General features: G+C 44.7%; 2 protein-coding genes and 1 long non-coding RNA gene across 24 annotated transcripts; 1 reads left to right on the top strand and 2 right to left on the bottom strand.

The window, feature by feature from the left end:
- Window positions 1-34565: 34565 nt before the first annotated feature.
- Window positions 34566-169770, top strand: ARHGAP22 (Rho GTPase activating protein 22). 3 transcript variants are annotated; one of them, XM_025989692.2, is made up of 10 exons: window positions 34566-35051; window positions 64116-64315; window positions 80714-80801; window positions 139316-139444; window positions 158768-158975; window positions 161326-161458; window positions 162330-162403; window positions 162957-163078; window positions 164518-165421; window positions 169235-169770. In XM_025989692.2, exons 1-10 carry the CDS (start codon window positions 35018-35020, stop codon window positions 169461-169463), a joined length of 2121 nt encoding a protein of 706 aa, XP_025845477.2. In that variant the 5' UTR covers window positions 34566-35017; the 3' UTR covers window positions 169464-169770. The 3 variants fall into 3 exon arrangements, with proteins under 3 accessions (XP_025845477.2, XP_025845467.2, XP_072595373.1); XM_025989682.2 differs by having other exon boundaries at window positions 139316-139492; XM_072739272.1 differs by lacking the exons at window positions 34566-35051; window positions 64116-64315; window positions 80714-80801 and adding an exon at window positions 104462-104675 and having other exon boundaries at window positions 139316-139492.
- Window positions 99747-104113, bottom strand: LOC112913123 (uncharacterized). The gene is made up of 3 exons (XR_003233636.2): window positions 103666-104113; window positions 100603-100681; window positions 99747-99847 (listed from the first exon to the last, which is right to left on the bottom strand). It is a non-coding gene; the product is annotated as an uncharacterized lncRNA (long non-coding RNA).
- Window positions 169771-178467: 8697 nt separating the features above from the next.
- Window positions 178468-267261, bottom strand: MAPK8 (mitogen-activated protein kinase 8). Of its 20 annotated transcripts, XM_072739263.1 has the most exons (15): window positions 267069-267211; window positions 266151-266345; window positions 265795-265944; window positions 264516-264725; window positions 220780-220950; window positions 216703-216832; window positions 210719-210777; window positions 210491-210629; window positions 197277-197442; window positions 193159-193230; window positions 191618-191800; window positions 191207-191331; window positions 190622-190685; window positions 186975-187052; window positions 178468-182998 (listed from the first exon to the last, which is right to left on the bottom strand). In XM_072739263.1, exons 5-15 carry the CDS (start codon window positions 220899-220901, stop codon window positions 182982-182984), a joined length of 1155 nt encoding a protein of 384 aa, XP_072595364.1. In that variant the 5' UTR covers window positions 220902-220950; window positions 264516-264725; window positions 265795-265944; window positions 266151-266345; window positions 267069-267211; the 3' UTR covers window positions 178468-182981. The 20 variants fall into 20 exon arrangements, with proteins under 20 accessions (XP_072595364.1, XP_072595365.1, XP_072595361.1 ...); XM_072739264.1 differs by lacking the exons at window positions 264516-264725; window positions 265795-265944 and adding an exon at window positions 259310-259473 and having other exon boundaries at window positions 267069-267188; XM_072739260.1 differs by lacking the exons at window positions 193159-193230; window positions 264516-264725; window positions 265795-265944 and adding an exon at window positions 193586-193657 and having other exon boundaries at window positions 267069-267212.
- Window positions 267262-277744: the final 10483 nt, after the last annotated feature.

Here is a 277744-nt window from a genome sequence, read left to right as displayed (position 1 = left end):
AATAATAATTTATTTTTTATTGGTGTTCAATTTGCCAACATACAGAATAACACTCAGTGTTCATCCCATCAAGTGCCCCCCTCAGTGCCCATCACCCAGTCACCCCCACCCCCCAACTTCCTCCCCTTCCACCACCCCTACTTCGTTTCCCAGAGTTCGGAGTCTTCATGTTCTGTCTCCTTTTCTGATATTTCCTACCCATATCTTCTCCCTTCCCTTCTATTCCCTTTCACTATTATTATCAGTAAGGCTTTTGATCAACAATAGGCTGTTAGTAGTTAAATTGTGTGGGAGTTGACCCCCACCACAGTCAAAAGTGGATTTTTGAATGCGGTGGGGGTCAGCACCCTAAGCCCCCACATTGTAAAAGGTCAACCATATAATATTTTGTCTATGTTGTATTAAATAAAAAATATTAAACTATTTCCTCTGCCCTTTTTCAATGTGACTACTAGAACAATTTTAATTGCTTGTGTGGCTCACATTATATTTCTATAGGACATGTCCAACTAGAGTTCAGGCCCCAAGGAGGGACCCAGGAGTCTAGAAATTCAATTCTCCCACATTCTTCTCTTCTATGTTACTGTATTCAGTATTAGTCATTGTCATGTGCAATATCCGCTCCTCCTTGTTCTTCACACCCCTGCCTTAATTCATTGCTCTCATTTCTTTTATAGACAATGATTACTTGGATTGACCACAACATCTCCTGACTTCCTCGTCCACCTGCACACCCAGCACCCCAGACCTTCTTTGCAGGGCAGCTCTTCCATCGGCATCCAGAGGCCACGTTGCACACCGTATTGACTCTCTCAGTGTCACCAGTGATAGCAAGGACCCAGGCGTGGGCAGAGACCCACCTGCCGCAGGTGCCAGGACTTCCAGGACTCTGTTGGAGTACGGCTGCTCCGTGGTGACCTCTTCTACCTCAGGGGGAGCTGTCATGGGGAGGTGACACAGAAGGCAAGGGAAGTCTGTGCTGCAGACAGACAAACAGCACCAGGGTGATGTTTTCTTCAGCTTCCATATCCCGCTGGCTTCTCTGTGGCTGGCCACCATGCTCACACTCACCTCTGACTCAGAGCAGGGCTTCCTCTGAGCACTACCTTGCCCATGCCTCTTAATCCTCTCCAGAATGTACAGCTGATTATCTTGGCCACACTGTCTGGGCTGTACCTGACCAGGGTCATGCTCAAAGCATCTTCCTCTCTCCTGAGGCCTTAGGGGCCACTCTCCAGGGCCTGTGCCATTCATCTCAGCCCGGTAAGCCAGGTCACGGACTGCCCGCAGACAAGTGAGGCATTTGTTGCCTCCTTCAAATTTACACCCGGCTTGCCTCATTTGCCTCATCCTTGTCCCAGCCATGAATTCCCCAAAAGTATGTGTTTCCCATAGGTGCTGCACAAGTCACTCCTTTTAGCCCCCTTGGGCCTACAGAGCCCCTCCTCAGAAAAGCTTCCTCAGAAATGACAGTGTGCTGCTGGAAAACACACACACACCATAAATTGTGTGCTGAGAGCACCATCGTGTGGCCACAATTGCCAATCACAGTCAGGATTGCTCTACATTTTTTTTTTTTTTTTTTTTCCAGAGTGAGAAAGTGTGCACAGGCAGGCAGGGGTACGAGGATGGGGGGAGAGAGAGAGAGAGAATCTTAAGCAGGCTCCCTGTCCAGTGAGGTGGAGCTCGATTCCATGACCCTGAGATCATGACCTGAGCTGAAATGAAAAGCTGTATGCTTTACTGACTGAGCCACCCAGGTGCCCCTTGCTCTACCTAATGAGTTCAGTGCTTCCTCCATTTGAATAATAGGAAGCCTTCTTCAGAACAAGGGGGAGACAATCCCTTGATTTCAGCATCAAATTAAATATTTATATCCAAAAGATGATACATATTCTTCCAGTGTTTATAGGTCACAACAACTAGGAAAAGCAAAACTTTGCTATGTAAAAACAAACAAAAAGTCTCCTATGATTTCTTAATGCAATGTGATCTCTCATGTGATTCTGGCTGAATCTATGGCTGCTGGTGTTCAGTAGCTCACTGATAAGAGGCCTCCAGAGGATCATTATGACCACCATGATTTCTGGGGGCTTCCCTTACTCAGGACCCTAGCTTCACAGAAGCCAGTCAGCCCAGTTATGGTGACAGGTTCCTGGCTACAACTGATGGTTCCCACTCTGGCCCCTGAGAGGCCCAATAAAAATGCCCCCCAGAGACCCAGTGCACCAGGACTCAACATAAATATTAAAAACAGGCACATTCTTTGGGGCACCTAGGTGGTTGAGCATCTGCCTTTGGCCCAGGGTGTGATCCCAGGGTCCTAGGATCCAGTCCCACATCAGGCTCCCCACAGGAAGCCTACTTCTCCCTCTGCCTTTGCCTCTGCCTCTCTCGGTGGGTCTCATGAATAAATAAATAAAATCTTGAAAGAAAAAAAAAGACACATTCTCTGCCACTTGCTGTCAATTCCATTTCAAGCGCAAATGGAAACTCAGGTCCTGACATCACCTAGGAATGTTTCCTTATAAGGTAGTCATCCCACCTTATAAAAATGGCTTACTCTTAAATGTATAATGTAAGCCAAAATGCAGGACTTATAAAAACATTCAGGAGACCCAGTTTGAGAACCAAGCCCTGTCCTTGCTAATGCCACGGCTGAGAATGGAGGAAACAAGGTCTCTCTGGGCCTTGTTAAGTATGCCTGCATCGTGGCCACTAGGACAGGCCCAGAGCACTTAGCCACGTTCTTTGAGTGACTTACCTCACTGGATTCACACTGCTGTGATAGGGAATGGGAGAGGCAGTGTGACTTACCAGTTACCCACTAAAAGGTGTCCAGGCAGGAGTCCCTCCATTACAGCTCCCACGCACCCTCCTCCCAAGCACCCAAACTGGGATAGAGATAACAGCACTCCACAGTGCATGCACACAGGTGACCTAGCATGCTGCTTTCCATGCTTTTCCTAGCATGCCCACCCACGCATGGTAGCAGTGGGGACTGGGAGCGTCCAAGGACAATATGGACAGTTGCTTCTCACAATTCCTGAGCTCTGGCCCTGCAACAGGACGTGTACCTCCTTGCCTCTGCCAGCAACTACTCTCCACAGCCCCCACTCCTAGGGACCTCCAAGGGCAGTGCTTAGGGTAGGGGATAGGCCTACGTCTGCCACCATCATCTCCCTGACACTGGACTGACCAAGACTCCATCCCAGCCCCAGCTCTGCCCAGATGCGTGATCGGACTTTCTAAGGTTACCAGTCCATGGCCAACCACCCTGTTTTGGTCAGGGAGGCCAAGAGCAAAGGGCCAAACTGAGTCCAGGGGCGGGGGAGGCCAGAGCACCCTCAGAGAAGGGGGCTGTCCATCAGAGCCACTAGGAGGCCAAGTCAATAAAGGCTACCTTCCTGTTTCTCTCGTTGGCCTTGGCTTTCAAACGATTTTTAATCCGCTGGCCCTGGTTTCAAATCTCAGCGACAGGTACTTGTAATCCATCCCCTTGGGAAATTCACTGAAACTTTCTGACCTCAGTTTCCCAAGTGGGAAAATTAAAGCGACGCTGGTTCCTTGAGACGTGGGTCAGATCCCCGCTCCTCACCCCCAACCTGAGGGCTCCTGCCCCGCTAGTGGCCTCCCCGCCTTCCTGCCCAGACTGCAGGCTGTGCAGAGTTCAGGACGGCCCAGTGTGGAAATCCCCCGGGATCCTCCCCGCGCTCCCCGCCACGTGTGGCCCCAGGCTAAGTGAGGCTGGGGTGCGCGCGGGGAGCGCCAGACTGGTGCGTCCGGAGGCTGGCGCCGCGGCCGGCGAGGGAGGCGATGCGCCCAGGGCGCAGGGCGCGAGGCGGGGCGCACCGAGGGGCGCTGCAGGCGGGCCTCCTCCGCGGGGCAGCCGGGCTCCTCACGGGCACCACGGCCGTCCACGCGCCGTCCCAGAGGCGCCGAGGAGCCACCGAGGGCCCGGGGAGCCTACCTCCGCCTGCCGATGGCGAGCCAGGCAGCTTCTTCCTGGGGCCGCCCGCCCCCCACGCGCCCACTCGTCACATGGGGGGCAGGGGCAGGGGCAGGGCCACCTCCACGGGGTGGGCAGAGGCGCAGGGACCCGAGTGCTCCGTCCAGGCGGTGCCCGAGGAGGGTCCCGGGCGGGCCCTGGGCGGCCCCCGGCCCCAGGTGAGCTGACCCCAGCGGGGCCCAGGCGGCTCTCCTGGACTGCCGCCGGCTGGTGCCCGGATGCCCGCCCGTGGTGGGTGCTCCTGGCACCGGGGTGAGCTCGGGGCTACGGGTGCAGGGCAGCGGGGCATCCGGCCGCCCTAGAGGGGTGGGGTGCGCATGCACTGTGGAGGGCTTGCTCTCTCTATCCAGAAGGGTGGCCGCGGGCGCTGAGCACGGTGGGTGTGAATGTGCCACCTCCACCACGCTGAACTGCGACGGGGTGACTCGCAAGTCCATTGGAATATTCACCTCTGCGCTGCCAGGTTCAGAGCAGATGCTGTATCTGCCCCATGGTGGGGCCTACCGAGTGCTGGCTGTCCTTAGTACTGATGCCTATGGTGGGCGCATGCTGGGCGCAGGGCATACTGGCCCGAGTCCAGGACAACCTGGTGCTCCCGGCACCCTCTCCCACAATGAGCCCATGGGCTGGTTGTGTGGCCCTGGTCAAGCTGCTGCTGGCCCGGCGCCCCTTGCAGGCTGCTGCTAGGCAGGCAGGCAGATGTACCCCAACTGTGCTGAGCTTACCTGGGATGTGGCTTGCCCTTGAACTGCTGCCCAGAAAGATAGGTGAGGGTAAAGTGAGGGCTAGACGGGGTGCTTGGAGAGCACTCTTCTTGTCTCTTCTGCCCCTAGAGTTCTTCCCCTCTCCCTGAGGCTATCAAGCAAGGCCCCCATAACTGCCCTTTACCCATGTTTTCCCCAAAGCAAAATTCTATGCTCTAGAACCTTGTCATCCTCATTGCAGGCTGAGGTGTGCAAAAGTCACTCCTCTAACCAGAGCCCTCCTGGTACAATCATGTTCCTCACATACCTACACGCATGTGCACTCCCCCATTATGTAAATGGAGGCCAATGAGGGACAGAGACCTGCCCAGGGCACATAGTGCAGCCAGAACAGAGGCCCAGCACACTGGTTCCCAGGGGGAACCTTAGCTCTGTGATAGCAGAGCTGAGATTGGGTCACACCTCTAGCCAGGAGAAAGGTACAAGCTGAGAAAGAAAGTAGGGTGAGCTTGTCCAAGGGGAAGCACTAACATTTCACACACACACACACACACACACACACCTGGGGTCAGTCCCCTCTATCTTATCCTTACAGCAATCTGTAGGGGGCACAGTACTTGGAGCCGACTCCCCACATTGGTCACAGTGCTCTGGCATCTATTCTAGCATCTACCTTTCCTATACCAGCCCAGTCCACCCAGCTCCTCGGATGAGACCAGGTTGGTTTAGCCAATACGTACATCTCATTCCCCAGCCATCAGGACTGACTCAAGGATGGATTTGGTTACCCAGTCAAAGCCATAGGCAAGAAATGTTTGGGAAGGTAGGGAAGGGAAGCTTCCCAGCATTTCTGAGAGAAACACCAAAAGATATGTTCTCTTTTCCTGTTAGGCATGAAGGAGAAAATATTAGCTCCCAAAGGTGGCACCCAGCATTATTGAATGATTAGGAAATCTACGTGTAGATGAAACAGACACCCAGGAAGCAAATAGGGGAACTTGAGGGTGGGACGGAACCAGACTTGGTTCTGGATCCAGCCATGCCTGAAGTCCATATTATGAGGCCTTTCCCACTAAAGGAGCCAATAATCCCCCTTATGTTTTAAGCCAATTTTAATTGTCCCTTTGTTTCCAGCAATTGAATGATTCTTACCTGATTATCTTCTTTTTACCAAAGATAAAATGGATACTCAGAAGGTATAAACATAAGGTTGCCAGATAAAATACAGAATAGTCTGTTAACTCCGAACTTCAGACCGAAAATGGATACCTTTCTAGTAGATACTATGTGCCATGCAATATCACTACTAAACACATACTAAACATACTAAAAACATAACTGGGCACTCTGTATTTTTATTTGCTAAATCTGGTATCCCTATTTCAATAGCATGTCCAGACTCACACTACTACAAAAAGGAAAAAACTGGACACAGAGTTTTCACTTCTAAAGCCCCTATTATACCAGATCATAGGAAGGGCTACTTCCTATCACTCTTCATTCCCCTCAGGCACCCTACTAAGTCTTGTGTGCTTAGAGAATACAGACAACTGTCATTCTGGGTCCCTAAGGGTCTCCGAGTCTGCCCGGCTCCAGAGTTCTCTGCTTGCCACCCTGCTCTTCTAGCCCCTTGGCTGAGCTCCACCCCAGCCTCTGGTTTGGGGCTTTGCTGCTCTGTTCAAGCAGCGTGGCTTCTTTGGCTGGCAGCTGCCCCAGGTCACTCCCCAGAGGCACCACTTGGCAATTCCTCTGAATGGTTCCGATGGTCCCCTCAGAGATGCCAGCAGCTGCAACTGTCCACAGATGGTCAAGGCTGGAACATGCCCCACTGTAGCCTAGGGCCGTGCTGTCTGGCCCAGCAGCCCACAGCCCTACTTCCACCTCCCATAGGTGTGACAGCCTGAATCCCTGCTTTCCCGCAGCCTACGGGTGGAAGGGATCTGCCCACGAGTGCTGGCCATGCTTGTTCTATCTGTATGGCAGAGATTGGTTCTGTGATCACGAACACAGTACCAGTGCAATACAGCAGACACAGGGGAGCAGAGGAGACAAGGAGGGAAATCCGAAGAACATTCTGGTAGCTGTCCTCCCAGGGGTTGCTCCTCACCTCTGTAAACTCCGTATGTATTCAAATGGATAGCACCAGCCCCAGGGAATGGCCTTTCCCTGAGATTGCCAAGACCACTATGTCAATGGCACTGATGGCTGCCTCAGTGTCACTTGGCTGTTTCATAATTGGGATTTTCTTTTCCATATTCCACACTTGTAAATGATGCAGCGATGATGCTGTATTTCCAGAAATGGAACACAAAGCTGCACTAGTTGCAGCCAGAGTACAAGGCTGAGGATCTGCCACTGGGTGCTTTGGGGGCTCTGTCTCCAACTGCGTGTGGGGACCCTGTCCTCAGTCTCCCCACTGGCAGTACTGTGGCATGCGCTGGCAGAGAGCACCCCGGCAGTCACTGCGTGCTTACAGGTCACTGTTTGTAGCCACTTTCCAAGCAGTGTGGGAAACACAGCTCCTTTTCAATCCAGGTCAGCTGATGGAAAAGATAAAGCAGAGCGTCTGACTGTGTAGTGCTTTGCTCTTTTAGAGCCCACCTCTTGTTGATCCTCTGCTCACCCTGAGGGGCAATTGTCATTATTGTTCCCATTTTACAGACTTGAGGAACTAATACCAAGAGGTCCCGTGACTTGCCCAAGGCCATCCCAGGATCCCTGGGCACAATAGTATTTAAGGGACTAATCCGTCACAGCAAGGCTTTTGTTTGAAATCCAAGAAAACACCAGATAAAGGGCATTCTAAATATATTTCCTTTCTATAGATGCTGATCTCCTGTTACTGGAAAACAGGAATTAGCTTGTCTGCTTGAGGATGTGGTTGGTTCTTTATAAAAAGGATATACAAGAAATTTGCACATAGTCTGCCAGCTTCATTATGCTGCCGACAGCTTCCAGCAAAAGAAGAACACTTGCAGCCAGATATTTCGGTAAGAATTTTATTTTATTCTATGTGGAGTATGATTACCTTTGCTCTTGGCCTCTTGCTTGAGAGATGGCGGGGGGCGGGGGTCACTTGAGGAGATGTCTTGGTCCTGTGTGCTGGAAGCATCAAGGGGCCTCAGTGGTCAAGGCCTGGGCACCGGCCTCACCCCTGAACTTAGGAGCTGTTCTGTGTCTGCCTGAAACACAGAGCCTTCAACATGACCATGACCGTTGGAGGGATTTGACTCCAGTGACTCAGAGCTCTGATGACATTCGGAGCCTGGAAGGATCACCATGCCCAGAGACTGTGGGGGCATGAGGCTGGTCCTTCAGAGGGAAGGTGGTACGTCCAACAGTGGTCCTGGAACAGGCTTGGAAGCAATTCAGCCAGGCAGTTAACTCAGAAAAAATGAGAATGGTTCAGTAGCCCCCAACAAAGTGCCAGGAGGTAACTTAGGCACAGGGGAACACACAGGTGCTGTGGGGGTGATCGTGCAGCTGCTTGTTGGGGGGACCGCACAGATGCTGGCTGGGTGCTGTGCAGTATGGCGTTTCATGTGCTCTGGACCAGGACACTTTCAGAGGATGATGGAAATCCCAGATACCAGAGGAAAAAATGCAGACAGTGGTCTTTAACTTAGCTCTCCAATAGAATCAAGAAGGAGCTTGTAAAAATTCTCAAGTATTTTTAAATACTTGGAGATTGGTCAGGATCAGGTTCTAGACATCAGCATATTTTTCAGTTCCCAGGTGAACCTCACATGCAGCCAGGGCCAGGAACCACTAGACCGAGGCTCAGACGGCACATAGCAGCCCTCACTGTGGCCTGAGTGCATATTTGTAGGCATGAGGAGTCGAGCTCTGTGTTCACAAAGCCAAGTCACCTGGATCTGACACTGGGCTGGGCACATGCTACAGGACACTTCTCATGATGTATAATCTCCTGGGTCTTACTTTCTACAGTAGGGGTGGGGAGCAGCTGAAATTAGCCTTTAATTCTGTTCAGTTCTAATGCATTAGGGGTCTGTAAAATCTCTAGGTATTTACCCCTCAGCTGGGTTTATAGTATCGTCTGATTTGGAAGGAAAAGTCACTTGCTTTTGTGGAAGCTTCTGGCCACCAGATTTTCACAGTAGAGCAGATACTACCATCACCACCTCCCCAGCTTCAGTGTAAAGAGGCTAATTCTTGAAGGAAAAGACAAATGAGATATTGCACGAGATACCTGAATTTAAAGAAGTTGGTTGAATTAAAATTTTAAGGGCAGTGAAATTGACATAACACAATTAGCCATTTTAAGGTGAGCGATTAATTCAGTGGTGATTTGTACAGTCATGATGTCGCACAACTGCCATCTCCCTCCAGTCCCAAAGCATTTTCACCACCCTGAAAGAAAACCCATGCCCTTGAGCAGTGGCTCCCCACCTCCCCCAGCCCTGGCACCCCCTGATCTGCTTCCTGTCTCTAGAACTTACCTACTCTGGATATTTCATATAAATGCAATCACAGAGCATGTGTCCTTTTGTGTCTGGCGTCTTTGGTTTGGAGTGACGTTTTTGAGATTGATCACATGGTAGCATGCATCGGTACTTCATTCCTTTAGACTTAAGTAATTTTAAAATCATTGCCTGACCACAAACAGCTTGGCAGCATTATAAAAATGGACCAGCCATGCTGTTCTACGGAAGACTTCTGAGAATAGGAGACAGCCAGCACGGAGGAAGAAGTTTGTCCTCCTCATCCGTGGTCTCTCTGGGTTGGCCATTTTGTCTCTCTTCCTCTCCTGATTTCTTTCTTTCTGTCTCTCTGTTGCGCTGTCCATCTGTCTGTCTCCTTCTCTCTGTCTCTCTCCTCTCTGTCTCTCTACTCTCCCTCTTCTCTTCCTTCTCTCACCATAAATTCTGGAGAAGGTCATTAGGGAACTTGAGCTTGCTTTTAATTGATATTTCCAGGGAACTGGGGCAAATGGAAGATTCTTTGGGGTTGAATTGTGGTGCTGTACTTCAATGCTTCACTTTGCCCAGAGTTTTGTTGAGTCAAGGACCTGCATGTACGGCCACCTGGATGGCTCAGCGGTTGAGCATCTACCTTTGGCTCAGGGTGTGGTCCCGGTGTTGTGGATTCGAGTCCCACATCAGGCTCCCCAGAGGGAGCCTGCTTCTCCCTCTACCTATGTCTCTGCCTCTCTCTGTGTGTCTCTCATGAATGAATGAATAAAATCTTTAAAAAAAATTTTTTTTTAAAAAAAAGCACCTGCCACATAGCAGGAAGCCAAAGGCCAGCCATCACTTTGGTCTCTCACTTGGGGAGCCCTGGCTAAACCTCTCACCCAGCCATGGACACCACCATTTGTAAGCTATTCTGTGGCACACTCCTGTCCATTCAGACCAGTTGCAGCCCTTTTGCTCACCCGCTTCCGACGCTGCTGCCTACTGGCCTGCCTGGTTCTTTCCCAACGACTGGTGGCTTCTCCCAGTTAGCTACCCGTCCTGGGTACTCCCCACCATGAGTAGCTGCTGCAGGTCTGAATCATGGTGGGCAGAAGATGGTAACTTCACCCCATATGGCCAGAGAGTCCAGAAGGAGAAGGCAGTTCTGAGTCCAGTGATCACTTCAGGATCCCAGTACCTTGGCCACAAGCTAACCATCAGGACCAAGGCCAGGTGGCAACTTGGACTGGGCATCCTCCATCGCATCCCACCCCAGGGCCCTCCGAACTCTGGCTTTGCTCACTTGATCTTTCTCTGGAGCATCTCTCCTCCCCTCCCTGCTGTGGATGGCAAGGACATGAAGAAACCACACAGACCCAGGTGGGAAGGCGAGAGAGTGTACTGGGAGAAGAGGAGACTCAGAGACAGGGGAACTGAAATCATAGGAAGGGAAGTGGTGGATAGTGCAGGAGAGGTAGCTTGATGCCATATTGAGAAACTAGGACTCTTTCTCACAGGAAGTAGGGAGCTATTGAAAGTTGTAACTGTAGGACTTATTGGATCAGATTTATAGGACACCTAAAATTTACAACATTGTATGTCAACTACACTTCCAATTAAAAAGAAAAAAGAAAAAGAAATAAAACTAGATCAGATTTCTGGTTACCTGAGGTGGTGGCAGGGGAGAGGGGGAATTGGAGGGAAGTGGTCAAAACATACAAGTGTCCAGCTATAAGATAAATAATTATAGTCGAGGGGTGGAATGTACAACATGATGATTGTACTTAACATTTGTATGATATATTTAGCAGTGAAGAGAGTAGATCCTAAGAGTGAAGATCACACAAAGGAAAAGAACTTTTTTTCTTTCTCTCTCTCTCTCTTTCTTTTTTTTTTTTTTTTTTTTTTGGTACCTATAGGAGATGGGAGATATTAACTAAATTGATTGTGGTCATCATTTCACAATAGATGTAAATCAAATTATTTTGCTGTACACCTTAAATTTGTAGAGTGCTGCATGTCAATTATATCCTAATAAAGCTGAGGGGGAAAAAAGAATTGTTTATAAGAAGAATGATATGACAGTAGGATGTGTTGTCATCTCTCACCTAGATTCTTACAAAGACCGCCTTACTGGTCTTTCTGATTCTACCTATAGCCTACCCATTTCCTCTTAATATTGCAGCCGGAGGGATGCCTGCATGGCTCAGCAGTTGAGCATCTGCCTTCAGCTCAGGGCGTGATCCCGGGGTCCTGGGATTGATACCCATATCGGGCTCCCTGCATGGAGCCTGCTTCTTCCTCTGCCTATGTCTCTGCCTCTCTCTGTGTCTCTCATGAATAAATAAATAAAATCCTTTTTAAAAATTGCAGCTGGAATAGGCTCTGAAAGCCTAAATCTGGTGAGAAGTGGAACTCGCTCAACACATCCCCGTGGGTTCCTGTGTCAGTCCTCCGTCAGACGCACCATTATCCATCACATCATCCCCATGTCCCCCACTTGCTGAGCACCAGCAACACTGGCTTCCTTGTTCTTCCGCAGATGTGCCAGGTCTTTGCATGTGCTCTGTCCTCTCTCCAAGAGCACCCTTCCCTGCCCCAACATTCACATGGCTCGCAAATTGACCTCCTCAGGACTTTTACCCAAATGCCATCTTTTTTGAGGCTTTCACTGACTACCTGTCTGTGTCTCAATAGGACAGGTCAGGCATGGTAACTGAGTCCATCAGTGACTCAAACACCCAGGTTGATGAAACATCATGTCATGTGGTGCTGGTGGCCAGACCAGAGGGACAGGGAGGTAAAGGGAAAGACTGAGCTCTAGAAATGTCTCAGGTCAGCAATGAAATCCTCAGTCTGGAAGTCCCACATATAACACTCATTGTCAACTCATTGTCCAGCTACCCCTAAGTAGTCCAGGAAGTGTCGTCCTACCACGTGCCTAGAAGCGGGGATTGGAAGTATTTGGCAAATGCCACTAATGACTGCAGTATTTGCATTCCACTCTCACATTCCTATCTTTCTTCCCTGCTTTATTTTTCTTTACATTATTTGTTATTATCCCATATATGTATGGATTTATTTATTCTTAAAATATTTGTTTATTTTTTTGAGAGAGAAAGAGCTTGTGTGTACAGGGGGGAGGGGCAGAGGGAAAGGGAGAAGGAAACTTAAGCAGACTCTGGGCTGAGCATGGAGCCAGACATGGAAGTCGATCTCACAACCCTGAGATCACAACCTGAGCAGAAATCAAGAGATGGATACTTAGCTGACTGTGCCACCCAGGCGCCCCATCATGTGTGTATGCATCTAACAGCTTTATTGAGGTGTAGGTAATATATGATAAAATTCACCCGTTCTAAGTGTACAATTCCATGATTTTTAGTAGATTTGTACAACCATTTCCATAATCCAATTTTAGGATTTCTATCACCCAAAAAAGTTCCCTTGTGCACATTAGCAATTAATCCCTACTCCCACCCCTGCCCAAATAAACCATTGATCTGCCTTTTGTCTTTATAAATTTGCCTTTTCTAGACATTTTATGGAAGTGGAATCATATATTATGTAGTCTTTTGCATCAGAATCCCTTCAGTTAGCATAAAGTTTTTTAATTTCATTCATGTTCTTGTGTGTATCAGGAGTTTATTCCTTTTTAGCTGAATGATACTCCAACTGTATGGATGTGTATTTTGTTTATTCACTCACCAGTTGATTTATTGATTTATGGCCTAGCATAAGGCCTATCCTGAAGAACATTCTATATGTACATGAAAATAATGTATATTCTGCACCCATTATAAGGAATGTCCTATACATAGCAATTAGGTCAGATTGGCTGATCATGTTGCTCCAGCTTTCTTTGTCATGGCTGATATTCTGTCTAGTTGTTGTATCAGTAATTGAGATGGATATGAAATCTCCAACTCTTACTATTCAATTGTCTGGCATCAGATTTTGCCTCCTGTATTCTGAGGCTCTCTCAAGCATGTGTATATTTATAATTGTGACAGCTGCCTCATTTCCTTGATTGGGCAACCAATCCATCCCTGCACCTGTCTCTAGTGGCCCCTCACCCTCACTCACATTGAGGAGGAAAGCAGGTATGTTAGTTTGCTCTAGCTGCCTTAACAAAATACAGGCTGAGTGGCTTAAACAATGAAATTCATTTTCTCATAATCTTGTAGGCTAGAAGTCTGAGAACACGGTATCAGTAAGGTTAGTTTTTTCTGAGGCCTCTCTCCTTAGCTTGCAGATGGCCATCTTCTTCTATGTCTCCACATGTCTTCCCTTTGGGTGTGTCTGTATTCTAATTTCTTCTTCCAACCAGTTATTTTGGATTAGGACCAAACGGTTTCATTTTAACTTAATTACCTCTTTAAAGGTCCTACCTCCAAAAACAGTCACATTCTGAGTTTCTGGGGGTTAGGACTTCAATATATGAATTTTAGTGGGGGATACAGTTCAGCTCATTACAGGGGAACGAGCTTTCTTGTTTGCCTGGGCTCCAAGCTGGCAGCCCAAGGCATCTGTGCCCCAGGGACAAGGAGGCTGGGAGAGGCTGGGCAGAGCCCCTAGCGAATGTCTAGACAGACATTGTGCCAGACACACTGCCCACCGGGGAGCCAAACGGAAGCTCACATTTACCCACCTCCAGCTACTGCATGAAGTAGGGGCTGAGTCAGAGGCTTTCCTTAGGGAGCCATTTTCTTACGATGATTTCTGTTCCTACACATCTGGGAAAAGTGATTTGACCTTGAGGATGATTGCAAAATAGCAAACCGCAGAGAAGGCTCACAGCTCTTCTGCACTCCACAGCTCCCTGTCCCCTGTCCCCTGCAGTCTCACTTTATGCTGCCCCAGCTTCCTGGGGGGGTGGGGAGGAAGCAAAGCTCTCCCCCTGTTGGCCAGATAAGGAAGCTGAGATGCAGGAAGTACTTTGACTCCTGAGGGCACCCAGCCAGTGAGTGGCAGAGGCAGAGCCTAACCCATTTCTAGTCCTCATTCATAACTGCACCTCTGCCTTTAGGGACATAGACCACAGCCTTGACCACAACCATTAAATCCCCCTTCCAGATTCAGATTCATGTGCCCATCTGGATCTTGCAGTATGATGGGGTTAGTGGTACAAACTAGCTTCTCTCAATATGTTAGATGGCTGGCTGTGCCAGCCAGTGGCCCCAGAAACAAGAATAGAAGGAAGCAGCCTCCTAGTGACCTGGGAGGAAAGTGAAGATGAACATGGGACCATAGATGCCCATGGCCTTGACCTTCAGATAGCTGCCCTAAATGCCATCTAAGAGTCAGGGAGTCCTGAAGACCAGCTCTGCCCAGTGTTCAGTTAAGCAGTGGCCCTCCCTCCTCTACCCAGACCTCTGTTCCCTTCTCCTCTTAGTCCCATGTCGTTATCCAGTTGCTGTTAACTTACCAGTGCACAGGGAATGTCAACCCTCCCACCTTGCTGCTGACATCACCTTCCCAACTCTGAAAAGATAAGACTAGACTTTAGAGAAAGCCAGGCCTGGATATAGATCCTAGGTCCACCACATACTCTGTGAGCTTTTTCAAGTTTTATAATCCCTCCATGTAGGTTCCTCACTATAAAAGGGAGATCATGAGAGGATCATGTCACAGAACCTTTTAAGGATTACATAGCCAATTAAGAGAGAGTTCAAGGAAGGGCACAGGGTAATTCCCGAATGAATAAGAATTCCTGTCCAGATGAATGGATAAAGATGTAGCATACAGATCCACACACACACACACACACACAATGGAATATTATTCAGCCCATCAAAAAAATGAAATCTTGCCATTTGCAATGACATGGATGGAACTAGAGGATATTATGCTAAGTGAAATAAATCAGTCAGAGAAAGACAATTATCACATGATTTCACACATATGTGGAATTTAAGAAATGAAATAGAAGATCATAGAGGAAGGGAGAGAAAAATAAAATCAGATGAAATCAGAGAAAGAGACAAACTATAAGAGACAACTCTAGAAAACAAACAGAGTTGCTAGAGGGGAGGTGGATAAAATGATGGGGTAACTGGGTGATGGGCATTAAAGAGGGCATGTGATGTGATGAGCACTGGCAGTTGTATGCAACTGATGAATCACTAAACTCTACCTCTGAAGCTAATAATAGAGTGTATGTTAATTAATTGAATTTATTTATTTTTTAAGATTTTATTTTCTTTATCCATAAATACACAGAGACACAGAGAGAGAGGCACAGACAGAGGCAAAGGGAGAAGCAGGCTCCCTACAAGGAGCCCAAGGTGGGACTCAATCCCGGATCCCAGGATCACAGCCTGAGCTGAAGGCAGATGCTCAACCACTGAGCCACCCAGGCGTCCCTAATTAATTGAATTTAAATAAAATCTTTATAAAATGTTTAAAAAAGAATTCCTGTCCAGATAAACCTTGGATTCTACTGTTTATCTCTGGCCCCGAGCTGTTGCCTTTGGCAATTTTTTGAAGAGAAAGTAGAATAATCAGCTTGTGCCTGATGGAGACTCTGTGTAGGGGCCCAAGCGGCTCTATACTTGGATCCAGGCACACTGTCTTATCTCTCCAGTGTTCAGAGAATACAAACCCTATGCCAGTCAACGGAGGGTCTCAGAGAAAGTCAGAGTGTCATAGAGATGGAAGCTAGCTGGGACCGTCAAAGGTGGCCATGCCTGGGAAGTTCACTCGAATTCTCTAATGAAGGGCTGATAATTCATTCCACACGCAGCTGTTGTGCCGGGCACTGTTCTAGCCACATGAGGTGCAGCAGGGGACAAAAGTGATAAAAATGCCTGCTCCTAATGGCGGGATCTAAAGGAAGCCTTTCTTCAAATTCTTCCATATAAATCCTGGGCCTCTGGGAGGTGAATCAGGATCTTCTAGGGATAGAAAGGTAGGAGGTGCAGTAGGAGTTGTTGGAAAAAGAATAGTCATTCTGCAGCAGCTATAAAATTTGACATGGAAAGGCTTAGAAATTGTCACTGCCACCTATACAACAAAGAAACGTAAATGAACTTAAAATCCATGACTTTCCTTTAACTCATCAGAAAACTGAGGTCACAGAACAAACCAGCACCTCAAATCTGGAGACATAGGGAAATTCAGAAAATAACAGCCAACATCAGTTTACCTGAAGCAGAAGCCACCAGAATCATAATCTGGTAGGAACATTGACATGCTAAATTTGACTACCTGCTGGAAGTTGGGATGCAGATTAGTTTAAGAGTGAGAAACTCCTGTGGGCCCAGAATGAGCCAGTAGGAGAGGCACATTTTTGTGGGTTTTACCTCCAGGAACTCTACCAGATTCGCAAAATGAAGAATCAAAAATCCCTGTGTATTTTGGGCAGCGGAAAGGAAAAAGTAACTGCTGGAAAATATGATCAAAATGTTCTATATCACAAAGGCCTGCCCTCCAAGTAAAACAACTTACCATAGCTGTAGTGACCTGGTGGAAGGGTAGTTAGCCAACTCTGGCTTCATCTAGGCTTCCTCCTAATCTCAGGGGAGGGGGAAAAAAAAGGGCGGCCCATTTAATACTTCTGAAGGTCATAGGCCAGGGACTCAGGCCCACAGAAAGACTGAGAATTGGGGCACCTGGGTGGCTCAGGGGTTTAGCGTCTCCCTTCAGCTCAGGTGGTGATCCTGGAGTTTCAGGATCAAGTCCCACATAGGACTCCCCACAGGGAGCCTGCTTCTCCCTCGGCCTATGTTTCTGTTTCTCTCTGTGTGTCTCTCATGAACAAATAAATAAAATCTTAAAAAAAAAAAGACTGAGAATTAACCACAAGATAATAAAATGCTTCCCCTCCCCACACCTTACCAATGCATCAGCAGGGCTCAAGTGTAACAGTGAACGCAATGGAAAGAACTGCAAGCACAGGCTCTCTTTAGGGAGTTCTTAGGGAAACCCAAAGACAATAGAAAAGGCGGGGAGGGGGGGACAAGGAAGCCACAAAAACTGAAGTTTCTGACACTTTCAGATATGAGAAACATTAATCAGCACAGCTCCAAGCCAGATTAACATAAAACCTCAAACCAAGACCTATCACTTCAGTCTCTGTTACCCAATACATTATGTACAGCTTCTAACCAAATATTACAAAACATGCTAAACAGCAAGAAAAAAAAAGAACTGCAGACTATAAAGAGAAATTAAGCCCACGTAAGGAGCTTGGAAGTCACCACTCTGTCCTACGAACAGGTACAAGCTGAACAGATTGAAAAATCAACCACTTTTCTAGGATCCATAAGAGAAGGGAGGACACAAGACAAACCACTGCCTCCAATGTTGGAGACACAAGGAGTCATAACTTAACTACAGCAGAGACTCAAACCTGCAATGAGACTGATGAATTACTTGCTGGAGGCTCCATGTGGACAACTCCTAGCGTTAAGAACTCCAGGGGGACTCAGTCATAGGGGACCCCCACAGTATTGTGAGATTTGCCTCCAGGAGCCTAACCAGGTTCCTCCAGTAAAAAACAGCAGGAGGAGAGAAAAAGGAACCTTTTAAAAAAAAAAAAACTTTATTAATTTATTTTGAGAAAGAGAGAGAGAGAGAGCACGAGTGGAGGCCAAGGCAGAGAGAGAGAGAGAGACTCTCAAGCAGACTCCATGCTCAGTGCAGAGCCAGACATGGGGCTCAATCCCAGGACACTGAGATCATGACCTGAGCCGAAATTGAGAGTTGGACACTTAACCTATTGAGCCATCTGATGCCCCAGAGAGTGCTCTGTTCTTACCAAGGCCTGACGTCAGGGGAAACTAGCTCATTGGAGCCCAACCTGACAGATATAATCAGAGCCTAAATGACCTAAAGAAAGTAAATACCCAACTCCAGGCGGCTCTAGCCAAGCATCAGAACCAGACTCAGACATGGCAGAGAGTTTGGAATTGTAGGGTGGAGAATTTAAAATAAGTATGAGGGGTGTTCAGGACTTTGTGACTATACTGTGAGTTGTTTCACAATAGCTGGAGGTGAATCAAGAGCAGCACCTGTAGGGAGTTAGCAAGCAGGACTGAGCAGAGGGAGAAGCTATGATATGGGCACAACAGAGCTTCAGTCAACTGCACACTCAGCTGAGGCTAGCTAGGGCGAGCCCTCAGCGCTATGCATCATAGTTGGAGTGAGAAGACCAGGCCTTCATACCCCCACAATGACCAGCCATCGGTGGTGGCTGCCCCCCTGGAAGGGAGTGTACCTAGGGGTAGCAGAGGCAGAGGGGGGCATGTCAGTCCTCAGGGCATCTGGGTTACCCAGCAGAGCCCACTACGGGTCATCTCTAGATTTTCACTGTTACAAATAAGGCTGGGAATGCACTTTTGTCTGCAAGATAATGTATCTGCAGGAGACACCCCCCGGGGGCCAACCTGCTGGGTCAGGAATGTACACTGTGCTCCTCCCCAAGTCCTGTCACTGGGTTGTGGCTGCCTGTGAAGGGTGGCATTCCTCTCTCCACTCAGACTCCCTGGGTTGATGCCTGGCAAAGGCAAGCTCTGACCCTCCCCAGCAAGACATGTGACTATTTACCCCCACATCATACCTGTACCAAAGAAAGGAATTTCAGAGGGCTGCATGGGAAATGAAGAGGGGTTTAGGCCCATTTTATGATGAAATCCTGTTGGTTTGTTATGAATATGCTTTGACAAATATTACTGAGTCTGTCACTTGATGACTTTCAAAAGTCTTTATCCTTTAAATTTGCTAACAGGGATCACCAGGGAGAATCAAATGCCTTGAAAGCAGATTTCTGGGCCTATCCATGGTTTGGGGGCCTCAGAGGTTAGAGGGTGGAGCCAACAGAACAAGCAGTCAGCTCCCTCCCACATGTACCATCTGGCAGACATCCGTGCCCAGTCATCGCTATAGAAGTAGACAGAGCCACCTGGTGTTAGGCACCCCGGCAGGCTGGGGTTGAGATGCCAGCTTAGCCCCTACTAGCTGGTGACATGCATCACTTACCACCTTTGAGCCTTACTTTCTTCTTAGAATGGGAATTAACAAGACATCTTTGGAGGGTGGTGTGTGTGAATCATGATATCGGGGCTTGGCGCGTGGTATGTGCTCAGCAAATGGTAACTGCTAACATATGATTACAATAATCTGAGCTAAGGGGAGGCACTGCCACCGGGGCAAAATATGCTCCTTACTGTTGCCGCTGGCTCTGAGACTGCATGAGCGCACAACTGGGAAAGCAGCACTGTCCTGAACAGAGAGGTCAGGCTGGATTCAGCCCACCGTAAGCAGGAAAAATAGGCCTGATGTCAGTTCCCTGCTGTCCCTTCTGCCTATTGCCCCTTTCTTTGAATCCCAGAGTAATAATGTATTCAAGTTGCCTTGGGACTGATTGTCCAGGCAACTCACAGTATAGGGCCAGGGCCCTGATGCTAGGCAGTATCTTTCTGCAAATGATAGAGGTGCCCTTTTTTCAGGCTGAGCCAGCTTGAGGCCCAGATGGCAGAGCATGGCCTGAATGAAGCCCCCTGCACCTCTTCAGCTAGGCACACAGACAGCAGGGCATAAATACCCAGGGGTCCTACAGTGTGTGCCCAGAATCATAGGTTTGGGGACTTTGTGAATCCCTTGGGATATTGGCAGAAACTGATATTCAAAATTGCAAATTTGGAGAGCAGAGAAAAATGCCATGGACACAGGCCCAAGCTGCTCCTCATGGCCCTGCCCTGGGATAGAGCACAATCCCTGCTAGTCCCTCATTCTGTGCTGTCCCTCCAACCCTGCCCAGGTGGGAATGTGATAGGCCCTGGCCTTAGTTCACATCTCAAGGGAAGATGACAGCCCTGGGTATTTGTCTTGCCCTCTCTGATTCTCTGACACCAACTAGGTATCCAACAATTCAATTCAATTCAATTCTGGCACTAGCTGTACAGAATTAGCACAGACCCTGCAGGTTAAAGGGCCCAGTCCCACAAAACTGCCCCTACCTCAGACACTAGTTGCAAATGGATTGTCTAGGCACTTCTGTCCAACTTGACTACAAATTCAAGGATTCATGTGACTCCCTCCTCAGTTTTGATAACTGCTCGGGTGGCTCACAGAACTCATGGAAACACTTTCCTTACTGTTACTGGTTTATTTTAAAAGACAGCCAGTCCAATTCCTGTGTTTTCCAAGAGGGAAAAGATTTGACTGGATGAGGCTCAGAACATTGGAATAGGTTCTAAAGTCTGGAGACCAGGTGCTTAACATCCCTATTTTCCTGAGTTGTCCAAATAGATGTGCATAGGTCCTCATTTAATCCTCTCAGCAGTGTTGGCCAGATGGTATCCCTGTCCCTATTTTAAAGAAGAGGAAACAAAGGCACAGAAAGATTAACTGACCTGTCCAGGGTCCAACCTCTCATCAGTAGCCAACCTGGCATTGGGAGTCAAGTGTGACTACAGAGGCTAATTCAAGAACAGCAACTGAGAAATACACACGCCTACCCCTATATTAGGGAATCATATTTCACAGAGAGAAGAAAACACTCTAACCACTCATCATTTCAGGAAGTGGTATTTTGTGATAGATTTGACTTCCTCTTGAGAAATACAAGAGCAAATAAGTCACAGTGATCCTCCTTGCCAGGTTCCTCTTTTTGGGATGTGTGGAGGTTTCTTGCTATGGTAGTTTCTGTGTCAACCCGGAGGGGCTCCCTGGAGATTGGACCTGGTCTTCTCTGAACCAGGAACTTGGTGATGAATCCAAATTTCTTTAGCAACAAGGTCACTCCTTTGCTCCGAAGGGTTCTGAAAGGATAGAGGTGTGCCTGACCCGGACAATAAGGGGCCTGCTGGGCTCTCTGTCATTCAGGCCATTTTAGTGTGTTAGGGGCAGAAGTGATACACCTTCTCTCCACAACCAATCCCAAACACACAAGGCACTGTGGCAAATTTGCCCTAGATGGCTCAGTCATTCAGTGAATAGTTATTAAGGTCCCTGGAGACACAAAGCTGTACAAGGGATGATGTGATTTCTGGAAGAACCCCTAGGAAAATTAAGACATACAGAGCTAGATCAAAACTGCTATCACACAGCCTTCCTTCATGTTGCTACACAGACGTGTATACTAGGCTGCTTTGCCAGCACTGGGTGACCAGTTAGGGGCAATAGAGAGCAGCAGGCACTCCTAAGGCCATGGAGCACAGAGACTGCTGGAATGGTCCATGGAAGGCTGATTGAAAGCTGGTTGAGGGTAGCCCCGGTGGCTCAGCAGTTTAGCACAGGCTTCAGCCCAGGGCGTGATCCTGGGGACCTGGGATCGAGTCCCACATCAGGCTTCCTGCATGGAGCCTGCTTCTCCCTTTGCCTGTCTCTCTCTCTCTCTCTCTCTCTCTCTCTGTGTGTGTGTGTGTGTGTGTGTGTGTCTCATGAGTAAATAAATAAAAATCTTAAAATTAAAAATAAAAAAAGCTGGTTGAAGGCAAGAGGGAAAAGCAGAGCTCATAGTAGGAGGACCAGATAGAACCAGGAAGTCCCCAGAGGTGGCCAGGCTGGGTCAGCAGTCTAGTGGTCCCTGATGGAGCCCACAGAAGCACATTTTACAAGTAGCTACCTCCGGACCAGAGGCTTTTGCTCTTAGAAAGGGGGCTGATCGGTATTGACCACAGTCAGTATTTTCTGAGAATAAACATTGAGCATGGGGAAGGGCAGAGAGATGTGCCACATTCTAATGAGGAGGAGCCCACCCCCAAGTCAGCACAGATCCCCAAGCTGGGCAGCAGCAGATGGTGGCAGAGGAGTGGAGATCATGGACAGCAGGGCTAGAGTGTTTTCCAGAGCTGTCACAACATGTGACTTCATGATGGTGAGCACACATATATGAGGAGCAGCCTGTGGGTATATGTCAGTCTATACATATACATGCATGTGTGCGTGGTGCAAGGGGACGTGTGTGACTCTATCTGAACCTGAGCGTGGTCATGTGCCTGAGACAGAATGTGTATGTATGAGTGTGAGTGTAAGGGTGTGTATGTAAGACTGTGAGAGTGTGTGGGTGGGCGGGTGTACATGAGTGTGCATGCACATATATGAGTTATGCACATGTGTGCATGCAAGTGTGTGCACATGTGAGTCCATGTGTGAGGGTTAGTAGTTTCATATGTCTGCCTTCCCCTCTCACGAGATTATAGGCTCTTAAAAGCAGCAACCCTGCCTTTCTAGTTACCTGTTTCATAATTGACACAAAGGAAGTCACATACGTACATTTTGTGGAAGGTCAAATATATACCAAGCATATGCTCCCTGCTTTAAGTCCTGCTCTCATTTCATCTCCATCACCACCCTGGGAAGTGGCAATTGCTGCTCTCATATTGCAGGTGAGGTGACTAAGCTAGTGAGAGAAGAAGTGGCTTGTTCGATTCACTCAGCCAGTGTATAGTGGGGCCAGATTTTGATCCCAAAGCCCAGCCTCTGTCCGTGATATCACACTGCCTCCCATAACCCAGCAAATAGAAACCAAGAAAGAAGAAAGCTAATTATCTGAAAGAAGCTCATCAGAACATTGGGTCTGCAGAGTGTTGACAGGGGCTATGAGCCCTCAACATTGGTATTTGGTGTGTGCCAAACTGTAGTGGTTGCACACAGTAAGCAGCAGGCACAGCGATTGTACCCTCCAGCCCACTTCCTCTGAAGTCACCATCCCCGTCCACTCCCAGTTGTATTTACATCAAGAGACTGCCTGCTGAGTTACGCAGAGCTATAAACAGAGAAGCAACATTTGGAAAAGCTTGAAATTATTGACCAAAACATAAAACTCTCATGCCAAAGAGGTCAAAACAAACTGCAAGTTAGTGAGGAAACTCTTTTAATGTGCAGTGCAAAAAAGTGTGTTATCTTCATTAGTAAGAGCTAGATTTCATTGTGGCTATTCCTGAGGATATTGCAGGAATATTACCTACTGGTATGAGAATACAGCTCTCTGGGCCAAAATCTTGGGAAAGAATGAACAGTAGTGGTTCTTAGCAGAGTTTATTGGGTTGTCAGTGCACAGCTGGTTCTTGCTCATCATAAGCCACACAGTTGTATGCTTATACACACTCTTGTACATGTCCTTATATAGTGTTTAACAGTTTGCAAAGAGCTTCCACACACACAGCCTGCCTACCTTAATATTACCCATTTGAGATGGGCAGAAATTATTATCTCCATTTGATGGGTGAAGGAACAGGCACAGAAAAATTAAGGGACTTGCTCAAAGTAACTCAAATCAAGTCTGGTGGAGCCAAGAATCAGACTCTGGTCTCTTGCCCTTCATCCTCTTGGCTTCCCACTGTGACAGCTCTTTACAGCTGGACACAGCAATCATCTCCATTTTACTTTAGTTAAACCTTAGTCATCTCTTGCCTAGATCATTCCAATCTTTCTGCTCAATTCTCAGGCTCCAATACTCCCAAAGAGCCACCTTGCACCACTTGGGAGCCATCCTGTAGGATGAGGCCAGCCTCTTGGGTGAGAAGATGGATGAGCCCAGAGGCTGTGGGTGGAGAGGAGTGTCGCTTCCCTGACAGAGGTAAAGAACAAAGCGGGTATGGTACAGAGTAGAGAGCCACCCTTTATCCATAGACAAAGACATTTAGGACCATCTTTCACATTGAAGTCAGCAACCGTGACAAGGTTGCTGTGGCCAAAAATCAGCCCTGCACTAGAGCAGGATGTGCAAGCCATATGTTTAGGCTATTCTGCTTGCAATTCCATATAAATCTTAGAATCAGCTTGTCAATCTCTACAAAGAAGTCATCTGTAATTGTGTTAAATCTGTAGATCATTTTGGGGAACATTGACATCTTAATGTTAAATCTTCCCATCAGTGAACATAAGAATGTTTTTCCATTTATTTAGATCTTTGCAGCTAGGGGATCCCTGGGTGGCTCAGAGGTTTAGCGCCTGCCTTTGTTTGGTTTAGCGCCTCCCGGAGTCCCGGGATCGAGTCCCACATCAGGGTCCCGGCATGGAGCCTGCTTCTCCCTCCTCTTCTGTCTCTGCCTCTCTCTCTCTCTCTCTCTCTCTGTCTATCATAAATAAATAAATAAATAAATAAATAAATAAATAAATAAATAAATAATAAATCTTAAAAAAAAAAAAAGGATCTTTGCAGCTAAATGCCTTTCAATGGTGTTTTCTAGTTTTCTGAGAATAGGTTTTGTTCTTGTCTTACTAAATTTATCCCCGTATATTTTTTTCTATTTGATGCTGTGGTAAATGGAATCATTTTCGTTTCTGAGTTCATTTTCAGATTGTTCACAGCAAGTATGTAAAAATACAATTGATTTTTGCATATTGACCTTATTATCCTTCAATCTTGCTGATCTCATCTATTACTCTAATAGTTTTTTAGTAGATTCCTTAAAATTTTCTATGTTCAAGATCATATCTGTGAACAGAGATAGTTTTACTTCTTTCCTAATCTGGATACTTTTATTTCTTTTCTTCCCTAACTGTCTTGGCTAGAACCTCCAGTACAATGTGGACTAGAAGTGGTGAAAACAGGTATCCCTTTAAATCTGTTGAGACTTGTTATATGGTCTAGAATTTGGTCTGTTCTGGAATGTTTACCACGTGCACTCAAGAAAAACACGTATGCTGCTGTTCTTGGGCAAAGTATTCTATAAATGTCTGTTAGGGTGAGGTGGTTTGCAGTGTTGTTCAAGTCCTTCATTTTCCCATTGATGTTCTGTCCATTACTGCAAGTGGGATATTAAAGTTTCCAATTACTAACTGTTGCACTATTTCTCTCTTGAGTCTGTTTTTGTTTCATGTACTTTGGTGCTCTATTGTTAGGTGAATATATGTTTATAACTGTTACTTCTTCTTGATATATTGGCTATTCTATTAATATATATTGTCCTTGGGATGCCTGGTTGCCTCAGAGGTTGGGCATCTGCCTTCAGCTCAGTTGTGATCCTGGAGTTCCAGGATCGTGTCCTGCATCAGGCTCCCTGCAGGGAGCCTGCTTTTCCCTCTGCCTGGGTCCCTGCTTCTCTGTGTGTTTCTCTGTGTGTCTCTCTGGGTGTGAATAAATAAAATCTTTGAAAAAAGATTAATAAGTTAAACTTTATCATAGGCATACATGTATAGGAAAAAAACATCATATTTATAGGGTTTGGTACTATCTGTGGTTGCAGGCATCCACTGGGGGTCTTGGAGCATATCCCCCCATGGATTAAGGGGGCTACTATAAGTCTCTTTAGATGGCATATTGTTGGTATCTTTTTAATCCATTCTTCCACTTCAGCCTTTTAAAACCGACAGCCTTGTAGATCTTAACCCATTTCTGGCAATGTAAATACTGGCAAGGAAGAATTTGCTTTTGCTACTTTGCTACTTCTTTCTGTGCCATATATCTTTTTTGTTGCTTAAATCTTTAATTACTGACTTCTTTTGTATTAAATAGATATTATCTGACATGCTCCTTTAATTCTCTTATTTCTTTTACTATATATTTTTTGGGTTATTTTCTTAGCAGTTGCCTTGGTGATTACATCTTCATTTATGACAATCTATTTTGGATTGATTAGTGGCAATTATACAAAAACTTTTCTGAGATATCTCTTTCCCCACACACATACTCAAGTGTGTGTTACATCTTCATACACTGTGTGCATACTTTAGGTACTCATCAATGTAAATTTATCACTATTGTTTTGTGCAGTTATCTTTTAAATCAGATAAGAAAAAAAGAGAAGTTACAAAGAAAAATGCATTAATCCTGTCTTAAATATTTACCTATATAGTTTACTGCTGTTCTTTATTTCTTCATGTGGATTTGAGGTACTGTCTAGTGTCCTTTCATTTCAGCCTATAGGACTCCCTTTAGCATTTCTTGTAGGGCAGGTCTGCTAGCAATTAGCTGTCTCAGGTTTTGTTTATTTGGGAATGTATTAATCACTTTTTCGTTTTGGAAGAACAATTTCATCAGATATTGAACTCGTGGTTGACACTATTTTTTTTCAGTACCGAAGGCTAAATTCGTCACCCCACTGCCAGTGGGGTAGTGTGTGTGTGTGTGTGTGTGTACCAGATACTCAACAAAGGGCAGAGGTGCCCACCCAGACCATAGCTGGATTTTAAACAGATGAGGATGAAAAAAGTCTGGAAGGAAAGAGGTATCTGTCAGATTAGGAAGACCCCATCCAGCTGCACCCTCTGGGTGAGCTGAGGTTACTGCCAGTCATAACCCACAGGGGCCTCACCCGGGAAACATGACAATAGACTGAGGAAGACTGCAGCCATGGTTGGGAAGGAGAGTTTGAGGTTTCCAGTCTGAGATGCGCAATGATTAGCTCGGTGGCATAATTGGGGAAATAAAGAAGAAAATACCATCTGTGAGAGAACAGACACATGGGAGATGTACCATCTGTGCTGAGTCAGAAGGATCAGGAAGTGAGAAAGAAATGGAAGATGGAAGCATGGGCTGAGAGGGATGATACAGGCACCAGCTAGAAATCTGTGATCTGCAAGTCACTGGAAGGCAACCCAAACTAGCTCAAGCCAGAAAGGGGAATTTATCACAATTTATCTATATTGGAGATTCATAGAATCTTTTGGGAGCTGAAGAACGAGGCTTGTAAAATGGATAAGAATGATGGTGACTCCAGAGGGCCTAAAAGCAAGAAGCACAAGGATTATTTTCTCATGGGACAGCATGGTCCAGATACCCCTACCAGATACCTTCCCCATAGTGGAAGGCACCACTGTCACAGCAGGACACTGTCACTGCTGCCAGTGCTGGGAAGTCCATTCTAACCATCTCTCAGACCTTTTTTTGATACTCAAGATTAGATTCAAAGCCAGGCAGGAGCATCTGGTGTGCTGAGACTCTGACACTTGGCCACATCTGACTGCCTGCAGGGACATAGCAGATCTGTTCCTTATGGTAATAAGAAGGGGCTAGATGTTGTGCAGCCCCCAGATAAGTTCCATTCCGCCATAACAAATGAAGGAAAGGAAAGGTATAATTTTGAGAGCAAGGGACTCTTCTTTTTTTTTTAAAGATTTATTTATTTATTTATGATAGACATAGAGAGAGAGAATGGCAGAGACACAGGCAGAGGGAGAAGCAGGCTCCTTGCAGGGAGCCTGATGCGGGACTCGATCCCGGGACTCCAGGATTGCGCCCTGAGTCAAAGGCAGGCACCAAACTGCTGAGCCACCCAGGGATCCCGAGAGCAAGGGACTCTTGAGTGATTTTCTCAACTTGGAAAAAAACAGCTAGTGAGGGAGGGAGGGATTATAGATGCCAAAGGAGGGGAAATGTCTAGAAGAGCAGATGGAGGTTATGTGCCATGGGGAGGGATCAGTCTGCCCGAAAGAGCAGAGCAAGGGGCAGGGCTGGCTGTGCAGGTGAGGAATCCTGACCTTGGGGAGAGGTATGAATTGAGAGAGAAGGCATCTGGGAAATTTCCATTCTTTCCATCGGTCCCAAACCCTGCCTTTCCACAACAAGCAGGTGTTTTCACAAGGGAGAAGACTTGTTTTTCAATAATGCAAAACTGACCAAAGTGATGAGTCATCACTTTCTAATATCTGACTCTTTTGGGAAGTGGAAAACATTTCAGACCTGCTTCCTTGCTGGACTCAAATGAAAACAGATTTTGCCATTAGAGGTTGGGCAGGGCGTAGCCCCACCACTGGGTCCCCCACCCGTACTTCAGGGAAAGGGTGACAGCTCCTTGGAACCTCAATACATCATATTTCCAGGACTCAGAAACCCACAGGTGAGGTCACATTCCCCTCTTTCCTCTCAGCCTCTTCCAAAAGCAGGAGCTCAGCAGGAGATCCTGCCTGGCCAGCCTGCCAAACCTCTGGGCTGGGGTCCTTCCTGCCCCTCCCACAGTGCCCTGAGGGACCCCCACATACTCACAACAAGGCTGTCCTACTGTCAGTTCCACACACTCTCTAATTGAAGCTTTCCCTTCTAAGAAACCCACAGTGAGAATTTGCAGCTCAATAAAATCTTTATCTGAAAGCTGCTCAATTAAATGGCAAGCTCAGACAGTTGGCCAAGTAAAGATTTTTAGGTGAGTAGTATTTGTCTGAACCCAACATTTATAGAAACTTAAAAATGAGGCCTTGAGTGCCATAGAACCCCTGTATGGAAGACGTAGCCTAGCTGCTCAGACCACCCTTTGAGAAAGGACTCACTGCCCAATTGCAGGGGGTGGGATCAGCTGACAGCCACAGGCTGTTAACTCTTTTAGGGTCAGCCTCAGCTTCTTTCAAGCCAACTCCATGCTGTTCTTGGGAGGTCCCGAGCCAACGACTATGCAGGGCAACAATGGCCAAGTTCATGCTCTTCTTTGAGAAGCCTCCCAGCCAATGACTATGGAAGGCAGCTGTACTCAGGCCTAACCACCTCTACCCAAAGTCAGACCCCCTAGTGGGCCCCCTACTTTGGAGCTCCCCAGAGTGCTGGCAAAGACACTGTCTAATTTGCATAGTGCTCTGACTCTCCGCTCCTACCCCACTCCTGAACAAGTGTTAATTCCCAATAAAACTCTCATCTCAGCATCTGCCGTAGAGAACCCAACTGGTACACCACTCACTCATCCATCACACAGAGCAAGCCCCCTCCCTGGGGGGCTCCTCAGCTGCCTGGACATTAGCTGGTCCAAAGTTGAAGGCAATATGTGACAAGCTCAACAATGGTAGATGGAACAGACGGCTGTGGTGCCTGAACCCACTCAGTACCCTAGGCCACCTCTGCCCTGACATCAGGGCTGCAGGACTCTAGAAACCATGCCCAAGGCTGCAAGTCACAACTGAGAGGCTTTCCGTGTAAAGTCTCCATGTTCTGGTCTCAGCCCCCTTGCTCTGGCCCACTGTGTCTGGGTGGTTTTGCAATGCCCAATCCTGGATTCTGCATCTTTTTCCTTCTGACCCTCTGGCCAGGAGTATAGGACACCAAAGACCCAGAAAAGTAGGAGTCCAGGGCTCTAGGCCCATTCTGGGAACCTGGGAGATGTATGAAAGGGTGTATCGTACACCACAGTGTGTGGACAAAACTGAAATTAGACGCCAAGCTGGGCATCTGAAGGAGGGCCATCGGCAGAGATAGACATTATCATAAGGCAACAGGACTGTGGGACAATGGGCATGGAGAGAGGCCCTGCTCTCTGGGACAGAGCAGCTTGCAGCACCCAACTGCCCACAGGCAAAACCAAGGATATGCCTGGAGTACCAGCAGGGCAAGGCCACCAAAGTGGCAGAGAAGTTCACCTTTGATGAATCCCACACAATCGTGCAATTAAAAAATCTAGAAAGAATGTTTTAAATTCAGCATACTATTAAGTTTTGTTTATAGTTTATATTTAAATTATGGGTTATAATATTTAAATTATGGGTTAATTTTTAAATTATGGGTTGATTATGGGTAATAATTATATGTAATTTAAATGTTACATATTTAAATTATGAGTAAGGTCTTCATCAGCACTGGCAAAAGGGCTTTCAGAAGGTTCCTGTGGCCTCAGGCATGGATGATGAGGGAGATAGTAAAGGTGCTGGACTCTCGCTATGGGCACTGAGCAGAGAGGGGCACTGAAACAGGATCCAGAAGGAGGCATTAAAGTATGGTAGGCAAAGAAGGGCAAGTGAAGGTGTATCTGGCGGAAAGGTCAGCTGGAGTCACGAAGAGAACCAACTAGGTAATGGCTCTCCTCTCCCCGCTAGCCAAGATGCTTCCAGGTTGACAGTGGGGCTTGGCCTCACTCACTCATTCAGGGGCTCAGACTTCCCGCCTCTGCCTTCTCTTGCATGGGCCTTCCAGATGGCCCCAGGAAAGGGAGACCAGCATGGAGGAGTGTTGAAGGGAGGGCTCCTGTGGGCCAGGCCTAGAGGGCGCCACATCACACCTGCTCATAAGCAATGGCCAGGACACCATCACAGGGAACTGCAGAGAGGTTGGGAGATGTAGGGCAGGTGAGCATGCCGAGGAGCAGGGGAGAACAGATCTGGTGGAGAGCTAGCAGCCTCTGCCCACAGCAAAGAGTCAACAGTGGTGAGGCGCACCAGATTCGAAGGGGTAGGGAATGCCCAGGCGCATGCTGGCAAACACCTAACAGCTGGCTTTCTGGAAGGAAAAACATTTTAAGTCTGGATTGATAGCATTTGCTAATTTTCTTGATGTAAGTACTCCCACCACCATCAGTTTCAAACTACCAGCATGATCACCAAACAAGGAGCTGCCAAGAGGTGCTATAGCAGCTCAATATACAGACAAATTAGGGTTCTCCAGAGAACAGAACCAACAGGAGAGACCCAGGTATCTCTCAAGAGTATAATAAGAATATCTACATATGTATGCATACTTAGGTACTGTATATCCTTGAGGCTGGAAAGTCCCAAGATCAACAGTTGGCATCTGGGCACTACAGAGGGTCAGTGTAAGTTCTAGTTTGAAGACCAGCAGTCTCAAGACCCAGGAAGAACTTATTTTCAGCTTTAGACCAAAGACAGGGAAAAAACCCCTATGTCTCAGCTCAAGGCAGTCAGGCAGGAGGAATTCCCTTCCATGCGCATGAAAGTCAGCCTTTTTGTTCTATTCAGGCCCTCAACTGATTGGACGAGGCCCACTTGCACCAGGAAGGGCAACATGCTTTATTCAGTCTACTGACTCAAATGCCAACTTCATCCAGAAACACCTTCACACATACCCTGAGAATCATGCTTGACCAAATGTCCATCTGGGCACCCCATGGCCCAGTCTGGATAACATACAAAATCAACCCTCTCAATAGTATTTTCACCAGGCAGATAACAGGCACAAATAACCTTAAGAATGTAGATGATAGCAAAAATGTAGAGGCGGGGAGGGCAGAGACACAGGCAGAGGGAGAAGCAGGCTCCATGCAGGGAACCCAATGTGGGACTCGGTCCCTGGACTCCAGGATTATGCCCTCGGCCGAAGGCAGGCGCTAAACCGCTGAGCCACCAGGGATCCCCATTTCCTCTGTTTTTAATCTGATATATTTCACCATAAGTTTATAAAATCTCATCTCCAATGATGCCTGTGTTAAAATTGTAAAACTTCTGAAAACTTAGCAATCAGCTCTCATTGGCTTTTGTTCTGGCCAGCCGTTTCAGCACACCACTGGGATGGACAAAAGTGACCCGCTAGAGAGCAGGAGCCTCAGCCTCCTGGCAGCAGGGACAGACAGAGAGCAACCTGAAGCAGGAAGTCGGGTGACCACTGCGCAGGCATGTCAGATGCAGGGTAGCAGGGTTCTCTCCCCTCTGCCTCTGGGGCAGCACACTCTGTCCTCCCTGCAGCTTCTAGAACAGGAAAACGGGGTTCTGCTATCTAGATGACATCTTGGAAAAAAACAGAAAGGCTTGCCTTCCTGGCAGCAGATCCCTCTAGCAGTGCTGGAACACACAGCTTTGCCAGCAGCGCCCAAACCCAGCCCCACGCCCCCCTCTACTGGACACCTTTGTACAGTGAACGGGCTATACACCAGTACCTGTGGCTCTGTGTGGAACGGAGCAGTCCCCCATTGAGACTTGGGAGAGAGGCCCTTTCCTGCTTTCTGACTAGGAGATTGATTGGCAAAATGTGTCCCTCTCAGAGAAAAAGACTCCGGTGGGATGACAGCAGGCAGAGATGCCTCTGGTGTCCCCAGGCTCTAGGATATGTGATTATCTTCCAAAGTAGTGGTTCTCAACCCTGGCCACATGCTGGACTGCTGGAAGAGTTTTTATAACTCCCGATGACCACTGCACAGTACCAGACTAAACAGGACCCAGTGGTGGAGGGGACACAAGAAATTAGTTTTCAAAGCTCCCCAACATGCAGCCAAAGTTGAGAACCACTGACCTGAAGCCATCCTGGTGCTGGCCAGTGATGTGACCACCTGACCGAGAGAGGTGCTCATTCCAGTGGCTGCCTTTGGGGAGTTCTGCACCCCCAACCCTCTCTACTCACCCTTCAGTGCCTAGCCAAATCTGGCCCACAGCAGACTCGGAAAATGCTGAAAGGATGCCAGGCAGGGAACCAGGGGAGACCCAGGATCGCTGCTAGGAGGGGCAGTGCCATGAGGGCAAGTGCAGGGCTGTGGAGAGAGGGCTGCTTCTCTGTCTCTACTTCTACTCAAAGCCTGTATCTTCTCTTTGTAAACTTCAGGAAGGCAGGGGCACTAATGTCCCTTCCAGCTGGACCCTATGGATCCCCTCATCCAGAAATGTCCTGGGAACACAGTCTGAGCGCAGGAGAAGGGAAGGGCTATGTTGTCCCCCTACTCATCCTCATCCTCCATCATTCTCAGATGCAGAATCTAGACTAGCTCTTACCCTGTTCCCCAGCTTTACTTCTGGGTTTGAGGCCAGAGCCTCTGTGGTTTTGTCCAATTCTAACACTGATCCCAAGAAAAGCAGGAAGGTGAGCACAGCGACTTCATGTCATGGGAGGAAACAGCTACACAGGAAGAGGACCCGGGGGTGGTTTCTTAACCAAAACAAGTGTGAGTGGACCCAAACTAAGTCTTTAGGGCATTTCCCTGCCTCAGGCTTGGAGCACGCAGTCCAGGCTGCATTACTCACAGGGCTTCAGGATTGCTCAAGACATCATCAGTGGCCACGAGACCTCACCCTATGATCCTGATGTCAACATGAGATTTTCCAGATCTGTATCCTCCCCACTCCTCCCGAGTAGCCTCCATCCAAGCCTGACCCGGCCTCTCACCTGGCCTGAAAGGAAAAGGAGGGCAATTCGATCATTCAGGGGTGTTTTTGCATCTGTCCCTCAAGCCAATTGTCCTCACATGGCTGGTGGCCTGAGTCCAGCCTGAGGCTCAGGACTGGGAGTGAAGAGGGGTGCTGGGCCGCCTATAAGACATAGCCAAGAGCCCTGGGGAAGTGCTTGATGGCTCCTTCTGGTGTTAGAATCAGGAGAGTTTCACAGGGACTTGCTCAGAATGATCAGACTTGTGTAACTGAAACTGTGGGAAAGGATACCTCCAGAGAGGGAACCACTGGTGCAAAGGCACAGGGGCACACGGGGCCGCACGTGCACGTGGCTGTGTGCAGCATTAGCAGCAATAGGTCACCAATGAAGGCATGGATGGCACCATGAAACGCCTTAAATATTATATCAAAATACTTATTCATTTCTTCTGAGGGGTGGCTGAGGGCCAGAGCAAATGACTTGATGCTGAGTAAGACAGCTTTGTCTGCATGGACTCTGCTTTCTCCCTGCAACCAGGCCATTGGACTCCCACATCCTGGTGAGTCCTTGACCTCTCCAGTTCTCCTGTCCCCTCTGTAGGCCACACCCTGTCCTCTCTAGCATGGATTGCTGCAGGGGCTCCCAGTAGACCCTTTGCCTCCAGAACTTCTGGAGGATTCCACATTGACACTTCATTCGGGGCAATCAGTGGACATGGGGGCACTCTGAGGATCAGGGAGGGAGCATGGCCATTCAGAGAGGTCATCTTTCAAATCCCTCATCTTCAACTGCTAAGAGGACCACACAGCACTTAGACTAAAAACCACCCAGTCCCAGGCACAAATGCCTAACACAGCCCCTGGGGTCATTTCAGGGGCACAAAGGCTGGTCCTCACCATCTAACAAGTCACTGAGGACACTCGGGCAAAAAACTGCTCACATGAAGTGGTTGGAATCTGGAAGTTTAGAGAGACTGGCATCACAGAAAATCATCAGCTGTAGACATGCCACCTGGGGTTCAGAGTCCCCTCCTGACAGTACTATGTGTTTAGCATTTCTGTGCCTTGTCTTCTTTATCTGAAAAGCCGTGAGAATAGCACCTGAGAATTAGAGAATTAAATGAGACACGGAATATAGAGCGCCAGCCTCAATGCCAGACACACAAGTAGGCACCTAATAAATGACAGCTAAGTACTGTGGTTGCACTCTTGGGCAACTTTTTGGCTCTTGAGACTGAACTCCGCAAAAGCCCCACTACGCGTTCTTTAGAGTCATGTAAGTGTTGAACGGAAACATGACAATTAGCAGATTCACTACCCAGCGAACCGTTTCTGAGACCCTACTACGTGCGGACCCTAAACGAAGTGCTTCACGTGCGTGGATTCCTGTCACCTTGTCGAGGCAGCAGAAACATCCCTAACAGGCATCCCTCTGCTTGCTGGGCCCATCCCCGAGGGTCTCCACACCGCCGGCCCGTGAGCGCTGGGGCCGCCTTGGGCCCTCCCGGCTGGGGCCATCAGGTGGAGCGGGTCCCGCTGGACGGGCTGGGGGTCGCCTTGGCTGGGGCGGGTCTCCCTCGGTCTCCCTCGGTCTCCCTGGGTCCCTCCGGCCGGGCCTGGGCAGGCGGCGCGCGGGCGGCAGCGCCGTGGATTTCCTGCAGCTTCTCTGCGCGAGGCGCGCGGCCCCGGCCCTCCCCGCGCAGTGGGCGGGTCCGCCCGGCAGCCGGAGCGGAGCGGGAGCGGGAGCGGGAGCGGGAGCGGGAGCGGGGGCCCAGCCGGAGCAGGAGCCGGGGCTGGAGCCGGGGCTGGAGCCGGGGCTGGAGCCGGGGCTGGGAGCCGCCCGACCCCTCCCCGCCCGCGCGCGCGCCCGCCAGAGGCTCGGGGATGGGTAGTGCCGCGTGCGCCCCGGGCGGAGGGACAGTCCGGCCCGCCCGCCCTGGCCCGGTGACTGATCAGCAGCCCTTCCCAAGGCTTTTAATGGTTCGCTTGGACGGGAATTAATTCTGGGAAGGATCGATAATGCATTGAGGTTCGTGTAGTCCGAGGCTCGCCGTCGGTCGGAAGCAGGGAGACCGAGAGAGGGAGCATCGCCGGTAAAGCCAGCAGCCATGGGGGCCCTAGCGGGGCCGGAGGGGCAGTCGGGCCAGAGGAAGAGAAAAGGAAAGTGGATGACAGCATGATCGGCACAAGGACTCAGGCCTGGCAGCTTCTGGAATATGCTGAGCCCAAAGATCAGGCAAGCCAGGAGGGGTAAGTCCAACTTCCTGGGGTGGATCTGGGCAGTGTGTGTCTCTTGGCCAACACGTGCAGACACTTAGCCGGCTGCCACACTGGGGGTCAGATGAGGCAGGCATTCCAGAGGCATCCTGACGGACAGGCCTTCCTAGTGAGGCTCCTGGGGTCAGACCTGAGACACAAAGGGGCAATGGCCATTTTAGTCCTCCAGTGGGTGTGCAGCCCTCACCCCATATTCTATGTTTTGACGAGTTCTTGAGTTTCTCAAAATGAGCAGGTGACAACCTTGGGAAACCTTTGTTCCTTTACTAAAAAATACATGCTCAATGCTCAAGATTGGTCCAGCAGCCAAGACAAAAGTGGCCCTCACTAGGGAAGACCATGCCCTGGCTTCTGGAGCCCGCCAGGTCCAAGTGAGAGTCCTCGTTCTTGTGGCCTGAGACGGTGCTGTGTGAAGCCTGCAGTAGCTGGTAGGGCTGGGCTGCAAGAAGCAGTTTCTCAGACAGGACATAGGCAGGCAGGCACTCCCACAGGGAGAACTCCCAGGAAGCTGCATGGCCTGAGGTGAGGGTGCTAAGGGCTCAGATCTCGAGATAAGTAAGAGATGGGAGTCTGGAGAATCTTGCAGGGATGATCTTGAGGGATTGAGCTGGTGCCACAGCCAGCCTCTGTCCCCACTCAGTGGCCTGGAGACTCAGGACAAGTCCCTGGACTAGGGATAGTATCTTCCTATGGACAACAACTTCTTGACCAGTGTCCTTTTAGATAAGAACATCTGGCTTTTAAGAGAATAGGATGTGTCTTTATAAGTGGCCAGTGCTTACGGAGGGCTGTAAACTCCAAGCTTCCCTTTTGAGCCATGAGGACGAGGACAGGTGGTTTGGAGGTCGAACAACTGCCTGGGGAGCTTGGAAACAGTGTGTCTTGCCCAGCATGTGTGAAGCCTTCAGCCTCCTGTGAACTCACAGGCAACACACTCATCTCATTAGCTACTAAAGGATGATTGTGGGGTTGGCTCCAGAGCATAGTCACAGCTATCAGGACTCCTCTGTGGGGTGCTCCAAATGGATGATAACTTGTGCACCCCAGTGGGCAAATGAGGGCTGTGCAGGGCTCTGCTGAGGGGCAGGAGTGTGATCTAGTGACCCCCTGAAGGGCTGGGCCAGGCCATACATGCTGTCTACCCTCCCAGCCCTGTCTAATGCACTAGCCACTGACCAGATGTGGCTATTGAGCCCTTGACATATGACTAGTGCAAATTGAGAAAAATATGCCCTAGATTTTGATGGTTTGGCATAAAAAAGAATGTAAAATATCTTACTAATAATTATATTGAGTATAGGCTAAAATGACAATATTTTGGATATATTGAGTTAAAATACATCATTAAATTTAATTTCACCTTTTTTTTTTTTTTACTTTCTTTGAAAGCAGCTACTAGAACATCTATAATTGCAGTTACATATGTGGCTTACATTATATGTTTATTGCATAGTGTTCATCTAGAAAGAGACCAGGGCTTCAGCAAAAGGGCTCTCAGGAAACCAGCCTCTGAAATCCCAAACTTCTTACAAGCAGTTGTCCTAGGTTAGTCGTTCTTGGCCAGGAGTGATTTTGTGCCACCCCCACCCCCCACTACTCTCCACCCTCAGGACCTTCGGCATTGTCTGGAGACATTTTTGGTTGCTCCAACTGAAGGGTGCTACTGGTGTCTTGTGGGTAGAGAACAGGGACACTGCTAAACATCCTAAAAAGCAGGGGACAGCCCTTGCAACAAAGAATTATCTGGCCCCAAAGGTCTATAGTGCTAAGGCTGAGGAACACTCCACTTGATGATAGTATCTGATATGTTAAAAGATGATGTTTGTGTGCCATGCATCAACTGACCACTTAGCCACAAAAATGTATGATCATAAACTATGATAAGAAGCATTCTAGGAGCATATACTACAAATGTAGCATCAGAGGAAGCAAGAGGTATGTTAGCAAGGGCTAGGAAATGACAGGGAGCCAACTAGGCAAAGAACGGTGGAATGAAGAGGCCACGATCCTGGTGGGGAATAGCATGTGCAGGTGTTGTGGAAGGGGAGGGGCACACAGGAGCTAGGGGCAGGAAGGGGCAGCAGGCACAGCACAAGGCTGGAGACCAGGTCTGGAACTGGATCATGCAGGGTCAGGCTTGCAGCTTGTTAAGGAATAACTCTTCCTAGGGATATTTCTGGGGAAATACAAACCAAAATTCTGTGTGTGTGTGTGTGTGTGTGTGTGTGTGTGTGTGTGCGCGCGCGCGCGCGCGCACATGTGTTTACCATAATTAGGCTGTGGTAGAAAGAAGAGCTCCCATCAAAATTTATCTTTGAACCATTGAACCTTTTAGGAGCTGGGCAGGATACATGTTATAAACACAGTAAGTCATAAAATGCAAATCACAGCCATTGGTATCCAGACACTGCCTTGTCCAGACTGCTCCACGCTATCCATGTTCTAGATACACTATGTGAATGCACTGGGACGCATGAACAAGACTGAGGTTGCTTTCTGGATCGGTAATAAAATCAGCCTCCGCCAGCTCAGAAGCCTCTGGGCTGCTCTGCAGATAGGGGCTTCCCAGGGATCCTTCCACAGAGTCACGTTGGCTGTTAACTTCCTGTGAGGCCCCATCCAGGCCAACCCCGGGTGAGCATGCAAAGGCTGCCAACACACTGAAAGCAGTCCTGAGGTCTCCTTCCTAAGAAGGGAGAGATGCCAAGATTAAGATTTTCCTTCCTCCCAAGGAAAACCCTATTGTCACTTACCTGCATATAGAGCTAAGTTTGGTGAACTCAGACCCTGACTGAGCTCAATTTCCAAGAAGTTAGAGGCAAAAGAGTTAGGTGTCTACATATGGACACACACACACGCACACGCACACACACACACACACACACACACGAGAAGACAATAATTTTAAAAAATAGGCACCCAAACTAGCTGGAAGTGGCACAAAATAGGCCAGTCAATTCAAATTGCGTGCTTGGTTTTAAGTACATCACACAATTCGAATTGATTTCAGGAAAGTGGTGCAGATTGGCTCAAATCAGCACAAACTGGCCATTATTACAATAAGTGGTTTTAGCTCACCATTGCTTGCTTAGGACAAGTTCAGACTCATCGTTATTAGTCATAACCTGTTGAAGCCAGTCCAGGCTATCTGGAACCAGGTGTGGTTCCCTGTTCCCACCTGGCTTCAGAGGTCCCTTCCAGAGAACCTTTCCTATCGTTTTGACCCAGCAAGCTTTTTCTACACCAATTCCCCTTTCCATATTCCTAGAGTGTGGGAAGAAGCAACAGCCTTACCCTTACCCTTGCCAATTTTCTCAGAGAAAAATAAGATAAATTCACTAGAACTCCATGAATGTATCACATATACAGTGGAGCAAGTCACAAGTCTGTGCTCTGTAACACAGTGAAAGTTGCAATCTCTTTTTCAAGATAGAAAATGAAAACGTAAGGCAGGTGCCGCCTCTCCTGGGAATAGGAAAGGAGGAGCAGTGGAGCCTCATGCCATACCCTCAGGCCCACTACCGCATTCACCCTCTGCCCTCCACAGTCCCTCCTCTGCTCACACAGCCCCTGGGAGCACCTGGTTGGAACCAGACCTGGTTCCCCATATCTCCAGCTATAGTCAGAACAGAACCCCAAAACACTTGACCTCGATGCAGCCCCAGCTGGCTGGGGTTGTTCCCCTTCTGAAATCCCACTGTAAGAGGACTTACATCTTCAGAGACTGGAACGTTCTGTCATTCTTGATTGAGGCTTATTGCTCTGGCCTTGCCCTAGTCCACAAGGATGAGGGATGGGGGACAGACCTATCACTTTGTCTTCTGAGAGCTCCTGACTCTGCCTGTCTCACTTAAACTCCTGCCATCATCCACCGCCCACCGCCATCAACTCTCACTTGACTTTGGCAATAAGACTGTCTCACTCCCACCCACCTTCACCCATTCTCCACTCCAAAGCCAGAGCTATCTATTCAAATGTAAACTCAGCCATACATTCACTCCAGCCTCTTCACCCAGCCCAACTTGGAATCCTTCAGTGGCTTTCCCATTACTCTATGGGTTAAAATCCAAAGACTTACCATGGCCCACAAGACCCCTCAAACATGCAGTCTAGCTGGTGGCCACCCCTCCAGCCTCCTTTAACTCTCCAGGCTCCAGTCACACTGGCCTTCCTGTTCCTCAATTGTTCCATGGGTCTCCTACCACAGGACCTTAGCACACTTTTTTCCCTGCATAGAATGCCTCTCCCTTCTCTCATACACACGCTCTCTCACTCTCTTTCTGTTTCCCTCTCCTCCCTCCTCCTACACGCGTACATTCCTTGACTCTTACTCACCCTCCAGCTCTCCGTTCAAATGTCACCAGCCAGGGAAGTCCTCCCACACACCCCAATCTAAGCTGGGTCCTCTGCTGCATGCTCTCCTTTCTTTACAGCATTTACCTTGGATTACAGTTGTACACTCAAATGGAAATATCTGATGGACATCTGTCATTCCACTGGACTGAGGTCCATGAGGGCAGGAGCTGTTTTCAGTTTTAAATATCATTATACCTCAATGCCACGCACCTCAAAGTTCCTCAATACATACATTTTGAATGAATGAATGAATGAATGAATGAATGAATGAATGAATGAATTGTAGGGAAAGCATTAGCCTGGGAGGCTGAAGCACTGTCTCTGCCCTAAATGATTCAGGTCCTTAGGAAAGTCAGCCTCTCCCTTGACTGACTTATATATTGCAAATATATTCCCAATTTGTTGCTTGCCTTTTATTTTTATATTAGGGTTTTTTTTCCTCCAGATGTACATAAGATTTTAATTTTCATATCTCTGTTCTTTTTTTTAAGATTTTATTTATTTATTTGACAGAGAGCACAAGCAGGGGGAGTGGCAGGCAGAGGCATAGGAAGAGGCAGAGAGAGAGGAAGAAGCAGCTCTCCACTGAGCAGGGAACCCAAAGCAGGGCTCCATCCCAAGACCCATAATCCTTATGACCAGAAGACAGATGCTTAATTGACTGAGCCATCCAGGCACCCGTCCTTGCTTTTATTTTTTTATCTTTTTTTTGTTTTGTTTTGTATATATTTTTATTGGAGTTCGATTTACCAACATATAACACCCAGTGCTCATCCCGTCAAGTGCCCCCATCAGTGCCCATCACCCAGTCACCCCAATCCCCTGCCCACCTCCCTTTCCACCACCCCTGTTTGTTTCCCAGAATTAGGTGTCTCTCATGTTCTGTCACCCTCACTGATATTTTCACTCATTTTCTCTCCTTTCCCTTATATTCCCTTTCACTAATTTTTATATTCCCCAAATGAATGAGACCATATAATGTTTGCCCTTCTCCGACTGACTTACTTCACTCAGCATAATACCCTCCAGTTCCATCCACGTTGAAGCAAATGGTGGGTATTTGTCGTTTCTAATTGCTGAGTAATATTCCATTGTATACATAGACCCCATCTTCTTTATCCATTCATCTTTCGATGGACACCGAAGCTCCTTCCACAGTTTGGCTATTGTGGACATTGCTGCTAGAAACATCGGGGTGCAGGTGTCCCGGCGTTTCATTGCATCTGAATCTTTGGGGTAAATCCCCAACAGTGCAATTGCTGGGTCCTAGGGCAGGTCTCTTTTTAACTCTTTGAGGAACCTCCACACAGTTTTCCAGAGTGGCTGCACCAGGTCACATTCCCACCAACAGTGCAAGAGGGTTCCCTTTTCTCCACATCCTCTCCCACATTTATTGTTTCTGCCTTGTTAATTTTCCCCATTCTCACTGGTGTGAGGTGGTATCTCATTGTGGTTTGGATTTGTATTTCCCTGATGGCAAGTGATGCGGAGCATTTTCTCACGCGCTTGTTGGCCATGTCTATGTCTTCCTCTGTGAAATGTCTGTTCATGTCTTTTGCCCATTTCATGATTGAATTGTTTGTTTCTTTGGTGTTGAGTTTAATAAGTTCTTGGATACTAGCCCTTTATCTGACAGGCCATTTGCAAATGTCTTCTCTCATTCTGTAGGTTGTCTTTTGGTTTTGTTGACTATTTCTTTTGCTGTGCAGAAGCTTTTTATCTTGATGAAGTCCCAATAATTCATTTTTTGCTTTTGTTTCCCTTGCCTTCATAGATGTATCTTGCAGGAAGTTGCTGTGGCTGAGTTCAAAAAAGGGTGTTGCCTGTGTTCTCTAGGATTCTGATGGAATCTTGTCTCACATTTAGATCTTTCATCCATTTTGAGTTTATCTTTGTGTATGGTGTAAGAGAGTGGTCTAGTTTCATTCTTCTGCATGTGGATGTCCAATTTTCCCAGCACCATTTATTGAAGAGACTGTCTTTCTTCCAGTGGATAGTCTTTCCTGCTTTGTCAAATATTAGTTGAACATAGAGTTGAGGGCCCATTTATGGGTTCTCTATTCTGTTCCATTGATCTATGTGTCTGCTTTTGTGCCAGTACCACACTGTCTTGATGACCACAGCTTTGTAATACAGCTTGAATTCCGGCATTGTGATGTCCCCGGCTCTGGCTTTCTTTTTCAATATTCCCCTGGCTATTCGGGGTCTTTTTTGATTCCACACAAATCTTGAGATTATTTGTTCCAACTCTCTGAAGAAAGTCCATGGTATTTTGATAGAGATTGCATTGAATGTATAAATTGCCCTGGGTAGCATTGACATTTTCACAATATTAATTTTTCCAATTCACAAACATGGAATATTTTTCCATCTCTTTGTGTCTTCCTCAATTTCTTTCAGAAGTGTTCTGTAGTTTTTAGGATATAGACCCTTTATCTCTTTGGTTAGGTTTATTCCTAGGTATCTTATGCTTTTGGGTGCAATTGTAAATGGGATTGACTCCTTAATTTCTCTTTCTTCAGTCTCATTGTTAGTGTATAGAAATGCCACTGATTTCTGGGCATTGATTTTGTATCCTGCCACACTGCCAAATTGCTGTATGAGTTCTAGCAATCTTGGGGTGGAGGCTTTTGGGTTTTCAATGCACAGTATCATGTCATCTGTGAAGAGGGAGAATTTGATTTCTTCTTTGCCAATTGAATGCCTTTTATTTCTTTTTGTTGCCTGATTGCTGAGGCTAGGACTTCTAGTACCATGTTGAATAGCAGTGGTGAGAGTAGAAATACCTGTCTTGTTCCTGATCTTAGGGGAAAGGCTCCCAGTCTCTCCCCATTGAGAATGATATTTGCTGTGGGTTTTTCATACATGGCTTTTAAGATGCTGAGGAATGTTCCTTCTATTCCTACACTCTGAAGAGTTTTGATCAGGAATGGATGCTGTATTTTGTCAAATGCTTTCTCCGCATCTATTGAGAGGGTCATATGGTTCTTGTTTGTTCTCTTGTTGATATGACCTATCATGTTGATTGCTTTATGAGTTTGCATCCCGAGAAAAAATCCCAGTTAGTCATGGTGAATATTCTTCTTAATGTACTGTTGGATCCTATTGGTTAGCATCTTGTTGAGAATTTTTGCATCTGTGTTCATCAGAGATATTGGTCTATAATTCTCCTTTTTGATGGGATCTTTGGTTTGGGAATTAAGGTGATGCTGGCCTCATAGAACGAGTTCTGGAGGTATTCCATCCCTTTCTATTTTTCGGATCAGCTTTAGTAGAATAGATATTGTTTCTTCTTTAAACATTTGATAGAATTCCCCTGGGAAGCCATCTGGCCCTGGACTTTTGTGTCTTGGGAGGTTTTTGATGACTGCTTCAATTTCCTCCCTGGTTATTGACCTGTTCAGCTTTTCTATGTCTTCCTGTTCCAGTTTTGGTAGTTTGTGGTTTTCCAGAAATGCGTCCATTTCTTCTAGATTGCCTAATTTATTGGCATATAGCTGCTCATAATATATTTTTAAAATCATTTTTATCTCCTTGGTATTGGTTGTGATCTCTCCTTTTTGATTCGTTATTTTATTAATGTGAGTCTTTTTTCTTTTTAATAAGGCTGGCTAATGGTTTTTCTATCTTATTAATTCTTTCAAAGAACCAACTCCTGGTTTTGTTGATCTGTTCCACAGTTCTTCTGGTCTCTATTTCATTGAGTTCTGCTTCAGTCTTTATTAACTCTTTTCTTCTGTTTGTTGTAGGTTTTATTTGCTATTCTTTGTCTAGTTCCCTTAGGTGCAAGGTTAGCTTGTGTATTTGAGTTTTTTCCGATTTTTTGAGGGATGCTTGTATTGCGATGTATTTCCCTCTTAGGACTTAGATTTTGCTGTATCCCAAAGATTTTGAATGGTTGTATCTTCATTCTCATTAGCTTCCATGAATCTTTTTAATTCTTCTCTAATTTCCTGGTTGACCCTTTCATCTTTTAGCAGGATGGTCTTTAACCTCCACGTGCTTGAATATCTTCCAAATTTCTTCTTGTGATTGAGTTCAAGTTTCAAAGCATTATGGTCTGAAAAAAGGCAGGGGACAATCACAGTCTTTTGGTATCAGTTACAACTTGATTTGTAACCCAGTATGTGGTCTATTCTGGAAAAAGTTCCATGTGCACTTGAGAAGAATGTGTATTCAGTTGCGTCTGGATGTAAAGTTCTGTAATCATCTGTGAAATCCATATGGTCCAGTGTATCATTTAAAGCTCTTGTTTCTGGGCAGCCTGGGTGGCTCAGCGGTTTAGTGCCACCTTCAGCCCAAGGTGTGACCCTGGAGACCTGGGATCGAGTCCCACATCAGGCTCCCTGCATGGAGCCTGCTTCTCTCTCTGCCTGTGCCTCTCTCTCTCTCTCTCTCTCTCTCTCTCTCATAAATAAATAAATAAATAAATAAAGTCTTTAAAAAAATAAATTAACCTCTTGTTTCTTTGGAGATGTTGTGCTAGTATATCTGTCATTTGCAGAAAGTGCTGTGTTGAAGTCTCCTAGTATTAGTGTATTATTATCTAAGTATGTGTTTACTTTGGTTATTAATTTATTGATATACTAATACTTCCACATTAGTCATATAAATATTCATGATTGTTAGCTCCTCTTGTTGGATAGATCCTTTAAGTATGATATATTGTCCCTCTTCATCTCTTACTACAATCTTTGGGGCAAATTTTAATTTATCTGATATGAGGATTACTACTCTAGCTTTCTTTTGAGGACCATTTGAATGGTAAATGGTTCTCCAACCTTTCATTTTCAGGCTGTAGGTGTCCTTAGGTCTAAAATGAGTCTGTAGTAGACAGCAAATAGATGGGTCTTGTTTTTTTTTATCCAGTCAGAAACCCTGCATCTTTTGATGGGATCATTAAGCCCATTCACATTCAGAGTTACTATTGAAAGATATGAATTGAAATGTCATCATAATACCTATTCAGTCCTTGTTTTTGTGGATTATTTCTTTGGGCTTCCTCTTTCTTTTACAGAGTCTCCCTTAATATTTCTTGCAGAGCTGCTTTAGTAGTCACATTCTTTCAGTTTCTGCCTATCCTAGAAACTCTTTATCTCTCCTTCTATTCTGAATGAGAGCCTTGCTGGATAAAGTATTCATGGCTGCATGTTATTCTCATTTAGGACCCTGAATATATCCTGCCAGCCCTTTCTGGCCTGCCAGGTCTCTGTGGAGAGGTCTGCTGTTAATCTAATATTTCTCCCCATATAAGTTAGGGATCTCTTGTCTCTTGCTGCTTTAAGGATTTTCTCTTTATATTTGGAATTTGCAAGTTTCACTATTAAATGTTGAGGTGTTGAATGGTTTTTATGGATTTTAGGGGGGATCTCTCTATCTCTTGGATGTGAATGCCTGTTTCCCTTCCCAAATTAGGGAGGTTCTCAGCTATGATTTTGTTCAAATATGCTTTCTGGCCCTGTGTCCCTTTCGGCGCCCTCTGGAACCCCAGTTAAATGTATATTTTTCCTTCTGAAGCTGTCATTTATATCCCTTAACCTTTCTTTATGGTCTTTTGTTTTTCTCTTTTTTCCTCAGCTTCCTTCCTTGCCATCAACTTCTCTTCTATGTCACTCACTCTTTCTTCTACCTCATTAACCCTCATCATTAGGACCTCCAGTTTGGATGTCATCTCATTTAATTAATTTTTAATTTCAGCCTGATTAGATCTAAATTCTGCAGTCATGAAGTCGCTTGAATCCTTTATGCTTTTTTTTCCAGAGCTACCAGTAGCTTTATAATCGTGCTTCTGAATTGAATTTCTCACATCTAATTGTAATCCAAATTCTGTAACTCTGTGGCAGAGAGTACTGTTTCTGATTCTTTCTTTTGTGGTGAGTTCTTCTTTGTAGTCATTTTGCTCAGTGCAGAGTGGCTAAAAATGAGTTGTACTGGAAAAAGGAAGAAAAAAGAAAAAACAAACAAACAAGGAGGGGTATACTCTGGTTCTATATACTGTAAATCCTCCACTTCCCCTGGAGCTTTCCAGCGCTGCTCAGCCAAGAACTTGCTCTTCCCCTGTCCTTGCAGCTGGTCTTCTGGGGGAGGGGCCTGCTGTGCTGATTCTCAGGTGTGTGTACCTAGGGAAGCTGCCCCGCCCCCTGTCAGGTGCATGGCTCAGTGGGAGCTGTTTATCCTGTGAGACCCTTGTTCCCTGGCGGCCCCGCTCCATCCCAGGCACAGGGTGACACCAGGAGGAACAACCACACTGGCAGCGGCCAGCTCTCCAGCGTGGAGTCAGCTCCCGCAGTAACTACCACAGTCTCCCATCTGCATTGGCCTGGATGCTCCCGGCGGCAGGAGAGTCCTCGCTGTCCTGTGCCCTCCTCTGTTCCACCTGTCCCAGGGGGGAGGGCAGGATGGTGGGCTGTGTCCTGGAGCCCTGGGATCTGGGGCCTGCGCTGCTGGATCGCACTCCCGGGGCGCAGCTCCCCAAGGCAGCAGAGCTGCTCCCGGGGCCCCGCCGGGCGCTCCAGCCCTTTACCGAGCTGGGCCCCGCGGTGTGCGGCGTGCTCTCCCCGGGGGCCCCTCCTCTGTTAGTGACCCCAGGGGCCTGGAGGCCCCACTGCCCCTCCTGCGGTTCTGCCCGATTTCCCTGCTGAGCGCCTTTCCCTCCGGGAAGAATCCGGTGCGGATTTTTAAAGTTTCTGCTTCTCCGGGCCTGGGCTCTCCTGTCCTGGAGCCTTTCGCCTCCCGGGCCTTAGCCCGGCTCCTTGCGGGGGGGGGGGGGGGGCCCTCCCCCACTGGATTCTTTTTTTATTCCCTCCCATCCCCCACCCCCGCCTTCCTACCTTGTTAGAAGGGCAAACTCTTCTCTCCTTAGTGTTCCAGCTGTTCTCTCTTTAAATCTCAGGTCGAATTCATAGGTTTTCAGGATGATGTGAAAGCTATCTAGGTAAGTTGGTGGGGACAGGTGACTTGGGGACCCTAGTCCTCTGCCATCTTGCCCCGCCCCCCTCATATCTCTGTTCTATCAATATTTTCTTTCAGGGTTTCCACCTTTGTTTACATTACTTTAAAGTAAAATTGATGTTGCTATTAGGAAACTCCTTCTTTTAGAGGAAATCATGGAACTAATGAGCCATGCTACAGCAGCTTTAGCTATCTTTCTTAGCAAAAGTATTAATGTCTTGGAAGCCTTGATGAATGTGCAGATCCTGGTCAGTACTTTGGGGATGGAGAGAAAAAGCTTTACGAGATGAATTGGTTTCAGTGGCCTCATTGTTCTTGATTTTCCCCACTGGAAAGTAAACCAAAATTTATTATGTGTCCTCCATGCTTTAGGAATATCTACTGGACTTCATTAATTCTTATAAGTATACTATGATGAGGTATCAGTGCTCTCATGTCAACAGATGTGGAAGGGGAATCATGGGTGCCCTGCCACCAAGTGGTGGCATTCATATTCATGTTTGTCCAATGCTGAGGCTTCTGATCTCTCTCCCTGACCAAGTACAGGGATCCACACCATCCAAAGCCCACTGAAGGGTAGCCCTGCATGTCCCCAGAGGAACTATAGATACTTTGAGTAATAAAATGTAGTGATTTATTTTTATTTTTATTTGATTTTTAGTTTTTTAAACTAACATACAGTATTATATTAGTTTTGGGTGTACAAAATAGTAATTCAACAATTCTATACATTACTCAGTGCTCATCATGATAAGTATCCTCTTAATCCCCATCACCTATTTCACTCATCTTCCTTCCTACCTGGCAGGAAGGAACCACCAGTTTGTTCTCAAGAATCTGGTTTTTTGTTTGTCTCTTTTTTCTTTGTTTATTTGTTCTGTTTCTTAAGTTCCATATATGAGTGAGATCATATGATATTTGTCTTTCTCTGATTGACTTATTTCACTTAGCATTATACCTCCTAGATCCATCCATGTTGTTGCAAATGGCAAGATTTCATTCTTTTTATGGCTGAGTAATATTCCATTGTATATATAATCACATTTTCGTTCTCCATCCATTGATACACACTTGAGTTGCTTGCATATCTTGGCCATTGTGAATAATGCTGCAATAAACATAGGGGTGCATATATCTTTTCAAATTGGTATTTTTACTTTCTTTGGATAAATACCCAATAGTAGAATTACTGGATCATATGGTAACTCTATTTTTTAATATTTTGAGGAAACTCCATACTGTTTTCCACAGTGGCTACACCAGTTTGCATTCCTACCAGTAGTGCACAAGCATTCCTTTATCTCCACACCCTTGTCAACACTTGTTTCTTGTGTTTTTGATTTTATCCATTCTGACAGGTATGAAGTGATACAACATTGCAGTTTTGATTTACATTTCCCTGATTATCCGTGATGTTGAACATCTTTTCATGTGTCTGTTGGCCATCTGGATGTCTTCTTCAAAAAATATTCATGCTTTCTTCCCGTTTTTAATTAGATCATTTGCTTTTTTGGTGTTGTGATATTTTTAAGAAGATGCCCATTGCATATGAGCACATGGAGATTAAATTTAGACAACTGTTGGAATATTTAAGGTTGAATTATTAATATGTAGTAGAAAACTAAGCAAATGAAAAAAAAAGACAATTATGAGCTCCAGGGTAAGCAGAAGTTATGCATGAAAGGAAAAATTGTTATAGTGTACTATATAGCTCAGTTGGGACTAGCAATTACATAGTGCAAATTAATAATGCAAATTTGGCGTGTTAATCAAACCAAAATTATAATATAACAATATTAGGAGGATAGAGAGTGGATACTTACGTGTGGTGGGGCCAGGAGAGTGAGAGAAACAAAATCCTCCCTTTCCATAGTCACAAGTCAACAAATAATACTTAAAAAAGAAAAATCAAGAATTGATTTGGCATAAAATAAACACATAGGTCAATGGAACAGATAGAGAGCCCAGAAATAAACCCAAGAATATATGGACAATTGATTTATGAAAAAGGAGCCAAGAATATATGATAGGGAAGGGATAATTTCTTCAACAAATGATGTTGAGAAAAGTGGACAGTCACATGCAAAAGAACAAAACTGGACCATTATCTTATACCATACAGAAAAATCAACTTTAAGTGGATTAAAGACTAATTAAGACCTGAAACCATAAAGCTCCTAGAAGAAAACAGAGGTGGCAAGCTCCTTGACATTGGTTTTGGTGATGATTTATTTTTTTTAATTTGACACGAAAAGCAAAGGCAACAAAAAATAAAAACAAAAATAAGTGTGGGATCACATCAAACTTAAAGGCTTTTGCATAGCAAAAGAAACCATCAACAAAGTGAAAATAGGAGAAAATATTTGCAAATCATATATCTGATAAGAGCTCAATATCCAAAATATATAAAGAACTCACACAAGTGAATGGCAATAAATAAATAAATAAATAAATAAATAAAATCCAAACAATTCTATTTAAAAATGGGCAGAGGAACTGAAGAGACACTTTTAAGATCTATAGTAGCAGGGCATCCTGGGTGGCTCAGTGGTTTAGCACTGCCTTCAACCCAGGGCATGATCCTGGAGACCTGGGATCGAGTCCCACATTGGGCTCCCTAAGTAGAGCCTGCTTCTCCGTCTGCTTCTCCCTCTGCCTGTGCCTCTGCCTTTCTCTATCTCTGTCTCCATCTCTCTGTCTCTGTCTCTCTGTCTTTCATGAATAAATAAAGTCTTTAAAAAAAAAGATCTACAGTAGCAAACAAAACAAGGACATGAAGGGGTGTTCAACATAACTAATGTCAAGGAAATGCTGATCAAAACCACAAGAGATACCACCTCATACCTGTTAGCCCAAGGGATAACAAGGATGTGTTATCTCAAATGAGATTGTGAAGAAAAGGGAACCCTGGCACTCTGTTGATGGTACTATAAATTAATATAGCCACTATGGGAAACATTATGGAGGATCCTCCAAAAATTAAAAATAGAACTACCATATGATCCAGCAACCCTGCTTCTGGGCCAATCTCCAAAGGAATTGAAAACAGGGTATCAGAGGGATATCTGTGTCTGCCCTCCCGTGTTCATTGCAGCATTATTTATAATAGTCAAGACATAGAAACACCCTAAGTGTCCATCAAAGGATTAATGGACAAAGATGTGGTGTATAGATAGATACAGTGGAATATAATTCAGCCATGAGAAAGAAATCCTGCCATTTTTGACAACATGGATTGATCTTGAAAGCATTATGCTAAGTGAACCCAGATAGGGAAAGACAAATACTGCATGGTATCACTTATATGTGGAAACTAAAAAGGCAAACTCAGAAACGGAGAGTAGAAAAGTGATTGTCAGGGACTGGGGGCGGGGGGTGTGTGTGGAGGTGTGAATAGGGAGAGTTTAGTAAAAGAGCACAAACTTTCAGCTATAAGATGAACAAGGTCTGAGGATCTAATGGTTGAAAATGAATCAGGTTTTTGCCCAATTAGAAGTGTGTCCATATAATACCACCCTGGGGTGGAGGTCGGGGCACCCAAGGCAGGTTTAAGCCGCTTTGTGAAAACACCTGAAAGAAGGAAGGTGGATAAACAAGCTCCCAGGAAGAGCCCAGAGGCCCTGTCACCAAGTTTAGGGAGAAGGGCCAGCCTGGATCAGCCAACTTCCCGTGCTGTCTAGATATTTTAATTAGTGTTTTTGGGGATGCTTGTTACGACAGGTAGCTGATTTACACATAAAATTGGAGCCATTGAATCAAGCTTGGGATTGAAATGGTCACATGGTGTTGAGGTGGTGACATAGGTGGTAACACTGTATTGTGTAACTGAAATTTGCTAGCAGAGTGGAACTGATATTTGCCTTCTCCCCTCAAAAAAGATAAATATGTGATGTGTTGGATGTGTTCATTACCTAGATGGGGGGAATCAAAAATGGGGAAAAAAGTGGCAGTAAGTGAATACTGTTAGAAATGTAGAGGTAAATACCAAAAGGTACAAACTAAAAAGGATAAAGATGACTACCTCTGGAAGTTGGGGATGGAAGGTTGTGGAAGAACAGGAGACTGCCAGGTTTCACATCAAGGCTTGTAGGACTACTTGAGATGTGATTGAGGTTGAAGAGTGACAACCCAGAGATCATGTACCCTCATACCAGTTAAAACTGGAGGATCGTTCTAAAGGGATGACCATGGGGTTCACAGACCTTGTCTCATGGCTTGCTTCTGAATAGCCTTTCAGGATATGCCCGTGGTGACTCCATGCTGCCCCCTTGTCCGCTGCCACAGCTTGTCCACTGAGGGCTCCCTAAGACAGAATACATTCAGGGCCCTGAGAATGAAATGGCAAAGGGATGGTAACCTACTTGAGTGACACAGTATCTGGCTTTGCTTGAGACTTAGAGAGAGGATCTTGAGGCTAGGAGACGGATCAGGGAGGTGGTATAGGAAGACAGTTTCTGGAGAGTGGAAATAGGGTCTGGGCCACAGGTCAGGTAGGGACTGGAGGCCTCATAGACAGCAACTTTTGTTGCAGAAGGAAGGCCACAATAGACTTATCCAGTGACCTCCTCATTCCAGGCCAGGCCCTGGCACCACTGCTCAGGGCTGTCACCTTCCCAGATTTAATGTTCTCTACTGCTGGCCAGGCTTTCTATCCCCACACAGAAGACTGAGCCCTCTCTTCTCTCTCCTTCCAGAAGTTTGCTCCAAATGAAATCGAGTTGTAGAGGCCCTCAGATGAACCAAAAGTCTAGGATAATACCTGGTCAGAGTGAGTAAAATTCCCAATTTGGGGATCTTTGGTCAACAGTGGCCTCAAAGTACATTATAGCCTGATTTTTTTGAATTCTGTTTTTTCTAGGACTTTCATCATTTATTTCTAATATTTTCCTCATTTTTAAAAAAATCGAAACACAATTTACATAAAGTAAAATGTGCAGATCTTAAGTGTACAATTAAGTGCAGATCTTAAGTGTACAGCTCTGACCACCACCCAGACCAAAATATAGAGCCTTTTCCTTAACCCCAGAAAGCTCTCTCTTCTTCTCCCCACCCCTCCTCGCTCTGCTCAGAGCCAGCCAGCCAGCCACTCTTCTGATCTCCATCACTATGGATAGAAATCATGGTATAGTTATTTTGCCTATTCTAAATTTCATATAAATGGAATCACAGGATATGACTCTCTCATCACTAACACATCAAAGGCCACAGAGACCCCTTCCACATTCTTCTTAAGGAAGGAAAGAAAGTCAGGACATGTCTGCTGTGCCTTCAACATGTGCCTTATACCAACCCTAGGAATCATGGGGGAAAATGGAACCAAGATAATTTCAGCAAAATGTTCAAAATCACACCACTAATGAGATCAAGGCAGCTTAACCACAGGACTCCGAGGGTCGAGAAGCCTCCTTCCCCAGAGGCCTGTCCAGAGGTGGGGGCTGGATGGTGTCACTGAGCATCTTGGGCCCCAACGATGCCAGGATATCTGAGCCCTAGGAAGCACCTGTTTCCATGGTATTTGCTGTGCTTTCACTTGGTGCAAAGACAAAAACAGGAGATATGGTCATGCCAGTCACTTGGTCCTGGTGTGTCTCAGATTTGTCCAGCTGGAAGGCACTCTGGCTGAGCAACAGGCTAGTAGAAAAGGGGAAGGAATCCTGATTAGATGAGGTGGGGGTAGTGGGTAAAAGTGACCTCACTAGGGGGTGCCACAGTGCCGGCCATGGGTGCCAAGATGTGGGGAGGTCCAGGCAGGTGAGTCCTAGCAGGTGGATGCTAATCCACCTGCTAATGCTGAGGAATCCAAGCTGTGGCTGCTATTTTATTTCAACCTGCCATATTTCCCACAAAATTAGCCAGCTGGAATACCGCAGACTCAGATACCTTCACCTCCCTGTTTGCATTTGGAGTCAGATGTATATTTAACTTCTGGCACTGACCAAATGTATAATCATAGCAAGAACCATAAGTCATGTCTGTTGACCTTATGTAACCATGCTAACAGGCACAACTCATGAAACAACTTTCTTTGTGCCCGCCATGGTACAGGGGTGCCAGGCCTGCCCCTATCCCTGCCTGGGTCAGGCCCCCGACAACTGTAGCCACTCTTAGTTAATGACTTCCCCTAGAGTCACTTTCATTTGCAGAATCCAAGACCACTTCAATATTTCCATGTCCATCCCAGGGCTGCAGAACTTATTTTCTCCCACCTCTTTGTAAGTATGCTTCTTGGTCTGGCCCTCATTTAGAATGTCACATCTTCTGAATCTCCGTGCCCTGTTGGAGCTTCCATTTTAATGTCCTACTACAACTACCATGTGTGGAATCCCCTTCCATCTTCAAAAGAACCCTAGTGAGAGACCACCATTGCCCCATTTTTCAGATGAGAAAACTGAGTCCCCAAGAAAAAAGAAATAGAAGCCAGGGAGAATACCAGCCAGGAGCAGCAATATTGGGATTTAAAACCCAAAGGCTCTTGGATGCCATTGAGCACGTCCCTATTTATGCAGTAGGGTTCTATTGGGGTAGCGGGAATGGACAGCTTTCCCAGGCAGAGAAAGCCTCCTGTGTCAGAACCAGAGGTGCACATGTTAGGCAAGCTGTGAGCCCTTGGGTCTGGTGCAATGCAGAAAGGCAGGGGGGAAATGGTGGTGTGGCCTGGGGGAGAGACTCATCCCACATTCAGATAGGGCTTTAAACAAGGGAGTGGCATGGTTGGATGGGGCATTAGATGCTGATGCTTGCAGCAGTGTGTCTGCAGGGAGTGACTAAGAGCAGAGAGAGAGCCAATATTCAGTAAATGCTCTGGGAGCAATGGCGTTTCCCATCTGCCCGTTGCAGAGGGTGTGAAGGGACAATAAGGCTTTTGTGCAGAGCACATCTACTCAGAGCACTCAGCTGCTACCAGCTAGGTTCCCCTGCTTCTGGACACTGTTCCAGGCCCCAGAATGACAGTCTAGCCTTTGCTGCCCAAAGTCCATGTGCCAGGAGATGAAGTGAAGTTTGTGTCCTTGGAGAGATGTACTGTGAATCCAAGCCTCCTTTCTCCTCCTGCCTCTCCTCCCAGATCCCAGCTCATGTGAAAACTTCTATCACCCATAGAAGATGCCCAAAGTTCATAACACCAGCACTCTTAGAACACAGGACACCACCAGATGCTGGGCCAGAGGAGCTCCAGGCTGTACTTCTGGCCCCAGAGAAAAAGAGAGCTGGCCATGCATTGCCCTTACTATTTGAAGGTGGGAATAAATAATATATTTGCAAGTCAGGCCCGAACTGGGTTAGGTAGGCCTAGAGCAGAAGACTGCCTCAGGCTCCCCTACCAAGACAGCCAGGAACATGCTCTGACTCTGCTGAAATCATCAACAGCCTCAATGATTACTTAACCAAGGGTAGAGAATATATTGATCCAAGCTAATGGCTTGTAGGCAGACGAAAATGAAATTTATAATCAATACTGAATTACATTGACTCCACTAATCCCAGGCTCCTGGTGAATGGCCTCTGCTGATCTTAACAGAATTGGAGGTAGCCAGGCTGGGGCCAGCTGCTGTAGGACAAAGTGCAGAGAGAGGAGAGAGGCTTCCAAGGGGCTCAGCCAGCGCTAATAAAAAACAGTACTAACCAGCAATCACCCAGTGCCTCTCCCTTTCTAAAGCACTTTCAAAATACCCTTCATTTCATCCTCACCAAAATCTAAGAGGTGGATGGAATTTGTATTTTGCTCCCATTTTATATGGAAATCTGGGAATTCAAAACCAGCAGGCCTCAGGCCTCCAAATTCTGTGACCTCACACAGCGTCTTCGTACAAGCCACCGAACTAGGAAAAGTAGGAAAATGATAGTTAAGCCCTGAGCTTTGTCTCCTGGCTTGCCACTTCTCTGATTATGGGAATGGAATCAATGATCTCGTGCCCTTTAACTTGTTAAGTGTGTAAGAACAGGCCTTGGGTAGGAGAAATCTATTGGCAGATTTCATCCAAACCAAGAAAATCATTTGCAGAGGCACAAGGTCTCTTGGATTTGATCTTTCCCATCTTCTTTGACCTTGAGGATTCCCGTCTCATGTTCATTCATTCACTCAGCAAACATTTATTGAGAGGCTCTGTGCTGCAGTGTAGGGCTCTAGGCAGGGGGAGGGCACCTTCCCTGCCATAAGAAGCTCACGAATCAATACGGTAAAGAGATGTCTGGTCAGAGGTGTGTGCCAGTCATGGTGGCAACATCATGGGTAGACACTGAACCCTCTGCTTTGAGAGGCTATTAGAGAAGTCTTCATGTGGTAGGAAACAGCTACACTGATGCCTCAAGAGTGAGTCAGGACTCATCAGTCCAGCAAGCACAGAAATGCAGAGATGGGACCTAAAATGACCCATATGGGAACCAGTCATTGGCTTGGAAAAAAAATGAGCTATATGGATGAGTGGAGATCTGGAGATATGGTAGAGATATGGTGGAGCCCTGGCCCACAGATGCCTTCTCCCCATCTCAACTTCATACCCATGTTAGTGATGGCTAAGGAACAGCTCTTCAAAGGAGACCCCCAGCAAGAGTGACATCACTGTGCCATGGTGGTTGAAGGTCCAGCTTGTAGATTGAAATCGATGAAGGTCCATCAGGCTTGTCTTTCTCAGAGGAAGAGTCTTTTCATTAGCCTTGAGCAAGAAGGGTTAGGGTATAGTCTGTTCCAGGGCAGTGATATGAGTCCTGTGAGAGTCAGTGTTAGTCTGGGAGACAGAATTCCCAGGCTAGACCCCATGCTCTCTCATCCTGCATGGCCTCCTGTGCCCCCTGCTGGCCACATCCCTTCTTCCCCTGGCCTTCTGTAGCATTGGGGGATGAAAAACTTTTCCTCTACCCTCTTAAGTTCTGATTCTGGGACCTGCTAATTAAACTGATAGGAGACAGAATAACAGAAGGAAAGGCAGCTAAAGCTGGGCGGCATCATTGTGGGATGGTGATTGGGAAATGTATGGTAGATAAGGTTATTTAGTAAGGTTTGTTATTCAGACTACAGAGTCTCACTCTCCTCTTCCTTGTACAGGACCAGGAAAGACATCTACAAGGGAAATTCATAGCCTTCTTTTTTTTAAAAGATTTTATTTATTTATTTATTTGAGAGAGACAGCATAGAGAGTGCACCAGAACAAACAATGGTGAGAGGGAGAAGCAGGCTGCCCACTGAGCTGGGAGCCCGAACATGGGGCTCGATCCCAAGACCCTGGGATCATGACCTAAGCCAAAAGCAGACGCTTAACCAAATGAGTCACCGCACCCAGGCACCCCATACCTTCCTTTTAGGCAGAAAGAGGGAAGAAAGAAAGCTCCTTCAATATTTGTTATTTCTCAATTGCCTACAACTCAAAATAATCAATGCACCATATTGCCATGTTGCCATATTGCCATCAGCAAGTGGCATATTTCAGGGGACACAACCTGATCCCCTCCAGTGTCACTCTATTCTTTCATCCAGCTCCACCTTCTCCACTGGCCTCCCAACCTCTCAGCCTGACCTCCACCTGCTGCCTTCATGCTCCCATTTCCCCTTATGTGTATCATGATGACTATGAGACCTTGCCTTTGGGTGTATTTGCTACCCCTTTACTTCTGCTAGGGTAGGCACATGCCTTCCATCTCCATTACATAGTGGCTAGTCCAGGGTGCATACCCAGGAAGCCTGCTTGAATGGATGAATGAATGCCAGATCCAGCTGAATCTGAGGAGGTGTGCTGAAAGTGCAGATCAAGTTGTTTGGGTGTTTCTCTGCCTTCAGCCCCCTCTTGCCAAAGAGCAGCACCAGCTGAGCCAAGAGGCAGACCCAGGAAGAGCCAACAAAAATGACTTTAAAGAATGTTATCTTTTATATTGATTTTTAAAAATCATTAAAGAAATCATTATGAAAAAAAAATCCCAACTTTCTAGACAACCTCAGCACTATCTTAGAAGTAGCACTTCTTGGGGCACCTGGGTGGCTTAGTCAGTTAAGTATCTGCCTTGGGCTTGGGTCATGATCTCAGGGTCCTGGGACCGAACCCCACATTGGGCTTCCTGCTCAATGAGCAGCCTGCTTCTCCCTCTGCCTCTGCCACTTCCCCTGCTTGTGCTCTCTCACTCTCTCTCAAATAAATAAATAAAATCTTAAAATAAATAAATAAATAAGTAGTACTTCTCACTTGGGGATGAGGGGGAATACGTACTGCACTGCCCCTTATTGTCTTTCATCCTCCTGGCCCTGAAGTGCAACCTGTTAGGAGAGCCTGGCTCTTTGGTAGGCCCCCCTGATGGGCGGACCTAGCAGAGAACAGATAACCAAACGGAATCCAGAAAGAATGCTAGGTAACAAGTTGAAAAAAAAAAAAGTAGGGGATGCTCAGGAACCCTGGTATAATAAATCCCAGGAGGCTTGAGCCGTATTCCCAGGATAGTATGGGCACCTGATGAGGCCCCTTGCCCTCGGATGCAGATTGCATTAATGTGATGAACCGTCTTTTCCAGCTTTCCAGATTGCCCCTTCCATTACCTCACCTCTCTGCTCAATCAATCTTTCAGCCTCAATACTTAACCTTTAAATCAATTCCACTCTGAGAGCCATCTTGCTAGTACTCCAGTCTGGCTTTAAAATCCCATTGACTTGTATAAATCAATTATGTTTTAGTTCCTGGGCGGCCACTCCTCCATGCTCCCAGGGTTGCACTTACAGAGCTGCAGATGGAAAAACATCCCCTGGCTGGCTGTGGGGTGCCCAACCCCACTGAGCAACACCACTAGGGCCAGATGCTCCAGCAGCCACCCAAGGTCAATGTGATGCTGCCATAAGCCTATTCGGAAGACCTGGAAAGCAATCAGATATGTTAGATGGGGTTCTCCTAAGTAGACACTGAGATGGGGATTATCATGAAATCAGTTATCAAAGAGGTGCTCCAGGAGACACCAGTAAGGGGCTGAGGGAGCAGGACAGGAGAGAGCCAGGCTTGGTATGAAGCCCAATCCAGGGAGGTGTCAGCCTGAGCCTCCTGGAACTTTGAAGTATGACTTACACCTCCTTATCCCTCCGAGCGGTTTCCAACTAGAAACCAGGAGTTCTCAGGCCCCTACACCAGGAGTCTTGGGCCAAGGGCTGGTGGCTGGGGGCATAAGTTCCAAGGCTCTTCCAGTTCTCCTACTGCCTGGGCAAAACCAGCTCCATTAGCCAGCTGGCCAGCCAGTCTGACAGCAGAGGCCAGTGCTGCCGGGACTGGAAAAGTATAGGAAAGCCTGAGAGATCGCATGGCCAGGGCCAGAGGACCCCTGAAGGCTGTACTAATGGCTCTGACTTTTACTCTGAGCAAGATGGGGAGACAGGGCTTCCATAGGGAGCCCCATCTTTAAAAACTCTCACTGGCTGCCTGTTAGAGGCTACAGAGGGGGTGGCAAGATGAGAGCCCACAGAAGAGGTTCCAGCAGGAATTTGAGTGAGAAATGATGGCAGGCTGAGGATGGTGTTTCCACTGACTGACAGCAGAGACTATGGGAAGAGTAGGGTCAGGGTCCGGAAAGCTGGGGAGTTCAGCTTCGGGCATGTGACATTGGAGGTGTCATATAGTCAGTGTGATGGATGAGTGGGTCTCTGCACAGGCCCCTAATGCACACACTGATGGTGTTTAAGTCCATGAGGCAGGAGCAGATCCCTGAGACAGTGAGTGTGGAGAGAAATGGGGTCCAAGGATAAACCCTGGGCTCTGGACCAAGAAGCAGGATAATGAGATAGTGTGGCAGCCAGTGAAGGAGCGGAGGGGCAGAGAGAGTGGTCTTGGAGCCCCAGGGCATCTATGACCCTGGAGGAAGGAAGTTACCTACTGGATTCAGTACCATCAGGGGTCAAGGAATGGGGGGGCTGACTTAACCCTTAGATTAAGCCTTGTGAGAGTCACCGCAGCCTTGATAAGAGCAATCTGGGTGGGACAGAGGTAAGGAAAACCTGACTGAGTGGGGTCCGAAGAGAACAGGAAGCAGCTGGGGTGATGAAGAAGTTCTGGAGCTCGATGGTGGTGATGTGAATAGAATGAATGCCCTTGAACTGTATGCTTAAAAATGGCTAGTTTTACTAAAAAGAAAAGGGACTGAAGACATCTCTTCTGAGGTGCTTGATAAAAAGGGAGAGCTAAACATGTTAGCTCACATACATTCACCTAATTCGTTCAACTTCTACAAAGCATCTTACGACGTGAATACAGCATGATCTGTTTGGCCATTTTCCACTGTTGGCCATTTGGGTTTTCCCCATCTTTAGGGATCACACAGAGAGCTCCAAGGGCATCCCTGTGTGTGACTGCCTTTGCCCTTGTAATTCTTTCTTGGAGTACACAGGCGAAAGGCAGAATTGTTGGCTTGTGGACTGTGCATGTTTTTAACTTTAACAAAGACAGCCCGACTACCCTCTGTGTAGTGGCTTACGATTGATTACTCACAACCCATCCAACGCATGACATTACCGGACTTTAAAAATTTACCTGCCTAAAGGGTACATGGTGCTATATCATCTTATGGCTTTAATTTGCACTTCATTGATTACTACTGAAATCCAGCATCTCTGCACATCTCGATTGGCCATTCATATTTCCTCTTCTGTAGCATTACCTGTTCATGTCTTTCATTTCTTCAGCTCTGAGAAATGAAAGCTCCCCACTTCCTTGGTAAGCAAGGGCAGGAATCAGGGAATGGTCAGCTGGTCTCCCATCTCATGTTGCCCTAGCAACACCTTGATGCTGCTCCCACTTTGCCCTTCTCTAGTAATGAATGAACCTTGGGGCACTTGAATTCCATTTCCTCCACCAAGAGTTCTGATGTCTCCTGGGGAATAAGGACTATGAAGATGTCACCTTGCTCCCTCCTGGGGAGCTCTGTGAGCATGAATGTGTCTGTTTGCCAGTGTGTGTGTATGTGTAAGAGTGGGTACATGCATGAGTGTATGAGACTGTATGTGAGTGGGTGCATGCATGAGTGTGTTTGCAAGCATGTATAGGCACTCCCAGGAAACACCAAAAACTCAGGGTTCTGTGCTATTCTTTGAAGGAGTTCTGTAGATTTGGAAAGCATGAATGAATGAGTGAATGGTTGTGATATGAGCAGAAGAGCCCTGACTGGGAGAGGGTGGAGGGCCCCCTCCTCCCGCTGGTCAGGAGCTTGCCCTGCACCTGCTCCTGGACCCCCTTGGGAAACTCACATTAGTCCTAGAGCCTCAGAATGTCCGAGCTGTTTGACTTGAAAGCTTTGCCTAAGCATCTAAAGAACTGAATAAGTTGACTCAAGTAAACACTGAGGACAGGAACAGTGGTTATTAATAAATCATAACAATGATTATTTTCCTTTCAAGACACTCAATCGGCCTTATAAGAAGTTGTATCCGTGTGATTGATCAACTGGGGAAAAGCCTGGGCTGGTCTGGGAGCCTAAGTACCATCTGCCAGGAGTACCTCCCTGCTGAACTGAGGCAGCTGGGAGCTGGTTCTTCCTCTCTTCTGAGGGAGCCTGGGGCAGGGCAGGCAGGGATGCCAGCATCTGCTCAAACAGAAACCAGTGCAGCCTCCTGCCTCAGGCCAGACCCAGCCCCATTGCCCCAGGAAACAAGCCCCCCCACCCGGCAACCCCCACCCCATTGCCTGCCTCCTCCATACCTGCAGCCTTCAGGAGGGTAGTGCCCAGGGCCTGGGGATCAGGGCAGTAAACATTGCTACATTGTCTGGCCACATTGAGGGAACAGCAGATCACTCACACTGCAGTCATTTCTTTCTTGCTGGGCACCTCCTGTCCACCAGGCTCAGTATCCAGCATACTGCCCTCCAAGAGCTCAGCCTCCCTGGGTAGACATGCCTGGACAGGGAGTGTTTCTGCAGACATGGCCGAGTGCTCAGCTGAGGACTCTCCAGTATTCCTCAGTGTTGGGGTGCACTGATGAGTCACTGTATTTTTTTTTGAGCTCCTGCATGTGCTGGCCCTGTCCAGATGCTATAGGGGGTGTGGAAGGAAGGGCAGGTATATTCTGGATCCTACCAGTGCTATGATCCTGTCAAATGAGACCATTTCAGGTCTTGTTGTAATAGAAGACAACAAACAGAACCAAAGATGTAGCATTAGAACATTCTGTAAAGCCAGATTCCTCACTAAAGGCCCCAGAGAGTCTTTAGAAAGGTGGAGGATTCTACACAGCCCTTGCAGATTCCCCAAGAAGAGGAAGATGAGAATATACAAATAGACAGAGGAGACCTGAGCCAACCCACCTCTTCCAGAGATTCTTCACCCACAGGGGCCCTGCTTCTGTCCAGGCTCATGTTAGAAATCTCAATTAAAAAACAAAAGCCTAGGCACTGCTGACTTCATTTTACCATTGACTCTCAACCCATTAAAGAATTTTAGAGATGAAGAAATTGAGACCTAGAGAAGAGAACTCAATAACTAGGGGTCACACCTGTACTCTCCCTCACCTCAGTCCTCTGTCAGACTCCACAGGAATCCTCAGGTTGTGGAACCCTAGTGCCTGAGCCCCTAGTGCCACAGACAGCTCTGGACCCTGGAATGAAATCATTAAGTGTCTGCTGAATCCAGCCCTGCTCCAGCCCCTGCATAGCCTGATATGGAAGGAGTGATGGAGGGGCAGGTACAGCCCTAGGAGCAGAGGGATCCTTCCCGATGCTGTCGGGTTCTGTCGGACACAACCCCCGTCTACCTGCCAGCAGCTCCACCCAAGCGCTTCTTCCTACAGAACAGCTGAGGTGCAGAGCAGAGGTGGAGAGCAGGGTGGACCCCAGATGTGGTGCAATGGGCACCTGGAAACGGAAAGGCAGATTTTCTAGCATTGCAGAAACTTCTAGAGAATTTGTAAGACTCATTCAAGAGGAGAAAGGGGTCCAAATGACCAGAAGACCTATAAGGACCCTAGCTGCACCGCCCGCCCCCCGCCACTCCCAGTCAGCAGTTCCCACCAGGGGCAATCAGTTTAGTGGGCAAAGGGAGAGGGCAGAAACATTACACAAGGAGTGGGAGCCTATGCAAAAACATCCCCTTGGTAAGTAACCCAACAGGGTGAGCTAAAACAGTAACTAAGTGTCATTTTATACCTACTAAATTATGGAGTAGGAATATTCCAATTATGATATTCCATATGGATGACTATGAAGGAACTGGTACATCAGTATAATTTTGTGTTGTAATATATCCACATACCATTTTTAGAAGGAAGGGAAGGGTATAATGGCACCTAACCAGCTAAATGCCTTAGAAAAGTCCATGCCTTCTGCCCTGTGAGTCTGCTCTGGGAACCCATCTCCAGAGAACAGTTCCACATGGAGACATCCACTGCACCATTTCCATTAGTAGGATCCTCACTGCCACGGTAACCAGTTCCTGGACACCACGTCCATGCCAAGCACTCTGCCAGACGTGGCCATGTCTCCTCCTCCAGCTCGCTCTGCAGGGTCAGGTATCAGCATCCCACATGCACCCAGCTTGTTCATCAGCAGACTGAGGCACAGACTGCTTCACAGAGCTGGCCACAATCCTGTATTTCTTCAACGGAACCCCATTGTCTCTTTAATTAAATAACTAACATTGGAAGAATTCCAATACCCAGCAACAAGGGAATCTTTAGCTAACTCATAGGGATAGTAAACAGCCACAGAAATAGGGAGGGAAGCAGACTTTAATCTAGGACACATCGGTAAGTATGGGGACCAGGACCCACAGGAGGTAGGGAACAAAGGGAGAGGGCAGCCAGTAAGTGTAAGAGCAAGTGAAGCTCAACCCTTGGTGCATGCAGGGTTTCAGACATGGGCTCCTTTCCTGGAAGGGGGAGCCAAGCCATGCCTTTTGACTCCTCTGGTTTGCCTTCCCTTTAGTCTCTGAGAAGGACTGTCTGTCCTCAGGGATCAACAGTCCCCCTTCTGTGCATTGGGGGTGAGCCTAGAAACAGCCTCTGGGCCATAGCACAGCCAAGACAAGGCTAGAACATTCAGCAAGGACCTCACCACAGCCAAGAGATGGCAACGGGGCATCAAGGTGGAGACGGTGGGGACAGACACAGTCTGAGCTACCACAGCTGTGCGGGGTAACAGGATGATGTCTCTCCTTACTCTCCCTGCTGTCATTGAGCTGATCCTTCTAGAACAGGGCTCAAGGGATGGCCTCGTTATTTTTTGCTCATGTAAAAGTGGTCGATTGAGGATCGTATCCCAGGCCATATGTCACTCGAGGCAAAGCGGGGGCCACCAAACTATGCAGTCTCCTCAGAGAGCAGCTGAGTGTCATGGCACATTTAATACCATGATAAGACACAGACACATCTACTCATTAGGGTGAGCCTAAGTAGCCTGTAATGTTGGACAACCATGACTTACATCCATTCCCTGAGCAGCACATGGGGCGGGCCACACATGTAGACCTGGGTAAGGCACCATGTCCTCCCCTCCATGCGCCTCAGTCTGGTGGGGCAGAAAGGCAGCCACACAAATAATTTGCCGTCTATGGGCCATGTGTCCTGATTGGGGAGGGAATGACTCTCTGGAGGAGATTCAGAAGGAAGGTTCTGTAGAAGAAGTATCTGAGTTGTATCTCAAAGGATACATGGGAGCTCACCAAGAATCCCAAGCCAGGATGAGTGTGAAAGGGATTGAAGAAAGGTCCAGACTAGTGGGACAGCATGGGCAGAGAATAGGCCAGGCTTAGGAAACTGTGGTCAACAGTATAGTGGGAGGAGCCTACACACATGCACACACACACACACATAGAATCACAGGTACGATGCCAGAGCAATAGGGCACAGGGAACATGCATTCCAATCAGAAGTTAGGATCCGTGGTCTAAGAATTACAAGTGTAATGACATTTAGAAGAACTGTTCTTCATAAGTCCAGGATGACCACTCCTGGTGACCACTGCAAGATGCTTGATACTGACCAGAGAGGGAAACAGAGGAGTGAGGGGGAGGTGATGGGATAAAGGTCCCATAAGGGACAAGTCATCACTGTGAAGGGCAGTACCAGCCATGGTAGAGGGCCAGTCAGTGGTGTCAAGTGGGGAGCAGAGGAAGCCTGTGGGGCAAAAGGGCTTGTGGGCACTCTGAAACTCTGGGGTAGGAGAGATGGCCCCTTTGCCCACAAGGGAGCCACTAACAAGTTACAGCAAACAGCTGTCTAGACACAGTGTACCAAGATGATCCCAGCAGAGCAAAGGGTAGTTTTGGAGGTTCTGGGCAATGGTATTCAAGTCTAATGCCTCCAGAGAAGGGTGCCATGCAGAAACCAGGGAGGGGGTCTGAAGGGGCCAACTCCCTCAGGGCCTAAAGTGCTAAAGTGACAGAAACCCTGGTGGAATGTGAGCTCCAGGAGGACCCAGATTTTTTATCTGTTCCTTATTTATTTCATTGCTTTATCTCTAGTACCTAGAATAATGCTGATTGGGTGGGTGGTTGGTTGGGTGGATGGATAGATGGATTTGTGGATAGATGCATACATAGACACGGCAGAGACTAACTAGGCCTGCAGGCTGTGCGCCTATCCCAAGCGGATAACCCTGGGCTGCTGCTGCTGAGGTGTTCCATCCCATGCCCTGTTTAACTGAGGCGGAAGTATGCCAAGCACAGTCATGTCCTGCTGGTTTAGGCTCCCAAGCCCCGGTCACAGAGCAGCCAGGATGCCAGAATGGGGCAAGGACTGACAACGGGCATGCATCCTTCACACTCATTGTGTGTGTCTTTGGCTTCCAGCCCGCTCCAAAAGCCTGGTGATGGGAGAGCAGAGCCGAAGCCCTGGGCGGCTGCCCTGTCCCCACAGGCTGGGCCCTGTGCTGAAGGAGGGCTGGCTGAAGAAGCAGAGAAGCATCATGAAGAACTGGCAGCAGCGCTGGTTCGTGTTGCGTGGGGATCAGCTTTTCTACTACAAGGACAAAGATGAGACCAAGCCCCAGGTGAGAAGCACGTGCCTTGCATCCTGAGGCATCATGACAGGGTTGAAGGGAGGGTAAACTATGCCCAGGAGAGGGCCGAAGGCAGAGATAGCCTCCTGTCCTCAAGCCCCTGAGCCACTGACTTCAATCACTGTGGCACTTCACCAGGATTTCTGAAGTGGTTTTTGTTCTCAGCCCTCATGTCCCTGGTATCACAATTTGTTTTAGAGAAGCACATCCACAGCTTCAGTAATGAAAATGTCTCCATAGAAAGTTGATAGGGAGCATCTCTGCACAGCTTAAGAAAATAAATCTTTCCTGTGTTCTTTCCAGCCTCTTGGAAACATTCCAGTTACTTCCAATGTCCAAGGACATGGATAGCAAAGACAAATCTCACCTCAAACTGAAACATGGCTCACTGTGGAGCCCCTGTGTCCAATGCCTCTGCCTTTCAGTGGCTACCTCTGTTTTCTACCAGTCCTGGAAGATCCACCCGGTCTGGGGTCCCACTGTGTGGAGCTGGGGCCTGAGGGCAGAAAGGGTGCTCAGTGATGGACAGGTTGGAGGAAGGACCTGGGCATAGCACAGGATCATATGGACATCACAGAAGGAAGATAGATGACCTCCCCACCCCTCTTTCAGTCTTTCTGGGTATATCAAGGGGAAGCTTCAGTTGTGTGCTAGCATATGTTTAGCCATCTCCAACATTTGGGATCTTCCCTTAAAAAATGGAGATGGGGGTGGAAAGGAGCAGGCCTCATGTCAGAGCTTCCAGTGACAATAGTGGCGTAATGTTCTGTCTTCTGTGTATTATTCTAATGGTTAACTTCTGTTTGTGGAAAGTCTCCATTGAACAGTGATATCACCTTTTCCCTTTTAATATATCTAAGTTAAAATAAAAAAGCATTGGGGTGCCTAGGTAGCTCAGTTGATTAAGCGTCTGGCTCTTGATTTCAACTCAGGTCATGGTCTCAGGGTCAAGAGATCCAGCCTTATGTCAGGATCCATGCTCAGCGAGTAGACTATGTCAGGATTCTCTCACTCCTTCTGCCCCTCCCCATGCTTGCTCTTCTCTCTATCTATCTGTCTCTCTCTCTCTCGTAAATAAATCTTTAAAAAAAAAATCTAAAAGCATTGCACAGCAATGTGAAGGTACTTAGCGCCCCTGAACTATACATTTAAAATGGTTAAAACAGTAAGTCATATATATTTTACCACAATAAAAAATAAATAAATAGAAGTGTGGGACTGTTTAAGGAAAACTTTTCCATAAATTCTAGCACAGAGGAGAGGTGGGTAGGACACACATCATGAAGGTGGAGCTGAACTAAAGCGTAGGAAACCCTGATCTTGTCCAGCCTCCCTGCTTTCATAAGGAAGGAAAATGACTCCCAGGAAGGTCGAGTGGAACAAATAGAAGCCTTGGAGTCAGGCGGATGTGAAATTGATTTGAATTAGGCCTAGCACTCTAGCTTTATGACTTGGGACAGGTCACTTACTTTGTTTTCCCTTTGGTTTTCTCACTGCTAAATGGAGACATCATTCCCTATGTCACAGAAATGTGCTAAGGATCAGATTGTAGCACATATACATATCCGATTGCAGATCCTAGCACATGCATGGGTACCCTCCAGCTTCCTCAGCCCTGCCTTTGCCTTCCTCCCCACTTCCCCAGCCCTGCTGCCGCTCCCACTCCCCAGATTAGGTACCACACTTCTGGCTTGCCCACCACCATTTTCCTTCTGGCCTTTACTTCTGGTGTTGAAGACCAGCCTTGGCCTTTAAACAATGTCTTAACTTTCCTGGCTGACCTGTTAGTGTCACTCTGATGACTGGGAAAGTTGCCAGGGTCCCCACCCTTTTGGGGCCCTGTATGTGGCCCCTACTGCCATCCCCTCCTGGCCTAGCCCATGACACCGTCTCCTGAGAGGACTGTGTCAGTGCTGGGCAGGCCCAGTGGACAAAAGGAACACACTGAGGTGGCCCAGGCCATGTGTGGACCCCTGCCACAGGCTTCCCCACATGTTCCTCAAGGTGAGGCTCAGGTGGCCCTTGTCCATCAGCTGCAGCTCCAGGAGGAAGCTCTGTCTCCTGGATTTCCTAAACCAGACACTCCTTTTCCTCACCTCCATCTTTTCCAGACTTCAGTGGCTTCTGGTGGAAACAGCTAACAAAATGGTGGCATCCACATCCCCAGTCATCAACCTGGGCATGGGAGGAGCCTGGAGACCAGTCCTAACTAAACCAGGGCATTCATGCCAGGGAGCCATTGGATCTCTAAAAGGAGCCACTGTCTCCCAATAGATGCCAGCATCAGGCCCAGGGCCCCTGTTTTGGCCTCTCTGGGCCTGGCTAACACTCCCAAGTCCTCTTGGAACAGGATTCCTTCCCATAATTCCCCCCCCCCCCCCGCCCTCCACAAAGCCCAGTGGCAGCCCTGTTGCACAGGTTCCTAATCTCAAGGAAACTGTTGGTTAAATTGGATTCATTTAGCTTCTACAGTATGATCTCAAACCTGCATGCCTGCTGGCAGAATAGCCCATACATTTCCACTTAATTGCATGAACTACATGTAATGGACTAAGTCTCAATATCTGGTTCCTGGAAAAATGTGCCCTGCTCACTGTTTACAGTGACAGAAGTGCCCAGGCAGTAAACACCCACCTGACAGACAGCCTGTCATCTGTCTAGAAGATGTAATTGTCGCGAGGAAGGACATCCAGCTACCCTTGATGCTGCCCAGAGCACATCACACATGACGAGGATGACTCTCGGCCCATATTCTTATTCTCTCTCCAACCGCTATCACTTCCCCTATCCCCTTCTCACTAGCGGGAGGGCCAGCAGAGTACATAAGAGCATAGAGATGGGGAAAATTCGAGATAGAGGCAAAGTAGGCATACAAGGCTGGACAGGAAGACTAGGCAAAGAAAGGAGCTTTAGAGCAGAACCTGGAAGTGTGCCCTTGTCCTAACTCCTTTTGCCAGTGCCTGCTTCTGATGATTTCTTCAGCAGACAGACCCTATGGTTGCACTAATAGAAGATTCCAGGTTTTTGCATCTTAGTGGTTTTAGCTGCTGCTGGAAATGTTTCCTGGGCCATAAAACCTGTTGCTGAATTCTTTGTTGAGCAGGCTGATGCATTCCCGTGGTTCAAGGACTCACTTTTAGTCTAATGATTCGACATCCAGATCCTTCACTTGTGGGTCTCTTGACTTTGAATAGAAATGGAACAGCATAGAAGTGGAAAGTAGAACTTCCAAAACATAAGATGGAAAAAGTGTAACAAATGTGATCAGTTCAACAAATGCATGGAAAATGGGAGGGACAAAAACAAGAGGGAAAAGTGAATAGAAAAGATAAAATAAGTAAATAGGATGACAAGGAATATGTACAAACATTGCAGTCATCATAACAAATGTGATTAGGTCAGATTCACCTGAATCTTAAGAGACAGTGGAAGATTGGCTTTAAAAAGAACAAAAAACAGAAAGATTGAAAAACAAAACAATGGAGAAAAGATAAGTCAGCGAATGCAAGCAAAAGGCGAGCAGATTTAGCAACATCAAAATAAAAAATAATAGAATCCAAGGTAATAAAAAAGAACAAAGAGAAATATTTCATAATAATATAACTAACATACTGAGAAAATAGAGCAGCTGTGAACATCTATGCTCTTAGTGACATAGCTTTGAAGGATACATAAAGAAAAACAATACTCATTTTTCTCCATTTTTTTCAAAAAGTGAAATTATAGAGACGTAGTGCAAAAAAAGACTTATAAATTAGGAACAAAATGACAGTGAGTGAGGGTGTGTGTGCAAGACAGAGAAGTTCTATACACAAGGAAATAAAATATATACTTCATGGGATGCCTGGGCGGCTCAGTACCTTAAGCATCTAACTCTTGATTTTGGCTCAAGTCTTGATCTCAGGGTCATGAGATCGAGCCCTGAGGCAAGCTCTGTGCTCAGTGGGGATTTTGCTTGAGACTCTCTCTCCCTCTCTCTCTATCCCTGACCGCCCACCATTCACAAGTTCTCGTTTTCTCTCTCTCAAATAAATTTAAAATACACACTTCATAATACCGCCTAAATTAATAAAGAAATCAAAAACTAAAGGCAAACTTCTAGTTAATGATGACAGATTTAAAAACCCTACAACTCCAGTAAACAGAACTGCTTTTGAAGGTGTGAACACACCTAGATGGAAGGGACAGAAGACAGCTGCCACCACAGCATGCTGGATGCAAGAAAACAGATGGGCAAGAGGTAGCTGACTCAGCTGATCCCAGAGAGCTCAATTCCAAGTGAGCACTAGGAGAGCACAAAAATCTGGTTTGCAAAGCAGCACCCCCTCACCTCCCACCAAAGATTCGGGAATTGGCAAGACCAGTTATCTCTGGAAACAAGGGCAAAACAGGAGCGCAAAACAGAGCTGGTGGAAGGTCAGCTTAAAAAGCAACTGGGCCGCAGATATGAACAACCGCATGTGAAGCCTGACTGCTCTTCCTCCCTGTGGTGTAACACTGGGATTCCCCAGGAAGGCTGGGAGAGAGACACTCTAGGCTGAGAACACCTGGCCCCCTGCTGGAGGGAGCCCTGCCCAGAACAGGAGAGTGAGACAGAAGGGGATGGGCTCCAGGTACTCAGGCCTCCCCATCTCCATCCCACTTGTGGCTCCAGCAGTCAGGAAGAGCCCTCAGGAAGGAAATGAAGAACTTTCACTGAAGAATCTAACAGGCCAAGAAGAAAAAAAGCAAAATATACTGACAGCAGGGCTTCTCAAGGGAAGCAGCCCCAGCCCATCTCTGCTGGCCTGTCATGTGGGCGCTGCCCCTCAAACAGCTTCCAGTCTACTCTTTACAGAACCCTTCCTAAATAGGGATAAATAGCTTTGGGTCACTACACATTTAAGGAAAGAATCTCATGTGAAGGACACATGCAAACACAGGAAGAAAGAAAAAAGTTAGAGGCAACAGAAACCATGCAGGAGAAAAAAAAGTAAAAAAAAAAAAAAAGATTTTATTTATTCAAAAGTGAAAGAGCATTGAGGTGGGGAGGGGATGCGAACCCTGGAGAAGGCGAAGGTATTGCAGCCTTACACCTTGCCTCATGGCACTGTTTGATTCATTCAGTTGTGTTGAGATATGACCTTAACTGAAAAAGTGGGTGAAATAAAACCGAAGTAATTTATTTGGGGAATTTTCAGAATACGAGCTGCAGGGAGGGCATGGAGAGTGAGGTATTCTTTTAAATTCTTACAGTGATACTATATTCATTTAAATCCGTATCTTAAAGTATTTTTAATTTAAACAAGAAAAGGAAAACTCAACTTCATTTCTAGAAAGGATGCAGCCCTAGAGAGTTCAGAGGGCTCCCTCTTCTAGAGAGAGCCGCCGAGTCCAGCTGGCCTCTGCAGAGCCATTTGTAAAGAGCTCCACCTGTGGCACTGGCAAAGGTCTTCATGGAGAAAGAGTTGGCGGCAAGAAGGATGCCATGGGACCTTTGCAGCTGGTGTCTCCAACTAGTCACATTTGGCTTAGTGAACTTGCCCCTGACTTCCTGAGAACTTCTGGAGAGCCTGACTTCTCTTCCTCCTTCCTACTTTCCATCTGCAAATCTGTCCACAGAAAAGCAGGTGACTAATTGCCTCCCACTGCTACCATAGATCTTGCCAGAGAGAATTCCAGTAGATCTCTCTGCGCTCAGAAGGAACACGTGAGTGTGATGGAAAGGTACTGAGGTACCACAGAAGCCCTGCTCACTGCCTCAGGGTAACTCAAGAGCTACTGCACAGATGTCCTCCACAGGGTGTTAGGGGTCATCATGAGCTGTTTGGGGAGTGACGGTAACTTTACTGTTAGTGCTGCAGAAGAAAAACTAAACAATAAATGTTTTCTTGTTTAAAATGTCCTTGGGGGCAACTCCAAATGTTTCTTTTGCAAAGAATTACTCACTGGAGTCTTATACAAAGAAAAATCCTTCCTTTATTTTGGATCAAATATCGGAATCTGTGGGGGTATTTTAGAGGAAGCTTTATATTTGTGAAGCTATTTGAGAAATATAACTCCCCATTATTAAACAGATCAACATGAAAATTCTAGTCACTTATTCTAATCAAATAGAAACATATTTCTTAAATTCAAATCGGTAACAGCAGCCAGCTTATTTTTAGACAATATTTAGTGAAAACCATTTCTTTTTCTGCATCAGGCATGCGAAGGAAAAATATAAGATTGAAGGAATAATCCAAAAATACATGTTTTAAAGTTTATCTTGCACCGTACAGCAGTTGTTTTGAAAGTGGGCCAACGGAATAACGAGACCAGCAACACCTGTTGCCTATACCACCAATCATTATATGGCAATATTTGCTACCATTGTAGGGAAAGAAAACCAGGATACTAAGAGGCCTGATGACACCCTCCAGAATATATAAATCACAAGTAACAAGAGTCTGGCTGCCCCCGAATCCTTTTGCACCCAGAATGTCACACCTGCAAAATGGATCTTCACCTTCTACAAATGACTCCTGTGTTTCCCTGCATGTGGCCTGACTATTGATGTAAATACAATGAGCTTCTCGCAGGGTCTGCTAATTTCAGTCAGCATGGTTATTAGCTTACAGGACTTCAGTGTCTCCCACTTATAATCAATCCTTTGGCTTTCAATTGAAACCAGTTAATCTACAGTAACAGCTACAAGACTGATTGGTAAATTGCTAGTTTTGTCTATGACTAGCCAGAAAAATGAATCAGATGATATTGAGGCAGCTTGGCAATTATATTTTATTCAATGTTTAGACAGGAATAACTTACTTTTAATTATATTTGGAGCATTCTAGCTCCTTAATACATTAACAGACTGCTGGGCAAAATGGGGGAGATTGGGGGCATCTGTGTAGGACTGCTGCCTTGCCCGGGCCCCTGAGGTGGAAGAGAGCATTTCTAGAATGAACTGCACCTTTGGAGAGGAGAGGAATGAAGTGCGACTTTCTCCACAAAACACAGCCTGTACCCTGTGGTGGCAGTCCCCTCGGCAGGGCAGACTGGCACTGGTCAGTGTGCAAGAATCTGTGTTTCTCAGACTAAGCCATTCTCAAGTACCCAGCTCAGAGGCTGCTTTCAAAGGCACTGTCACCCCAGAGCACAGCTCCAGTTGCAGGGCTCGAGAGCAGTAGCAGAGAACCAGACCATTTCCAGCCCAGGAAGGGCCGTTCCTGCAAGGTGAGTCCCTGGACCCATCTGGGGGAGTGTGCTCCGAAGCATGGACCAGGCTGAGCCTGCAGGGTCAGTTTCTGGGACACCTGTTTGTCATGGGGACAGAAGGTTGGAAACAAGGCAAGGAAAAACCACATGGAAGAGTAGCTTATGGTCCAGGGCCCCAGACCTGAGCTGTAGAGAGGCCCTATATCCCCACCACCACCACCCTGCTCCCAGCTGAAGGAACAGCAGAGGCTTTTCCAAACCCTCCAGCCAGGCTCCAAAGAGCTAAAGGTAGGGTGAGCCCCAAGGTAAGTCAGAAATCTACACCAACATCCACCCAAGTCCTGGATCGGAGAAAATACTGGAAAGAGGTGGGTGGCCAGCGAAGACCCCCACCCCTTAGGAAGCTGAGAGCACGTGCCACTGGTGGCTGGTTCCTGTGTGAATGCATCAGTCCTCTTCTGCAGATACCAAGTGTCCTGGGCTCCCAATGAATTCAACTTATCTCTTGTTTCTCCCTTAACCCCTCCACCTGGAAAACTAGGTATTTTAAGGCGGCAAAGAGGCCTACTGCTGGGTCCAGTGAGCCAAGGAGGAAGACGGATCATTTTCATGCTCTGTCCAGGGGAGTTCCTACAATGCTGGGCATTTGCCAGGGACTGGTGTGGTAGCCATGACCCCTTACTCACAGTGACCTACAGCCTTGCTGGGTTCCTTCCAGCACTCCGGTCCCAAAAGTCAGACAGGAAGTCAGACATCAGACATGGCCATCACAGCTTGAGGTCAAAACCCAGAACTTTTCCAAGCCCCACTCAGTGCTTCTGACCACGAGAGTAAGGCAGCTCCCCCACACCTCCTAATACCGCATCACAAATAGACTGGCCTGACCCCTCATTGCCTTTCCCTCCCAACATCCAATCAGAGGAGCAAGAGCATAATCTTTATTAATGAAACAGCATTACTTGCATAAAAATACAATGTTTAAATAGTACCATGATTCTAAAACTTTTTGTGTGTGTGGCCAAGTGAGCAGTTTGGGATAAAATTATCTAAAATTTAACATCTCCAAATACCTTCTAATTAGTTACAATCAACAATGTTCAATGGTCCTGAAATCCAGCACCTAAGCACAATAAAAATTTAAATTTTGCTATGGACCAGTGGTAGCCTCATCTGTCTCTGAAGACCTCCAAGGTTACTAAGAGGGGCAGGAAAGAAAAGATTAAGGTCACTCCTGACCAGTCCCACTGGCCAGAGCTTTGTCACCACTAGAAGGTTCAGGAAAGCCCCGTATAAGCATTCTAGTCTGGTCACAAGCATTAATTCACCTGTAACCCTAAAAGTCTACTCAACACCCACAGGCACTGTGGGCCTGCCACACAGTGGCAGGACACTAACTCTCCTGAGCATTGGCTTTGTACACTTTCCAACATGGCATTGCATTTCATTCCCATAAACTTGGTCACAGACATTAGGATGCCCACAGTGAAGATGAGGGCCCAGGGTCAGAGGTTGAGTTCGATGCCGCCTTACCTGTGTAGAATGAGGTGTTAGCTGAAGATCCGGGCACCTCAACCCCACCAACTGCTGTGAGACAGGGATCCAGTGAGATGGAGCCAACTAAAGGGATGGCCCCAGAAATGACTCAGTGCAGGTCAGGGATATACATGATCTGGGCTGGAGTCTAGACCAGGAACCTGGAATGACACAGAGCTAACTAACTGTAGGAAAAACCAGGACCTCAGGAAGAGAACCTACCACCCTGCCAAGGACACCCCTTCAGGGATTAGGATTGGCTATGAGGCCAGAGGATTCCTAGGGTCTCTGCCCAGACCCCATGCTTAGAGCTGCAAGTCTGCCCCAGGCCCCAGGCCTACCCTTGGTTCCTAGCAGGATCTACCTGCAAGGGCTTAGGCCTTGGGCTGGGCAGCCCCACAGGTAAGGGATTTAGGGATGGTGGTCAGCTGGGAAGGTGCAGGGAGCTGGTGCTCAGCCCCCAAAGCCCCTGCTTTGGAGGAGGACACAGTGCTGTCCCTCAGGGACTACCTACTGAAAGGCTCTCTGGGGAGACTAGGGGTAGCTGGCAACCCAGAGGTAAAGCAGGATGTGGGGACACGTGGAGCACACCGCATGCATCTGCAGTGCACAGGAAGTAGCATCACTCTGGAATCTGCTGGGAGAAGCTTCAGGACCCAGTCCTTAGCAAAGACATCTGCTGAACAAGTGACTCATCTCAGCTCCTTAGGGAGGGAAAGTGCCCCAGCCAAGAAGCAATTTGTCTCCAACATTAGGTTGCCTCTCTTAATACCTGCATTTTAGACAGTAATAGCCATGGTTACAGGCTTGTGTGATAAGGAAAGGGAGGATGTTCCCTGCTTGGCACTGAACTTCATTGTGATCTGCGTTATTTAAAACTTGGAGTGGTTCGGTTCCTGGTTGGGTGTCAGAGGCCAAAGCTTTTTAAGATTGATCTGACGCCACAATCAGAATTACAGAAGATAAGGAACCTTGAGTGATTGCTTTCTGAAATGTGTCTGCAATTTTTCAAGATGCTGCTGGTGGAAAATCTTATCACGTCCTTGCTAAGGAGCGTTCAGAAGGTGGCCTTCAGACAGTCTCCCTTCAGACAGAGTGAAAAATGAAGACTTTCCAGAGAGCCAGCCTCAGGCTGGAGAGAGAGCTCAGTTAGAGTGTGAAGTTCTCAGGACTATCATGAACCCCAAAACTCAGGTCAGTGGGAGGAGTGCAGGCATCCCAGCCCCTTCAGGAGGCCTCCACAGGGCTGTCCTCACAAACTGTGAAGGATGAACACTATCTTCACCATCCTGGGGCTCCAGAATCTACACCAGACCTTCTTTGGGGGCATAAGCAATGGTATTATTGCGGGAAAGATTGTTCCCAGAACAAACAGGTATAGTGGCCAAAATAGGCTTTACAATAATAACTCTATCAATTACTCCTATTCATTCAGCCTTTATTGCTTACAAAGCACTAGCTCAGGGAGCAAAGGCCAGAGGTTAATATCCTCATTTTTCCAGGTAAGAAACCCAGGGCTTAACCCAGGAGCTGCTTGAGTCCCACCTAAGCGTCAATGTCACAATAATACAAACCCATAAAATTATTTTTTAATGTTTATATATATCCTAACTCCTGCAAAATGGTCATAAGTGGGGCTCTACTTCTTGGCTATGAAATAATTCACAAATCACAACAGAACTTACTCTGGACAGGCACTGGACTCAGTGCTGTCTAAATGTTAGCTCATGAAATCTTCACAACATAGCCCATGACAGAGGGGGGACACTGAGGCCCATCTATTGTTCCGTGCTCACTAAGATGCTACACCAGGCTGCCATCCTGGGTGCCTGCCACAGCCTGGCCCCACTCCAGGCCCTCTGCTCACTCTGTCCCATTTGGTTCCCAGAGAACCCCATTGAACAGAGAGGGAAACTGAGGCTGGGTGAGGCAAACTTGTTCACATGCTTCCTTCCTGTTGATTCGCAGAGATATCAGGGTTGAAACCGGATCTGCCTGAAAGCACACACCTGTGCAGTTTCCATGACTGTCCCACCCCACCCCAGACTTAAAATATAATCGCTACTTACCTTTTACCATTCCCTCATTGATGGGCAAGTTGTTTTCTGCTTTTTCTGTTAGGAAAATAATGCTACAATGGTCATCATTATACCTGGGTCCTGGTGTGTTTGTCGTCTTTGCTTGGAACAAATTCTCAAAATTCAACACTAGGTTAAACAGACATTTTTATTCCAACATTATTTTAGAAAATGCAAAATTGCTTTCAAAAAGGCTTTATCAAGTCATCATCCCATAAAAGGTGTATGAGAATGCCCAGTGATGGGGTTATCTTTTTGTGAACTTATTTTCCACTCACCCTTATATCTTCTACAGTAAAGTATCTGTTCAAATCTTTTGCCTATTTTTAAATTGGGTTGTTTTCTCATTATTAAATTTTGAGAGTACTTTATATATTTTGAGTACAAGCCCTTTATTAGATGCATGATTTTCAAAAACTTATTCTCATGGTTTCTCTTATTTTCATTTCTTTTATTTCATAATTCATATTTTCATTATCTTAGTAACTTCTAAGGAACAGGGTTTTTATTTAAATAAGTCACATTATCAATTAGTTGGTTTATGAAGTGTGCTTCCGATGTTGTATCTAAGAAATCTTTACTTAATCCAAAGTCATGAAGGTCTTCTACCAGAAGTTTCAGTCTTAGATTTTACGTTCAGATCTATGATTCATTTGAAGCTGTGTGACATGTGAGCCATGCTGAATGAATGAATAAAGTTCATTATTTTTGCACATGAATATGGACTTGTTCCATATCATTTCCTGGAGATACTATCCTTTCTCCACTGGATTGCATTTGTGCCTTTGTCAAAAATCAGTTATATATACACATATATAACTTTTATACATATATATGTATGTACCTATATGTATAAATTTATTGTTTCATTAATCTACATGTCTGTCTTGATGCCAATATCAAAATGTTTTGGTTGCTGTGACTTTATAATAAGTCTTGAAATCTGAAAGTGTTAGATCTCCAACATTGTTGTTTCAAAATTATCTGGCTATGGTAAGTCCTTTGTATTTCCACGTGAATTTTAGAATCAGCTGGTTACTTTCCACCGTATACCCACTGGGGTTTTGACTGGGATTGCATTAGATTCAGAGGCCAGTCTGGGGAGGATTGACATCTGAGCAATGACCCAGGAACACAGTGTAGCTCTCCGTTTATCTATACCCTCTTTCATTTCTCCCAGCAATGATTTACAGATTTCAGTGCACAGATCTTGAACATCTTTTGCTGTATTTATCCCTAAGTATTTCCTATTTCTGATGCAATTAAAAATAGTTTTGAGTTTCAGTTTCCAGTTGTTCATTGCTAGTATCTAGAGATATGATTCAGTTTTGTGCAGTATACCCTGAAACCTTGCCAAACTCATTTATCACTTCTAGTAGCTTTTTCTATAGGTTTCCACCAGATTTTCTACGTAGACAATTTTGTTGTCTGTAAAAGCACTTTTACTTCTTCCTTTCCAATTTGGACAACTTTTCTTTTTCTTTCATTATTATAGCAGCAAGGATTCCAGTACAGTATTTCATAGAAGTGGTAAGAATTTCATCATTGTCTTGATCCTGGTCTTAGGGGAAGAACTTTTTGTATGGCATTAGCTTTTAGTTTTTCATAGATACCTTTTATCAGGTTGTGGAGGTTGGTTTTTATCCCTGATTTGTTGAGATTTTTAAGCAGGAATGGATAACGAGTTTTTTCAAATGCTTTTTCTGTATCTATTGAGATGATCCTATCTTTATTAATATGGTGAATTGCACTGATGGGTTTTGGAATGTTAAACCAACCTTGCATACTTGAGACAAACCCCAGCTGCTCATTATATATTTTTAAGTGTTGTTAAATGTGATTTGACAAATCTTGCTGAGAATTTTTACATCTGTGTTCCCAAGGGATATTAATTTGTAGTGTCTTTTCCTTGTGATGCCCTTGGCTGGTTGTATATGAAGATAAAGCTGGCCTCATAAAATGCATTGGAAAGTAGGCCCTCTTTCTCAATTTTCAAGGAAAGTTTGAGGAGTATTGGTATTATTACTTCTTTAAATATTTGATAAAATTCACTAATGAAACCATCTGAGCCTGGAGTTGTCTCTGTTGGAAGATTTTTAGCTACAGATTCCATTTCTGTACAAGCTAGGGGCTATTGAGCTATTTCTTCCTGCATGAGCTTCAGTACTTTCTTTTTGATCCATTTCACCTAAGCTGTCAAATTACTAGCATAATGTCGTTCTTAACATTACCTTATCCTTTCAATATCTGTAGACTCTAGTGATATCACCTCTCTCATTCCTGATATTGGTAATCTCTTTTTTTCCCCTGATAAGTCTAAAGGCTTATCAATTGTATTGATCTCCTAAAAAAAAAAAAAAAAAAACAGCTTTTGGTTTCATTGATGTTCTCTATTGTTTTTCTATTTTCCATTTTATTTAGAGCCACTCTGATCTTTTAAGGTTTTTTTCTTTTACTTTGGGTTTAACTTGCTTTTCTTTATGTACTTTCTTAAGGTGGAGGCCTAAGAGGTCTTCTTTTTGAATATCAGTATTGAGTGCTACAATTTATCCCTTATATACTTCTTTTGCTCCATGCCCAGTGTGGAGCCCAACCCGGGGCTTGAACTCATGACCTTGAGATCAAGACCCTGAGATGAAGAGTCAGAGATTCAACCAACTGAGCCACCCAGGCACTCCCTTGAAGTACTTCTTTAAAGGCACTTCACAGATTTTTGTATGTCATGTTTTCATTTTTATCTAGTACAAAGTACTCTTTACTTCTTTTATTTCTTTTTTGACCTGTGGATTATTTAGAAGTATGTTAATGGGATTTCCAAATATTTGGGGGATTTTCCAGAAATCTTTCTGTTACTGATTTCTAACTTCATTCCATTGTAGTCGGAGAACATGTGTTGTATTTAAATTCTTTTCCCTTTATTGAGACCTGTTTATGGTTTCCTGTGCATTTGAAAAGAAGGTATATTCTGATTTTGAGGGGATAGCAATTTGGCCAAATGAGTTGATGGTGTTCTTTTGGGCCTTCTATACCCTTATGGATTTCTTCTCTTCATGTTCTATCAAAGTATAAAATCAGTCATGGTGGGCAGGTATTTCTACCACAGAGGTTGGCAAACACTACAAATTTGATAGCCTTATTTTTCTCAGCCTGTGGCTAAACATTTGCCAGCACACCACCAAACCCGGTACTCTGTGTTTTGACAAGCTCTGAAGTGATTCTGATGTGTTAAAGTTGAGACCTGCCCTAAACGTCCCCCCCTGGGTGCTTCCTATGGACTCCTTAGGCATCTTACTACTGCCACAAGAGGAAGAGGAAAGCACCCTACCCTCTCCCCGCTCCCACTCCTATCCAGTGCCTGAGCACAGTGTAGGATCAAAGCTGTGCTCTTGCTGTGTGGAGGCAGGATTTCAGAACTGACCCAAAGTCAGTTCTGAAATCCCCTTGCTATGGTGGGAGTCACACGGGGATTCACCGAGGGAGAGGAGAGCAGTGGGTCGCTAAGTCACAGGCTGGCTCTCCACGACAGCTTCTTGGTATCCGCCAGCAGCTGCCATCACAAATGACAGGCAAAGTGCTCTGGTATCAGACATGGCCCTGTGCCCCTCCCTGGCTTGCCCTTGCCGCAGTGGGACAAGATGCTGCCTGCTCTACTCTCCAACCTCCATCTGCTCGTCCAGGAAGATGAGAATAGTGGTACCTACTGCATGGGGCCTCCGCAAAGGTTAAATCCAATAAGTTAAACAAAGAGGAAGACAGGAAGACAGAACAAGCTCCATAAACAGCACCTATCACTGCTCTTCTATGTAGCTACAGTAAAAAGTGACGTCCCTGTCAACAATGTTACTCCCATTTTATGAATGACACATTTTGAGGCACAGAGGAATAGATCAAAGTGCCCAGAATGACACAGTTACTGAGACAGCAAACCCCAGAGACCATCCCATTAGCCAGTGATGGATTGTGTCCACAGCCTCTCTAATGAGCACATTTCCCCATTCTGGAGCTGCACTCCTAATTAATTTATCCCCAGTAGCTCCAGATTCCCTAGCAAGTAACTGAGTTATCAGTTACAACAATTACTAGCTGGTTCTCTGGTTTATTGCTGTAATTGCTCTAAAGCAAGTCTGTGTGGGCAAAGAAGTTGTCCTGTCTTTACATTGCTTATGTGAGAAAAGGTCTGTCCATGTGTCCCTGCAGCACAAGACCCCAGTGGCCTCGTAAAGGCTCTATTCACCCTGTTAAACGCAGGAATTGCCTGGAAAAGGTAGCATGGGAAGATGAGGGCTCGGTGAGCACACACAGGAGCTGGGAGCTGGAAGTGACATGATCATGCCCCTCACCTGGGCAAATGCAGATACCAGGATGCCTTCACTATAAGCCAGGAACTGCTGTAAGGACTTCCCAGACACTCATTCAATGCTCACAACAGCCCCATAATAATACCCTAATAATAGGTAGTATTATTATTCCTATTTCCTGAAAAAGCATAATTGTGAGGTTGCACAGAGAGGTTAAGCAATTTGTCTGAGGTCACACAGTAAGTGAGCCAGGATTTGAACTCTGACAGTTAGGCTGTAGGAATGGAGTCTAAAATAGGTTTCTTGGGGAGAGAGCCAAAAAATGCATAGTCAGAGCCACACGCGGTCTTAAATGAGCAAATCTGAATATGAACAAAATGAAGAAAAGCCACAGTAGAGATTAGTCCCTAACAGAGAAAGGGAGGCCCTGCCTAGCCCTGTGGATGGGAAAAGGACTGGGGACAAGGTCATGGTGACAGCATCCCATCTAGAGCAGGACCTCCTGCACAGGAATCTGGTGTCTCAGGGCCCCTGAGAAGTGAGAGTTACCGTCCAGATGTGGAAGCTGAGCACAGTGTAGGATCAAAGAAGAAGAGTTCAGAGAAGTTGAGTGGTCTGCCTGAGGTCACACAGCCCAGACGTGTAGGACTGAGACTCAAGCCGGGCATCCCTGTTCTTACTTACACCCCTGCATCATTTAGCCTGACTACCAGATTCCAGCACTGGAGGGTAGTGGAATGCGCACACGAAGGTGCCCCAGGCACGAGGCATGGTCTGTGCTGGTACCTCCTGTGTGGTGGTTGACTCTGGCTTACGGAATGAACGCCCCCGCCCCCCTCCAGGGGGCAGAACTGGACTCAAGCATCTGTTGATCCTTTCTCCCACTCCACTTCTGGGACAGTCGCATACCAGAAGCCAGCCTCAGGTACCAACTCTCTTCTCCCTGACCCTCTACAGCCCCCATCAGGCTGCAGATAGGTGCGCTTGCAAGGGGAGTGAGGGGGTGTTGATGACAGGGCCTCCCTCCCTGCTCCAGATTTGCATTTCCCTGCCTTAACCAGGGAGTAACACATCCAGGCAGTCCGGGTCCTGCCTTGGGCTGGGCTCCCGCAACTGTGGCTGTAAACCACAGGGCCCACTCCACTCCACTGGGGATCCCACGCGGGCCCCTCCCAGTACCCAACCTGCATAGGCAGGGCCTGGAGGGCTGCACCCCTGACCCACGGCCCCACTCTCTCTTTCCAGGAGCTGTTCCCAGTCATCTCATTCCTCCTGTGTTTGTGCCTGTCTCTTTGTTCTAGGGATTTATTTCTCTACAAGGGACCCGAGTGACTGAACTTCTTCCTGGCCCCGAGGATGCAGGGAAGCACCTCTTTGAGATCAGCCCAGGTAGGCCTGAGCATCTTTTGGTTCTATGCTGGCACTGGCCCTGGTGGTGCCAATGGGGGTGTCACACACCTCTGACCCGGAAGGGCAGACCTCCTGTTGGATGCTCCTCCCTACAGGAACACCAGTGTGTCTCCAAGTATTGCTCAGAAATTTGGGCCAAGTCTAGAGAATATTACAAATTTGAGGGAGTATTAGAAAATCCAATCAGCTGTCTGAGTAATTAGCTTTTGGGTGAGAGGAAAATGTAGATTTTAAAATTCATGATAAACACCAGGGAAACTAGCCAATGGGGACATCTTAGGGCAAAGGTCTAAACACAGCATCTGGATCATATGCAATAAGTCCACTAGTGCAGATACAGAGCATTAAAGTAACCTTTACGGTGAATCTCAAAACAGAGAATTGTGATGTAGCAGGAGGAAGGGAAATATTTTAACCCAACGAACTGCTGTCGTGTTAGCAGTTACAAAACCATCTTTTAAAATTCCCAGTTTTAAAATGTGGTTGTTACGGGACTAAATAGATGTGTCTTGCAGATAAGCCAGTGTGCTTATAGAAGGGAGGGTTCCTCCATCAGGTGATGTTTTTGTACCTTGGCCTTCCCCAAAAGCAGAGCCTGAGACAAGGCTTTGAGCAGTTTATTCAGAGGTGATTCCCAAAAAGTAGGGGGAAGGGAACAGGGAGGGAGGAAAGCCATGCAAGGCTAGTGAAAGAACTCCTGCAGGGTGAGCCAGGGGTTCAATTCCAGCTGGGCCTGTCAAGACTTTGGGGAGCAGGCTGCAGAAGTGTGTGGCCCATGGAGCAAGGAGGCTGGGGATCACCCACCTGCTTCCACCTACCCACTACTAATTCTACCAGCTGCTTCCTGGGGAGCTAACTCTGGCATCTCTGGCCTGCCCATGGCATGGGCAACCTCCCTACAGACACAGCAGGCTTCAGTCAGGATGACATGGATGGGAACAGCCAGTGCTGAGGCTCTGGACAGAGCAGGGCCCATGGGCAACTAGTCATCACGTGCCACCAATGTGCCATCCAAATTTAGATTTCCTTCTGGGAAGCGGTGGCTGTGAACAGAGTGTGCCAGCATCTCACTCAGCTCTGTGAGCCAATTGGTTTACAGTCTCCGAGCAGCACAGCCACCCCAACCAGTCTGACGAGGTGACCTGACTATCAGCTGCACACCAAGAGATGAATCAGCCCCAGCTCAGGCCAGCCAGCAGTGGCCCATTGGGAGCAGCAGTGAGTGCAGCCAAGCCTGGGGCAGGGTCTTGTTCACCTTTGCTTTGTCCATACTGGGAGTTCCAGAAGACACAGGCAGAGGGTGACAGGCAGGAAACTACCCCCTCCCTGCAATTTCATGTCCTGTATGCAAAATGCAAATACCCTAGTTTCATTTGGGTTTTCCTACGTGGGTATTTATTTATTTAATCTACTGCAAGAGCCTTGATACTAAAACTGGATGGTGGAAGGGGACAACAGAGGGGTCCTGGGGTGTGGAGTGGTAAAGAGAGGCTGGGTTGACTATGCAACAGGACAAAGGCTTCTGCACGGAAGATAAGGCAGAAATGAAGAAGGCAGCGAGGTGGCCAGGGCCCGGCCATCAGCAGGAGGGGGAGCAGCTGGGAAAGGGAGGCTGGGGGTGGGGCCAGGCGCCCTGAGCTTTTGGGAATCAGGGAGGAGTAAGGCCAGGCTGGAAATGAACGGAAGAGGTCAGCACACTGTAGCCATGAATCCCGCAAGGCTCCAAGTGAGTGCCCCAAGGACCAGATGGGAAAAATCACCAGTGTGCATGCTCTGGATCTGGGTCAGAACTATTTACAAGGATTTATTTGACTGGTGGGGGAGGGGAAGAAGACCCATTTGCCATGTAAGGCAACATTCACAGGTCCTGGGGATTAAGATGTGGAGGTCTCTGTGGGGCCGTTATTCTGCCTACCACAATGTGTGAAACATCCCTCTAAGGAGGAGTACTTTTATGACTCTTCTATTTAAAAGTCCCTGGGGGTTAAAAAGGATAAGCAGCTCACCCAGGGACACACAGCGAGAGGGTCGTAGAGAAGCACCTGGGCAAAGAGCTGCTCTGCAGGACCTAGCAGCTATCCCACCTGGGCACAGGATGGCTCAGAATGCAGTCATGGGCTGGAAAGCTCCCCGCAGCCTCTATCCTGGGCCAGCAGGGCTCTAAGCACCGGATTCATGCCCACCCCCAGAGACACCCGCCTGCCTTTGCACATGCAGCCCTCCTGAAGGCCTGGGATGGGGGGTGTTAGGTGGGGGCCGGGAATGAGGGCAGCCCTGAGGCGGCTCAGAGAAAGCAAGTCGGTGGTGGGCAGAGAGGGGATCAGTCAGACTTTGTGGAGCACTGAGCAGGAAAGGCTCAGTCGTCTCTCTGAGCAAATCATTGTGGCTGCAAAAGGCCAGATGGGTGGCGTGTGTGCCCTACCCCATACCCCAGAGGGGAATGCTTGATAACTCTTGGAAATGTAGCAGATTCCAAGTATGGTAATATGTAAGATCAACTACATGAATTTTAAGTTCTAGTTCTATTTTTGTTCTTCAACGGTATAAAAAAATCACAAGTTTGATCAGGATAGAATTAAAAGAGGAAATACAGAGCAGCCCCGGTGGCTCAGCGGTTTAGCACCGCCTTCAGCCCAGGGCGTGACCCTGGAGGTCTGGGATCGAGTCCCGCGTCAGGCTCCCTGCAGGGAGCCTGCTTCTCCCTCTGCTTATGCCTCTGCTTCTCTCTGTGTGTCTTTCATGAGTAAATAAATAAAATCTTAAAAAAAAAAAAAGGAAATACAAGAGGAAAAAATTCTACTGTGCGCGCCCTCTAGTGGATGGATCTGCCAACTGCATGACGGGCTCCTCCGCGCCCGGCTGCATTCAACCATTTCAATCAGGCCTACTACTGACTCTTGCTGGGCTCCCAAAGCCACTAAGTGGGGGCCTAAGCTTGAGCCACCTCTAAACCAGAATCCCACTCTCCACTAGCGCTTTTGGCTCTTGGGTCCAGGCCTCAGAAAGGGGCTGGGATTCAAGGACCCTGGGTCTCCTTCCCACCTGGCCTCTTCTGCTCAATTAGTTACCGGGTATGATCTGGTGATTTGGATTAAGATATATCTATAGATAGTTAGAGATCGATATTTGGTGTTCACCCTGGTTCTAGGCACAGAGCTCCTAAAACCCTCAGTATTTCCTAAGTGAAGAGAATGGTAAAGATGTCTTTTGTTCTGTTAACGAAATGACTTGAGGAAAGCCCCTAAGTTACCTAAGGATGGAGACTGGTTGTCAGAGAAAAAACCAGGTGTTTAGAAGATTGGAGCTTTCAGGTCCACCTCTGGGTGGGGCGAGGGGCTGAATATTGGGTTCAATCACCAATGGCCAGTGACTTTTTTTTTTAAGATTTTATTTATTTATTTATGAGAGACACAAAGAGAGAGGCAGAGACACAGGTAGAGGGAGGGGGCAGGCTTTCTGTAGAGGGACTCGATCCTGGGACCCCAGGATTATGACCTGAGCCAAAGGCAGATGCTCAACCGCTGAGCCACCCAGGTGCCCCCCAATGGCCCATGATTTAATACCTATGTAATGAAGCCTCCATAAAAAATAAAAAATAAAATAAAAAAGGAAGTTCACCAACTTCCAAGTTCACCAAAAAATAAAATAAAAAAGGAAGTTCACCAACTTCCAAATTGGTGAACACATGGAGATTTGGGGAGGACAGAGCACCCAAAGAGGGCAAGGAAGCCCTTCTCACATGTCTTACCCTATGCAGCTCTTCCATCTGGCTATTTCTGAGTTATATCTTTGTATAACCAACCAGTGATCTAGAAACTAAAATATTTCCTTGAGTTCTGTAAGCTGCTCTTGAAAATTAATCCAGCCCAAGGAGGGGGTTGTTGGAATCTCAGATCTACAGCCCACTGCTCAGAAGCACAGATGATAACATGGCCTTGCAATTGGTGTCTGAAGGGAAGTAGGCAATCTTGTAGGATTGAACCCTTAACCTGTGGGATCTGACATTTCCTCCAGGTAGATAGTGTGAAAATAGACTAAGTTATAGGATACCCCAGCTGGTGTCGGAGAATGGCTTGATGATGTGGGGAAAAACCTACACATACTATATATAACTGGTTTACCTGGCAAATCTCACTGCCTCCCAGCCCTTTGGAAACTGTTTGCCCCTTGCAGGCTTGATCCTACCAGGCTATCAGTCCTGGCAAAGCGGGCATCCACTCCCAGGTCATGCATAGGCCTGCCCCTAGGTACACAGGGCGAGCAAAGAAGGGAGAAGCCTCTTTTACACTGTGGACAGAGAGAGTCACTAAATCCACAAGATGCTTGTGTCTGATGGAAGAAATTAGGTAATCAATAAAGCAAGTGCAACTTGTCTCAAATATTCTTCTTCTGGTGTTAACACAGTGTTACCAAAGGGAGGCAGGTCGGCTGCCTACAGGGATTCAAGATGGGAGCTCTAAGTCTTTCCAGTGAGCAACCACCAGACTATCATGTCTCCTCCATCACTGGGTATGTCTTTTAAGAGTCCTGATTGCAGGTGAAGCCAGCTCAGGCTAATTCAGGCAAAGGGAGAATTGGCCAGAGGTTGTGAGACCACACAGAATCATCAGGAAGCTGGGGAGCTGCCCATAGAAGGGGCAGGCAGCAGGGATGCTCAGTGACAAGAATGAGAGCAGGTCAGTACTAGGTGCTAGAAGGTTGAACACCAGCAGACTCTTCAGTCCTGGTGTCCTTTGCTCAAGTCCAGAGTCCTGGTATTTGTGTTTTGGCCACAAGCCTGTGTCTGGTGACACTGGGGTGGTAAGGAAAGGCCTGCCCACTCCAGCAGCTGGACAGACTCTCCCACCAAGGCTTCCCACCATGGGAGCAAGGAGCCCCCAGAGGGACCCTCGTTACTTCAGGAAGAAAGGGGAGATGACGGTCTCCACAAACGTGCACTGCACCAGACACAATCTCTGATTCTGTTTTTTCAAGGGCCAAGTATCACATCATTGGCATTGGCCTCTCTGCAGAACCACACCAGGGCCCCAGGATGGGGACCCTTCCCAGGTACATTTCCTCCTGGGAGTGCGAGGACCTCAGCTGGTGGGGCTGAGAACAAGCCCTTGTAAGGACACAAATGGCAGCTGCCCTGAGTCTGAGGAGACGATGGAGGAAAGTGCTGTCTTCTTGAGCAGGAGGACGCAGAGGCTATAATGGCTGCTCTGAAGTCTGGGCCCATTTCCCATGGCGGAACACCTGTCTGCTCCGGGCCCACAGATGATCTTTCTTGAGACAAAGTGCTGGGGACTCTGGTGGCAGCCGCCCAGTTCAGAGGTCTGGCAGGCGCTCCGCTCTCCCCCGGGACTCCCGGACTGCCTCCTCCCGACTCCCCAGATACCCTCCCGGCAGTCAGCCTGGATGGGGATGCCTCTTCCATCGTGGTCGGTGCTCAGTTGTAAGCAGAGCTGGTGGCTGATGCAAAGCGAGCCATGGCATCACATGGAAATCAGGGTCAACTGGGCCTGAATGTGCCGCAGGTGCTCCCCGGGGGAGGCTGGTGTCTACATGCAGAAAGGAGGGTCCAGGGGAGAGTCAGGAGGCCAAGCCCAGGCATGACTTCCCTTCGAGCCTGTTTCCTGCACTCTCCCTACAAGGCATGCATGTCCTGTAACATCTGGCTCTAGCCCGGGTTGCAGACTGCCCATGTCTCCAGGAGTCGGGGAGAACTGGACAGAGGCCCAGCCCTGCCAGCCAGGACAAGTCACTGAATATGCCTGTGCCTGTGTTTCATCATTTGTAAATTGGGGGTAGTAAGAGAGCCGAGTGCCTTGGGCTTGAGGATGCAGTGAGATCCCAGTGCCGGGCTCATAGTAGGTGCCTACTATTTTTATATCCTTCCCTCCTCCCTGCAATCTCTCTCTTTATTGTTATTAATAATAGCAACACAGTCACCACTTGGCTATTACCTGTAAGTAAACAATCCCAATACAGTGTGAGAGGTGTCCCCAGGGCTGGGAGCCCAAAGCTAGGAGTGGGGTGTGACTTGCCTGGGTGGTTGGGGAAGGTTTCACTCTTCCAGATGGACAAACAGAAGAACATCCCCAGAATGGTCCAGAAGCGGGGATGGAGCAGCACCAAGGCACATAGGCCTGGAGAAGGTGTGTGGACAGCCTGAGTAGAGGACTGAGGGGAAGATGGGCAAGAGCCAGGTCACCGTGCAGAGCATTGCGTGCTGGACAAGGAGGCTTGGGCGGCAGCCACTGGAAGTCTTCAGCTATAGGAGAGATGGTGAAAACCACAACTGTGTGTTAGAGAGAGCACTAGGGGTCGTGATGGGGGCATTGCCAGGACCAGGCAGGAGATGAGGGGTAAACTACTGTTCATTTTGCCACCAGCTATGCGATGCCTACCACCCTCACCCTACCCGTGTCCACAGAGAAGACCACTGCATAGGAGGAGCAGGAAGAGAGACCCTCCCCTGTCATGGAGACCCGGGGGTTAGCGACTCAGTAGCCTGCCAAGTCAAAGCCGAGCTGTGATTCTTTCTGTGCAGATACAAGCTCATGTGCCAAGTTCTTAAACTAAGGGGCCCCCAAAACCCACAACTCCTCTGCCTCTGGGGCCTGTTTCAGTGGGTTTAGACCCCACTCAGCCCCTTCCTTCCTTTCTCTGGGTCTCAGTTTCCCCATCTATATGATAAGAGGGCTGGCCTTGGTGACCTCAGAGGTGCCACCCAGAAAGAATGGGTTCTAGCAGCTTCTGGTGGCTGCATGGGGTCTTTGAAGCCACTCTGGGCACTGAGCTTGTAGCTGCCTGTCCTTATCCAGCCTGCAGCTTGGAGCAGTTAGGAGAACTACCACCTGCTATCTCTGAGGCCTGACCTTGAAACGAAGCCAGCACACACAGATTACCCCATAGAAGTAGCCTGATAGCGTGAGTGCTCCTGACATCCACAGAGCATTGCTCATCTTGTGAGCTGCCTCCTGAGCAGGATGCCGATCTCGGCCTATCTCAGCACCTGGTACCAGCCATCCTGTGTATCAGCCTGACCTCATGCGGCCCCGTTGGGTTTGCCTGCAGAGCGCCAGATGATGGGTAATGACTAGAAATGAAATCAGATGAGAAGTTCACAAGCGCTCCTCATCCCTGGGAGTGAGAGAATCAGCAAGTCCCAGAGTGAGGTGACTTGGACCTCTTGGCTTTGCAGTCTGGCCCTCCTGTCTGAACCTCACTTTTCCCCACTAAACACCGAAACAGGTGTGGGAAACGCCTGCCCACCACCCGGATGTCCCTGGAAATAGATGCCCTTGAAGAGGAAAGAGCAGTTCATTCTTTTGGCCAAAAGCATGCTCCAGAGCAGTTCCATTCAGTAGGAACCTAATGCAAGCCGCATTTGTAATGAAATGAACCATCCCATTGTCAGTGATACCAGCCATATTTCCAGTGTTCAGCAGCCATACGTGTCTAGTGAACCAAGGTGCCCAGTGAGCTGCAAAGAGGAGTGACTCATTGCAATGCCTGGCATAGAACAGGTGCTCAACAAGCATCCTTAAAATGAAAGAGAAGTGGAGAGGGAGGAAAAACAACAGGGGGTAAAGACTGGGCTTTGGAGTCGGACAGACCCAGATTCACATTTTAGCTCTGCCACTCACTAATTTGGAGAACTTGGACCAACCATTTAAATTCTCTAAGTCTCCTTTTCATTATTGGATAATAGAAATAAACTTAGCAAGATAGCTGTGACCATCAAGTGAACCAAGATATATGGATGTGCAGAGAACACTTCCCCCACCCTCCACCACCTGTTCTCTTGCTTTTTCTTTCCTTCTCTCTTTCAACTCCTCTTTTATCTGCAATATACAAGTGAGTTTCAAATAAGATTTCATATTTCTTTAGTCTGTTGTTTAAAAAACAGGAATCCTAGTTCTATAGCAGTTATTCTCAGATTCCCTGTGTACCAGAATCCCCTGGAGGGCAGCTTGTTAAAACCCAGACTGCTGGGCTTACCCTCAAACTTACTGATTCCAAAATTCTGGGGGTGGGGAATGAGAATCTGCATTTACAACCATCTCCCCGGGGAATGCTGGTGCTGGTGGTCCCAGAACCACACTCTGACAGGTCAAAAGAGAGCTCATAGAAGATAGGAAATGTCCTATTGAACACCTTCAGTGGCACTGTTTTCCTGCTTTTTGAAGACGGAGCCCTGCATTTTTATTTTGTACTGGGCTGCACTAATTCTGCAGCCAGTCTGGAGGACAGTGGAAGAACAAGTGCAGGGGTAAGGAGCCCAGAGGCTGTGTTTACAGCGATGAGTAGAATGAAGAAGATGCCATGGGGATGGGGGGCAGGGGGCGGCATGGTCAATTCTGGCCCCGTGCTAGGACTGATGCATGCAAACAGGCTATCTCCAACCGGGAGGAGGCTGGAGGCCACCACACTTACCTGTAGCTCTGAGCTCCCCCTTCACCCCCTCTCCACAATAAGCTTCTTTAAGGATAGAGTTCAAAAGCCAGACCCAGTGCTTACTAGCTACATGACCTTGGGCAAGCTGGTGGCTTCTCTGTGGCTCCGTTTCTTCATGTACAAAACTCAGATATTAAAGTTTCTACAGCTTGGGTTAGGAACGGGGGTAAAGAAATTGGGTGAGTCTGTGAAGGGGTAGCAGAGGGAGCCCTATGATGATGGTGCATCCATGTATCTTGACTGTGGTGATGGTTTCATGAAATAAAATTGCATACTGCCCCCCTCAACACGCATGCACATGCACATGCACAGCGCGCACACAAGCCCAGGTGTAACTGATGGAATCTGAACCAGCTGTGTGGATTGTACCAAAGTCAGCTTCCGTTTCAATATTGTGCTGTAGTTATGTAGGATGTCTCCATGGAGGAGGCTGCGTGAGGGTGCACAGGACCTCGCTGTACATTTCTTTGCAACTTCCAGTGAATTATTTCAAAATAAAAAGGGTTTTAAAAATACCTGCCCCAAGGTGCTCTTGTAACTTTGTGCACCTATAACTTAGGTTAATATCTGTGTTAAGTATTCTGTGAAGTTCTACAAGTAGTATAACAGATCATCTGCAAAATCAAGAAACAGAAGATAAACTTATTTTTATTTTTATTATTTTTAAGGATTTTATTTTTTTATTCATGAGAGACACAGAGAGAGAGGCAGAGACACAGGCAGAGGGAGAAGCAGTCTCCCTGCCAGGAACCTGATACGGGACTCGATCCCAGGACCCCGGGATCACTACCTGAGCTAAAGGCAGATGCTCAACCACTGAGCCACCCAGGCATCCCAATAAACTTATTTTTTAAAAAGTAGGTGGGTAAACTTTCCAAATTGTATGTTCCTGTGTGCTTTTCTTCAACCACCAGACACCTTTTCAGATAAAATACAGTACTTTCTCTGGATTTTGTAACTTTTTAGACATAGTATGTTTGTTGATTGACATTGTTTCTAAAAATGTTTCTTTAAAAATGTTTCACCTAACAGTACATTAAGATTATTATTTGAAAATCTGCCAAACATGCTATTCAACAGTTTATTTTCACATTTCCTGACTTTGTAGACACCTGCCTGTGACACTCCCTTACTTCACAAGTCTGCCTACCTTCTGTATGGTTTGCCACCTCGCACATCTGGCCCCAGACTAGGAATTGGCTACATGTTTGCCCACTGACCAAACGGAAGGCCCCTCACCAGGGACAACTTGCTAATTCCTCCAAGTGTAATTGATCATGTTCCTGGGGTAGCAATAGAAATGAGTTCCTTGTGTTAATATTCTTCTGCAGGACACAAGCAACATGAGATTCTTCTTCTTCTTTTGTCTTTTTTAAGATTTTATATATTTATTTAAGAGAGAGAGAGAGCACACAAGCATGCAAGTGGAGTGGGGGGCAAGGAGCAGAGGGAGAGGAAGAAGTAGATTCCACACTCAGCACAGAGCCCTAAGTGGGGCTCCATCCCAGGACTCCAAGATCATGACCTGAGCTAAAATCAAGAGTCAGATGCTTAACCTATTGAGCCACCCGGGGTGCCCTGCAACATGAGAGTGCTAAGGTGATTTGTTGAGTTTCTATTTAGAAAGGGAAATGAGAAAGGTATCCTGCAATGCAGTGAGTGGACATTATGCCTCTGTTTTCTAGATGTGGAAACTGGCACAGAGGGACAGCTTGTCCAAAGTCACACAACTAGGACAAAGTGGGGTCCAGGGTCTTACCCTTAAGCAGGCTGCCAACAGGAGCCCAGGCAGGTGCTGGGTACCAAGGCTCTGAGACACAGAGGGGCACAGCAGAAATTCCTCAAATAGAAATACGTGTACCCGATAGGAAAAGGGCAACCTGCAGAAGGAGGCATGCTCAGTGCCAGCTCAGAACAAAGATGTAGATAAAATTCTTTACAAGTGATCTCAGCTAAACTAAACTCAAGATAAATGAAGATGAGGGGAGGAATGTGGCAGGGGATTAGTGGGTGGAGCAGTTGGAGGGTCCAGGTCACCTCTGAAAAGCCATGCCCAGTGGAAGTGATGATCGAGTGGTTAAGGTGTTGGATTTGAAAAACCAAGCCCAGGTACAGTTTCCTCCCATGGGGAGCCTTCAGCTTAAGAACTTTCTTAGACAAAAGGCCCATCTTTAGTCTAGGTCATTCCTACACAAGGTATGGTCCGTGCACTTTTTGCATCAGCATCACCTGGGAGCTTGTTGAGAATGCAGATTCTTGGGCCCCACCGGGAACTACTGAAACAGAATCTGTGTGGTGGCAACGTGTTCTGGGTGACTTGTGAGCATATTCAAACGTGGGAGGCACTGCTCTCCAGTGGACCAATGTCTGTGCTACCCAAGCACGGACTGCGAGCTCCTGCAGGCAAGGATTGCACTGGTGCACTCAGAGCCTGGTGCCTGGCTCTTGACGGTGCTTGATAAAGTCAATCAGTGAAGGAGCACTAATTCAAAATCAAGAAGAGAGCTGAGAGTGGTGGTAGAGAGAGGGAAATAATGACAAGAAATTGAGTCTAGCTCACTGGGTGCAAACGGAGGGGCAAACCAGGGCTAATTAACCATGAGCAGATTCTGGCCCACATTTTGTTTGGCTCGTAAAATATTTTTTAAAGCAAAAAGTTTACTTATGGAAAATATAGATTTCCTTTTTTTTTAAGATTTTATTTATTCATGAGAGACACGGAGAGAGAGAAGCAGAGACACAGGTAGAGGGAGAAGCAGGCTCCCTACGGGGAGCCTGATGCGGGACTGGATCCCAGGACCCCGGGATCATGACCTGAGCCAAAGGCAGATGCTCAACCACTGAGCCACCGAGGCGTCCCTGGAAAATTTAGATTTCTATAGAGTAAACATGAGTCTGCTTCTTCCATATAAACAATGACAGAGACTCAATAACAGGTCCCTCTGAGACACAGCTTGATGGCTCTCCGTTGGGCTAGAATCCCCACCTGCCTCCTCCATTCATCAAACATGCCCCATCTCTTTATAAAGGTTTGAGTCTGTGAACCCTGGTATCACTAATCATAAGCTCAAATCAAAGACGGCTAGAAAATGATAGTTGGGGGTGGGTTGAATTGTTTAACGCATCCAGGCATTCGTCACGTGGGCTTGTGGTTAAGGGTGAGGTGCTCAGTCACACAGTCTGAGATTCAGTTCTGTCTCAGCCTCTTCCCAAGTCTGGGGTCCTGAGTGAGTCACATAACCCCTCACACTTCTGGCTCTTCCTCCGTGGAATGGCTTCAATAGAAGCGGTTCCATGCAGAGCATGAAACCCCACACCTGGCACATAGTCAGCCATAGCTAATTCCTAAGAGTCATTGCCACTGCCAGAGCAAAATGGCACACAGGTATACAGGCATTTATTCCCTGCATTTCTGGCATTTCAACATGAATTATGTTGATTAATTAGTGCTTATGTTAATGATCAATGTTTTCCATAAAAGGTGTGCATAATCCATAAATGTTTAAAATTCGGTCAGGCTAAATATTTTATACACTGGAAAATGTGTACATACCAAAAGAATAAAATAAAAACATAAACCTATGAAACAGAAGCATTAAAGATATTATCCTTCTAATAAAAATTATTAGCAGATTAAACTAATAAAATAGTCAGAAGTAGCAAATCAAACCCCATAAAATAAAGAAAATTTCAATAATAACCAACACTTGAAATTAAATACTATTTGAGGTTACTCTTGACTTGTGAGCCTATTTTCGTGCACATTTTTTTTTTCTAACTGTCATAAAATTTTTCTCTCTGCACTGGTGAGGAGAGGGCTCTAAGTGAAATTTCAAGCTAACTCCAAATATTGTCCTTTGAGTTCTTCATCTTCAAATAATTCATTTCTCATTCAATACTTTAGAAATTTTTATTTTCATCCCCTTTTTTGTTGTTCTTAGCAGCGACTACATCTTTTAATTGATTAGTAGCTCTGGTTTTATTTCGAAGAATTGCCTTCATCTTCTCCAGTGTTCTAGGAAGGTGGAGATCCCAGTGGGTCAGGTCAATGGAGCGCCTGGAGCAGTTTCCGGGATGATGTGTTTGAATGCCACTGGTTGGAAGGTCTTCGGACCAGAACAAGGATTTATGTTAGGATAGAGTCACCTTGGTTTTCTTCCTCCTCTATGGATGATGGATAAAGAGAAAACTACTTTCTAAACAAGTTTACCTCAGCAGCCCCAATGGCTCAGTGGTTTAGTGCCACTTTAAGCCCAGGGTATGACCCTGGAGACCTGGGATCAAGTCCCACGTTGGGCTCCCTGCATGGAGCCTGCTTCTCCCTCTGCCTCTCTCTCATTCTGTGTTTCTCATGAATAAATAAATAATATCTTTATAAAAAAAAAAGTTTACCTTTACTGGATCCAAACCTCTACTGTAGTATATCCTGAGTGTAAATGATTTATATATATATATATATATATATATATATATATATATCACAAAAATGCCCATAGTTCAGCACTTTTTAAGAGCATATAATTCTGGGGGCGCCTGGGTGGCTCAGTCAGTTAAGCGTCTGACTCTTGATTTCAGCTCAGGTCATGATCTCAGGGTAGTGAGACCAAGCCCCACATGGGGTTCTGTGCTCAGTGTAGAGCCTGCTTGAGATTCTCTCTCTCCCTTTCTGTCTGGCCCTCCCCTGCTCCGTCATGTGTGTGCTCTGTCTCTCTCTCCCTCTCTCAAAAAGAAGGGAAGGAAGGAAGGAAGGCAGGAAGGCAGGCAGACAAGCATACCATTCTGGAATACCAGAATGTTAAAAGCTGGGGTTGCAATCAGTTAAAAGACTGCAGATTTGGAAGTTCTTCTGAAGGTCAGTGACACTTTTCTGGGTCGTCAGGGTGCAGCTTGCCCTGACACTTACTGAGTGTGAGGAAACAAAGCTGGAGAAGCCTAGGCTCAGAAAAGAGGGGGGAGGTCACTGTTGTCCCCAAGCCCTTTCACGTCCATCAGAGATCTCAGAATATGACTTAATTTGGAAGTAGGGTCTTTGCCTGTGCAATTAGTTAAGATGAGATCCTGAGTAGTGGAGGTGTAAGTACAGTGACTGGTACCCTTAAATGAAGAGGGAGACCTGGACCCTCATAGACATGAGGCAGCAGGTCCTTGGGGATGAAGGCAGAGACTGAGTTGATGCAGCCATAGGACAAGGAATGCCAAGGACATTTCTGTTTTAAGCCACCCAGTCTGCGGCAGTTTGTTACAGCAGCCCTAGGAAACCAATGTCGTGGAGTTGGAAGGGAAGCTGCCAGAGCATCAGGCCCTTCTCAGCAGGACCTGCTTTCGCTGACCTTGGGAATTCAAGCCACACTCTTAGGAGCCAAAACTCAGAAGATCTGGCTCATCATCCTCCCTTCCTGCTCCGGTGGGTGGCCCATCTTCCTGCACCCCTCTCCGCCCTGCTCTTGCGCACAGGCAGCATGCGACTCCCACTACAGCACATCAGCCCCCAGACCCACAGCCCCACCCAGGGACTGCCACATGATGTCTGTGATCAAGTGGAAAGAACAGAGAGCTATAGAAATCTGAGAGACCTAGGAAAGAACCAGCTTGGCCTAGCTGTGAGCACTGCCTTAGAAAGTCATCATGTCTGCCTGAGCCTCCTTGGATGGTGATAATAATGGCCTGGATGGGCCTTGACAGCGATGGTGGGATGCAGCAGTGCCTGGTACAAAGCAGGTTCTCAATATGTGTGAGAACCTCCATCCCTCCCAGTGTAAGAATAGTTGAGAATCCCAGTATCCTGGAGAGCCAGGCTTCTGGTGGGGGGGGGGGGGGGGGGTGCGCAGGCAGACCTGGAGCAGGTGGAGACTGGCCAGCACATAGCCTCCTGCTGAAGGTGGGCAGCTCCTTCCTCTGGGAGGAAGAGGCCTGACAAGGGAGATGGGAGACACCCGTCCTCACCTCGAATACACAGGCTGAGAAAGGGCACGCAGAGCGGGAGGCTCTGGTCTGATTGCCTGTGTCTGGCACAGAGTGGTACCGCACAAATATGTGTCAGAGGACTAATGCTGGGGAAGGAAAGAACAATCCAGCAGACGTGTCTGAGTGCCCTCAGGCCAGCCCACCACACAAGAGCCTGCACAAAAGGAATGTGCAGAGCAGAGATTTCTTTTCTTTGTTTTAAATTGAGAGAAGCTGATCTTTGCTCTGTGAAGGGTCACCTAAGTGGCCCTCTTGGATATGCAAATGCCTGACAAGTTAAGCAGCCAGCATCCTGGGATAGGTTTGTAACAGGAACTTTTGTGGCTGCTGCTGGTGGCTTCCATTTTTTATTTTTTGAGTGGTCTGGCAAAGATTGGGCCCTTCTCTGGCATGCAGCAGACATGGGGGATTTTGTCGAGAAAGTTGGGGGAGGAGAAATTTGTGCACTGATGTGCACAAAGAGCCCACGTTTTCTGGAAGGAATGAGATGGTTACACCAATAAAGTGTTTTCACACTTTTTTGATAACAAGAAATGCACATTACATCCCACTCTCCAGGGCCTAGGCACACATGGAAGGAAAGATCTCACAGAACAGTATTTTCCCCGCATGCAGAGTCCACTGACATTTTTAGTTCTATGTGATTCTATCTTATTTTAAAAAGTACTGATCGAATGCAATGAAATGCCGGGACACCTGCACCCCGATGTTTCTAGCAGCAATGTCCACAATAGCCAAACTGTGGAAGGAGCCTCGGTGTCCATCGAAAGATGAATGGATAAAGAAGATGTGGTCTATGTATACAATGGAATATTCCTCAGCCGTTAGAAACGACAAATACCCTCCATTTGCTTCAACATGGATGGAACTGGAGGGTATTATGCTGAGTGAAATAAGTCGATCAGAGAAGGACAAACATTGTATGTTCTCATTCATTTGGGGAATATAAATCATAGTGAAAGGGAATAGAAGGGAAGGGAGAAGAAATGGGTAGGAAATATCAGAAAGGGAGACAGAACATAAAGACTCCTAACTCTGGGAAACGAACTGGGGGTGGTGGAAGGGGAGGAGGGCGGGGGGTGGGGGTGAATGGGTGACGGGCACTGAGGGGGGCACTTGACGGGATGAGCACTGGGTGTTATTCTGTATGTTGGTAAATTGAACACCAATACAAAATAAATTTATTATAAAATAAAAAATAAAAAATACTGATCGAGACCATGACCCCCTAATAGGTTGAGTCCATAGTCTGAAAACTGCTTCTTGGTCTTGGAGTTCAGGAAATCTGTTGGGTGGCTGGACCAAGACCTAGCTGCAAGAAGGGCTCTGAGGCCATGGAAGGAGAGGACTTGAGGGTAGTGAGCCCCACCCAGGACTGAGCTAGGGAGGTGACCAACAGTGGTCCTGGGGGGTTAGCAGATACTAGAACTGCCTCTGACTCAGCCATCTGAGGCCTACTTGTCCCCTAGAAATTGTGTCTGTGTGTTTGTGTGCGTGTGCATGTGTGTGATCAGAGAGAGAAGGTCTGTATGTAGAAACTGGTGGACAGTCTCCCCAAGCAGAAGGGCATGTGACAGAGGTCCTGTGTGTCTCTGGAGAGACTTGGCAGCTCTCTCCCTCTCCACGGTTGGGGGGGGAGGGCATTTCCATGGTGCCCAGCAGCCCACACAGATGCAATCTTGTGGCTACCACCACAGCCAGCTCAGGAGGGGACTGCCCCACATCGACCATGCCACGGTAGCCCAGCACCCCGTGGGAGTGACCAGATGAACATATCCACAGTTGTACCCCAGCGGTCCTGCGTTATCTGGCAGGGGGCCCTCTAAAATGAGCCAGTTGCTGAGGCCTGGATGGAACACTGTGGAGGACTTGCTGAAAGTGGCCCTTCAGTGGCCCTCTTGGATATGCAAAACCCTGGGGAATAGGGACTCCACCCACCCCAGCATTTATCCTTTAGATGCCTGGCCAATGCCAGCTTCTACGCAGCAGCCTGATGAGCATCAGGGTAGGACAGAAGCAGCCTGGACACATGCACCAGGAGAAATGGGAGGCCAAGTTGTCCTGCGTTTCCTCCCCCCACAACTAGGTGGCAGCAGCAAGCACAGGGACTCCATCCCCTACCAAAGGACTCCGCATCCCCTCTCCTCCCTGGGGGTAGAATTCCCCTAGTCCAGCCCTTCCACCAGCTGGGCAACCAACCACTAAGAAAGGGAAGGCTGTTGGGCACAGAATATGTGTCAAGTTCTTTTCCTGGCACCCCAGTTAATCCTCACAGCCCTCTAGGACCTTAAGCCCCATTCATCGCCCCTACTGAAGGACCAAGGGTCTTCCAAGATGTTGGAGGTTGGAACTCACTTCAGACAGCTTTGGCAACTATTTCACTATGGTGGCAAAATACAAGCTTGGGCATCAGATCACCTGATGGCCTCTCATGGCACCTCACCCTTCCGAACCCCAGGGGTTCAACCAAACCTGTTTCCTTTTCCTATGGCCATGCAAATAAACTATTTCCCAGCCTCCCATCCAGTAAGACAGGTCACATGACTGAGCTCTGGACAATTGAATGTGGGTGGGAGTGCCTGTATAGGCTGCTCTCAGCCCCGAAAATTCTGAGGTCTCCCTGCCCCCTATTCCCGTCCTCTGGCAAACAGATGGAGAGGATCCAGAGGAGGACATCAAGGTCCTAGAAGGAGCCTGGGTCCCCAAGTGACCACATGGAGCAGAGACACCCCCCCTTCTCCCCTTCATGTGGCTCTACACAAGACGCTGACCGCAGCAAGAAAGAGCGTTTATAGGGTTAAGCCACTGATATTTTGCAGTTGTTTGTTACAGTAGAGAGCATTAATTACCTGATTAATGAACTCGCTTTCTTATCTGCAACTTGGGGTTATCAGCATTCATTCTCAGGGTTGTTGTGTCAGTAATGTACATTGCATGTAAATCACCAAACTTAGGGCCTGGCACAGTGCAAACTCTCAAAGGCTCACCCACTGAGGTCCCTCTGCTGCACTGTCAGCAGCCACAGCAGCAATGGTGACAGCAGCAAGAAGGGCGAGTTAACCCCTAGTTGACAGTGCCATGCCTCTAGCTAGGTGGACCAGATACCAGGTGGGCCAGCTCATGGTGACGGGTTTCATTTTCTGTGGCACATGTGGATGCTGGGAGTCTAGAAGGTATGAAGTTCCCATCTATGCAAATACTTTGCCTACTGGAGGTTTACTCTCCCTGTGGAGATGCACCATCAGGAAGGATCTGTAAATGAGATGCTGAGCTAAGGGAATCACTACACACTTGAAGTGACAGATGAGAGTCATGCGGCCTGTCTCTTCCATTTACTAGCTGTGAGACCCCCACGTAAATCATTAGCTTCTCAGTGCTTCAGTTTCCCCATCAGTAAAGTGTGTGTATAATAGGATTCTTCTGGAGATTGAGTTAATATATGTAGAATGCTCAGAACAGTGCTTGGTATACAGCAGGTGCTCAATATGCATCGCTCTTCTTATGGAAGCACAATCCCGCTTGCTAACTCCTGGTCAAGCAGCTGAGACCATCTTCAGCCCCGACTGTGTGGAGAGACCTGATGTCACAGTCTCACCTGAGGAGGTACTGCTGAAGGGGTCCAGCCCCCCAGGCAGGGGACAAAAGCCCCCAGGGCCATGGCTGTGGCCACGCCTTTCCCATGCTACATTTCTGCTGGGGGTGGCAGAGGAAAGAAAGAAAGGCAGAAAGAGCAGGTGGGGGCAGGGGTGGGGGGTGAGACTCCAGGAAAAGACAATGGGCTTTGTAAAATCCTTCTCTGGGCAGTCTGGCCAACTTCAATGGCTGCAGGCCACATGAACAGCAAGAAAAAATGTGGCCCAGGAATCTCTCCCCAACGATCCCCCTTGTCTTTGTGGGAATTTGGAGCCGCAGACACATTCCTTCCATGAACAACGTTCACAGCAGCTGAAGACCCACTGGCCAGAGCTGGGGAACCAGGCTGGCACCTCTGGGGCCCTGCCCCCCAGTGACCCTTTCCCTTGAGGAGTGAGCATGGCAAATGTGCAGGAGAATGGACTCCTGCTAGCAGACTTCAGAGCCCACTCTGGCAGAGACCGACTGCTCCCCAGCACTGCACACCCCTCTCAAAAGCCAACTGTCCAGTTTGTGCAGCTGTGTTGCCCTAATCTGTCACCCAGAAGTAGAAACTAGCCGTCTTGGACAGAATTCCCACCTCTTAGAGACGGGAATTCACTTTTTTCTAAGCCAAGTACTTCCCAACTTAATAGGAAACAATTTCTCAATGCTCTAAAATTCTTTTAAGGTGGAGGGCTGCAAACTACAAAAACACACAGGCCAACTCTGGCTTACCACCTGCTTTTGCAAATAAAGTTATATTGAAACCCAGCCACACCCATTCATTTCTGTGCGGTCTATGGCTGATTTCATGCTGTAAGGGCAGAGTTGGGTAGCTGCTATGGAGACCATATGGCATACAGGGTTTAAATATGTTTGTGAACTACCTCTTAAAAAAAGTTTACTGATCTTGGTTTAAAGTAGAATATATTATATTCACTTATTCACTTATACTCCCATGTTATTCCACAAAGGATTTGAGATGGCTTCTGATGAGACACCTAGAATAAAATGAAGATAACACAATAGTAATTATTTAAAAAATTAAGGATCAAAAAGAAAAAGAATTAAAAAATTAAGGATCCAAGAGAATGCAAATAAAAGTAGAAAAGCAGGGGTGCTTGGCTGGCTCAGTCAGTAGAGCATGCACCTCTTGATCTTGGGATCATGAGTTTGAACCCCATGTTGGGGATAGAGTTTGCTTTAAAAAAAAAAAAAACAAGTAGAAAAGCAAAACAAGGACACAAAGTCATGGTTATGAGGACCTACTTTAGGGCCTTCATACTTGCCAACACCAAACTTTGCACTTTCCCTGAGCTTCCTGGCAGCCAAAGGGAAAAAGAGAAATGGAAGTTAAATCTCATTAAAAGAAAGGAAAAACAGACCCATCCTTATGGAATCAATAGCCTTTTCTAGCACAAAGCAGTGTGGGCCTGCTTCAAACAGACTTCCATTTCCCCCAGAGTCACATACTTTATTTTAAAAAAAGAAACCAGAACAATGAGTCTGTAAAGTGAATAGCAAAGGCAATGTTGTTGACAATGGATAATATGGGAAGAGGGGTGCTAGTTACCATGTTTAATCAGATATTTAATTCCAAATCAGTTAGCTTCTGTGCACTGTGGAAAAGTGCACAAAACACATTTTGAGATATGGGTAAGCAGCTTCCCTTCTGCTTATCTTTTCTGCAGATCTGTTTGTTTCAGAGCAAAAACTGAAACTGACTGGAGATAGCCTTAACTTGTCACTAACTTACCTTTCAGTGCATGGCACAAAGCAGGCCCGCAAGAAATGCTTGATGTGGGGTGGTCTAGCCTCTCTGGACCTCAGATTTCCTATGAAAAGTGAAGAAGTTGTACTCAACTGTAAAGTCTTTCCAGTTCTAGAATGTCTTTGCATCTTGGTGGTATATACATGGTGTGTGCACCCTGGATTTTGGCCAAAATCCTAACACAGATCAGAACTATGATGGGAGGAGACAATGAGAGGGGGAGGCAGCCTAGATGGAGACCTATACCTCCTGGAGGCAGGAGGCAGGGGTCCGGTTTTTAGGAAGGTGACCTGTGGTTGTCAGACTGCCCCAGATTCCAGTGTGGGCTCTCCCACCCTCCCGCTGTGTGACCTTGAGAACTCCCATAGCCTGAGTGGGTGTCTATATCCTCTCCTGTGAAAGGAGCGTGCTCACCAACACTGAGCTGTTGTGTACGTGAAATGAGATGCTAGTGCCAGCGTGAGTGAGATTTGTGACACACTGTCTACAGAGTGCCTTTGTCTTCAAGAAGCCCCTTCTACAGGTGCCAGGGCCGCCAGGAAGTAGCCCTGACTCTGAAAAGCTAAGAGAGCAATGAGCCTCCCATGGTTTTCCTGCCAGATGTGGTCCAGCCCTTCACAGGAGCTGTCTTTTCTAACCCGTCTCACCTACAGATATACCTTAGACCCATGGGGCAGTGAATTCAACACCAACTCTTGTCCCTTTGCCCTCCAAAATATCTCCCAGAGAGCTCAGGCTCCAAAGCAAGACAGGCTGGTTAGATCTCAGACACTAATTAGCTGTGTGACCTAATGCAAATTACGTTAACTCTCTGTGCCTCAGGGTCCTCCACCTTAAAGTGGAAATAACGACCATACCTAACGCGGAGGTTGGCTCTGAATTCTAATGGAATGTCGAGCTCTTAGCCCGGCGCGCTGGCATAGCCAGACAGTGTTGGCTCTCAAGCATTATGTATGACTCCCCATGTTCAGTTGTGTTACTGCATAACAAACTACCGCGAAGGTTAGTGACTTAGAACATCTTATTTGATCACTATTCTACAGTGTGGGCAGGGCTCAGCAGGCTCAGCTCATCTGGGCTCTCCGTATATGGGCTGGAGGATCCACTTCCAGGGTGACCTCACTCACAGGGCTGAAAGAAGAGGCTGCTGGCCTTAGCCTTGGCCCTCCCTGTGGTCTCTCTGCACTTTAAGGCTGGGCTGCTTAGAGCGTGGCAGGTTCAGGGCAGTTCCCCTGCTCACAGCAGCAGAAGCTGCCAAGACTTCTTAGGATTTACACCCAGCGCTGGCCCAGAGTCATTGCTGTCACCTGTTGCTTAACGCAGGTCAAATTCAAGGGGAAAGAGCACACAGGTGGGAGACCTGGGAGGTGTGGTCACCAGGGTCACACATCCTACCTGGTCTCCCTCTCCTCTTCTTGCTGCATCCAGGCCTTGTAGCTCTCATGTGACTGCCTTTTGCTTCTTAGCTTCTTCCTGTCCCGGTCGCCCCTTTCCGGTCCCCACTTCAGGCCAGTGCCAGGCTGATGAGTCAGGACCACAGGCTGCCTCATTTTCCCCTACCCTAGATGGCCTGCTGCACTGTCCTACCCTAGAATCTAGCTCCTCAACATGATCACAGCACTGCCTTGTTGGAGGACCATTCTTATGCCATCCCTTGAGGAGTTGGTCTCCTCTTCATGTCTCAGTGCTCATCTCAAAAACCTCTGCTCTGTAGAGCCCTTCCTGACTTTCTTCAGCACTGAGTCACTGTCTCCTGCAGAGCTCTCAGGGTGTCGTCTTGGCCTCCACAGAGCTCAGACCTTGGACTTTCTCAGGTGTTCAGTTGTGCTCAATCATAGTTTGGTACATGGATGCATGAATGAATGATCATCATAGCCCCCAAAGCTATTCCTGTGACTAGGGTGCCATGACCCCATTTCTTCTGTTACCCTGGGCTGCCCAAGGCTGGGCTCACACCTTGAGATGGTACCATGAGAGTGTCTTGGGTATCTCAGGGAGGAGCAACCCGACCCTACAGAGAGGTATAAGGACCAGCGCCTGAGTTTCCTAAGCAAATCCCTTAATGGCCTAGGGCATTTCTAGAACTAGGAGCTCGGGCTGCATAAAGCCAGGATCCCAGCAGCAATAGCAGCATCCTTCCTAGACAACCCCATATCCTCACTTTGAAATAGAAATAAGCAGCAGAAGGCGGAGCTCTGGGTGGATGGGGGTAGTTCCAACTTCACAGGGACTTTGTCCTCCAAATTTGCACCAAATCTTCCTCCCAGAGCCCACTGCACTCACTGGAAACCCAGCCTCAGACCAGCCTGGGTGGTCAGAGGTTTAGTGCCGCCTTCAGCCCAGGGCATGACTCTGGAGACCTGGGATCGAGTCTGGCATTGGGCTCCCTGCCTGGAGCCTGCTTCTCCCTCTGCCTGTGTCTCTGCCTCTCTCTCTCTCTCTCTCTGTGTGTGTGTGTGTGTGTCTCATGAATAAATAAATAAATAATCTTAAAAAAGGAAAGAAAGAAAGAAAGAAAGAAAGAAAGAAAGAAAGAAAGAAAGAGAGAAAGAGAGAAAGAGAGAAAGAGAGAAAGAAAGAAAGAAACCCAGCCTCAGATTCTGGCTCTGCTTCCCTGTCATGTGCAGGATGTTGGCCTCTCAGCTCAGAAAGAGATCTCAGAGCCCCCTATTATCCCGACTACTCTTCCGAAGTGGGGTGGCTTAAGCTCATCTAGAGCCTTGTAGTACTGAGTGATCTTGATGTTTGGGCTCAATTCAGGATGATTTGGAGTCATGATCAATTCAGGGGACAGAGCTATATTCAAGGACTTTGTTTTTTTTTCAGGCAAATCCCATGCTCAGTATGTGCTTTTCCAGTTGTATCCCATAACTCTATGCCTAAATGAGGAAATGCCATCCATCTATCCATCCACCCACCCACTTGTCCATCCATTCATCCATCCACCCACCCATCTGCCCACTCACCTACCCATCCATCCATCCACCCACTCACTCACCCACCCACCTACCCATCTATTCATTCATCCATCTTGGTTCTATCACTTACTGCTTCCTTGGTCTTGGGCAAGTTTCTTCATTTCCCTGAACTCTTGTTTCTTCCTCTGTAAGTTGAATCTAATGTCATCTACCTCATAGGATTGTCCTATGGTACCTGCGATATTAGCACTTGTGAATTGCCTGACACCTGGTAGGAAGCATATAGTGAATGTCACTTCGTCTTCCCTTTTAAGGAATAGACACATAACTAGAAAACTATAAAAAGAGAACGAATGATCAGGAATTAAAATGTTTGAAAGCAAGGGCAATACTGGTAGAAGTTCTTGCCTTGCTTTCTATCTCCTAAACTGTCCTGGGAGTTGATATTTAAAGTCACTTTGAAAAGTCGAGTATCCAAAATATATTTGAACTGTTCAATGGGGATGCTGACCCTCTATAATAGGCTCATTTGAAATGATCCTGCTTTGCTACTTCCTCTTAGAAAGATAAACAAGCAGCCCACAATGGCCGCTCTGATGTTTTCTTTTAAATCTTGCTTTCCAAACGTAGGACTTGGCCGTTGGACAATCACCCGGGGGCTCGCTCCCCGCACATGCTCTCCCTGAATGCAGGGAGCTCCAGCTTGGAATTCCTGGGGCCTCATTAAGCCTGCTGTGACTAAGTGATCCTGCCTGGTGCTAAAGCTGTTTAAAATGACTTGGCAGCAACCAGAAGTCAGGTTTCTCCGTTTTTTTCTCACTCGCTCCTTCTTTGTAACCCCCACCTACGTGTCCTGAAATGAAAACATCTTTCTTTCCAGCTCTAGTGCAGGACAACCCTTCTCTCTCCCGGAAAGAGCCTCCTCCTCCTCGTCTTTCTGGAGATTAAGGAGAGGGAGGCAGAGGCCTGCCCCTCTGTGAATGTCTCCTTTGAGTGAGACTTGACTGCTGGGAAACCCTCCTCTGCTCTGGCCGGGTCTTTCCTGCCGTCTTCCCCTCGCCCTGCTGGACTCTTCCGCTCTGGCACAGGCAGCCTGGCCTGGCAGCTGCCTTCCTCCTGGATCACCTCCGTGTCCCCAAGGTGGGTGCAAGGGAGAAACCCGCAGGGAAGCCGAGGCCGTCAGAGGCTCACCGCGGCCCCTTCAGGGAAGGAACAGATCCCGGGAACTGAGGGGCCCAGAAAGAACCTGGCGTCTAACCGCCCCGTACGTAAATGCGCCTTCTTTGAAGAAGCTAGACCGCTGCCCACGCGCGGAAGTGACACCGTCCTTTAGTCGCCATCTGTGTTCCTTGTCCCCCCATAGGCCTTTCTAGGCCCGAGCCCCCGAGGGTGCCGCCCGCAGGGGGACAGGCCAGTAGCATCGCGCAGGTGCGTGTTTGCGGAGTGCTGCGTCCTACACTCAAACAGCCGCGGCCCCGGCTTGGATCCTCCTGCCACGGAGATGCCGGTGTCCGGTAGCCCCTTGCGACGGACACACACGCGGAGCCGGGACGGCCGTGCAGGTGCTCTCCGGCTCGCGGGCGAGCATCCCCGCGGGTGCCCCAGCGTCTCCCGTGAGCGAGCGGCCTCTGCTCCCTAGGACCGTCGCGCCGGAGCTACCCCTTTGCCCGCATCCTCGGCACCGCTGGGCCATGGCCAGACGCACGCGCGGCCCGCGGGCTGCGGTCCCTGTGGGTGCCCCGCGGGCCCAGGGCAGCGGCTCAGCGCGTCCCCGGGGGGCGGGCCGGGCGGGCGCGGACTCCGACTGACGGCCGCGGAGACGCCAGGGCCCAAACGGCTTGGTGCGGCCCGACCCTCGGTTCGCGCTGGCGCCCCAGACGGTGCCGCTGCCCTCGCTTTCCGGGTGGAGAGGGCGTCGGCGGCGGGGCGGCGGGGGAGCCGGCGAGGGGCGCCCGCCGCCCCGGGGGCCCGGGAGGTCAGCCGCAGGCCTCTGGGTCCCGCACGGCGCCCCCTGGCGGCCCCTGGCGGGAGCGCCGCGGGGGGCGGGGCGGGGCAGGGGCGGGCCGGGGCGGGCCGGGCCGGGCAGGGGCGGGCCGGGGCGGGCCGGGCCGGGCAGGGGCGGGGCGGGGCGGGGCGGGCCGGGCAGGGGCAGCGGCGGGCGGGCGGGCGGCTCGGCTGGCGCAGTCCGCGCTTCTGCTGCCCGACGGCGCGCTCTGCCCGGCGCGGACGGCGGCCATGGGGCTGTGCTGCTGCCGGGACTGGAGGCGACACCTGCCGGCGCCCAGAGGTACGCGGGCGCGCTCCCGCCGGGGCCAGAGCCGGCTCGGGGCCTCGGCCGCCACCTGCCCGCGGCCGCCCGCCGCCTGCCGCCGCCCCAGACGGTTCGGGTGCGGCCGCGAGTCCTCGGGACTGTCGGGACCTCGGGGCGCGCGTCCGGGGACCGGGGACCGGGGCGGGGCGGGCGGGGCCGGGGACCGGGGCGGGGGGGGCGGGGGTCCCGGGCGAGGGCGGCGGGGGGCGCGGGGGATGCGGCGCCCTCCGGGCCACCCGGGCCCCGTACCCGCCGAGGGGGCGTCCGTGCCGCCGGCGCCCCTCCCGCAGCCCTGGGCCCAGGGTCCCCGACTCAGGGTCCCACCTACCGCGGCGGAACGGCGGGGCGGGGGGCGTCCACCCGAGGCCCTGCCCCCGCCAGGCCGCCGCGCTCCCGGCCCGCGCTCCCGCCCCGCGCCCCCGCCCCGCGCCCCCCGCCCCGAGCGGCCGAGCGACCCCTGTTGGCCGCCAGGCGCGTCGCGGCGCTTCCCGACTCACCTGCCCCTCAACCCCTCCTACGCCGCCTCCCGCCCCCGCCCCCGCAGCGCGCAGACCCACAGGACCTCCCCGGGTGACCGCCAAGACCAGGCGCCTTGTATGGGAACCACAAGGTCAGTGCAGGCTTCAACAGAGGGGCCTCGAGGACTGGTTCCTTGAGAAATATATTCTGGATCCAGATCAGGGCACGACTGTCAAGCAGCTTGAAGGGTTCTTGTCAGTTGATAATGATGCCACGAATGTGCAGGTTTACTTCACAAAGGGTTTGAGATAGCATATAGCAAACAGACATAATTTAAAAACCGAACAGGATTCTACATTTGAACAGAACTCACCGAGCCAAGAGAGAAAGGAGCCCAGCTACTCTGGCCCTAAGATACTCTCTGCGCGGGGCACCTGGGTGGCTCAGCAGGTGAGCATCTGCCTTCGGCTCAGGGAGGCTCAGGCCGCGATCCCGGAGTGGCCTAGTGCCGGATCGGGTCCCGCGTTGGGCTCCCTGCACAGAACCTGTTTCTCATTCTGCCTGTCTCCCCCGCACCCCCCGTCTGTCATAAATAAAAATCTTTTCAAAAGAATAGTCTGTGCTTGAGACTCTCTGCAGCCAAAACCAAATAGGAAATGTGACTAGTTGCACAGCTCTCATTGCCTAAAGCAACAGTTTTCTTAGCGCTTGATTTTGAAAAGAAGAAAAAGAATTTTGTCTGTGTGGCTTTTTGTTTGGAGGGAGGGGACTGAGAGTGAGTCTTGACTATTCCAGGAGCCTGGGCAGTGGTAGGACCCAGAAGGCAGACTTTGCTACAAGCTGGCTGAGGGCAGGTCAGAGAGAGCACAGCTAGGATTTCCCTGGGGGCTGGCTGAACTAGGGCTGTTTAGGCCCCATCCTGCCTGACCCTTCTCAGGAAACAGGGCAAGGGGTGGAGGCCGGGTCGCTGAAGCCAGGGTGGATTTGCTCGGCATTGGTTAGGGAGGGTACATGCTCAGTGAGCAGCCCTAAAAGGGGGCCAGGGGCATCTCCTTCTAGCTTTGTCTTCTGGGGCTGTGGTTGCCCTTACTACACCCATCCAGGTGAGGAACCCATCTGATATAGGAGTGTTTCCCCGCTTGGCACCCCACCCCCCATCTGGAGTCACAGCTAGCCCCAGCAGCCTGCGGCCAGAGACCCAGTCCAGCCCACATGGTCCCCCCAATCCCTGTAAATTAACAAAACTGGCCAAGTCTAGAGGGAGAGGGGACAGGGAGCACTGTGACGCACAATTGCTTGCCCTGTCTAGAATGGGTGGCCAGCCCACCACTGCCAGGCAAGAGAGATTTCCTGTGGTTCAAGGAAGGCAGATATTTGGTTTTTTAAATGTAGTCTCCAAAATGTTTAAGTGTTATTGCCTCATTTAATAAATCTGGCCAAATCTGACTAGGCCAGAACAGTTTGGACCATTGTGCAAAAATGAATTCTGCCATAAACTGGGAGGGGGAGGAGTGGTTCCCCCTCATCAAATAATCTTGGAAATCATGAGTTATCAGTATTTGAAAGGTTTTTCACTATGAGACTTCTCAGTGCTTTTAACCCAATGGTGCCACTGTGTATCTCTAAGTCAGGTGGATTGTAGGTACTACAGTCTCCAAACCTTCACCCATGGAACCTACTTTCCACGGAGCACCTCAGCACCCACATCTTTGGACACATTTTGAGAAATGTTACCTTAAACATGAAACAGACTCAGTTGTCATAGCTGTGACGTGATGCCTCTTTTTCCAGGGCGTGTGTTGTGTGTTTAGCTGCTGCGACTACCTGGGCAGGGAGCTTTCTGACTTTCCAGACTAGAAATGTGTGTGGCTATTTCATTTAAGAAAAAATTGAAAGAAAAAAAAAGAAAAGAAAAGATTGAAAGAGAGTCTATTAGTCATTGATGTAATTTAAAATCTCCCAAGACAATAGCTGTTGTTAATGGATTTCATTGTTGGATATTTATGAAGCAAAACTTTTAGAACAGAATATTTGACTATGTTGTCCCTGTGTGAAACTGTACTGGGTAAAGCGGAAAAGCTCAAATAATCAAGCCCTTGAAGAGAGCCTCAGACATCTCCCAGGTGCCAGAGTCACCACGGTGGATCTAGTCATCGTGCCTCTATATCCAGAGCCTGGTATTCCCTGCAGGAAACACAGCTCACCCACTAGTTGCAGAGCCTCGGGTGGGCACTGTGGTTCCGAGGAGGGATTGCTACAGATGCGTTTCGGACATGATTTGTGGTGATCTTAATCACACTTAACTATCACACACAAGACGGATCGCTGCAAATGGGGGCAGTCCCGGGTCCCTGGTGCTCTTGGAGAAGCCCAAAAGTTCAGTGAGCAGGATCTGATGTGTGGAGAAGGATTACCCCTCCTCAAAGCAGAGGGCAGATGTGCTTGATCTGAACTCTGAGAATACTTTGATTTCATTGTTTCTAGGCAATGTTTCCAGATGCTTCCACCATGTAGAGCTCTAGGGTGGGTCTGTTTAATGGCAAGTTTCATTTTTTTCTACTTTGTCTTGTGGTCCAAGGCTGAGACTTAGAGGAAGAAGTGGTCCCGGAATACCACACTGAAGCAGCTTTTGTTCAAGGCTGGGGTGGGGTGGGGGGCAATCAGGGCAAATCAGTGTACTTTGAGGTACACTGGCCCCCTGCTGCATCTTCATCCCCAAATTCACCCTTCCTGCTGTTCTCAGCACTGGGAGCCCTCCTCTGTTTTCCAGGATCTTGTCCACTGTCATGTCCCCTCTCTCCCCATCAGCCCCATCTTCCCTTCTGCTGGCTCCTTGTCAGCCCACAAACCTGTCCAAGTCACTCATCAGAACATGTTCTAAAAACCAGCTTCTTGCCCCTGTGTACACCACAAGCCCCGCCCTTGTCTCCTCTCCAACACCAGTGAGCAGTCGGCCTCCCTGCCTCCCCCTTCTCCCCGTGGACATCTCCTTGCCCCCTGTGCTGGACCTGGTGAGCAGTCCTGGTGCTCTGAGCACTTGGGAGCCTGCTCAGTGACCCATCTCTGCCCTCCTCCTTCCCCACTGAGGCTGCCCCTGCCCTGCCCTTCTAGCTCCTCTTGGCCCTGCCCTCTTTAATGCACCAAGTTCAGCTGGGAATTCCAATTCATCTTCTGCACTCTGTTTATAAGTCTCTCCCAGAAATCTCACTAAGGACCCTGATAATTGTGCGCGCTTTTCTGTAAGCAGCCCCCTAAATCCTTTGTCCCCATCCCAACCCCTGCAGTGCCCATCTCTAGCCTATAAATCCAGAACTCTGCTGGAGTCCTATGCACTCACCTGCCCCTTCTTTCAGTTTCCTGGATCCCACCCCTGCCTGCTTCATTTCCCCTGATCAAAGGCTGGCAACTCCTGTGATCCTGCCCAAGGCACTGTCCCCACCACTGCCCCAAGGCTTCCCATGATGCCTGTGCAGACCCTCGGCATCTTGCCTGCACCTGGCTTCCTGGCTGGTCATCCCAAGTTCGTCTTTGCTCATTCTGGTCCACTGCCCAGGCCAGCATCCCATGCACAGCTCCTATCACACTGTCCCTCCTCCAACTGCCTCAGCCCAGAGAGCCCACAGAAGAAAGTCCATCTTCTTAGCCTTGCTGGCATCACATACACCCCACCCCCTGCCAACCACCCAGACACACAACTGGACTTCCCCCTGTCCCTGGTCCCTACATGCACCACACCCTCTCCTAGAGCCTTTAGTCAGGCCCAAGAGGTGGCAACCATGGGGAGGGTGGGCTGTACCTGGAGCTGCTTCTGAACCCCTGGCCCACAGCCCCAGTTCATTTCATTCCTTTCAGTGCCTGGTTGGTCTGGGTCTGTCAGCCTTAGCTGGCAATTGTGTCACCTCTGTGCCCTGCAGAGAATCTGTGCTCAGTGCATGGAATACAGCTGGAAGAGACAGTCATGCTCACCTTTGCCTGTTCGTGTTGCCAGACCCCCAGGGGACCCCAGTGGCCACCCTGTTGGGAGAGTCCAGTGCCACTACGCGTACCACTCTGCTGTGCATGGCCTCCATGCCCCTTTCCTAATGGACAGAGGGCTTGTTGGGGGACCTGGTGGCCTGGGCACAGAGGCCAGTGGGCCAGGCTGGGCACCCTGCGGGGTGGGGTGTGCTCTGTCCTGGAGAGAGGTGAGGCTGTCATTGGGTAGAAGTAGTAGAACTGGTTCTGGAGAAGGTCGCATTTTTCTTTTTTTTCCCATTTTTTATAAAATCTTCCAAGATTGCTAATAGACAGCTGCCATCTGGGCTTCTGTCTGGCCATTTAACAGTTATCTCTTGGATACCCATTCCATACCTGGCCTGTACTCAGCCTGAGAATAAAGAGTTGGGGAGGGTGCAGCTCTGCCCCACTCTGGGTGCTCATAGTCTGGCTGGGTGGAGACCCAGGAGACACACAGGGACACTGCAGGCTGAGAAGAAACACCAGGAGAACAGCCAGCCAAGGTGCTCTGGAAGGGCTGTCATCCCACCCGGCCTGGAGGTTCAGAGAATGCCCAGGGAAGCCGATGCCTGAGCTGAGTCTTATAAGAGGAGCAGCCACCCAGTAGAGAAAATAGGGAAGGGCTTTCGAGGCCTGCAGAGGTGTGCCAGGACCGAGGCGTTGGCAGAGTGCAGGTGTAGGTCTCTGGGCACCAGACCACTTGACCCCACCATTGGGTTCTCCTGGACTTGAGAGTGGCTGAAGCTAATCGGGCTAAATCTGAACTCTGGCTTTTTGTCCTTTTGCTATGATTTGCCCATCACCAACACCTGCCAGTTCTGTTTCCAGGATATATCTGAGTTCCTCTGCTTGTCTCCATCCCAGGCCAGCACCCTGGTCCAGCCACCTACCTGTTGCCCAGGCTGCTACAGGCGCCTCCTGATGGGTCTTCCCACTGTCTCCACTCCAGTATATTCTGCAGCAGCAGGCAGTGCCTGCTCAGGTTGCCTGCAGGATCTCCTTGTTCCCTCCTCACACTCAGAGATGACAGGTGCATTCATGGAGTGTTCTCAGCACCCATGCTCTTCCCTGCCTGAAGTCACCTTGCCCCTCCCTGCTCTTGACCTGGGGACCCCAACATTTGTCTAGGCCTAAGTGGCTGCCCCTAACCCCTATTATTTGCTCACTTGCTATTCTATATTTTAACTTTGAAACATATCACAAAGCATAAATATATGTGCATCCATTTATAAGATCTGTTCTCTCATCAAATGAGCCAGAAGCTTCCTGAAGGCAGGGCAGGCTCTGTCTTTTGTTTGATTCTCAGAAGGCAGGCAGAAGCCAGGCTGTTTGGGAGCTTTGTTGTCTGACCCGACCTTGAAGACAGTGGTGATTTGACAAGGACAGATATGAGGCCAGATAACATGTCAGAAGGTTAGAGCCTCCTGCTCCAGGGCTTGTGCTCATGCCTCAGAGCCCTAAAGCCTTTGGTCTGTAGCTTACAGTTTACGTGGGTCCCACTCTGTTTTGACAAGTGTCCTTCTTTGTTACCTCTTCCCCATTTAAGTGTCCTGAGCAGCAGTGCTGTGGGTTTTTCAAAAAGGGAACCAGCCTCAGGCAGAGGATTTGTATCCATTTCCTGGCCAAAGACCCCAGGCCAGCCCTCACCTCTCTGAGCCTCTACATCCCCACCTGTAAACGGGGATAGGCATGAGTGCTAACCTCAGAAAGGCCCGTTGGTAATTCTAGATCCACTCCTTTTAGCTGGGTTACCACCTGGGACCTCAGTTTCCTCTTCTGTAAAGAGAGAAATAGGCAAGACTAGATGATCACTAAGGTCGTGTCCGTTTAAACCTCAGACTGTTCTTGGAGGAAACCCAGAACTGTTCTGTGCTCCTAACAGCAAGGCGTTAAGAAGACCACATGCCTCTTCCTACCTGTGCAGACAGGGGCTTTCCAGTGGCCATCTCGCGGGGGGCAGAGGATGGGGGCTTGATGCTGCAAGTTTAGGTCAGCAGCCCCCCTTAGATGAAGTTCATGAGCAGGTCTATTTAACCAACACAAATCCATGGCTCCCAAAGGGGAGCCAATCCTGGGGTTGCTGGAAGTCTCTGACTCTGACCATCAGGGCAGCAAGCCTCCCTCACAGCTCAAGAATCCTCTAAGCCCTGAACGGAGAGGGGAAGAAAATGTCTGGTGCTGTGTTTTCTGGTGCTGTGTTTGTTAGCCTGTGGGGCCTTGCACCTGTAAGGTGGCTTTACTTCAGGAATGCTGGGACCAAACCCTGGGACATCCCAGTGCAGCGAATCCCTGAAACAGTTCTCCTTATCATACCTGCTTCAAGCTGGTGCATATCCTTGTCTGAATCACAACTTTTGCTGGGCTCTTCCCCCAAACATCCTAACACCACAGTCTTTTTAAAACAGCTTTAATGAGATATATTTCACATATAGAATTCATCCTTTTCAACTGTACAACTCATTAAGTTTTAGAATATTCACAGTTATGCAAACACCGCCATAATCCAATTTTAGAACATTTTCATTATCCCAAAAAGGAACCCTAAATCCATTAGTAGTCACTTCCCATTCCCAAGATAACCCCCCTTTTTTTCCTGCAGCCCCAGTCAACCAATAAATTCGTTTTATGCCACGTACAGCCATTTGTGAATGGCTTAACTTTGCATAGTGTTTTTAAGGTTCATCCCTGTTGAAGCATGGATCATTCCTTTTTATGGCTAAATATAGTGTCCATGCTATGAGTAGGACACATTTTTTTTTATCTATTCATCAGTTGGTGAGCATTTGGGTTGTATCCTGCTCGTATTTTGTTGAGGACTTTTGTATGTGTATTCATAAGGAATGTTGGTCTGTAGTTTTCACGCACTGCCCTTGTTTTTGTTACCAGAGGAATCGGGCCGCACAGGAGGTGGGAACTGTGCCGTTTGTCTTTTCTATTTCTTGGAAAATTTTGTGAACAATTAGTTTTAATATTTTAAATGTTTGGTGGAATTTGCCTGTGAAACTGGTAATAATTTTTCTTTACATGACTAGTAGAATTCGTCAGTGAAACATTTTGGGGAGTAGTTATTAATTCAATCTTTTGTTACATAAAGGTTTATTTAGATTTTCTATTTCTTCTTGTGTGGGTCCTGGTAGTTTACATCTTTCAAGGAATTTTTCTGTTTCATCTAAGTTACTTCATGTGTTGGCACACAGTTGTTTGTATTATTCCCTAATAATCCTTTTTATTTCTGTAAGGTTGACAGTGATGTCTCCTGTTTCATTCTTGATATTAGTAATTTGAGTCTTCTCTTGTTTTTTTTCTTGGTTAGTCTAGCCAAGTTTGTCAAATGTGGTTATCCTTTCAACAAATCAACTTTTGGTGTTTTTTCTTTCAATTTTCTCTATTATTTTCTAGTCTTTATTTAAACCATTTCCAGTCTAATCTTAATTATTTTCTTTCATCTGTTTGATTTGGGTTTGGTTTGGTTTTTCTCCAGTTTTCAAGCATGTAAGGCCAGGTTATTGATTTGAGATCTCTCTTCTTTTATAATGTGGGCATTTATAGCTGTAAGTTTCACTCTAAGCACTGTATCCCCTCAAGTTTCGATATGTTGTGTTTTCGTTTCAGTTCAACCCAAAGTGTTTTTAAAATTTCTTTTGTGATTTCTTCTTTGGTTATTTAAGAGTGAATTCTTCAGTTTCCACATTATTTGTGAATTCTCCAAATCTCCTTTTCTTATTGATTTAATTTTATCCTCTATCTATACCTATAAGCATACATTCATATTTTGTTTTCTTTAATGCATTTAAATGTTTCAGGCTTGCTTTAGGATCTAGCATATGGTCCATCCTGGAAAAACCTTCCACTTGCCCTTAAGATTGAGGGTGTGCTCTGTTCTTGTTGGATGGGTTGTTCTATAGGTATTAGTTAGGGCTGCTTGGTTCCTTGTGTTGTTCAAGTCTTTTGTTTCCTTTCTGGTTTTCTGCTTAGTTCTATCCATTATTGAAAGTAGAGTACTAAAATCCCCAAGTATTATTGTGGAATACCACTTCAATTCTGTCCATTTTTGCTTCATAATTATGGAGTTCTGCCGTTAAGGGACGTATGTTCATAACTGCTACACCTTCCTGCTGTATTGACTGTTTTATCATTGTAAACTGTTCATCTTTTTCTCCAGTAACATTTTTGTCATAAAGTTATTCTGTCCCTTATTTGTATAGCCACTCAGGCTCTCTTCTGGGAATTGTTTACATGGTATATCTTTTTCTATCATTTTACTTTCACCCTGTTTGTTTTTGAATCTAAATAGGTCTCCTGTAGACAGGATATAGTTTGTTTTTTGATCCATTTACATTTAATATAATTACTGAAAAGATGGATTTATGTTATCATTTTGCTATTTGTTCTCTATATGTGCCATATTTTTTTGTTCTATTAGTGCCTTCTTTTTATATCATATAGATATATTTCTGTTGTATCATTTTAATTTCCTTTTGTTTCTTTTTTAAGAAGGATTTTTTAGGACACCTGGGTGGCTCAGTCAGTGAAGTGTCTGCCTTCAGCTCAGGTCATGATCCCAGGGTCCTAGGATCGAGTCCCATATTGGGCTCTCTGCTCAGCAGAGAGTCTGCTTCTCCCTCTGCCTCTGCTACTCTCTCTCTGCTTATACGTGCTCTCTCTCTCCCTCAAATAAATAAATTCTTTAAAAATATATTTATTTGAGAGAGGGTGCATGTGAATGAGCATGATTGGGGAGAGGGGCAGGAGAGAGAGAAGCAGGCTCCTGGCTAAGCAAGGAGCCCTATGTGGGGCTCGATCCCAGGACCCTGAGATCATGACTGAGTGACCCAGGTGCCCCTCCTTTTTGCTCCTCTGCTATATTTTTAAAGTTATTTTCTTAATGATTGTTCTAGGGATTATAGTCTGCTCTCTCCCCTTCCTTGTGCCATTATTATACTGATTACACCTTTTATGCATTATAAGCCCATAACACAGTTTTATAAGTATTGCTTTTTGCAGTTGTCATTTAAATCAGATAGAAGAAAAAAAGCTACAAAAATACATATATACCATCTTTTATATTTACCTATTATAGTTACCTTTATTGGTGCTCTTTATTTCTTTGTGTAGATTCAAGTGACCACATAATGTTCTTTCATTTTGCCTGAAGGACTCCCTTTAGAATTTCTTGTAGTGTACCTTCAGTGCTCAGGTAGTTTATGACTGTCTTAGTCTTCACTCCCTGCTTGTGAGTAGTTGGCCAGAAGTGAGAGATCGGGTCTTTCCTGCTCATCCGCACAGCTCTGCACAGGTACCTGGGCTTCTAGATCTCCAGCAATAGGTCAGGGCTATTCGTTTCTTTTTTCTTTTCTTTTCTTCTTTTCTTTTCTAAGATTTTATTTATTTATTCATGAGAGACACAGAGAGAGAGAGGCAGAGACACAGACAGAGAGAAGCAGTCTCCATGCAGGAAGACCAATGTGGGACTCGATCCTGGGACCTCAGGATCATGCCCTGAGCCGAAGGCAGGCACTAAACCAATGAGCCACCCAGGGATCCCCTAGGTCAGGGCTTTTCAAAGCCCCTGGTGGATTTCTCCATCCCTAGATCTTCCGTTTGGTTTACCTTATTTGCCCAAATTAGTATCACAGCATTAGACAGCTATAATGATAAAGAATTACCACAAAATGCCCTGGAGATAGGGCTTTTCCACTGAGTGAGTCAGGTCAAATAATGACAGTGCTATGTAAATGGGGCATTTTCAGGGATCTACAAGACAGATCAAGTTGCTGCAGTGCTCTGGGGAGGGGACTTTCTGAGATGCCATGTCATACCAAGGTATGTGAGTGGTTCTTAGGTCTTCTCTGGTTTAGGCTTTGTTTTTCTTACCTGAACTACCTGGATGTGAAGTGGTGAGTTGGAGGTGAGTTAAAGTGCTTGAGGGCTTGGTTTCAAGGAGGCAGTCTGAAATTTTGGAAGCTCAGGGAGCTTTGAGTTGAGCGGACCTGGTTCTGAATTTTTAGCTGTGCTACCTGCGTCTGTGCAGCCTTAAGGTCAAGTCCCTTCTCCAAGCCGCAGAGGGATACCTTTGTCTGTAGATTGAAATATCAAATATGCCAGCCAGTTGTGCTACAGGTAGAATTAAATTAGCCTTTGTATGGAGGATGGCTGGCACACAAGAAAATGCCCAATAATGGGAAAGATGATTCTTTCACTTCAGGGTCACTGTAAGATTCTAAAAAATGATGAGGTCAGTGTTGCTTTGCTGATATGAAAACACTTATAACACACATAAAACTCACTGTGTGCCAAGCCCTGGCCTAAGCACTTTATATGCAGGATGCATTGAATCGGCACAGTAGCCTTTTTGTGGATTCTGTTATTTATGTCATTTTAGAGCTGAGGAGCCAGGCAGTGGTTCCATGCCCAAGACCTCCCCGAACTGGGAGTCCAACCCAGGCTGTCTGGCACCAGTCTACACTCCCAGCCTGCACTCTGCATTATTTTCCCTTACTACTATGGGATTTAGGTCCCTTCGACAGCCAGCAGTGGAGAGAGGATACACAAGAATAAAACAAAAAGCGGCACATACCCTGTAGCCACGAAACTTGGAACAGAAAGCTGGATACTCCCAGTCACATCGGTTTGGAAAGAGTCAGGGGTCAATCACAAACCAGCAGCTTCTCCTTTGTGGCTTCAGCTAGGCTAGGTTCCTCTCCGAGGATCAGTCACACACAGGACCTGCATCCCCTCCAGCTCCTGTTGGAGTTCCTGATTGGGTAGGGGCTGTGGTGACCCTGAGCCTGCTGGGACTCTCAAACTGCCTCCTCAGGCAGCTCCCCAGGTGGAGGCACCCAGGAGCCCATGCCAGCAGTGGGAGGGGGTGTTCAGTCACGTGGCCGACCAGGCACCCCCTCCCTGCTCACCATCCACAGCAGGGGCAGTTCGGTCTTTTCAGACTCAAGTGGGTACATCCCAGCCACTAATGTTACAGTGGTCACTGCCTGCCTGTTGCCTGTCTCTGCAAGGACAGAGCACAAGGTGTGGATCAGGAGCTCATGTGAGGCCCTTTGCACCTGTTCCCCAGCCTTCTCAGGGCCTTCTTAGGGCCCTCCCTAAGCTGCCCAGGAGGTCTGCAGCCTTGGCCCATATTCAGATGGCACTCACCAGAAAGGCTAGGAGGTTTGTAAACCGCAGAAGTACTTCCATGCCAGTTAGTAAATCATCACTACCCCCAGATTCCCCATCATCTAGTACCTGAAACTGTATGTTTAGTGCGTGAAACAGGCTGGCCCAGGCCCTATACCCAGGCCTGGGTATAGGCTTATGGGCCAGCCTGTTCTGATTAGCCCTGGTCCCTTCGTTCAGGATTTTGGACACCACTCAATCAGTGTCCATCAACAACTTTTGGGGAAGAGAGACCCTGAACTTGGGAGCAAGGAAAGATCTTTAAGATGAGGTCATTTTCCTTCATTTACTGGTTAGGACAGTCAAATGGAGAGAGGTCTCTGCCACCCTTCCAGGGCACATTGCTCACTGGGGCAGCGTGTGAGCCCCTGATAGGTTGGGGTACAAAGTATGGGTGCAGCAGGTGTGATCTTAGGGTCCAGGCACCCTGCTATCAGGTCCCGACTCTCCCATGTGGACCTGCACACCCCCAGGCATGCACCTGGGCCGTGGGCCTCGGTCCCCCAACTAGATGGGCAGCGCCTCATCCGCTATCCCTCCCTGATGCAGTGAGATTGTATAGGAAGAGGACCTGTATGGCATGAGTACCTACCAGCACCAAATAGTGCCTTCCCCTGTCACAGAAGGGACTGTGGAGATACCAGCACCTTCTAACTTGGCGAAGCCTCAGGGCCATGGCCATGGCCACCTGCCTATGGGCAAGCCACTACCTACCTTGTCCCAATTCAGCGTGGGGAATAAGCAAGCTCTCCCCAAGTGCAGGCCTCCCAGGGGAGGGTTAAGGAAAAAACCCACCATTCAGGACCAATGGTCACATCATCAGTACTTAGAGATACAACATAGGGACTCTGAGGGGTGAGCAGAGGGTCCTCAGAGATCACCAAAAAAACCTTCTCCTTTTCCAGATGAGTTTTTTAAAAAGCCTGAAAGAGAGGAAGTAACCTTCCTGGGGCCGCACAGCATGTCAGTGGGCCCTTGAGTCGGGGGTCCCCTGTGTTCTTGGCTTTGAACAAGACCTTCTAACTTCAATCTAGTTTAGTGCCTTTGGATCGAGGGCAGGTTCCGTGTGCAGAGCTGTGCTGGCCTGTGGCAGAGCACATATGGCACCTCCATACTTGGGTGTATAACGGAAGGAAGAGGCAGGACAGACAAGGTACTCCAGGTACCGTTGAGGGTTGGGCAGATGCAGTTGGTAGGTGTGGGGGGCCACCCTTTCGTGCTACCTCTTCCAGCTGGATGCCCGGTCAGCCTCTGGCCGTGGCCTGGCCGTGGCCGTGGCACCTGCTCAGAATGTGCTGCAGGGTTGGGGGCGTTGGGTCAGGGCACTTGCCAGTGATCCTTGCTGTGTTGCATCAACAGGTCTCAAGTACCAGGAGGGACCCACGGGCTTAGCTCTGAGCCTCTCTATGTTGCCGCAGGCCCTGGGGCTCTCTGCTGCTCTGCCTTGCTCATTTGTACTGACTCCACAGGCCTGATCTGATGTCTTTATAGGTTCACAGGGTCAAGGGGGTTCCCTTATGCCTGCCAGGTTTCTCAGCCATGGTGCAGAACCGTCTTATGTGTGGAATGCGCTGATCCATTAGATATTCGGCCTTTGATTTGGGGAGGAAGTGAGGCTCACACTTGTTGCATGCCTCTGTGCCAAGTGTAGCGCATGCAGTGCTTCGGATTTTCCTACCTTCCCGGCGAGGGGGATCCAGTACTGTCAGTCTTAGGAATCGAGACTCTGAGAGGTGAGTGACTCAATGTCACTGGTCACACTAAAGTTGGAACCTCACTTCGAATGGCCCCCAAATCCCTGTTCATTTTCTCTTTCTTTAGCTATCTTTTAAGCCTTGAGAATGGACTCTTCTGAAAAGATACCAGTTAACTGTCCTTGGCTGCTAGGATGATGAATCTTTGATGTTTCTCTGGCTACCTGATAAAGTGATTTGTGATGGAAACCTAAGGACATCCTTCCTTCCTGTGCCCTCCCTCCTCTGTGACCCCCAGAACATCATCTGAGCTTAGAGATCCCAGAGTAGCAGGTGCCAGAAGGATGTCGCATCCCCTCCTTTTATTCAGAAAGGGTGGGAAGCTGATCCTTCCCAATAAATTCCCAGGAAGCCACCCATCAGAATTGGGTGATGGGGGCAGGGCCAGGGTGCGTCTGGGGGAAATGAGGCCACGGAGCCCCGGGAAAGGCCAGGGTCACCCAACATCCTGTCCTACCTCCCCTGTGAGGCCTCATTGTCCTCCTTGAGTCCCGGGCCAGGCCGCCCTCACCACTCCCACATTCATGAGCTGGCTCTGAGGCCCATTCTGAGTTAGTGCTATTTGTAGAATCTTCTTAAAATACCACAACAGTGCCATTCACAGACCGTCTGCATGGCGATCGATGGCAGAGGTTGGAACAAAGCTCTGCTGTGCTCGCCTCCTGTCTGGGCCCTGCTGGGGGGCACCTCACTGCCCCACTCATGGGGGTTCTGGGACTGTCCCCGTCCTGGGTACTCCCAGGCAAGGCCCCTGGGGTCTTGCAGGGGTCCAGTAGGACTCTGGTCCAACACGCCAGCCTGGAACAGGCCCTGGGCCAGGCTGCCCCGGCCAGGGGAGTGCAGGCCAGTGTTTAGCTCCTGGTAAATGACAGCGGGCTCCTCACAGTGGGCATCCGCCACCAGCCCAGGTCTGGTCAACCCTGTCACCAGGCCACACGCAGGCTTTTTCAGGTAGAGTTGGGTGGTCAGATGAGAGTGAAGAGTCGGGTCATCATCAGGGACGGCCCCGGGAGGTAACGCTTTTGTCCAGAATCAGCGCCCTGGTGTTTTGGCATCTGAAGGTACTGACATGCTAATAGGGGGGCATGTGATCTAGTTGGGGGACCGAGGCCCAGGGCCCAGGTGCACGCCTGGGGGTGTGCAGGACTTGCTGTGGACGGTGTCCATAGCAGGTCCTCATCAGCTGCTTCTCTGCCCCCACCTCAGCAGCACCCACAGTGCATTCTCAGGAATACTACTCTGCCCTCAGCGTGTTAGCAGGGATCCTATTAGCAATGTGTTTTGTGGTACCTGGGGGGAGCTGAACGGGGTCAAGTGTTTTCTCGTGTTGAACCCCCATAGCCTTGCCAACAGGCCATGCACTGGGCAGCTGTTCCCAAACATTTAACCTCGAGGCCCTCCCTCACAGAGCTGCCAGCTGCATGGTGATATTCTAGCCCAATCTTCCTGTGTCCCCTTCAGGACATGGGTATGGCTGGGCTCCCCGTCTGGTCAAAAGGTTTGATGATTTCTTAGTGTTTGTCTTTCCCCACTGGCACCTAACCATGTGTTGCATAGAAAGTCAGACATTCCTCCAAAAGGAGGCAGCTTAGCTGTCCAAGCTGTGCCCGAGGCCAAGAGCCTGCAGCAGACCTGCTGTGTGTCTGGTGGTTGCTGGAGGGACCATTCACTGCCCAGAAGGCCTGGCAGGCCAGGACCCAGTACCTCCTTCATTGAGCTGCTGTGTCAGCCAAGACCGATGTCCAGGCTCCCATGGAAGGTTTTTAATGTCCTTGGCAGGTCCCTGACAAGTCCCTAGTAACAGTTGGCCATGAAGGACACTAGGCCACTCTGACCAGTGATCGGGTCATTACACACATCTGCAGTCCAACATGTGACTCTTGACAAGAGCCCTGGCAATGCAAACCTGGGGTGAGGACTAGGTGAGAGACTCACAGCCTTGGGGATGGTCTGGGGATTCTTGCAAAGCAACACCACATGAAGAACGATACCCACTTGGGTGTGAATGGTGTTGGAGCTCTGGTAGCTGAACTGGAATCTTACCATCCTATAGAAGGCAGGATGCCCTCCCTCTGAGACAGAAAGACCCCCATCATTCATGGGCTCCTGCATTTTAGGCAAGGAGCTTGGCATTTCCATAGCTCAGTTTCCCTATCAGTAAAACAGGATCCATAAGGCCTAATGTGGGGCATACTGTGGGAGACTGCATGGGGCAGGAAGCCCTGAGAGGCTGGAGGAGCTGAGGTTTTGGCCCCTTGAGCCTTCCAAGTCTGCTGAGAGGGAAAGGACTGGACACCAGGTAAACAAGGCATAAAATCTCAGCTCTGGCTCTCTGACTGGGGAACTTTGGGGCATTTTTTTTCTGTAGAAAGTGGAAAGAGAAGTAGTTCCCCAGGGTTGGCTTAAGGCTTAAACGTGAGAACATATAGGACACTGTGTCAAGCGACTCCAGGATTGGTGGCAGGGTGGGTGGGGATTCACATAAATGATAATGTGAATTGGTGCCACCAGAGGGCACCTTTCATTTAGACTACAATGAGAGTGGCTACCTGGAGGGGGAGAAGGATGCCACACACTTATTAGTGTGTGAATAATATAATAATAATGTGAATGTCATCCTCCAGGGGTGCCATTCATTAAAACTGTAAGGTGAGTGGCTGCCTTCGGAGGGTTCCATGCTCTTAGACTGCCATGTGAATGGCAGCTTCTAGGATCTGGACCAGGGAGTAGTGCTGGTTAACAGAGAACACATTTAGCTTCCGTCCTTGCAAGACGTCTTACTCATCTGGTTGTCTATACGTGGCCACCAGGAGGGAGGCAGCTTATAAAAACTGTACTTTTTTCCTAAGAGAAGAATTTGGGTGAAAAGAGTGTGGGGAAAACATCAGTGGAAGCGTTGAGGTCCCACACACCTGCTGGAGGTGGACCCACATCTGGCTGGGGCAAAGGAAAAGAATGCCAGTGAGAGATCCATGCTGTCCATACAAAACCAAGGTACTTCCTCATGTGCCCAACATAGATTTTGTGGCTCAACAAATGTCTGTGTGAGTGGCTAGAGCCCACAGAAAGGACCTAGGAGGTTGGGGTGAGTGTGAGGGCTTGGGTGGGTAGAACACAGTTGTGGAGCCCACAGGCCCCGCACCTCTGTGCCCCTGGCAGGTCCCTTTCCCTGAGCCTACCTCTGCACTCAGCCCTCCTCCCCAGCCAGCGGAACTGGTTACAGGCCTGTGGCTACATTTGCCCCCAGCCGCCTCCAGGCAGCCTTCCAGACCTGCCCCTCTGTGCCCGCTGGCCTTGGCCAGGAGGCGAGGAAATGGTTACCCCGGGAGTTCTGCTTGCTGCTCCAGGCTGCTGGAGGTGAGGAGCAGCCTGCAAGCTTCCTCCCTTCCCCCCACCGCCCCACCAGGGAGAGTGCCTGTGAGGTAGAGGTGTTATGATGCTGAACAAGGGAAGGGGCTGATGACCTCCATAATAAAGAGCAGGAGCTTCCACCCCTCAGGTGGGTCTCCTCCCAGATTCTGGAGTAGGGAACCAACGTCCTTGTTGCTAATTTGTCTTCCTGGATTGCTTCCCAGTCTGTGACTGACCTTAGCTCCCTGAGGACCAGGGCTTAATATCTGTGTTCCCAGTTCCTAGCAGGCTGCCTGGCAGGATTTTCAGGCTGTGCCATGATCAATCCGAAAATGTCTTTCAGGGTGGCAGTTCTCAAACACCAGCTCAGAAGGGCTGCCTCCAATCTAGGGACAAGTAAGAACTCCTGTTAAGAGGTGAGATGGAGACACAGCTGTGGGCTGACCGCCACCACCTGGTGTCAGCGGGAAGAATCTGGCCTGGGCCCTTGAGTGACACTCAGCCCTGCCCTGTACCCCAGTCCTTCCCCCTGATGCCAGCCTGGGAGCATGAGGTCCCAGAGCTAACTGCCGAGAAGCGGGCAGACTTCCCTCCACAGTCCATGCTCTTCAAGCAGCTGGGCTTGAGCCCAGGTGGAGTTCAGTTGGGAAGGGGATGAGAAGGGAGCCACTGGCATTTTTAAAATTGGTGCTTACAATTACAAAGTGATTTTATTTATTAAATTTTGTCTAAAGTGTGTAGTTTCTGGAGACAATGAGCAGGGTGTGGTAGGACATGGGACACCCACTCCTCTTACCAGCATTGGGCCCAGGGCCTGGAAATTGATCCCTGTTCTGATCTTCCTCTGAATCGCTACCAACACCAAGACAGATCCCGAACCCAGGCGCTGGTCACCCCCTGCCCCCTTCCCTGCCTGGCCCGCACCATTGCATCTCCACCCTGGATACCTGCCACCACCTCCTACCTACTTTCTGACTGACTCACCCCTTCCTGGGTGCACTGAGCCACACAGAAGACCTCAGGACTCTTCCTACCCCGGGGCTTTTGCAATTGCTGCCCACCCCCAACCCTCTGTGCCTGGACCAGATCAGGGCAGGAAAACCAACCCCTCTAGTCACTTAGTGCTTGACTCAAGGGTCCCCCCTCAGGCAGGCCTTTACTGATCCCCTGCTTAAGTAGCAACCGCACCCCATCTTGCCTCAGTCACCCCACTTGAGCTTGCCTTCTTCCTTTGTTTGCTTCCTTGTCCTGTGTCCCTTCCACCCTTGGAAGAAGGCCCAGGAGGATGGGGCCTCGCCTGTCTTGTTCAGCACTCTGCACTTCCCCTGTGCCGTGCCAAGCACAGAGCTGACACAGTAGGGTCTCCCCAAGCACCTGTGGCCCCTTTGAGAGGAGGAGCCTCCCTCCCAGTGCTCCCCAGGCCCTGGTCTTCAGAATGGGGTGGGGGAGGGACGTTAAAACACCAGCCCTCCACCCCCAGTGGGTAGGTAGAGCTGATGGCTAGTGCTCCCCTTCACCCTTGGGCTGGGCGTTCCCGAGGTGGCACTCCACCAGGACAGCAGGCTGGAGCCCCCAGGACTCCAGAGCAGCAGCTGCTCCCTCCCACTCCTCCTGGGCTCTGTCCACTTGCCGGCTCCTGCCCTGTCCCTCTCCCTGGGTTAGCTCCCAACCTCCCACCAAGCCCCCCACCCCATGCACGCAGGAGCCCTTGTTTGGGCTTGGGTTTAGAGGAGGCCTGGCTAAGACAGTGGGGTGAGTGGGGCGACACTCAGTAGCAATGTAGACCAGCAAAGACTCCCATTTCCTGCAGTTAATAACAATGCCTCAAAGCACACAGTGCTTTATTCACTTGTTTAACAGAGTGTTGATGCACCTACCCAGAGCAAAATGCTCCGTCAGGGGTAGGAGAAGTACGAGTGCAGTTCATACCCTGAAAAGCCTAGAAGGGAGCCCAGGAGGGTGTAGCTCATACCCCAAGAGGCCTAGAAAGGAGCCCAGGAGGATGGGACCGGGGCTGGGGGTGGCCTGAGGGGCTTCTGGATGCGCATCAAGCTTCCACCACATGTAGGTCACGGGGCTTGGGAGCCTTGACCCCTGGCTTCTCCTGCATCATCCTGTTGGGCAGCTACAAGCCCTTGGCAGCCTGGGCAGCATGGGCCCAGCTACCCCCAACATGGTGGTCCTGTCCGGCACACGCACACCTCAGATAACTTAACTCCCAGAGTTTGTGGGGACGTTGGACTGAGGAGGCGCTTCATAAATGTTAATGCCCGTGTCTATTCCTAGAATAATGAATTAAGCCATTATTCCCTCCATGTCACTCGGCATAAATCACATTGTTTCCATCCTGTGTCGGGCCTGCCCCTCTTCCCTCACAATTCTTCTCCCTTGAGCAGTGCAGAACCTGCTCTTCCTCTGCCAATTAGCATGCTCTATTTTAATACATTGCTATTTTTCACTTGTTTGTTTGTTTTTTTTCCTCCACAAAGGTTATTTTTAAGTGGGGGTAGGGGTCAGGGGGCCGTGGCCTCACCATCAGTGGTGTTTTCCAGGCCTGGCCATGCAGCCTGACTGCTCAGGCCTGGCTGCCCTACGGTGATCAGGAGACCAAAGCCAGGTAGGCCTGAGGTATTGGTGGCAGGCGCCCTGTGTACATGGTTCTCAAACTGTGGTCACAGTCCCCACCCCCCAGACCTCTGGAATCTTTCCTAAGCTTTTTTTTTTTTTTTTTTAAGATTTTATTTATTTATTCATGAGAGACAGAGAGAGAGAGAGAGAGAGGCAGAGATGCAGGCAGAGGGAGAAGCAGGCTCCACGCAGGAAGCCCGACATGGGACTCGATCCCGGGTCTCCAGAATCAGGTCCTGCGCCGAAGGCGGTGCTAAACCACTAAGCCACCTGGGCGCCCTCATGGTAGACCTTTAATACATACTTGTGGAAGGGAGAATGTGATATGGAAAACTGGGAATGGGCCAGGGGAGCAGTTAAGGAAGATGAAGAAATGGAAGTATTTGAGATGGTCTTGATGAATGAGTAGGAGTTTACCAAATGGGCACAGTGGAAAGGTGTCCCAAGAAGAGGGAGCAGCATGTACAAAAGATAGTGAGGCATGAAGCAACTCGTATATCCCAGAAACAAGAAGTCCGGCTGAGTGCCCTAGTGGCCGGCAAGATGGGGGGTGCCTACTGGCTGGCCTGAAAAGGCACACTCCGCTGACCACAGAGGAGCCGCAGTGGGAAGCAGTGAGCTGGGACACATCCTGAAGGCAGAGGAGAGAGGCCAAGGTGTGGAATCCTCACCAGGGAAGGGAGAGGCCTGATGGCCAGGCGCATTTCCAGCCCTGCATTCTTCCTTCACTTCTGCAATTGTCCCTGTGAGGAAAGTCACAGTCCGGATTCTCCCCTGGGTACTCCCTGGGGCAAGGTCAGTATGGATTCCCTAAAAGCCCCAACATCCCCAGAACCACAAAAGATTTCCCAGGGGGATGCTGGTTTTGGGAAATGAACCTCTGCTGTGGGGTAGGCTGACAAGAGGGGAAGTTGGAGCTCAAACCATTTGGAGGATATTTGGGGCATTTCCCTAAATTAAAAGTACTCAAGGGGCGCCTGGGTGGCTCAGTTGGTGGAGCCACATGGCTCTAGGTCTTGGAATTGTGGGTTGGAGCCCCACATTGAGTGTAAAGATTAAAGATAAAATCTTTAAAAAAAAAAAAAAGTACTCAAAGTGCAGACAGGTCTAACTTCTCCAGGACCAAACACAGGAAGGTGTCACTTCCTTAGCAATCTTTATTCAAGAACGTAATCTGTGCATGTAGCAATACCGGCACGCGTACACTTGAAAGGGTCCTTAGGGAGAAGTGAGCCTCTCTGTGCCTGAGCTCTTGCCTCCTCTCCTTACAAGCCCAGGTCCCCGTATCCTGCTTGTCCTTCCAGAAATGGGCTCGCACAACCATGCCCGTGTGCGTGTGTGACTCACCGATAGCAGTATACTTGGCATACTGCTTTGTGCTTTATCCGTAGTAATGTATTATCCCCTATCACGTGTCCTGCTACCTTCTTTTTTGGGATACATAATTTATTTAATTATAATATATTATTTATGTAACTTAATGGACTGTTAAGTTGTTCCCAGTTTATTCTTGCTGCCTCCTTATCCACATGAGTGAATTTACCTGCAGAGTAAATTCCCTGGAAGGAAGGGATTGCTAGCCCCTAGCAAAATTTAAAATTTTGTATAGATATTGTCAAACTGCTCCCCAAAGAGATACAAAAATTCACTTCTACCAACATGGTAAGGGGCGCCCTCAGCTTGGTACCTCCAGCTGCACCCCCTCCCATCCCTTGGTGAGCTGGTCCCCTCCCTCCTCTACCCCCAAACTCTCACTGTCCCCCCACCTTGTTCTGAGTGACTCCCAGGTGCCAGTAGGCCCACCTAGGCTGATTCCCTGCTGAAGAGACAGCCTGCAGCCCACACCTCATTGCCTCCATAGCCCACAGGTGATATGAGGCTTTTTTTACTTGTCACTTTATATTAAATTCTACTGTCATTTTTTAAAAGTCAAAAAATAAATTATCTTGCCACTTAGTTTTTAAAATAGGTAACATCATCCAAATTTCAGAGGGCAGAAAGCCAGTGTCTCTGTGTCACCTGCTTCCCTCTCCAGAAAAGCCGCTACTCCCAATGGAGTCATCTTCCCGTTCCTTCTAGAGATACTTTGCATATATTCAAACAAATAAATATCTCTTCCATACTCCTTCCCCCCCCACCTCTTTCCTGTCCAAAAATGGTCACATATTATTGCATTTTTCACCTAACAGTATCTAGCAGAGAACATTCCAAATCTGGGGATTAAGCACATCCTCATGGTTTTCAACACCCACAGAGCATCACATTTGATGACTGCCTATCCCTTTCACCTCCTTTTGTCATTTGTCTTTTCTTTGCCATGCAAATATTTTTAACTTCTGTGGAGTGAAAATTTTCTGTGGTCTCTCTCGTAAGGCCTTCCCCAATTCGGAGCTTATATGAAATTCCTCCCACGGTTGATCCTGGTACTTCTGTGGTTTCATGCTTCATCTTTAAACCTTTGATCCATGGGGAATTTTTATTTTGTTATAAGGTGTAATATAAGGATCCAACTCCATCATTTTTCTCCAGGTGGCTATCCCTTTGTCTCTCATCCATTTACTAAATAATGTCTTGTTGGGACGCCTGGGTGGCTCAGTGATTGAGTGTCTGCCTTCGGCTCAGGATGTGATCCCGGGGTTCTGGAATCCAGTTCTGAATTGGACTCCTGCATGGAACCTGCTTCTCCTCCCTCAGCCTATGTCTCTGCCTCTCTCTGTGTGTCTCTCATGAATGAATAAATAAATAAAAATCTTAAAAAAAAATAATGTCTTGTCCTCGCCCACTTGAAATAACTCTTGTTTCCAAACTCCAGTGCGTATTTGAGTCTTTCTCTGTTTATGTACTGAGGGACCTTGCTGGTTTTACTTTTGTAGCTGGATCCTCGACTCCATTTTAATAAATTGGTCTCACTTCATTTTTTTTTTCCAAAATGCATTTGCTGTTTTTGTTATAAACTTTAGAATCAACTTGTTTAACTTAAAAAGAAATGCTGTATTTTCTTTTTCTTTCTTTTCTAAATTTTTTTGCTGTGAGTATTTTCTTGTGTTAAACATGCAGACGAAATCAGGGTGAATTGGTATTCTATTATGTGGGTTTTCCTACTTACCTGATGGTATTTCTGTTTCTTCTAATTTATAAATAGCTTGTGGTCTCTGTATATTAATTCTGTGTCTGACCACCTTACTGAATTCTCTTATTGCTTGCAATCATTTTCAGTTCCTTGACTTTGGTTTTCCACATATTTAAATAACGATAGCAATAATAATAACACTGTACCCTTGCCTCCAGCTTTGATTGCTGTAGGTTCTTCCTCCAATCTAATTGCACTGCCTAAGACTTCCAGGAAAATGTTAAGTAATAGTGAAGATGGTGGGTATGCTTGTATTGTCTCTGGCCTTGATGGCAATGCTGCTCTTGTCTCCACTGAACACACAGTGTTGGCTTTGGTATATTCATGTTGAAGAAGGCTCCATCTATTTTTATTTAATATAAAATGCCCATCAAAATGGATGTTAAATGTTGTCAAGTGCCTTGTAAGGTTTTTCCTTGGAGAAACAGAGTCAAGAGAGCCCTCAAAGATCCATGGGGAACTGAGTCTTTCCTCTAGTCACTGGGACACCTGATGGTCTGCCCTCCACCCCTCCTAGCCCCCGGGCCAGCATCTCTTCAGTGATAGGTGGTGCCAGAACTGAGGCTCACTGGGCCTGTGGCAGGCCGGGCTGCCCTGGTGATGGAGCAGAGCGGGGAGGCTGAGTAGACACTACCTTCCCTTGTCTCCTTTTTCTCTCAAATTTATGACAATAAAAAGGCTTTCTAGAAATGGAGAAGTGGGTTGTCAGCCTCCTTTCATCCCCTGGCTGAGGGCTGCTGCCATCTAGGACACATAAGACACAAACCTCAGTCTCTTTGGAACCTAATCTCAGAGGTGGCATCTGTCACCTTTTGCCATTTCTATTCATTGGAAGCAAGTTACTAGGTTCAGCCCATGTTCCAGAGGGTGTGACACCAGGAAGCAGGGTTCACTGGGGGCTGTCTCAGATGCTGCCACCACAGGAATGGAGCCAGGACACAGTGCAGCCTGACTGCCTGGGTTCAGATCCTTCGCCCACGAGAGTGGGGTATGAGTGGCCAAAACTCTAGGGGACCAGTTAGCAGGCGATTTCTCCTTGTTGACCAGGGCCATTGGGAAGCGGTACCTGGTTAGCCATGTGACCTCAGACAAATTACTCATCCTCTGTTTTCTCATCTGCAAAGTGGCTCTCATAATTGTACCACCTAGGGTCATTGTAAAGCTAAAATAATGAGCTCCACTATGCAGTTTGCAGAAACCAGGCCCAGAATATTGTAAAGACCCAATAAAACTTGGATGTTGTACTAAGAGAGATTGCTTGTCACTTCCACGGAGCTTTCCATGTGTCCCCACAGTGACCACTGCTGTTCATTGAACTCCCACCCTTTTCCAGACACTGGACAAGTCTTTGGGGATACTGGCCAGACCAAGGGAGGAATGCTCTGCTTCTATGAAACTTGCATCCTTTAGCAGAGACACAATAAACAAGTATAATGTATAAATAAGTATAAATAAGCTAATTTCCCAGTGTGATAAACTCTATAGAAAAAAAGTAGGATTGTAATTGGGTGGAAGGGACAGTTACTTGGCAGAGGTTCCCATGTGGGGAAGAGGAGTGTTTCCGTAGTTGACATCGGTGCTGAGATGTGAAGGTGCAAGGGAGCTGGCCCCACAGGGAACTGGGAGAAAGACATCCTGAGTGCCCCTAAGTACACACTAGCAGAAGAGGGTGAGTCTGAAGAAGACAAAGGGAACCCAAATGGCTGATGGCTGGAAGGGTGGGCAAGTGGGAGGATACGTGGTCAGGGAACCTGGGACCCCAAGATCCCAGGAGAGTTAGATTTTATTCCAAGAACAGTAGGCCCTCTGAAGAGTTTTAAGCAGATGTGCTTTGTTCTTAATTGGCTGCTTTTTTTGTTGAAGAGATGGACCGATGGATGGATGGATGGATGGACGGACAAATGGGGAGGGAGAGATGGGCACATAAACAGATGGCACCACCAGCAGCACCAGCATAACAGCTCACCAGTGTATAGAGCCCATTGCCTGCCCCGGAGCTTTAGGAAATAACCTTCTGACACCTCTCCTGGAAGGAATGGGTGATGCAGGAGAGCTAGCCAGGTTGGTAAGGGGGCTGTATCCACCTCTCTTTCTCAAGGATAGTGGAGACACCATAGGAATGACAGCTAATCTCATGGAAAGAGTCCCACCAAACAGCTAAGTTCAAGTCCTGATTGTGCCAGTTGGGTGGCCCTGGGCAACTGGAAGACCTGGGGGCCCTGACTTCCCTAAGGCAGGGATTATGGTGCCTTCCACAGCCTGTGCAGGTGGCCTGCCCAGCTTCCGGCTTCCTCGTCTCCGTCAGTCCCCACCAGAACTTCACCAGGTAGATCCGGTTATTGGCCTCATTTTGGTGAGACTGAAAGATTCTATGGCCAGTAAGTGCTGATGTTCATAGAATTCCCACCAACCCCCCCCCCCCCCCCCCCCCGAGGTGGGTCCTCCAGGTCTCCACTTGGAGAGGACCCTGAGGCCCAGAGTTGGCGGGTGATCTGGGGCCCTAGGGAACTGGGGGACTGGATAGAGCCAACGGGAGGCTGCAGGCACTTGCTGAGCTGTGGGTGGGAGCACGCAAGGTGGCTGGTGCAGGGCACTTGCAGCGGGATTTCCCCCCTGGGAAACCCTGCAGCCCCTGGGCCCCTGCAGGGAGGTGGGAGGGCCCCACGGTTGGGGGGGAGGGAAGGCCTCCTCGCCCCGCCCCCAACAGTCCTGGCTTTGGGTCACTGACAAGTGCAGAAGTTCCCCAAAGGAGACGAAAGGGCCCTGCCCAGGGCCCAGGGAGCACACAGCAGCCACAGCCCCTGCATGCTGCTCCCCTGCCCCACACCCCTGCCCGCTGCACCAAGCCCTTCTGCCCCGCCAGGCGTCTAAAGAGGAACAGATGTCAGCCCAGGGCTAAGTGGGCAGTCTGTGGAGACACTAGGCCAGGGGTGACTAACCCTTGAGGGGCATGTGGCATTCGTTTGGTGACTCCAACCAGGTCAAGAGAAATGAGTGGAGACAGAGGATGGAGTGGAGGGGCGGCTTGGACAGGGGTTGGCTTCAGCCTGGTGTGGGCTGTCAGGGAGGCGCAGGGACGCAGCCCCTGAAGACCAGGCCAGCTGGCTCCGGGGCCTGGCTCGTTGCACTCCTGCCCCCCACAGTCTCCACAGGTCTGGGGGTGGAGGTTCTCCCTCTCCCCTCCTGCCCCAGCTTGGAGACTGGCCTGTAACCACTAGCACATATGGCTACTGAGCACTTGAAATGGGCTAGCCTGGATGTGGTGTTAGTACAAAATATACACTAGATTTTGAAGACCTGGTATAAAAAATATATTAAAATTATCAATTATAGGTTGAATGGTACTATTTTGGTTGTGTTGGGGTAAATTTGTTATACAAAATAATTTGTATAATACCTGTCTCTTTATACTTTTTCTTTTTTCTTTTTTCTTTATACTTTTTAAATGTAGCTACCAAGACACTTAAAATTATACGTGCAGCAAATAAAATAAAATATTAAAAAAAAAATAAAAATATACGTGTAGCTTGCATTATATTTCCATTGGACCACACTGCCTCAGACAGCCATACTCTCATACTGGGCCTTCACCCCTGGGAATCCATCACCTGGGGCTCCCCACTCCCCTGGGCTCCTAGTAGAAAGACGGAAGGCCCAGGGACAGGTCATACATTGCAGTTACTGTCACCTTTAAATAGTAACTTCTTTTATTTTTTAAACAATTTTCCATAATTGCTGGCCTGATACAGTGTTTGATTAATTACATCAGAATGACCATGTTTTTCACCTGAATGTCCTAGAATGAGTCCTATGTGCTACAGTGGTTTAAAAAATGCTTTCATAAATTATTTTTTTTCTTTTTATTATAAAATTTTTATACAGAAAAGTTGAGAGAGAGGGGTTCCTGTCCTGGAACCCCTGCCAGGATCCACTGCATTTTGGAGTCACCTCCTCTCCCCTGAAGCCCCTTGCGTGGGTGGAAAGAGAGACTCAAGCACAAAAAGAGTTTCTTAAATTGAGGAACTCAGAGGGGAAGAAAGCCCAGCTGGGAACAGGAAAAGCTGGGTTAGGGTCCTGGCTGGGTCACCTGGGGGCCAGTCCCTTGAACCTAGTGGGGACAGAGTTAGGAACCAGTTTGCCTAGGGACTGATTTTACAGCTTGGACATGTTTCTAAACATCTCTGGACCTCAGTTTCCTTTCCTGTAAGATGGAGATAATGTTACCACTTCGTTCATGAGTGTTCAGACATATGCTCATCTATTCGTTAACATCATGCCTACCTTAGTGCGAGCGCTATGTGTGCATCCATCATGTTGGTTCTGCTGCTGCTGCAGTTAGCCTTCATCACAGACTCTCTGCATGCCCTCCCTGGCCAGTCACTGCTTGGTGTGCTAGAGTTGCTGCTAAGATAGACAAAATGAGGGTGGACCAAAAATAAACATTATGAATAAACACATCACATATATACATAAATTATAATAAACACATAAATTATATGTGTACTGGATTGTGATAAGTGCTGTGGAAAAATTAAGGCTGGGAAGGGGCATGGGTTGCAGTGGGTGATGACGTTTAAATAGGTGATCAGGACAAATTCCCTAAGAAGGTGACATTTGAGGACAGACCTGAAGGAGGCAAGGTTGTGTCTGGGAGAACAGCTCCCCCAGGCAACAGCAAGAGCTGTTGGTGCAAAGACCTTCAGGCCAGGGTGTGCCTGGTGGTTTGAGTAATGGGAGTAATGGCTGAGAGCTAAGGAGAGAGCAGCCATGAAGTTAGAGGAGTAGCTGGAGGGCTGGGGAGGGTGGGCTGGGGCAGGGCAGGGAGTGGGGGGGAATGGCTTGGAAGATCTTCACGAGGACTCTGCTAACAGGGGCACTTTTTGCTTTGAGGGCAGGTGTGTGAGCTGGTTTGGGTCTTACTGGGCCATTGTGGCCGCCATATTGAGAACAGACCATAGGGGTCTGGAGACCATGCCAGTAATCCAGGAAGGATGGTGGCTGGGACCAGGTCCAACAGTGAACAGTGGTCAGATTCTGAGTATCTTTTGACAGAAGAGCCAGTGGAACTTACTGATAGGAATAGATGTGAAATGTGAAAGAGCAGAGCTGAGGATGCATCTGGTTTCTGCTTGAGTAGCTAGAAGAGGGAGTCACCCTGACCAGAGAAGGGCAGGGTGGGGCAGATCCAGAGATGGATTTTGTTCTTGCTAAGTGGAAGGTGGCTGGAGACATCCCAGTAGAGCTGTGGGGGTGGGCAGTGTTTAGTGAGTCTGGAGGGCAGAGGACAGTGAACTTGGAAGTCAACAGCATGGGGATGGCACAGAAAGTCCTGAGACTGCATGAGCCCCCCAGAGGACAGTGTGGGTCACTCTGGGGAGCAGGGGAGGGAAAAGGTGACCTCAGTTCTCTGCTGAGGTACCCGATTGCCCAGCACTGAGGTGGGAGCACAAGAGGAAGCTGGGATGGTGGACAAGGTCGTGATGATTTTCAGACCGGCCATTCTGTGCCTGTGGGACATCACACACGTGTAGAATCATAAAAGACATTTAGACTCAGAGGAGGTATACATTTGGTTGCTCCATGTCTGATTCTTAACTGGGGGCAGCTTTGGCCCCCAAGGGACATTTGGCAACCTATAGAGATTTTTTTCGGTGGTCAGCCTGGGAGGGACAGTCTGCTGTGAGCATCGGTGGCAAGCGGTGGGGGATGCTGCAAAACTCCTCCTCTGCACGAGACCACCCACCACCACCACAAGGAAGAAATGTCAGTAGTGCTGAGGTGGGAAAATTCTGCACTCTGTCGTATTTAGTTGAAGGTGATAATAAAAGTGAGCATTTAAAGAGCACTTGCTAGAGGCCTGGTGCTAAACTAAGCTCCAGAGAAGGTAGCAGCCAACCTAGATTTTCTTCACCCTCCAGGGGTGTGACTGACACTTGGGGAGGGTAAGGCATTGGGCTCCCCCTGGTGGAGCTGAGGGCACACCCCAGGTCAGGCTCAGCCCTGTTCAGGGAGTCCTCAGAGGCCTGTGACATGTATCAGGATGGAATGGAAGCACAGGGGCTGCACAGACTGTTTTTAAAAGGACACGGAAAAACCTAAAACAGGAGCACGAGACCCTCAGCTTTAATGATGCATGTCTTCCTGAAATAATTGGCTACTGCGATTTTTTTCTTTAAATCTCATACACCTCTTTCCTGAGCAGTAGAGAAAAAAGTTTGCATAAATAATTGAATGCTGTAGAAAATCCCAGAGTTTGCCTTAATGACCTATTTTATCTTCCTTGCATTCCCCTTTGCTTCCAGAAGAGGGTTTGTATTATAAATAGAGAATGAGTGCATACTTGAACAAACCTTGGTTTGAATCCTGGCCCTTCAACTTGCTCGTGAGCTAAATATTTAACTTTTCAGGGCTTCAGTTTATTCATCTGGGTCAGTAACACTCCTTCCTACGGTGTTCATGAGGACTAAGTGTGACTATGTGTGTTAAGCACCTTGCACAGTGTTTTACATGTAGTAGATCCTTAAAAGTGGTAGCAGGACTTTCACTTCTAGAGAACATGGAGCCTACCACCGTCACGGGTCCTGGGGCCTAGGAAGTGTCTTTGGGGACTATTGTTCTACCCACCGCACTATCCAAAAATAAAACATGGAGAAAGGAGAATTTAACAAGAACAAACAAGAGTATCAGTGAGCTGTCAGATAACTTCAGGTTTGCCTAATATACTTGAAAGCTCAAAATGGGGAGAGAGGACAGAAGAATATATTTGAAGCTGTAATGGCCCCAAATTTCCCGAATGTTATGAAAACTATAAACCCAGAAATCTAAGAAGCTCAATGAGTCCTAAATACTAGAAACATGAAGAAAACTATACTGAGGCACATCACAATCGGATGGCTCAGGAGCTGAAAAAGAAGAAAGACACATTACATGCAGAGGAACCAACATGAAGGGGTCTGCAAATTTCTCTTCAGAAACAATGCTCGAAGAACACTTACCAGACCATACTCTGGGGCAAAACCAAGTCCTCAAGAAATTCAAATCATACATGTGTTCTCTGACCACAGTGGAATTAAATTAGAAATCAGTAACAAAGATCTCTGGAAAATTCCCCCAACTTGGAGACTAACACATTTCCAGATAACTCATAGGTCAAAGAAGAAATCTAAAAGGAAGTTATTTTGAATTGAAAATGTTTTGAGCTGAACTAAAATGAATACTACACAACATACCAAAATTTGGGGGTTTCTGTAAGCATTACTTAGAACAAGTATAGCAGGGGATCCCTGGGTGGCGCAGCGGTTCGGCGCCTGCCTTTGGCCCAGGGCGCGATCCTGGAAACCCGGGATCGAATCCCACGTCGGGCTCCCGGAGCATGGAGCCTGCTTCTCCCTCTGCCTATGTCTCTGCCTCTCTCTCTCTCTCTGTGACTATCATAAATAAATAATAATAATAATAAAAAAGAACAAGTATAGCACTGATCACTGTAAGCACCTAGAGAAAGAAGACCTGATTCAACCCGAAGTAGACAGATGAGAAAAAGTCCTAAAGATTAGAGATGGAATCAGTGAACTAGAATAGACATTTGCAGACTACAACCTGTGGTTGGTTCCCTCTTTTTGGAAATGAAGCTTTACACAAACACAACTGTGCCCCTTGGTTTACATATTGTCTGTGGCTGCTTTTTAGCTATAACAGCAGAGTGAGTGGTTATGGAAGAGACCATATGGCCTTACAACCTAAAATATTTACTGTCTAGCCTTTAAAAGTTTGCTGGGGTTGCCTGGGTGGCTCAGTTGGTTAAGCATCTCTGCCTTGGGGTCAGGTCATGATTGAGCCTCAAGTGGGCCTCCCTTTTCAGGGGGAGTCTGCTTCTCCCTCTGCTCCCCTCCCCTCACTTGTATGCTCTGTCTCTCTCAAATAAATAAATAAAATCTTTTAAAAATTTTGCTGGGCAGCCCCAGTGGCACAGCGGTTTAGCACCGCCTGAAGCCAGGGGTGTGATCCTGGAGCCCGGGGATCAAGTCCCACGTCGGGCTCCCTGCATGGAGCCTGCTTCTCCCTCTGCCTATGTCTCTGCCTCTCTCTCTGTGTGTGTCTCTATGAATAAATAAATAAAATCTTTTAAAAAAATTTGCTAACCAGAAACATATTAAACAAAATCTATAAAATAAGAAGCTAGGTTTTTGAGATCAAAAAAATTGGTAAGTCTCTTGCAATACTGATCAGAGGGGAAAAAAGAAGAAGATACAATTACCATCAGAAATGAGAGGTGACATTACTACAGATTCTTCAGATATTTAAAGGATAATAAGGATGTTTTATAGATAACTTTCTTCCAATACATGTAACAACTAAGATGAAAGAAATTAATTGAAAAACACAAACTACCAAAGCTCACTCAAGAAGAAATACACACACACACACACACATATTTTTAAAAGATTTTATTTGTTTATTCATGAGAGACACAGAGAGAGAGAGAGAGAGGCAGAGACACAGGCAGAGGGAGAAGCAGGCTCCATGCAAGGAGCCCAATGTGGGACTCGATTCTGGGTCTCCAGGATCATGCCCTGGGCTGAAGGTGGCGCTAAACCGCTGAGCCACCCGGGGCTGCCCACGTGTATATATTAAAGAAATTGAATTTGTTATTAAAAACCTTCCCACAAAGAAAACTCCAGGTCTAGGTGGCGTTACCATTGCATTTTATCAAATTTTTAAAGTATGAAATAAATAGCAAATGTACTTGAACTCTTCCCAAAAAATAAAAAGAAGGAAATAGTTACCAGCTTATTCTGTGAGGCCAGAGTGACCCTGGTACCAGAACCAGATGAAGACATTCTGGCGAGAAGTGGAACTCCTGGAACTCCGGTGTGTGCTGGCAGGAATGTAACGGTGACGTCACTTGGGAAATCAGTTGTGGCTGTTTCTTAAAAAGCTGAAGGTAGGTATATGAAACGACGCAGAAATAAACACACGAGCCGGCTTGGAGCGTCATCGGGGCAGGACTCTAGGCCGGGGCACAGCTGTACATGAGTGCTCCTGCCTAGCTCTGGGCGTGATGGGTCCAAGTTTGGTGGGAAACTTGAATGAAGCATATGGGACATGAGTGGCTCTCTTAAGGGAAAACGAGAGGTCAAGATGAGGTACAAAAGTGAGGATTTATTTAGGATAAGCAAGTAACTACATCAAATTCTTGGAGTCCTGGATCTCTTTCTCCTGAGTCATCTTGAGACACCGGTTCAGAGAAGCTTCTGTAGAAAACCTCCCTGCTGGCATTCGGCTCCCCCTCCCCACTTTCCCCACCTCAGTGGCAGTGCCCCCACCCTGTGCTATGGGGTGACCACTGCAGGCCACTGAGTCACCGGCATGGCCTCTCTGTCTTTGGGCTCTGCCCCGGCTCCGCTCCCCTCCGCCTCTGCAGCCCTGCTGCCCAGTAGCTGTGCGGGCCTGAAGGAGCAGGGCTTGTGTGTGCAGAGAGGGCTCCAGAAGGCATCCTGGGCTCCTGACGAGCTTGTCTCCTTGTCTCCTTGCTCGCCACAAGCTTGCTCCTGAGCTTTGGGACACACGGGCCTCTCCAGCCTCCTGGTCTGCCCGGATGCCACATATCCCATCGGTGAGGACACAGCCCATCTGGGCTCTAGCTCTCAGAGCCCTGCCCTCCACTCTGAGGTCCTTGGGGGCTTTGCCATGACCGTTGTCAGACTGGCCCATGTGGGCTGCCTTGTCCATGAGTGGTGACAAGAGCATGGGCTGGGTCAGAGCCCAGAGCGGGGGGCCTTGGAATTCCAGGTGTTGAGTTCAAGCACGTTCCTAATCCCTCTGTGCCTCCCTTTGCTCGTCTGTAAAATGCAGGAAGTAATAGGACCACAGAGTCTTTGCAAAGATGAAAGAGTCCTAGGAGGGCTGGTGTGTCCTTCAGTCTTGTCCACCTAAGGGTCTGCAGCTTCTAGAAGAGTCCCAGGCCGGTATCAGGCACTCAGGAAGCACTTGCTCCTGTCTGGTCTCTGGCCTGGGGCTGCAGGCTCTTACAAGGGGTGTGCCGGGTCTCACAGTTCTCCCTAGCTGCTGCCCCATACCCTCAAGAACCCAGGGCCCTGGGACTCACACCCCACCTGCAGATGGTCCTGCTGAGGGTCTGAGGCTCTGGGGCCAGAGCCAAGTAGATGGGGGAGTTACATAGTGCAGGATGTTGGGGATGAACAAAGACAAGATCGTTCTTGAACACTGCTTCAGTCCTATAAAGTCCAGTACAGATGCATTTTGGGTACATCCCAAAGATCCATTCACTTACATAAGAAAATATAAGAAGCACTGAAGCTGCCTTAGAGGAAAGGTCACCTCATGAACATCAGTCTGAGTTTTCTTGTCCTTCCATCCTTAGGTAACAGTCCAATGTCTAGCTGTGAGTAGGGATAGGTGGAGAATTCCGGAGCGTTTGGCTCCATGCTGGTTTAATAGCAAGCCTCTGTGATGTTGCTACTTCTGGAGAACCAGGTCTCACCTTCAGGCTAGCTGAGGAAGGCAGGCTGTCACGTCAGAGCCTGAGGTAAAAGCACAGAGTGAAGCTGCCCTGCGTCCTGAGGAGGTAGAAGAAAGCTGGTTTAAAACAGAATACACCGTGAGGCTGCTCTGGGTTACGAACTTCTCCCAGCTAGCCTCAAATCTGCTTTTTCCCTAACTGTGTGTGGGGGGAGGTGGGGGGAGGGGGCAGAGGGGCTCTAATGATTTCTGGTTTGATGTGGCAAAGAGCAAGGCTGAACATGGAAACCTGGGAGGGCCCCCAAGGCAGACACGTGAAGTGTGAAGGGTGGGTGTTCCCAATCCAGAACCCGCAGCCTGGCCTTGGAGGGCAGGGCTGGGAGAGGGGCCTTGTCCCACAGCAGGGAAGAAGAGGCTACCAGGCATCATCGGGGTGGGAGGCGCACCCTGCTGTCCACACAGGGGCCTTGCAGTAAGCCTGTATCTCCCTGTCTTGCAGGTGGTGTCGGGGAGCGGGAGAAGGTGCCGGCCAGCCCCGAGGCGCTCCTACTCATGGCCAGTTCCCAGCGTGACATGGAGGACTGGGTGCAGGCCATCCGCCGGGTCATCTGGGCCCCACTTGGCGGAGGTACTGCCCGTAGATCTCATGCTCACCCTCTAGAACCCTTGCCTTCAGGTAATCATGCCCCTCCACCCTGCATGGAGCCCATATGACCCCTCTCACTCAGGGCTCACTGTCTGTGTCCCGAGCGCTGGCAGCGTGTAGACCACGCTCACTTCCCCGGCTGCCAGCCCTCAGGAATCACACCTCCCGGGTACCAGGTGGGCAGCAGCAGGGGAATCAAAACATGCCCTCTGCCTACTAGAGTCCTGGGGTGTGTGCGTGCTCGCCTCCCTGCATCCAGACCATGCTGGGTAGGTGTTCGTGATGTGGTGTGCACTAGGGCACTAGGTACAGTGCCCTTCCCTCTGCCATGCCTCACTGCAGCCACACAGGGCCGTGGCGCTGCCCACACAGCCTGCACCCACTTCCTGATCTGAGAGCTGCACTTGCCATTTACTCACTTACACCTTTATTAAAACCACGTATCAGATGCCTGAGATGTACCCCGTCGTATTCCAGGCACTAGGAATTCAGTGATAAGCGAGATAGAAGATTCCTCTACCCTCCCATCCCGTCCTTCGCCCAGCAAGAGATAGACAATAGGCAAGTAGAGGTGTCACATGATGTTGAGTAGAGAGAAACATAATGAAGTCAAGCTAAGTAGGATGATAGGGGATGCTGTGTTAGATGCTGTAGCCCAGCCAGCTCAGGGAAATGGCCAGGAGGGCCAGGGGAATGCCGGGTGAGGAACATTCAGTCAGAAGAGGCAGGAATGAGAGATGTGAACACAGAATCTCAGGAAGGCCAGCGGGTCTTAGGATATGAGGACAGGAGATGTTACTGGAGCCTTGGGCACGTGGTGGGGATCTTAGACTTTGTTCTAAAGTGATGGGGCATCAAGGAGGGCTCTGAGCAGGAGATAGACATGACCTGACTGGGATTTGTAAAGGGCCCTCTGGCTGCCATGTGAGAGGTGGAGCAGAGAGAGATGAGGAGATGCAGCAGGCTGAGACAGCCATCAGACTGGGGCAACGGGAAGCACAGGCTGGCCTGGGCATGGAGGAGATGGTGAAGAGCTACCAGCCACAGGTGTATTCTGAAGGCAGAGCTGCTGGGTTTGCTGAGGGACATGGGGTACAAGAGAAGGGAAGGTTGGCCCCCAGCTGTGCAGCTGCTGTCTCTGGAGGTTGGTGTCCCTCCATGGTCATCGTGAGAAGAGCTTTGAGAAGGGGTCACCTGCTGGCTGGGCTGAATGCGGAGACCAGGAGCTGCTGGCTTGTGACCGTGCAAGCCATGGATGTCTCCTGTCCCCCCAGATGTCTGGGAGTGTACAGTCCAGGCTGGGCACAGGCTCACCTCGGGGGGCTCAGAACCCATCTCCAGACCAGTGTGCCTGAAAGGCTGGGCCCCTTCTTCACCCCGTGCCTCGCCAGCTCTCCTCGGCCCCTCCTGGCTGCGGCCTGCCTGGCCACCTTTCCTAGAACCGTGAGTCTTCATGTAGCACAGTCGATAGAACTTTGAGAGTCCGTTTCTTCCCTGTGCAGCATACACAGCCTCACAGTGTTGGCCACAGCCTCCCTGCCTGCTCATGACTGTGGCACCTCCCACCCAAAGACCCTAAGCCCACCCGGGGATTTCTGCAGCCTTCACAGATGTCCTTCAATGCAGGGTAGTGGAAATTGAGCCCCTAGAACAGAGCAGAGCCCAGGAGCAAACCCTTGTGCCTCTGGATATTGATTTATGACAGGTCCCACCGGGGACACAGCGGGGGAAGGAGAACATCGTCACGATGTTAGGGGACAGAAAGATTTTTTGCAGGAGTTACAAAAGTCATTCATCTTTTAGGAAAAGGCTCATAAATTATACTTCACAGAAGGAAGAGTGTCTGTTTTTAAAAGGTAGACCAGGAAAGTGAAAAGACAAGCTTCTAGGGTGGGAGAAGGTGTTTGCCACACACCCCAAACAAACAACTTATTCCTCAAACTCCTGTACATCAGTAAGGCAGAGACAGACAAGCCTGTAGAGGCTTGGGCAAGAGACTTGAGCAGGCTTTTCACCCAGACACATCCTCATGCCCCGTGAGCACGGGCAGTGGTGCTCAACCTTGCTAGTGATCAGGGCAGTCACCACCTGAAAGATTAAAAGAAGAAGGCAGGTGGTTTGCAGTGGTGACGCGGACAGAGAGCTATAGGCACTGCACGTATGACTAGGGAAACCTGCATTACCTGTGAACGTTCATGCTACGCACACCTAGGCCCCCGCAGATCCACTGCTAGGCATGTCCCAGGTGGAAATATGTGCACAAAGGGGACATGGTGCAGTCAACTCAGCATCCAACTCTCGATTTTGGCTCAAGTCATGATCTCAGGGTCGTAAGATTGAGCCTATGTCCAGCTCTGCGCTTAGCATGGAGTCTGCTTGAGATTTTTCTCTCCCCTTCTGCTCCTCTCTCCATGCTCAATCTCTCTCTCTTTCTCTCTCTCTCAAAAAAAAAAAAAAACAAAAAAACAAAAAAAACATGACAGATGCTGGGGACTTATACATGTCACATGTTCACAGCAGCCTTACTCATGATGGCCTGATACCAACCCAGTGTTTAGGAACAATACAATGGATAAATGCAGATGACTTGCCCTTGCAGCAGAAATGCTACAGCAATGAGGGAGAATTAACTACAGGTCTACCTAGCAACATGCATGAATCGTAGACATACCATGGGACAAGGGAAGCCCAGGAACCTGCTATACGGATGATTCCATTTCTGTGAAGTTATAAAAATAGGGGAGAAGGAAACTGTATTACTTGGAGATAGGTAATTAGGCAGTAGAAATACAGAAAGGCAGGGAAATGAATGCTGTACAAGTCAGGGTAGTAGCCCTGGCTACACAGGCTTCATTTTATAATAATGTGTTAATCTATACATAGATGCCTTAGGTACGTTTCTGGATGTTACATATATTTCAGTATATAAAATATTTTAAAAAATAAGGAGAAACTGAAGGCCAAAGAGACTACAAAACTTGTCTAAGACATCCCAGCTAGTCAGGGATCAAGGCTGAGAAATGGGGGTGCATGTTCTGACCCTGGACACCGGGCTTTGACTCAGACCATGCAGGGCGCTGGCACAGCCCATCGACACAGGGTGCTGTCTTCCGGCCACATGTCTCTCTCTTTCTCTCTCTCTGTGTCTTTCTCTTGCCCCCTTCCTCCCTTCCTCCTCTGTGCTTGCCCACAACTGGGACCCTTTGCAGAATCCCACATTAGACCCCAGATCTGACCCTCCCTCAGGCCCCTGGCATTTATCAAATTTCCCAGCCTGTGTGCTGAAGAGCTTGTAAGAATTAAAACAGGAACCGTCATCAAAGGTGCTTACCTCCCTTCTACCTGAAGCATAGAGGAAATGCAGAAATCCCAGGGGGTAGCAATGGCTGACATGTCTGGACAAGCAGTGGGCACTGGCAGGTGGGCTCAGCAGCCTCTGCAGGCTTCCTGGCAAAGCTGTTATTAGCCTGGGTTCCCCTGGAAGGGAGGCTTGGGGGATAAGTCCTTCTTTCACTACAAATCAGGGAGTCTGTGAGCCCTTTCAAGCTGTTTGTTCTGGCAGAGAGCGGCCACCTCTGACAGACAGGAGTGGGCAGTGTACCTGCCACCGTCAGGGGAGAGCTTGGCCGTCCCCACCGAGAGACCTGGGGGCAGGTGCACGGGCTCAGCCGAGCCTGTTACTGTCAATGGTATGCCCAGAGGAGTCCCCAACTGTAGGGCCTCTTGTCTGGGCATGCATGCATTCATTCATTCATTCTGCTAGTCACTCATTCACTTAAGGATGTGTTCTAGGGGCCGGAGAATACAGCAGTGAGCAGGGCAAACAAGGTCCCTGCCCTCCTTTGTGAAGTGCACACTCTAGAAGAGAAAATAGGTAGCAGGTAGGATAAGGAAGCCCGTTGCAGGTTAGACAATGATGTGCTCAGTGGAGAAAGGTAAGGTGGGGAGAGCAGGTGAGAGTGATGGGGGTCGGAATTTCATGACCTCTGAGTAAAGGAGATGAAAGGGTGAATTGCATGTATATCTGGGCGGAGAGTTTTGGAGGCAGAGGCAGCAGTGTCTGTGTTGGAAGAGCAGCAAGGAAGCCAGTGTGCCTGGAACAGACACTGTGAAGATGGAGAGAGCAGGAAACAGGTCAAGGAGGCAATGAGGTGTAAATCAGTAGAGCCTATCGTCACGGTGACAACTCTGGCTTTTCCTGAGGTCTGTGGTGCCATGGGTGGGTTTTGAACAGAGTGGCAGGGCCTGGTTTGGGTTCTAACAGGATCCCTCCAGCCATGTGTTGAGAACAGATCAAAGAGTGAAACAGGGAGACCAGTTAGGAGCTCATTATACAATAATGCCAGTGAGAGATGACGGCAGCTTGGCTCTAGATGCTACTGGTGATGAGAAGAGACTGAATTCTTGATATATGTTAAGGTAAAGGCAGTCATGTTTCCCTGCTGGAATGGGAGAAACACATAGAGAATGAGAGAAGTCAGGGTAATTAGCCATTGACTGAGATGAGAAAAACCACAGGAAGTACAGTGTTTGGAATGAAGACTGAGAGATCGCATTGGGGCTCAGTCTGAGATACCCGTTAGAGACCTAAGTATACATGTCCAGCAGGCGGCTAAACATTCAAGGGTAGAGAATTGGAGAGAGGACTGGGTTGGAGAATCTTGGGGCTGTTGACCATGCATGGAGTTTGAGGCCATGAGGCTGGGCGACACACCGTGGGACGAGCGGAGGGACAGCAGAGGACCAGGGCTGAGCTCTGAGCTGCAATCCATTAGACATCAGGGGCAGAGGAGGAGCCAGCAGAAGCGGTTCAGAAGTGAGAAGTGGAGCTAGGAGTGAGCTGGGGACCCAGGGCTGAGTGAAGAGAATGTCTAGGGAGGAAGGAACAGTGATAGCAAGCACCATCGACAGATGAAGTGGAAGAGAGCGGACTTTGAGCACAGCTCCGCCGACCTGGGTGCGTGGCTCTGGTGGCGAGCCGGCGATGAGAATGCTGGGCATGAAAAGGGTAAGAGGAGGGTATTGGAGCGTGACAATAACTGTCACGAACTGTTACAGCGAAACTGTTTCAAGAAGTTCGCTGTAAAGGGAGAGATAAATGGGGTAGGAGCTGGAGGGAAAGTCACATAAAGAGAGGATTGGCTTTTGTTTTGCTTTTCTAAGTCAGGAGACAAAACAGCAATGCGAAAGATTGATGGTACAGCAGGAGAGAAGACTGGCTGGAGCACTGACAGCTCTTCTGAATCTAGATGCGAGAATCCTCGACAAAATGCTTACAAATTGAATCCAGCAATACACAAAAGGATTGTACACCATGACCAAATGAGATTTTTTTTTTGAAATTTATTTATTGTTGAGAGACACAGAGAGAGAGAGGCAGAGACACAGGCAGAGAGAGAAACAGGTTCCACACAGGGAGCCCGATGTAGGACTCGATCCCAGGACCCCAGCATCAAGCCCTGACCTGAAGGCAGACGCTCAGCCGCTGAGCCACCCAGGCATCCCAGCCAATAAGCTTTATTCCAGGAATGCAAGGGTGGTTTACCATCTGAAAATCAACACTTGTAATACACCAATGGAAGAAAAGACAAAAACCACATGATACCTCAGGAGACTTGGAGAAAGCCTGTAATAAAATTTGGCTCCCTCTCATGATAAAAACATTCAAAGACCTAGGGATAGGGATAGAAAGGAAATTTCTCAACCTGATAAAGGGCATCCACAGAAAACCCACATGCACCATTATACTTATGGAGGAAGACGGGATCCTTCTCTGAGATCTAGAAGAAGGCATGGGTTCTCAGTTTCACTTCTGTTCAGCACTCTGCTGGAGGCTGTAGCCAGAGCACTTAGGCAAGAAAATGACATAAGATACATCCAGATTAGAAAGAAAGAAGGAAATAAACGTGTTTCTTATTTGCAGATAACATGATCTCCTGTACAGAAAATCTTAAGAAATCCACTAGAAAACAATTAGAAGTCATAAAAAATTCAGCAAGACTGCAGGATGTAAGGTCAGTATGCACAAATCAATCGTATTTCTGTTCAGTAGCAATGAGCAGACTGAAAATAAAATTAAGAAGACTTCATTTGCAGTAGCATCTGAAAGAAAAAAATACTTAGGAATCAATGTTAACAAAAGAAGTATAAAACTTCCTACTCTGAAAGTCACAAAACATAGTTTGAAAGAAATGGAAACAGACCCACATGGATGCAAAGACATGTGTTCATGGATTGGAAGGCGTGATCTCGTGAAGAGGGTAGCGCTGTCCCGTGGATGTCTGGATTTCTGTGGCCAGCTCTGGGACCCAGCGTAGCCCCTCCGAACCAGCTCACTGTGAGAGGCAAGGCTGCCTGGAATCCAAAGACGACTACAAGCCCCTCGGAGGTGGATCTGATGTGGAGAGGAAGGTGCGTGGTGACACCAGTTGCACCGGTGGCTGAGAGGAGGCAGTATGCGCACAGACTTCAGCATTGGGCTGTGGGCTGATGTGATCTGGCTTGGTCCTTTGCTTGCTGTGTGACCCTGGGTATGCCAGTTACCCTCTCTGTGCCTTTTTCTGCAAAATGGGAATGAGAGTATCTTTAAGAGAGAAGATCGATGCAGAGTGCTCAGCAACCCCTCAGCACTAGGTGGCCCTCATTCATTCAGCAAACACAGCACATCTATCCTGCATAGGCAGGGGATGTGACAGGGCAAAAGAGATCAGAGGGACCTTCTGTCCCACTCAAGACGGCCACTCACCAGGAAAGTAAGTCACAGGTACAGAGCTGTGATTTGCCAGCGTTAGCGGGCATCTGAGTCACCCAGAGGAAGGCCTGTGAAAACACACTGCTGGCTCCTTCCTGCTCACTTGGGGGATGTCCTAGAGTTTGTATTTCGAACAAGTTCCCAGCTTCTCCTAGTGCTGCTGGCCTGGGGCCCACGTCCTGTGAACCTCTGTGTTTTAGAAGGCGGTGAGTGCTATCAAAGGAAATATAGACAGCTGTTTTAAATACAGTGGGGATGGTGGGACATTCAAACAGTGTTGGGAGGTGAGAACGCCAGCCAGGATGTCCGGGACCGAGGTGATAGCCTGGGCCACGGTGGAGCACGTCTGATGTGGTCTTGAACCAGCATGGAGGCAGATGGGCCTGAAGGGCAAGGGACAGGGCACATGGGGAGGAGTCTGCCGCCCAGGCCTCCTTCCCCCCCATAGGGATTTTGGCTCTCACTCCGAAGTAAAAGGGGCAGGAGGACATTGGAGGGCTTGGGCTGAGGAGTGACGGCATCTGATCTACAGCTGGAAAGGGCCATTCTGACTGCTAACTCATGAGGGACGATAAGGCAAAGCCAGGACACAAATATTCGAGTTGCTCCAGGCAAGAGACAAGGGCGCTTTCTCTCTGGTGGGTGACGGTGAAAGTCAGCACGTTCTGAGACTGTTCTGGAAATCAGACTGACAAGGACTGGATGGGGGTGTGAGAGTGGGGGCAGGCAGGTTGACTCCGAGGGCTCGATGGTTGGCTGTGGGGACAGAGCTGTCATTAGCCAAGACAGAAGGACTCAGTGTAGAGTGTGTTTGGGGGTTGCGGCAAGAACACAGTTCCATTGGGACACATCAGAGTTTGGGGTGTCTGTTTGGGATTTTTTTAAAGATTTATTTATTGATGAAGGACACAGAGAGGCAGGGAGCCTGATGTGGGACTTCATCCCAGGACCCTGGAATCATGCCCTGAGCTGAAGGCAGGCGCTCAACCACTGAGCCACCCAGGCATCCCTGGGGTGTTGTTTGTCCTTAAACCAGGGCAGGTGCTGTTTGGGCAGCTGGATGCAGGAGTCTGGGGGTTAGTGCTCAGTAACTAAGAGCACCGCAACTGTCCTGCTCACAGACCAGCAGGCACTGCCTAGTGCAGCCCAGAAGCTCTTTGTCCTGACCTGGCAAGTGGCAGCAGAGAGCCGTCATCCTGGGGCTGGGAACCCAGCTTTCTACTCGGGAACGCCGCCCCCAGTGACTGCCCTGTGCTGGGGAGGGTGCGAGGGGCCAGACAGCAGGCCTGCAGTGGCATCACAGCTTCGTTGCCCCAGCCCACATGTGTGGGTTTTGCAGGCCACTGGAGACTTCCCTCTGGCCTCCTGGAGCCACTTTTCTCCCTCTTCAGTTCCTCAGAAATCACATGGAAGACCGAAGAAGAGGGGGGAAATGCAGCTTCCAGAAGCCACAGGGTAAGACACTTGACATGGAGACAATCCCAGCCTTGAGACAACTTGGAGGGATACAATGCAACCTCTTGAGTCCAGCCAGCAGAGTTTGCTGTTTGCTAGAATGACCTCTCCAAAGGAAGGCCCTCAAAGCACAATCAGGTTCAGGATGAAAGGTCACGGACCTAGCCTGGGCCAGCAGTGGTGGAGTTTGAGATCTTAGAGGACCACTTCTCCCCAGTGCTGCTTGCTTCATATCCCAACTCGTCCAGGAGATTGAAGGAGAAAGTCTTATTTCTAGTTCCCCTGAATGTTGACCCACCAAGTCTGGGGGCCTGGCCGGGCCTTTCTGGGCAGCTCTTCCAAAAGGGGAGAGAATAGACTGTGGCTGATCTGGTCTGGGCTTCAGGTCACTAAGCCAACAGATGGGACACTGGAGCATGATCCTGGTACCTTCAGCCTATTCGCATGGACCCTGACGGTCTACTAGCCAGGTGGAGGAGGAGACACCTCCAAAGGCGTTGGATGCTGTCCATGCCCCAGGCTCATAAAGGGAAGATCTGGCCTTTTCTGGGCACAGGGGTGGGTTCATGGCACCCTGGGGCCTCCTTCCCTTGCTGTGCTCCTGGGGTCTGTGAGCTCACATCCCCAGGGCAGGGGAAATAGCTCCCAGCCACAGGCCGCTCCTACAGGAGACAGCCCACAGGAGACAGCCCGGGAGCCCAGGGCTGTTTACCAGGAGGAGAGGCGAAGGAGCAGCTGCCTTACCTTGGGTGAGCCTGGCAAGCCAGCAAGGTGGTTTAGTGGGGGCTGCTCACCATTGCCTCCTGAGAAACTCAGGACTCCAGCCCCTTGGCTGCCTCTTACCCACCTTGCTGGACTGGAAGTCCTCCTTCCCTCCTGCCTCTGTCCCTCCTGCCAGCTGTGCTGGGAAGTGCCCTATCAACTGGGCCTTCTTGGTTTCCCCTTGGGCTATGTAGAGCTCCAATCACAGGACAGGAAAGAGTTTACTGTGGCCACTTATAAGATGAAGCCAGTGGAGGTTTAGCGCCAGTGAGCCATGGCAGGGAGGGGGGGACACGGAGAAGTTCCAGAGGCATTGCCACTGCCAGAGCAGCTAACATTCATTCAGCATGTTCCTGTGTCGTCAGGCTCTGCAACAGCCCCAGGGAACTGTCCTAACTCCCCTAAGGACACTTAGCAGCAGGGAGGCTCAAATGCTCCATCAGGTCACAGAGAAGTCAGCAGGAAGCTGGGTTCTAACCCAGGTGTGCTGGCGCTCAGAGCCCCACTGCTAGATGCCTGCTCTGGAGAGAGGGAGGCCATGGGGCCTCCGGGTGTCCTCTGCCCAGGTTCCTCGGGCTTTCGGCCGCTTCCAGGGAGCCCTGTCCTCCATATCAGGCTGAGGAAAGAGGGAGGGGCCTCATGCTTGCTAAGTGCTACTCTTGCCAGGGGTTAGTTGTATCAAAATTACATTATAGAGGGAGGCAGAGAGACCCAGACAGGTTTAGCAGTTTGCCCTATGGCACACAGCCGAGGTGGGAGCGAGGTGGGAGCGGGGGCAGCCGCCCTCAGGGTGGGCCTATCTGCAGATTCTCTCTTGCTGGGTAAGCATCAAAGCAGCACAACCTCTGGATCTGACTAGTTGTCTTGATGAGAGGGGTGGAGGTCGGGGGAGGCAGGCCATCCAGACTGAGGAGAGAGGCTGTCCCCGTGGCCTGGGACCCCAGGCCATAGGACACACAGCACAGAAATGGGGGCCACCCCAGTCGGGGTCACCAGTCACCAGGAACTGATTTGAGAGGACAGACCACCCCCAGCTTCTCAGCTTCTTGGCCCTGGCCCAAGAGGACAATTTGATGACCGTCTCTGAATACCCACCCCTACCAGGTCCCACCACTCAAAGTAGCCCCCAATGTGGGATGGGCACCATCCCCTCCAGGGCATAATCTATACCTCATTATCAGTGCCCATTTGAGTCCAGAACCTTCTAAATGGAGGGCACCTGTGGACTTCCATCCATCTGGGGAATGGTGGTGGGGGGATTCCCTAGTGACTGGCAGGCCTAATGTGATGACCACACAGGTGGGAGAACAGAAGCTCAGGAGGAGAAAGCAGGTCAGCACCAGAGCCCACAGGTCCAGGGGGAGGGCCCACCTACCCCAGAGTAGCTGCTTCAACTTGAGGCCTTGGGCCCTTCTCTTTAAGGTGGGCAGTGCTACTCAGACACAGGGGTCCCGGGGCCACGGGAGCTCCAGGTTTTTCTGGCAGGTTTAGGCCGGGGCATTCCTTGGCTTGTGGCCCTCATCATGAAATGCCCTTCCTCCCTTCTCAGGTAGGTGAGCTGTGGGAAGGAAGTACACTGAGCACCCCCCCTCAACCCGGCCCTCCACCCCCACTCTGTATCAGGGCCAGGACCTAGGAGCCTCAGTGGCCTCCAGCACAGAATTTAAGGGTGCGCCAGCAAACTCAGCAGTCAAGATAAACATTTTATTGAAATTTTCTTTAAATGAAAATTAATGCAAAAAGTCCATTATGTTAGTTTCTTATCGTTGCTCAACAAATTGCCACAAACTGAGTGGCTCAAAAGAATACAAATATATCCTCTCCCAGTTCTGTAGGACAGAAGTCAGAACTGAGTCTTATAGAGCTAAAATAAAGGTGTTGGCAGGGCCTGTTCCTTCCGAGGGCTCTCGCCTCTCTGTACCTTCTAGATGCTGCCTTCCTTCCTTGGTTGTGGCCTCATCACTCCAGATCGCTGCTTCCCTCTTTACATCATTACTGCTTCTGTAGTCATACTTCTTTCTTCTTCCCTTTTATGCAACCAACCTGGATGATCCAGTATCATCTCTCCATCCGTAATTTAGTCATGTCTACCATGTCCCTTTGTTGGGTAAGGTAACACACTCACAGGTCCCAGAGATTAGGATGTGGACATTTGGAGAGGGGTCATTATGTAGCCTACGACACCCATGATAAATATCGAAATTTTAAATAAAGACAGGATCTGTGGGATTAGCGTTAGGTGCTCACAGAGTTTGCAAGAGCAGGGCTAGAGCCTGTCATTACTTAAAATTTTGATTAACTCATTCGTCATGGGGTATTTTTTGCATTTAATTTATACATGTTAAAATATTGCAATAAAATATCTTATTGAAACTTTTGACACCTCCTTAAATTCTGCACCTGTGGTGAGTGCCTCATATTGCGCATCCTAGCCCCAGCCCTGCTCAGTAGAGTAAAAAGAGTGGCCCTGCCCTGCACACTCAGCTTTTGGAGGAGCCCCCACCCCTTCCAGCCCCAGGGCTCTCCTAAGCCCCGCCCTTACAGGTTTTGGCCCACAGACCCTTGTGGACCTCTTTTCCTCCTGTCTGGTGTTGCAAAGCCCCCAGCTTGGCTTTGCTTTCCACCCACCTTCCTGGTATATCCCTGCCGCTGGCTATCCATTCTGCTCTTCAAACTTTGGAAGTATGGGATTGCGGGCTCATTTCCTGGGACAGCATCCTGCCCTTGCAGAAATGTATCCCCGCAGACAGGTAATTTAGGTTTAGATGGCAAGTCTGTTACTTACTGTGTGGCCTTAGGAAAATTACATAACCCCGCTGAGCTTTAGCAGCCCCGGCTGTAAAATGGGGACATGGATACTTAGCTCTCAGGGCTGCGCTAGACCGCACCTGACTTTAAGTCCCAAGCACCCGCTCTGGAGCCAGGAGACCCCGCTTTAGGTCCGTGACCGGCTGTCCCCCCGCTGACTTTCCTGGGGGGCACGGACCAGGCGCTCCTCGCTCCGGGCCGGGGTCGTGAGCTTTCGTGTCGGGCGGGAGAAGGGGCTGCGACGCCTGGACGGGGCCCTTCCCCGGGCCGGCTTCAGGTGGCGTCTTGTGGCGTGTCGGGAAGGGCCCTCCCTGCTTCCTGCCGCCTGGCCCCGGGCGGGGGCGGGCAGGACGCTCCCTGCTCCCTGCTGCCTGCTGCTCCCTGCTGCCTGCTCCCTGCTCCCTGCTGCCTGCTCCCTGCTCCCTGCTGCCTGCTCCCTGCTCCCTCCTGCCTGCTCCCTGCTGCCTGCTCCCTGCTCCCTCCTGCCTGCTCCCTGCTGCCTGCTCCCTGCTGCCTGCTCCCTGCTCCCTGCTGCCTGCTCCCTGCTGCCTGCTGCCTGCTCCCTGCTCCCTCCTGCCTGCTCCCTGCTGCCTGCTCCCTGCTGCCTGCTGCCTGCTCCCTCCTGCCTGCTCCCTGCTGCCTGCTCCCTGCTGCCTGCTCCCTCCTGCCTGCTCCCTGCTCCCTCCTGCCTGCTCCCTGCTGCCTGCTCCCTGCTGCCTGCTGCCTGCTCCCTGCTCCCTGCTGCCTGCTCCCTGCTCCCTGCTGCCTGCTGCCTGCTCCCTGCTGCCTGCTCCCTGCTGCCTGCTCCCTGCTCCCTGCTGCCTGCTGCCTGCTCCCTGCTGCCTGCTCCCTGCTGCCTGCTCCCTGCTCCCTGCTGCCTGCTGCCTGCTCCCTGCTCCCTGCTCCCTGCTGCCTGCTGCCTGCTGCCTGCTCCCTGCTCCCTGCTGCCTGCTCCCTGCTGCCTGCTCCCTGCTGCCTGCTGCCTGCTCCCTGCTGCCTGCTGCCTGCTGCCTGCTCCCTGCTGCCTGCTCCCTGCTGCCTGCTCCCTCCTGCCTGCTCCCTGCTGCCTGCTGCCTGCTGCCTGCTCCCTGCTCCCTGCTGCCTGCTCCCTGCTGCCTGCTCCCTCCTGCCTGCTCCCTGCTCCCTGCTGCCTGCTGCCTGCTGCCTGCTCCCTGCTCCCTGCTGCCTGCTCCCTGCTGCCTGCTCCCTGCTCCCTGCTGCCTGCTGCCTGCTCCCTGCTCCCTGCTGCCTGCTGCCTGCTCCCTGCTGCCTGCTGCCTGCTGCCTGCTCCCTGCTCACTGCTCCCTGCGCCGCCGCAGCCGCACCGCCCCATGCCGGCCGCGCGGGCCTTCCCCGGCTGCTGCGCCCGCCCGCCGCCGCCCGCCGCCCCAGGTAGGGCGGGCCGGTGCGCGGGCGCGGGGGCGGGGGCGGGGGACAGGAGACAGGAGGGGGCCGACCGACAGAGGAGGTGCCAGCCCGGAGCGGAGCGGGGACCCGCGGGGGGACCGAGTCGCGGGGGAGCCCCAGGTCCCGACCCCAAGCACAGGCACAGCGCTGTCCCAGTCTGCACACACCCCCGCCGCCGTGGGCCTCAGAAGGCCACGGTGCCCGGCGCCGGGCTGGCTACCACCAGGAGGCAGGGATCCCGCGGCTGGGGCCGGCTCGCCCTAGGCAAGACCCTGGTGGAGCCGCCGTCTCCTGTCTCCTGGCCGGTGTCAGCCGGGGCTGCTTTCTGTCCCCAGGGCAGCTGGGAGGCTGTAGAGTCTCTGGAGCAGGGCCAGGCAGGTGGGGGCACACGAGCGGGAAGGGTGGAAGGCCTGACCTCTGCAGGGAGACTAAGAATGTTGCTGGAAGCTGTGTCTTTCCCCCGAGTGTGGCCTAGCCCCTGCCTGTCCCGCCATCCCCCAACAAGACAGCCGGTAGAGCCGAGCAGGCCTGACCCCACTGAGGAATGAGCTCATCGAGGGAGTCCCACCTGCCTCCTTTCCTCCTGGGGCCTCAGGAGCTGGCAGTGCCATGGCCTTGGGCCGCCTTCCTGGGTCAGGAGAAGGCCACATGGACCCAGCACCTGCTTCACTGTGCCTGTCGGGGGTAGGCCCTCCTGGGGCTGCTCACAGCTCATGGAACTGCAGAGAAGAGCTCAGAGCCCGAGGTCATCAGGGACAGAGGCTGAGCCCGCTGAGCACCTGGCCTGCGGCCTGCGGCTTCCTGCTCCTGCTCCTGCTCCTGCCTGTGATTCAGGGAGAGGAGAGTGGGAGCCGATGTTTGCCAGGGAGAGCTGGCGGGGGAGGCCTGGCCCAGCTCTGAGTCCACGGGCAGGTTCATCCAGAGGAAGCGCAGCCTCTGCCAGTTTCCTCTCCGTGGCAGAGCCCTTGGTACCTGGGGAAGAGCGTGGGCGGGGGCCTTGAGGAACTTGCACACCAGCTGGGCTTCCAGGGATCTGACAAACCTACTGGAACTGGTTCTTGGCAAGGCTCCCCATCGAGGTGTGCCAGGAGGGCCGAGGGAGGTCAGCGCAGCTCTTCTCAGCCCTGGCTCTGCCAGAGAGATCCTGACTGAGGGAGGCCAGGCTCTGTAGCCTGAGTGCAGGTTGCCTCCAGCAGGAGGACCACCAGGGAGGACACCCAGGAGGCAGAGCTGCAGTGAGCTCTCCCAGGCCCTCCACAAAGCATCTGGCCCCAGAGTCTCCTGCAAGGCTTGGCACAGCCCTGCCCTACAGCCCTGCCAGGGATGTGGTGGTGCCTTGGGCAGGGCCTCAGGGCAGCCTCCTAAAAACAGCATGGTCACCCCGGTTTATAGGTGGAGAAACTGAGGCCCCCTCCTTTCCTCAGTAGCTTAGCTGGAACGTACACCCAGACCAGTGCACACTTAGACTCAAATCTTTGTCTTTGTGACCTTCAGTGGTGACCGTCACCTGCTGCCTGGGGCTCCACCCCCACCCCTAGGCCAGCCCTGTCACTGGGCTCAGCACTTGGAGTGCCCTGGGGCAGTGTTGCCATTTCCCAAGCCCCTGAGCAGCATAGAAGGTCAGTGCTCAGCTCAGCTGAGGATCCTTGCCTCTTCAGCAGGCTCCCTCACACCCACTCTCCAGCCCCTGCAGTCCCCATCAGACCCCACCCACACCTGCCCTGGGGCCTCTGCTCACCCACTCTACTCCCACCTGCCTGCTTGGCTGCCTCCCACTAATTCTTGCACCCCAGTCTCAACGTCACCTCCTCCCCCAAATCACCTGTATTTGGAAGCGCCTGGGGTTGGTGGACTTCCTGATTCCTGGCTCACAACCCTGTCTGGGAGGGAGGGTGAGCAGCGATGAGGGTTACCAGGGAGGCCCTGGTTGTGCCGGGGTTGGGAGGGGGCTCCTAGAGGTGGCGGTGCTGCCAGAGCAGCAGTGGGCCAGCCCTGCAGCAGCTGCCCTCTGTCTGGCCAGCCTGCTTGCCCCATTGCATTTTCCACTACCTAGAACAGGGTAAGGCCCGAGTGCGAGGGTGAGGAAGGGTAGATGGACAGGTAGACAGAGGATGGCAGGTGTCCTGGGGACAGGAGACGGGCAAGCAGAAAGGGCTGCACGGGGTTACCCCAGCTTTGTGGGTCTCTGGAGGAGTTGTAGAATTCTCCTCAGTGTCTCTCTTCCCTGACGGGCCTTCAGTCCCCTGTGAGCCCAGGGGTGGGGAGCACTATCTCTGGATCCTTCACCATCCTCCCCTCAGTGATCCCCATCCTGCACTAGCTAGGAAGGACAGGGAGGGGCTCCTGGTGAGGAGTACGCAGGAGGGCCATCAGAGCTGCTCCCAAGGGCTGGTAGGAAATTTGCCCAGACTGGAGAGGAAGGAGCCTCCAGGCCGAGGTCTATGCACGGGCCAGAGGCAGGAAGGCAGACGTGTGGTTTAGGGGGCTCAAGTAGTATGTAACGTTGACCAGAGAGGGAGGCGGGCCAGAGGGAGGTGGGCACCCAGGGTGCCGTGCCAGTCGAGCCCCCTCCCCTTTGGGGGACCCTCGGCCCACGTGCGCCTCCCCTCAACATGTCATCTTCCCGCTCACTGAAGGGCCTGGCACTGCCTCAGGTGGTGACGTGATGGTTTCCTGCTCCTACCTCCCGTGGATCACCGCCCTGCTCCCTACCTCCCATGCCCACAGGACCCTGGGGCCGTCTGTGCCGTTCAGGTCAAAGCAGAGGGGTGAGGGCCTCCCCCAAGGCAGGCTTGGGCTGGGCATGAGGTGGCAGGGCCTGGCGAGGACCGTGAGATGTGCTGTCCCGGCCATGGATGGCGGGACGCCACCCCTGTTGCTGTTCAGGAATACCTCCCGGCCCCCGGACCTGTGGAGTTTTGCAAGAGAAGCTGGAAATCAATTTTTATATGAAACCTCCTGATTTTAAATAACTCATATTACAGTGGTTAGCACACCAGCTAAACAAGAGCATCTGGGCCCATGGGGCCCATTGTTGAGCACTGGTGATGGAGCCCTGGGTGAGGGGAGGGGGAACAGTGGTGCTGTGTCCCCAGGGCCAGCACAGGCCACTCTCAGGCTCGGCAGAGAGGCCAGGACGCTGTTGACTGGCCCGCAGGCCACACCCCTGTGGGCAGGGGCCCCGGGCTCTCCCCCCAGGCCCGGGAGGCAGACAGCTTTTCCTTTCATGTCGTATTATAGTCTCTGCTTAGTGCTGACCATGTCTGTGGGAACTGCCAGTGAAGACTGGAGAAACTTGGGGAACAGGACTGGTGGGTGGATAGTATCCAGGTATCCGGGCATCAGTGTGGGTAAAGAGCAGCACTGTGGCCTAGAACATTCTCTAGGCCTGGAACCAGCCTGCTTGGGTTCGAACCTTGACCCTGCCATGTGCTGAGTGAATTGGGGCATGCTCTTCAACTTGTTTGCCTCTCAGTTTGTCCATCTGAAAAATGGGGATGATGCTGATAGTGATGTGAAAGTAATAGTCCCTAGGTTACAAGCTGCATGAGAATTATATGCACTGGTGTCTTTGAAGTGCTGAGAGCAGGACCTGGCACCTTGAGTGCCATGTGTTAGCTGTTTTAGCGCCCTCTCCTCATGCATATGCATGCATAGACGTGCACACACAAGTCCACTTGCATGCACACACTTCTCCCTAAAGTATTGATGGCACCACTGGGTGCATTCTACATGGGCATGTTTTCTAGAAGGGAGAAGTCTCACCACCCCCAGACTCTGTAGGCTTTGTACTTGGGTCGAGCAGGGGGAGAACGAACATTTACTGAGTCCTGCTCTATGCCAGGCACTGTATTAGGAACTGATGTATCTTATTTTAAACTAGCCAGTGTGGGGGGAGCTAAGTAGGTGCCCAGAGTCCTTCCACTGCTCAGGGGTAAGGGAGAGACTGAATGCTCACCTGACTGGCTCACCATCCACATCTCCGGCAGCCACATGCCTGGACAGAATGGAGCTCTGGCATCATGCCCCTGGCACACCCCAGAAGCCACCCTGTGGGGGAAGTCTCTGCGTCATGTGTGCAAGTGGAAGATGTTAGGTATTTGAAAATCCTCATAGAGCTTAGGGCTGGGAGAAGTGTGTTTCTCCTGTTACCATCACTGTGAGAGCGAGAGCTTTATGGTCCTCAGCTACTTCCGCTCTTGGCCTAGGCCGCGAGGAGCCTCTTAGCTGGTTGTATATTTAGTTGTCATAGATCTTCTCAGTCCAGAGTTCCTCTACTTCTTTCTTTCTCCTTTTATCCCTCATTTGCCTCTTGTCCTGTATTAAATGCTCTGGATCTCCTGCTTCCTGTTTTTTTTTGTTTTTGGTTTTGGTATTGGTTTTTTTTTTTTTTTTTACAAACATTATTGAAATGTAGCGTATAAGAAAGTATATAAATCACAAGGGTAGTTTAATGATTTTTTCCAAAGTGAATACAGCTGGGTAAGGAGTACCCAGGTCCAGAATCAGAGCACTACCAGCACTCCCGAAGCCCCCTCCGACCCCTTCCAGTCACTGACCCACCAGGGTAACCACATCCTGCTCTGGTGTTGCATGTTACATAGATGGAGTCATGCAGTGTGAACTCTAGGTCTGGCTTCTGCCTGCAGTTATTTTTTAATTCTTAAACATTCTTGGTGAAATAGAGCTAATATTTACCATCTTAACCATTTTTAAGTGTACATACAACTCAGTGGCATTAAGTACATTTACAATGTGCAGTCATCACCACCTTCCAGCTCCAGAACTCCTTCATCTTGTAAAACTGAAACTCTACCCCATTAGATAGTAGCTCTCCATTCCTGCCCCCATCCTCCAGTCCCTGGCAACCACCATTCTCCTTTCTGTCTTTATGAATTCTTATTGTAAGTACTTCACAGAAGCGAAATCATACGGTATTGGTCTTTTTGTGGCCGGCTTATTTCACTTTGACATAATGTTTTTGAGATTCATCCACATTGGAGCATGTGTCAGAGTTTCCTTTTTATTTTAATTCTGAATAGTATTCCATTGTATGTATGTACCACGTTTTGTTTATCCGTTTATCTTTTGACAGACACCTGGGTTGTTTCTACCTTTGGCTTTTGTTTTGTTTGGTTTTGTTTAAGCAAGTTCTGTACCCAACCTGGGGCTTGAACTCTTGGCTGTGAGATCAAGAGTCATAGGCTCTACTGACTGAGCCCGCCAAGTGCTCCTACCTTTTGAATATGGCGAATAATGTACTATGAACATGGATGTAGAAGTGTCTGTTCAAGTCTTTGCTTTTGGTTCCTTTGCTTATTTACCTACATGTGGAATTGCTGGATCATACAGAAATCCTGTTTTACATTTTTGAGGGCACTGCCCTGTTTTCCCTAGTGACTGCACCATTTTCATTCCTTTCAACAGTGCACAAGGGTTCCAATCTCTCCACATCCTCACCAATACTTGCTGCTTTCTGATTTGATAGTAGTCATCCTCCCGGGGTGCAAGGTGGTACCTCACTGTGGCTTGACTTGCATTTCCCTAACGATCGGTGATGCTGAGCCACGAGTAAGTTTTCACATCAGTGAGTCCTCTGTCTTGTGTGAGCTGTTTGCCATCTGTTCTTATGGTTGTCTGGTTCTGCACAGTATGAGTAGACCATGACATGCCCACTCATTTTACTGCTGATGGGCATTAGGTGGTTTCCCATTTGGACGGATTGCAAAGAATGCTGCTAAGAACATTCTAGGGCACATCTTTTGGGGGACATAGTTCTGGGATTTTCAATGTAAGTCACTCCTGTTTGGAGGTGAGTGTTGTACATATAAATGAATCAATAAAATGCATAATTCATGTTCCCTGAGGGCCCTCTGAAAGTTCTTCAGGCTTAGACAAATTCCACAGCACAGGATAGGCCCCCTGCCCACCGTCCCCTCCTGCTTGTGGCCCAGGGTCCAGCTGCCTGGTATAGACCCCTCCCTCCAGATCCTCATCTGCTCCCTCAGAAGAGAGACACTTTTGGCCCTGACAGCACCTCTGGCCCCCCATTGTCCAAAGCACCCTTCCCCCACCACTGAGCTGGACAGCTGAGAGTGTGACCAGTTCCTCTCTGTGCCCAGGGATCTTTGGGCAGCGCCTAGAGGACACAGTCCACCATGAGCGGAAGTATGGCCCCCGTCTGGCCCCCCTGCTGGTGGAACAGTGTGTGGACTTCATCCGGGAGCGCGGGCTCACTGAGGAGGGGCTCTTCCGCATGCCAGGCCAAGCCAACCTGGTGAGGGACCTGCAGGATTCCTTCGACTGTGGGGAAAAACCACTGTTTGACAGGTGAGCTCCTGAGGGAAAGCAGTAGAGATGGGATCACCTGTCCATTTCCTGCTGTAGGGGCTCCTCCCAGGACACAAGCTCCAGGGGCAGTAGGTTGGCCTCCAGGAAGCCTGGCAGCAAGGTGGTGGTGGCATGGCTCCCCACAGTAGCACGTGTGCTCAGTTAGCACCCCCAGCACCCAACTGTTCCCATGGGCAGAGCATTGGGCACAAAATCAGTGCAGCAGCCGTGGGCCTCCTCTCAGGGATGGATCCTGCCACGGATGAGGCACACTCATGACTATGCAGGCTGTTTCCACAGTGGATGCCTGTAAACCCAACCCAGACAGGGGAAAAGAAGGGCCTCTGCTGGTTCCATTTGGGACTCTAGGCCTTCTGCAGGGCCCCTCTCTCAGCTTCCCACCCTTCAGGCCCCTTCAGTGGCAAGATGGTGCAGCCCCATATTCTCTCAGATACCAGGGGTGGGGAGCCGGTACCTGTCCTATCCCATCACTGGGACTTCCCCATCGAGGGCTGTACTGTGTGGGTAGAGTCAACTTCACTTAGGAGCCCAGGGAGGGCTATGACCAGGGAGGTGGCTCCTTGGGGCCTCTTCTCCCAGACAGGACCCCACCCATCACAGAGTAGTTTTCATAGAAAGTTCTTCCTGCATCAAGCCAGCCTTGGCCTCTGTTGGAGCGTCTCAGCTCTGCCTTCACAGTCACAGATAAGCCCATGGGTTCCTGCTGGCAGCCCTGGCCTTCCCAGCCCTTCTCTTGGGGCAGAACACCCTCAGTCCCTCAAGCCTCTACCAGGACCCATCACTGCAGTGGGCAAGTCTGTCAGTAGATGTAGAGCTTGGGACTGCCCCCATTCTGAGGGGAGGTCTGCCCTTAGGAAAGAAGAGATACCAAGGAATGGAAGTGTTATCTAACAGGTGGGGAAACTAAGGCTCTCAGGTTAGCTCCCTCTGTCTGAGTCCTGCCCACAGAAAGGGCAGAAGCTGATTGGGACCCCTGAGCTGTCCTCCCTGCCTGTGCACCCAGCCCCCTTCCACCACATGCTGTGAGCCTGGTCCTGGGGGAGTGAGCGGGACAGGTGACAGTACCTGCCTTTGTGGGGCTCTCAGTCTGGTGGGCATCCACAGAGCTGTGGGCTGCAGAACATTCTCCTTGGGTGCTGGGATAGGGTGCCTGGATTCAGGGCAGGTGTGTGTAGTGGGAGAGGGTGGTGAGGAGGGCGTGGTTCAAGGAGTACCAAGAAAAAGCCTTAAGCCACTGTTTAAAAGGAAAGCTCTGCAGTGAGTAGGGAAAGAAGGAGAGGATGAGGAAGTGTGTTTCTAGGCAGGGAGGAAAGAAGGGGAGACAGAATGCTGGGCCAGACTCCCTAGACCAGGGTAGGGCAGAGGATCTGGCTACAGGAACCTGGGGGCAGAAGGCTGTGGACTGGGGCTGCGGACCCCGGCTGTGGGCCAGGCCTCCCAGGCCCAGGAGTACTGAAAGCTGAGGGCATAGAGGAGGAGCCAGGATGGGGCTCCAGCTTGAGAAGCCAGAAGGGACCCTAGGGCTTAACTCAGCAAGACCAGCTGTGGACAGCCAAGGCCAGGTGACACCTTAAGGGCACAGCCGCATTCTCCTGGCCCCAGCCTCATCTTTCCTGAGTTCCTGCCATGAGGAAGATGCAGGCTCAGGGTTTAAATCCAGGGCCCTAGAAAAACATGAAATACCTAGTGCCCAGGTCCATCCAGGAAGGCAAGCTTAGAGGAGGTGCCAAGACCCCAGTTTAGAACCTGAACCCAGAGGCCAATAGGCCCAGGGCTGCTGCTCTTCACTGGGGGAAAGCCAGCTTGGGCAAATCCAAGCTGGGGAGCAGAAAACTGAGGCCTCCGAGTGGACACACAGAGCACTGGGGCGCTGGAAATAGGGTGATGAACATAGACGCCCAGGCGTCTATAATGTGCCTAGGAGCCCAGAGGCTGAGAGGGAGGGCCCGACCTCTGAGCTGCCTGGGCCCTAGTGGCCAGGGCCCAGGGACGCCTGCTCTTTCCAGGAGTTCAGCAGGCTAGCATGCCAGGTGCCTTTGCCATGGCCCCTCCCCTTACACTGTGGGCCAGTCTGGGGGTGGGGGGAGAGCAGGCTCAGGCTTCCCATCACCCAGTGCCTGCTTAGAGCGGAGCAGCTCTCATGTTGCCCTGCAGAGGACCCCAGAGGGACCACCAGGCCAGCAGAAAGGGGCCCTTCACTCCTGCCGGTTTCCTGGCTAACTGTACACACACAAACACACACGGACAGGAGAGCAGAGGCTCCCTCGGTGCTGGCCACCGCTGGGGTTCCCTGGTGTCCCAGGCCTCATGCATGTCCCCCTGCCCACAGCACAACAGACGTGCACACGGTGGCCTCTCTGTTGAAGCTCTACCTGCGGGAGCTCCCTGAGCCCGTGGTCCCCTTCGCCAGGTATGAGGACTTCCTTAGCTGTGCCCAGCTGCTCACCAAGGACGAGGGGGAGGTCAGTAGCTCCTGGGGCCCATTCTGGAAAGCGGGTCTGCTGGGAGGCGGGTGTATGGAGCGGGGCACAAACTGACTTTCCTGGCCCATAGATCCTGGCCCACAGCCTGCTCTGTAAGATGGGAGGTCACGAACCTCCTGCTCTGTGAAGGGGGGCCTGGAACATCCTGCTGTCTGCATGTTGTGCGGGGGGGCGGCTCTGAATGCAGGGTGCTGAGAGCATCCCCTGTCTGCATACGGTCCTCTCTGTGTGCAGACCTCAGTCTCTGGGAGGGACAGGCCGAGTTCCCGTCATGGTTCTGGGTGCCTGGGGCCCAGGTCTGGACCCCCACACAGTAGGGATTCCTCCTACTACCCACCTCAACCTTAGGCTACCCAGGCCAGCCATTGGGTTCAGAAACCACCAGACCCTTCATCTATTTATATCCTGTCTTCTCCCAAAAGACTTTGTGACTACTTCCAGGACAGAGGGCTCCCAGCCTACCATCACCCTCTCCTGCAGGTGCCTTTGGCTGGGCAGGGACTATATGCTGACCTTCTGGCCCTGTGGGAGATGAGGGGTCTTTACCTGGCAAATATTTGTGTCTCCATAAATGTGCTGAGCCCTGGCCCTGACATTCCTCTTTAGCCCTGCAGAGGCATACCCTTCACATCAGTTCTCCAGAGTAAATCGGCTCCCACAAGATGTCACAAGCCTGGCCTCACTGCTCCTCTGAGGGAGATGGAGGTGGTGACACCTTCTGGTCCCCTGAGGCTTGGCTACAGGTCTGGACTCTGATTCCTGCCCCTGCTCCCAGCCCTCCCTCCAGCAAAAGGGCCTTGGAGTCTCCTTGCTGGCCTTTGAAATGCTCTTTTTCTCTTTCAATCCCAAGGGGACTCTGGAGTTGGCTAAACAAGTGAGCAGCCTTCCCCTGGCCAACTACAACCTGCTCAGATATATCTGCAAGTAAGTGAGTAGGGGCAGAGAGCTTCCCTTCCTGCACTTTGGCTCAGTTCCCTTTACAGAGGGGCCCCGGTCATTCTCACACCCCACACCCACCCTCCCCAGGTGTTGCTGGAGCCAGTGAGGGGCATAAAGAACACAGCCCCTATGCCCATGGAGCTGACACTCCCATGGGAGCAGGTGGTGTTCGATAGTCTCCGGTGCATCATTTCTGAAGAGGAGAGATGCACCCTCTGTCCCTGGAGTCCTCTCTGGGTGCGTGTCCCTCTCCCCTCCCTTCAGGGGTCAGTCTCCTGAGCACAACGGCCTAGGCCCAGGTGCTGGGAGCAGGCATGCAGTGTGGCCCTCATCTAGCGCCATGCCTGAGGGCTCTGGGCCTTCTGGGGCATCTGCCCCCACTGCAGGCAGGAGAGTCCTGTGTCCTCCCTTGCCCCATTGGCCTCTGCTCTGGATGGCTGCCTCCTGCCCCACAGAGGGGGAAGCTCTGCCCTCTTCTGAGTTTGGATCTGGCATCAGCATTTGCTTCTCTGCCAGCTGCTTCTTCCTTATTGTACAGGTTTCTGGATGAAGTTCAGTCCCACTCAAATGTCAACAAGATGAGCGTCCAGAACCTGGCAACTGTTTTTGGACCTAATATACTTCGGCCACAGATAGAAGACCCAGTAACCATCATGGAAGGTAACAGTGGAGGGGTGCACGGCGGTACCGGGTGCTGCCTGGGTCTGGCCTCCCCTCAGTCCCAGGCGCGTCCTCAGAAGCATCACCCTACATCAGTCCAGCCCAGGGCCCGGCCGGTAGGAAGGGGCTGTGTCCCGGGGACCTGGCAGGAGCCTCTAGACCACCTCACCACCCCTTCCCCAACCCCATGGGGTCCAGCTATAAAAGCAAAAGGAACTTTGGCCTGTGGGTGGGGTCCTTGGGAGCAATTAGAATGGCAGGAGAGGCTGGGGTGGGGGAAAGAGGTCAGCTCCCTTGTCCTTGAATACACAGTGATGTTTTTGTTTCCCTTAAGTAAATGTTATTTAGTTGTCGCTGGCTCCCAGATGTCAGAGCCATTCCCTGGGGGAGATAATAATAATAGTGATAAAAAATAGCAATAGCAGCTGCTTGGGATTCTTGGGGTGGCACGCTTGCTCAGATCTCCCTGGGACTGTTGAGCTCACTCTCTCACGTTGAGCTCCTAGGTTCTGGGCCTGCCAGGATGAACAAATGGCCAACAGCAAACACCGAGTTCCTGCTTCACCCACTTTTGTGGCCTAAGGATTCCTTATGTTTTCCAGGACCCTTATAAGGTTACCCCTAGTGGGAGGGCCCACCCGACCACCCCTCCTTCCTTATCACCTGAAAACCTTCCCAGTCTCTGGTCTTTAGTGGAGGGTAATAGGAGGGAACACGGCAAGCAGATAGGTACCATGGTTCCACTGTACTGCCCCCCCCTTTCATCGCGGACCCCCAAGCCCCTGTGTCAGGCACTACAGGCTGCATCTCAGGGGCTGTGGCCTGGAGAAGAGGTATTGTGTGTGTCACTGTGTGTGTGTGTGTCGCTGTGTGTGTGTGTGTGTGTGTGTGTGTGTGACAGAGAGAGGGGGAGAGAGAGAGGGAGAGCATGCAGGGGGAGGCAAGGGCAGGTTGTGCATGTTGGGGGCTGCATACATTCATTTGTGAGTTGTGACCATGTGGATGTGGGATTATGTGTGTGTGTAAGACATCTCTGTCCCTGTCCCAGAGCCTTGTGCCCCCCCCCAGAATGTGGCCAGCCAGGCACAGCCCTCATTGGCAGTACAGGGGACTGACATGGTACAGCTGAGAAGGCTGTGACGTCTAGGTCCTGCTGCTGGCTCACCCTGCAGCCTCACTGGGCATAGTGCCTGCCACTTCCCATAGTGCCCGCCCTGGCGGGGCGGCACAGTGCCTCCTCTGTGTCCAGGGAAGGGGATTCGTGGGCAGGATTCTTCAGGCTGTGCTGGGTCTGGAGGATGTGGTGGCCATCCTTTCCTCTGGAGAGACAGACGGCAAGCTCTGGCTCCTCTCTTGAGGGGCACCCCAGGTTGGGTGTGGTCTAGAGAGCCCGGACTTAAGACAGCCACAGCCAGGCTTTCTCACTCTCTTCCTGGCAGGCACTTCTCTGGTCCAGCACCTGATGACTGTCCTGATCCACAAACACAGCCAATTGTTCGCTGCGAGGGCCGAGGAAGGACTGGCCTCCCCGCGTGGGGGCCCACCGTGCACAGTGAGCTGGGGCTCGGAGGAGGTCCCGAGGGATGCCCAGCCGGAACCCAGCAGCCCCAGCACCCCTGGCCTGCCATCACACAGGACCTCATCTCTGGATGGGGCCACTGTGGCGGCACTATCCAGAACCTCTCCTACGGGCCTGGGTCGCCGAGGCAGCCCTGTCACCACCAGCCCTGGGAAGAAGGTGCAGACTCTGCCCAACTGGAAGTCCTCCTTCTGGCAGTCAGGGTCCCGTTCGGGGAGCCCGAAGGTGGGCAACTCATCCCTGGAGGTGCCCATCATCTCTGGAGGGAACTGGCTCATGAACGGGCTGTCCTCTCTGCGTGGCCACCGCTGGGCCTCTTCGGGAGAACGGCTCAAGGACTCCAGTTCTGCGCAGAGACTCTCCACTTATGACAACGTGCCTCCTCCCGGTGGCCTGTTTCCCAGCACTCCCAGTGTGGCCAGCACAGCATGGTCGGGGGCCTCCTCTTACGAGGCATCGGCCAGGGGCTCAGTCAGCAGCTGCACGGCCTGCCGGGCCAGCGACTCGTCCGCCTGCAGCTCCCTGCACACTGAGGGGGCCCTCGAACCTTCCCCTTTCCCCAGCAGCAGTGAGGACCACCGATCTCCGGAGCTGGGCCGTGGCCTAGATGACGTGGGCACCTGCATCAGCAGCAGCGAGCCCAGCGACCCAGGCAGCCCGACCCAGGACTATGCCCGCTGCTCCAAGGCTCTCCAGGGCCTGGTCACGGAGCTCAGGGCAGAGCTGTGCCGGCAGAGGACTGAGTACGAGACAAGTATAAAAAGGTAAAGGGCTGCAGCCCTGGGGTGAGTGCGAGGCTGGCACTCCCAGGGCCGGGCAGAGCCCTTGTGGTCAGTAGCTCGCGGGCGCCGGCCCTGGGTAGTTGGCCTCCGGTCATGGCCTCTGGTTCTGAAAGAAAGCCTCCCCGAGGTGAGGCTCAGAGCAGCCAGCCCCTGGAAGCCACTTTTCTGGGAGAAGGCCCCCAGGACAGGGTTGGGAATGGAGGGGGTAGGGTCCTCTGTCTGGAGAAGCTCAGGAGCTACAGGGTCGGGCATGCACTCAGAGCTCCACAAATGCCTGCTGAGTGAGCCAGTGAGTCAGAATCTCAGCCTGCGCTGCTCAGAGCACCTTTAACAGAGAGACTCAGCATGGGAGTCCCCGTGTGGCCTTCAGGGAGGAGGTGGGCTCCCTGAGGTGTGCATGGACCCCAGAAGTGCCCACATGCAATGCAGGCCCCAGGCCAGCCTCACTGGCTGACCGTGGTTGGGCCTGATATGCAATGAGGGCTCCTTCCAGGATTGTAAGTCCAATTTCCTATGAGAAGGGAGCTGGCTGTGCTGAGCCCTGCCCTCCTACCTTCCCTGGCCACAGGAGGATGCCTTGTGCCACATGCTGAGCCTTGCAAGTTTGTTCACAGATGGCCCTAGTTTGATCCTTCCAGCCTCCCTGGGAGGAAGGTGTTTTCCAGCTCTGAGGCACCAGGTTCTCCAAGGTTACCAGCAGGGCCTGCACTGGCCAGTGTGCAGTGCTTCCACCAACATCTCAGGCTTCCATCCCTGGCCCCAGCTATCTGACCTATAAATCAGGCCCCACCCACTGGCCGAAGGTGTTAGTGGGCTCTGAGGTCCTCTTTTCCCCATCAGACAGTGGAGGTAGATGGGGGTTCCTGCTTCTAACTCAGAGCCTGATATTTCTAAGGGAGTAGGAATGGCAGCGTTTGGTCCTTTTGTTCTGCAGGAGGTCAGGTCAGGGAGGGTCATGGCAGGTGATACCTGAGCCAGGAGTTGCAGGACCAGTAGGAATGGGCTGAGCAAGGAGGAGGAAAGACACCACATGAGTAAAACTGAGGTATAAGCTAGGTGGAAACCTCACAAATGTGAGCATTGGGTTGGAATTTACCAGGCAGAGGGAACAGTGGAACACCCTGCAGATACAGAGGAAGATGATGACAGACCTGAAGATGAGCTCACAGACAAAAACTACAGAATACATGGGAAATATTACTAGGTGAAGGCTGTCCTCACATAGCCTCAGAGGAAGTCAGAACCAACTTCTCACTTCCTTAGCTATTTGTGGACCAACTTGAGCTTCTAGTTCTTTGACCTGCTAAGAACTTGGCTTCTCAGGGGAAAATGCAGTGTTGTTTCATGGAGGGCTCTGGATAAGACTGCCTAGGGCTAGGTCCCTGTCCACTGTGTATTGGCCGAGCATCCCAGGCAGGCTCTCTGACCCCAGCGTGTACTGGCCAAATGTCTGCCTGGGCAGGCTCTCTGGGCTCCGGTGACCTCACCCATTTGTCATGAGGATTAAGTGCCACAATAGATGAGAGTGTTCAGCACAGGACCTGGTGCATCCAGAGTGCTCAGGAAGCTTTTGCTGCTCACATAACCTCCTGCTTCATGGGTTGGAGATAAGCTAAAGCTCTCAGAGGCAAAGGGGTGGAAGGAACGGCCCTTGTAGCATCCTCACTAGCAGAGTGGTCATGTTGTCATCCTGGTTGGAGGGGTGGTCTAGGGAGAGAAGAGTCTGTGTGAGCGTAAGAAAGACTGGAGCCTCACCCAGCGGGTCTTTGGGGAATACGTCTGCACATATGGAGTCAGTCAGCACTGGGTCTGTCTAGTGGTTTGGGAGAAACCAGCTTTCTGCCCTGCCTCCCAGGACTCAGAACCCTTCCCCTGTGCCAAATCCTGTATTCCCAAAGAGAATCCACTGAGTGTCTGTGATGTGCAGATACTGTACTAGACACAAGCCAAGATCAAAACTGATCAAAACCTTTGCCCTCATTCTTAATTTGGTGGTGCTTGGGAGTTGGGGGCGGAGAGAGACTGTAAGCAAGATAGATTTTAAAAATGTATGGTGTGTTAGAAGGTTAGATAAAGGAGGAGAACACAGCAGGGTGAAGGGAAGGGGGGCATGGGGAGTGAGGGTTGGAAGGCAATGCTGGGATAGAGGGAAGGCCAGGTGCAGAAGCCCGGGGGTTCTGGCCGGGAGAGGCAGGAAGAAGAAAGAGTGGGGAGGAGGGGAGTGTGAGAAAGGGGGTAGAGGGCACAGGGTGGGGCTCCAGGCTAGACAGGTGGGTATCATGGACCTAAGGGGCAGCAGTCGAGATGGGGAGAAGAGCCAGATTATCAATGTATTTGGAAGTTTTTCCTAATTGGTCCGATGTGGGAGTGAAAGAACTGACTTAAGGGACAATATTTTTGTCTTGGCGGAGTAACTGGAAGAAGATGTTCACTGAGTGGGACACCAGGGCTGCAGAAGTGGCTTGGAGAAGGATCAGGAGCTATCTGTGGACCTGTTAAGGTGCAGTGCTTATGAGGTTTCTGAGTGGAGTTGAGGGAGATGGAGGCTGTGAGGGGTTGCCAGCGTGTAAATGATGCTTTGAGTCTGGAGACTGGGTGAGGTCATATAAAGACCCACATAGAGAAGCAGACGGGTAGCCCAGGCCTGAGCTTGAGAGCACCAGGGCAGAGGAACGAGCAATGAGGGGTCTGTGGAGAGGTTCTTCTGATGGCATGTCTTGTGCTCCCCAGATGGAGGGCTGGGGTGCAGGGAGCTTTCCTGCCTTCTTCGTGCTTTGTGTTCAGTGCTTGAGGGTGGAGGCCTGGGCTTCCTCCTGGACAGGCTGGGGAATGGATATTTACTTCATGTACAAGTAACAGGTGTTGTGCTGTGTGCTCCTGGTTCTTCTTCGTCCCTAGTAGCGGTAGCTCTTGGGGGGAAGGTTGGCACCTGTATTTTTTCAGAAAAGACACCAGAACTCAGAGCAGCCCATGTTGCTTAATAAATAGCCAGCCTGGGGCTCACACTGCCGTATGTTGGCTCCCAGGGGCTGGGCTCAGCGTGCCCCAGAGGCCTCATAGGATGTAGTCATCTGGTCGAAAAGACGGATGGGCCAACCTTGGCACAGCATGGTGTCAACATCCATAGCAGCATGTCTGCGGTGGCATAAGAAACACTAATGTGGCCTCCTGGGGAGGATCCAGAGGAGTATCACCGAGGGTGAGACATCTGAGCTGGGGCATGAAGGACAAGGAGTAGTGGAGGTGACAACCCTAATGGGGTTTCCAGTGAGTCGCAGTGTCTGGCTGGGACCTGGGGGGCCATGGGAGGTGGGGCAACCAGAGGAAGGCCGGAGCACAAGGAGCCTCGCAGAAGAGCAAAGGCACGGGGACAGTTTCCTACTTCCCTCTCCATTTGGGGACCGGTCCTGTTTTCTGCCAGCCGGCAGTCCATTCCTCTGTGGACAGTTGGCTGGGCGGGAGGGTGGCAGACTTTATATTTTAGCAAGGACTCAAGAGAGGTCTCCAGCCTCAAGTGCCAAACGGCTAGATGCTCACGCTGGCATTTCTGGATCACAGGCTGAGGGGAGGTCCCCTGGGGGTGAGGCCTGTTGGCTCGAGGGTCAGTGCCAGGGTCCTGCGAGGAGCTGATGAGGCCTACAGGGCCCATCCCAGAGCCAGGTCTCAGCTTGTGCTCATCTTTCTCCACCATGGGCCGCCTGACCAGCTCCTTTGGAAGGAGTGCATGCAGGTACATGTTTTCTGAAACCCAGCCAGCCAAAGGCTAAATCAGTGTCTTTCTTCTTCATTTTAAAGACTTGAAGAAGGTAGTGCCAGCCTGAGGAAACAAATGTCACGGCTAGAAGAAGAACTGGACCAAGAAAAGAAAAAGCATACAATGCTGGAAATAAAGCTGAGGAACTCAGAGCGGGCACGGGAAGATGCAGAGAAGAGGAACCAGCTGCTGCAGAAGGAAATGGAGGAGTTTTTCTCAACCTTGGGAAGCCTGACTGTTGGGGCAAAAGGTGACAAAGCCCAAAAGTGAAGATGTGGAAAGAGCTCCCTCCCACAGCAGTGCTTGCCTGCCTCAGGAGGAGCCACAAACCCCTGCAGCTTGGACCTGGGCTTCAGTGGTGCCAGGAGCTCTGGAGCCAGCTGGAGGGAGGAGTCCTGACACCCCCAGGGGGACTGTTGGGAGCCCAAGCCCCATGTAGGATCTGGATGCTGCTCCGACCATGCAGGGCCTGGTAGGTGTCAGGGGGGACAATCCCGTGACCACCCAAGCACCTGGGATCAGAGTAGCCCACTGGGAACATTTTGCATTCTTTATTAAATTTGCTGTCATGGCACGATGTCTGGATGCCTGACTCCTTTATGGTCATGCAGAATGGGTGTTACCAAGTTGCTCACAGAGTTGGAAGTCCTCGGGGTGTCCCACAGTGGAATGGCCTTACGAAGCTCTGAGGAATACCCAGTGTGATCACAGTCACTGAAGCTGGATTGATGCAAATCTACGTTTTGCTCCATATTCCCTGTGCCCAGGGCAGGACAGTTTTCCTGTCAGTTCTTCCTTCCCCCGCTGAGCCACCTGGGCCTGTGCAGCTGGCAGCTGGTCTGGAATTCCTCACAAGCCTTCCACCATAACCTGCTTGCTTTTGCTTCACCCCGTATCTGCTCCAGGGTTAGAGCCTATGAGGCAGAGCTCAGCATGGGCACTGTACAGCTCACTTCTGCACCCGGGCCTGTGCGGGGGAGCAAGGCATGTGTACAAAGGAAAAGGGAGCCATGGTGATGGGACGTGCCAGTTCTCTGTCCTCCTGGGGCCCCACGAGCTGGGCCCTGTTTCTCTCCACACTTCCCTCGGGCTAGTACTAGTCCCTCTCCCTTCCATGCCCATTTTACCTTCCTTCTCCAGCTCATCCCCAGACTTCAGAGGTCCATTAGGGCAGACCCTATAAGAAAGTCTACCTGGCCACCACAGCACATGTACTGGCCTGGGCCAGAGCTCCTAGGGTTGGGATTTAGGGAGCAACAAAGGAGTGGCCTCAGAGCAGACTGGGCTGGTGTTCCTTCACTTGCTCCTGCTCATAGTGTCCTTACCTATCACCTCTTGCTACCCTGAACACTAAAGTGCCCCAATTTCTGATCACTATCTCGGGAAAAGTCCCTCAGGCCCAACCATCCATCTGCCTACAGTCAAGTATACACTGTTGCACTGATGCTTTAAATGCCAGGCTATTGGTGCTTCCAAGAAGAGCTGGCTTCATACCGTGAGGGATAAGCCCACATGCCCAAGTTGGCTAGTAACTTCCAGAGTGGTGAGGCAGGCTGACCACAGGCCACCTGTGGTCTTACCAACCAGGAAGCCAGATGCCTGCCAAGGGCACCCAGCAGCATCAGCCATCAAGAGTCCTCTTGGGGAACTGTGAGGAGGGAGGGGGTCATTGGAGACCAATACCCAGATCTACTGTCAGGCAATCTACTAGCAGATGATTTGGGTCACCGGCTTCCCCAGAAGGTAAAATATTGCTCTCCTCTCTATTCAAGGAGAAAGAGAAAGAAATTGAAGGGACTGATTCCTCAACAAGATAGGAGTTGGCCCCATCTCAGGGGAGAAACTGAGGCTAGGAGAAGATAAGTGGGAGCACCAGTGTATTCTCATGGTCCTGGGATCCCTTACCACAGTCCCGGGATTCTGCCCACATTGACTTGGAGAGGAACACTGCTAGGCTATCCAAGCGGAAAGACAAAAGGGGTTTCACGTAAAAAAAAAAAAAAAAAAAAAAAAAAAAAAAAAGGGGGTTTCACGTGATGAGAAGGAAGGTTGCCGGGCTGCTTTCAGCCTTTCAGAGGGGCAAAGGCTCCGCTTCCAGCCAAGCCAAAACCAGCTCGTGAACCCTGTCTGCCACCTGCTGGTGGAAGTAGGATCTGCAAATGCGATTCTTCTCTGAAAATCAGCCAACATTCAGTAGAAGTTCTGTCCTCCAGTTCTCACTTAACCAGCACTTTCCATTCGATTTGTAAAGCATATGGCCTTCTGCCTGTAAAGCACACTCAGCACCAGGGCCGATGGGCTTTGGCCCAGTATTCTGTATCTATCCACTCAGGTTCTCCCTGAGTTAATTTCAACAACCTATTTCCAAACTGTTTCAAGTTGTACCTATTTAGTGTAATGACAGCATTTCATATTAAGCAAACCAATGAGTTACGAATGTGAAAACATAAGAAATTAATGTTTTGAAGACTCCTGATTTTTTTTGGATGCTTTAGGAAGAGGAAAGGTAAGTTGCAAAAAAAATTGTTGAATTATGGATAAATCAACCATGCAATAGTTGAAAATTAGCAAAAATCTAGCATTCTGCTCTCAGATTACTTCAGAAGTGTCTTAAAATTTGTGTTTTGCTTTAAAACCAAAACTGGAAATTATAAGTGTCATACTCAAAAACAAAAAAGGAATTGGTTTTACAAGATTCACAAAAGTCCTTTTTTTTTTTTGTTAAGAGTAGTTTTTAGGGTGTGTGTGAGAGAGAGACAGACAGACAGACATTCCTTATTTTAGCTGGCTGTTGAATACTGGACTAGGCATAACCACTGCATACTCCACACTGTTAAAAGGGCTTTGGAATGGAGTCCATGTATCCATGTTCCCAGGCCTGTGGACAGTAAATGGAGTCACTAACAGTAACAATATGTTTCACTGACTCCCTTTCCTTTTGATGCAGGGCCCCAGCCCCCTGGAAAGGTCTCCCAATATCCTGTGTGGTGCTGTTATAAAGGAACAATTTCTAATTTATATGACCTCACAGCTAAGTAGATATGATAGTGTTACTGCCTCTTACACCCTTGTATCCACCAAGAGCCACCACCTTTGCCAGAAATCTCTGCCCTTCCTACTAAGCCCACTGCTACCACTTCCATACTCCAAGAAGCCCTGTGACAGCTGGACTTAGGAGGTCCAGGCCAAAATTGTATTGTGGTTGGTAAGAAAGGAGAGATAAAACCACAGAAAGCTTCTTGGCATAAAACAAAGAACTTGGGCCAGTTCTGTGCAGCTGGAAGACACTGGGGAAGTTCAGCTGTGTGGGTCTCTGTTCCCTCATGTCTAAAATGAGGATAACCTCAGAGAATGGTTGCTGTGCCAGCAAGTCTAAGCACCTTACATGTGATTAGGTGACATTATTTTCTGTACTGTTAGAACCTAGTACTTTGGAAGCACAGAGAAGTTAAGGACCTGGATCACAACCATACACAAGTCGGTGAAGGAGTCAGGCTCCCATCCCAGGGAGTCTTAATTAAGAGGCTGTATTCTTAGTTACTCATTCAAATTGAAAAGATGCTGGCTTGAAAGTTTTAAAACATTACACCAATCTTTAATTTAAATGAGGTTTGTGCACAGGATGCAAAATGACTGCTATGAGATCTCTAAATCAGAGGGCAGAGGTCAGGGAAGGCACCCTAATAGATTTGACACCTGAACTGTTTTGTATGCTGATGTGTGTAGCTAGAGCAAAAGAGGTGTGTGTATGTGTGACAGAGAGAGAAACAGAGAAAGAGAGGTGGGGGACGATGGAGCGCTAGAGAAGGTGGCAAGGATCTAGTCACAAGGGGTGGGATATGCTATTAGCCTTTATGCTTTAGGAGAGGATTTCCCTGCTGCATATTATGTCCCCTGTAGAAATCCACAGGCTTTTCATTCATATGGTGATACAGGGAACAAGACCTAGGTCATGGCTTTCATAGAATTTATGATGTAAGATAGACCATAAGTATAAAAAGAAGACAACAGGCCCCAAATGCAGTCATTCAAACTAAGCCACACATCACAGACCAAGACTTAACAGTTAGAGATTTCCCAGGAACGAACGGAATCTTAAACCAGTCCATCAGTAATCATCTGGTCAGTACTAGTTAGGTCATCTAGACCCCAACTGTCCCCTTTAAGAAAGTAACCTTACAATAACCAACTTGCTTTTTTTCTAATATAATTTCCTGCTCCCTTCTGCCTATAGAAATTTTTCATTTTGTACAGCTCCTCCGAGTTCCTTTCTATGTTAGACTCAATTCTGCCCAATATTTATGAATCATTGAATAAAGTCATTAAGATCTCAATTTACAAAAAAAAAAAAAGACCTAAATTTACTCAGTTGAATTGTGATTTTTTCCTTTTTTAACAGACATACACATAAACAAGATACATTCAGATTTTAAGACGTGCTCTGAAAAAAGGGATCCCAGGGCCGTATTTTAGACAGTTTGGTCCGGAAGTCCTGAGAAGGTGAATTTGAAGACGGAAGGACAGACAGGGCAGCCATGCAACCAGACGGCTGTAGGCAGAAGAAAAAGAGCTGTAGAAGTTTGCATGAGTGATGGCACCAGTGTCGCGGCATGGTGGGTCACAGGGCAGGAGGCAGGAAAGGCCAGACACTAGAGCCTTGTCACTCAAGGTAGAGTTATTTTAAGGGATGTAGAAAAGCATTTGAAGGCTTTAAATCCATGGACATGAAGTGGCTTGCATCCCAACAAGGCTCTTTGGGCCACTGGTGGAGAGTGGAGAACTTTGGTGGGGGTGACAGGAAGTGGCTGCAGAGAAGCTAGTCCAGGAACTGAGGTCCAGCCCGAGTATAATAGAGTGACAGGTCAGAAACTAGATAGGAATGGTCTGAAGACTGAATGAGGGATGAAGGGAAGGCACTGTGCCCAGATCAATCTCTACAGAAGTCCTGATGTGAAGAGGAGCAGAAAAATAGGGTAGCGAAGCGAAAGGGGGTGAGAGTGCCTTTTAAGGACGGGAATTACTAGAGCATGTTTGCTGCTAAGAGTAATTCAGTAGAGAGGGAAAGATAATGATGAAGAAATGAGGGTGATAATGAGAAGTCTGAAAAAAGATGCAAGAAGGTGGAAGGGTTGGCCTCCGAGACGAGAAGTGGGAGGCCAGAGGCCACAGACTAAACACATACTAAAGTCTTTCAAGAGTCCTGAAAAATGAACATGCTCGCCTTTAAGTAGCAGCCCCATAACTTACTTGAACACTAAAACCTTTATTGGCATAGAACTTCTCAGTCTTCCCTCTGTAACCACTGTAGAGCAGAGCGGTTACAAAGTAAACACTGGAGTCAGACTGCCCAGATTCAGACCCCGGCCCCACCACAGGTCAGTCAAGTAGCCCTGAGCACGTTACTTAGGATCGCTGTGCCTCAGTTTGAGGGGAGAACAGTTCTTACCAAAGTGGCAAAAACTCTGCAAGCTCATACAAAGCACTGAATGCCTGGCATAGGGTAAGCACTCAATGAATCTTGTTACTAATTCAACAGAGAGCCAGCTAGAATTGGTACTAGTTACTCAGTCACTGAAGGGTTGTGGGAAGGGCAGAGGCAGGATCATTACTTGGGCTGCACCATCTGCCCCTCTACTTCCTCATCTCGGTCTTCCCTTAGAGGTCTCCTGGGGTCATCCTGGTTCCCTTCTCTCATAGCTTGGCCGGCCTCATTCTTGATGTGCCCTGCATCCCATCTGTCACCGCTCTTGTGGAGAGTTGAGTATTTGTTTAGGTCTCTAAGGCAGCTGATAATGGATGGAGGGGGGACATATTAGAGTCATCTCAGAAAGCTTGTAAGAAAACCATCTCCCTCATGGTTCTAATTCTATTTGAGAATCACCTTTTCCCTCTCACCTCTTCTGGGAAAACAAGAGCCTCAGAGAGTTTAGGCAACTTGCTGTAGGTGAGGCAACTAGTGTGAAGCCAGGGTGCCACTTTAGGTATCGGAGCCCAAGCTCACACTACCACAGTAATTTCAGAGTGCTATATGTGGTTTCCTTAGGACACATTTGGAGGAGCATGAATATTGCATTCCAGAGGACAGAAACAGCATAGATGTAGGCCCTAGCCATTAATTTACCCAGCCCAACATTTATTGAATGCCTACCTCCCAGGCATTACCTAGGAGTTAGGACAGGTTCTTCCATCCAAGGGCTTCCAGAATGAAGCATCTAAAAGAGAACACAGGGTACCTCACAGAACAATATTAAAAGGCAGACAACATGCCTGTCTTATAAGACATTATATCCTGTGGAAAAAAGTGGGAAGTGAACAAATGAATGAGTTAGCAAGCAAGCACTGGGTATGTCAAAGAAAAAGTCATCGCAGGGAAAGCTCATCAGAGAATTATCTGAGCTAGGTCTTAGGCAATGAGGAGTTAAAATAGGCAAATGCAGGAGTAAGCAACCGAGGCATTGTACACAGAGATGCCATGGTGGAGGTTCAGCTGGAATGAGGTGAACAGTGGGAATGTTACATGAAATAGAACCAAAACAAAATGTTTATCTGTTCTAATTCTTAAAAAAAAAGAAAAAAAAAGGTGGGGGGATGCTAGGGTGGCTCAGGGGTTGAGCCTTTGGCTCAGGGCATGATCCTAGAATCCTGGGATCGAGTCCCACGTCGCGCTCCCTGCATGGAGCCTGCTTCTCCCTCTGCCTATATCTCTACCTCTCTTTGTGTGTCTCTCATGGATAAATAAAATATTTTAAAAATATCAGTATTGATTTTTGGGGCATTTCTCTCAAATGATGAATTATTACCAACCAAAGGGTGGGACTACTTGGGATATAAAAAATTACTTGAAGGTCAGAGCATACAGCAGTTCTCAGGTGGGAGTCAATACACAATTGCTCCTTTGCTCTTGGATACTTCTCTACATTAAACCATTTCTATTCCTTTCCAAAGTTAAAGTCAGCAATTCCATTTGCTTACACTGATTACTTTTGTAAAAGTATATGAAGTCATCATTATAGTAGCCCTGTGAGACCATCTCCCATCCTTATGTGACAAAGAAGCGCCAGGCTCACCAAAATTGAGACTTATCCAAGATTGCCCAAATTCTCCACCTTGAGCTCAGGCTAACCTGGATTCACAGGATTCAATAGGTCCCACTCTCTCTGGAACCTTGTCTTGTCAACACACGTGCTTTTTAAAAGTTCCTCTTTTTTCATTTGTCTGACCCTTCAGTCTTTTTCCTCAAGACATGTTGTGATTCTCTGTATTTCCTGCCAACTTCTAAAAAGTCCTTGTTACTGCTGTTTCATCACTCACTGGATCCTTAGCAAACAGAACTATGCCCCCACCTATCCAGGTAACTCTAAGTCTTACATATATTACCCAACAGGAACCCCTTTTCTTCTGTCCACAAAATGATACTAATGGAAATGGGTTTATGAGTCATACAGGCAGATGATGCAGACCTCACGATGGAAGAGACTGGAGAGGTGTACAGGCAGTAAAGGAGAAATTACTCCTTTCCCTCCCATCCTGAAACAAAGTGGCAAGCTGATGCCATACCTGATGTATGTCCCATCATGGTCTCTTCAAACTATGATGAACAAACTGGAAAATAGACTCGATATGCTTTCCCTGCACAACCACTTGTGTGCTGCCAAATCCTTAGGGCTCATCCCCAAATGCTACTCTTGGCCACTTTGCCCAGCTAATGGCAACCTGAGTCCTCTCCTTCCTTTATTCAAAAAGGATCTCAGCTCTCTCAGCTATCTTTGGCTGCCCAGTCACCAGTCTCCACCTCCAGTCTAACCAGCTTACTCCCACTATCCATGTACCTCCTAAAACAAAGGTCTGGTCACATTACTCTTTCCCACAAACTTCAAATTCCTACTGCCTTTAAAATGAAGACAATTCCTCCAAATGTTTCAAGTCTTTCAGACTTATCTGTCATTATATTCTCCTCATAGACCACATTCATGCCAGGCCATTCCACATTCCTTGCCCACGCACACACTTTTAAACCTCCTTGCTTTTCCCTTAACCTGGGATTACCCTTCCTTATACCAAGGCTCAAAAAATGCCTCCTCTGCAAAATTCTCATTTCATCTGATCAATCCCTGTGTTCCTTCAGCATGGTTCTTGTTCCTCTTCACAAGAGTATTTCAATTAGGCTGACCAGACTGTCATCCATTTTTGTATCTTTCCTTACCCCAGCTTCCAACTTAGGATCTTAGACATAAATGCATTCACCAGTTGACAAAATTAAATGTCAGAAGTCCAACATTAACAAGGCATATTTTAAGTATTTTAGTTTCAAATGAAGTCCACAGATATTGGTGCATTCGCTGTAAGGCTAAAAAAAGTTTAAACCACAAAATCAGTACAAATCAATTTTTACTTACATGAAGTCAATGCACCTTTTAAGGTACAATACTAAAATAAATGGAGTACTTAGATTAACAAGGACGAACTATTCCCCTTTTATTTAGTGTCACTGGGATATTACATCATGGGGTATCAGAACTGGATACTGGATACCAACTGGTGGTGGATATTGACTCAACGCTTTAATGTCTGCTTCTGCCACCCAGTCTCTTCCCGGAGGCCTCTCCAGTGACTGTGATAAAACAGATTGCATGCACCAGGTTGGCAACCCCATCAGCTGATGGAGCAGCAGTGATCAGGTTAAAGACCTCCTTCCAGTCCTGTCCTCAGAGCAGGAAGTTTGAGTGCAGGCCAGGATTGGGGACAGGATGGCTAAGATGGTTTTCTGGAGCAAGAGCTGAGTAAGATAGAGGAGTGTTGTCATACAGAGGCATCCTGGATGTATATAGAGAGTGACCCTGATACTCACAGAGCAGCCTGGCCAGCAGCACAGGCAAAGAGAAAATATGCATGACAAAGGTGAGAACATACTCAAGGCTGAAAGCCTCAATTTATTCTGAAATAGATCCTTTTAAATTACTTTTTGCCAAGTGGCCATGCTAGCTGCTCTCTCACATAGTTACCAAGAACTAGCTTAAGGGCACTAAAGAAAATTCCTTTTAGATAAACTTTCTCCAGAGACCTCAAGACCTCAAGAAAAGCAAGACTAGGTAAACCAGAAAACCAGCATGGTATTTTAAGCTCTTCACAATCTGTATAAATCCAAATCTAAGAAACCTGTGCTAACACCACTACCCTTTTAATCCCAATCCACAGGATATCTTAAAATTGCCGGAAAAACTTTTTGCCACAAATCTACATTTTATTTTCAATGAAAAAACTCTTAATTTCATAATTTTCATACCACTTTTTTCTTTTTTATTTAAAATATTATAACCAATTAACATACTAGGTAACAATGTGTACATTCCAGTGGTGCATGTTTAATGACCAGGGCATGAATGATTTAAAAACCACAATAATTATCTCAGCATTCCCTACAAAGTGCCCCATTTTGTTTTTTTCTAGAGAGGAGAGGGAATGGAACACAGGGAAGGAACAGGAATGAAGAAGGAATGGCATCATAGAGGGAGAAAAGCAAATGTCAATTATCGTATGCAGGTTTCCAGGTTTTAAAACCCGTTGAACAGGATTAACTGTAATGAGAAAATAGATGTCACAGTCCAGGTAGACAGCTAGTTCAACTTCATCATTCAGCTAAAAGATTAAGAGCTTCTCAAAAATATACCAAATATCGGGCCTACAAAAGTAATTTATTTCTTCGTAAAATTTACTAAGATTTATTCCTTTTGTAAAATGTAAAGAATGGACTGGTATCACGAGCAGGTTTCTACTTATAAAAACAGACAGTAATAATGTTCAACGAACACATCTAACACAATTTTCCAAGATATACAATGAAAGATTTTCCACATGAGTCTCTCTTACTGATGCAAGGTATATATTTTACACACTTATTGGTACTGTGTCAACATTGGCTATAAAGTATTTAACACACATTTATAATTCACACTCAGTAAAGAGCTTACAGTAAGGGCAATAGCTTACTTGGGAAAGCATAGAAAATTAGTGTGAGGTAGTTCAATAAAAATCTAGTTTAATTTGTAAATTATTGTGAGAATAGAACATTGTGCAAAATTAATCCACAGGTAACATTTCTCCGAAGTTTCAGGAACGAAGAGAATCTAAACTAGAAATGGCCATAAGTTGTTACTCTTACTAGACTCTCCTTAAGAGCACTTAACTAAGAGAGCAGTTAGTTTTAAATTAATTAGGACTTTTGTTTTCCTTGTGATTTCTCTAATCGTACCCCAAACTATACATTTCTGCTTCAATGCCCTTTACATCTTCATCATTCTTATTATTAAGGAAAAATCAGTTTCCTCTGATTCAGGAAAAACCTAAGAGAGATCATAGAAACACAGGTACACTAACATGTAAAGACACGGAGGCAACATTTAAGAGGGCTGCTAATCATGGAACAGTGGTGTTTGGTTTTTCTACTGATAAGAGAAGTTTACTGGGGTCATGGGGCTTCATGCATTCACTCTACAGCTAATGTGTGACTAATGAACAACACCCACAAACAAACTACAACAGTATTTTTGAAAACAGACTATGTCTTTATCTCAAAATGTTGTACAGGCTTGTGCCTAGGCAACACTGAGTAGTTACATCTTCATATGTGTAGCACATACTGGCCGATAGTGTAAACCAAGTCTTATCTATAACCCCAAAACAGTTTCACTTGCCCACCTCTGATCTCACTATCAGAACTGATGTCCTCTTCACCTTCATCTTTTTAGACAAAACAGGATTAACATGGAACAGAATAACGCAAGGGCTTACGGGAAAGTTTGCTGCTTTGCATATCATCAAGTTTCTCTATACTACAAAGGGGGCTGTATGGGAGCCTCCTCATTTAAGAGGCTGGCATTTCTCTTAGTAAGTCTGGTGTGAAGCACTGTGCCAACCTGGAAGAGTACACACCAGGAATAATCAGCAGCCAAGGGTGTGTGACAAAACGAGAACTGTTCAGTAAACAGTATGAAAGAGTTGAGATGCTCTATTTATACATATTATAATTAAGCAATCCCAACACCACAATCATTTTACAAATGATTAGAAAGTAACAGAGTGGTAACCAGGAAGAACTATGTAGAAAGAATTACTGCCTCTTTCCTATAAAGCTGAATAATAAAATAATACAGTTAATAATAAATCTTAATCAAAATGATTTTCTGACAGTAAGATGATGGGTATATTAAATATATAAAGTTGAAAAACCAAAGTTATGAGAAGCAAGGTGGCTTTACATAAGTACTGCTTAATAGAAATCTTATTTGCAATTTCTTAAAAAAACACACACACAAATGTTTAAGATGTTTTAAAGGTTCAAAAGGTTTATAAAATAAAAAGAACCAGTACATCTTTAGCTTAATAGATTTATGTGATGAGGGAAAGTTGTATTTAGATATTGTATTTTAAAAACCTAGGGCACCTAACATTTAACAGACTGTTTTCAGGATAGAATTTGTTAAGAATTTTAGTCTACATTGACTAATAAGAATTCATTTTCTCTGGATCAACTGAAACATGCTGGCTGGCAAGGGGGAGCTGGCATTTACAACAAATGATACAGTAAGAACACCTGGTTTTCCTTGCTTAATCTGTATCAATAGAGATGGCTTACTGGCAATCAAACATAAAATATGAGAAACTTCTGAAAGCATGTCAGTTGTTAAAGTGCAACAGTGAAATAATTTATCCTAGGGAAAATAAAGCTGATTAACTGCCGAACTAATATAAACACACTCATGCTCAAATTTCCACTAAAACTGCAAATCCAATTGTTTCTATAACTCGAGGTGTAACATTCTCAAAACTCTAATTTGCTTATTAATAAAATTAACACACCATGTTGTATGAGTAGAAGAGGGATTGATAAAAAGGTTGATAACTTCAAGAGGCTAGAACTCACAACTGGAAACCATCAAAAACAAACTTGCTGTTTCAAAGCATACAAAAAGGCTAATGTATTTTAATCCTAAATATTGCACATTAACAATAACCTAAAATACCTAACTCAAAAGGCATTTTGCACTAAATATATGAAGAACATGCCAAGCGAACTCTCAGACACTGCATATTGAGATGTACCAGTTCTTGCTCCTGTTGGTCATTAATTCCCATGGACTTTCTGCCTAGAATCTTGTCACTTACATATGCATTTCCCAGTTCATTACATGAAATCCTTCTTGTTCCAAAAATAACAAAAAGTGCCTGGGGGCAATACAAAGAATGTATTTCAGAGATAGACACCTCAATGGCATTTACTTAAGAAAAATTTGTTGTGGAGAAAGAATTCTGCAGGTATAAAATGTAAACAGTTAACATACACTTGATAGGAGCAGCACCATTCTTACACTACTCAACATCCACATTGCATGTTTTATTGAAAATTAGGTATAAAAAAACAAAGACTCAGACTAAACCACTACTTATGCCTGCTCTGCTCAATGTGAAGAAACAGTCCTTAGAAAATGATATCTTATATATGGCTGTGTGCTACTATTTTCAGATGAACGGTATATTGCTCATTTGATACATCACCTACAGAAATTGAAGTAGGCTTTGGAACCTCCCAACAGCTAGTATAAGTATGATTATGCTACAGTTAGAATCAAATGGCCAGAAACACCTTGAGAACTGGTGCTCCCCTGACTGACACTGTGATAGGAAACCAGAAAGGTCCAAGGTCCAAGGGCCTGAGGCTGCGGAAAGGGAAAGACCAGACTCTAGACCACTGCTGGGACCTACAGCCTGAGTAGATTAACTCTGTGTACAAAAACAGGCTCATAGCTAGTAGAAGTGAACCATCTGTTTATTTGCATTGAAATGTATTATTCATGAAGTATCCTCTTGACTTTATGTAATCATAAGCTTTGAGCATGCCACAAATTTGTAGAAAATACCATATTCTTTTTACTTTACTTTTGTTGTGCGGGGTTGGGGAATAGGAGGGTGGTGGTAGACGCCCAGCATCTTCAAAGACATGCTCTAAGTTATTCTGCCATTTAGATGATGGGACTTTTGCCAAAGAACAATTGTAGGATGCCTACCAACTGTTATAATTAAATTAGGATTGGCAAGTAGCAAATATTGGAGGTTTTTTAACACGTTCATCATTTACAGTAGTTATTCCTGAATACAACTGGCTACAGGTTATTTTCCCTCACTCCTCTGGGGTTATTTCATTGATAAGCACATAACCCTGAAGGATAGCATCATGAACAAAACATTTAAAATAAAATTCTAATTAAAAAAACTATAAAATCTTAAATAATTCATGATATAGGCAAGTCACCACATAATAGTTGCTTAAACAAAATCTTACAAATTCAGTAAAAAAAAAAAATCAGCAGCATAAGATAAAGCAAATATGCAAAAATTTTAAACCATGATAAAATAATTAGGTTTACATTATACAGTTAATTACAGCAAAAATACAATACAGTTTTGTTGCTGTTTTAAAACACAACTTAAGTTTTAAATTACATCACTTGAAATTAAAAAAAATAAACTACTTTACTACAAAATGAATTCTACATTTTTGAAAAATCACTCAAAAATAAGACCACTGAATTGTTTTCAAAGTAGTTCTATCAATGACTAAATGACTCCCCATCCCCCCACCCCCCAAAGGCCCAAGTAGTCATCTACAGCAGCCGAGAGGTCCAGCTGATGCTTCTAAACTGCTGTCTGTATCTGAGGCCAAAGTTGGATCTGTTGACATTGAAGACACATCATTGACAGATGATGACGACGATGGATGCTGAGAGCCATTGATCACTGCTGCACCTGTGCTATGAGAAACAAAACAGCAAATCAGTTGCAGACAGAGTTGCATGCCGAGCTGCCTATACTGTATTGGCTACCTCTAGTGATCAATAATTTTTTTCTCTTGGCTTTGAAAAGGCTCATTAGATTGTGTATGAATAATACTGATAAAACATGCAAAACTGTCTGTACTGCATTTTGTTGGAGAGAGGATCTCAAAGGGATATACGGCCCAAAAAGTTAAAAGACTACTGCCCTAATAAAAATTACTTATCTTTTCACTGTAAACTCCAAACAATATCCTGGCACATCTTTTTTAAAAAATATTTTAAAACATAAAACATAAAAGTACAAGAAGATTGTTTCCTTTACTGTAAGTAAGTTAGCTATAGCTAACAAGCATTTCCTGGATATTTATCGATATAATATATATACATACATACATATACTTACCTATTTATTTATGATTTATTTATTTATTCATGAGAGGGAGAGAGAGAGAGAAAGAGAGGCAGAGACATAGGTAGAGAAGCAGGCTCCTTGCAGGGAGCCCGAAGTGGGACTTGATCCCTGGACCTGGGATCACGCCCTGAGCCAAAGGCAGACGCTCAACTGCTGAGTCACCCAGGCATCCCACCTGGATTTTTTTTAGAAAGTAGCAGGAATAAATAACCAATAGAGAAATCCTTTGAAGGGAGTTGGGTTAGGACATAGGAGGGAATGTCACTGAGGGATGGGAAATATGTTAAAGATGATTCATGTTCTAGGTAAGTATGTATTTTTTTTTAAAATTCTTCTGAGCTATGTGATCAAATAAGAGTCATTCCAAATTTGAGCTTATTAAATAATACAAATTATACAGAAGTTCTTAAGAATACATTTATGGAATAAACGCAATGGTTTTCATATTGAGCAGTAAGCATTTCTAGGGCTGAGTTTCAAGCACTCAAGGATATAAACAAAGCTAAAAACAAAGCAGGCTGAAAAACACTGCTCTAGTACCTAGCATCTCAGTGTTTTAAATTATCCTATTATTCTGTCTAATGATGAACAATAAAACTCTTTAGAACAGAAAAGGTCCTTTGAGAGCAATAAGGAAATAACCAGGGACATAGAATAGGCAAATCTTTAGGTTACTGGGGAGGGAGCTGGGAGACAGAAAAGAATGGAACTACTAGAGACAGAACAGGTAACACAAGGTAAAAGACACTCTACTTCAAATTCAATCCACAAGACTCTACAAAATGTGTCTGTTGACTGAAGAGTACACAGTACCCGGCTAGCTTTGAAGACTTGTACTGAAATATTCAGATGATAAAAGGATTCTACCAAACATACATTTTCATGCCTCTTTTTTTTTATTTTTTATTTTTAGATTTTATTTATTTATTCATGAGAGAGAGAGAGAGAGAGAGGGAGAGAGAGAGAGGCAGAGGGAGAAGCAGGCTCCATGCAGGGAGCCTGACGTGGGACTCAATCCCAGGACTCCAGGATCATGCCCTGGGCTGAAGGTAGGTGCTAAACTGCTGAGCCACCCGGGGAATCCCCTCATGCCTCTATTTTTTAATTCAAATTTCCTTTAATCCAAACTTCTTAATCTGATAAAAATTAACTTTTATTTTTTTAATTTTAAAATTATTTTTAAAGTAATCTCTATACCCAAAGTAGGGCTTAAACTTACAACCTTGAGATCCAAAGTCACATGCTCTACCCAACTGAGCCAGCCCTGGTGCCCCAAAAACTAACTTTTAAATGCATTATATAGGTAACTTTTTCATTTGAAAATCAAATACCTATGAAAAAAAAGGTACCTGTTTCCCCTGAACTTTAAAGCAATCTAGTAAATTCTGAATTATCTGAATGGCAATAATAAGGAAAATCATTCATTTCTGGTAGCTGGGTCATTTCCCTCTCAGGTGAGTCTCTATACACTCAAAGGCATGCAAACTCACTGTATATTAGCCAAACTGAAATAAAGATAGGAAAGTGGGGAAAATAATATATTTCATTTTAAAAAATCAAGTTGAAATGGTATTGTGATTATCTCATATTCTAATTTGTCAAAGATTTTTCTTCTGTTTTTGTACATAATTAAGAACTGAATTTTTTTATAACAGGTTGATTTACTAAAATAACACTCTCCTCTGCAAGCTAATAACTGAGAATCCAGAAAATGTCTAGAAACCTGCAGTCCTGTCCTTGCCACTATTTTATAACTACAGTCAAGTGTTCTTTAAGATGCCATTTCTTTTTTTTTTGTTTTAAGATTTTATTTATTTATTCATGAGAGACACAGAAAGAGAGGCAGAGACATAGGCAGAGGGAGAAGCAGGCTCCATGCAGGAAGCCGGACATGGGACTCGATCCCGGGTCTCCAGGATCACGCCCTGGGCTGAAGGCGGCGCTAAACCGCTGAGCCACCCAGGCTGCCCAAGATGCCATTTCTTTAAATTAAGAAGAGATAAAACTGCTCCATCTCAGGAAATTAAGTTCACTCAAACATTCAACACTTAGAACGTGCCACTCACTAGGATAGTATTCTTTTTTATTTTTACCTAAAAAAAAATTTTTTTAGGGTAGTATTCTGAAGTATAAAAGTTTTCCAAATAATGGACTTTTCAAATCCCACTTGGATCTCCAACACGAACAATTTAGTTATGCTACTATACCGTACATTAATACAAAGCCAATCGACTCAGCTATTAAAGTATTTATAACAGAGCTTTTGTTACAACTAAATTTTAAGTATAAGGTCAAAATTAATTTATGTTTTCAATAGTATCGATACTATAATTTAGAAGACTGCACTCCTGATCAAGGATTTAAAAAATAAAAAATTTTAAAGATGCACAAATATAACCAAAAATGTTATAGAGAGCCACAGAAATTATTTAAACAAATATATGTTTATAGTACAACAAAATGGGCATTTGAAACTATAATTAAAAATCTTACCCACAGGATATTCTTTTTTTTTTTTTTTTCCTTAAAATGTAGAAGAGTTTTAAAGGGATGATTAAAATGGCATCGTTTTACTCAAATTCAAGACTTATCTGTTGAAATACTACTTGGCCTTCACGGTTCAATTCAAATTTCATCTCTTTCCTAAAGCTGCCCTAATCTCTGTAGCTAAAAGTCTCTGCTGCCAGCCAAAGGCCATATGGGATACTGGAAAAACCGGGTTATCTGAAGCTACTGGTAAACATGGCTTCAGGTTAGCGACTTTTTTACATAATATATTTGTAATTTTATATTCATTTAATAATTTTGAACTTCAGTTTCCTCACATGTAAAATGTGCATAATAATCCCTTTCATGAGGTCTTAGGTAAGGTTTGAAAGAAATAAAAGTACATAAACCACAAGGTGCCTGTCATGCAGTATGTATTTCATACAAGTTACCTGTCATTTAACTTTTCCCCCTCAATGCTTTATGCTTTTACAAGTACTAAAATTAAGTGTAAGATAGCTTATGATAAAAGAAAATGTCTAACTCCTGCAAACTGCTTTTCTTGTTAGAGATGGAACAATTTCTAATGGCAGTTTTAATGTTACTGCCTTAGTTCAACAAATCAAAAACACCAAAATGAGAAGATGGTAACTTAGTTGTCACATGTACCAAATTTTGCTATAAAGCCTTAGTTTATCCAAAGTAAAGTGTTAAAATCCTGATAAGTATACTTAATTGTGAAAAAATTCTTCTTTAAAGAGAACAATGTCAATAGAAAAAGGTTTTAAATTTCTCTTCTTCATTGGGATGTCAGTACGATAGAAAAAGATGTATATTTTATAAAGTCAGTTACGGATATATTAGTATGATGTATTGATACAGTAGTGTAGCAGTGCTTTCAAATTTAACTAACCAAATTATACTCCCTATACTTTTAAAACTTTCAATAATAACAGTGGTAAATATGGGGAAAACTACAGGATTCGTGCAACTGAAGATTACAACAGAAGAAGCAAACTGTATAACCTTAACCAAGCTTATATTGTAACCAACCTAAAGGAGAGGGCTGCCCCCGTATAACTCCATTCTTGGTTCTCTCCTCCAAGTCCATAACTTCTTTGTATATCAACTCTGAAAAAAAGGTGAACAAAAATAAACTTTTCAAAGTCTAAGAGCCAATCTCACAGTTATCTATGTTTTAAGTAAAACATTTTTACACACATTAACTATTTCTGATAGTGTCCTCTCAATGGCAAAAACTCCCTTAATCGTCAGTCGAAGATTCAAAAGTGTTAACCACAATTCCCTGATCCTGAACCATGAACTATACTGAAAGAAACAAAATCTCTGCTATAACTAATGTTCCTAAAGTTCGGTTAAGGATAGAGGTAGGGTTGGAAGCCTCATCTTTTTTCACTCCACCAGTTCTTTGTTCTATACCACGTCATTCTACACATAGTATGACAAATGCTCAATTCTGTCTCACATTTGTCCTATTCACCTCTAATTCCTGAGCTATGGCATAGTACTGGTACATTGTAGGTGCTTATCTAGATATCTGTTATATGATTTAAATGCAAGTGTGTATGGAAGCTTCTTTAATAAGAATGGAATATAAATATGTTTTTATTTTTTAAAAAAGCAGGTAGCTACCCTTCAACTCCTTATGATTTGAAGTATGACATGCTATCACAGATTTCTCCATGGGAATCTTTTTTTACTAGACTTCTGTATAGTGGATGAAATGCTAATAAGCAGTGCTCCAACTGAAGAGATACCAGATGCTGCCCTGAGGATGTTATTATATCCCTCCTGCCCTGTGTTCTTCTATGTCAAGTGTGATGCACCTTGTGAGTCTGAATGTCTACTTCAGAAGAACCTTCCAGTGGATGCTACATCACCATTATTCATCTTTGATCATGGAATCCTTTGAAAAATGCATAAGAACAACGAACCCTCTTCTAAAAAAAATGTACAAGCAGAAAATGTTCACAGGATTTCAAGGAATCTAATTACTTAAATTAAACTGATAAAGAATATCTAATTATAAGGTAAAATAAGTGGGAATGTCAGAAGGAACAAGAGCTAGAGACACCAAAGTTTGCTTGCTATGGTAATCTTTTTTGGTCTTGGAAAGAGAAAAATACGAAGTCTGAATAGAGGAAAGAATGGAAGATTCTTTTCTTGAAAGAAACAAAAAAGCAATGATAAGTATTCTAAATAGGAGGATTTTTTTTTTAAAAGAGAAAACACCCATTTGTGAAAAGATATTAGAGCAGAGGAACCAAGGCTAATTAGGAGTACTAACTAGTAGACAAAGTAACCTGTAAGTTAATGGCTCTGGAATGGATTTTTCTGCTATAATGCTGAAACTGTCAAGCAGATCTTTAAAAAAAGCAGTTTGTGGGTAACTGAGCTGCACTTGGACTAGGAGAAAAAGATAGAATAAAGGTAAACATGTTTAAAGTGATCAAAAATCACAGATACATCTTTACACACAAAAATACAGTTGACTCCTGAATGGAGAAAAATCAGAGAGGAAGACAAACTATGAGAAATTGTGGACTCTGGGAAACAAACAGAGGGTTGCTGAAGGACAGGTGGGTGGGGATGATAGGGTAACTGAGTGATGAGCATTAAGGAGGGCGCCTGATGAGCACTGGGTATTATACTATATGTTGGCAAATTAAATTTAAATAAAGAAAATATAGTTGATTCTTGAACAACATAGGTTTGAAATGCATGGGTCCACTTATACATGGCTTTTTTCCAACAAATATATGTATAGTACTATAAATTTATTTTCTCTTATGACTTTAATAACATTTTTCTCCAGCTTACTTTATTGTAAGAATACAGTATACACTATATGTATTATACAAAATATGTGTTAACTATGTTATTAGTAAAGCATCTAAAAAACAGCAGGTTATTAGCAGTTGCTTTTGGGGAGTCAAAAGTTATATGCGAATTTTCAACTGTGTGTGAGTCAGCACCTCAATCCCTGGGTTGTTGAGTCAACTATACTATGTTTCATTGATTTTAAGATGCACTTTCAGTTTAACATATATGAAATAGAGTTGCATCTTATAATCAATGGTGTAGTGCAACTGGCAGTGTTTTCTCTTAGTGGTATATAATTATATGTTTTACAATTGGTGGCCTATTAAAATTATAAGAAATACATAAATGTCTACTGTAAATGTAATGATATATAAAAATATCAGATAAGATATGTAAAATATCAGGACCACATACTTTGGTCCACAATTATATTCTTGTGCATTACTTATTACATATACAGATACACTAGGTTCCACTTAATTCTATCATTCTGGGGGGCTCTATAGAGTCAAACTATGTTTCCCAAAAGTTAACTCAGAGAAAACTAATCTTGGTTAGTCCTAGGAAGAATCAAATTCATTCTTCCTGAATAGATTTTTTTTTTTAAGATTTATTTGAGAGACAGAGTATAAGCAAGGGGAGGGTCAGAGGGAGAGGAAGAAGCAGACTCCTCTCCAGGCAAGGAGCCCGACTTGGGGCTTGATCTCAGGACCCTGAGGATCATGACCTGAGCCAACAGATGCTTCTGAATGAACCACCCAGGTGCACCCCAAATTTACAGATGGATCTGTTCAAGTTTATATCTCCCCACTCACTACCTTTAGCCTTTCCAACTATTTATATATGTAATCTCTTAATAATAGGTCTTCTGTCTCCATTTTAAGATCAGGTAAAGAAGGGGCCAAGTGAAAAAAAAAAAAAAAAAAAAAAAAGAAGGGGCCAAGTGAGTTGCCCAAAGTCACATAGCTACAAAAGTGGTCAAGTTACTAAATGACAACAACAGAAATGGAAGTAAACAGAATCTAAAAATTGTCCAGCCCTAATGATCCAGTGAATCTTTTTAAAAAAGAAATATTTTAACATTTCTAAGACAATCAGTGCATTATTAATGTTTACCCACATTCACAAAGTAAAACTACTATATTAGATTTGCAAAGATTAAAAATTAACTCACTCTGTTAGTGAAGGTGGGGGTAAAATAGACATTCCTAAACCGTGCTGACAGAAGTGTAAACTGCTATAATTTCTTTGGAGAGTAATTTTGGAAATACTTGAAAAATTTCCTTTGGCCCAGCAAATCTCCTTGTAGGATTTTTCTTACAGGGATGTTCTCACATGTATACAAGAAGACTGTGGAGTTGTCTGTAACAACAACAGACTGGACACAACTTAAAGCTCTTCAAGAAGGAGTTAGATACAGAAGTTGTGACGCAGCCATACAACAGAACACTAACCAGCTATTAAACCAAATGAGCTAGATACGTGGAGTAAGACATCTCAAAGATAAATGATTATATCAACAAAGCAAGTGTGCACAGTATACAACCATTTGTGACTAAAACAGGGTGGGAGAGGAAAAGAGAGAGACATCAAACACAAGTTTGTACATCTATATACTATGAAAGAGCATAAAAATTCCAGAAAGCATCAATATGTCGGGGTGGGAACCTGAGAGATTCAGATTAAGTCAGGGACAGAAAACTTACTTTCTATTTCTGTAAAAATACTAATAATCTTTTTACCAAATATCAGTTATGAATAATAGAAAGTATCTTTAATTTCCTTAACATGAATAAATCAACATAAAGATCCAGAAGCTCTTCCAGCTTCATCTCTAAGAATCTGGTGAATGTTACCTTTCCACTCTTCTATTGTATGTTCCCTTTCATCTAACTGCTTGTCAGGTATCTTTGGTGGTGGCTGAAAAACACAATGCAACAATAATTCAGTTTATTGAGAGTATATAAATTCCTTATAAATTATCTGAATTATTAGCCAGACAGAGATTTTCAAAAATACATCATTAGACAAACACTGATCAATCATAAACAACCTTCTTATGTAGAGAGACTAGTTTTGGATGACACTTTCAGACAGGAAAAAAGATGTTTAACCATCTTTTTCTTTTCTTCTAGTTTTTGAAACTGTCCTATTTTATTTACATCACACAACTGTGCTATGCTCTGGACAGAATAGTTTGTCTTGAACTAGTTAGAATGTTTTCCCAAAGTGTTCAACGTCCTAGCATCACGTACCAAGGCTAAAAGGAAAGAAATAGTGGGATGTAACTTTGTGTGTGGGGTGCTTGGATATGATCATTAATTTAAGATACTAGTCATGCAAAAAACAGAAAATATATGTTGTTTTTATTTAAAATTAAAGTCTCCTCCAAGCCTAACTTTAATTCAGTATAGTCTTCAAACATTAAGAAAAGAACTTACAGCTTCTGCTTCAGAAGGATCATACCAGACATTGATATATGGGTGCTGGAGAGCTTCATCTACAGAGATCCTTTTAGATGCATCAATTACCAGCATTTTGGATAATAAATCCCTTGCCTGACTGGCTGTAAAAATAATGATGTTAATGTATATGTATCTAACGAAAGTTTTTAAATTATTATAACTTTCATTATTGTAATTTTCATTTATTGAAAATGTATGTTTTAAAAAAAAGGTTTTACTATAAAATCAGGTTATATACAGGATTAAAAAAATAAAATAACAAAAAAAATTAACTCAAACCTTTCACTTTGTTCCACCACTCAGAGATAACGCTGCGTTTTATCCCTTAAGAACATACATACACACACATCCCAAAACTGAATAAATATATATATTTATAAAAAGTACCTTTAAGTTTGTTGTGTTCTGAGTCAGCTGGGAACAGTACATCGGGGAAGAGTTTCTCAAAGCTATATCCAGCATATTTAGGTCTGTTTTCAACATAAGTCCTTACTGTTGGCTGTAGTTTCTTCATGAATTCAGGGCATGGTGTTCCAAGCTGTTCAATAACTTTATTCCACTGATCAATATCTAATATCAAGTAGCTAAGAAAAATACTCTGTAACTAATGTTCAATACATTAGCCATATCTATATTAAAATAACAATAAATTGGCAATTTAAAAAATTCTAAGAAAGAATGTGGCAGTTATAAATTTTCTGTCTTATAGCCACCTTGTAAAAGGCAATGACTGTAGATAGAAAGGATCAATAGATAAGCTTTGTTAACCTTATTTTGTGTGTGTGTGTGTGTGTGTGTGTGTGTGTGTGTGTGTGTGTATGTCTACTAATACTGATTTTACCATAGAAAGAGAAGCTTAAACCCACAAATTCTAAATACAAAGGATAAGTGACTCAAGGAATAACGACAATTACTACCCACAGGAACTCTAAATTTAAACTGTACACATTTCTAGAATATAAAATCTGTCTTTTCTTTTAACTTAGAAAATGTGAATGCATTTCTGGGAGGTTAAGAAATACTTCTTATAATCTGTCCTTTTGTTTTCTGTACTAACAGAAAATAACCAGTAACAATAAAAATAATGGCTTTAACAAAAGTGCCATTTTCTTTTGTCATTCTTTGTTTAGCTTATGTTTAATTAAAATATTTTTAAAACTCTGAAACTTAAGAAATGAGTCTGTGTTTTGATAAGTTGTTAAGGTTATGATTCCCTGGTCTTTTTCGTCCTAGTCTTCATACTCCAAGTCCTCTCTGCAGACTAATTCAGTCTTTCTTAGCCCAGGGAGTATAGCTTTTCCCATTCTCCCTCCTACAATTCTCAGTTACTAGTTGATAAACAAGTAACAGATCACCCACCATTAATATAAAACTAAAATCAGTCAGATGAACAAAAAGAATGAACCCAAATCTACTCACCACCATATAAAACTATTATGCTAAAATTCTCAGATGAAAAAAATCAGTATGTTATGTTGAAAATGAGACAACAACCAAAAAGATGCAAAACATACAGAACAGTAACAAAAGAGGAGGTGGTTGGGGGAACAAAACAAAAGGATGAACAGAAGCAACAGACAATTCCAAAATTTGTATTAAGTCCTAAGTACTTCTAGGCTCACTCGAGTGTATAATTATTAGAAATTTTAATGCAAGCCATGATTTTTGATTTAGGTTAAATAAATCAACTCAAAGCCAGCAAGTAATTATGGGTAATTCACTTAGCAATTGTAAGAATTAACTTATATATAAACTAATAAATGAGGGAAAGGAAAGTCTATATCAAATAGCAGGTGGTATTTTGAAAGAGTAGTTTAACAATATTTTACTATTAGGGAGAGACAAAATACATTATACCTGACCAAGTTAAAGTGCTATCATACATTTTGACCTTTAGAAACTACATTTTAGGCCAAAGATAAGGATACGATCTGTACCTGGGAACAAAACACCACCTTTGATCATTTCTCCCATGATGCACCCAACTGACCAAATGTCAACTGAAAACAAAATGCAATGACATTAACATAAAGATTTTGGTTAAAAAAAAATTTAAACATTAAAAAAAATCACATACACCATGTATACTTTAAAATTATAGAAAGCAGTATAAAATAAAAATGAGTGACAGTGAATGTGCTCTAACTACCAGCAGAGACTGTATGTCCTACTGCCAAATGCAGCCTACAAATATTTCAGCTTCTTGTCTCAACAATTTTTGAACTATAACAGCCACAAACTTTACATCTGTTTAAAGAAACCCATATATATGAATATGCCATATTTATTTTCATTAGAGAACAGAAGGAAGTTCATCACCTAACTAATTTAACTGCTGCAGCAGCACAAGGATACAGTCCCTTCCTGGAAAGAGGATTTTGTGGCAAACCATTTCTCCCATAATGCACCCCACAGACCATAAATCCACTATATGTTTGCAGCACAAAAGAAGGAAAAGCAAAGCAAAAGGTCGTTAAAATCAAAGAAGCATAAATGACTGCATTATATAAAAACTGCAAAACATCACAAAAAGAAAAAAGTGATTTTAATTTTAGCTAATGGAATAATTTAAAACACAAAATATTTTTCAAAAGGCTTTGATTCACAAAAGCAAATGTGAAGTGTAGCCTTTTAACTACATATCTAATTTTAAAGCGAGAGCTATGCACAGAAATCACATAACTGAAAAACCTATACATTTGTCTCTATAAATTTGTTTATAAAATATGAAACAGAATCAAACACATCTTTGCAAATAAGGCTGAAAATGAACATGAGGCAGCAAAATTTAAATAAAATCTTGATACTATTTTGAGGTTCAACTGTGCATTATACTCTCTCTTTAAGTCAAATAAAAGAAAAAGCATGAGCGGAAATAATCTAGTATATTAAAATATTTAACAGAAAGAATGCGTTTCTATGAATAATTACAGTTAAAAAGTTAATCAAAGCTCTTCAGAAATTTTCAAACTGGATTTCAAACTGAGTAAATTTATTTGAGAAGTCCTATGTTTTATTCTGAAATGAAAGTCATTTGTTTTCTTGACGTCATACTACATTTACCCTACTATTCCAAACGGAACAAGTGCATAGAGAATGAACAAATAATCAATGAAAAAAACCTTAGTAAAAGAAGTATATTTTATGTTTTCCATCTAAAGTTTTTAAACCCATAAAACCAAACTGCTTTGGTTTAAGAAGTTCGTTTTAATTGGGTATAATATGAAAGTTCCCACAGATTTATTATTTACAAAGAGTCTCCCTATTGACTTCCTGACTCTCATCAACTTTTAATGGGAAATCCAATTGATGCTGAAAAGAATCAGCTAAACAAAGAAAAGGGCAATTTGGGGATCTCCACTTGTTTCACTAATACATCCTGATATTTTATGTCTTTGGTTTGAAAATTTGGTAAAAAAAAAAAAAAAAAGAGAGGAGGTAGATTCATTATGGTGATGACTGCTTCACTATATATAAATATATATATACATATATGTGTGTATGTGTATAAACACTGAATCACTACAATGTACACTTGAAACTAATATAATATTGCATGCCTACTATATACTTCAATTAAAATAAAGGATGACTGCTTCACTATATATAAATATATATATACATATATGTGTGTATGTGTATAAACACTGAATCACTACAATGTACAATTGAAACTAATATAATATTGCATGCCTACTATATATTTCAATTAAATAAAGGTGGTTGCAGTTTAATAGAAGAGGGGAAGAATGAGCAATTTAAAAAGAAAGCCTTAGAAACTTGCATTTGTTTTTGAAGTTTCAAGGTCCTTTTTCAGGCAAAAAAAGAAAGAGGAAAGAAATAAGTGTTAGAGATAGGTGGACTTGTGAAATGAGAAGTCTGTACTTTCCAATATACTCATAGAGAGACTACCAGCTCCTTATGGAATCTTAGGAACAAAGGTGGGAATAAATTTTGGAAATCCTGTTGAGTTAAAGTTTCTCTAAAATTTATTAGAATTCATATGAATCTTCATGATTCACCTTTCAAGAATACAATTTTAGAGGAAAGTTAATACTCATAAATCAGTTCAGAAAACCATTTTTTCTGGGGTTTTTATTTTTGGAAACAAACTACTACAATAAAATTTCCCTATAGGTTTTAAAGAATGGTAAACTTCAGTTAAATATCCAGGACACAATTTATGTAGGTAGCCTTAAGAAAAACATGTTTTTAAACAAATTTCAAAAGCTGCAAGCACAAGAGTAGATATTGCCTGGGTTAGATTAGGGAAGACTTCTCAAAATAGAGCATGCCTGATTCAAACAAAACTAGCTTTAAACGGTTTAACTGCTTAATCTATTAGGCAGTTTAAATATAGTTATCATGTCACAGTTTGTAAAAAGCCTTATGGTAGCTTGCAATAAAAGACAAAATAAAGTTGTCAAAGAACTAGTGGGGGTGGGGTGTCACTAAAAGAAGGAAGTTCTTGTTCTAACCTTATTACTAATGTTATCATGATCAAGCATTACATTTGATTTTGTTTCCTGAGGCCAAAAAAGGGCAATAAAGTGATCTGCAAAATTCCTAAGACAGGAAAGCATGTCAATTCTTTATATGATAGTTTCTACTGGTGCTAATTTCTGGTAGGAAACTATCTCCAAGATCACATTTATAGGACATTGAGTGACACAGTATCTGTGACAATTGACAGCTTTACAACAAATGCAAAAGCAATTTTCATGCTGGTTACTGGAAATCTCATTTCTCAAAAGAAAAGAGTCTAATACGAAATCTAAATCTGTGAAGTCTAACATATAAAACAATTTTAGACAGTATGGAAACAGAACAGCATGTTAAAGAAAAGAATAATCATAAATAGTCAAAGTATTTGTTTTTAATTAATTCAGAAAAGCAAAGGAAATTAAGCTAAAATCTTCAGTTTAGTGTCATCTTTTATAAAAATTAATCTTAAAGACTGAATTAATACAGTTTCTTGATTCAAAGTGAACTTCTGTTCCAGATTCCTTGCTTAAAAACAAAAACAAAAACAAAAACAAAAACAAAAAAACACACCTTAGGTACCCTAGGTCTTATTCTAGGGAGTATTTTGGATGAAATTGCCACATTTTAAAAGCTATAGTTTAAGCTCATAATCATCCGGTATAGGTTTATTTATAGCTTAAAAATCTGAGTTTCAACAAAATTTCTTAAATTACACGTATGTGTATATATACACATATATGTATGTAACATTTTAAAAGGTATATGAACTACATGCCTGTTAATTTTCTTTAACCTTGATTCTTTTTTGCTTTTTTAAAGATTTATTTATTTATTCATGAGAGACAGAGACAGAGAGGCAGAGATATAGGCAGAGGGAGAAGCAGGCTCCATGCAGGGAGCCCAATGTGGGACTCGATACTGGGACTCCAGGATCACGCCCTGGGCTGAAGGCAGACGCTTAACCGCTGAGCCACCCAAGCGTCCCTTCAAACTTGATTCTAATGCTGAAATCTATAATTGAATATATGCACATATAAATGATGACATTTCTTTAGGGTGGACACAAGGCTTTGATGAAGCACTGCTTCTAAAAGATCACTTTAATCATCCATCAGCTTTGCAAAATGGCCTCACTATAGCTCTTGAAGTCTACACTAGGTGCTATAACTTTAGTTTCAAAAGGTTGGAAGTATGTTCAAATATCACTTATGCAAAGTAGGATTATTACTAAAGAACTGTCAGCCCACCATATACTTCAGCCCCTGTTAGAAATACTCATTTTCAAGTTACAGGCAAGCAAATGGCATATATTCTGTTTCAGAAGCCAAAGCAACAAATCCTTTGTCTAGCTGTAGTATTGATGGTTATGTACTTATATTTAAATAAACAGAGGCCCCAAGTTTTTCTAAACATTTATGACAAAATTTATAGTTACTTTCAAATTTGTGATAAACATTTCAGTGATACATTTAACTCTATCCACTTAAGTTTAAATATTTACATAAGCAATCTGATAAACAAAAGCGAATAACAGTATTTCAAGTAAATAGTGTTTGCTGACCGTTTTCTTTGTAGCCCATCCCTAGGATGACCTCAGGTGCTCTGTAGTAGCGAGTCACTACATAAGGTGTCATCATAAAACTAGTTCCTGCAGTCCTGGCCAGTCCAAAGTCAAGAATCTTCAAAGTGCAGTCTGATTTTACCACTATATTACTGGGCTTTAAGTCCTTAAAAATATAAAAACAAAAAATGACTGCTATGGTATATACAAAAATTTTATAGTTCACAAGCTAATTAGAATAATTTTTTAAAAAAGATTTTATTTATTTGAGATAGAGGGAGTTATGAGTGAGCAGGGGGTAGGGCAGAAGGAGAGGGAGACAGAGTTAGAAACAGACTCCCTGCTCTGTGGAGAGCTCCACATGAGGCTCCATCCCACAACCCTGAGATCATGACCAGAGACAAAATCAAGAGTCAATGCTTAACCGACTGAGCCATCCACATGTCCATTAGATCACCTGAAAAACAATTCATGATAACTGTTATAATGTCTCTCATTATAATCAATATCACTGCCCAAATTCACCATAACAGGCAATTTTGAGAATTTAGCCTGATGGCATTTTTCACTTATGAATACATACGTATTAGAGAAATTTATCTTTCAGTTTCTAGAAATTACAATTAGCTAGAAATTTTCAATCAAGTGCAATAAAAACAATTGGAAAGGTATTTCAAAGTTATTATAGTAAAAGAAAGAGAATCATAAGTTAGCCTTTATAAATGACCAAATTTTAAGAAGTCTCATTCTATGGATACCCCAGTGGCTCAGTTGGTTGAGTGTCCAACTCTAGATTTCAACCCAGGTCATGATCTCAGTTTCTTGGGATCAAGCCCTGCATTGGGCTCCATACTCAGCCAGAAGTCTGCTTGAGATTCTCCCTCTCCCTGCTAGCACAGAAGCTTGCACTCTCTCTCTCTCTCTAAAATAAAATTTAAAAATCTCATTTTAAATTCACAACAAGCTTTATATAGATATTACGAGTCAATAATGGGCTATTCCATGTCAATCCAAGCAAATGTCCTTTATCTTTCAAACTGGCAGATTTTTAGTTCTAAAGGACTGAAATGATTATCAGTCTTTTCTATCACTAGATTCCCACTTTAAATCACACAAATTTGTTCATAAAATTTTTGTCTGCCCATGGAAGTAGGATACCATTGTCTTGGTGCCACTAATCCATAAAATTACTTGCTGTTGATGCTACTAAATGATGTCCTTGTGAGAATTTTCTACCTAATCCTACCCTTTAGGAATTATGTACTATGATAATTAAAAGGAAGGCAGCAGCATAAACACTCATGACTTCAAGTCCAACACACTTTGCCTGTTAGCCCTGATGAATCTTATTATGAACCAAGAAACCAGAGAAAGCAAGCACAGAAAGTCCACACCACAAAAATATTCCATTACTGGCACTGACAAACAGTATATAACATTAAAATACCAGTGATTAATACACAAGAAAAAAAGCAGCCTGAAAGACAGTGTTCACACTTTTGTAATGTCTATATCCAGAAAATCACAACATATGTTGTCTTTAGCCTATTTTGATAGGTGATCATGAATGGGTTTAGAAGATATATAATCTAAGGGTTTTATCAAATTAAAAATAGAGATCAACAGGCTTAGTGAAATAGAAGATGAAATTTTCATTATTGCTATTCTGTAAACATAATGGTATACTATTTACAAAATACATTATCCCAGCAAAGTAACAGAGCTAGTTCAAGAATTACATATTGTAAGCTTTGATACTACTTCAGTGTTTACTATGATGGTTAAAGATTAATGGCTCTTTATACTACTGCATTCTAGCTTAGCAATAAGATTCCAACCTTAAAACACTTTATTTTGGAAAGATTAAGAGCAAAATACAATTTAAGAAATATTTTTTATCAAGAAAAAAGTTTAAAAAATGCTTCAAAGAATATTACCTGAAATTCAACCTTGTATATGAATCTATACCTTTCTAGATGTAACACTGTTTCAAACTATGTATGAGAAGAGTAAGTGAATTTGTATAAATTTATGGCAGAAGTAGTAGAAGTAACCTATTATTTCAACTTTGCCCCCCAATTTTTTCAGCCTCCTTACAGGCAAGACCTAACCGTGATTAGTTCTAGTCAACAGGATGGGAGTGGGAGCAAAGAAGAGAAGGGCCACTGCACAACATCCTGTTGTCTCTTCCCCTGCTTTGTTGATTAGTTATCATTCCAGATAGTAGACCCTCTGTCAGACTACTGAGGTTGCTGAGCACCTAATGTAAGACAAAGTCCTTACCCCACCATGACCTGTCCTGGACATGTATTATGGAAAATAAACATTGGTTGTGTTAAGCTACTAAGAATTCAGGGTTTATCTGTTACCTTGGCAAAGCCTAGTTGTAACACTGTGATTTATAATAAGAAATACATATTTGGGGATCCCTGGGTGGCGCAGCGGTTTGGAGCCTGCCTTTGGCCCAGGGCGCGATCCTGGAGAACCGGGATCGAGTCCCACGTCAGGCTCCCGGTGCATGGGGCCTGCTTCTCCCTCTGCCTGTGTCTCTGCCTCTCTCTCTCTCTCTCTCTATCATAAATAAATAAAAAAATTTAAAAAAAAAGAAATACATATTTGGTCTTTGGCCTAATTACTGCCAGAGAGTTCTTAAAACTCTTAGAATTACCTAAGAGATAAGAGCAATAAGGAGAAAGGAGAGCCTTTTGTTTTTCATAAGAAGTGCATTTTGGGGGCATCTGTATGGCTCAGTTGAGCATGGACTCATGATTTTGGCTTAGGTCATGATCTCAGGGGTCATGAGACTAAGCTCCAGGTGTCTGGCTCCATGCCCAGCATGCTTAAGCATGCTTAAGATTCTCTCTCTCTCTTTCTCTCCCTCTGTTCCCCTCCCTTCCACTCGTGCTTTTTCTTAAAAAAATAAAAATTAAAAAAAAAAGTGCCTTTCAATCATACCTAAGTTTAAGTTAATGAGGTGACTTTGGAAAGTTCCAGAGGATGGGAGCTGGTTGTCAGGGGAAACAATAAAGTAATTAGAGGGTTGGAACTTTCAGCATTTCCCACCCCAAACCTCCAGGGAGGGAAGAGGACTAAAGATGGAGTTCAATCATCAAAGGCCAATGATTTAATTAAACTTGGCATGTAATGAAGTCTCCATAAAAAAACAAAAGGACTGGTAAGGAGAATTTGTGAACATGAGGAATTGCATCCAGAAAGGGCATGGAAACTGTTACTCTTCCCATATACCTTGCCCAATACATCTATCCATCTGGCTATTTCTGAGCTATGTCTTTTGTAATAAACTGGCAATCCAGTAAGTAAAACCTCTTGTTGAGTTCTGTGAGCCACTATAGCAAATTAATTGAGCCTGAGGAGGGAGGGACCTCTGAATTATAGTCAGGAAGTCAGAACCACAGGTAACCTGAATTTGTGACTGGCATTTAAACAGCCAAGCACTTGTAGGACTGATCCCTTTAACCTGTTGGATCTGATAATATCAAGATTTAGTTGAATTACAAGATACCCAGCTGGTGTCCAGATAATCTGAGACTTGTTTGGTGTGGGAAAAACTACCACATATTTGGTGTCAGATATAATAATTTAAGAGTAAAGGAGACATACAGAAATGTTTTTCCTTTATATTAGTCTATCCTAACACTGAAATTAGTGCCAGAAGTGAGGTGTTATAATTTTAAACACAGGATCACAGCTTATCAGTATGAGCAGCGGGTAGCAGAGAATATCAGAGGTTGGAAAGGTGATCCAGGTTATACAACAGCAATACATTTATCTCATGATACTGCCACTAGCAATAACTTGGAAGGCACTGCACTTGCACAATGAATCTGAAGCTCAAGGTTGACAAATTAAGACCTGTTTTTACAAAGAAAGTTTTATTAGTCCTGCCCATTCAATTACCTACTGTATGAAGCTGCTTCTGTGTTACAGTGGCAGTTAAATAGCTATAAGACAGACTCTGTCACCTCCAAAGCCTAAAATATTACTAAGCCTTTATAGAAAAAGTTTGCTAACCCCTGCTCTACAAGAGATTGGAAAGCAAAACTCAAGTAGTGTGTGTTGGTAGCTACTGGATGCATTTGAAAGAATTGGTCACTTTAAAAACAGAAATGAAAGAGAACCAGAATCTAGAATTTCAGGACCTGTCTCTCTAGAAAAGCTAAACTTTACTTTAAGCCCTTAAAAAAAAAAAAAGGCAAGATTGTCCAGTAAATCTCTCCCTCTTCCAACCCAGTGTATCCATCTTCCTTGACTTCATGATGGGGTTATGTCCCAATAAACCCTCATAAGTTGAAAATGCTTTCATACATCTAACCTACCAAACATCATTGCTTAGGCTAGCCTAAGCTCAGAACACCTACCTGAGCTTATGATTGGGCAAAAATCATCGGATTTTGCCTATTTTATAATAAAGTATTGTAATATCTCATGTAATTTACTGAGTAGCATACTCAAAGTGAAAATCAGAATGACTGTATGGCTATAGAATACTTGTAAGTGTAGCAGTTGTTTACCTCTGTGACTGCATGGCTAAGGGGGAGCTGCAGCTCAGTGCTGCTGCCCAGCCATCACAAGAGAGTTGTCTTACCACATACTGCTAACCCAGGAAAAGATCAAAATCAAAGTATGGTTTCTAATGAATGTATATCACTTCTCACACCATTGTAAAGTTGAAAAGTTCGGTTGAACTTTAAGTAGGGGACTATCTGTACTCCTGTATCTTATTAATGAGCCTTGACAGATGACTTGTTTAGGCAATGAAATGTGAGGGAATATGATGTTCTACAAATCTGAAAAGAAGTTTTAAATATGCTTGATTTAGTTTGGCTCTTGCTCCTCTCTTTCGCCAAAAGAAAAGGATGTGCCCCTGGGAGGCATTCCTTCAGCCTGGATGCTGAAACCTGAACCTGAATATATTCTGAATCTGACCCCATGATCTGGAGCAGTGCCACACAACCAACCTGTAGATGCCTGAGCAAGCAATAAATGCAGATTAAGCCACCAATACCTTGGATTATTTTTTTCATGCATCATTCCCACATAATACTTCTGAAAACCCTTGAAGGAAAGAGATGTAAATTCTTTTGGTTGATGAAAATGCCTTAGACTTGCCAACAGAAGCCTGAGAGTTTAAAAGTAGACATTAAGCCGAAGAATATAAAGCCAGTGACTAACAAATGTGCTCTGAAAAAGAACTGTAATTAAAAAGAAGTCTCCAAAGTTTCTGAGAGAGCTATACTATCAAGAAACTCCATTAGTTGTGACTTTTCTAGCCTAAAAACAGTGATTCCCAATTCAGGGCAATTTTGGCCCCAGGGGATAGTTGGCAGTGTTTGGAGATATTTTTGGTTGTCACAATTAGGGAATACTGGTGGCATCTAGTGGGTAGAGGCCAGGAATGTGCTCAACATTCTACAACGTACAGAACAGATCCGCAAAACAAAGAATTCTTCATCCAAAACATCAACAGTGTCCAGGTTGAGAAGGACTGCCTTAAAATTGACAGTTGGGCCCCCCATCTTTGATAGGAAGCTGAGAAAGCTGAGTAGCCCCCAAGAAGAACACATTTTCCAATAAGCACTTCAAATATATTCAAAAGGATAGTAGAATAAAAAATAGTAGAATTAAAGATTCTTCACAGAAAACCACTAAGAACAGTGAACAGACCATTCCTTGCAGAAATGAGATTCAGGGGCTAAACAAGGAATATTCCCCATCCCCAAGGGAGGCTACACTCACAGCATCTGCCAACAGAATTAATTTCTTTCTTTCTCAATAATTTTAAAGATTTATTTGAGAGAGAGAAAGGAAGAAAGAGCAAGCAAGCAAGCGTGGGGTGGGGTATAGTCTTAAGCAGACTCCATGCCCAGCATGAAGCACAACATAGGGACTAATCTCATGATGCTGAGATCATGACCTGAGCTGAAACCAGAGTCAGATATTTAACTGACTGCACCATCCAGCTACCCTGGCTCAAGAGAATTTCAAATTACAAATAACCAATAACTAAACTTTTCAATTTCCCAAATAGGACTGTTTACAGGATCTGACATAGAGATTACCATGTATCAGTTGGGAAATAAATGCCTTGATAGACTAGGACTTTAGGTTATCTACCCTAAGCAGGGGGTGAGTGTACTAGGTGTGAAACAAAGGGAGCAAAGAAGTGTTTGATAACCAGAAGGGTAGACTGTGGCAGAGACTAATGTTCACCACCATTTTGAAGTCTGCCTCTCTACATTTCCCTGTCCGTTATAATAGGACATGAAGAACATTAAGACCTGTTCTGCCAACAGGCTTCAGAGCATTAATGACGTGTGTCACTTCCAAGCCAAAGCATAGAAGAGCCAGGACACACCACCAGGTTTTCTCTTCTCTTGACCCGCAACTATGCAAATGGTGGAACCACATTCAGCTTGGGTCTCTGAGTGACTATCTGGAACCCCATTCCCTACCCTGACTTGTACTGAAACCCTAAGGGATGAAGTTCAGGTTATTTTACCAAGAAAACGATTTTACACCAGCAGAGGTATTAGGCTGGGGTGAAGGGTTTAGAAATTAACTAGTAGTAGAGCAGAGAGATGAGTATCATTTGTGGCCTCAAGACCAGTTACAGGAGTAGGTGCTGTAGTTTATCCCATTAAACTCCTTTTAAGTTCCTTGTTACTCAAGGAGTAAACATCAAATAAAATCCTGGAGGAAGAGTTTCCAGAACTTACTTGATGAAGGAAGTGAGAACAAGTGGCACCAGAGGTCCTATAGTGGGTCCCTGGTTCAGGATCCCTTCCAGCTGCTAGCAGTGTTGGTGCTGAGTTTTCAGCAAATCTCTCTCCAGGAATTGCCTTCAGCCACAGAAAGCCACCTTTTCCAACGTCATGCTGCTCCCCAAAGCACAAATCCAGTTGTCACCAGGTGAATCCCCTGGAGTGATTGCACCCATTTCAATTCCTCCCTCTGTCCAGTTTTACTTCCTTTACTCCCTTAAAGATGTTGATCCTGAGAAGACTCCCCAACAAACTTCTTACATGTATATCCCCACCCTAGGTACTGTTTCCCAGAGAGCCTGACCTAAGATAAAGGCATATTCTTCTCCACAGGAAACAGATCATTTGAGCTAATTATTAGCTCAAATTAATTATGTAAGTTTTCTATAACTGTACTGTATTTTTACAACTTTATCTAGCCAACTAAGGGAGTATGTTAAAATATCCCATTACTATTGTGTTTGTAGAATTCTTTTATTTTCCACAGTTTAAGTTTTGTGTATTGTAATTTATTCACTACATGTATAAAGTTCTTGACAGTTACTTATCCAAATAGGTGGATTATACCGTTTTTCCTCACAAAATTATTGAGATATTTTCTCCCTGGCCCCACCGTATTCAATTCATCTGATTAAACAGAGTTATCCTTGTTCTCATGTTTTGTTTTCCCACTACATCTTTGCCAATACTTTTGCTTTCATCCTTTGGAAGCTAGCTACAATTGTTTGTATTACTAAAAATACATAGTAGTTGTCAGTGGCTCTGTGTGTCAAAATCTGACCTTTGTTCATTAAGAGGTTAATCCCTTTACTCATTCTGTTACATATTGGTCTTCTATAATGTTCCTCTTTTATGTTTCTTGCTATTTCTTTTGTTTCTTATCTTCCATCATGTAGTTTATGATTTCTGTTTTACCCATTAATCTGAAGACTTTCTATATGGAAGAATTAACTTCCATGGTGGCAGATTACTGTCCTGGTCCACAGGGCAAAAGAAAAAAACAAAAATAAAACCTACAAGTTTAACTCATTTGCCTCACACAATATATGAATATGGGATGAGGAAGATAATATACTCTCCCGTGTTAAATGATTTCTCTTATGTTGCCTAAAGATGGCATTAGATATAACATTATAGCAGCTGCATATGCAATATACAAAGCAATTCAGTTAGAATGATAGAACTAAGAATAAGCCTAAATGTCTCACAGACATAATTGTCTTAAAATAGTTAATTTGAACACAAATCTATATATTCATTTTGAGTTAGGTTATTTGACACAAGGTAGTTCAAAGATATAATTTCACTGAATTGAAAACTTTTCAAGAAATTTCTCTCAAATTAGATGCTACACTTTTCAAAGAACAAGCTAGAATTACAACTAAAAGGCAAAAACACATGTTCACACAAAAACTTGCACACACATTTATGTTTATCATTGCTCATGATATCCAAAAAATGGTTAATGGTTAACCCAAATGTCCCTCAAGTGATGAATGGATAAACAAAATATAGCATACAACCATAGTGTGAACTATTATTTGGCAAAAAAAAAAAAAAAAAAAAAAAAAAAAAGAAGAGAAGAGAAAAAAGAAACAAAGTACTGATACATGGTAAATAGATGAACTTTGAGAACATTATGTTAGGGAAAAGAAATTATAGACACAAGAGATCACATTATATATATAGCTCCACTTATATGAAATATTCAGAACAGGCAAGTATATGGAGATAGAATGTAGGTTAGTAGTTGTGGAGGGCTGGGGGAATGACAGGAATTGAAGGCTAACAAGTAGAGGATTTCTTTAAGAAGGGTGAAAATGTTCTAAAAATATTTGGTGGTGACGACTGTACAACCTTTGAATATAATTATACACTTTATAAACTGTATGGTATGTGAATTATATGTCACTAAAACAGTTAAAACACAGAATACAGAAATATAAACTATTTCTGAATATGAGAAACATAACTCTGATGAGCACCCAATTTTATTTTTTAAAATATTTTATTTACTTATTTGACAGAACAAGAGAGAAAGAGTGAGCACAAGCAGAGGGAGTGGCATGCAGAGGCTGAGGGAGAAGCAGGCTCCCTGCTGAGCAGGGAGCCCATTGTGGTGCTCAATCCCAGGACCCTGGGATCATGACCCCAGAGGAGGACAGATGCCCAACCTACTGAGCCACCCAGGCACCCCTGAATATTCAATTTTATATAATTGGTAATGATAGGATATTTTATATACCACTTCATTTCAGAGCAAAACTAAGCTTATACTACTCCATATAAATCAGTGATTTATAAATATGATTAAAGGCAGTGATGTTAGCAAAATAGAAGAGTAGATAGCTTCACAGAAACACCAAAAAGCAGAACAAAATGGATCAGAATAAACTTTTTCAGAAATCTGGAAAATAATCAAATGTTCACAACAACCAAGTAAATACAGAATCAAGAAAAAAGCAACTTAAAACAACAGGAAAGTTATGTGGTGTTTTTACTAGCCCTTGTCTCACTCATCTTCCTGGCTGGGTAGGAGGGTCTTGCAGAAAGCAGCCTGCATTCTCACTGTGGGACTCTGGTCTTGGGCTAGACAGGGGGCATTTCTCAAACACACTGCAAAGCAAATGAATTCTGCCATTCTGCTTGTGACAAAATATTAATGTTGAAAACAAGACGCAGCACACCATCAAGTATACAACATATGCATAATGGAAGTCCCAAATAAGGGGAAAAAGAAAAGGGGCAGAAAAAATAATGACTGTAAACTTCCAAATTTAATGAAAGACACATTCAAGCTGCTCAATGAATTCCAAGGATAAAAGCAGAGATCTGCACTGAGACATATTATAATCAAACTGTTGAAAACCAAAGACAAAAAGAGAACCTTAAGAATCTAGAAAAGCAACCTGTCATTTATAAGAGATCCTTAATGACATTAACAATTGGTATCTCAAAAGAAATCATACAGGCCAAAAGGCAGTATAAAGATACATTTAAACTGCTGAAAGAAAAAAAAAATTCCAAACAAAAACTCTACATCTAGCAAATTACCCTTCAAAAGTGAAGGTGATATTTAAGACACTTTGAGACAAATAAAAGCTATGGGAATTTATTGGTGGTTATAACTGCCCTATAAAGTAGTCCTTCAGGTAGAAATAAAAAGACACTAAACAGTAAACTGAAGCTGTAGGAAGAAATAACACTAGTAAAGGTAATAATTGCGTGGGTAAACACAAGGGTCAGTATTACTGTGTTTTGGGCTCCTAATTTCTATTTTTTTTCTCAATACAATTTAAAAGACAAATGTATTAAATAATTACATTATCTATCTTATTGGGCACACAGTGCATAAATATGTAATTTGTGACAACTATAACATAATGGGGGAAGAATAGATTGTATAGAGTCATAGAGTTTTTGTGTACTATTGAAGATAAGGTGGTAATAATTCAAAATAGATTCTGTTGTAAACTGAAGAGATTAATTGCAATCCCAATGGTTACCTTCAAGAAAATGAGTGAAAAATATACAGAAAAAGAAATGTGGAAAGAATCAAATGGCACACTGCACAAGAAGCAATTAAACACATTCAAAAAAGCAATGGAGGGACTGAGGAACACAGATATGATATATCAGAAAACAAATAGCATGATGGCAGAAGTAAATTCTTCCTTATCAATAACTGCCTGAATGTAGATAGCTAGAGAATAGTAGAAGGGATAAAACAAACATGATCCTATTAGAAACTCTACAAAACTCACTTTAGATTCAAAGGGACAAATTGAAAGAACGGAAAAAGATATTTCAAGCCAATAGAAACCAAAAGAGAGGTGGGATAGAAAACCTAATATTAGACAAAATAAAGAGTATTGGTCAAAAACTGCTACAAGGGGAACCATCTGGCTGGCTCAGGGAGAAGAGCTTGTGACTCTTCATCCCTGGGTCGTGAGTTCAAGTCCCACACTGTGTGTAGAGATTACTTAAAACTTAAAAAAAATTGGGGCAAAGGAGAACAATAAATATTAATAAGAAGATCAATCCATCAAGAAGATCTAGCAACTGGGGCACCTGGGTGGTTCAGTCAGCTAAGTGTATGCCGGCAGCTCATGTCATGATCAAGTCCCACGTCAGGCTCCCTATTCAGCAGAGTCTACTTCTCCCTCTGATCCTCTTCCCTGCTCATTTTCTCCCTCCCTCTCTCAAATTAAAAAATAAATAAAATCTTAAAAAAAAAAAGAAGATATAGCAACTATAAACAACAAAGCCCCAAAATACAAGAAGACAAAACCAAAGGGAGAAACCATTATACAGTAATAGTTAAAGACATCTATACCTCACTTTCATTAAGGGACAAAGCAACTAAACAGAAGATCAGTAAGGAAATAAGGAATGTGGACAACACTATAAACCAACTAGATGTAACAGACAGATACAGAATACTCCCTCCAAAAACAGAATACATATTTTTCTCAAGTGCATATGGAATATTCTTCAAAATAGACCACATGTTAGGAGAAAGAACAATCTCAATAAATTTTAAAAGACAGAAATCATACAATATATCTTCTCTGATCACAATGGAAGGAAGCTACAAATCTACAAAGAAGCTACAAAGAAAAAAGGAAAACTGGAAAATCCACAAATTTGTGGAAATTAAACAGCATACTATCAAACAACCAATGGGGCAAAGAACAATTCACAAGGAAAATGAAAAGATACTTTGAGTGAAAATGAAATCACAACATACAAAAATTTAGGGAATACAGAAAAAGCAGAACTCAGAGGGCAATTTCACAGCTGTGGTTAAACTGCTGAGTGTGTTATTTTGTTATGCTGGCCCAAGGAGGCTAAGACAACCTAAGCAAATGGAAAGACATTCATCCGGTGTCTGTGAATTGGAATAATAAATATAGTTAAGAAGACAAAACCAAGCAATCTACAGATTCAATGAATGAGATCTTTATTAAAATTCCAATGGCCTTTCTGCAGAAATGGAAAAGCTGATACTCAAATCCACATGGAGTCTCAGGGACCTGAATAGTCAAAACAATATTTAAAAAGAAGAATAAAGTTAGAGGGCTCACATTCTCCCATTTTCCAAAACTTACTACAAAGCTACAGTATTATCTATTTTTCTTTGGTTGATTGTGCTTTTTGGTACCCCCTGTAAGAATTCCTTGTCAAATCATTAATACAAATCCTTGTATTTACCCTTATATTTTAAGAGTTTTATAGTTTTAACACTTATGTTTAGGTCATTGACCCATTTTGAGTTAATTTTCGTGTACGATGTGAAGGAAGAGTCCAAATTCAATCTTCTGATTGTGGAAACCAAGCCCCATGTTTTAAAACACTTATTTTTTCCCATTTGAATGATCTTTGGCACCCTTGCTGAAAATCAGTTGGCCACAGACAATGTGATTTTATTTCTGGACTCTTAGTTCTATTCCATTGGTCTATGCCTCTGTTCTTAGAGTAATTCCACATAATTCTGATACTTCGATTTCATGAAAATAAAAAACTTTTGTACATCAAAAGATATCAAGAAAGTGAAAATATATAAAGTGGGAGAAAATATTTACAAATCACTTATCTGAAAAGGGTCTAGTAACTGGTATCCAGAGAAAGAACTTATAACTCAACAATGAAAAGACAAACAACCCCATTAGGACAATGGGCAAAGGGCTTGAACGGACACTTCTCTCAAGAAGATATACAAATGATCAACAGGCATATGAAAACATTCAAGATCTTTAGTCATTAGGGATATGCAAACCACACGGAGATACCACTTTGTACTCATTAGGATCGTTAAAATAAAAGTATTAACAAAGATGTGGCAAAATCAGAACCTTCACACGTTGCTGCTAGGAATGTAAAATGATATAGGCCACTGTTAAGAGTTTGGTAGTTCTTCTAAAAGTTAAATATACAATTACCATAGGACCCAATCCTAGGAAGATACCCAAAAGAATTGAAAATAGAAACTCAGACAAATACTTGTACATGACTGTTCACAGCAGCACTATTTGCAAACACTAAAAATTAGGAATGAACTATTGATACATGCAACTTGAATGCGATTGACAACACAATGCTAAGTTAAAAAAACTAAACACACAAGGGTACATTTATATGATTCCATTTATATGAAATATCCATAAGAGATAAATCCATAGACACAGAAAGCAGAGTGGTATGGCCAGGGGCTGGGGACAAAGAGAGATGGCGACTGACTGCTTAATGTGTATAAAGTTTTTTGGGGGCAATGAAAATATTTTGAAATTTTATATCGGTGGTGGTTGTACAATGTTGTGAATGTACAAATGTCAATTGAATTGAACCCTTTAAAAGATGGTTATTTTTATGTTAGGTGAATTCACCTCAATCATTAAAAAAAATATATGATGATAGTTTTTTTCTACTAACCCGATGAATAATTCCAGCAGAGTGAAGGTGCTTGATTCCACACAGCATCTGATAGAGAAGGTAGGACATTCTTTCATGATCTAGTTCCATCTGAATCACTTGGCAAAGATTTGCGTCCATGAGCTCCATGACTATGTAACTTCATGGATGAAAAAAGATGACAGCTAAAGTGTACAGCAATAATATAAGAATAATGTATCAACATAAAATTTTAATTATCACACTTACACATCTTGAAATTCTTCTAGGGATTTCTGTGGTGTGAAAACATTCAAAAGGCCAATTATCTGTGGCAAAAGCAAAGAGACAGAAAAATTAGACACCGCTGCTGCTAATACTTTCATTTAAGAACTGCAAATACATGGGTTAAAAAATTCTTCCATCAGTATAAGAATTTTAAAATCTTATGTTCTTAAACCCAAGTAATCCCTTTTATTTTACATATTAAAACTCTATGGCCAGGGATTCGGCCAGAGATTAGGATTAGGGAGGGAACCAAAGTACACAGGATCTTGTGTGTGTGTGTGTGTGTGTGTGTGTGTGTGTGTGTGTGTGTGAGAAAATACTCTGAATGATACTATAATGGAAGGTATTATGTCATTACACATTTGTCCAAACCCAAAGAATGTACAACACCAAGAGTGAACCCTAATGTAAACTATGGCCTTTGAGCAATAAGGATGTGTCAACTGATTATAGTAAATGTATCAGTCAGTGGGGGATACTGATAATGAGGGAGGCTATGCATGTATGGGGGCAGAGGGTATATGGAAGATCTCTGTATCTTCCTCATTTTTGCTGTAAACCTAAAAATGCTCTTTAAAAAGCCTTAAAAAAACGATCGAGAAGAGTTCCACATATCCATTCCATTTATAAATACTCAACATCAAGGACCTATATTATACAATCCTCTACATAACTTGTAAGCAATTTTTAAATACCTTACACCAGCTCTTATCTAACTTAATACCTGTACATAATCCCAGCCCTCCCTGCCACATCCTGTTTTTCATAATACTGAACTTTCCCAATTTTCCACATTTCCAGTCTATTCATTGGTTCATCCAGAGGCATGCCCTCTTTGCCACCATTTTGTCTTTAATCCTTTTCTTTTCTTTGCCTGTACCCTTTCCCTAGACAATACATGTTTTTTTTTCTCTAAACATCTGCATGTGGATAATTTCCAAATATACATTAAAAGTCCTTGCTTAGTTTATAAGTCTCAAATATATATTGCCAGTTCACATTAAAGTCTCACAAATAATATAAAATTGAACTCATTATCATTCCTACCCAAACCCTTTACTTTTCCAGAGTGCCTTACCTTTTACAATAGAAAGCTCAGTGATTTTTGACTCCTTTTTCAGTATTAGCACCATAAATAAATGTTGAAAAGAAAAACTATCCTATTCTACTGCCAGTTGAACTTCAACTTCCTCTCATTCCCTGTGCTACTAGATAGAGGATTCTAACATCTCATCTATACTGTTCATGCTATAATTATTTCTAACATTAAAGTTCCCTAACAATGGTTTTCTGAAAATCTAGCTACCACTTTACTGTCTAAAATATGGTAAAGACTTGATCATATTATCAACCTCTTCAAAAACTTAATGCCAGCAAAAAAATTCCAAAACTCCCTTGCAATACATTCAAAGCCTTCAAAGGACAGAACATCAACCCACTTCATCTCCTGCTAAGCTCTCTATTAAACTCGATATTTTAGCCATACTAAATAAGTTTGAACAATGTTATTTTTAAAAATTCTCAATATTTTAAAATATATTCTCCCTTATATTTACCTACTAAATTCAGTTAACTTTCAAAATTGATGTCTTTTGTAGAGTCTGATAACCTCTAGGCCTTGACAGGTTGCTGAATATTAACTTTACTTCATCCCCATGATATTTTATTTGTTACTATGCATTTAACATACTGTTGCATAGTCTCATTTTCACAAAAGCCTCACACCAGTAACACCAGGAATCCTGTCAGAAAGAATTATTCCCTTTTTCAGCCCTGGCACCATAGGGAGATACTTCACACACATTTTTAAAACATTTGTTGACAATTATATTTAGGAATGGGAAAGTTTTTCTAGACAAACTTCATGAGAGCAGAATCTAGGTCATTCATAATAAAGCATAAAGCTTTAAAAAAAAAGCATAAAGCTTTGCTTATAGAAGGTATTCAAATATGTGTTCAGTGAATAAACTGAGAAAAATAATATCCAGATCAGAAAAGGTCAAACAAATTTAAGATAAAGAAAGTGATCATTAGAATGCATCTAGTTGCTCTAAATGACTAATTTCTGGTTCCCAACTAGATGAACATCACATCTAGAGACTTGGAGAAATACTTAAAACTCTTCTTATCTGAGAAACCCTATAGAAGGTAAGTGCTAAAGATGAAAAGCATATAAAGACAAGAGATTAGTGGTTGCTTAGAGCCAAGGGGGAGGAGGGGTGGGAAATAGGAAAATGAGAACTAAACAATACAGAGATTCTGAGGTGATGAAAATGTTCTAGAAAATGTTCTAGTCACATACACCAGTGAGTACATTAAAAGCCACTGAATTGTCACACACTGAATGAATAAACTGTAAAATATCTGAATCATATCTCAATAAAGCAGTTATAAAATAAAAGATTAAGACAGCTGTCTTATCTTTCAAAAAGGAAAATAAAGGAAATTATATCAATCATAGACTGGACAGCAAAACAAAAGTCAAGAACTGATTAAGTGGGTGGTATGTAGTAAGTACTCTGAAAGAAGTAACACTTACTAGGAGCAGGTAAAAATTCACTGAGAAACTGTACTTCCTTCTGTGAATAAAACAACAACAAAGAATAGCAGCAGTAGATCAGAAATGTGACCAAATAAGTATATGAAGATTTCAAAAAGGCATTTTTGAAAATGTCTCAAGTCATAATATCCATGTGAATAAGATGAATTCAGGAGAGATGGGCAGAGATCATTTTTACAGTATACTCAAGGGTCACTAATGAACTAATCCAGCTATTATGAAGGTATCCTGAGCAAAACTGGGAAATGAAGCCAGCAAGTGAAAAGTCAGAACAAAGGAAAAAGCAATCCCCAATAGTCTGGGAAAAGGAACCAGATTTCACATCTGAAATTCTGGGGAGCGATAGAAAGTACTACACTTTATCTCCAAAATCAAAAGATTAAAAAGAAAGTAAAAGATGGAATGCACCTAGCTGGCTCAGTCAGTGCAGACTGTGACTCTTGATTTGGTGGTTGTAAATTTGAGCCCCAGGCTGGGTGTAGAGATTACTTAAAAACAAAATCTTTTTAAAAAGTGAAAGACGGGAAAGATGTGACCTATTAGCAGGCCTGTGACAAAGAATAACTTGGTATAAGACAATGTGAATCAAATGGTTATCTGATTTCTAAACAGGATTATAATAAGCCCATAGTTAAGAGGAGATGACATGCTTCAGTTCCTCTTGGAGGAGTCAAATATGAAGTACTGTGTCCTAGGTGACACATCAAAGTACATTCAGAGATACGTGACCAAGTTAAAAAACAAACTCAAAAGCATTTATGAAAATAGTAGGAAGTGCACAACAATATGAATTTATCTAGTATCACTGAAGTGTATGGCTAAGAGAGTGAGTTTTATGTGTATTTTACTACAATAAAAAAAGAAAAAAGTAGGAAAAAACAGAGATGTTTAGACCAATGAAGAGATGATCTGTGAAGAACATGAAACTGCTGAAAAGGCAAGACATAACAAAAACATCCATCCATTGGAGTGTAAAATTTCCTTTATCATTCCTGGTTTCCCTATACTGTTGACCCTTGAACACCATAGGTTCAAATTGTGTGGGTTTATTTATATATGGATTTTTTTTATATAAATACAGTACATTGTAAGAATTTTCCTTATGGGGATCCCTGGGTGGCGCAGCGGTTTGGCGCCTGCCTTTGGCCCAGGGCGCGATCCTGGAGACCCGGGATCGAATCCCACGTCGGGCTCCCGGTGCATGGAGCCTGCTTCTCCCTCTGCCTGTGTCTCTGCCTCTCTCTCTCTCTCTCTCTCTATCATAAATAAATAAAAATTTTAAAAAAAATTATATAAAAAAAAAAGAATTTTCCTTATGATTTTAGTAACATTTTGTTTTCTCTAACTTACTGTACTGTAAGAATATAATACATGTAACTTACAGAATATGTATTAATCGACTATGTTATCAGTAAGGCTTCTGGTCAACAGGAGGCTATCAGTCATTAAATTTGAGGTTGTCAAAAGTTATATGCATATTTCAGCTACACAGGCAGTCAACATCCCTAACTCTCACATTGTTCAAAGGTCAACTGTGTTTAGTTTTACATTCATTGTCTGAACAAATATGTTTTCAGCATCTACTCTAATATCAATACTCTTATAGGTGCCAAGGGTACTGTCTGCATGGATCTTGCCATCCCTACCAGAGGGTTAACTATGTTAAACAAGCTTCCCATGCCTTCCATTTAGTCAATGGAACCATCTTTTTTTTTTTTTTTTTTTTTTTTTTTTTACAGTCACACAGGTTCAGGAAGTAGGAGTCACTAGCTATGCCCCCACCACAAAACTAAGGCAGTATCACCACTATCATCACCATGAAATGGGCTACAAGGAGGGATGAGCAGCTCCATCTGAGGGCAGAAGGCCACCAGCAAAACCCTGACAAGCAACATGGCTGGTTCCCATCTAGAACAAGAATGGCTGACACAACTTCCCTGTCACAGACTTTAATCTGTATCTCTTCTTAAATGCTGTTCTTTCTCTCTGGGAGGCCCTTTTCCTTCAACAATTCAATTTTTACCCCATTTTTAAGAATTATAGTCTATAGCCACCTTTTCCTAAAAGCCTTCCCATTTTATGAAAGCTCATGCAATCCTCTCTCTCCTGAAATCTGAGGACTTACTTTTTATACACCACAAGTTGACAATCAAACTTCTACTGCTTTGTCATATTTGATATTTCACTATGTATTTGTCTTAAAAATAACATGTATGTTCCCCCAAATAAGGAGCCTCACAATTAACTTCCATGAATTTTTCCCCTCAGTGACTAATCTAGTAACTCTAGCACACACAGGCTTGCATAGTTAGCTCTCAAAATGTGGTAAACTGTGTTATCTGCAATTAGAAGCACTGAGCTTGTATTTTATAGGTTCCTTTGGACAAACACAAGACATCTCCAGTCAGATGCTTTCAGTTTAGTACTTCATAAAACCGTCCCCTTTTCAATTCACTTCTAGTTTTTTCCTCTCAGCTGAGAGAAATCATTCCATGAAAATAATCACAAAAATATGCTTAAAATAAGTTTTAAAAAGTTTATTTCTCCTCAAAATGAGTGAAAGTTATATGTTTAAGTTGTTATAACCATCAGGAAAAAGAATTAGGAATGTTTTCTAATTTCATTTAAATATTTTTTGAAGTTTTTGCTAAACTGCTTTATAAAATCACTATCTTCGGGATCCCTGGGGGGCACAGTGGTTTAGCGCCTGCCTTTGGCCCAGGGCGCGATCCTGGAGACCCGGGATCGAATCCCACGTGGGGCTCCCGGTGCATGGAGCCTGCTTCTCCCTCTGCCTATGTCTCTGCCTCTCTCTCTCTCTCTCTCTCTCTGTGACTATCATAAATAAATGAAAATTTAAAAAATAAATAAATAAATAAATAAATAAATAAATAAATAAATAAATAAATAAAATTACTATCTTCAACCTAAATTGACCAGTTGAGTATAAGCATCACTTAAAAATGTGGGAGTGGAGTAGGGAGAAATGATTTGAATTTTATATCAAATATTATTAAATAAAATTCCAGTGTCAAAGTAAATGAAAACAATTTCATCTCTGTGCTAAGGCTACAGTTTTCTAAAATGTCAGCCTGACAGAAAACAAAAAGCAGAAGACGAGATCAAGCCTAAATAAAGTTCTTCGAAAACACCTACCTCTTTTAAAACTCCTTTTGCAAATTAAATATCAGAAAATTTGTATACAATCTAAATTTCAGAAGCTGTTTTTCTTTTGATGTAACTCAATAAAGTTGAGAAAAAATTTACCCTATAGCTATATATCCCAATAATGTTCCAATCTAGAATAATTTATAGCATCTCAATATTTTTGAAGTATTTGCTATGTATTCCTGAACAAATCCTGATATAATCTATACCTAAAACATTTTCTAAAACATCCACTTACATTTTTGTGATTAACACATTTCATAAGAACTAGCTCTCTGTAAGCCCGTTTAGCATGAGTCTGATTCTGAAATGGCCGGCTTAGCTTCTTGATTGCAACATTTCTTTCAAGAATGGCATCATAAGCTGCACTGTAACAAGAAATTCAAAAACAAACAAAAATTTTAAATCTGCAAAACTGAATTTATGAAACATTCATGCAGATTCCTTAACTTTCTCCAAAGATAGAATGCAACTGTGTCAATTTCCAGTCTTTGATATTCAACATGTTTCTTGAACACCTATTATAGCATATTCTAACACTGTATAGAATATTCTAACATGTATAGCATTAACTGTTTCTTAAAATGCTATTATATGCAAAGAAACAATGGATTGTGAAGACAGAGACTGCTTGTTTGTTGGGTGTCCTCCAAATTCCACCTAGCATACAATTAGCACTCAATGCACAAATGTTTAATGAGTATTCAGGTCTAATAGATAGCTTTAAGCCTATCCTAAAGAATCCTAAAGAATACATGTGGTCATAAATTCTACCCAAGATACTTTCTGAAGAATTCTACATAAGCAGATCATTTCCATCTTCCTTGGGCACAACAAAATGAATACAGAGAGAGGAAAGAATACATATATAAGAATACATATATGCATATATAAAGGTATGCAAAAGATTATTTTACAATATAAAAGTATTTAAACTTTGTTTTGGGAGGAATTAAAAAATCAAGTTTACAAATATAAATGCTAGACTTCAGGACATTACAAGCTGCTTCATTGCTGTTAATGAAACATCTATAATTCTTTGACATATAACATCATCCTCATCCTCCTCTTCATCCAACATCATTACTCTTCATATCTTCTACCATATCCCACTAACAAAACACCATGTTTTGTAAATGAAAGATCAGAGAAAGTAAAGCACAAATAAATAAAGTATCTTAAAATTGTAGAATATTATGACTGAAAGACACTACAAATCATTGAAGTCACTAATTAACTGCCTAAATTAATTACCTGATTGATTTGCCTAAAGTGAGTCAGAAAGTTAAAAACAAAGCTGTGACCAAAAGACTGACGTGAGGTTATCGCTTTTCATACTGAACTACCTAACATACTATAAGACTTCTGTTTATATATTTGGAAAGTTTGATACATTGCTGATTAAAACTATTCTCTAACTGAAAACTTGAGTTTGTTCTCTAGCTATCTCACTATTTCAAATGTAGTGAAGAAATATGTATTAAGAAATTGGTACTCTGCCATAAAGGAACACATCTATGCATAATATATATGCCATAACTATTTCCTATATATGTATGTGTGTGTGTGTGTGTGTATACACACACACACACACAGATAGTAAAAAAGACATAAATATAACTCTGAGTTAGAAAATGTCGTATTTACAGATATGTTCTCCTCAATTAAAAAAAAAACTTTAGGAGTCATAAAAAATAGAAGTTTTGACTGTTTCAGATCAAGTATGTTTTATTTTTAAGCATTAAATTCATTTTATCTGTTAAACCAAAGTAGTATTGCAAACTCTAAAGGTTCAACAGTATCTGAGAAGGCTGCACTTTGTATCCAAGGAAGTTAGATTTCTAACTGTTGATACTTAAATGTGCACAAATTAGAGACCCCAAACCAGACCTCTATGAATCTTACTATCACTGGGGTCCAAATTAATGCATTTAAAAAACAATTAAGTTATTTAGTTGATTCTGATGGTAAGTAACACAGAGTAGGTTTTTTTATTTATTTTTTTAATTATTTATTTTAGAGAAAGACAAAGAGAGTGTGCAAACATGCACAGGAAAGGGACAAAGGGAGAGAGAAACTTAAAAGCCGACTCCATGCTGAGGGCGGAGCCTGATACAGGGGTCAATCTCACGACCTGGAGATCATGACCTGAGCTGAAACCAAGAGTCAGAGGTTTAACCAACTGTGCCACCCCAGGCACTCCCAGAAAAAAAAACAAACAAACATTTTTTTAAATTTAAATTTATTTTTTTAAATTATTTGAGAGAGAACATAAAAGAGTGTATGCGTGTACACACACACAGACGGGGGTCGGGGGGCAGAGGGAGAGAGAGAAGCAGACTCCTCACTGAGCAGGGCTCAATCCCAGGACTCTGAGAGCATGATCTGAGCTGAAGCAGACACTTAACCAACGGAGACACTCAGGCGCCCCACAAAAAACATTTTTAAACACTATTAAGAAGTTTATAAATACTATATTCCTTACAACAACCATGTAAATTAGGTGAGAAAACTGGCTTAGAAGTATTAACTTGCCATGAGTCACAAAGTTAATACATTATGAAACTAGAATCTGAACCAAGAGCTGACTTTCAGAATCCTTCCTGTATTGACTGTACCACATTATTTTCTTTAAATTTAATTTGTGGTTGGTTAAATGTGCTTAGTTAAAATGACAACCAGCCAGCTAATACTTTATAAAATTACCCAAATTCTTTAATTTCTGGTATTATAAATTACTTCAAGAGAACAGAAAGAGACTAAATGCTACTGTTTCCATTACAGAAATCTGTTAGATTTTAGTATTTTACCATAATTGGTAATTTTTTTTAAAGTAGGCTACATACCCAGTGTGGAGTCCAACACAGGACTCAAAACTCAGGATCCTGAGCTCAAGACCTGAACTGAGATCAAGAGTTGGACGCTTAACTGTCTGAGTCACTCAGGTACCCCAAATGCTGAATTTTTAAAAAATTAATATATTATCACAGGTAAAGTCTCCTCCCTATCTCTATTTTCAGAGGTAAGCATTATTCTGAGTTTGCTGTTTATTAATGGTTTTTATACTTTCCTACATATGTATGCATCAATAAGCATATGGTCTTATTTTGCATATTTTAATCTCTATATAAATGGTACAATAATGTATATATATTTTGCATCTTCCTTTTAAACTCAATACTGTATTTCTAAGATTGTTCTTGTTGAAACATCGCTCCAGTTCATTCTAAACGTTGTATAGTACTTCACTACATGAATATATCACATTGTTTTATTCTCATGGACAGACTTGCTGGTATTACCAATTTTTACTACTATAAATGGTATTGCAAAGAATACTCCTATGTTTGTTTCTATGTACATGTGCAAGAGTTATTCTAAACCTGAGAGACCTGCAGGGTCATAAATACTTATGATTTTTAAAAAATAATTCTGAAATAAATTTGGTTCAAGAAGAGGTAATAAAGATATAATTATGTTTGAGTGAGGCTTAGAATTCCTCAAAACACTAGCTTATTATGCTTATTGAGTGATCTAAAAATCATTAGCAGAACTGTCCAAAAAGTGTTCTACCCTTATATTTTATAAAGAATTATGTTGGGGCACTTGGGTGGCTCAGTCAGTCGAGCATCCAACTCTTGGCTTCAGCTCGGGTCATGATCTCAGGGTGCATTAAGCTCCACACTCAGCAGGGAGTTTGCTTGAGATTCTCTCCCTCTGCCTCTTCCCCTGCACGTGTGCTTTCTCTCTCTCAAATAAATAAATCTAAAAAAAATTATGTTGCTCTATATATAAAGCCTGGGCGTTTTGTAGAAATTAGCCAGTAAATAAATTTCAAAGACACATATGAATTCTGAAACACATACATGAGGTATCAGCTCACTTCATCCCCCAGTACAAAATAAGATTTCTGAAATTCCAGAGTTTCATTATAATGTGAAAGTAATGATTAAGAGAAGCTTCTTATTAAACAACTAGCTATGGGAATAGATGTATACATGGAATTAACAAGCATGCCACTTATCCTTTCCTGATATAGATATCTGTCTTTACATGGCTTATGACCAAGTATTTAATCATAATTTATACTTAAAGATGGCAGTGCTGATTTATAAAGTTGTGTTTAATGAATAATAAAGACCATCAACCCCAGAACAAAACAATTTACTATGTTATAGCTTTAATTTAAACTTTATTAAGTTTTATCTTAATTTTTTTGATGCAAGTTAAATATTTACTCAGATAAATATATTTTAAGAGGAGAAAAGATGGCAGTTAATGATTCTTTGCCTAATTTTTGGAAGTAAAAACTTACCATACTATTCCTTGAGCTCCTGAGCCTATAGGTTTTAAATTCTGATATCGTTTCAAGACTGTAAATGTGGAATCTCCAATCTCTACACTATAAAAATTGCTGTCACGCTTGCTTCTGCTCATGATGGCAAACAATTAATTTAATGGCTTCATCCAAATATTCACCAAGAAGCTGCAAAATGGAACAAAATGTGATGTTAACAAAATGAATTTGTTTAATCTTAAAATTCAAGTCCTTACTCTGTTCACTAATAGTAACACAGATTTCTATACCATGTTAAAGGAGCTGCTTCATTAAAACACAATTAGAAAGAAAAAAATACCGGAGGTTGGTTAGCATCTGCTATACTTAAGGAGATGATTGAGAGTTAAAAACAGAACAAAATTTTTACAAAGGCTAAGTTTCTCCGTTACAAGTCACTAGTGTCTTAACTTACTGGAAAATTATAAAACAAACAAAAAAAAAGCAAATAATTATAACTAAACATGCCTTTAAGGTCACTTCCATAGTTTAAAATTTAAAACCAGTCCTTTTTATGTATTTATTATAAAATACTAAAACCTTAATTTTTGTGAGAAATCAATAAACTTTTATTCAAAACTCATTCACAATCTCATTTAGCATGGCATGGAAGAAATCAACTGGCAGGCTAGTAAGCCTAGTTAGCATGTGTCACCCCTACCTAACAAACACAGAGCAGATCTCTGTTATGCTATCACCATAACAGAGCTCCTGACCCCCACCAGCAACATCCAGGTATAATGCAGATGTTGAGGTTATGATGGTTGAAAGGATGAAAAGCAGGGTAGAAAATATAAGATAAAGAAATATATAAAATAAAGTTAAAAATAAGAAAATATATAGAAAAAAGCATTTAGCATATTAGGATGTGAAATAAAACAATACTGTTCTGAATTGTGTGGGGCCTCAAAAGCATAATCTAAGTTCTGGCCACAGCTCTTTACCACATGCTGATTATAAGCCAAGGAAGTCTTTTTCCACCTATTGGAGTTGTATTTATCGACAAACCTATTACCCATTCTTACTAGACGAAAGTGGTCTATTCCAAAATGCAAACAAGACAGCTCCAAACCACTCCCCACATCCCACAATGAACCAAGAAACCAGTGAGGTCTAAGAATTACTGTCCATGTGCATGTATGTATAAGACATGCATTTTAAGACAATGCTAACAAAAACAAAAACAAAATTCTGGTAACACTTAGAATGCAAAGAAATCAATTTAACAAATACTAAGTGCCTAACCTGTTTCAGGCACTATGTTGGGCCCTAGGGCCAGATTATGTAGAAGCTCATGAACTGGATTCTAACAGTTGAATTCTTAGAGTAGGATGGAAGGCACTGGAAAGTGGAAAGCAAGAAGTCCCTGACCAGTTCCCTGGATGCTACTTGGAGAGACTACATTACAAGAGGAGGGGGAACAAGAATTAGAAAACTAGTAAGCTATTGTACTAATCCAGATAAGAGACAAAATAAAAAATAATGAATTCTTAGATACGATGGTATTAAATAGAAACTAAACAAAAAAGTCCAAATACTGTAATCTTTAAAAATCTAGATAAGTAAATTGAAAGCAACTGAGAAGTCAGATAATTTGGATACAGTAGAGCAGGACCAGAGAAACATTTCCAAAATCAGTAACTAAACCAGTTATGTATTACTCCAAAAAGAAGTGTCTGAAATGACAAATGTCATTAATTCCACCTAAGCAGACAGACCAGAGGCTTAAAGAAAAAAGTCTGAAAAAAAAAAAAAAAAGTCTGGTAACGATTTAAACACTTAAGATATGCTAGTAGACAAATACAAGTACTGGTTACCCAGACCAATTTCCTAAAGTAACCTGAATTCCCTCTTGTCTACCAGAGGAGGAAAAGAAGGAGAAAGAGAAGTGAAAGGAGGAAGAGAAGTGGTGTTGGGTGCCAGGTCCCTCATCAAATATTCTACAGACTTATCCTGGAAACAGGGTCTGTCTAGGGCCCAGAGACTGTAATAATGGTCTCTGGTAATATGCACATATGGTCAGAGGGGTAGCACAGAGCCTCCAAATAGTAAGGAAAGGCTTCTCTCTGTTCCCAGAACAGAATGGCCCGGGATCAGGAGTGCCCAAGGTACACACACAGAAGTCTACATTAAGCTGTGGCAGCAGCTGAGTGATGATAGCTAATACAGCTCCCCAGGCAAAAAGCAGGTATGGCAGGTAAAGTACCAGAGCTAAGTAGGTAGGCCCAGACAGTGATACCCTCCACAAAAGCCACAGCTGCCACTCCCACAAACAGGAAATAGAAAACTCTACTCACTCTCAGTTGACAATATTGGCATACCTGAATCAAACTCTATGCTGGGTACAATAAACACAACAGTTATCAGCATCTATCTGCCCCTTAAGAGAGCTTGTAGTTAAGACAGATAAAGAGACCTTATGTTGCTTAGTATCTGCCTGTGTATCAATATGGCTGTCATAAGAGCAGTGAAGAGATAGGGCAGGATGCTAAAAGAGACAAGACTATGCTAGTCTGGGCTCAGGAAAAAATTCCCTTGATGCTGTGATGTTTGAGCAAGATCTAAACACTGCATATGAGTTAATCAGGCATGAAGAGAAGGAAGCTTTCTAGGCAGAACAAATATTACATGCAAAGTAAATTCACCAACTTTAACTGTCCAATTTGATCAGTTTGATGAAAGTACACAATCCTATAACCAGGACCAAAACCATGGTGTAGATTATTCCATTACCACAAAATGTGTATGGGTCAAACCCTGCCCTCTACTTCCCACCCACCCCTAGCAACCAATGAACTGCTTAGCTGTATCTTTCCTAGAAATTCATATAAATGAAATCACAGCATTATGTAATTTGTATGTCTGGCTTATTTCATTTGCCCTAATGCTGCCTTTTTTTTTTTTTTTAAGATTTTAAGTTTTAAAATAATATTCTACAATGTGGGGCTCAGACTCACAACCCCAAGATCAGGAGTTATCTGTTCCACAGAATGAGCCAGCCAGGTGCCACTGCCCTAATGCATTTAAGATTGATCTGTGCTGCATCCCTTTGTACTACCAAATGGTATTCTATCGTGTGGATGTACCATTTGGACATTTGGACTGTTGTCAGTCTGGAAGTGTATTATAAATGACACTAGTATAAACATTCACACTTTCTGCCCCCAATACATCTTTGGTAAATACTTAGGAGGGGGATGCTGAGTCCTATGCTTACTTTTGTAAGAAACAGCCAAACTGTTTTCCAAAGTGGCCATACCTTTTTAATTCCTGGCAGCGAAGTAAGAGAGTACTACTTGCTCCACATTCTTGTGACTGCCATTTAATTTTATGTATACTAGTGGTTTACATCTGCATCTCCTAATAATTATTAATGATGCTGAGCATTTTTTCATGGACTTATATGCTACATTTTTTGATGAAGTAGCTAATTAACACTTGTGCCCATTTAAAAATATGATTTTTAAGTACTTATTTACATATTCTGGATATATATTCTTTATCAGATGTTAAGCAAGTATTTTTTCAAGTCTGTGGCTTGCTTTTTCATTTCCATTTTCTTAAGTGTCTTTTTTTTAAAAAAATGTTTTACTTTGAAATAATTTTAGAATCACAGAGAAGTTACAAAAATAATACGGAGATCCTGGCTATCCTTTACCCAGCTTCACTCAAATGAGAGCATCTGACATAACCACAGCACAATTATCAAAATGAGAAAGTTGACATTGGTACATACACTACTGTTAACAAGGAAACTGACATTGGTACAATACGATTAAACAAACTATAGACATTATTCAGATTTTACCAGTTTTAAATGTACTTTGTGTATAGTTCTCTGTAAATTTATCACATACATCTATTAGTGTAAACTCTATCACAATCAGAAGTGTTTCATCTCACCAAAGAAAATCCTTCATGCTATCTGTTTATATAATCACACTCTCTTGCCAACCTTACCCCTGACAGCTATGATTCCACTACTATAAATTTTTTTCATTTAAGTAAAATATTATGTAAGTGATATCACATAATGCGTAATCTTTTATAGTTTCCAATATACAAGCCTTGCAAAATTTTGTTCAACTTTTTCTTAGGTATTAATATTCTGGGTGCTGTTGTAAATGTTTTAACGTTAATTTATTTTTAAATTTTCAGTTGTTCATTGCTAAAATATAGAAATACAATTAAATTTTTTATATAATAGTTTTGTACTAAGCTCATTTATTAGTCTTAGGAGCCTTTTTTGTGGATTCTTCGAGATTTTCCACGTATACAGTTTCATTTCTTCGTCTCCAATTTGAATGCCTCTGAATTCCTTTTCTTGCCCCTATTCACTACAAGTTCCATACAATCCTGAATAGAAGTGGTAAGAGTAAACATCATTCCCTTGGTCCGTGATCTAAGGGGAAGCCATTCAGAGAAGAAATAGCCAGACACAGATAGAAAATGAAGAGAACACATTGAAGAAGCCAAAGGGTTTTAAAAAACTGGTGAGTGAATGCTTCAGAAATATCAAAGAAACCACTCAAGTAGTAATGGGGGGGTAGAAGCTAGATTGGAATGAGCTGAGGTGTAAGTAGGATATGATTTTAGAAATAGGTTAAGTAGATGTCAGTACTTCTTAAGAGAAATTTAGCAAAGAAGGGAGGAAATTGATGGAGAAAAATGGTAAAGGCAGGATAGATTATATATAACATATAACATGGTACAGTATATATAACACAAAAACAACATGAACATTTTTTAAAGATTTTATTTATTTATTCATGAGAGACACACACACACACAGAGGCAGAGACACAGGCAGAGGGTGAAACAGGCTCCCTGCAGGGAAGCCCAATGCGGAACTTGATCCCAGGACACCAGGATCATGCAGCCCTGGGCTGAAAGCAGACGCTCAACTGCTGAGCCACCCAGGCATCCCATGAACCTATTGACCTACTAACAGAAAGGATACAATATAAAGAAGAAGGGTGAGAACAGGGGAATGAAAAAGAAAAATGAAGTTTCAGATGGCACCGTATTTTTTTTTGATTGGTGTTCAATTTGCCAACATACAGAATAACACCCAGTGCTCATCCCATCAAGTGCCCCCCTCAGGGTCCGTCACCCAGTCATCCCCCCATCCCCCGCCCACCTCCCTTTCCACCACCCCTAGCTCGTTTCCCAGAGTTAGGAGTCTCTCATATTCTGTCTCCTTTTCTGGTATTTCCCACTCATTTTTTTCTCCTTTCCCCTTTACTCCCTTTCACTATTTTTTATATTCCCCAAATGAATGAGACCATATAATGTTTGTCCTTCTCCAATTGACTTATTTCACTCAGCATAATACCCTCCAGCTCTATCCACTTCGAAGCAAATGGTGGCTATTTGTCGTTTCTAATGGCTGAGTAATATTCCATTGTATACATAGACCACATCTTCTTTATCCATTCAGCTTTCGATGGACACCGAGGCTCCTTCCACAGTTTGGTTACTGAGGACATTGCTGCTAGAAACATCGGGGTGCAGGTGTCCCGACGTTTCATTGCATCTGTATCTTTGGGGTAAATCCCCAGCAGTACAATTGCTGGGTCGTAGGGCAGGTCTATTTTTAACTCTTTGAGGAACCTCCACACAGTTTTCCAGAGTGGCTGCACCAGTTCACATTCCCACCAACAGTGCAGGAGGGTTCCCCTTTCTCCACATCCTCTCCAACATTTGTTGTTTCCTGCCTTGTTAATTTTCCCCATTCTCACTGGTGTGAGGTGGTATCTCATTGTGGTTTTGATTTGTATTTCACTGATGGCAAGTGATGAGGAGCATTTTCTCACGTGCTTGTTGGCCATGTCTATGTCTTCCTCTGTGAGATTTTTGTTCATGGCTTTTGCCCATTTCATGATGAGATTGTTTCTTTGCTGTTGAGTTTCATACGTTCTTTATAGATCTTGGATACTGGCCCTTTATTTGATATGTCATTTGCTAATATCTTCTCTCATTCTGTAGGTTGTCTTTTAGTTTTGTTGACTGTTTCTTTTGCTGTGCAAAAGCTTCTTATCTTGATGAAGTCCCAAAAGTTCATTTTTGCTTTTGTTTCTCTTGTCTTCATGGATGTATCTTGCAAGAAGTTGCTGTGGCCAAGTTAAAAAAGGGTGTTGCCTGTGTTCTCCTCTAGGATTTTGATGGAATCTTGTCTCACATTTAGATCTTTCATCCACTTTGAGTTTATATTTGTGTGGTGTAAGAGAGTGGTCTAGTTTCATTCTTCTGCATGTGGATGTCCAATTTTCCCAGCACCATTTATTGAAGAGACTGTTTTTTCTTCCAGTGGATAGTCTTTCCTGCTTTGTCGAATATTAGTTGATCATAAAGTTGAGGGTCCACTTCTGGATTCTCTATTCTGCTCCATTGATCTATGTGTCTGTTTTTGTGCCAGTACCACACTGTCTTGATGACCACAGCTTTGTAGTACAACCTGAAATCTGGCATTGTGATGCCCCCAGCCATGGTTTTCTTTTTTAATATTCCCCTGGCTATTCGGGGTTTTTTGATTCCACACAAATCTTAAAATAATTTGTTCTAACTCTCTGAAGAAAGTCCACGGTATTTTGATAGGGATTGCATTAAATGTGTAAATTGCCCTAGGTAACATTGACATTTTCACAATATTAATTCTGCCAATCCATGAGCATGGAATATTTTTCCATCTCTTTGTGTCTTCCTCAATTTCTTTCAGAAGCGTTCTGTAGTTTTTAGGGTATAGATCCTTTACCTCTTTGGTTAGGTTTATTCCTAGGTATCCCATGCTTTTGGGTGCAATTGTAAATGGTATTGACTCCTTAATTTCTCTTTCTTCAGTCTCACTGTTATTGTATAGAAATGCCACTGACTTCTGGGCATTGATTTTGTATACTGCCACACTGCCAAATTGCTGTATGAGTTCTAGCAATCTTGGGGTGGAGTCTTTTGGGTTTTCTATGTAGAGTATCATATCATCGGCGAAGAGGGAGAGTTTTGACTTCTTCTTTGCCAACGTGAATGCCTTTTATTTCTTTTTTTTGGCTGATTGCTGAGGCTAGGACTTCTAGTACTATGTTGAATAGCAGTAGATGGCACCGTATTTCTGAAAAGATTGAAAGGAATGGGATCCAAACATATGTGTGGCCATGCAGATGGAGACACTGGTGTAGCTCTGCCAATCAGAAAATATCATCACTGAGATGGAAGGGTCAATTTCCAAGACAAGGGCATGAAGGATATTGGTGACATTATGGAGGATGCATTTGTTCTCCTGTTCTCTCCATGATGATGCTGGAACAGCGAGAGTGTAAGGAGAATATGGTACTGGTTCTCTAATGACTCATGCCCCTACTCAGGAAGGCCTCTGCTTGGATTAAAAACAAAGGAACTATAGTTGTAGAATTTAGATATGACTGGCTATGGGGTTCAGAGGAGTTAAGAGAAAAGATAGGCATTATTATTATGCCATTCAATAGATGAGTAAACTCAGGCTCAAAAAAGCTAACATGCAATGAAATGTTGTAGAAATGTTGAGGTTCAGCTCTAGCCTTCAAATTTCACCTCTTATTATTCTTCTAGCAAGAACACTAAACTCAATGTCAACATGGCTAAATTATCATCCCCCAAAACTCTCATGCACCTGAAATTTACTCATTTTCCTTTCCTTCTTGTGAAATATTTTCACCAATTTTTTCCTAGCTCAACTGTATCTATTAAAGTATGATGTTCATGAAGACTTTTCTACTCAAACCATCTTGAACCTAATTTCTCATCTAAATTGCTTTGTATAAATAGGCAGATTTTACTACCAGACTGTAATTTTTTTTTTTTTTTTTAGGATTTTGATTTTACTTATTTGAGAGAGAGAGAGAGAACATGCAAGGAGAGGGAGAGGGAGAGAATCTCAAGCAGCCTCAGCGCTGAGTGCAGAGTCTGTTACAGGGGTTTGACTCAGAGCTCAATCTTATAACCCAGAGATTGTGACCTGAGCTGAAACCAAGAGTCAGACACTTAACTGACTGAGCCACCCAGGTGCCTCCAGACTGCAATCTTTTTGAAGGTAAGGACTGTGTTTCCTATATCTTCAGGTTCCTAGCACATCCACTCTCTGTATGTTATATTTAATACTAACTGCTTAAAGAAGTTAACCAAAAAAAAAAAAAAAAAAAAAAAGAAGTTAACCAAGAATATGAATCTTTTTAAAGTTACAAATTACTTAATAAATTGTTCTATTTATCAGTGTTTTCCTTTGTTAGCAGGGAAAGATAAGATTGAATTAGGTTTTTATGACTCAAGGTTTACTTCTATGATGTCTACACAAGGAACAAGACTACTGCCATCAAGTTGGCCCACCTATACAATGGCTGGTCTGGCAAACTTGAATGTGGAGACAAATAAGTTAAACTAAATAGTTATATTAAAAGTATTTATGAAAAAAAGAAGGATTTCAATGCAGCCACACAAAAAGGCCTCACAGACAATAGAAAATAACTCAGCAGGTTGCATCACAAATCGTTTTAATGGCTAAGCTTAGAATTTAACCAACTAACTTCAGAACTTATCCTAAAGAAAAACTAAACTCAGTAAGTTCCTATAATCCTCACAATAAACTAAAATTAGTATTAAGACTTAAGTAGCTTATATTAAAACAGAATGAAGTAAAACTTACAGAGAAGAAACAGAACTCTCCACCTATCCACCATTTTTAAAGCTGAATGAGGTGAACATACACCTGTATACTTTTTTCTTAGAGAAGACTTGACTTTAGCTTAGTGACTCTCCAATTTAAATGTGTATATGAATTAATGTTCAGGAGTGAGCGTGTGTGTGTGTGTGTGTGTGTACATAAAAGATTTTATATTGTCTTTTATGAGCTAGAGAACTTTTAAGAGTGATTCTTTGCCTTTATACACTGACTTCAGATTCTAACTGCAGTAAACACCAAGAGTCCATTCTAAATAATCCATAAAACTTGCACAATCAAAATCACCCCTAAAAATTAGTTAAATAATCATATACAACATTAAGTATAATAACTTTTAGGGCTACAAAATGTGAGATGTTCACCCTATGGGAATCATAGGAACTTACTAAAATAGAACAGCCCAGATTCCTGTCTCCAAGAGACAAACCAATTCCTGTCACTTCTTTCATTTTATCCATCTGTAAGACATGCATAGCTGAGAAAATAAAAGTTAAACTCCTCTCAGACGAAATGTCACTACCATGGGCATTAAAATAATGAAGCTTCTAGGAAGAGGTTAGAATCTTATAAGAATTAATTCACCTGATCCAGACTTTATGAAAGTAAGAGAAGCTAAATAAACCTAGATGAGGGCTGAAATAATGCCCCTCTAAATCTGAGACTCTTCCTTATTCTTCCTTTCCTTCACAACTCACTTATAAAGAGAAGGTTAGGATCTACTCCCACAGATCCTCTGTAAAAAAAGTAGAGGGCAAATCCTTTAAGTATTAGTATAATTAGTATGTTTCTTTAGCTATCCATTGAGTTCAGAAAGTAAGTATTCCAGCCAAAAAATAACCTTGATGCCTGGGCCACTACCGAGTCTTTCTACTATGTACCAATCATACCTAGTATGCCCTCTTTTCTAGGAGAATCTAGCCCTCCACAACAAAGAGAGTGGAGAAAGTAGGCCCAGTTTGTACTTCAGCAATTGGTTTTTGTAACACCTATTTATAAAATAGATTTATCACTTAATTGAGCTTACTAGAATAGGTTAATTACATTACAATCACAAAATAATGCTAACATCCCAGTGTACCTTCACAATTTCTGTATTTGAGGGGGATGCCTTTGACTAAAATAGCAGCAGCCACATGAAATCACTAAGCTTCAGAATTAGTTTCTAAGACCTCAGATATTCAGGTTATTTATTAAAGACCTCATGACTTTATAGCAGTGTCCTCAGCAATAAAGTAGTATGCCTTTGATTGCTTTCTAAACAGTAACAACTCAATATGTGTATCCTTTTACCATTCATATTTTTGTTAGTTGGTATCCAAGAATCATACTCAAAATGGCAAAAATCTAAAAATATTAGAAAGCCGTCTCTGGGCTGCTCAACTATATTTAGATTGTTAATGTTAGTGGCTAAAATGCAACAAGAATTTTCTCAGTGACATTCAACTCAATAAAAACAAGTAACCTAATTTGTAAGAATAAACTATTTCTCAAGGTACTCATTAAGATATTTTCATTTTAAAGCTAAGAAAAATGTACACTTGTAAGTTCCTATAACATTTTTTTTTAGTTCTTAGGCAAGAAAGAATACCTACAGCTTGAAGAGCATCTTTGTACACTGTGGTATCTTGGGTTAACTCTTCTATGAAAAAGCTGATCATATGAAAGAACTCATTCCTTGAGAAAGACTCAAATGCCTGACATTTTCTAATCATAACTTTTGCCAACTCTTCTAGTAACAAGGTTCTCAGGCTCATAAGAAAGAAAACGCTGGGATCCCTGGGTGGCTCAGTGGTTTAGTGCCTGCCTTTGGCCCAGGGCGTGATCCTGGAGTCCCGGGATCGAATCCCGCATCGGGCTCCCTGCATGGAGCCTGCTTCTCTCTCAGCCTGTGTCTCTGCCTCTCTCTATCATGAATAAATAAATAAAATCTTTTTTTTAAAAAAAAGAAAATGTTGGTCACATTCAACCACCAACAGAGACACTTCCTAAAACTACAAATTAGGAATAGCAAATGAAAAGTGTCCAAGGTGCATTTTGCAGGGAATTTTATTCATATTAGTTAATTCCACATATAATTACCACCAGTTTATCTTGCCAGCAGTGTAATTATGATCAGAATTTTGAAAAAGTCCTAGGTAGGTATTAGCAGAAAGTGATTCCATTACAAATAGCTTTCTGTAATTAAATATGCCTGCTCCCAGGAGAAAAAAATAACCACTGAATTTCAGAGTAAATTACACCATGCTTCAAAATCTGAAAGCTCAGCAAGATGAGGGAGAAAAACAGCATTTCCATCTGATTGTGATAACCAGATATAACAAATCTAAGCTGAAGATTTGCAAGATTAATAAAGTGGTTTAAATGTCCAGTTACAAACCTATAATTAATCACTCAAAAAAAGCCTTCAATTTTAAGTTCTAACTTACCAAAAATCTCTTTTTTCATTACCAACACATTAACAGCAACAAAGGCTAGAGACTAAAAACAGATTTTTTTCCTATATAAATTTATAGCAGATACTAAGTATTTCTCCTCTAATCCTCTTCCCCTCACACTTCCCCCAAAGATTTATGACTTGCTGGAGTTAATTCAATAGCCTACATATGGAAAAAGCTCATGAAATCACTTAGGAGGCAATTTAAACATAATATAGGTGTCCCACACACTAAATGGGAGAAGTAATAAAATGGCTTTTCCCTGGTTTGGATTTTTTGATTCACAAAAGGCCTAACTCACTTATACATATTTATTTGTTCCTAAAGGGGCCTCCAACAATTTAAAACTATACAATGATGAAGTACTTTGAAGGAAAAAAGATCCTTAAATAATAGTATCAAATGATTTGATAAAACAAACGGCACAGAGGAAGAAGGCCTAGAAAAACAAAGTATGCTAAACCCATTCAATACCAGAACAAATGATGCTAAGAGGACTCAAAGGCCCCAGCAATACTGCAATCCTGAGTAATAATAATTAATGATATCCCTGAGGCATTAAGAAATTAAATGACCAGTGTACTCCATTTCAGAAAGCCAGAACCTGCCTAACAAATTTTTATAAAGAAGCTGCTAATCAAAGTTACTTTTTTATTTTATTTATTTTTTTTAAAGATTTTATTTATTTATTCATGAGAGACAGAGAGAGAGAGAGGTAGAGACACAAGCAGAGGGAGAAGCAGGCTCCATGCAGGGAGCCCAGTGTGGGACTTGATCCCGGGACTCCAAGACCACGCCCAGGACCAAAGGCGGGCGCTAAACTGCTGAGTCACCCAGGGATCCCCCAAAGTTACTTTTTTAAATGTTAGTGTATCAGGGTGACAAAAATCACATATGATACACATCGTAAACTGGTAATAAGCATATTGCAAAAAGTCACCCTTACTCCTCAAATCCTTACAATCACCCTTAACGCTCCACTATCTCTCCAACCCTTTGAAGAGCCACTTACCCGAGTTCCCAAATCCAGGGCCTGCTCAGTCAGCTCCTCTTGAACCATTTTGCAAATTGCTTAAACCCTGCAAGCAACTTTCCTCTACTTCTACTTCCCACTCCTTAAATACATACTATACCTAAAAAGATCTTACTTCTCTCTATATATATTTCCCTTCCTTGGTAAATTCATGGCTTCAATTATGATCTCCCAGTTTTGTTTCCAGCCCAGACCTCTTTTCTATATATTCTACTATCTCTTGGTCATGTGAATATGTTCCACAGGTATTTAACAGTTAGTTAAAAATCAAAACAGTTAGTTAAAAAACAGTTAGTTAAAAATCAAACTTTTCTTTCTTCTAAAACTTATTCTTTTTCTGTATCTATTCCCTTTGTCAGCAGTACCATTCTTTTAGCTGGAAATCTCCAAAGAAACTACTGGTTCATTTTCCTTTAGTGTCACCTTCACCTTAGGATCAGTCTCTTAGAGTTAACTCTCATTTATTCTTTGCACAAAAGGACTCCCAAACTTTTAACAACTCTACTTTCCCATTAGTCCTCTCATGCTTTTACTTTTTTGCCTTCCTCATCTTACATTCAACAGTATATTAGACACTAAGCCAACATCTCTGCTCTTTCCTTGATACCAACCAACCTGAAATACCACCGTGTGAACCAAACTGGCTGTCTCCTCCTAAGCCTGTACAGAAGCTACTGACCAAAAACACAATGGTGCATACTGCTTTTCAATTCAATGGTACTGCTTTTCAATTCAAGGCGCACAGTCTAAGCCAGACAGAAAATCCTAGTCAGCTATCTTCTCTAATTTCTACAATACAGTTGGCCAAGGAACAACACAGGTTTGAACTGTGCAGGTCCATTCGTACATGAATTTTTTTTCAATAAATACAGTAACTGGACTTATAAAAACTTTGTTAAGGGCAAACAGCATTGTTTTTGTTCACAGTTGTATTCATAGAATTGCACAGCAAATACCCAAATATTTATGTATGAATTAACCTAATCAGTTGCCAAATCATGTTGATTTTATTATATCCTGATAAAATGTTTTATTTCATAGATACTATTCTACTCAATCTCATTTCTTCTCTAAGCTACTTCAATGAAGTTTTAACTAACCTCTTTGCCTAAGTTCACCCTATTCAAATCCATCTTATATCCTGTAACAAATAGGTATTAAAAAGAGATGTTAATTCTCTCCTCTACTTAAAAACTACTTCTAGAACAAAGTCCATCCAAGGAAGTACTTTTATTTCTTGAACATGTCAAACTTTTCTGACTTTATGTCTCTGTTCTCTTCTGTGAAATGTCCTTTCTCTATCATTTCCAAGTGTTCAACTATAAGGGATCATATAAGGCCAGAAAATGGTACTTTTTATCTGAATTTTATTGTTGTTCTTGACAACTAAGAACAACTAAGTTGTTCTTGACAACTTAGTACTTTTTATACTGTACTAAAAGTTACCTATATATCTAACTGTAAAATTTTATGTCAACCAAAAAATGTCAGGTTTGTTATGCAAAGATAAAACACGTAATGCAGTTTAACATAAATAATGTGACTAAGTTATTAATGTTCCCAAACATGGTGATAATCATGGTTACTTATAAATAATAAAATTGCATTTGCCTACAACAGACTTTTCACAGTTAGAATGTTTTTATTATTACCAAGGGTTGCTGCTTTGTCCTAGCTAATGACATTCCTTTAAACAGTTGAAACTTAACTTTGTATTTGTAAAATGTCTTAACTGTAAAGGTGCACAAATAACCAAGGTATCTCAATCAATATTAAATTTTCCTTTGTGGGCTTTGTATCTCAGATGGTTCTTGGTTTAACACCTTCTAATCATTCAGTTAAATATTCAAGTCTGGAAAACAAAGTGAAATAAAATTTGTGATGACACAGCAGAGAGGACTCAAGAAAGCAGGATGTTTTTTTTGAAGCCAATAATAAAGCTTTCCAAATATCCTAATTGCTTCAGAATAGTTTGTTGCCAATACTTAGGGCAAAACAATTTACTTTTGAATCCTATATGGCAGTGTTTTTAAACCAACCCATGGCTGGATCATGAAATCAATTTAGTGGGTTAGAACCTTTTTTTAATGAAACAGAAGAGAATAAAGAATATCAGAGAGAGCAGTTCACATGTTAATAGGTATTTGTGAAACTTTTACTACCCCTCCTACCCCCACACACACAGTGTATACTTCAGAAGAGTATTTTTGTGATGTTTTTATGGACCAGATATTTGTTGTGGACCATAATCAAAAAAAGTCAAAATGGGGTGCCTGGGTAGTTCAGTCAGCTTAAACATCTGACTCTTCGTTTTGGCTCAGGTCATGATTTCAGGTTGTAAGATAAAGCCCCACCTCTGGCTCTGTACTCAGAGCAGAGTCTGCTTGAGATTCTTTCCCTCTGCCACTCTCCCAACCCCTGCTGCCATGCACGGTCTCTAATAAATAAATATTAGGAACATAAAATATATATTAAAAATATTCATTTCTTTAAAAAACTTCATTTCCAACTAATAGTAAGTTATAGTGGGTTAACTATATAGTTAGGGTTTTCTTACTATATAGAAGATTCATTCATAGCCACTTCAAATTACAGAAAACATATTAGATAAATTGCATTCTCTAAGAATTCTCATTTCTTGTGGACTTTACTTGCCAAAAACAGTCTACAAGAGTTATGAAGCAGAACATGCTAACTATTAAATTACTACCTATTGTGACTTCTCCTTGAATCAGGAAGTGACTAAACAATGAAATATGTAATTAAGCTTTAGATTAAGTTGATTGGGCAAGATACAATTGGTATCCAATTGCCATACCCACCATTATAACTCACTGAACATGGTCATTTCTTGACAACTTAGACTTCTTTCCCCGTGTCTAAAAAATCATTCAGACACAAAGCTATCAATAACAAAATGGCTAGGAATTCCACATACCCCACCCCCCTTTTTAAAGTAGGCTCCATGTCCAGTGTGGATCCCAGGGTGGGGCCTGAACTCAACCCTGAGATTAAGACCAGAGCTGAGAGACCAAGAGTCAAACACTCAACCTACTGAGCCAACCAAGAACCCCTCACATATTTTTTAAAACCTATTTGCCAAAGTTTCTTTATAGACAGATAATTTTACATTTCCCTCAAAAATGCAATAAGATGCAATAAGATGCAATAAGATGCAATAAGAATCTCCCTACTTTGTCATTATCGTGTTATCTACAGTTAGCAAAGCTTTGGAATTTCCATACAATGCAACAATTTATGAATACGGTAGTAATACTGTCAACGTCTGATAACACATAAAAAGGAGTAAAAATCTCAGTATATCTAGGCAGTATGTAGGATAATTTACAAGGTGACAGGAGAGGTATAAATTACTCATGGTCATGGGACGATGATATTGTTTAACTGAAATTTGGTGACATAAAATGACATCAATGTGTTCAAGCCAGCAGTACTGATTATTTTTGTTTTCATAGTTGTGAAGGTACAATATCAACTTTGCCAGCATTGAAGGCTACGTACCTAGCGACTGTTTACTAATAAAATGGAAAAGGACAAGGACTACAGAGCCAAGAAAAATTATACCACTGCCACTAAGAAATTAAATATTTGTTTTATATAATGTTTTTTTTTTTACTGCTTGTTTTACTTTACTCAGTTAACAACTATATATCCTGTTTTACAGTTTAGCTACATGACCCTTCAACAATAGATAATACAAGGGAGTTTTATGAAGAGAAAGAAACTGTTGTTATCTATTTACAATACTGTTAATATTTTGTGTATGTTTATATCAATAACTTGCCATTTTACTTTAAATCACATAATATGTTGTCAAACTGATGGAAGTAATTCATAGTTATCACTATGGATGCTAAATATGTACATATATAATACCTGAAAAATAAGATTAGGTCTAATTTTTACACAAAGTTTACTATCATTCTAAGGTTATGTCAAAGATAGTATAACTGACTGCTCTAGTTTCCTGATAACACTCCTTTATAATATCAAAGGTGTTTAAAAGATCAATTGTCAGAGGCAATCAATTCACTGTTTGGAGTATCTGCCTTTTCTGCCAAAATACAGAAGCATTCAACCAGTTAAAATAAACATTTAAAATGGTTGACACTTCAGGAAATAATCCTTTTCTCTTGGTCAAAACAATAAAAGCAACCCTTGATAATGAAGATGAACAGGTTCCCTTTTTGGAGGCATAAGGATGATTCTCCCAGAGAATGATCTGATGCCTAGAAAGAGTAAGAACCATGAAGGAGGTCTGATATGGATCCAAATTTTGCCTCTCCACTTACTAGTTGTTTGATTCTGGGCAATTTACTTCACCCAACTGATTCCTTGGTTTCTACATTTGTAAAATGGAGATATTTGTATTTATCTTCTAGGCTACTGGGAGAATCAATTAAATACTGTACATTACTTAAGAACCTGGCACATGATTAAGCATTCAAACAATTTTAGTTCCCTTTCCTTTCCACTTAAAAACTCAAAACAACTAACCATAAACATAAAATTATGAAGACAATCTGAGATGTGTGCCAGGAAATGTAGGGGTATTTATTATTAAATGTAGAGGTATTTATTATTAACTCCAAGTATGGGTTAATAATAAAACACAATTATGTCGTAAATTATCGATTTACATATGAAACGATAAGCTGAAAGATAAAAGCTAAGGAGTACACACCTTAAGAAAGATCTGCATTTAAGTTCTCAGGGTTTTTTTGGGGTTTTTTTGAAGAGAAAGTTAAGGAACAAACTAAAAGAGAATGGGAAAGAGGGAAGGAGTAAGAAAGAAATGACAACAGCAATCAGAGTAAGAAGGAAAGTGTATTATGAGAGTGCAATGTCAGTAGTGTGGAGTGGCTTGAAAACTATAAAGGAGATAAAAGAGAAAATGTTGGTTGATACCTACAGTACATTTCCTTTTTTTTTTTTTTAAGATTTTATTTATTTATTCATGAGAGACACACACACACACAGACAGGCAGAGACACAGGCAGAGGGAGAAGCAGGTTCCATGCAGAGAGCCTGATGTGGGACTCGATCCCGGGACTCCAGGATCATGCCCTGGGCCTAAGGGAGGCACCAAACCACTGAGCCACCCAGGGATCCCCAGTACATTTCCTTTTTGAAAAGGGCAAGCATTATTCTATATGCAATAAGGAAACATGTCAGCCTAGGAAAGGTAAACTTCTGTTTTGGCAGTGAAAACAACCCAAGGTCCTAGGGAGCAATAAGAGATTGGGAGTAGAAGGGGAGAGTTTGGGAACATGAAGAAAATGAAACCATTATAAAGTTAAGTGCAGTGGTGATAAGAAGTCAAACAGGGGAGTCAATCAGAATAAATAGAGAGACTGGAAACACTAGAAAAGCAGAAAGATGAGAAACTGGTTTTAGAAATGACAATTTTGATCTCAGTAATGTGATCAGGTGGTGGTGTCTAAGACTGTTATGGAAATACAAAAGCAGAGCTCTAAAAGTGGGTCATGTTCCCACTTCACACATAAGAGCAGCTAGCCCAAAATCATTTTCATAATATTGATGAATTCAAGGCTTTTACTTCTTGTGATCTCATTTTGGTTATTTTTATGTTCTTTTAAAAAAAAATCAACCACTTCATCAATATTATAGATTTACTGGTACATAAATATAGAAAAAATTCATCTTGTAAAACATTTCTTATATATCAAAAGTGTATTAAGTGTGTGTGTATACACACACATAAAGAATGAACTCAGTGTCAGTGTAATCCTCACCTATTGCTAGCCCCTTGAAATTCTACCAGCCACAAGAAGTAACCATTTATTCTTAAGTTTGTGGAATCATTCCCTTGCTTTTCTTTATAGCTTCACAATCTAGGTATTTTTATCCCAGTCATATTTTTCAGCTTTGCTTCTTACTGAACTTCATATAAAAGAAATTGCAGTTGCATTTATTTTGTGTTTTTTCCCCTTCATTTGCTTTTATAACTGTGATATGTATAAAATAGAGAGGGAGTGTGTAGGTCATAGTTCATTAATTGTCCCTGTGAAATGGTATTCCACTACATGAATACACCATGATTTATCCAATTTACTATTGATGGAGATTTAGGTTGTTTCCAGTTTTGAATTGTGATGAAAAGCACTGCTATGCAGGTATCACCTATATGTATTTGCTTATGCTTTTCTAGGGTATTTACCTAGGAACTGAACTGCTGGCTCACAGGATAAACACATGTTCAGCTTTATTAGTGATACCAAATTATCTTCAAAAGTGGTAACATCAATCCTTGGAATGACATAATTTGTAATGCAAACTAACAGTATCTCATGTAGTTTTAATTTACACTTCTTTAGATACTAATGAGAGTAGGAATCTTCATGTTTACTTAACTTTCAATTTTCCACTTTTTGATGTCTTTTTCTAGTTGATTTATTAAAACCTGTGTATTGGGTTTTTGTTTTTTGGTTTTTTTTTTTTTAATTATAAAACTAAAAATATCTCCAGAAGACAGTAAAGTTTAAACAGAAAACTACTGAGAGTGATAGCCGGAATTGAATTAAAGGAAAAAAAAAAAAACATTAAAACTTGAGAAATAAAGTTATGGAGTATATGATGGAAATTCATACTTAAAGTAAGAATTAATAAGCCAAATGTCAACCCAAGAAAGAAAAAGAATATCAAAGTAAATCCAAGAAATACAGTAAAAGGAAGGAAACAATGAAGATGAGGTGAGAGCTCAAATTAATGAAAACATAACAAACAATACAGGGGTCAGCAAAGCCAAAAGTTGAATTTTTTATAACAATGAAGTAGGAAGATTCATACTTTCTGATTCTAAAATTTACTACAAAATTGCAGTAATCAAAACAGTAGGTACTAGAGTAAGGACAGACAAATAGATCATAAAGTCCAGAAATAAAATGATACACCAATGGTCAACTGATTTTCAACAAAATGCCAAGATATTTCAATGGATATCTTTCAATGGAAGAACAGTCTCTGTTCAACAAATAGTGCTAGACAGCTAGATAACATGAAAAAGAATTAAGCTCTTACCTGTATCATATTTAAAAATTAGCTCAAAATGAATGTATCAAAGACGTAAATATAAAATCCAAAACTCTTAAGAGACAGGAATAAATCTTTTTTTAAGATTTTATTTACTTATTCATGAGAGACACAGAGAGAGAGGCAGAGACACAAGCAGAGGGAGAAGCAGGCTGCACGCAGGAGCCCACTGTGGGACTCGATCCCAGGACCCCAGGATCACGGCCTGAGCCGAAGGCAGACGTTCAACTGCTGAACCACCCAGGTGTCCCGACAGGAATAAATCTTAACCTTGGATTTAACAATGATTTTTTAGATATGATACCAAAACCACACTAAACAATAGGAAAAAAAAAAAAAAAAACAGATGAGTCAGACTTCACCAAATTAGAAACTTCATATGTCAAAGGACACTTTCAAGAAAGTGACAGACAATCCACAGAATAGGAGAAAATATTTGCAACTCATATATCTGACAAAGGTCCAAATTTCAGAAAATATAAAGAAGTCCTACAATTCAATAAAAGGACAACCTAATTAAAAAATGGACAAAAACATTTCTCCATAGATGATCTATAAATAGTACACGAAAAGATACTTAACATGATTAGCCATCAGGCAAATCCAAATCAAAACTATGAGATACCACCTTGTATCCACTAGGATGTTTATATCAAAAAGACAGACAATAACAAGCACTGGCAAGATGTGAGGAAATTAACCCTTGTATATGGCTAGCAGGAATATAAAATATACAAATGCTGTGGAAAACAGTTTGGTGGGTGCCTCAATAAATTAAATATAGAATTATTAACATGTGACCCAGCAATTCCAGTCCTGGGCATAAATGCAAAAAATATATATATATGTGTGTGTGTGTGTATATATATACACACACACACACATATATATGAAAAATATATTTGATATATATGAAAAAATATATATATGAAAAATAGGTACCTGTAATCCAAATGTTCAAGACAACACTAGACACAAGAGCCAAAGGTAGAAATAACCCAAATGCCTATCAACTGATAAACAAACCACATGTGGTATATATATATATATATATATATATATAATGGAAAATTATTCTGATATAAGAAGGAAGGAATAATGATATATGCTACAACATGAACAACCTTGACCTGAAAATACACTGGTAAGTGAAGAAAGTCATACACAAAAGGTCACATGTGATATGATTCTGTTTAAGAAAAATACTGAGAATAGGCACATCCATAGAGACAAAAGTAGATTAAGTAGTTGCCAGGGGCTGGAGTGGGGGAAGAAGAGACAACTTAATGTGCACTTGGTCTCCTTTAAGAGTGAGGAAGTGTTTGGGAACTATATTGTGGTGATGGTTGTGCAACATGTAAATACAATAAACATGACTACTGGTAAATTTTATATTTAATTCCGTATTTTAAAAACGGAAAAATTAAAATGAAAAAAAAAAGACAAATAAAATTGATGAGCTTCTGACAAGACTAAGCAGAAGCAAAAGAAAGGCACAAACCCCCCAGTAGGAGTACTGAAAAAAGGGATATGACTACAAATGCTACACACATGAAACAGATAAAAGGATACTACAAATAAGTTTTATGTCTTTTGTCTGCTTGTTTTATCAGTCAAGGAGAGAAGCTGAAAACTCTCAAACTATGCTTGATGAATGCCTTTTTTCCTCTTTTTTTTTCTTTTTTTGCTTTATGTCTTTTTGGGTCACACTATTTAGTATGTAACATTTAGAATTAATTTCCCTATTTTTAAAAGATTTTATTTATGTATTCATAAGAGACACACAGAAAGAGAGGCATATACACAGGCAGAGGAAGAAATGGGCTCTCTGCGAGGAGCCCGACATGGACTCAATCCCTGGACTCTGGGATCACGCCCTGAGCCAAAGACAGACACTCAACCCAAACCAAAGGCAGACGCTCAACTACTGAGCCAACTAGGCGTCACAGAATTAATTTTCCTATTAAATTGTATCTTTTATGAGTGTATAACCCAATTTCCTTCTAGCAAAGCTCTTTGACTTAAAAATATATGCTAGTATTTGCATGATGTATCTTTCTTATTCTTTTACTTGCAACTTTATTTTGTAAACTGAATAGTAAAATTTTAAAAATCCAGTCTTAATTGGGACTTTGTCCATTTTATATTTAATGTGGTTTACTAATATAGTCGGATTTACGTCCATCATTTTATGTTTTGTTATTCTATGAATTATGTTTTGCCTGCTTCTGTCTTTGGATTTCATACTTTTCCTTATTACATTCCCTACGTTATGTTTTGGAACAGTAATACATTATAGCCTGCACTGGCAGCTTCAGTTTGCCTGTTACCTGGTACTTTTTTTTTTTTTTTTTTAAGATTTCTTTATTTGAGAGAGAGAGAGAGCAAAAGAGGGAGAGAGAGAACGTGTGTATGAACTGGGGTAGGGGTGCGGGGGAGGGGCCAAGGGAGGGGGGAGAGAGAGAGAGAGAGAGAGAGAGAGAGAGAGAAGCAGACTCCCGGCAGAGTGAGGAGCCCCATGCAGGGCTTGATCTCAGGATCCTGAGATCATGACCTGAGCCTAAATCAAGAGAGGGACATTTTTTTTTTATAAATTTGTTTTTTATTGGTGTTCAATTTGCCAACATATAGAATAACACCCAGTGCTCATCCCATCAAGTGCCCCCCTCAGTGCCCGTCACCCAGTCACCCCCTCCCCCTGCCCACCACCCTACCACCCCTTGTTCGTTTCCCAGAGTTAAGAGTCTCTCATGTTCTGTCTCCCTTTCTGATATTTCCCACTCATTTTTTCTCCTTTCCCCTTTATTCAAGAGAGGGACATTTAACCAATTGATCCACTCAGGTGCCCCCTCTAACACTCTATTTCAGTTATTCCTTCTATTTATTTTAGTTGCTATTTTTTATAACATACATGCTAATTAATTTATACTCTGAACAAAGTTACGTATCTTTACTCTCCTCACCAACAAATACCCTGTTACTAACCCCATTCACCCCTCTTTGACTTATATGCTATTACTGAGTTATACATCTATTTTTAAAAGCCGATGAGACATGATTACTGTTTAATGCAAACCACTGTTTAGAATTACTAAGCTCTTCCCTACTTTCTTTGCTTTTAATTCTTTCTTATATTTCAGGCCTTTAATCTAAGAATCACTTTCCTCCCATCTAGAATACCTCCTTCACAATTTCCTTTAGTGAAGACTTCCTAAACGCAAACGCTCAGGTTTCTGTCTATATGAAGTGTCTGAATTTCCTCTTACTTGTTCTTTTTTCCGTGATGCTGAATTTTGTACTGTTTTTTCTTTTTACTTAAAATTATGTTCCAGTGTCTTCCGGGCATGACACAATTAAAAGCAAACCTCTCTTCCCTCTTGAGGTAATTTTAAGACTTTTGCTTTGTCTATGCTGTTCTCCTATTTCAATGTAAAAAGCTAAGTGAGGCTTTCTGAGCAATTGGTTCAGTTCATCAAAGCAGCTGAGACTTACTTACTCTTTGTTGAGAATTTCTATTTTTTCATTTAAGTGTGTTTGCAATTGCTTGTTGAAACATTTTCTTGATACTGGTTTAAAATCCTGTCAGTTAACTGTGACATCTATGTTCTCTTGATGTTGGCATGTTAATTTTCCTTTCTAATTTGAGTTGAGACACTTCTGATTCTTGTTATATTTTCATTTGAAACCTGGATATTTGAAATAATATGTTATGAGATTTGGGATCTTATTTAAATATTCTGTTATAGCAGGCTTCCTCTTAACACTGCTCTGGTGAGGAAAGGACACAGCCTCATTACTGTCTGACATGGGTGGTAGTATAGATTTTTTACCAGGTTTTTTTGACCACAAGTGGGCAGGGAGGGACTTGGAACTCTGACTTGGAATCCTTGGTAAGAAGGTGGATTTCAGGATCCTCATTAATACTGCCCTGGCTGGGAAAAGTGCATAGTTAGTGCTCCCAACATCACCTCCACTGACACCAGATTGGGAGGAGTTGTCTTGTTATGTCTTAGGAGAGTGGAAGTCTAGGTACCTTCTTGGCTTTTGCTAATCAAGGTGATTTTTCCTTTCTATGTGGCTGGAGAAGAGTAGTTACTGTCTAAAACTTTTCTCTCCCACTAGGCTATTCCTTTCCTGGTTCTTGGCTAAAAAGAAGACAGACTTTTCTCAGAATTTTGTCTGCATCCAACATTTCAGGGTTGCCAACTTTTCCACACTCATTCTAGAATATATGAGGCAACAAGAAAACCTAGGATTTTTACCATCATGTTATTTGGGTCCTGAGGTCCCAAGCCAACCTACTTTTTCTCCACTTTTCAGACTCTTATTTATTTTACCCATAATGTCTAGGATTTTTAGCTGTACTTAAGGGCAGAAACAGGGGAAAGTATATCTATTCCATCTTTCTGGAAGCAAAAGTCTATACTGCATCACTTTAAGTTTACTTTTGTATTTTTTTTATTTTTAATGATCATGAGAGAGAGAGAGAGAGAGAGAGAGAGAGGCAGAGGCACAGGCAGAGGGAGAAGCAGGCTCTATGTAGGGAGCCTGATGTGGGACTCAATCCTGGGACCCCAGGATCAGGCCCTGGGGTGAAGCCACCACTAAACCGCTGAGCCACCCGGGCTGCCCTTAAGTTTACTTTTATATTTTCTTCAAGGTTAAGCTTGGTAAAGAGGGGTAGGTTGTGTGTGTGTATGTGTGTGTGTGTGTGTGTGTGTGTGTGTGTGTATGCTGGAGTGTGGGGTGTATGTGTGTGTTAAAAAAAATAAGATCTTAGATTCAAAGAGATGGTCCTATTCATTCATATGCCTCCCCATGACACTGCAAGTATCTGTTAATTTTACTTATTTCACAAAATATTTAGGATTGGCTTTCTAGCGGAAACTAACAAAGAACCGAAGGCTTGTGTACTTGGTGACTCACAAACCAAATTGAGAAGGCATCTAGTAGTTATGGGATTAAGCTAACCATAAGGAAATAAAGTGGGAAATTCACAGAAATACTGGATCAAACCAGGAAACTGGGAATTCCTGACAAGTTTATCTAAATCTCTAATATTTCCTATGGTCTTATTTATTTTCTGCATACTTTACTCTAAGAGATGAGTATGCTAAAATCTCCCACTATGGAAAAAAAAATCTCCCACTATGATTTATCAATAAAAAAAGACCCTTTCTGTTCTGTTAATGTTTGATCCCTGAATTCCAACACATCTGATATTAATATTATTCTTAGTTTCTCTTACAATTTCATAATCTTTTTTTAAGTTCATGAATCTATTTTTAGCCTTTAATCTTCCTGCATCACTTTGTTTTAAAGGATTGTTTTTTTGAAAGCATCTATCTTTGTTTTCTGACTTTATCTGGATTTCAGTGGGCAAAGAGGAAAAAAGAATGAGATGCACAATTATATCATAATCATCTAGAATTCCTGAACTCCTACAGCATTTTAACTTTGTCTCATAGCAATTGCAACTACATGATTTGGACATACATACATACATGCTATCTCTCCATGCACCTTAGGCATTTGGAGATAGAAAATGTTTTATACTTTTTAAAAAAAATTTTTTTTAAATTTTTATTTATGATAGTCACACAGAGAGAGAGAGAGAGAGAGAGGCAGAGACATAGGCAGAGGGAGAAGCAGGCTCCATGCACCGGGAGCCCGACGTGGTATTCAATCCCAGGTCTCCAGGATCGCGCCCTGGGCCCAAAGGCAGGCGCCAAACCACTGCGCCACCCAGGGATCCCCCTGTTTTATACTTTTAAAAAAGTTTCCCAAACTACTTAATACATTGCCTTGTTTATAGAAGATATATTTTTGAAGATTTTATTTATTCATTTGAGAGAGACAAAGAGAACAACCGAGATAGCATAAGCAGGGAGGAGAGGGAGAAGCAGGCTCCCTATTAAGTAGGGTGCCTGACACTGGGCTCACTTCCAGGACCCTGGGATCATGATCCGAGCCAAAGGCAGACACTTAACTGACTGAGCCACCCAGCTGCCCCTAGAGAAGATTTTTAACATGTATATTTTGAATTTATATTAACCAGGAAGATTACTCTTACAGTATTATGAGGCTAAAAGATATATCAACCATGTGATTTTTTTTTAAGATTTTTAAATTTATTTATTCATGAGAGACAGACAGACAGAGATAGAGAGAGAGAGGCAGAGACACAAGAGGGAGAGGGAGAAGCAGGCTCCATGCAGGGAGCTGGACATGGGACTCAGTCCGAGTCTCCAGGATCACACCCTGGGCTGAAGGTGGCGCTAAACCACTGAGCCACCCGGGCTGCCCTCAACCATGTGATCTAATAAGCAAACAGTCTGCCAATATAGAAATATATGCTGAAAATGGCCACCAACAAAATACTCAGTCACCTTCTATACAGGGGCTGATGTGAAACTCCCCAAAGCAGGAATGAACAGAAGAAATCCTTTGGTTAAGTACATGATGAAAAACTAATGACTAGTGGGAAACAACAGCAGATGGCCAATCTGGCAACAATCTTAAATGAGGGTAGCTCTTTAGAAATGAAGATGAAGACAAGAGGACGTTATAAATAGCACCAGAAATCTGTAAAATCAAAAGTAGCTCACGAAATCTGTGTAGTTTAAAAAATGAATATAGAGAAGCAAATCTGTTACCCTAAACTTGCTAAAATTCATCTGGACCATATTTCCTCATAATAATCTTCAAAGGTGATGAATTATAGTTGCCTTTAAATATCTGTGGTCACTGGGGAAACTCATAATTAAGTCAAAATATCATCCGATCTTTGTTTACTCTGATATTGTTCTATTTTACCAACTACTTAACTTGCAGTGCTTAAAGTATCCTGGCTAAATGACAGAGACTGGAGGTATACCAGAATATACATATGTGCTATGTTCAATGGGTAATCTGTCCAGAATTATACAAACCCACATATCAAAGAGTCCAGGTTTGCAACTGATAAATTTATTGCACATATTTCCATATACTTTTTTATGTATGTCACCACCTTCTTTTCTTTGTCTCCTTCACTTCTGGCTCCCTGACCTCTTCTTCCTTCTCTTAAAAACAGTAAAAGTCAAAATCTACAAATGCTGTGGCACTTGCCTTGTGAAGCAAGTTAAGACTGCAATCAACTGACACACTCACTTAACATCAACTGAGTCAATTATTTTGAGAAGTGGGCCTACTGTCCACCATCTCAAAGAGAGGGGAGATAAAATTCATAATGGCGCTCGTTTCACCAAAACTAATTATTTTTAATCCTCAACCAAATGCCCATCATCATCCCCCTGGAATTCTATATACCTCTTTGACCTGTGACCAAGGTCTCCACTGTTCCTCAACCTTCCTAAATCTTTCCATAGAGCCACTAAATCTGCAGCTCCCAATTTCCCCTATATTCTAAATCCTTTTTCCAAAATTTGCTTTGCTTCTGTGCTTTGAATGAAACCTTGTTTTGTCTCAAAACACCACTTATGCTGCTTTCTCAAATGGTAGTATATGTATTTTGCTTATTTTCCACTACTACTATTATTCCCAAACTCTCTAATGAGACACATACACAAAAACTGCTCCCTTAAAGCTCATGTGACTCAGCTATAACACTCATCCCTTTGCTGCTATCATCTACCAACCTCCCTGTTACCTCCCTCAATCACTAAGGGCTTTCCTGCCTAAAGTCTTCCCTTTTACTCTAAACACTGCTATCATCCTCAGAGATTACCGACATCCCTGAGATCAAACTGTCCAAAACTATAGTCTTTCAGTTCTTTAACATCCTCATCTACAATAATCTACCTCTGCACCTTACCCTACCTTCCCCTCCCCCCTTCCTGTGGTCACTATCTGGGATTGAGTCATGGTCTGAAATTGACCCACTTAAAGAAAACATAGCTCAGGTATGCCATTCTAACCAATCTCTTCTCTTCTCTTGGTAGCCTTCTTATAAAATACCCTCATAATACCCTCTTTGAACCTAGATGGTCTTAACTTAGTACCTTAACTTTCTACTTTCTCCCCACCTGCCTTCCTCTTACTACATCTTTTTTGTTTTGTTTTGCCAACTTATTCCACGTTCCATCTTGTTAAAAATAACTCTTAGGAAATATCTTAAACTTCTTAAATTCCTGTTTTGCAAAATCTCAAGTCCAAATGAAACCAAATATCTGCTTTTTCCATACTCATACCCAAGCTCAAGGAGAAAAAGTAACATAAAAGGACAGATACAAGTATCAACCTCAATGAGGGCACAATGTCTTTTCTGTTAAAATTACTTTCCATTCTCCACAAAATTTATTTCAGATTTTCTCCCATCTCTTCAAACTCCTAATTCCCATCATTTTCTTCTCTTCACAGAAGAGAAGATATCAAATAAGAAGTCTTGCAACTTCTCCCTACTCAATAACCTATATACACTCTTAACACCCTCTAATCTGCTTCCATCAAAGAGGTCTCCAATACTACCAATGTAAGGCTTTGTCAATCCACATTTAACTTCATGTTTCAGAAGTACCTGATATAGCTGATCAACTGAATCTCTGAAGCATTCTCTTCCCTGTGTGGTAGATTGAAAAATGCTTTTCCAAAGATACCAGGTCCTAAGAAATGTTTATTTGATAAAATCCTTGCAATCTCTGCAGTGGTGGTCAGTGTCTTTTGTATGCTAATCAGATGGCGGTGGTTAGAGGCCATAGGTAGCTTCAGGATATGTACCAGTTTCAAGAAATACCAAAGCATGATTAGAAGGTTGGAACTGACCTGCAGAGAGGGGAGAGTGGCTGGAGATTGAGTAAATCACCAATGTCCAGTGATTCATTCAATTGTGCCTACACAGTAAAACTCCATAAAAACTTCTACTAAATGGTGGGGTTTGGAGAGCTTCCAGGATGGTACACATCAAGGTGCTAGGAGGATAGCATGCTTAGAAAGGGCATGGAAACTCTTCAAACCCACCCCCCCCCATGCTTTGTCCTATGGATTTCTTCCATCTGGCAAATCCTGAGCTGCACCTTTTACAATAAACCAGCAATAAAGTACTGCTCTGACCTCTGTGAACCATTTCTTGCAAATTATCAAATCTGAGGTGAGGGGTTGTGGGAACCTCCCCACCTTGACTTTACAGCTATTTAAGTCAGAAGTATGGGTGACACAGACTTACAACTAACATCTAAAGTGGGGGTAATCTTACAGTACTGGGCCTTTAACCTGTGGGGTGTCAGTTAGTGTCAGTCTTGAATTACAGAACACCCATTTAGTGTCCAGGGAATTGGAGAGTGGATTGCTCTGAGGAAAAAATCCACACATTTGGTGTCAGAAGTATTGTGTAGGTAAAAATAGCTCAGGGTAAAGCTTTGGCAGGTGTGATTACATTAAGGAGCTTAAGATAAGACTACTCAGATGGTACCTAAATGCCATCATAAATATCCTCACAAGACAGAGGGTGATTAAATAGAAAAGGGGAAATCCATGTGACCACAGAGGCAGTGAGTGACTAGAATGGTGCAGCCACAACTCAAGGAATATTGGCTGCCACCAGAGGCTGAGAGTCTCAAGTGGGAGCTGGCCCTGCCAACACCTTGATTTTGACCAATACTGACTTCAGATTTGTTACCTCCAGAACTATGAAAAGATAAATTTCTGTTGGTTCAAGTCACTAAATTTGTGGTAATTTGTCAAAGCAGCCAGAGAAAACTAAAACACTGGAGCTTCTTTAATAATTCACTGTCCTGGTATGCTGATATCAGTTCTTCTTGGACTTTTAATAATTAATCATTCTTTACCTAGACAATAAAAAAAAAAGGAATTCTTCAAAGGCTACTTCTGTTCCTTTGCTCTGATTAATTTCATCCACATCCATAGCAATTACCACCTTGATACAACAAATCCAAATGTCTATTTTTAACTCTGATCTCTCCTCTGATTTGAAACCCAATTGCCTACATATTTCCATTTAGATGTTTCCAAAGCACCTCTAATTCAACAACTTTAGAAACCAGACCCAGTTCTTCTTCCAGTGTTCCTTGTCTTATCAAATGGTATTCTGCCCTCCAATAATCACATTTAACCTTCCCTCTTTCTTTCCTGATAGCTTCTGCATATGTATTCTCTCAGCCTAGATAACTCTTCCCAAGTTCTACTCAAATCTACTTCCTCTCCTTAGTGTTGAGGAGCTCTGGCTCACCCTCCAAATCTCCATTTCGGCTCAACTGCCAACTTCTCAGGAGAGTTTTCCCTCACTCTCCAAACTCAACTGTGTGTCTTTATACACTTTCATGATACCAAGTTCTTCGTATCATTTATCAGAGTTCTTTTTATTTTTTATTATTTGTGTGTGTATATATATATATATATATATATATATATATATATATTTTGGAGTTCAATTAGCCAACATACAGCATAACACCCAGTGCTCATCCCGTCAAGTGCCCACCTCAGTGCCCATCATCAGTCACCCCAACCCCCCGCCCACCTCCCTTTCCACCACCCCTTGTTCATTTCCCAGAGTTAGGTGTCTCTCATGTTGTTACCTCCATTGATATTTCCCACTCATTTTCTCTCCTTTCCCCTTTATTCCCTTTCACTATTTTTATATTCCCCAAATGAATGAGACCATATAATGTTTGTCCTTCTCCAATTGACTTATTTCACTCAGCATAATACCCTCCAGCTCTATCCACGTTGAAGCAAATGGTGGCTATTTGTCATTTCTAATGGCTGAGTAATATTCCATTGTATACATAGACCACATCTTCTTTATTTATTCAGCTTTCGATGGACACCAAGGCTCCTTCCACAGTTTGGCTATTGTGGACATTGCTGCTAGAAACATAGAGGTGCAGGTGTCCCGGCATTTCACTGCATCTGTACCTTTGAGGTAAATCCCCAGCAGTGCCATTGCTGGGTCATAGGACAGTTCTATTTTTAACTCTTTGAGGAACCTCCACACTTTTCCAGAGTGGCTGCACCAGTTCACATTCCCACCAACAGTGCAGGAGGGTTCCCCTTTCTCTACATCCTCTCCAGCACTTGTTTCCTGTCTTGTTAATTTTCCCCATTCTCACTGGTGTGAGGTGGTTTCTCATTGCAGTTTTGATCTGTATTTCCCTGATGGCAAGGGATATGAAGCATTTTCTCACGTACTTGTTGGCCATGTGTATGTCTTCCTCTGTGAGATTTCTGTTCATGTCTTCTGCTCATTTCATGATTGGATTGTTTCTTTGCTATTGAGTTTCATAAGTTCGTTATAGATCTTGGATACTGGCCTCGTGTTCACCCGCGTGTCCTGTGCCGGGGTGTGGCCCTCGGCCCTTCTCCCCGTTCCTGTCCCTGTGGGCGATGGGGTCTTGGCTGGGTCCCTCATGACCTCCTCCTCCTGTCTCTGCCCACCTGGGGCTAGAGGGCCCTTGTGAATAGCCTACGGGGTCAGCCAGAGGCATTTAGCCGCCGGGGCACCATGATCTGAGCCCCTGTCCATCTGTCTGTCCGCCCCACGTGCTCTGCTGGGTTCCGTGGCCACTGTGCTGGGCCGTTGGCCAGCCTGCCTCCAGCCTGCCCACCCGCAGCGGCTCTTCTCCTGGGAACTTCGAGTGGACCTCTGTGGAGATCCCAGCACTGGGGTGGATCCCGTGGGGAGGATGGGGCCGCTGGCCCCTCCCTGCTGTGCAGACTGCGGGGTGCAGACCGCAGGACACCAGCGGCACCTGCAGAGTGGGGGTGACTGCGCCTCCACCGGCCCAGCCGCGCCTCAGAGCCTCTGACCCCACTGTTGCTCGAGCTGCACGAAGCAGGAGCCTGAGTTTCTCCAGAGAATGGCCTTGTAGAAGGAACAAAGATGTGACAGATCTGTGCCTTAACGAGGAACCTAAGCAAGACGCCAGAAGGACCGGAGTGTCCCCCGGCACCTCGGCAGCACCCTGTGAGTGGACGATACGAGCGGGGGACACCTGGTGGCCCCTGAGCCCTTGCTGGCCCGGCTTCCCAGGGCCCCGAACGCTGCCCCCCAGCTCCTGGCTGGCCGTCCCCGTCACACTGCCACGCCTTCCGCCGGCCTCGCCAGAAGCCCGGGCACGACTGTGGCCACGCGTACTTGCTTTGGCTACTTGCGCTGAACACCGCGTGGCGTCCAAGGGTGGCCACGGCCCCCACAGGTTGCAGCCTCCTGGATGGGGGCCCCGAGCCCTGGGTCTCCCGGGTGTACCTTCACATCCCGAGGCGCCTGGTGTGCGGCCCCAGCACTGACGCCACCCGGCTGCAGGGCCATGGAGCAGGTGTGGGAGGCTCCCCGCCAGCACGTTCACCCACACTCACCCTGAGCCCCCGCGGCCCCGGGCACCTTGGTTACTCCGTGGCGGGGCGGACCCCATCCTGGAAGTAAAAACTCCAGTCCTTTCTGCAAAAAAAAAAAAAAAAAAAAAAAAAAAAAAGGTGACCTATCTGATAGGTCATTTGCTAATATCTTCTCCCATTCTGTAGGTTGCCTTTTAGTTTTGTTGACTGTATCTTTTGCTGTGCAGAAGCTTTTGATCTTGATGAAGTCCCAATAATTCATTTTTGCTTTTGTTTCCCTTGCCTTCATAGATGTATCTTGCAAGAAGTTACTGTGGCCGAGTTCAAAAAGGGTGTTGCCTGTGTTCTCCTCTAGGATTTTGATGGATTCTTGTCTCACATTTAGATCTTTCATCCATTTTGAGTGTATCTTTGTGTATTGTGAAAGAGAATGGCCTAGTTTCATTCTTCTGCACATGGCTGTCCAATTTTTCCAGCACCATTTATTGATCAGAGTTCTAACTGCTCACTTATTTTTGTGATGATTTCTCTTCTCCACTAGAGTATAAGTGCCAAGATGGCAGTGAATGCTTGCTTTCTTCACTCTATATCCTTGAAGCCTAAGCGTAGTACCTGGTATACAGGAAATGCCAAATAATATTTGATAAACAAACAAATGAAAATTGAAATCTATTACTTCAAATATAAGTATCCTGGAAGTCACTGACACTCTTTGTATTTAATTACCGGGACTCAGGCAGCCCAGATGGCTCAGCGGTTTAGCACTACCTTCAGCCCAGAGAGTGATCCTGGAGACCCGGATGGACCCCTGCATCGGGCCCCTGCATGGAGTCTGCTTCTCCCTCTGACTCTCTCTGTGTGTCTCTCTCACGAATAAATAAAATCTTAAATAATAATAATAATTATTACTGGGACTCTTACAGGTATACGCTTTTTAAAAGTTTACATTATGCCAAATCACTTTAAGGAAAGGCCTATATTATTACCTGTTTTTGCAAACCAAAAGAAATCCAAAAAGAATTTCCATTTTTACAAAAAAGGGCAAAAAACAAAAATAGCAATCAGCATTTGTTTTGCAGTGAGCCATTATAAAGGCAGCACACACCCCAAGCAACAAGAATGTACCACCAAGCTCCTTCCCCAGAACTACACTCAGCATCTCAGCATCAAATCACCATAGCTTTGAACTCTGTGAACATCGGTGCATTATCTCAATTTATTTTGTGCATTTGTTAGCAAGCTGTGTCCTGAGGTACCAGAAAAGCCTGAGAAGGCTATTTTGGGGTCTGGGAATACTCAAAAAATTGTTCAAATACATTAATGCTGATTGCTTCTTTGCTTTATGGCATTTTTAAAACACAAAAGGTAACATAAAGGAATGCTCTACTTTCAGGTGGGGATGTAGAACCTATGATGTGTTTTAATCCCTATCCAGATATTTAGATTTTCCTAAGAAAAAATTTCATTGTATTATGCATTATATATTAAATATGGTTCAGTTCCTTTAAAAGAATAGTGCTTGAAACATCTCTAAAAATACAAATTAATAAAGCAGATTTGTGTCTTGCATGTTGGAAGACAAGGATCAGATTTACCCTCTTTCAGTAACCAGAAAGTAGAAAAAAATACAGCACCATGATCAGACACTGGACAACAGAGAGATTAGGTCTGCTACCTCTTGAAAAGAGAAAAACAAAGTAGGTAAACCCTATAACTGCTCTGCCAATCTGCCTGGGGGCCCCTTCCAGACCACTGTGCAGAATGGACTACACTTAACAGCATGGCAGCTTCAATGAGTTGAGAAGACACATCAGGAAGGCAAGGGTGTCTGGAATCTTGAGGCCAGGGTACAAACAAGAGAGCTACTCAGAGGAGAAAGAATTCCAGAAATCAACATGGGGTCCTCTTGTATCTCTGGCTGAATACTAATCTACACTTAAGTAAGGGAAAACTCCCCTAGACTGAGGAACAGGACCACTGCCAGGGAGTTATTAAGATGAACAATTTCCAGAATTCATTCAAAAACAAAGATAAAAATTACCAGACTTCTCTGAAACCATACAAGTCAGATACAAGGAAACTACAACTTTAAACTGCTGGAAAATAAAAATATCAATCCAGAAATACATATCATTTCTCCTTTTCCTTCTCATTCACAAGTGTACAAGAATTCTCCAGAGGCTAGAGGCTAAGAGACCTGAGATTTCACAACAGGTATTTTTTCTTTTGGAAAATAGCCATTTTTCACCAAAAAAAAAAAAAAAAAAAAAAAAAAGTTGTTTATGTAAAAAAAAAAAATTTGCCATCTTAATTTGTAATTCGTTCATTATTTTGTGAATAAACTGATAACTATTTCCTAAAATTCTTAATTTTAGTTTCTAATAAGGTAAAACTTTGATAGCTACAGCCCATATAAAGAAAATCTCTTTGAAATCCGCAATTATTTTTAAGAACATAAAGGCATTTCAAGACTTAAAAAATGGGGAATTATAGCTTTGGGAATTAGTGGCCCCATCAAATTAGTGTTCATTCCCTTGTGATGGTAAAGAGCCTATGCAAAACCTTTTCATTATAAAATCAATTTTTCTAATAAATACACAGCTTTCTTGCAGTGTCAATCTGGCTAATGTCTATCTTTAAAAAGAATTTTTCTGTCCCATCTAAGTTGTTTAATAATTAGTACACACTTGTTTATAATACTCCCTTAGTCTGCAGGATATACTGTCATGTCCCTCTTTTATTCTAGATATTGGTAATTTGGGGCTTCTCTCTTTTTTACACTAACCAGTCTGGCTGGTTAGTATATTGCCAATTTTGGCAATTTTTTTCCCCCAAATTATTAACTATATAAATCTTGCCCTAAAAGTACTTGACACAAATGGGAGTTTTTGGTGATAGCCTATGAGACCTCATAAAACACTATAACAATAATGTATAATGAAATATTTTGACATTTAGAATATCTGCAGACCTCACTCAACCAGTATTTTCCAAATCATCAATGCACCGGCAAAAGATTCATTAAAATGCAAGACAGACCAATGGATTTTATTTATTTACTTATTTTTAAAGATTTTATTCATTTACTCTACACAGAGAGAGATCATGTGCACAAGCAGGGGAAGATGCAGGCAGAGGGAGAAGCAGGCTCCCTCTTTAGCATAGCAGGGAGCCCGACAGAGAACTCGATCCCAGGACCCTGGGATTATGACCTGAGCCAAAGGCAGATATTTAACTGACTGAGCCACCCAGGCACCCTTGACCAATGATTTTAGTATAATAGAATATGAAAAAATTATTTATATGGTTTCAGATTTCACAGGTGTTAAACTGTCAAATTTTGATGCTGTATAAAAGAGAAATATTCAAATAATCTGTGTAATGAAATGGGAAGCTCTCACATTAGTGCTTTTGCTGTATAATGGAAAACTAATGGTTGTCTCAAAGTAAGGCACCTGAACCAACTATTTGAGTTCTCAACTACTTTTCCATGGAATACCATTTTTAGTTGAAAAAAATGACAGATAAACTATTAATTTGGAGTAGGGTATCTGAGAAGACTTTTTCTTGAAAATGAACAAAGCAAACCTATTACTTCAAGGAAAACAAATGGCAGTATTTACTGTCAATGATAAAAATCAAACTTTCAAGTGAAAATTAAAATTTTAGAAAATTTAAACTTGCCACTGTGAATCTGGCAGCTTCCCAAGTTATTTCTGATAAGTAGTGATAAGAACAAATGACTTCTTGATACCTTATACCCTATAATGCAGCTGCTCTTAAATTTTTTGGATCGGCATCCCCTATACTCTTTAAAATTACTGAGGATCCCAAAGAACTTTTCTTTATAATTTATACTGAATTATATCTATCAATAAGCATTTAAAACTTAACATTTAAAAACTTTAAAACTTAGTTAAATATAATAATAACAAACCTACTACATGTTACTATAACTAGCATTTTTGGGGAAAATACTTTTCTTTAGACACTATTGAGAAAAGTACCACTGTTTTACATTTTTACAAATTCCTTTTCCTGTTGGCTTAATTTCAGACAGCTGGATTCTCTTATGTGCTTCTGCACTCTGTTGCCACATCACAGGTCAGGTCACATGGCCTCAGGTCAGGTCACATGGCCTTGCTTCGTCTGTAAGCAAGAAAAACGCTAACAAATTAGTACTGTTATACAAAAAGTCTGACTTCATGGAACCCTTGAAACCCCTTCCTATATTTTCTATTGTTAAAGTTCAGAGATGTTAACAAACCTTAGCAGACTAAGATATGAAGACCAACATTGTAAATCGTCTCTTATTTTACAAAAATTCTTACTCTGTTAAGGACATATTTCTCTTAAAGTAAAATCTATTTTTCCAGGCTTTTTCCCTAACCAGACCAAAGCACTTATCACCACTCTAGTCCTCAACTGATGCATGCTAACACTACTTGGATCCATTATACACATATACATGTTACGTGTGAGTCTGTGTATATAAATATATATGATCTCTCTCACATATGCACAAACTATATCAAAAGAAAACACCAAAATATTATTAGTAAGATTATGAGCAGTTTTGATCTTTTAATTTTTATGTTTCTTCAATACTCCATATCTATTTGTATTGAATTTTTAAAAAATAAACAGAAAGATGCTTCTCCCTACTCTCCCCCTCTCATTAGCACTGGATAACACTCTTTTCAAAAAAAAGTGTGCCCTAACCTTAGGGAACCCATAGGCCTTAGTAGCTACAGAGAAGGAAGAGAAAATTACACCAGGAAACTGGATGCAGTGGACCTCATGTTACCATATCAAAGAACTAAAACTTAGAATTCTAAGAATTCTAAGAATCTTGGTTGGATTTCCAATAAAATGTTCTCTTAAAATAATGATCCTTCTTATACAGTGCCAGAACTATGTACAACAATAAATATGTTACAAATATTCAGCTCTTTGTACCTTATATGAAGTCTTTTCACTTACTCTCCTTTGATCTTGTATCATCGCAGAGTAGAGTACTTCAAAATTCATACTCTAAATGGATTTATTGAATTTTTTTAAAGGAGAATGTATTCATCTTGGAGATTTTCACTATTCAAGAAATCATTGGTCTCTTGACCAAAGAACTGCAGCAAAGAGCCAATAGAACAAAGCAATGAAATACAAGGCTCTGAATTCCTCCAATTAGGGATCTCAAAATTCTACTGCTTAAATAACTAATGCCCAAAATGCTATACCAAGGCATTACAGTAATATGAGTATCAACCACTGCACCATAATTAACATGAAGAGAAGGCAACAACTTGATGCAAAATCACAAACATCTCTTCCACTTAGCCATCACAGGACAGGCCACACACAGCAGTGATTAAGACTCAGACTCTGGAGCAGATTATCTGGGCACTTAACTTCACGTGCCTCAGTTTTCCCATGTATAAAATGGATTAGAGGATAGAATAATAAAGGTTGTTAGAAAGATAACATGTGCTAATTGTTAAGTGCTAGCAGATAGTATTTGTTGAAAAAAAAAAAGAAAAAGAAACAAAACCCCTGAAGTTACAGTTCAAATACCTTAATAATAAACAATGAAATAATTCTAGAGACACAGAAAAGCCAAATGAAATAATTCAGAACACTGAATACTTAATTTTCTAACTTTTTAAAAAGGTACGCAGTGTGGTGTGCTATTACCTCTTAACATAGCAAGAGCCCAAACTGCTAAAGTTCAAGTCACTTTCAGGGACTTCATAGAAGAGTCTGGCTATATATGAAGTATCTTTATGCCCACACATAGTGAATAAGAAAACGTTCTGGTCTGAAGGACAGAAGGATCCAAAAAATACAAGCATGGAGAGGATACCTCAGTTGCTCTGTAGACTGCCAAAGAAAAGCAAAAAGGCTGATTGATCCTTTGTGGCAAATCTGTTCAAAGTTTAATGAAAGAAATGAATAATCAAGTAAAATTCAGACCAAAACTAATTTCCTAAAGTAATGGGAGTATTCCAGGCTGAGGCAGGGTAAGTAAGAAGTTGAAACATAGACATCTTGTTCTGGCAGGAAGCACCCAATGACCAACCAAGGTCAGATCAAAATGACAGTGATGTCACTTCAAATCTGGAACAAGGTAAGCAACAAAAAGAATAATGAGACCTAAAGCAAGCGAAAGAAAAAAAATTAAAGCAGAAATCAATAAAACTGAAAACAGAATAAAGAAAACAAATCAACAAAAACAGCTTTCTCATATACAACCAAGTAGAAAATGAGACAGAAGATGCCGTTTCTCACGGCAAAAGAATAAAAACGTTAATAGCAAAAAAATAAAAATAAAAATGCTATTCGGAACCTAAAAGGGGACTTAAAGAAATGAAAAGATGAAGTTTTTCCATATTCTTGGATAAAAAGAACACCATAAAGCTGCCAAAAAACACAAAGAAAATCCTAAACACTAACTGAATCTATGTCAGAGAAATTAATCAAGGTGAGAAGGGTGGTGGAAAGGAATTTTTTTTTTAATTGGGAGTTCAAATTTGCCAACATATATCATCCAGTGCTCATCCCGTCAAGTGCCCCCCTCAGTGCCCGTCATCCAGTCATCTCAACCCCCTGCCCACCTCCCTTTCCACTACTCCTTGTTTGTTTCCCAGAGTTAGATGAGTCTCTCATGTTCTGTCATCCTCACTGATATTTTCACTCATTTTCTCTCCTTGGAAAGGAGTATTAACTTGAAAAGGACATAAGAAAACTGTCTGCATTGATGGTAATGTTCTATAACTTGATCTAGGTACTGCATAAGTAATATATAGACAAAATTCACTGGGCTGTAAATTTAAGGATTGTGCATCTTTACTATATGCAAATTTTACCTCCATAGAATAAAAAAATTTAAGTCATCCCAAAAGTAATGGCAAATAGACTAAACTTTAGTAATTGTAAAATTTCATATAAAATAAACAAGATGCAAGGCACCTGGGTGGCTCAGTTGGTTAAGTATCTGCCTCTGGCTCAGGTCATGATCTCAGGGTCCTGGGATCAAGTCCAATATAGGGCTCCCTGCTCAGCAGGGAGTCTGCTTCTTCCTCTGCCCCTCCTCCCTGCTCATGTGCATGCTTGATCTCTCTCTCAAATAAAATCTTCACAAAAAAAAAAATAAATAAATAAAAAGTAAGATAAACAAGATGGAAGCTAGAAAAGATTTTGAAAAAGAAATGAATTAGCCCTAACAGAAAACAATATAAAATACAATAATTAAAACAAGATGGTTTGGTTCCCAAATAGGCAGATAGATCAGCAGACCAGAAGTGGTCCCAAATACACAAGGAAATCCAGTAAATTATAAAGGTAGAATTTCAAATCTGTAAGACAAAAATAGATTATTTAATAAATGATACTGGGACAACTGAATGGTCATGTGATGACAAAAATAAGGCTGAACACATCATACCTTACACCAGAATGAATTCCAAATAAGAAAAATTAAAAGTATAAAAAGAGAGAAATGAACAAAAACAAAACAAAACAAAAACATGAAAGTACTAAAAATGTAACATTTGAGAATTCTTGTAAAATCCTGAGTTAGAGAAAGACTTTGTAACCATGACATACAATTTAGAAGTCAGTAAAGACTGGTAAGAATTTTAACTACTGGGGGGAAATTCAGCATGATAAAATCACCATAAACAAACTAAAACGTAAAGAACAAACTTAGAAAAATATTTCCAAAAAATAGCATAGAGCTATTTTCCCCTAATATAAAAATAAATCCTACAAATCTAAGAAGATGAGTAACAAAGTGACATAAAAACAGGCAAGAATATGGACAGTTCACAATAAAGAAAATATAAATAAATAGCCCTTAAAAGATAAAAGATGTCACTTATATATAAATAGCTGAACTGGTAGAATGAACTAAGTGAACATTTCTACAAATGTTATTTTGGCAGTATCTATCAAATTTAGAAAGCACATACATTCTGATCTAGCAATTCTACTTCTGGATATGTGTCCTATGCATTTCTGTACAAGTGTTAAAAGGAATCCATCGTACCATGGCTTTTAATAGCGGAAGGTTGAAAACCACTTAAATGTATATAAAAAAGGGGTTACTTATATCAATGCTATACCTGTATAATGTGCTGAAATTTTGTGTCCCCTTTGGGGCTTCGGGAGGTAATTAGGACTACAAGAACTCATGAAGATTGGGACCCCATGATGGAATTAGTTCATAAAAAGAGGGAGGGAGAGCAGACACTCCCTCTCTTCATGTGAGGACAGTGAGGTGACATCTGCAAGCCAGGAAGAGTCCTCACAAAAACCAAATCTCTGAGCACCTTGACCTTGCACTTCTCAGACTCTAGAAATGAAGTGTCTAATGGTTTAAGCCACCAAGTCTACAGAATTTTGCTATAGCAACCCTAGCTAAGACAAATGATACACTGTGAAGGTGCTGAAAAAAAAAAAAAAAAGGAATAAGCATGACATTTATGTACTGATATGACTAATAGGAAATCATCCCAAGCTGTATTAAGTTAAAATAAAAGGTAAAGGATACTGTGCATAGTATGCAACAACTTAAATGAAAATGGAGGTGAAGGCAAAGAACATACACTATATATGTAAGACATACAATCCATCTGTGGCAATTCTAAATCTGTAAAGCTCAGAAAAAAACTTTTTTTTTTAACTTTAGTACAAACCTATTTGGTGTCAAAATCCGACAAAAATTTCTTTCGTCAGATTTCATAATCTTTACCTTTATTATATACTATTTGTGTTTTTGATATAGAGATGTTAATGTATTTACAGGATACTACACACTCCCTTCCAACTACAGATTTTGAATAATAGACTAGAGACACTATATTACTTTTCCACAGCAACCCACCTCAAAAACAAAACACCTTAATTCTGAAATACATCTGGATCAAGGGTTTTGGACAAGGAATTATACACCTCTATTTACTTGCACATACATAAACTGTCTTTGGAGAGATTCACAGGAAACTTAACACTGTTTCCATGTGGAGGAAATGGGTGGCTGCACAAAATGGGAAGACTTTTTACTGGACATCTTTTAAAATCTTTGGAATTCTGAATCAAAGTGAATACATTACTCAGTTAAAATGTAAGTAAGATAAAATTACTAAACCTTTTTAATTTTCAGCCAGATGCTTTGGTTTTTGCTTGTTCTGACTAAAAATTAACCCTTGCTTAAGTCACAGAGAAATCTATATATAGTGATGGCTTTCCTTTATTGGTCAACTTTTGGTTGACCCATATGACAGCTGAGTCAGACAGTCACCGGCTAAGGAGCAAGTTAGGGAAGGGTGAGTATCCATCCCTATATCAGCTTTTAGCTGATATTTTGATGCCTAGTGCCAAGTAAAGCTTTTTCTTTCCTAATGACTCCAAAAGTAAGTCAGGGCTTTGGCCCCTCAGCAACAGCAAGCAGTGAAGCCCATACTTCTCAATATTAGAAAAATTTAAGAAATGCTCCTAGCATAAAATCTAAGTGTAAGTCTTCAGAGCTTCAATACAGAAGTTTAAGGACTCTGATTAGTATCTGAGCAGCATCTTTTGTTTGCTTTTCATTCACTTCTTTTATTGCCCTATTGTGTTCCAAAATGGATTTAAGGTGACTATAAGGTTTATCTTTTCTTATTATTAAGATTTTGAGTTCTCTGTACCACACTCTCAACTTTAACCAGAAATTAGGAAAGACGACATTTTACTTTTTGTGGTTTTATCTAGTGAATATATTTTAAGAAGCGACCTGAGAGATGTATGGTTTGGAAATCCCCAAATGCCCCAACATCCAGCACGCAGGTTTCAAGATTAAAGAAATTCCCAATGAAATGCCTAACAGTATCTGTTTCGTTGCGTTAGGACATAAATGCATGGTGTGCCCTTGCTTCCCATCAGGTTATACTCACGGAAAGAAGAGCCTAATTTCTACTTCCTTCAGCCCCCACATCACTTAATACCTGAACTTAATGGCTTCTCAATGAATACTGCCTATATAAAACCAGTGTCATTTCATAGTTACTGTCCTCAAGGAGGAGCAAGAAATTTGGTGTACCAATATAACCACAGAAACACTACACAGAAAACTTAGAAAAATACAGGAAAAATATTTCCAGATGCTACTTCTAACCTCTCTTGTTTTTCTAGAGACCTCTAGAAAATGCTCAATGAACTAATTGGTGGTTATCCAGTCTCTCATAAATATGCACTCTTCGGAGTCAAAAATTCCAGTAAGATTAAAAACACAACAGTATTCCATTTTCTTCGAACACGGGTAACATGATATAGCTATTCCCAGCTCCTGGATTACCATTCTTTTAGAAATCTCTCAAAAATCAACCTAGAAAAGCTTAGGCAATTCTCTGCAGTAGGAAAAGAAAACATGGCAAAATAACTTTGTATCAGAGAATGTGGCAAATAATTTTCTTTTAATACTTGCTTTTGGAACATTTCCATATTTTAAATCAGAGAGGATTACTGGTCCAAATGTTAAATCATTTCAGTCAATTGAGATTAGGTGAGAAAATCTAATTTTAAATAAACCCGAGATGCAGGGGGAAACAACTGGCATTTCCTGGCAAATTCAAATGTATACATGAAATTAGTTTTCAATTCACTTGGCATTTTGCATTTGTTCCAAGTTAAAAATAATAAGCTATAATAATAGCTAAAATTTCCTGAATACTTATATCTAGTATTCCAGGTACTGTATTAGTGCCAAGCACTTTACGTGCAATGCCTCACTTAAACCTTATAGGCCTATGAGATTATGTGCTATTATTATTCTCACTTGACAATAAAACAGGCCCAAAGATGTTATATAACCTGAACTAACCATATAATTAGTTAGATTTGGAGCATGAATTTGAACTCAGAGCTGACCTTAAGGTCCATATTAACAACCACTATTAAATTTGGGCTCCTTAGCTTTCTAAAGAACAGACACATTTTAACCAAACCTAATGTACTACCAAATTTAAAAGGAGACATACATTTGTACTTTATTAGCTGTGTTTGTGACATAACCCACCACCCTGAAAAAGAATGGCAGCTAATAAATTTTCTAAAAGTCTTATACACATACATATTCACATATAATTTTAAAAAATGGATTTCAATGAAATCCAGGTATCTGGGGCAGGGTTTTGTTTGTTTGGGGAAAGCACTCTTATAAATCTTTTAAGAGAACATAAATTCACTGTTAGATATGCTTTTATTCCCATCCCTGATCTCTGTGTCTCTCATGAATAAATAAATCTTTAAAAAAAAAAAAAAGTTCAACAGCCTCAGTTTACAGTCCTAAAAAAAAAAAAAAAAAAAAGTTAAGCAACTTTTCTATAGCTCTAGAACTTGTTGATGACAAAGTCTAGAAGACAGAACTGAGAAGTTAACCTAGGTCTGACTCCTGGATAAATCTAGTTTCACCTATCGCCCTGAATGATAGAACAGCTCTTATTTCAATACTCCTGTCTCCTTTTAGGTAGTAAAGTCTGTTGACTCAGAACTCATTTCTGAAATCAAAGTTCAAGTTAATCTGTATTAGAGTAAGAAGACCAATGTTTTTAAATGTTCGTGTAAAGAGCTCATGACTAAGACAATAAGCATCACAGCTCCCTGAACTAAGCAAGTGATTCATATCTAGAGCTATGTGGCTATAATTACTTCCTTGCACTACATAAATCAGAAAGGCTACTACCCCTACCACTGACTTGACCACAGACCTCTAGAGAACTGGCATCTTAATGTCAGACATTACTTTATACTTCTACATGTGCAACGCAGCATCTGAACTATCTAGATGATCTGAATGTGTCCAAATCAATTCATAGGCAAAATACACTAGCATGAATCAGACTTCTAATATACAACTTCCTTGACTGCCTCTAGAATAGCTAAGGACTGGTCACTTAAATTACTTCAAGTTGTTTCACTGAGCACCAAGTACCTTCACTTTGGTGAAGGTCATTTCCATAGTATTAGGCATTGAGTTAAGATTCTAACCTCATTAATTTGGATAGAATTTATTCTTAAATTTCCTTTCCAAGTGGCCATTCTCTCAGGATCTAAAGGAGTATAATAAAAAAATAGTTTCCTACTCTGTCAGGACACTTAAAGACAGCCCATTTCAAATTCATTAATGGAATATACTCACCAAAAGAATCGGTGATATCTCTTTTTAAACATAACTGAGGGGACGCCTGTGTGGCTCAGCAGTTGAGCGCCTGCCTTCAGCTCAGGGCCTGATCCCAGGAGTCCAGGGATCAAGTCCCACATCGGGCTCTCTGCATGGAGCCTGCTTCTCCTCCTTCTGCCTGTGTCTCTGCCTCTCTCTCTAGGTCTCTCATGAATAAATAAATAAAATCTTTAAAAAATAAAATAAACATAATTTAGAGTGGAAAGGGGAGTAACTGCTAATGGGTATGTAGTTTTTCTTGGGGTGATGAAAATGTACTGGAATTACATAGTAGCAATCAATGCAGAACTCTGAATATATTTAAAACCCATACTGATGCACACTCTAAACGGGTGAATTTTATGGTATGTCATTTGTATCTCAATAAAATTGTTATTTTTAAAAACCAAAAGAATTTCAAAAACACAAAAAAACTGGATTGACATGTAGCCTTACAGTGAGCTACTACCAAAGGATTGTATCAGTAACACTTTATGAAATCTGACATACTGTAACTAGACAAATCAATAAAAGTTTGGTATCTCATGATTTTCATTCCTTATCTTAACGAAGTATTTCCTTTTAATTTGTTCTCTGCATCAGGCAATAATATAAGCTCATTTCAAATTCTCTCATATCCAAAACATGCTAAAATTTATTAAACTGTGAATGGAAAAACGACGTAACTTGAATAAATCAGTATTATTTGGAGTTTCAGGCCCATATGCTTCTCTAATAGTAAAATTTTAAATTCAGTTAGGCCCAAATGCTTCACCAAGGTAGAATTTTAAATTAAACATTTCTACAAATGCAATTAGAAATTAAACATTTCAAATAAAACTTTCATGTGGCTTATTTCCCATACTCTAGCTTTTCCCCTTACAGGGGCGTCATGAGAAACTTTTCAAGCAATGTTCAAAAAAGGACAAATTCAATCATTTTAGACCCCTGCTGTAATATCACTATGTCTGTGTGTGATACACATACTAAGAAAAAAAAAAAAAAGACAAAAACAACAAAAGCATGTTAGACAGGATTTTATTTTAGGATAATGAATTAGAAGTGCTAGGAAAAAAAAAAACTGAAATATTGAAAAGCCCCTGGTGCGGTGACAGATAATACAAATGAACGAATCATTTAGCCATCTGAAAGCGAGTTTGCAAAAGGCTTCCAAAACTTTACAGAGAACTGTAAAGACTGGATTTTAACTATTATTAATCGTGAAGAGTTTTTCATCAAGCTCTTATCGAACACTTACTATATTCCAGGCTAGCGCTGGAGACACAGATGAAAGTCGGGCCTGTCCTCAAGGAAATCCCATTCTGATTGCTTGCTTTTGACAGGCACAGCACTGAACACGTTCCCTAACAGCATGTGATCTCCTAGGCTTAACCCACAGCAGGGAAATCTGAGATAAGCATTACAAATACTTTTAAGACTGTAAGGCTGTTAAAACTGAAAAGTTAAATTCGTAAATAAAGAAAGCCATTGTACATTTAGATCAACCTCCTAACTGTGCTAAAAAAAAAAAAAAAAAAAAAAAAAAAAACTAAAACCAAAAAAATAAATAAAAAGACCCAGAGTATAGCCCCACCTTTAACGCACACTACTTACATAACTCAGTTAAAAGACATCTACTCTATGTCAAAGCGTCCTCCTCCATCAAAACAATATTCCTCTTCGCCTTCCAACTGCGAGCACGGCACTCAACAGCTGCTCGACGAATGAATGAAACAAACAGATGTTCTGACTGCCCAGATACTCGCCGGATGCCGGTCTCAAGGCACCACGGGCCCACACACCGGAATCCTGCAGAAAAGGCCGCGGACCCTCAGGTGGGAACAGTCACCACTGCGCACCGCCGCTGGTCGACGCGTCGCTCGGCTCGCGGGAGCATCCGACGGGAGGGCTCAGTCAAGCGGGGAGCGCCCGTCCCCTCGAGGCCCGGGAGCACGGTGCCAGACAAAGGAGGCGCGGGTCGGGCCGAGGCTCCCCGCGGGACCCCGCAGCCCGAACCGCCGGCGCCTCCGCCCGCCACCTCGGCACAGAGGGCACCGTGGGCGCCGTGGGCGCCGGGCAGGCGGCGGGGCTGCGGCCGTGGCGCGGCGGCCGCCCAGGCGCCTCCGCCCGGACCTTTCCCGAACCGTTTCAGAACTCGGCAGCCACCGCCGGCTGCACGTTCCCTCCCGACGCGGGCGCGGGACCCGCGAAAGCAGGGCGCGGGGGGACGCGGGGGGGCGCGGGGGGGCGCGGCGGGGCGCGGGGGCCGGGGCCGGGGGCGCGGCGGGGGCCGGGGTCTGACAGCCGCACGCCCCGGGCCGCCCGGCCGCCCGGCCGCCCCGCCTCCCCGCCCGCCATTGTTCCCGCGACGCCCCCGCCCCCGCCCCCGCCCCGAGCCGCCGCGCGCTCCCGCCCCCACTCCCGGGAGGGGGTCACGGCCGCGGGGAAGGCGGCGGCGGCGGCGGCGGCACAATAACATAAACACGGCGGGGCCGCCGGCCGCCCGCGCCCCGCGGCAGCCGCCGCACTCACCCCGCAACGCAGCGCACGGCGACTGGGAAGCCCGCCCGCGGGGCCGGCGCCGTCCGGGCGGTCGCCACGGCCGTTACCCAGGGCGGCTCCGCGCACCCGGCCCGGTCGTCGGCCTCGGCCGCTCCGCTGAGTAACAGGAACGCGGCCGTCACCGCGCACGCCCGCCCACGTCATCGCGCCGGCCCCGCCTCCGCCCCCGCCCCCGCGCCTCGCAGGCGGCCCGCGGGGGGGCGGGGCGGGGCGCGGCAGCCCGGGGCCCGGATGCGGGGGCGGGACGCGCAGCCCGGGGGCGGGGCCACTCCGGGAGCCGCAGGCCGTGCGGAGGTCGCCTGGAGGCGGAGCTGCGGGGAGGCGCCGAGACCCGGCGCGAGGGGCGAGTGCGGGAGCCGGCGGCGCGGGGCGGGGCGGGGCGCGGCCCTGCTCGGGGCACGTGCGGCGTGTGGCCCGAGCTCCCAGCTGCCGCCCGGGGCGCTCCACTGGTGGGAGCCGAAGCCTCCTGGGCACCCGGCCTGAGCACACACCCGAGGCGCAAGGCGGGGTGACCTTGACCGACTTGACATTCCCTTCAGGGGACACCTGCCCAGGGCCTCGTCACCTGCAGCAAGCAATTGTTCTTTTCAGCCACCTGGAAAAAGCTGCCTCCTGTTTTCCCCCAATCCACCTCGTGCTAGATTTACTCCATCACCTTATCTATCTCTGAGCTCCCGCAGAGCGTGTCTCCCTTAGCTACAGGAGTGACAAATCGGCAAGCCTTTAAATATCCAGCACTGGGTGAAAGGGCGTCTAAATCACATCCATCCATCCAATAGAGTATATCTCAGCAATTTAAATGCCAGGTGTTCAAGGAATTCTGAACAATACAGGAAAATGTTCACAATGTATCATGAAGAGAAAGAAGCAGGTCTCTATATAATGATCCTACCTATGTATTATGCATACATGGAAAAAACCCGAAAAGAAATTTGCCGAATTATTTTAACAGTAGTTCATCACTGGACTCTGGAATGAGAGGGGAATTGGATCTCTTTTATACTTGGGAATTTTCTTCCCCATGGTTTCCAAATGGAACAATGATGTTCATAATCAGAAAATTACATTACTTTAATAATGAACACATGAATATTGTTGAGTAAATGACTGAATCCAGGTATACTATCTTCCCTTGTCCTGTTGAGTTGGCCTGTTTCCAGTGATTCTGAAATGAAATATAAATGTGAACAATCATTTGTACATTCTCTCTCCATTTCCTTGCTCTCTCTCTCTCTCTCAGCCTTTTTTCCTTTCTTCCTTTATTTCTACAATAAACAATTATTCATGCCCATTCTGTACCTGGCACTGTGCTAGCACTGGCAATACAATGGAACTTACGTATGTAATCAACATAATATGGAATTAATAATGGTAAACAAATGCAAAATGATCACTGCAAATTGATATGGCTACAAAGTATTATGAAACTGATTGGGACACCTGGGTGGCTCAGCAGAGGCGCCTTCAGCTCAGGTCCTGATCCTGGGATCCGGGATCAAGTCCCACATCGGGCTCCCTGCGAGGAGCCTGCTTCTCCCTCTGCCTGTGTCTCTGCCTCTCTCTCTTTCTCTCTCTCTCTCTCTCTGTCATGAATAAATAAATAAATCTTTAAAAAAACCGATGGGTAGAATTAATAAGGCTAGGAAAGTCTTCCTTGAGGAACTGCCTCTTCTAAAGTTAGAATAGATTTAACTAGGCAGAAAGTATTTCAGATGAAGATAACTTGGTGTATAAGGGTCCTGTGATGAGAGGGAGCAGGGTGAGTTGGAGAAACTGAAGAAAGCCAAGTGCTGCTGGAAGGACAAGAAGGAGCTATGAAATGAAGTTGGGAAGAGAGGAAAGAGGCAGGACCTAGTGCAGTCATACTACGGATGTCTTTATCCTAAGTGCAATTGGAAGTCCTGACATGCTTCAGCAAAGAAGTGGAGTGGTCCAGATGGTAGAAGGGTCTAGGGTGATGCTCTAGAGTGATGGTTATGGAAACAGTAAGAAGAAGAATCTGAAGACCATTTAGGAGATCCAATGCACAGAACTTGGTGACAGATTAAGCAGGTAGTGAAGGGAAGGGGAGTCATCAAGAAAAGCTCATAAGTTTCTGGTTTGTAGCCAGTGGTGGCTATTGGTACTAGTTCACTGAGGTGGCCATCTTGGCAGAGGATGAAGCTTAAGTGGAAAGACTGTGAGGAGCAGGTAGTTTGAAGGCTTTTGATCTGCCCAAACGAGATGCCACATTGACAGGTGGATATACAGAGCTGGGCTCGGGCAGATAAGAGATAAATAATGAACATTCAACATACATTCATGATAAAAACTCTTTAAAAATTAAGCATAGAGGGGATCCCTGGGTGGCGCAGCAGTTTGGCGCCTGCCTTTGGCCCAGGGCGCGATCCTGGAGACCCGGGATCGAATCCCACGTCAGGCTCCCTGTGCATGGAGCCTGCTTCTCCCTCTGCCTGTGTCTCTGCCTCTCTCTCTCTCTCTCTCTATCATAAATAAATAAATAAAAAATTAAAAAGAAAAAAAAACTACCTTTAAAAAAAATGTTTAAAAAAATTAAGCATAGAAAGAACGTATCTCAACACAATACAGTGCATACAGGACAAGCTCACAGGTAACATCATACTCAATGGTGAAATACTGAAAGCTTTTGCTTTAGGATCAGGAACAAGACAAGGATGTCCACTCTCACTACTCCTATTTAGCACAGTACTAGAAGTCCTACTAGAGCCATCAGGCAAGGAAAGAAATTAAAGGTATCCAAAGTAGAAAGGGAAAAGAAAAAGTAGAAAGGAAAAAACAAAATTGTCTCCATTTACAAATGACATGATTTTATACACGGAAAATCCCGAAGATTCAGAAGAAAAAAAAAACAAACTCTTTAGTTTTAATCAATGAATTCAGTAAAGTCGTAGCATACAAAATTAACAGTAGTATTTCCAGACACTAACAATGAATTTTCTGAAAAAGAAAAAAAATTCATCTCATTGATAATAGCATCAAAAATAATAAGATATTTACAAATAAATTTAAGGAAGCAAAAGACCTCTACTCTTCCAATTGCACTTAGGATAAAGACATCGGTAGTATGACTGCACTAGGTCCTCTTTCCTCTCTTCCCAACTTCATTTCATAGCTCCTTCTTGTCCTTCCAGCAGCACTTGACTTTCTTCAGTTTTTCCAACTCACCCTGCTCACTCTCATCACAGGACCCTTATACAAAGTACAAGACATTGATGAAAGAAATTGAATAAGACACAAATAAATGGAAAGGTATCCTATGTTCACAAATTGGGAGAATTAATATTGTTAAAAAGTCAATACTACCAAAAGCCACTTATAGAGTCAATGTAATCCTTATCAAGATTGCAGTGGCATTTTTTTCAGAAGCTATACCATAAAGCTATTGTCAGTATAGTACTGTCATAAAAATGGATAAATCGACCAGTAGAACAGAATTGAGAGCCCAGGAATAAACCCAGGCATATATAGTCGACTAGTATTTGACAAGGGAGCCAAGAATATTCAATGGAGAAAAGGCTTATTGACAGGCTTTTCAATAAAAGATGCTGGGATAATTGGATATTTACATGTAAAATAATAAAACTGGGCCCATACCACTCACAAAAATTAACTCAAACTGGATTGAAGACTTAAATGAAAGACATAAAAACCGTGAAATGCTTAGAAGAAAACATAGGAATAAAGCTCCTTGGCATGGGTCTTAGTCATGATTTTTTGGGTGTGACACTTAAAAGTACAAGCAACAAAATAAAAAATAAGTGGGACTACATCAAACTAAAAAGCCTCTGCATAGGGGATCCCAGGGTGGCTCTGTGGTTTAGCGCCTGCCTTTGGCCCAGGGCATGATCCTGGAGTCCCGGGATCCAGTCCCACATTGGGCTCCCTGCATGGAGCCTGCTTCTTCCTTCTGCCTGTGTTTCTGCCTCTCTCTCTCGCTCTCTGTGTCTCTCATGAATAAATAAATAAAATCTTTAAAAAAATAAAAAATAAAAAGCTTCTGCATAGCAAAAGAAACAACAAAGTGAAAACAATGGGAAAAAATATTTCCAAACCTTGTAAGGGGTTAATATTTAAAATATATGAAGAAGTCATATAACTCAATAGCAAACAAAACAAAACAAAACAAAAAACAAAACAAAACAAAAAAGGGATCCCTGGGTGGCGCAGCGGTTTGGCGCCTGCCTTTGGCCCAGGGCGCGATCCTGGAGACCCGGGATCGAATCCCACGTCGGGCTCCCGGTGCATGGAGCCTGCTTCTCCCTCTGCCTGTGACTCTGCCTCTCTCTCTCTCTCTCTGTATGACTATCAAAAATAAATAATTAAAAAAACAAAACAAAAAACAAACAAACAAAAAAAAACAAATAACCCAATTAAAAAATGGGAAAGGGACCTCAATAGACATTTCTCCAAAGAAGATACCTGAAAGGCCAATAGGTACATGAAAAATGCTCAACATCACTAGTCATTTGGGAAATGCAAATTTAAACCACAAAATTCTCTCACATCTGTTAGAATGGCTATCATCACAAAGACAAGAGAGAACAAATGCCTGCATAGATGTGGAGAAAAGGGAATCATTGTGCATGGTTAGTGGGATTGTGAATTGGCACAGCCACTATGAAAAACAGTATGGAGAATCACCCCCAAATTAAAAATAGGCCCACTATATGATCCAGCAATTCCACTTCTGGAGAGACATTCAAAGAGAATGAAAACACTAACTTGAAAAGATATCTGCACTCCTGTGTGCATTATTTATAATAGTCAAGACATGGAAACAACCTAAGTGTCCATCAATGGATGAATGGTTAAAGAAATTATGATATATGCATGTACAATAGAATATTATTCAGCCATAAAAAGGAGTAATCCTATTATTTGCAACAACATGGATGGACCTTGAAGGCAAATTCTAAGTGAAATCAGTGAAACGGAGAAAGACAAATATGTGGGATATATTCATATATATATATATACATATATATATGCATACCCATTATGTATCATCTTCCACCTAGACCATACCTATATTATATATAACTATATATAGATATAGTTTTATATAGTTCCAGTTGTTTATTTTTATTTTGTTGCTTGTACTTTTAAGTGTCACATTGAAAAAATTATATACATACATATATATATATTCACTTATATATGGAATCTAAAAACTACAATGAAAACAAAACCAAACTCATAGAAAAAGAGATTAGATTTGTGGTTGCCAGAGGCAGAATTGGAGAAGGGGGAATTGGTGAAGGTCAAAAGGTATAAATTTCCAGTTGTAAGATAAATAAGTATTAAGCGTACCATGTACAACATGATGTCTAGAGCTAACATTGATGTAGGATATATGGGAAAGCTCTTGAGAGTAAATCTCAAGAATTCTCATCACAAGGAAAAAAATTTTTTTCTTCTTTTCTTTTAATTGTATCTATATGACAAAATGGATATTAGCTGAACCTGTTGTGGTAATCATTTTACAATATGTGTAAATCAAACCATTGTACTGTATGCCTGAAACTTATATGGTAATGTATATCAATTATTTCTCAATAAACCCAGGGGGAAGAAGAGAATAATCATTGACAGAGTGATAACTTGAAAGCTCAGGTATGGAGGAGTTAGCCCAGGCCCATGGGACAGTGGGTAGGAAGCAAAAAGAGAAGAAGACTGGGAGCCAGACCTTAAGAACTTCAGCATTCAGTGACCATGAAGATGACAAATCTGCAAAGGAGCTGCCAGGGAGGTAGAAGGAAAGAAGAATTCAAGAAGAAAAGAGTGTTTAATAATATCAATATAAGACGAAACTTGAAATCCCAGAGTACTTAGAACCAGGAGTGGATTAGGAAGTGCTGAGGAATGAATGGGAGATAGAAAAGTAAGGCAGTGATTATAGAAGTGAGTCAGGCAGTGAAGAAAGACAAATGTATTTTACATCTGATGGGAAGACTTTGTTGAGAGAGAGAATTGAAGAAATAAGCATGAGTGTAAGTTTTCTGGGAGAGCAGGGGTGTGACCAGACACACAGATGGAAGTATTGGCAGGTACCTCCTACTCTGCAGTAGACCTCCAAGTAACAAAAGACAATATAATCAGAGAGGTTATGAAGTGAGAGGTGTTGCCAGGACAGAGTTCCTGTGAGTTTAATGTCCATTTCTGTAATGCTATTAACAGCCCCTCTTTCATTCAACAGGGACTGCTCCTAAGTTAGCATCAACCTACCATGTCAGCATCTAATTATCTACAACTGGAAAGGACATCCCACATGTTTATATAAGTATATGTGCATCTGTGTGATTTCAGAAAGCATTTCACTGCTTGTGATTGACTGCAATAATCTCTGATATTCTGCATATTCAAAATGCTTTCTCTACCCATATGTGGCTCTGGGCCTCTTTCCTTCTCGTGGCATTGTTCTTTGTTAACCTATCATGCTCTCTGGTTAACCTATAGGGGCCTAACTCAAAAAAGGAGGAAGAGCTAAGGAATTCAGGTTTTTTGACTTTTGTCCCAGGAGACTTGCTTGGGGACACCCAGTTCTTGGCTCTCTCTGAGGCTGCGATGGGAGAAAAAAAGGAGGGGAGGCTATAGGCCCCTTAAACCCAGTCTCTGCTGGAGCCCTGAGGGATAGTCAGAAAGAGGTTGCACCCTGTCCAGAGTACCTCTTTCCTTGTCATTCTCCTGAGACCACACACATATACTAGACTGTGTTGGATTTGGGCCTTTGACTAATGTGTCAGGTGGATCTCACTAAGCTGTTCAAAGGTACAGTAACCAAAGTTGAAATTTTACCTCACTTCCTAGTTCCCTGGTTTCGATTCAAGAGTGGAGAGCCAGAGAGAGGGGATTTACTGACTAAGGTCAGAGGAGGGACACCTCCAAGGATGCACCTTCTCTCCTGACTTCACCTCCACTCCTGTCCTTCCTTTGCCTCATTTTTAAGCTTCCCAGTCTGGCTTGGCTTCCTTCCCCTCCCCTCCTCTTTCTCCTCCCCTTCCCTTCCCTTCCCTTCCCTTCCCTTCCCTTCCCTTCCCTTCTCTTCTCTTTATAAAATAGGGTCTAATGCTTTACAAAAATATTTATTTATTTATTTATTTATTTATTTATTTATTTATTTGAGAAAGAGAGTGAGCTGAGGGAGGTGCAGAGGGACAGGGAGAGAATCCTTAAGTAAGTTCCATGCTGCTGAGCGTGGTGCCCAACGCAGGGTTCCATCTCAGAATCTGAAGGCCGTGACCTGGGCCGAAATCAAGAGTTGGACGCTCAACCATTGAGCCACCCAGGTGCCCCACCCAGTGTGGTTTTCTAACCATGCCCCTGGTCACATCTAGTCCCTCTGCAAGAGGAAGGGGTTTAGCCCCCTGGCCAGTCACCCCCTGGCTCTGGGATGCTTTTTCAGACTCTTTCAAGGTAGCTGCTACTGGCTCCAGAGGGAGCAGTGCAGGCCCTGGTTGTGTGAGGAAAGGAAAGATGAGTGTTCACCTTGCAAAGTGATCTCTCCAACTTCACAAACTGTGGCTTGTTTCCTTAGGGGTAAGACAGGACCAAAAATGAATGGAGTTCCTCAGTTACAACTTGAACAAAACAAAGTGGGGGTAGAAATGATCAGTTCTCTGATTTGAACTTACAAAAGTATCCCCCTCCTCACTCGGGCTTCTTCTTTAAAAAAAAAAAAAAAGATATATATATATATATATATATATATATATATATATATAGTCCTTTTTTAAACATTTGTTTTATTGGAGTTAAATTTGCCAACATACAGCATATCCCCCAGTGCTCATCCCGTCAAGTGCCCTCCTCAGTGCCCATCATCCAGTCACCCCAACCCCCTGCCCACCTCCCTTTCCACTACCCCTTGTTCGTTTCCCAGAGTTAGGAGTCTCTCATGTTCTGTCACCCTCACTGATATTTTCACTCATTTTCTCTCCTTTCCCCTTTATTCCCTTTCACTATTTTTTATATTCCTCACTGGGGCTTCTTTTATCCCTTCACTCCCATATGTGCACATGGTTTCCAAGAGCACACATGAGACAAACCAGCTCTTCAAACCTATAGATTGAGTATACGCAATTTCTCATAGAAAAAATGGGGAGCATTTACTCCTCTAGGACGCTGCTTCTAAAATTGTTGTCCCCAGCCAGCATCATCAGCATCACCCAGAGGCTTATAGGAAATGTAGATTCTCAGACTCACTCAAGACAAGCTGAATGAGAAGCCTTAAGGGAGGCCCCCAGCCATCTGCGTTTTAATGAGCATTCCAAGTATTTCTGGTGCCCATTCAAGTTTGAGAACCACAGCTCTAGGACACTAGCTCTCAAGTTAGCCAGCTCAGTCAAATCACCTTGGGAACTTTTAAAACTAATCAAACCTAGATTCTACTTCTCCAGATCATTTTTCAAAGCTCTACCAGGGTTTTGCAGTTTTCTGAAACCCCTCAGGTAATTTTGATGTACAGCCAAGATTGAGAGCCAATGCCTTAATTCAACATATTTTCTGTATTTTAAAATCTCAGAGCAAATCTGACAGGACAACCCACCCTCCAATAGCTTTTACATTTCAATTTCTCTCTGTATCCTTACTTTTATTGTTGGCTCTTTTTTCTAATGTTCTGCCTCCACCTTCCACAACTTAGATGTACCTCAGCTAAACTTTCCTCTTTCCATCCACATCCAGATATTGAAGATATTCAATATTTATTCCCTGGAGAAAAAGAGAAAGGGAAATGAATGGGAGGGAAAGAGTATAGTGTTGAAGTCATGTACCTAACAAAATACTTTTTGTTATTTTAAATAAATATATACTTAGAAAGCTTTCCACCAGACCTCTCAACAAAGAGTCTCTGCTTCATTTATACTTATTTAGCCTAGAATTTCTTCTAGGTTGGTGGAATTTTGCCATTTGTAACTCCTATACTGCAGGCAATTTGTTCAGGCCCCATGGTAGAGAGGAGTCAGCATCTCATTACTGGCTCTCACCCTCAGCATCTTCAGAGAGGACACATCTCCATGTCCATGGTACTTCCTTCACTGTTCAGATGTAAAACTGGAACTCATGCTAGAATGGCATTCCACAAATGACCCTTTGTCAGAAAGACCCTGGGATTTCTCACTTGTTATCAGTTAAAATTTCAAAGGCTCTCTGTGGTGGTATTGTGTAACAAGATAGATTCTGGCATCCCTGGAAGGTTAAGAGTCATTGCCTGCAAGTGGCAGAATTTTGAACCCCTCAGAAAGCAAAAGTGATGCTAGGAGAGATGTTTCCCTCCTACTGCCTTGCTGGGGCCCTCTGATAGGACAGGATTTATCTCATTTCTCTGACTCTAGAGGTGACCTGAGGCCCACCTGGAAGGTGTTCTTGCTTCTAGAAAGCAGAGATTAAAAGAAAATCTGATACAGGAATTTCAACACCCTTTTATCCTGTTCCTGAAGCAGATTTCCATACAAGACAGCTTTGCTTCTAAGAGTAGATTACAGTGTCCTTCATGTCAAAACCAACAGAATTAATTCTCAGTCGTGAGTTGACAGTAGCTGCAACAGGCTGGTCAGCTCTGAGCTTGTCATGGAACTAAGAAGGCAGAGGAGAGGAGAAGTTCTATAGTAGGAAAAAGGCAGGGGCTGGGGCCATAACCCTTAAAGTACGACATCTGAAATGAAGGACAACTACATAGGGGAGAAAGAGACATTCCTTCTGAACCTAAGGCAATCTACATGCCAACTGATGCTTGAGGGAGAAGTAATCCAGGGTAAATAGAGGGGCATCATATTCCATGATGACTGGTCTCAAGCCCAGACTCCAGCTTACTCCCCCCACCCCCACCCCGCAGTATTCTATTTCCTTGTAGAGGCAGGGTGTGGTTGTTAACTGTCAGCCTATGCCAAGCAGAGAGCAGGACTTCCCTTGGAATCAGCAGGAAATATAGGGATGTCACTAACACCTTCTTCTTAAAGGTTTCACCATGGCATGTGGTTCTCTTTACCATCAAGCAATCAAGCAAGGTCTACCAAGTGAAGGAGTGTCTGTGTAGAGACAGGGACCATGCTGTTTGGATTATCTTGTGAGGGCACATACCCATGTACTTAGAGAAGGTAGAACCACACAAAAGGACATCGGATTCAAATACTTGACTCACTCTGCTCTCACAGCAGGTTGGGACATCAGAAAGCATAATTTCCTCACTGTTTTAGAGGTCAACAGCCCTGAGAGGGAGATTGAACAGGGCTGGAGGAGGCAAGCCAAAGAAAAAAACCAAATACAGAGAGCTGGCCTCAAGGGGTAGAGATAGTGATCATAAAAAACAAAACAAAACTATGAAGACACACAGAAATAAGATCCCCCTAAAGAGGCTAGCCAGTGCACTAGATTTCCTCTTACTCCAAAAAGGCTTACAGATTATAGATCAGAGAGAAGATGCTTGAGAGTGCTGAGTAAACCGTGAAGTCAAGGAGTTTTGAGTGGTACTTGGTAGGGATTGAAAGCCATGGATTCAAAGTGACATAACTGTAGATATTTCTCTAGAATCCTTGTCAACCCAGGTAGAGAAGCAGAGACAGCACTTAAAGAGTCGTATACAGAAGCTAGGGGGTGGGGGTGGTTTCCTGGGTTTGTCGAATGGAAAG

This window comes from Vulpes vulpes, chromosome 15 (genome assembly GCF_048418805.1).
Source record: "Vulpes vulpes isolate BD-2025 chromosome 15, VulVul3, whole genome shotgun sequence".
Classification (NCBI taxonomy): domain Eukaryota; kingdom Metazoa; phylum Chordata; class Mammalia; order Carnivora; family Canidae; genus Vulpes; species Vulpes vulpes.
Note: the sequence above shows the minus strand (reverse complement) of the source record. Positions and strands in the feature narration are given on the sequence as shown.

What these genes read in the sequence shown, in the direction of transcription:
- ARHGAP22 (XM_025989682.2), top strand. Translation starts at nt 35,018, where the DNA reads ATGCTGAGCCCAAAGATCAGGCAAGCCAGGAGGG. An exon ending in GATCAGGCAAGCCAGGAGGG is followed by an intron (nt 35,052 to 64,115) that starts GTAAGTCCAACT and finishes TTTGGCTTCCAG; the next exon opens with CCCGCTCCAAAAGCCTGGTG. An exon ending in TACGAGACAAGTATAAAAAG is followed by an intron (nt 165,422 to 169,234) that starts GTAAAGGGCTGC and finishes TTCATTTTAAAG; the next exon opens with ACTTGAAGAAGGTAGTGCCA.
- MAPK8 (XM_072739250.1), bottom strand. Translation starts at nt 220,901, where the DNA reads ATGAGCAGAAGCAAGCGTGACAGCAATTTTTATAGTGTAGAGATTGGA. An exon ending in CCTCTTTCCAGGAAGGGACT is followed by an intron (nt 191,801 to 193,585) that starts GTATCCTTGTGC and finishes ACTTGATATTAG; the next exon opens with ATATTGATCAGTGGAATAAA. An exon ending in AGAACACAACAAACTTAAAG is followed by an intron (nt 191,332 to 191,617) that starts GTACTTTTTATA and finishes TTATTTTTACAG; the next exon opens with CCAGTCAGGCAAGGGATTTA.